Source organism: Cavia porcellus, unplaced genomic scaffold (assembly GCF_034190915.1).
Source record: "Cavia porcellus strain 051 isolate PalLab524CR breed Dunkin Hartley unplaced genomic scaffold, mCavPor4.1 scaffold_17, whole genome shotgun sequence".
NCBI lineage: Eukaryota > Metazoa > Chordata > Mammalia > Rodentia > Caviidae > Cavia > Cavia porcellus.
In genome coordinates, this window is record NW_026947500.1 from 63,236,246 (window position 1) to 63,477,032 (window position 240,787).

At 45.6% G+C, this 240,787-nt stretch overlaps 1 protein-coding gene and 4 long non-coding RNA genes across 9 annotated transcripts; 3 read left to right on the forward strand and 2 right to left on the reverse strand.

The window, feature by feature from the left end:
- The first annotated feature begins 11,535 nt into the window (after positions 1–11,535).
- On the forward strand, positions 11,536–12,816 carry LOC134471230 (uncharacterized). Its single transcript, XR_010040530.1, has 3 exons — positions 11,536–11,663; positions 12,288–12,433; positions 12,679–12,816. It is a non-coding gene; the product is annotated as an uncharacterized LOC134471230 (long non-coding RNA).
- Positions 12,817–29,077: 16,261 nt separating this feature from the next.
- LOC106027352 (uncharacterized) lies at positions 29,078–35,259 on the reverse strand. 3 transcript variants are annotated; one of them, XR_010040315.1, is made up of 3 exons: positions 35,133–35,259; positions 34,344–34,748; positions 29,078–29,263 (listed from the first exon to the last, which is right to left on the reverse strand). It is a non-coding gene; the product is annotated as an uncharacterized LOC106027352 (long non-coding RNA). The 3 variants fall into 3 exon arrangements; XR_010040316.1 differs by having other exon boundaries at positions 35,151–35,169; XR_010040314.1 differs by lacking the exon at positions 35,133–35,259 and having other exon boundaries at positions 34,344–35,118.
- Positions 35,260–36,712: 1,453 nt separating this feature from the next.
- Insr (insulin receptor) lies at positions 36,713–163,699 on the forward strand. Of its 3 annotated transcripts, XR_001200937.3 has the most exons (22): positions 36,714–37,299; positions 54,551–55,102; positions 115,005–115,326; positions 122,604–122,752; positions 123,955–124,099; positions 126,024–126,238; positions 126,740–126,866; positions 127,833–128,083; positions 129,240–129,407; positions 131,146–131,347; positions 137,919–138,193; positions 139,674–139,813; positions 144,502–144,661; positions 148,267–148,369; positions 150,008–150,075; positions 151,330–151,574; positions 152,704–152,814; positions 152,902–153,061; positions 154,508–154,637; positions 154,982–155,116; positions 158,593–160,849; positions 162,096–163,699. XR_001200937.3 is itself a non-coding variant. In XM_005003065.4 (21 exons), exons 1-21 carry the CDS (start codon positions 37,197–37,199, stop codon positions 158,945–158,947), a joined length of 4,113 nt encoding a protein of 1,370 aa, XP_005003122.1. In that variant the 5' UTR covers positions 36,713–37,196; the 3' UTR covers positions 158,948–163,699. The 3 variants fall into 3 exon arrangements, 2 of the variants coding, with proteins under 2 accessions (XP_005003122.1, XP_003468418.1); XM_005003065.4 differs by having other exon boundaries at positions 36,713–37,299; positions 148,270–148,369; positions 158,593–163,699; XM_003468370.5 differs by having other exon boundaries at positions 158,593–163,699.
- LOC134471005 (uncharacterized) lies at positions 162,096–172,429 on the reverse strand. The gene is made up of 3 exons (XR_010040317.1): positions 172,331–172,429; positions 164,640–164,757; positions 162,096–163,950 (listed from the first exon to the last, which is right to left on the reverse strand). It is a non-coding gene; the product is annotated as an uncharacterized LOC134471005 (long non-coding RNA).
- An 11,729-nt stretch (positions 172,430–184,158) lies between these two features.
- On the forward strand, positions 184,159–191,511 carry LOC111756292 (uncharacterized). The gene is made up of 4 exons (XR_010040318.1): positions 184,159–184,913; positions 185,306–185,352; positions 185,902–185,999; positions 189,296–191,511. It is a non-coding gene; the product is annotated as an uncharacterized LOC111756292 (long non-coding RNA).
- Positions 191,512–240,787: the final 49,276 nt, after the last annotated feature.

A 240,787-nucleotide genomic window follows, 5' to 3' on the forward strand; every position in this document is an offset into this window, starting at 1 on the left:
CTCTGTGCCCCCAGCTTCTGACCCACCACCTCCTCCTCACTTGATGAATGCAGGTGAAGTAAGGTTTACTATCTCACACCTGTCATTCCAGCCCTATGGGAAGCCGACGCAGGAAGATCGCAAGTTCAAATCTAGCTTTCTGGGCAGTTTAGTAACTTAGCAAGCCTCTGTCTTGAAATTAAAACAAAACTGAACAGGGCCCAATGAGAAGGCCCTGGGTTCACTCCTCAGTATAGGGGAATTTAAAAAAAAAAATCATCTTAGCCATGTCTAAATGCATAGTTCAGGGACCTTAAACAGATTCACATGGCCGTGCAGCCATCCACACCACGCATCTGCAGAACGTTTTCCTCTCCCTGAACTTCACCTTGCCCCCTGCAAAACAGGAAGTCCTCAGCCCCTGGCATCCGCCCTACTTCCTGTCTCGGGGCCAAGGGCTCCCGGGAGACCCTGGGGGTGGAATCACGCTGTGTGCACCTTTTGAGCTTGGCTGCTTTTACCCAGCGTTGTCCATAAGGCACATCTGCACTGTAGCAGGCGTCAGGACTTCCTTTTTAATCACCGAATAATATTCCATTGTGGGTAGACCTCGTTTTACTGATCCATTCCTCTTTCGATAGACAGTGGGGTTGTTTCTACTTTAGTCTGTTGTGCAGCATGCTGCTAATAACATGGTGTACAAGTGTCTGAGTCCCAGTCCCCAGCTTTTGGCGAGTTTCAAACCAAAGCCTTCCTGATTTTAAAGATTTGAAGTGTGTTTTCTTTCCCTTGAAGGTGCTATCACTCGTGGGGCCACTAGAGGGGAGCACATTCCCATGGCTTCTCCCAAGCAGTTCTAACCCTGCAGAGAAAACCAGAAGTGTCCGGGAGCCACACAGGCAGTGGGTGGGGGCCTGAGCCAGGGAAGTAGGGGTTCGAGACCCACCCTTTCTCCTCCCGCTTTTGACAGAGGTGTGGTGGAGTGAAGTATTTTGTGATGGAAGGGGAAACCCAAGAATTTTCAGATGGGCTAGACATAAAATAGGAAGCATAAAGCCTCCCACATCTTAGAATTTCAAGGCTGCTTTTACAACTTGGAGGTGAAATAGGTATATATACTCAACGCAGGCAATGGTGTGGCCAACAAATACGGTGGATGTTTAAATGAAACAAATGCCCATCATACACACGCACTGTTAATGATTCCCCTCACAGTGCCGCTTTGAGTGTCTACGTGGGGTGTATCAAAAATACCGTGACCTAGCTCCCGAGTGCCACCTGGTGGACAGGCAGCCCGGGCGCTGCGTTCAAATGCACTTCAGTCACCGGGTGGCTTTTGATTCCTCCCCAGAGTCAACAGTGTTAGTTAATGTTTTGAGTCCATTCAGGACCTCAGGGCAGCCGGGAGGGCGCAGCCAAGGACCCTCAGGGGAGAGGGTTAGGGTTAGAGCTGCTGCAGGAAGGGCGGGACCGCGGGCTGAGCGCCTTTGAAGTGGGGGAGGATTTTGAAAGGGAATCTTAGGGGCTGGGGATTTAGCTCAGCTGCATAAGTCCCTGCCTTTGTAAGCAGGCAGTCGTGAGTTTGGTCCCTGGTACTGATAAAAACGAAAAAGACAAAAAAAAAAAAAAAAAAAAAAAAGGAATCATAGGGACGCGACCTTCACTGCAATAAGTATTTTGGCAATTTAAACACTGTAGAAAAGGCAAACCGTGATGGGGGCAGAGGAAAGGAAGAAAGGGGAAAAGAAAAAATACGTATTATACCCAAGGTAGGTAAGATACTTATACAGCTAGTTTGTCTCAGTTCATTGAAAGGAAAGGTTTGGGAGTAAATAAGATCCAAAATCTATAATAGATACTGAGAAAGGGAACGAAACTGCTCAAAAAGAAAGAAATTAACTGGGATGGGGAAAAGGAGGAAAGAAGGAAGGGGAAAGAAAAAATATATACGCAAGACAGCTAAGATAGTTAGACTACTAATTTCTTTTAGTCCTTTGAAGAGAACGGTTTGTGCTTATATTGTCTGATCAGTTCTGCATGCCTGTATCTTGCAATCTGAGCAACTATTCTGCATATAACAATATGCAGAATATTAATCATTGTTAATTTCCTATTATGTTATGAAATTTTCTATTGTTTTTATTGGCTTCTTGTCTTTAAAAAAGATTTGTGCTAACATTGGACAGATATGCTGTCTTGTAGTCTGAATACTGCAAACACAGTATGCAATGTATGAATTGTACCTGCTACTAACTTGCTTTGAAACTCTGTTTTATTGTTATTGTTATTTTTAACATAGTTTCTCTTTAAAATAAAATACAAATCTTGAGGCTTCCCTCATTTTTTTTAAGTTCAGGTATGGTTTTTACACTTTAAAATTCAACTTATTTTAGTGTGAACTCCTCTGAGCCTTTAGTCTCATAACCACCGCAAAAATAATTTTACACTTTAAAATTCAACTTATTTTAGTGTGAACTCCTCTGAGCCCTGGTTAATTTAGTCTCATAACCACCGCAAAAATAATTTTTTTATTTTAAAGAAATTAAGACAAAACAGGGCATAATAAAGCAGATCAGAACAGAACAATGTAAGCAACACAGAATTTCACTAGAAGACAACCCGTAATTAACAGTAACTACCATGATGTCTCTTTCTTTGAAATAGTTGAGTATGACTTCATATAGAATAGTATCAGACATAACAATACAGTCTAAAAACATTCAAGAGAATGAGAGTATCACAGGGCATTCAGAACCAAATAACAGAAAGCAAACAGTGTTTACTATATTATCTCATTTTCCATAGGAAATTTGTTTATACTTTGACACCTAATACAATCCAATAAGGTAGAACATGATAGAGCCAAAGGAAACAGAAGACCAAGAGCATAGTAGGACTTCAGAGTAAGATGATATTATACCAGCACTGGCTATTGTAATGACTTGTTTCCCTTAAATTAGCTGTTCATACCATCACAGATAATAAAATCAAACAAACAAGAACCCATTTCAACCAACCAATGTGATCGTTATAAGTTTTCAAAACAATGTAATGGGGAATCATGATGATCATAAACTCTTATGTGCTCTTACCATTTCTTACACTAGGGAGACTATATGGTATTTATACATGTGAGTTTGATTTATTTCCCTTATGAGTATGGGCTCAAGTTGCGACCATTTATTAGTAAATATCTCAATGTGATCATTCTTTATAGCTAAGTAGTACTCCATTGTAGAAAAATACTACAACGTTTTTTATCCATTCCTCAGTTGATGGACACTTAGGTTGTTTCCAAGATCTGGCTATTACAAATTGTGCAACTATAAACATGGGTGCACATCTATCAGTGTGATATGATGCTTTCAGTTCTTCTGGGAATATGCCCAGAAGTGGAATAGCTGGGTCTATTGGGACCTCCAATCCCAGCTTTTTGAGGAATCTTCAGACTGACCTCCACAATGGTTGCACGAGTGTACACTCCCACCAACAGTGCAGGAAAGTTCCTTTTTCCCCACAGCCTCTTCAGCGTTTGTTGTTGGTAGTTTTCTTGATCCTGGCCATTCTTTCCGGAGTGAGATGGGATCTCAGTGTGGTTTTAATTTGCATTTCTCTAATGACTAACGATGATGAACACTTTTTCATGTAATTATTTGCCATTTGTATTTCTTCATCTGAGAACTGTGTATTCATCTCAGATGCCCATTTTTGGATTGGGTCTTTAAATTTCAAGGATGTGATTTTTAAAAAATTATTTATATGTTTTAGACAGAAGATGTTTGTCTGAGGGACAGTTCACTAAGATTTTTTTCCCAGTTTGTGGGTTTTCTTTTCACTATGCTGGAGATTTCTTTTAACATGCAGAAACTTTTTAATAAGATGTGATCCCAGTTATTGATTCTGGGAAATAGTTCCCACGCGGTTTGATTCTTGTTCATGAATTCTCTACCTACCACAATGTCTTCAAGATGTTTGCCTACTTTGTCTTTTAACAGATTTAGTGTTTCTGTTTTAATATTCAGATCTTTGATTCATTTGGAATTTAGTTTAGTTCATGGTGATAGACATGGTCTAGTTTTAGTTTTTGGCAAATGGAGAGCCAGTTTTTCCAGCACCATTTATTAAAAGAGACTGTTGTTTTTCCAGTGAACATGTTTGGCTCCTTTATCAAAGATAAGGTGGTTGAGCGTATTGGTAGTTGTGGCTGTATCTTCTAAACGATTCCATGATCTTCAGATCTGGTTTTATTCCAGGACCATGTTGACTTTATTACAGTAGCTTTGCAGTATAATTTCAAGTCAGGGATTGTGATGCCTCCTGCCTTGCCTTTGATGCTTAGAACTGTCTTTGCTATTCTAGATGAATTCTAGATGAATTTTAGAAGTGATTTCTCTAGGTCTGTGAGGTGTGTTGATGGTATTTTCATTGGAATTGCATTGAATCTGTCTAACAGTTTTGGGAGAATGGCCATTTTCACAATATTTATTCTCCCTATCCATGAACAAGGGATGTCTTGCCATTTTCTGAGATTTTCTTCGATTTCTCTTTTCAGGGTATTGTAGTTTTCCCTGTACAGATCTTTAACTTCTTTTGTGAGATTAGTTCCTAAGTATTTCATTTTTTAAGATGCTGGTTGTGAAGGGTGTGGCTTTTCTTACTTCTCTCTCTGTAATTTTGTTGTTAGTATATAGAAATGCTATTGATTTTTGAGCATTGATTTTGTATCCAGCTACATTACTGAATTTATTTATTATATCTAGGAGTCTTTCAATGGAGTTTTGGGGGTCTTCTATGTAGAGTAACATGTCATCTGCAAATAATGATAATTTAACTTCTTTTCCTATGTTTTTTTTCTTTTTCTTTTTTATCGGTACCAGGGATCGAACTCAAGACCACACACTTGCAAGGCAGGTGCTTATGCCGCTGAGCTAAATCCCCAGCCCCTTCCTTTCCTATCTTTACCCCTTTTATTTCTCTCTTGTGTCTAATTACTCTGGCTATTATTTCCAGTACTATATTGAATAAGAGTGGTGATTAGGGACATCCTTGTCTTTTGCCTGATTTTAAGGTAAAGTCGTGAGTTTGATCCCTGGTACCGATAAAAAAAAAAAAAGGAAATTGGGTTATTCAGCAGTTTTACATCTTCTTGACCCAGCTTTGGTACTTCATATGTTTCTAGGAATGTCCTTTTTTTCTGTGTTATTGAACCCATGAGAGTAGAGGTTTTTGAAATAGGTGCTGATGATCTTCTGTATTTCCACAGGGTCTGTAGAGATTTCGCCTTTTTGTTCCTTATTGCATGAATTTGCAATAAGGAGCTTTTTCTCTCCTTTTTAAAATTAGGTTGGCTAGGGGCTTATCAATTTTATTTATTCTTGCAAAGAACCAACTCTTTGATTCATTGATTCTTTGGATTATTTTCTTGTCTCTTTTGCATTAATTTATGCTCTGATTTTTATAATTTCCTCTCTTCTCTTTCTTTGGGCTTGATTTCCTCTTCTTTTTCTAGATGTTTGAGGTGTAGCATCAGGTTGTTTATTTGCGTTCATTCTGTTTTCCTGATGTGGGAACTCAGTGCAATAAATTTTCCTCTGAGGACGGCTTTCATTGCATCCCACAGATTCTGGTAAGTTGTATTTGTATTTTCATTTGCTTGTAGGTATTGTTTAATTTCTTCTTTAATTTCCCCTGTGACCCACTGATTGCTCAAGAGTGTATTATTCAATTTCCATGTATTTGTGGGGTTTTTCCAGTTACTTTTATCATTAATTTCTAGTTTCATGGCGCTATGATCTGATAATATGCGTGGGATAATTTCAACTCTTTTGCACTTATTTAAATATGTTATGTGGGTTAGTATGTGGTCTATTTTAGAGAATGACCCATGTACTGGTAAGAAGAATGTGTATTCTGATGTTGTTAGATGAAACACTCTGTATATGTCTATCAAGTCCATTTGTTCACAGGTGTGATTCAGTTCTGTTATTTATTTGCTGATTTTCTGTCTGGTTGATCTGTCCTTTGGTGTCAGTGGTGTGTTAAGGTCTCCTGTTATAATTGTGTTACTGCTAATTTGATTTTTCATTTCTATTAATATTTGCTTTGTATAACTGGGTGCTCTGGAATTTGGTGCATATATATTTAAGATTGTGATCCCTTCTTCTTGAAGTTTCCCCCTTATCAGTATGTAATGACCTTCTTTATCTCTTCTGATCGTTCTTGGTTTGAAGTTCACATTGTCTGCAAACAGAATAGCTATCCCCCACTTTTTGGGGGTTCCTGTTGCATGTAGTATTGTTTTCCATCCTTTGACTTTTAGTCTGTGAGTTTCTTTTTGGGTTAGATGGGTTTATTGTAGATATCATATGGTTGGATGTTGTTTCTTGATCCATTCTGCCAGTGTGTTTCTTTTAATTGGTGTATTGAGACCATTTACATTAGTGGTCATAACTCTAATATGTTGGTTTATTGTTGACATGTTATCTTTTTGCTGTTGCATCTTTATCTTTCCATTCTGTTTAATTGTCTGCTTTGTTTAGTGTTTTTTCCCTATGTGTATCTAAACTGTCTTTCAGTATTCTTTGCAGGATTGGCTTGGTGATCATGAAGTTTTTCAGCTGTTCTTTGTCATGGAAGTGCCTTATTTCTCCATCAATTTTTTTTCTCCATCAATTTTGAAGGACAGTTTTGCAGGGCACGTCAACATAGGTTGGAAATAATTTTCCTTTGGGATCGGAAATATTTCACTCCATGCTCTTCTTGACTTCATTTTGTGTTGAGAAGTCTGTTGTGATTGTGATAGGTTTTTCCTGTATAGGTGACCCGTGTCTTCTCTCTGACAGCTTTTAATATTCTATTTTTATGTTGGATTTCTGGGATGGTGATTATTATATGTCTGGGTGTAGTTTTGTTTTGGTTATGGCTATTTGGAATTCTATATGATTCACTGATCCTGATGTCAGTTTCCATTCTCATGTTTGGGAAATTTTTAGCTATTACTCCTTTAATAGCGTCTTGACATCATTTGTGTTGTCTCCTTCTTTTTCGTTTATCCCTATCAATCTCATGTTGTTTTTCTTTGAGTCATCTTGCAGGTGTTGGACTGTTATTTCCTGATTTCTTGTTATTTTTAAGAGATCTTCCCTCTTCTGTTCACTGGCTGTCATTTTGTCTTAGAGATCTGAACGTCTGTCTTCACTTTCATTGAGGTGGTTTTAACAACTCTCAATGGAATTTTTTATTTTCTGTATATCTCTTTGAATCTACTTTATGTATTCTGATTGTTCATCCAGGGTGTCTATCTTATTGTTTTATTCATCTAATTTTTTAACTGTGTCTTCTTTAGATGTGCTCAACATCTCTTTCATTTCTTTTATCATTTCTTCTTTTACATGGGAGATTATTTCTAGTTTGAATTCCTTTAAAGTTTCCCAGAGTTGCTTCTTTATTTCAGTTACTATTATTTTAGGTATCTCAGGAGTATGGCATATATTTTCTTCTATGTGCATAGTTCCTAAGGTTTCTTGGGATGGGCTGGATGTTTGAGATTGCATTTTGGTCTTTCATTTTGTTATTGTCCTATATTTCTGTGTTTCAAGTGTTGTTCCAAAGTTTCCACTGGGCATGTTGGAAATTGTCTCCTATGTCCTGGGCTCCTGTGTATCTCCCTCCTGGGGCAGCTAAGCCCCCAGATTAAAAGAAGGTTACTGGGTGTGGCTCAGGTAGGTCTAAAGCCTCCTCAAGCCGCACAGCTCCCCTCTCTGGCAGTGAAGCTCCCTGAAAGGAAATAAAGCCACCAGACAAGGTCCAAACAGGCCTGATTCCCGCCAAGCCCAATCTAGTGTGGCCGCTAGCTGGGCAGGTCCCCAACCACCCAGAGCAAGGATCGTAAACTCTTCGGGGATCAGATGTTGTGCAGGCATCCACCTCCTCATTGACAAAGCTCCCCAGGCTGAAAGAAGGTCAGCTGTGTGGTCTAGACAACCCCAAACCTTCTCCACAGCGCAGCTCCCTCCTGCAGACAGCAGCAGTGGTATCAGCACTCTCCAGTCCAAGAGACGGTCACCGGCAAGGCCCAAACTCAAAGTGATCCTCCTGTCTCAGCCTCCCATGTGCTAAGATTACAGGTGTGCACCACCAAGCCTGGCTTCAATTTTTATTTTTTATCAATGCGTGCTTGTACGACATATGATTACTTTTCTTTTGGGAAGTTGGTCCATGGGTCTTATTTCCTTTCCCTCTGCTCCTCCATCACTTCCTCCAGATCTTGGTCCCTTTTCCTTTTGCAAAGATCTATTCCCCACACTTCCTACTATCCATCTTTAATTTGATCTCTTTTTTTTTGGTATTCGGAATTGAACTTGCAACCTTGAGCTTGCCAGGCAGGCACTTACACTGCTGAACTAAACCCCCAGCTGTTTTAACTTGATCTTTACTTATACTCTGGGTTTCCCATGTAAGAGAATATTTAAGCTTGTGAGTCTGATTTAGGAATCATAACACTGTGGTGTCAAGGTGCATATATGTTCCTACAAATGACTTGAGTTTATAATCTTCGTGGCAGAGTAGTATTCCACTGAGTGCAAATACATTTCTTTATCCACTCATCCACTGATGGATATGCAAGTTGCTGTCAAGATCTAGGCTGCCATAAATATGGATATACATTTTTCACTGCAATATGACATCTTTAAGTCTTTTGGGAAGACACCTAGAAGGGGAATCGCTGAGTCAAAAGGCATTCCTGGTTTTAGCTACTTGAGGAATCTCCACAGTGGTTTCTACAGTGGTTGTACTAGTTTACAATCCTACTACAAATCAGCAATGAAGAGGACACCACACCCAGCACCCCGGCCTCACCAGCACTTACTGGCTGGTTTCTTGGCATCTGTCATTCTTTCTGAGGTGAAGCAGACTCCACTGTTGTTTTAATTTGGGCCTCTCGAATGGCTGGCGTTGCTGGGCATTTCTTCATGTATTTATCTGTGAAGTGTCTGTTCATTTCACTGGTCCATGTTTTGCTTGGTTTTCACTAGGGGTTGCCTAGTCTTTTAGTTCTTTATATATTCTAGAAGCAAACAGAACTCACTGTCCCACAGTTGCAATCCCGGCACTAGGGAGGCTGAGGCAGGAGGATCACCACAAGCTCCAGGCCAGCCTGGGGTACAAAGTGAGTCGGAGGCCTGCCTGAACTGCATAGTGAGATCCTGTCTCACAGACAAAGAAGCAAAGATACAAACCAGACACCACCTTTCCACATTAATAAACAGGTCTGTATATTCCAGAAATACCATTTTGTTTTCTTTTTTTCCCAAGAGTAGAGGAAAATTGGCCTTACATTTTATTGGCCAAATATGTGGCGTGATTCCGGCACCCGCTGTGATGAATCCAGATCCCTCCGGGGCTGTGTTTTCTACTCTCTGGCCTGGGAGCAGGGCCCTTCCTTCAGACCTTCTAGGAGGATGTGCTGGGGCGGCTGTAATGGTTGATACATATACATTATGTCAATTTTAGAAGTTTAGAAGGTTAACCAAGCAACTCGGCAGGGACCCAGAGCCCTCCCTACCTAAACTTCCTGAGCCTGCATAAGAGGCCTGGTGTGAGTATGACACTGAAAGAGTTGCTGGCCCAGACCAAACACTGTAACCAGGAAAGGCTGCAGCTAAGTTAGAAACTCCTGCCCCCCCCCCTATAGACTTGACTGTAACCCTATAGCCCCTCCCTAGGAACCTGCTTTCTGGCGCTAAACCTGTTTGCCAATGAGATACCGATACATCTCTAATGGCCTTAGGGCACTGCCCTAAGCTTAGGCCATTTATATTCCCCCACGCCACGTGTCCCAGAGAGAGATTCCCAAAGAGAGATCGCCGGATTCCAGCAGCCAGCGCGCCAGTCTCCTCTCCCCGTGTTAACCACGGCCCCAGGTGCAGTGGAGAGGCTGCGCCCGGGGCCGGCGGAGGGGGACCTCTCCGGGCATTCCCGAAATAAAGTCACCGCTGCCCACTACTTTCACTGCTGTCCACTCCACTCCACTCCATCCACGGACCTCGGACCTCCACCTCTCTCCCTCTCTTCTCCTCCTCTCCCTTCTCTCAGACCTAACAGACACCACCCTAGGGCGTGTGGCGAGGTCAAACCTCTGCCTAGAAAGCTCCGCTATGTGTAAGGAGGGTGGACCAAGATGGGGTCCTGGGCCTGGAGGCCAGGGAAGTGCCACCACTGTCCTCAGGGGAACAGGATGCTGGCCCAGGCCAGCAGGGAGCGAGTAAGCGGTTTGGGGGAGCCCCTGCAGGCAGGATGCAGGGCCCTGTGCAGATCTGGGGGTGGTACTCCAGGACCCTCAAGCCACAGCCTCACTGGGCAGGGCCTGGGCCTCAGTTCCTGCCCTCTGTGGGCGCAGGGATCCTGCTCTTCCTCAGCCTGGAAAGTTCCTGCTGCTCTTTGGGCCGCCCTGGAAGGGAGTGGGGTGGCCAGGGAGTGGCCCAAGCCCTAGCAGCAGGCAGGCGGAGGAGGATAGGGGCTGATCCTCTCACTGCTCCGGAGACCCATGCCAGGGCCTCTGGGAAGCCGAGGAAGTGCAGGTGTCCAGGGGCCCGCGTCTGGGTCACTCAGGTCGCTGTCCAATCCACAGTGCCAGGCATGGCTTCTCACCCTGCTCTCTCCAGAGTGCCTGTAGTTTGGTTTTCCTGCTTCTCTCCGAAATCACTTCTTTGTTCTTTGTCTGCCTTCTGCATTTTTGAGTGGATGTTCCCTGAGAGCAAGAATTTTTGGTTCTCCTTTGTGAGGAGGTCTGTGAGTCGGGGTTAGCGGGAACAATGGAGAGAAAGGGAGGAGAGGAGGGGGAAGCGATGGGGCAGGTGGTACAGGTGGCCACCATGGGCTTCATGAGGGCCTTGGGCTTTGACCCCAGGCAGGGCAGCAGCCGTGGAGGGCTCTGCACAAAGGAGGGAGGACCTGACGTGGGTGCTCACAGTGCCCTCTGCTGGTGGAGGACAGACGCGTTGGAGCAGGGAAGGTGGGAGCCTGGAGATCAGGGCAGAGGCCACTGCAGGTCCAGGTGGGAGGTACTGGGACTGGGTGGGGAGGCAACTCGAAAAGGGTGAGCGGCTGGACTTGGGGTCCATTTTGAAGGTGGAGCTGGTGCTAAGATTTGAGAGCGCTGAGCACAGCGGCGGGCCACAGGGGCGACAGACATTGAGGCACTGAGGACGGGTGGTGAGCACACAGATGGACGGGGCCTCCTTGGAGAAGCCAGAGAAGGAGCCGGCTGTGAGGACCTCAGACTCCGGGTGCAGCACTGGAGAGCTGGCTGCTCCGGACCTGCCAAGCATGCACGGAGAGGCAGGCTGTGCCCGGAGGAGCAGAGGAGCTGTCTAAGCCTTCACCCCCTCCCTCTTTGGGAGTAGCAGCACTTAGGAGAGCGCGCAGCTGGTGAGGAGAGGCCAGGCTTTGGAAGGAGGCGGGCTTGGGAGTGCTGTGCTCCTCTGTGGATTGGTCCGTGGCTGAGTTCAGAGTTGAGTGTGCTGTGTGTCAGATCAGGGGTGTGACCTGGATGGCCCCCAGCTCCTCCCTTCTCTCTCTGCTTCCTGGCCACCATGCTGGGAGCTGCTGTCCCTGCCAGACCCTTCTACCAGAGATGTTTCTGCCTTGGAACCAGCTGCCCATGGACTGAACCTGTAAAACTCGTGAGTCCAGATAACCCTGTCCTCCTAAGCAGTGGGTGTCGGGTATTCTGTCCGGGTGTTGATACAGTGGTCCCTACACATTTGTCCTAACGGTCTGTACGGAGCTGGGGGTGGAGGTGTGGGCCATGCACCATGGGTGTGTGCACACATGCTGAGTGTGTCTCCATGCATGTTTGAGGCTGCCTGAGTGCCTGTGCTCCTGCATGCACACACGGTCTGGGTGTTTCAGGGTGGGGCTGTATTTGCAGCCTTGGATGTGGTGATCATTCACTGAAGCTGGCTTGAGTGGAAACCACCTAGCGGATTAGTAAAGCTCTGGGGTCTTCGAGGGGTGGATCGGGGTGAGAGGGACCTGCCCCGGTGTGGGTGACACAAGCCAATGGGCTGTAGTCTGCGTTGGACCAGAACGGTAGGAGGAGTCCCGCCCTCCCTCCGGAGAAGCCTGGTCTTCACCATCGTCTTTGGATGCTGGTGTCCCCTTCCTTCAGGCTCCCAGGGCAGCCTCTGTGGCTGTCTGGCACAATAGCACCATGAGGCAGCTTCCAGACCTTTGGCCTCCTCCTCCTTTCGCTGTGCTCTGCAGTGTGCAGGCAGCCGTTTTGAACCCTTTCTTCTGTCACCCAGCACGTGGCCACGGGGACGCTTCGGATTCTGACCCTGTCACCTACCTCCTAAGCCCGTCTATAGTCACACACACGTCTCGTGTTCAGTCCGCTCCCCTAGAAAACCCCGACTCCGCAGAGGCCCATGTATGACGTGCATTCACCCAGGTGGGTCTGAGTGTGTCCTTCCATGTGTGCCCAGTGGCATGCAAATGAGCACTTGGATGCATATCTGCACGTGCCCATGTGAACACGTGTATGTCTCCAGCATGCCTGTGTATGTACCCACTTGGGTGTGTCTGAGGGTATGAGCGTGGGGTGCCCATGTGCCGAGCCTGGCACCATGTCCTCTGGACCCCGGCACCCCCCAGAAGAGCTTGACCAGCCTGGCCTCCTTCTCTCTATGTTTCCAGCTTCCACTCTGAGCCTCTTTGCTTCCAGATCACCCCAAGCCCAACGCACCTTCCTTGAAGCAGATTGTAGAGCAGGAAATGGCTCCTGTCCTCCTGCAGCGTCTAGAGAGGGATCCAGCACTGGCATCAGGAGTGCCTTTTTAGCAAGGGTTCCTGGCTCCCAGGCATGCAGGAGCTGGGGCCAGAATACCCGGGGTATCAGAGGACGGACTCTACCAGAATACGCTGCAAGACATCACCAGCGCAGTCCCGACTCGGCCCGGAGGGCTGGAGCACGGTGCCTCCTTATCTGCCGTCTCACTTCCTGCAGTTGGAGCTGCCTGTGGTTAACCAAGGCCTGAAAGTTTCAGATAGGTAATTCTAGAAATAAACAACATGCCAGCCTTTACTTTAGCTTACACCTTTTGTTACTGTGTATTGTTATAACTCTTCTGTAATTATCGCCAGTTACTGTGACTCACTTAGTGTGGAGAATTCATGCACCGTGTGTATTGTTACAGTTTCGGTTGAGAACGTCCCCCCAGACCCTCCTGTTTTGGGGTGGTGAATGGATCAAGAGGGAGCTTTACTGAACTGTGAGTGTGCTGTTGGAAGGTGGACCCTAAAATAAATAAGAAAATCCTTAGAGGTGGGCAATGGGGTCGTGACCTGTTTACCTCCCTGCCTGGCCCCTGCCTCTGTCTGCTTCCTGGCCACCGTGGTGTGAGAAGCTGTCCTCCCCAGGCCCTCTGCCACGCTGTTTTTGCCCTGGAGCCGGCCAACTATGAACTGGGACGGTGATCTGAGCAGACCTCTCCTCCTTTAAGCTGCGGGTGACAGGAACTGTGTCTCAGCAGTGAGTAGGTGACAGAGACAGGTGTGGACGATGTGTGTAGGAAAAATGGTCTCCATGGGCACAGGGGGTCCGAAGCCAAAATAGATCCAATCCACTGCACAGCAGGGTCTACTGTGATGGCACACCCAGCAGGCTGTGTGACAAGGATCCCAAGTGTGGCCAAAGGGGCATGTCACCACTGTCCCACACTAGAGTTCAGAAGAGCCTAGTCTGGGTAGCTGGGAGCCAGCGGTTCTCAGTGGGTCATCATTTCCCGCCTAGGGACATTTATCCAATGGGGAAGTTTTGTTTTTTTGCTCGTCACACCTGTGGGCATCTAGAGGGTGAGGCCAAGGTTGCTGTTAGAGTTACTACAAGGCGCACATCAGCCCCATGACAGAGCTGTCCTGTAACTGACAAGCGTGCTGAGGGCGGGAACCGGGCCCTGGGGGTCAGTGCAACCCAGGAAAAATGGTTGAATTTGGGCATAAAAAAATCTCAGGTACAAAAGACTGGACAGATGCTTCCTGAAAAAGGGACAGACAGACAGCTTTGAAGATGCCGGAAACACCATGAGGAATGTGGAAATGAGAGCTTTCTCATGCTGTCTGTACACACCCAGCAGAATGGCCAGAGCTGATGTTCCCACAGTGCTAAGTGTTGGCAAAACTACGGCACAATGGGAACTCTGCTGTCGTTGGCAAGATGTTGGGTGGCTCAATCACTTTGGAAAAAGTTATATACATACATACATATATATAGTTTGTTCCTTTTTGGTTTTTTGAGACAAGGTTTCATTGTGTTGTTCTGGTTGACTTTGAACTTAGAATCCTCCTGCCTCAGCCTTCTGAGTGGCTGAGATTACAGATGTGTCCCGCCACCTGGCTTTCTGTTGTTTTCAAAGAAAGTTAAACTGGCAGTTACCCTGTGACCTAGACATTCCACCCACGGATGCTTCCCTAAGAGAAACGAAACTGTGTGACAAGTGTGCTTATGCAGCTTGATGGCCCACCTGTGACCAGCAGCAGGTAGCTGGGTTAAGAGCTTGCAGTGTGTTCATAAATAGAAGAATACTCAGCCGTGAAAGGAGCAACTTTCTCCCCTTGTCGTTCTCCTCCTCCTCTTCTTCCTTTTCCCTGTCTTGAGACAGGGTCTCCCTGAGCAGTTTGGGCTGACCTTGCACTCATGTTGTAGCCCAGGCTGGCCTTGAACTCGTAGAGATTCTCCTACCTCAGCCTCCAGAGTGCTGGGTTACAGACGTGGACACCACACTGGCCAGCAACATGGGTGAATTTCAGTGCAGACAAAATCAACACACAAAAGGCCATACAGTGTATAATCTCTGTTATATAATATTCTAGAACAGGCAGTGATCATAGTAGAGGACAGACGTCAGAATGGGGCTCCCCTGTAATTGGGAAGTGGAGGGAGAGGGGTATGAAGGTAAATTTATGGGTAAAGATTAGGATATGGTGAACGTCGCTCTGGGGTGTGGTGGGGGCATCTGTCTGGGCCTGCTTGTCGCCTACCTGTGGCCTGCATTGCACGTAACTTACATCTCCATGGAAACGCGCGGCAGGTGGTGAGACTGCTGGACTTGGGGTGGTGGCTGCAGGGGGGCTGTTCAGGAAGGCAGGGAGGGCTGAGTTGTTGCCACAGGGGACTTGCTGGTCACCTGTGTCCCAGGCTTGCTGGCAGACGCTGGCTGCACCCCTGTGTCTTTGATGGTCATTGTTCTTGCCAGGGTCACCTTCTACGTCTGTGGCAGCTGTCATTACTCTGGCGTGGTGGAAGGGATCCTTGCCTGATCCCTGGAATGTTTGTCCCCGGATGTGGCACAGGGGCCTGGGGGAGGTAATGAGGGACATGAGTAGGGAAGGCTAGGCAGGGGAGGGGGCCATGGTCCTCAGGGTGGTCCTGAGGCAAGGGGGTGGCAGAAGCCATGGTGAGACGCTGAGGCCAGGCTGCCCAAGCACAGTACGGGGTCCGTGTGCCCAGGCAGGTGTGGGGGTGTGCAGGGTGCATTCAGAGAGATGGGTGCCCACATGGCCACACAACTGGCCGAATATGGATGGACATAGCCATGCAGACACCCAGAGAGGTGAACCCAATCCATGTGCACATACTGTATCTGTACATTTGTGCGCACCACTGTGTGTCATCTACTTACACACCCACTGATCCCCCATCTATCCATCTTTCCATCCATCCATTCATCTAGCCACCTATCCATCCATCCATCCAACTATCCATCATCTATCCATCTATCTATCTATCTATCCATCCATCTATCCATCCGTTCATTCATTCCACCTATCCATCTATGCATTCATCCATCCATCAATCCATCTATCCACCTACCCATCCATCTGTCCACCCATCCATCTGTCCAACTATCCATCCATCTATCCATCTAGCCACCTATCCACTCATCCAACTACCCATCCATCCAACTGTCCATCATCCATCCATCCATCCACCCATCCATCCATCCATCCATCTAGCCACCTATCCATCCATCCAACTCTCCATCCATCCATCTATCCATCCATCCAACTATCCATTCATCCATTCATCTTTCCACCTATCATCTATGCATTCATCCATCCATCAATCTGTCTATCCACCTACCCATCCGTCTGTCTATTTATCTATCTATCAATTCATCTATCATCTGTCATCTGTATACCCATCTATCTATTGACAAATCACCTATCCTATAGTTCTATTTACTTCTGTATTTGAGTGTCTAATGATTCTGTCTGTGATTCTGTTTATCTTGTGCTTCTATTCATGCATCCGTGTGTACCTGGACATCTGTGAATGTGCATCCATCCACTCATCCATCTTTCCTCCTCTCCTTCCTTCCTTCCATCATAGGGCCCTCTTTATTCCCCCTACCTTTCCCCTCTTCCTTCTCCCCCAACCCAGTCTCTCCATCACCGAGGTTGTCACTCACACAGCATTGTGTCCTTCCAGTCAAACTGAAGCCTGCAGTCGCAGGCCAGTCCAGGGTCCCCTGCTCCTGAGCCTGCAGTCACACCTGCTCCGGGCTGGGGCCCCGTGGAAGCCCAGCTCACTGCCCAGCTGCCCCAGATGCTGTGGTGGCATTTGCAGGTGGCCAGTACTCCAATGTCTCGTCCAGAAGTGACCACCGAGTGGTTACCTTTCCCAGATGTGCCTGCTACCTAAAGGCCATGCTCCATTCCTATGGAGAGGCTCTGGTGACGGGCTCTGACTGCCTCCTGGAGTCCCAGGCCTGTGCTGAGGACGGGACCTTCCTGGGCCAAGCCCGGAGCCCCGAGTGAGCCGCTCCCATCTTCCAGGGCTCACTCACAACAGCTGTCACATCTGCAGAGCAGGGCGGGTGTGGCCCAGGCCTGGACGCTGTGCTCTGTCTTCCACAGCGGCATGTGTGGGGTGGAGTGGGGGCGAGGAGCCTTCATTTCCTGACATGCAGGAGAGAGGTGGGCAGGGGAGGAAACTTTAAACTGTTTTTAAACTTTTAAAAATATTTCTTTAACTTTTGGTTTATTGAACTGATCTCACCACACAGTCCAGTGTACATAGCCCAAGCAATCCTCGGACTCACAGTGATCCTCCTGCCTCAGCCTCCCTTTTTTGGATCTATTTTAAAAATAATTTTTATTGGTGTATATTTATTATATTCTCAATGCATAATGATTACATTTGTCATGGGGAGTAGGTACCTGTACTCAACACATCTTAATTCTTTTGCCTATTTTAAAAATGTTACATATTTTGTTTTTTTCCCCATGAACTTGTAAGTGCTCTTTATATATATGATGTACAAGTCACTTGTGAAACATTTGTGTTTTCTCTCAATCTGTGGCTTGTCTTTTACTTTGAAGAACACAAGTTTTAAAGCTGGTGAAATGCAGCCAATGATGTTTGTAGATAGGGACTTATATGAGGCTCGGTGAGGGCACTGCCATTATATAGATGTGGATACTGAGGTGCAGGGAGAGGGCAGCTCATTTTGGTTCCCCAGCTGTTATGTGAGTGGTCCAGCCCCCTGAGGTATGTTTGCTGGCTGTTCCAGTGACCTCTTGCATGTTACTGAGACTGCTGCATCTTAGGGTGATTCTGTTTTAAGGTGTCTGAGAACACCCCCCACACACATTGTTTTCCATCTTAGCTATCCTAATTTGCACTCTCCCCAAAAGTATGCAAGGCTCTCCCCTTCCCTGCATTCTCACCAGCACTTGTTGTAGTTTATCTTTCTCATGCTAGTGGTTTTAACCACAGGGAGGTGCTACCTCACCGGAATTTTGTGTCTGCATCTCCCTGGGGATGCTGAGAACTTTCTCCACATACTCACTGGCCACCTGTCATCTGCTGAAATTCTGCATCTGTTACCCTTTACAAATTCTACTCTCAGCTTACTTTGTTCTCTCTTTCTGACTTCTTGAGTTGAATATTTCAGGGATTTATTTACTTCCACAGTGACATATAAAAGGAAGAGTTCATTTTTTGATCTGTAGGAGAGAGGGGGGTCAGGGAAAGGAAACATTGAATTGGGTTTTGGTGGATGAATAGGAGCTTTCTAAGATGTAGAAGTGGTTATTTCCAGTTGAGATAACTGTCAGACAGAGCAATACCTTCCTCTTCCCAGGGAGGGTTTAGATTTCAAGATGCCCAGATACTGTCAAAATTCCATTTCAGTGCTATACTCACCCTACACCAGACTGGGCAATAGGGCACAATCTGCTGGACACCCTTCCTCTCTGCCCCTAGATCAGAAACAACCGACTCGGGGATGTTTCAGCCACCCTCAGAGGTCAACTGGGCTCTTGCAGAGCTGCCATCCTGACAGATGGAGGAGGTGCCTCTTTGCTTTGCGGGATTGGTTGCCTGTCTGAAGGCACAAAACTGCTGACCGTAAAGTTTCCAAATTTCCCCTCCCTCCACTCATAGGAGGTGCCCAGAGCCACCAGATTCACAGAGACAGAAAATGGGATGCGAGTGCCAGGTCTGGGAGGGGCGGGGTCTGTGTTCCGTGGGGCAGAGGTTCCTGCTGGGAAGGCGGGAAAGGTCTCCAGAGGGCTGGTGGTGACTGCATCACCACAGGGAAATCCTGAGCAGCCACGCTGGACTGAGGCTTCCACCGGCCACAGCAGGAAACTTGGTGATGCGGGCTTCATTGTTATGCAAAATTATAAAATTGCCAAATGAAGAAAAGTGTACACACAAACGCGCACAGGAGCGCACACACGCAGTCTGTTTGTTTGAGACAGGGTCTTGCTACATAGTTCAGGCTGGCTCTGACCTCACTGGCTGGCTTCGAATTCATAGCAATCCTCCTGCCTCAGCCTCTGGAGAACGGCAGTCACAGGAGTGTAGCACCACGCTTGGCTAGTAATACACACTGTTGACAAGGAAATCACACAGAGGGTAACGGTCATCACGGTGGCTCCAGGGACCAGGGACACTGGCTGTCCTCCCAGAATGCTTCAGATGGACACGTGTGTGTACTCACATGAATTCTCTTATGCTCTTGATCTACACCTAATTAAATTATATGCATATCCAAAATTAGATCACACTATGTATTATAAAATGCCACTTTTTATACAATACTAGATCTTGTTTGTTTTTCTCTATTGTGGAAAATAAGAATGTGGGTGTATTTCCCCCTTTTTATTAGTCTATGTTTGCAATACATACTGATACATCCAGCACTAGATATTGGTATATGCAAGACAGTTTGGTGTATGGGAGACAGAAATTTGGTATATGCGAGACGGCTTCTCACGTCCTGATTCCTTTGCCTTCCCCTTCTCTCCCTCCTCTCTCCACACAGTTTATCCTGAGGGTGTGACACTGGTGAATGAGGAAAACTTTACCGTTAAGCTGGGCGTGGTGGCGCAGCCTGTAATCCCAGCATTCCAAGGCTGAGGCAGGAGAGTTGCCTGGAGTTTGAGGCCAGCCTGGGCTACGTTGTGAATTCAAGGCCAGCCTGGAAAAAAACCCTGTCTCATAAAGCAAACAGGGGCTGGGGATTAGCTCAGTGGCGTAAGCACCTGCCTTGTAAGCAGGCGGCCGTGAGTTCGATCCTCGGTACTGATAAAAAGAAAAAAAAAAAGTTAAAAAAAAAAAAAAAAGGCAGAGAAATTTACAATTAGAGCCGAGAAACTCAGGTGACGGTTATAATTGAAACAATTTTGGCCCAGACAGGACACTGTAGCTGGTAAAGCCTCAGGCGGAACCAAGGAGCTCCATCTCCCCCACCCCTAGGAATTTACCTGTTGTGCCAAAAGAATACCAGTGGGCTACCTGTGCATCCCTAATGCCCCTTAGGTTCCACCCCAAACCTAGGCCACTTATATGCCTCCACTCCAGGTGTTCCACGGAGAGATCACCGATCCAGGGGTGGAGATGCTGCACCCCAAGGGATCGGGGGTGTCTCTCCCCGCATTCTCAAAATAAAGGTCATTTATATTTCATACTTCTTTTCAGCCGCCGCTGGTCCCCCACAGTTCTATCAATAATATATTTCTGGATCGAGAGGATTTTAATTTGTTTTTGTGTTGCTGGGCTCAAACCCAGCGTTTTGCATCACTGAGTTACAACCACAGCCCCAAAATATTCTCTCCACAAAGAAGCAAAATATTATAGCTCAGGAGCACAGCATCTGCCTGGCAAACATAAGGTCCTGAGTTCAATTTCTGAGAAGAGGGAGGAGGAAGAGGAAGAGGAGGAGGAGGAGGAGGAGAAAAAGAAGAGGAGGAAGAAGAAAAAAACAGTTTTCATTGTTTGATGGTTTGGTCATTTTTATGCCTAAATTTAGTCATCTGAACTACTTTAAAGATAACCATGTGCGATATGGTAACCAGTGTTAATCTTCTATCTTATTGCTTTGAAATCTGTATGTTTTTTAAAAATTAAAAACAGAAAGGAAGGGAAGGTCCCTGGGAACCTCGATCTTCTGATTCCTCTTAATCGTTCACAGCCCATGAGTGTGCACAGAACCGTCACACGGGCCCCGTGGACACACAGTAGCCACATGCAGCCCACCCATGTTTCCGGGCCCATTCGGAACAAAGCAAATCAAGACAGAAAGCAGAACACCAAAAGAACATTCTGGTGCTGAATGTCACAGCTCAGGGCTGGGAAAGGAGTCTCAGAGGCCCTGCTTTGTCCTGGGTCCTTTTCCTTCTGATGCCTCACGTCTGGGAGTCCAGGGCGGCTGGCTGGAGGGTGTGATTCAGAGCTGCGCTCCTGAGCCCAAGGCTTGGGGACAAAAGCGGCTCAGATTTCAGATCCATCCAAGAGCTGCAGAGCCAGGGGCGGACCTCAGGGGCGTCACTGGCTTTTGGGGAGCGGAGTGCTCTTACTGCTGGGCCTGCAAGGCCCTGGCCCTGCACCCACAGTGACGTTTGTGTCTCTGTAGCTCACCTGCGTCTGCAGCTGTCTCCGTCTGTCTCCAGATCATCTACGGCTGTGCCAGTAGCCAGGTCACCTTGGTAGGGCACCTGCAGCTTGCAGAGCCCCTATGCCACAGGCTGGCCAAGCCGTGCCCACAGCTGAGCATGCCTAGTCCTGTACCTCCACCTGTGTCATCCAAATCCACTCCTGTCTGTTCCCAGATCTTCTGCTAGCTTTGAGGGCAGGTGATTACTGCATCAGTCTGCTGATTGGCCCTGCACCCCTAATCCCAGAAGCTGAGGTCAGCATAAGGGACAGGAAGAAGCCTGTCCTGTCTCTTTCTTCCTTGCCGTGCTGCCTTGTGCCTTCCATGAGCTGTTTCTTCTCTGCAGGGCCACCCTGCCATGGAGCCAGCCGATTCCAGACTGGAACCTCCGCACACTGTGAGCCAAATAAAACTTTCTTCCTTAACTCAAGCCAGAACACGTAAGGGGCTTGCTCGAGGCATAGAGGTCTAGGATGTGATGAGGAGAAACCATCTGTGGTGTGGACGGACACCAGTGAGGAATCCGAGGCACAGAAAGGTTAAGAAATTTGTCTGAGGTCACAAAACAAGAAAGCTGCAAAAACAAGTTTTGAAAGTGAGGGGATTCTATGCTCTCTTGGGTTTGGGTGCCCAAGACCCAACCAGGTGCTGGCTCCTGATTGAACGACTAGAACTCGGAAACTGGTATTAATCAGTGATTTCCTTTCCTTTCCTTCCCTTCCCTTCCCTTCCCTTCCCTTCCCTTCCCTTCCCTTCCCTTTCCGTCTCAACATATACTGCAGGCTCGCTTCAAATTCACAGAAGTCCTCCTGCCTCAGCTTCCTCAGTGCTGGGATTCCAGGTTTGTGCCATCACCCCGGGGACAAATCCTGGACACTTAGGGCTGGGCTACGAAATGCCAGATGCAGAATTAGCATCTAACACTTAGATTCTGCTGATGGCTTTGTCTGTGGGCTGGGCTGGAGATGCTGGGGAAGAGGCCGGGCCCCTGGACCACAGTCTGCCCCTGAGCCCCTCTGCATGAGAGGTAGTGTCTTCAGCTCTGCGGGAGCCACATCAGATGCCACGGGAGCCTCTATGGACTCGGATCCCCTTTAATGAGACCTAGTAAACAGGAAGTCTCCCGCAGCACCTCTCACAGCATCTTTACACTGCAGCAGGCAGGAGAGCAATCAGCTGTTCATTGCTCGACACAGTGGTGCATATCTGTAATTCCAGCAGTCTGGAGGCTGAGGCACGAGGATCACAAGTGCAAGCCCAGCCTGAGTAACTCAGCAACTTAGGGCGACCTTGTCTCAGAATCAAGCATTTTTTAAAAGGCTGGGGAATGTAGCTCAGTACAAAGGTCCCAGGACCAGTTTAAAAAAAAAAAAAAAAAGGTTATCTGTTTACATTTGCAAATCATGACTTGTTTTTTGTAAAGCAGCGTTAGTTATGGACCTATAACTCACACACAATAAGCCACTCAAATTTAAAGTGTGATGTGATACACACTGCCTTCCGCCTACACCCGTGAAAACACCACCACCATCAAGCCAGCGGCACATCTGTCACCCCTGAGATTTCCCTCATTCACTTTGCCGTCCTTCCCCCCTTGGCAGTGAAAGATCTGCTTCCAGTCACCCTGAATCAACGTGCTTGATCTCCTAGAACCACAGAATGTGTGTTTTGGGGAGACCTGGGCTCTTTCCCCGGGTAGAGCCGCTACGAGATCACCCCTGGCTCGGCACCTGGCAATAGCTCCTTCCTTCCTTCCTTCCTTCCTTCCTTCCTTCCTTCCTTCCTTCCTTCCTTCCTTCCTTCCTTCCTTTCTTCCTTCCTGTGGCTCGGCAGCTGTGTCCCCTGCTTGGATAGGCCACAATGCCTCATAGAGGAATCAGGGTTGTGTGCAGGTTTGAACTCTGGCCCTAACTACCCTCTCCCTCCTCCTCTCTATTCCCTCCTCCTTTCCTGCTCTTCCTCCTCCTCCTTCTCCTCCCGTGGGTGCCAGGGTTCCAACCCAGGCCCTGCGCCTGCCCTGCACACGCCCCAGCCCTGAACTACACCTCCAGCCCCCACGGCCACCTGAAGATTGTTTTAATTTAAGCCAGCACTTCAGCATGGCAGCGGGGCAGCGGTGCCTTGGACAGGGAGGGACAGGGCTGAGCTACATAACCAGACCACCTGTGTCCACCCACTGCTCTGTGCCTCGGGAGCTTTGAAAGTTAAACCAGTGGCTCTCAGGAAGGGTAGGAGAGGGGTGGGTTTTGTCCCTCGGGGACGGTGGGCAGCGTCCACAGATGGAAAACATGAAGAAGACCACGGGGGATAAAAAATTGTTTTCAGTTATCAATTCTGCAAGCCAGCCCGGTGTGGTGTCTCACTGGTGTAATCCCAGCACCTGGGAGGCTGAGGCAGGAGAATCTCCAGGAGTTTGAGGCCAGCCTGGACGACATGGCCAGCTCCTGACTCAAAAAAGGTAAAAAACAAAAAAACAAAAAGGAGGGAGGGGAAATAGTAATAAGAAAGATGCTGTCCTTTCATGAGTCAGGGTATTATTTCCTTTTCCAGCTGGTGGTAGCAGTGTGACCGTAGGAGCGGAGGAAAGGTTTGCCCCCTCACCCAGGGGAGCACACACCCCAGGAGGCTTCACGGTGCCCGGAGGGTGGGGCGCTCCTGCCTGCCGTGTCTTTATGGCCTCTTATCAGACCCCGGGTTGCACTGGCTCCCAGAGCCGCACCATCTGCGGTTATCTTTATTGCTTCCTGGCAGCTCTTTTACCGCCTGTTGTCTACTCCCGAGATGTCAGCTCCACAAACAAACTCAGGGCCCTGTTGGCTTTATTTAAAGCCACATGCATCTTCAGGGTGGCCGGCAGCGTGCCCCAGCTTCTCCGAGGTGGGTCATGTCCTGGTCCCTGCTGCCCGCAGCAGAGGGGAACGGACGCCATTGCAGTGCTGACCAAGGGAGAGGTTTCTGGGGGTGACCGCAGGCTCCCCATGGTCCTCACACACAAGGACGGAACGAGAGCTGGTGGAGAAACTGCCTCTGGCTAAGTGTGGGGGCGCACAGCTGTGACTCCAGCCCTTGGGAGGCTGAGGCAGGAGGACTGCCCTGGGTTTGGGGCCAGCCTGGACTCCATTGTGAGACCCTATCTCAAAGTGAATGAATTAAGGATTGATCCATGAGGCCAAGAGATTCAGATGCCTGTGGGAGCTGGGGAAGCAGGACGAGGAGCTCCCTGGAACCTTCAGAAGGAATCATCCCGGATGGACACCTGATTGACTGAACCCATTTACTGATTAGAAACTCAGTAGGAGCCTTAAACTCCCAGCAATCCTCCTGCCTCAGCCTTCTGGCCTTCCGAGTGCTGGGATCCCAGCCAGGCGGCAACACCTCCTGGGTGTCCTCTTTGAAGTCACTACCTGTGTGATCATTCGGTGCAATAAGCCCACTACGTGCAACTTGACTGCTAATAAGCGCTCGGTAAATATTTGCTAAATGATCAATGCTCAGGGCGGCTACCAGGGCCAGACCCGGAGAGCATAAACCTTCAGTTTGGAGCAGGCGGCAGCAGGAGCGAGGTGGGCATCCTGGAGCCAGGGCAGGGCCTGGGTCCAGCCGCTGTCTGCCCGGGCCAGGCGGGAGGACAAAGGCCAAGGCCTGAGCTGGCTCCCGGCTGGAACTCACACAGCTGGGGACCCGGGGTTCCCCCAGCCCTGCTGCTGTTCCTATGCATCTCATCTCGATGATGCTGTTTGCTGAGAGGCACTGGTTTACTTCCCTCGTTATTTTTTAATGAACAGACTTTATTTTTAGAGCACTTTTAGGTTTAGAGAAAAACTGACCGGAAAGCCCCAGTCCACTCTGCCCCTCCACTGTCTCCTCGGGGTCCTGCCTGGGAACCTCGTGCGGTGCAGTGGTCGCCACCGATGAACCAGAATCAACTCCTGATGACCAGCTAAGGTCCGAGTCCACTTCAAGCTCCGGCTCAGTGTGGCACAGGGCATGGTTGTGGCAGATACATGGTGACAGGCGTCCACCTGAGCGAGCCCTGCACGCAACCCTTTCCCGCCTACAGCTCGGCTCCCTGCTCTGCCCTGGTTCATCTCACCACTCCCGACCCAGGCCACCGAGGTCCTTCCTGGGCCCTGGGTCTGTGTTCCCAGAGTGACACGGGGCGGGGTCCAGCGCTGCACCTAGAGATAAGGGTGCCAGCCTTCCCCTCCCTGCCTCCCCTCCTCTCTCTCTCTCTCTCTCTCTCTCTCTCTCTCTCTCTGTCTGCCTGCCTGTCTCTCTCTCTCTCCCTCTTCCCTCCTTTCTGTCCATGGTACTAGGGATTGAACACAGGGCCTCTGCACTGAACCACACACCCAGCCCTTAAAAATACTTTTTTTTGGATTTTGAGATAGGGTTTGGTCAAATTGCTAAATTGTCCAGGTAAGAGGCAAACTTCCAGAGTGCAGGAATCACAGGTGCTTCTTTTTAAAATTCCTCTTCCTCCTCCCCTTCTTCTTTTGGTGTCTTTTTGAGACAGGGTCTCACTATGCAACTCACTTTGTAGCCCAGGTTGGTCTCCAACTCGCAAGGATCCTCCTGCCTCAGCCTCCCACATGCTGGGATTACAGGCATGAACCACCACACCTGCTCTCCTCCTCCCCCTCCTCCTCCTTTTTTTCTCCTTGATACAATATTTTCTCTATTTTATTTTTGAAAATCCAATAAAATAGTCTCAACATCAGATTTACCATTTCAAGCATTTTTAAGTGCATAGCCCAGCAGTGTGCATGTGTTCACCTCCGGAATTTTTTTGCCTCTCAGATCTGCACCTCCGTCCCTACGGAACGCGCCGCCCAGTGCCTCCCCAACCCCGGTGCCTCCTTCCCGGTGCTGTCGCTGGGGGCCTGAGCTTGGAGTCCAGCCTTGTCCTTATGCCTCTCAATTCGGGTTATTTATTTACTTGTCTTTTTTCCTTTTTATCAGTACCGGGGATCGAACTCACGACCGTCTGCTTGCAAGGCAGGTGCTTATGCTGCTGAGCTAAATCCCCAGCCCCTATTTTTGTGGCTGGATAATCACTTGCCCCGTGGATTGATCGCATCGCACCCATCCGTCCGCCCTTCCCTGGATACGTGGCATCTCCACTTTGGACTTCAGGAGCAATGGTGCCACTAAGGTCATGGCACCAACCATGAGCCCCGGTTCCTGCACGTGGTCTGTCCTCATGCGGGTGCCCAGGCGGATGTTGGGTCACTGGGAGACTCGACGCCTCACTCTCTGACGGTTTCCTCCCTGGGCTGTCAGGTTTTGCAGGTGACCCAGGACACCTGCACCAGCTACTGTTGCTGACATTTCTTTGGTTAAACATAAAACAGAGCGTGCAGGGCACAGCAGTTTTATTTTCTTCAGGGAGGGCTCCTGGATGGCCTTGCTGGTTTCCAGCCGGGTTTGTCCTCCTTATCGACCCAAAAGCAGCCTTTACGGAGCTCCGATCAGATCCCCTTCCATGTCCTGCTGGAGCCCGTGCTTTTCCGCTGTGTGGCCGCTCGGTCCACTGCGCTCCTTTCTTGTTGGTGAAGTAGGCATCGCTCTCCACAGAGGAGGATCTTGGGGTGCTTTCCTTAGATGACTGACGCCACCGCATTCTGTTACTGTAGTTCGCAACTTGCTGTAAATTTCACGCTAGCAAATGATATTTAAAATCCATGTATGAAACACTTAAGAGATTTTCAAATTGTCAGTTATCTGTGCTCCACCTCCTCCTTCTTCTCCTACTTTTTGGTACTGACAATCAAACTCAGAACTGCTTGTCAGGCAGACACTATGCCACAGAGTTATTACCCCCAGCAACATTTTTTTTCCTTGCTGGGTGTGGTGATGAACACTTGTAATCCCAGGACTCAAGAGGCTGAGGCAGGAGGATCCTTGTGAGTTCAGGTCAGCCTAAAGTGCACAGCGAGACCCTGACTCAAAAATATAGGGAAAAAAAAAAGTAAAAACATTATTACAAATTGGGGTATTTTCCTTTGTAGATGATTCTTTCTTGCTAAGTTTACTGCTGTTGGTACATGTTCGCAGTACACAGAGAGAACCTAGTGTGGGGAGTCGGTACATGTCTCGATTCTTTTTTTTTTTTTTTTGTCTTTTTGAGACAGGGTCTCACTGTGCAGTCCAGGCTGGCCTTGGGCTCACTTCATAGCCCAGGCTGGTCTCCAACTCACAGTGATCCTCCTGCCTCAGCCTCCCTTGTGCTGGGATCCGGATTCTTTTCTGGTCCCCTTCCCCTCCCATCCTTCCCTGCTGCTTCCCGCTCCTGCTCTCCTTCCCTCTTGCAAAAGCTTTATTTCCACTTTTCCCTTGAATTCTTTCCCCCGTTCCCTCCCCTCTTCTCCTCCTGCTTCCACTATCCATCTCCTGTTTTGCTCCGCAGTCAGCCACATCAGCCTTTGCCTATTACCCCTTACTTTAGCTTTATCGCACTTCCATACCGGTAATCTTACGTCCTGGCCTCCAGACACTTCTCATGTTTCCGGCCCCCACCCTGGCTTTTTTCTTCTTAATGGAATCACGGATTGTGCTCGTACCAGGCAAGTGCTCTATTACCCAGCTGTGCCCCAGTTCTCTCCTCCGCGTGCTGGGTAAATTGTGTGTGAGATCAGTCAAAGGATGAAACCCCAGCCCGGGGACACCAAGCTTCCAGCATCTCACAGAAGACTGCGGAGGCGGCTCCCACTTCTGCAGCCCCCAGGAACAGGGTCTCCAGGACCAGGAATCATGGGCCCTCAACGTTGGAGTGTGGGCTGGAGCACGCAGAAGGGCCAGGCGGGGAGAGGGGAGCAGAGCTGACTGAGATGCAGTGTGTCTAGGTACCGGCTTCCAAGGTGAGGGTGAAAACTGTCACTGTCATAAACACATGCTAAAAAAAGAGAGAGAAACTCTCTTTGCAGCTATGGGGAAGTGACTAAGAAATAGCTCTCATTTGTTTATTTTAAAAATTAGGGCACACAGTTAAAGGAATTCAGACAGGAAAAATAAAAGGTCTGTTAGTTTCTTATGAGGCGGTTAAGAGAGATTCCACAGAGGCTGGAGATTTAGCTCAGTGGCATAAGCACCTACCTTGTAAGTATGTGGTCATGAGTTCGATACCCGGTACTGATAAAAAAAGACAAAAAAAAAAAAAAAAAAAAAAAAAAGAGATTCCATGATTCTAGAAATACCTGTGAGTGTGTACATAAGTGTGTTCCAGCACCCCTGTGCTTTTGAGACACAAGTGGTCCAATTCTATTGCAGCTAATTATCTGATTGTTAAGTAGTTATTTTTGGAAGTTCTTATCTCTTGGCATGTGTGTGTGTGTGTGTATATATATATATATATATATATATATATATATATATTTAAATTTTATTTAAAGAGAAAAAAGCAAAACAGAAAAAAGGATAGCAACAATACAGATTTCAAAAAAAAAACTACTAAGGAATCACTAGTTGATAAATTACATACTGTCATCTTAGAAACAGTTGTTCAGGTTACAAAATTAAAGCACACAAAGTTGGCATTCAGTGAGACTGCAAACAGTTCTGTTCAACGATCCAACAAAAACTCAGTAGTATGGTTATCAATCCTACATACTTCAGCGTACATGCAGTTACATCGTTTAGAGCACTTTCTTTTCTTCTCTTTTTTACAATAGCAATTACACATGTTGGTTTTCAATATTCCTAAGTTCTTATTAATTTTACACTAGAGACACAATGTGATGTTTATAAATATGATTCTTATTTATTTCACTTATGAGGATAGTCTCAAATTGCCTCCATTTCAATATGAAGGCCATTTCAATATAAAATACATCTTTTTCATCCACTCTGTGGTTGATTGGCATCCTGGTTGTTTCCAAGATTTAGCTATTACAAATTGTGCTGCTATGAACATAAGAGCACATATATCACTGTGACATGACCTTTTCAGTTTTTCTGGGAAAATATCCAGGCGGGGAATAAGTGGGTTGAATGGAACTTCCAATCCTAGTCTTCTGAGAAATCTCCATAGTGATTTCCATAGTGGCTGAACCAGTCCACACTCCCTCCAACAGTGGAGCAGTCCCCCCCCCCCCCCGCAGCCTCTTGGCATGTATATTTAACTCATGGTAGGACATCACACACTTTTCAGGTTTTTCTGTTGAAACAAAACTTTTAATTTAGCTATAGGATTTTTCGTAATTATTTTCTTTAAAGATTTGGCTTGTTTTGTTTGCTTGTGGTGCCAGCAACCATCAACAACCCTCCGTCACTGGGTTCTGACTGAGCAGTTAGAGTGTCTTGATCCACCATGTCTATGTCCAGGTTGCTTTATGGTTCTGAATGAAAGAGAAGAAAACACAGTTCTGTCAGATCATTGAGCAGAACTGTTTGCAATCTCAGTGTTTGAATGTCCACTTTGCACGCTTTAATTTTGCAACTTGAACAACTATTTCTAAGATGACAGTATGTATATCAACTAGTGATTTCTTAGTGGTTCTTTTTGGAATTCTGCATTGTTGCTACCCTTTTTTTCTGTTTTGCTTTTTTCCTCTTTAAATAAAATTATATATATATATACCAAAAAATAACTACTTAACAATCGGATAACAGTTTAACACAGTTAAGAATGAATGCCTTCCAGTTGGGTAGATCACCCAGGAATTATAGAGAATAAGAAAAAGGGAAGGGAAGGAGAAGGGGAGGAATGTGGTAGCTACTTTTCTCTCATTGCTGAGACAAAATATCCAACACCCAAATGAAGGAGGAAACTTTATTTAGCTCACAGTTTGTAGAGGTTCACTCTATCATTATCTTTTTTCCTCTTCTACTGTAAGCAGGCTACCTGGGTGCAGCACTCACATAATTGCCCAGCCCTCCTCCTGCACGGGCTGAGGCTGTTTACATACTGAGGACCCTGGCTCCCTCCTGAGTGGCTTAGGTTAAGTTTCTTAACTTCTCAAGTTGACACAGTGAATCAACCATCACTACATGCTAGGGCACAAACAGCCACTCTAGGGCAGGTCCTCTGTGCCCTAGGATGTGGAACTGCTGAGTCACTTAGTTAAACTTGTAAACTTCTCAAGTTGACACAAGGTATCAACCATTACAGGGAGAGAGAAAGAGAGAAAGAAGAAAAAGAAGCAAGCAAACTAGCTATGGTAGTTCGGGCTGTTAGCTCTCTGGGAGGCTGAGGCAGGAGGATTGTAAATTCAAATCCTGTCTGGGCAGTTCTGCAACTCTGAGTGAGACCTTGTCTCAAACTAAAAGATAGGAAGAGAGTTTAGGATATAGCTGAGTACAGAGGTTCTGGATTCAATCTCCAGTCTTCTGCCTCCCTCCAAAAGCAGAAAGAAGACAGAGGAGGAAGAGGAGAAAGAGAGGAGGAAGAGAAGAGAGAGAAAGAGGAGGTGAGGGACTTTCTATCTGCACTGGGGTAACTGTCTCTCTCAGCCATTGGGAAAGAGCCTTGTACATCTGCAAGTCTGAAAAGAAACACCTTTGAGAAATAAACATGTTTCAGGTGGGTTCCAGCTTCCTTTTTCTTGATGAGGAACCTTCTCTTTCAGTGTCTGGGAAGAGAAATACAGGAAGGAGCTGAAGACATTGCACAGATGGACCCGTGGATAAGCTGGCTGTCCCTTTGTATCTGTGCCCGATTCAGATAAAAACACTTTTTGTAGAAAGTGTTGGCCATTGAGAGGTTGTACTGATTGAATTGCATTCATGTTTAAGCCTGCTGGGACTCTCAAGTGGGGAGTGTTGGGGCCAGGCCATGGGTCCTGGGGGAGCACTGGCCTGGCATTTGCCAAGGCTCTGGGTTCCGTCCCCAGCTCCCGCCCCAAGAGCGCTCAGAAAATTCCTGTGGGTTACACACTGCAGCTTGAAAAAGCCTAGATTCAGGTCTACGTTCAAGATAGGAATGTAGACAGGGTCTTATGGTGCAAAAATCCAAAGATAATGGAATCTAATGCAATCACGTGAAATAAGAAACTCTGGTTCATGCTGTGACAACAATAAACTTCAAAACCATTATCCCATGTCAAAGTAGGTGGTCACAAGAGGATCACTTATTACAAGCTTTCATTTACAGGAAATACCCAGAAAGGGCAAAATCCATACAGATAGAAAATGAATTTGTGGGTACCGGGGGCTTGGACAGAAAAAGGTGGACTGCATGATGGGCACAGGTTTGGATTTGGAAAGATCAAAGGTATTGGAGATGGAGTGTGGGTAACTTTTTTTTCACTATGTAACCCAAGTTGAGCTTGAATTTGAACTCTTTGCAATTCTCCTGCTTCAGCCTCTCGAGTGCTGGGATTACAGGTGCGTGTGCAGGCTAGGATGACTAATTCAATATAAAATGGTAAATTCAGGGTGGAGGCAAAGGTCGGTGTTAGAGCGGTTACTTAGCAGGCATAAAATTCTGGCACTGAAAAAAGGGAGAGAAAGTTTCTTTATGAGCTGTATCTTGCCACCCTCCCCTGAAAAAATCAACAAAAATATTCAAAGGAAAAACAAACACCCAAAGATTCCAACAAAGTCAGAATGGAGATTTCTAAGAATAAAAGAAGTCAGTGGTAGATGGTGTCTGTAATCCCAGCTACTCCCAGGAGGCAGAGGCAGGAGGATCGCTCCAGCCGGGAATTTAAGGCCATTCTGAACAACTCAGTGAAATCCTGTCTGAAAAAACAAATGAACGGATGAATAAGTTAGTAAATAAACAAACAGTTGAGCTCCATGGAAATGTTTCTGCGTATTCCCGGGGAAGCATAAAATACTGGTTTTCTGTACCAGCTCCGCGCCCTCCCTTTATACATGTCACAGCTTCAGAAAGGGAAGGAGGAAGCCCACAGCCCTCGGGGAGGAGAGAGAAAGCAGTGTGTTACCACACTAACTTTCCGGGGCAAATCACAGCGGAGTGGCTGAGAAGAAAGGAGAGGAAAACAGAGAGAAGTGCACAGCATCCAAGTGCAAAGCGCTTCAGGGTCAGAGCTGGTTCTCTGCAAACGGAGGGAAGCAGAAAGCCCCATCGCTAATTGGAAAGGCTTTATTCTGGGCTTCTTGATATGGAAATACTTGAAGCTATAGTATATGAAGTTTTATTCAAATATTTCAAGGAAAAAGACAGACACTATGGTAACCACTATTAAGTCGGGTTATTTGGTGGTGAAGCACTAGGTTGCTGAAACAATTATGCTTTGACCTGTATTGTTATGTTGTTATGTCCTCTTTTATCTCAATCTCTCCCTTATTCATTAAAAAAATTATTTAGTTATTTTTTATGGTTTTTTTAATTAAGGGGAAAAATTAAAAAAATTGGCAGGATATATTATAGTAACTTTTTTTGATTTCCTATTAACTTGTTTTGAAGTCCTGTAATACTCCCACGATCTTGTTTTGACTGACTAGACTGTGTTCCGTTCTGAATGATAGTATCAAGTTTGAGGGTATAGGCAACTACTTAGAAGGCAATAAGATTCACTAAGATGCCCATTCTGGTTTGACTATTATGTCCTTTGGAAGTCCTGTAATGTTTACAAGGTTTAGGTTTTATTGGTCTTGTTCTCTACTGCTTTGTTCAACTTTATAATACCTAATGAGATAGACAATTCTTTTTAAGGAAGCAAGAGGCATTATGGTAACCATTGTTGATAACCTTGTACTCTGTTTTTACATCATGTGCTATGTCTATCCTTGGTTTTGACTGACAGCTTTGTTTTGCCATATTTGACTTTATTTTCTTCCAAAAAAAAAAAAAGTAATAAGAACTAAGGAGTAATAAAACCCAAAATGTGTAAATTTTGTGGTAAAAAAGAGAGGGAAAAAAGTGCTCTAAAGGATACAACTGCAAGTGTGTTTAGGGGTGTTAAATAGCTGACCATATTAATGTTTTTGGTTGGATCATTGAACACAACTGTTTGCAGTCTCTCTGTTTGAACGTTCACTTTGTATGCTTTGATACTGTGACTTGAGCAACTCTCTCTAAGATAATATATAATCTATTAACTGGTGATTTCTTACTGTTTTGTTTTTTTTTTTTTGTAGTTCTGTATTACTTGTACCCTTACACCGCTTTGTTTTGTTTTGTTTTTTCTCTTTTTCTTTTTAAATAAAATTTTAAAACAATTCAAAAAAAAAAAAAAAAAAAAAAAAAGAAAGAAAAGATAAGAAACAAAGCCCTATCGCTTGCCACCAGCGTCGGTGTGATACAGATGTCAGGAGAGGCAGCAAGGGTACGGCAGATTGGAATACGTCTTGCCACATTCTTCAGCTCTGACTCACCGTAGCCTGGTGGGCTGTGTTCTCTCTTTCTGTCTTCTCCCTATTTTCTTTTCCTTTCTTTTCTTTTCTTTCTTTAACCATTTGAGAATAAGATGCAGATATCTCCACCGCTTTACCTCTGCACCACTTTAGAATTTATTTCCTAAATCTAGAGATGTTTCTCTTACAGTGACTGAGTTAATATTTTTTGATACAATAAACACCAGTGGTGACTGCGCACCTGTTTTGTTGGTACACGTTCCTGACACATGCGGACTGCATTCTTCTGGGGAAAGTGCTGCATCCGTGTATATATCTCATCTCTAGCATTTACCTTTCCTTCCCTTCCTGTCTCTCCCTCTCTGCCTCCAAATGGGCTTCTCATCTCCACAAAGCCTCCCTCGCCGTTTCCTAGCCTCTCTCTTTCATTGTGCTCTTTAAATCATTTACCAAAAATGGATGTTGCCACAATACTATGTTTTAAACGACAGACCTTCGAAGAAAGGGTTATTTCATTATCCCGGTGATGTCTTTCTTACTAAAGAAAATTCAGGACCGTCCTTGAGGGAGGGTCTGGTGATCTTTACCCTGAAGCTGTTGTTTTTCTTTATCTTTTCTAAACTGACAAATATTCGGGGCATGGTGGCACATGCCTGTAATCCCAGCACTCCGGAGGCTGAGGCAGAAGGATGCCATGATTTGAGGCCAGCTGGGCTATACAGAGACCCTGTCTCAAAGAACCAAAAATACATATGTAAATGATACATTTATACCCCTCACAACAAAATTTCTATCTGGAACAGACTGCACATACAACAAGTGTCCCATGGGATCATAAAGGAGCTAGAAAACTCTGATCCTCTAGTACTTTTACGGTGGCTTTTAAATGTTTTGATAGCTTTATTTTAAGCTTTTGCATAGTATTTATTTACGTGGTATTGGGGAGCAAACCTAGAAGCTCATGCATGCTAGGCAAGCACTCTACCACTGAGCCACACCCCCAACCCTTTTTAAAAATTGTATTTGGAGACTAGGTCTTCCTTAATTGCCTAGGTTGGGCTTGAACCGGGACCTTCCTGGTCAGCTTCCAAGTAGGCTGGGAGTACAGGTGTGCACCTCGAAGCCTGGCTGCATATTCCCAAACGCACATCTTACCCCTTGGTGTCGTGGTCTGCAGTGCGCAGCTGAGTGGTGCGCTGCCTGGACGTGTAGCCGGTCTGCGTCATTGTGCCTCGGGATGTTTGTACGGTGACGGTGACTAAGCCGCAGAATCCACGCCTGACTGTATCTGGCAAGGGATGGGCAGGCCTCGATAAATACCCCGTTGCTCCTCCTGGACAGCTTTTGCCGGGTCAGTTACACCGCCAGCCCTAAGACAGCGGCTTTCGATTTCCGTTCAATCATTTCAATAGAATTTCACTTTTCAGACCTCAGGGCGCAGGCGCCTGGAATCCTCTGAACAAGGCAAACAGACGAAGCACCCGGAGACCATAATATGAGATCAGTCGGACACACAAGCTTCAGGAGTGCTCCCGTTCTCTCCCAGGAGAAACCCCAAATCTAAATAAAGAGCAAAACACCAGGAGGGGTGGGTAACAGGAAGCAAAGACATGGCTCTTTTGCAGGAAGGGAAATAGAGGAAGAGATGGGGAGAGGAGGAGGAGGGCGAGGAGAAGAGGGCTCAGAAGGACTGGAGCTGGCCTTGGACATGTACCAGCTGTTGGCGAGGAATGTCCTTATCAGGCCCTGCAAACCTGCGCTAATAAAAATAAAAAATAAAATACCCTTCAGTTCCCCTGGGCCTTTGCAAAGCTGTTTCCTCTATTTGGAGCTGGGGTGGTCCCCCTCCCTTTCAAACCTCGTCTCAGAATTAGGTCCCCAACACCTCTCTTGTGCGTCCACCCACCTCCCTTCACCATGCGCACCCCGGTGCGCCCCCCCTACCCCGCAGTGAGCTTTTACAAGGACGTGCGCTGTGACTTTCTCTCTCTGCGGATCCCTTCTTACTGCTCGGGTTTCTTCCCTTCAACAAATATTTAGTCACCAACCGAAATGTCAGGCACCAGGGACATGCGGGGGGGGGGGTAAGGTACTGAACAAGACGGACGAGATTCCTACCTTGGTGGGGCGGGAGGGCAGGACAGCCCTAAAATAATAAATAGGAATTTCGGGCAGAGATAAGCGTTCTCCAGAGACAGGGGAGGCGGGAAGAACGGGAAGGAAGAGGAAGATTTGTCAGTTGAGGCAGGAGGCTCCCAGGAGCGGCGAGGGAAGCCAGGCCGCGTGGACATCGTGGTCCCCACCCGCGGAAAGGCTCTTTTGTTGGAGCAGTGTGGGTCTTGCTCCTGACAAACTGGTATTTGTTTAAAAAAGAGGAGTGTATGGCTGGGGTCTGGGATGGTGCTGGGCGCTTTCATTAAGTTTTATTTCCCACGCACCGCCCCGGTCCTGCGTGCGAAATGGGTGAACCCAGTACAGAGGTGAGGCGGACACCAAGTACCCGATCCTCGACTACACAGGAAGTGTGTGTGTGTGTGTGTGTGTGGTCCAGAGCCGCACTCACACCCAGCGCTGGCTTTGTGAACACTCAGGCCCCTCCCCTGCAGGGCGCACGTTGGCCACCGCGGGGCCCCAGGCCTGACCGATGCTGCCTGACCCTCAGACCTCCGCGCTCTGGGTTCGCGCGTTGGAATTCGAATGCGTCCACCTGCGTTCCTTGCGAGGCCTCCCGGGCCCCCGTTTGCTTTTCAGGAACGTCTGTATAATCTGCGGGTGTCACTGCTTCAGTTTCAACCGCGGTCTGACCCCGCTCCAGGGGCCCTGGCCGCGACGCAGTGGGAGCGCACGGGGCTGTGGACACGTGGCGGTCGCCGTGGCCCGCTAGGCGGGGGCGCACGCGGGGAGGAGGCGCCTGCTTGGTCACTGCAGGACCCAAGTCGCAGGCGGGGCAAGCGGGGCGGGACTGGGGTGAATGGAGGCGAAGGCGACTGGCTAGAGCTGCAGAATTTAAGCGCGCCCCTCCCCCCTCCTTGTCACTAAGAGAAACACTGTTTACATGCACATTTAAAACAATTACAGTGAATCCAGGCTGAATCTTTTTGTCTCTGGGTAACAACTTTTGAAGACAATGATACACAGTATCCTGTGACTCTTCTGTTATTTTGTCATAACAGTTTATTTTTTCTTGAAACAACTAAAAACAAAACAAAACGAAGCATAGCAAAATAAACTTCGAGTCAGAAAAAAATTAATAAAATGGCAAAAGAAAGATAGGATCCGTGTCTCTAGGTCGAGTATCCGGAGCACTCCTAGGATCTGAGATTTGCAGACCGGTTCTGTTCGGGGCGCTGGCGCAGGGAGGGAAACCCGGGTGCCCCTTTGGGCTGGGTGAGCTCAGAGCTTGGGGCGCGGGGCCCAGCGCGGGGAGGCGGGGGCGGAGCCAATAGGACCACGCCCCTCCCGCGCTCCCCTCGCCGCGTCCACCCCTCCCCGGGGCCTCTCCCGGCGCGCGGTCCCTTCCCGGCTGGAGTCCGCGCCGCCTTTTCGCGCGGCCCGCACGGGGCCCAGCTGACGGCCGCGTTGTTTACGGGCCTGAGCAGCCCTCGCTCCCGCCGCCCAGGTGCCCGCCCGCGCGTCCGTCTGCCCGCGCGCCCCCCGGTCCCAGAGTCCGCACATCGCGGCCCGGAGCGCGAGGGCCCGAGCGCCAAGAGCCCGGGGCGCAGCGCGGAGCTTAGGGGCCTGAGGTCGCAGGCCGGGCCGGGCCGGGCTGCGGTGGCCGGGAAGGGATCTGGGCCGCCCTCGCCGAGCCGCGCCACCGCGTTTGGAGCGATCCAGGCCGCGCGCCCTCCCCGGCGGTGCCCAGGCCTCTCCCGTGCTCGCTGCGGCCCGGCGTGGGACGGAAAGAAGGACGCGCAGCCCCGGAGCCTCCCGGGCGGCCACCTCAGATGATGTTCCCCGCGGGCCGGCGCCGCGCGCTCTGATCTGCGGGGACCCCGCGCTCTGGGAGCCATGGGCGCCGGGGGCGCGCGGGAGGCGCCGGGCGCGCCGCTGCTGCTGGTGGCGGTGGCCGCGCTGCTGGTGGGCGTCACGGGCCACCTGTACCCTGGAGAGGGTGAGTTTTGGGGAGTGGGAGCGGGCGGTGGGAAGGGAACCCGCTACCCCGCCCTGGCCAAAATACAGCCCAGATCCCTCCCCAGGGGAGAGGGGCCGTGGCCGGGACGGTGGCCTGGGCCCCGCGGCCGGGCGGGAAGCCGCTGACCTTGGCCTTTGCCCGCCAGGCTCGCGGCTCTGCGCCCCGCGTGCCCGACCCAGGCCGAGGAACTTTGCCCCAGTTCGCGCCCGGCCGCCGGCGCCTCTTCGGAACGCGCCGCCGAGCCCTGACTGGGCCCCTCGGGGAGCCCAGCCCGCACCGAAGATGGATCGACACACGTCCTCTTCTGGGTCGTCCCTGAAAAGTGGGGTCGCTGGGTCGGGATGGCTTCGGACAGCCAAGCGTCTTGGCTCGTGGGGTTTGGAGCCAAAGCCCAGTCCTCTGGCTGCCAGGGTGACGGTTGTGCAGAGAGGGAGACGTAGAAATCCCCATCCCTCGGATGTAGCGCTGTGTCCCCAGCCTTCACGCCTCTGTCTCCAGATGGCCGGAGTTTGTTCCGCTTCCAGATGGACAGAGGCCGGCTCCTCCGAGCCGGTTGGCGGCGGCAGCGACTGCAGTAGCGGTCGTGCGGTTTTCCAGAGGGACCTTTAGAGTGAGACTCACCAGAGGCAGCTGAACTTGTCCTGGTCGCCTCCCATCCTCCCTGTGACAGGTGGAGGCGCACACTCATGGCACCCCTTTCACAGAGGGGTAGACTGAGGTGAGGCCTGTACAGACAGGACCGTCACTTACTTGTGCTGGAGGGGGACCTTGAATCTCTCTTAGAATGGTCCTGTCTGAGGCTGCAGACTGCAGACCACCCTCAGCTCGGTCCTTCCTGACCAGGTCTTTGACCTTGAGGACAGGCTTGCTCTCTGATCTCTTTCTGGCTCCTAGGTGTCCCATTGTGGGGACAGGCAAACCCTACCCAGCCCTCCCGTGTCCTCCTCGGCTCGGTGGCCGGCTTTGGCGTGGTGGGCCAAACACCGAGGTTGCATTCAAGGGAATATAGTGTGAGCTCTTGCACTGCACTGGGGTCTGAATCCCAGCTTGAAAGGTGCCCATTGAGTGACGGCTTTAGATTTGTCTGTGAAAGGAGATGCCTGTTGATGAGGAAGGGCTGCACAGGGAAGGAACAGAGGCTTCTACATTTGCTGACTGGGCCAGAGACTTTGGAGGCTTTGGAGTTGACCCATTGCGTTTGCAGGGCTGACTCTGCCACCTGTGCAATGGCCCCAGGTACCCGAGGCCCTCGTGTAGAGTGATACTTGGTTTGGGTCTTTGCTAAGAGATGAATGAGTCTCTAGCCCTTGTCTCTGACTGTGTGCTGTCCATGTGAGTGTGCCAGGCATGGTGGCAGAGGCCTATGATCAAAGCACACGAGAGGCCGAGGCAGGATCCCCGCAAGTTTGAGGCCAAACAAATTTCCCATTTCTTTATGCATTTACAGTTTCTACAAGGGCAGGGGATTCTGTTTATTAATTGTTTCAGAGTAGTGCCCAGCACATAGTAGTTGCTTAGTAAATATCTGCTTCTGAATGGACAGGTGATAGTGGTATCATTGTGAGCTCCCGATTCTCTGGAAAAATCTCCGTGCTTTCTTCTGTAATCTCAGTAAATCCTTGCCACACCTGCTGGAGATAGGAGCTGTCCGTTTTTGCAGGTGAGGGGAGTGGACAGTTATGGAGCTGATTGGCTGTGGCCTGCCTTTTGATCAAAGCCCCCCCATCTGGGGTAATGGTTAACAAAATCCCTGTCGAATAATCGAGAGATGATGCCTCCAGGAGGCCCCAAAAGGAGCAAGGAACTCTCCAGATCATTCATCTGTAACATTCCCCAGCCTGGTGCTTTGACTGTAGGGAGGAAATCAGTTCTCTTGTAAAGGATGCGTGGATTCTTTCTTGGAGGCGGTGTTGGGGGGCAGAGCTTGATCTCTCCTGTGGTGGCTTCTTCGCTGTGCTGTACTGGGCAATGTCTCTGTTTCTCTACTTCCCTCTGGCCTGGCACAGCCAGGCAGCCCTGAAGTCCGAGTGGGATCTACGCAGAGCCTTGGGGACGGGCATCCAGCCAGTTGGCTTGGCCTGGCCTAGGTCACTCTAACCTGTGCTTCTCTCCTTTCCTCCTCAGTCACAGAGATCATGGGGTGAACCCCTTGGGGTCCCTGGTTCACCCCACCCCGTCCTTGGCTTCCAGTTCTATTTGGTTCTAAAAAGTCCTTGGCGACTTTCAGGGGTTGGCCGATTCTTGGTTGTGGGGCATCTGGGGCCAGGGTGCTCTGAGAGGCTGGCGGGCAAACAACAGCCTCTGGCCAAACCATGCTGCCTGTTTTGTAAATAAAGTTTTATTGGCTCAGGGCCAAACTCTTCCGTTTAAACAGGGCTAGGGCTGCTTTTATGCCCTCCTGGCAGGATTAAGTAGTTACAACAAACAAACAAACAAACAGTTGCACTTTAAACTGGGCATGGTGGCTCATGCCTGCAGTCCCAGCACTCTGAGCAGCTGAGGCAGGAGGATTGCCTCAAGTTTGAACCCAACTTGGGCAGTCTATCAAGATTCTGTCTCAAAGAGGGGCCTGGGACTCTAGCTCCCTGCAGAGGCCCTGGGTTCCACCCCAGTATTGTCCCTCCCTCCGTATATATATATACTTTGGTTCTTCATGGAGTTTGCCAACTGCTAATCCCTAGCCTGAACCAAACTACTACTGCCACCACTAATAGCACAGCTCTTCCTCCTCCTCCCCTTTCTCTGTCTCTCCTTTTCCTCCTTCTCCATTCCTTCTTTCTCTTCCTCTTCCTCTTCCCTTCTGTTGCTCCCTGCCCACCTTCTTGTGGTTCAGGTTGCTTTTGAGCTCCCTAGGGTGATAACCCAGGCTGGCCTCAGACTTGTAATGCTCCTCCTGCCTCAGCCTCCTCAGTGCTGGGATGACAGGTGTGCGCCACTGGCCCTGTCTGGCCCAGGCTCTCTGAAACTTGATCTGAGACAGCCTGATAGGTTGTGTGGGTCCTGGTCTGCCCTGAGTGGGTTAAGTGAAATGAAAGGTCCAGGGAAGCCGTACTTTTGTTTTGACACCTAGCCATACTAATGAGATGGATAGTATTTGTTGGGTGGAATAAATGATTCCAAGGGCGGGAAATAAAAGTGGTGCCGCCCTGCCCCCAGCTGTGTGTGTGGTCTGTGTTGGTGTGGGAAGCCGCCTCTGGTCATCTGCTCTGTCTTTAGAAAGCAGGAGCGTAGTGGGTGCTGTGCGATCTCTTCTGGAGACGCTCTTTTGTTAATTTCTGGTAAGTGCAAACAGAGCTCATGTTTTCCACTTGGGTCGTAGTAATTGGACCATAGCAGTTGGATTGCACTTATGGGTTTTTAATTAAAAGCAATGACAAGGTTTGCAGTCTCCTTGTGATACATATGCACACACACTTATGCTCACAAACTCGTTTGTGAGCACGATTCTTTCCAGGAACATGCTTGAAATCCAAAGCGCTTGTGTATCACAGTGAATTTCCCCATGAGAAATAATGGAAACAGTTACTTCATTCAATGACCCCAAAATATTCATATATAAAACTGACTGCAATGCTACAGTAGAATATGAAATAATAAGGAAAATACAGCGTATAAAGAGAATTAAGCAGATTTACCTGCGCTTCCCTTCAAAAACCTTTGTGGCTGATGTGAGGGAGGTAGAGAGCAGAGGGTGACCGTGTGGGAAGACTTTCACTGTCCTTGATGGAGTCACTGCTCTCAGTGGGCTCCACGGAATCTTTCTCTCTTCCTGCAGCTTTAACAAGGACGCTCTCCAGGGACACTTGCTTTTGCCTGGGTTTTGAGGATTTCCTGGTAGCTCCACACTGTATTGTTGTTAAATGGATTCTACTGCAGCCTTATCAGGCGGTATTTCTTTCTGCAAAATCTTGTGTGATTTCTCACATTTTACACATCTCCTTTATCTCATTGGGAGCAGGGATTCCTCTGTGTTTTTCTCCTCCTCTGCTGGTGAGATCTCCGAAACCCCTCCTGTTGGGAGATGGTCACTTACATTCATACACAGACACACACGAGACAGACAGACAGAGAGAGAGAGAGAGAGAGAGAGAGAGAGAGAGAGACAGACAGAGGGACAAAGAGAGAAAGCTCCATGGCTCAGTTGTGATCATATGATGCTCAGCATCGTGTACTACATGTGTAACAAGACATCACACATTTATAAGTTAAAATTCATTAGAAATGTTTGTTCATCTTGGAGAATATTCATGAACAAGTTACTTGCTATCCAAGGTTTTACCATATATGTATAAACAGAAAGAAGCATGGATTTTAAAAAAACTCAAAAGTTCCTTTTGTGTTTTTTTGAGGCAGAGTCTTGCTATGTAGCCCAGGCTGGTCTTGAATTGGTGGAATTCTCCTGCCTCAGCCTCCTGAGTGCTGGGAAGATGGTGTGTGTTACCATACTTGACTGCTTTTCAGTCACTTGTCCCCAGCACCATCCTATTCCTGTCCCAGGAGGTTTAACGTGTGTCTTTTAAGCCTTTAAAGTTTTTTTTTATTTGTATATGTTTGTGATACACAGTGTTTACATTTGTCTTGGGGGAATTGGTATACCTGAAAAATCCGTATTTTTAAAATTATCACACAGTGAAGTGTATTCTTTGGTGTGCATTTTGATGGCTTGCAGGCCAGTCAGGATACAGAGCCTTACTCCCTCCTGCACCCCTTTGTCAGATTCTACCCCAGCCCCTGGCCCTGGCAACCCTGAGTCTGCTCTCTATCTTTTAAGCTTTCGGTAGATTTAAAAAAAAATCTTATAATTGGATAATGCAATTTTAAAATTCTTTTTGAGATTTGGTCTTGCTGTGCAGTTCAGGCTGGTCTTGAGCTCACTTTGTAGCCCAGGCTGGCTTCGAACTTGCAGCAGTCCTCCTGTCCAAGCCTCTTAAATGCTGGGGCTACAGGCGTGCGCCACCGTGTCTGGCAGCTTTCCACTGTTTTTTTTTTTATGGGAAAAATATGTTCAGTTCTGGAAGTTTTCAGTGTTTGAACAGTGTTTGGAATGGATCGAGTTTGGCAACCAAGGTATCTGGGTGCTCGTAACCTTGGAATCCCTGACTCGGTCCCTTGAGGATGCTCAAAAAACAGAGAGCCTAAAATTTGCCTCCAGAGGAAGCGATTTCCCTGTGACTCTCCTGGCCTCCCCTAGGGGCCAACACACCTGTCCTTTCTGCCATATGTTTGCTGTTTTGCATTTTTGTGCTTTTCTTTGCTGGAGGGTGGCGTCCGCTGTCTTGTGTCCCCCAGGCAGGAAGGCTGTGCTGTGTCACCGTTGGAAATATCTGTGTGTGTTAGAGGACGTGGGTTCAGATTGGGAGATAGTGCTCATGGCCCGGGGCTCTCGTGAGTAACAGTGTATGCGGCTCGTGGCGTCTTTTTAACCCTGTGGGTGAATCATAGCGGTGATATTTTAAAATATATACTCTAGAGCTTTTATTATGGTATCCATTTAAACCATATTTTTTGAACTTTCTTCTCTTATTTTGGTTTTTCTGAGTGCACCTTTGCAGCACGTGCTGTGTACCCCCTGGTGTGGAGTCGTGGTTCATGGACACGGCCTAGCTCAATTCCTGCTTTCATCCCCTCCTCCCCCTTTCCCTTTGAGAGAGTTCTATCTCCTTGCTTCGTATTATCAATCTTTTATTTTGCTCTTTGTTTATACTTTGGGTTTCTCATGTAAGAAACCGTGTGCTATTTAAGCCTGCATGTCTGATTCATTTCACTTAACATTATGGTCTCAAGGTGCATCTATTTCCCTACATATGATTCGTGTTTTCCTTTGTGTGGCAGCGTAGTACTCCAAACAGCACATTTGCTTGATCCATCATCTATGCATGGACAGGAAAGGCTGCTTTCCAGATTGAGCTGTTGTGAACTGTGCAGCTGCAGACACAGGTGTGTACGGATCACCGTGATATGGGGTCTGTAACTCTTTGGGAGAAGATACCTAGAAGGAGACTCTCCAGGTCCAACAGCATTTCTAGTTTTAGTCTTTTGAGGAATCTCCACACTGATTTCCATAGCGCTTGGCTTGGTTTAAAATACGATTACTATTGTAATCGAGAAACATGACCCAATTACAAAACCCACAGAAAAGAAGATCAAGCGCTGACCTGTGATCAAAAAGTTGGGGTCACAGCTCCGAGGAACCTGGCCCCTCACTTCCTCTGTGAGCGGTGGTTCGGTATTTGCTAATTCAGTGTTTTCAACGCTCGGCATAGACCAGAATTCCCACAGATGGTGAGAACGGCTGGTTCCCTATCTGTGTGGCTTCCAGTCCTGACTCTGGGTGTGTCGCTTCCCACTGAGAACCCCTGCATTGTCACCTGTGTGCAGAGCCTCAGCGCCCATCTGGAAACCTCCGAGTATCCCCAGAAGCCCTGCCGGGGCTGGGGAGGGGGGGCCAGGGCATCCTGGAGCAGCCCGGGGAGTTTAGGCTTTCCAGTAGAGCGAGGTTTGAGGTTTGCTCTCCCGTGAGGTCCAGCACACCCTTGGCTCTGGGTTGCAGAGTTCAGCAGGGAACTTTGAAGTCGAGGTTTCAGTTTCCAGTCTAGCTTTTCCCTCCAGGGAGTGGAGTCTTACCAGGCTGATGGAGAAGCCCGTGTCTTGCGTCAGGGCCAGCGGGGTGCTATGGTGAGAAGCCCGTGTCTCTCCTCTGCCTCTGTGTGGATGTAGAAAACATCGGTCATTCCCCAAAACGGCATCGGTTTGGAGTGCAGAGAAGAGGTGCTGTCAGGCAGGAGAGGTGTCCTCCGCTTCTCTGTGGTTTCTTGTCATCTTTTCTCAAACTTAGGTTTTTTCCTTCTGTAAGATCAGCGAGGCGGTATCTCAAGATGTTTACTTTCATATACTGTGTGATAAAAATACTGGGAATATTTAAATTAAAAAAAAAACGCGACAGCGAAAGACTCATGACCGTTATTCCCCGTCAGAATCCTCCTCTGCACTCCAAATCCATTTGCCTCGTGGTTCTTGATGCTTTCTGAGGCAGTTCTGGAGTTCTTTTTCGTGAGGGTCTGTAGTTGCGTTGTCCTGGCTGCCTCAGGGCCTTGGATCAATTCAAAACATTTCCCTTTCACGGTCATTTTGACTGTGGGGGAATAGCTGGAAGTCACTGATCCGTGAACACGATGACACCGAGTCGTGTTTTTAGCAGCCGGCCTTTCAGTCGGAGGGCATTCTCTGTATTTCCGCTTTATTCCGCTGTATTTCCTGAGAGTCACACCTTGGAAAGACTCTCAGGCAAGAGGACGTCCAAGCTGCTGCACAAAGCGGCGAGAACCAGAGAGCAGCTGAGTCTGAGGTCAGGGGGAGACTTGAGGGGGATTCGTGGCAGTGTATCATTTCTTTCTTCAATTTTAATTTTTTTTTTTTTTTTGGTCTTTTTCTTTTTTATCGGTACCAGGGATCGAACTCACGACTGCCTGCTTGCAAGGCAGGCGCTTATGCCACTGAGCTAAATCCCCAGCCCCTTCAATTTTAATTTTTATTAGTACGCGCTGTGCAGGGGCTAACACGTCTAAGTCCTTTTCATCCTTCCCTCATCTTCTGATGCCTTTGCTTTCTGAGACAGCCCTCCCTACGTCCTGTTCTCCTTTCTATCTTTTATTTGCTATTTAAGCTCATGAGTTTGATTTATTTCACTTACCATGGTCTCAAGATGCATCCGTTTTCCTACAAATGACCCGTTTATCCTTCGCAGCAGATTAAAAAGCTTCTGCATAGCAAAGGAAACCACCCACAGAGCGAAGAGATGATTTACAGAACGGGTAGCTTTTTTGCCTGCTATCCCTCAGACAGGGGAGTTATATATGAATATATAAAGAGCTAGAAAACTATTAGACACCCTGCCCGCCTGCCAAAGTAAAAGACCCGATCAAAGCAGCCGGCCCCTGAAGTGTCTACACAGACGCCTCCCAACGGTCCGTGTATGCGTGCACGGCCGCCGTGTGTCTTCGGCTGTGGTGAGTTTTTCAAGTTCAAACATTCCTGCTCCCCAGCTGCAGTCTGTCTTAATGGCAGCTGGGACTGAGCTTTAACCTCTGAGGTCCCAGAGGTCTGCTCGGTTTCTCTCTTCTGTCCCCCTGCATTCTTCCGTGGGGTGACTCTTTCTGTCTGTGGACGTGGGGGGACATGAAGACCCGGTTGGGCCCCTGCAGTCAGAATCAGAGCTCCTGGAAGCTGTCAGCGACCGACCGACCGTGTGGGACGTGGCCCTCCTAGTCCTGGTCACCCACCCCGCGGTCCTCACATCCTTTCCCCCTGCTCTGTTCCGGTGCCCCCATCATGGCAGAATCATCTCTGGTCACCACATCTGTTCCTGTGCCCACCCCCACCCTACCTTCTCGGTACCTCAGCTCCACATCCCGAGCACCCCACTCTCCCCAACCCAGACTCCAAACGCCCTCCAAGCTCTGCCTCCTGAAGGAGGTTTCCGATTTCTTTTAGCCTCTGTCTGCTGACATCCTGAATCTCCTGGGTCCCTGCTTGACTTCTGGAAACTGCAGGTTTTGGGGCTCCCTGTCCCTCATGCCTCTGCCTTTACACATCCGCTTCCTTCTGTCCAAACTTTCTTCTCCCCAGAGTCATCCTCTGTGGCCACCACCGCGCAGCATTCCACCTTGTGCAGGCCCCCACCCCACCCCGCCTGCTGCCCTGTGCCTCGCCCTCCTGCTGGCCTGGCCCTCTCCCTGTGGCTTTCTTCAGTGACACCGTGGGGGTCAGGGCTCCAGGGTCGTCTTTCTGGGTAGATCTGTTTATCTCTCATCCGTGGATTTTGCTAGCGTCTCCCTGACCATTAAAAAAAATGTTTTTTTAATTGATTTCGGTCCTGGGGATTGAACTTAGCCTTTGTTCACACAGAGCTGTTTCAAAACCTTTAAGATAAAAGTTTAATTTTGAGACAGATCCTCACTAATTCGCTAAGTTGTTTAGGATCGCTGACCTGGAGTTTGTAATCCTCCTGCCTCAGTTTCCCAGGGTGCTGGCATTGTAGAGGACAGATTCTATTATTTTCTCATCCACATTTCTCGGTTCCCAGCATTCCCCGATCGGTTCCTGGGGAAGCACCAGGTCCTTCTCTGGGACTCAAGGAACACCCTCACCTGTGCTCTGTACCCACTAGAATTTTCTAGAAGAGGGGAGAAACTCAAGTCAAGCTCAGAGAGGGATGTGTCCTGCTGAAGACCACATAGCAAAGATGAGGCAGAGGTGGGATTCGAACCCAAGGCAAAGAGCCAAACATAGCCAAGGTGGGTTCTGGGAATCTAAGATCAAGGTTGCTTTCTTTTGAGCTCTGTCCGGTCAAGTCAGCTCCCCGGCCCCAAGCCAAGGTCCCCCCGGCCAGCTGCACGGAGCCCTTCCCTTCCCGAGGTTCCTGGAAAGGGCAGCACACAGCCTTGCTGTTTTATCTTGTTTTCATTTGAATCCCCATTTAAATTTTTCCTTTCCAGGACTGGGGACTGAACCCTGCACTTTCACACTGAGCTACATCCCTGTCCTTTCCTCTTTCTCTTTTGAGGCTGAGTCTCCCGCTTCACTAAGTTATCCAGGCTGCACTCAGGCTTGCAGCCCTCCTGCCTCAGCCTCCCAGGGCCGTGGGATTCCAGGGCTGTGTCCCATGCTTGGCTCCCTGCTAACTACTTTGGTGTCATAGTGTGTGTAAGGGGCACACACAACCGCTCAGCCATGTCCGTCTTGTACTTTCAGACTTTTTGTTTGTTTGTTTTGGTACCAGGAATTGAACTCACGACCTTGCGCTTGCCAGGCAGGCGCTGTATTTTTTGACTCTTAAGAGTCCCAGAGCCAGAATCTGTGGGTGGGGCGCCAGTCGGTAGTGAAAACTTTCTCCTCCCTTGTACTCATTGCTCAGTTCCTTTCTGTGGAGACAGCCAGAGTTTCAGTTCTTTCTGAATCGAATTGAATTATTTTTTGATGTGTGCTTGCTTTGCCGGAGACTGGGGATTGGGTGTCTGTTTATACTGTGACAGCTTCAAGTACTCCCTGCACACTGCTCTTAACGATGCACCTTGAAAACCCTTGCACATCCCTCGGGGGGCACCCTTGTTTGTATCTAGGGTGTCTATCATCTTCATGGCCCATGGGCTGGCCAGCCAGCTCCTGTTTGTGTATGAACCACCCAGGCTGAGATGGCATCGAAACCACTTTAAAATCTATTTTTTGAGACAAAGTCTCACTATGCAGGCTGGCTTTGAACTCACTGTGCAGCCCAGGCTGGCCTCTAACTCACAGCGATCCTCCTGCCTCAGCCTCCCGAGTGCTGGGGTGATGGGATTATGGGCATTACCACCGTGCCCAGCTAAGAGAATCTTTAGGGCTCTGATTTCCCGTGTTTCTGCGCTCTCGTCTCTGAAGGTAACAGAGGTGGGAATCGCTTCCCTTGGCTCAGCCTGCGGAACTGACAGGTGGGTGCGTGGCCTCGGCCCGGTTTCCGTCCATTCCTTGCGGCTTTCTGCACCCTGCACACGCTGGGCAGGCAGGGCAGGGGTGAGAATTCAGACCTGTGGCTTCTAAAACTGGTGCAGGGAGTGAGCTGACACCTCAACCTGGGGCTTGTTGAGGCAGGACTCCTGTGCTGAGGAGGAGGAAGCCGGGCTAAGGCTGGCAGGAATGCAGAAGGGAACCGTGGGGCCCAGGGTGCGTCGCTGGGGAGCCTTTGAGGAACCCTGCGGCCCGGAGCAGGGGCCTGCTCTGCGGAGTTCTGGAATCTTCTAGGCTTCCTCCTCGGCTTCTGGTGTTCTTCCTTCTTGCAGTGTTCCCATGGGGAGAGGAAAATAAGGGAAGAGGAAACTCTCTTCAATACAGCTTTCTCACCAGCTTCTTCTCCTCCTGGAGCATTCCGATTCCTGGGAGTCCAGGGTGAGCGCTGTTCAGTGAAACCAAGGAGATATAGCTTGACTCTGACCAACAGGGCCACCAGGTCCACCTTTGCTTCTCCAGCTCTTGAAATTTTGCCCAGTGAGACCGAAATTTTAGATTTATTGCATGCTGATTCACTTAAATGTCAACAGAAACTTTCATGTCCCTTTAATTCACTTAAGTGCAAAAGAAATCTATACTTGGTCAGACATGGTGGTTCACACTTGTAATCCCAACAGTCTGGGAGGCTGAGTCAGGAGGATTCTGTGTTTGAATTCAGCCTGAGCAAATGTAGAGAATTAAGAGATTTTGTCTCAAAACAGAAAAAAATTTAAAAAGGATTGGGAATATAGGTCAATGCATAGCCCTAGGCTCAATCCCCAGTGCAGTAAAATCCAAACCAAACCAGCCAACCAACCAAACCAAAAAAAAAAAAAAAAAAAAAAAAAAAAAAGCTAATTAGAAAACTGCAATTAGAAAATTCATGAGTGTATTTGGAATAATTTGAATATATGAACCTACATTTTCCTTGTAACCTAACTCTCTCTTTATTTCTGTCTCTCTCTCCATCCACGTTGCCGATTAAACCCAGGACTGAGACTTTAGTGCTGACCTACATCTCCAGCCCTTTAAAAAGTTTTACAAGACATAGTCCTGCTAGGTTGCCACGTTCCCCAGGCTGGGTAGGAACTTGGCATCCCCCTACCTCAGCCTCCCACAGTGCGGAAATTACAGCTGTGTACCACTGTGCCTGGTTTTTAGGCATATTTTACAAACAACAAAGACAGTAAAACCACATTTGTTGATTGGCTGGGCTGAATTTAGCAATCGGGCCACAGTCCTAGTGCCACTATTTCTTCATCACAAAAAAGGTGCATGACATCTGTAATCCCAGCTACTCAGAAGGCTGAGACAGGGGGATGCAAGTTCAAGACCAACCTGGGCCAATTAAGGAGATATTGTGTCAAAAAAAAAAAAGCCGAAGAAGGGCTGGAGATGGAGCTCGGTGGAGGAGCGCTTGTCCAGTGTGTGTGAGGTCCTGGCTTCCATACTCAACCCTAAACAACCAAAAATGTGTATAAAGAAAAGGGTGAGGGGGAACAATAGCACCTTATCCAGGGTAATGTTTAGAAGCGAGAGCATGAAGGTGTGTGAGGCAAGGTGCACAGGCCAGGGACTTTCCCCGTGCGCACCGAGGAAGTGCTGGTCTGCAGGTTGCTTCACCCGGCCCCCTGCCTGAAGAGCGGCCCTGTGCCAGGAGCCTAGTACTGGGAACTGGAGGCTTTAGTTCCTGCCAGAAGCCAGCAGAATTTCCTCTCTCTGGCACTTTTTCTCACCTCCCCTGGGGATTTCTGGATCCCAGCGGTAAATTGTGCTATTGTCTCTGACTAATATGTTTGGGCTTTAATGAGTGGAGAGAGCTAGATTCACTGGGAGATTAAAGAGAGCAAACAGGAGATTTAAAGAAAACAAACAGGAGATGAAAGGAAGCCCAGGGATGCTTCATTGTCCTGCGCAATTACCAATTACTGCCGCTTAACCTCTACTTGTGGGGCAGTGGGGCTGTTGGACCTTATGTGTGACCACCTTAGCCACACAATCCTCCCACTTGGTGGATGCACTTCTGTGGTCTTGAATACATTCACACTTGTGCAGCCATCTGCCCTGTCAATTTTGGAACATTTTCGTTATTCCCCAAAGAATCTCCATCCTCTCCTTCTCCTCCAGCTCCCGGCAACCACTGATCTATGATTTTTGTCTGTGAGGATTCGCCTATTCTGGGCATTTTAGATCAATTGAACTATGCATTTCATGGCCTTTTGGGCCTGGTCCTTTCACTGAGTGTGACATTTTCCAGGCCCATCCGCGTTCTAGCAGGTACCGGAGCTCGAGTCCTTTTTGTGCTGGGGTAATCATCCTTGCTCAGTGGGGTGTGCTGGGGTGTACCACATTTGGCTTATTCATTACCGCCTGGATGGGCCTGGGGACCCGGAAGCAGAGAGAAGCGAGGGGTGGGGACAGAGGTGCACCCTTCTGTGTCACGGTCCCAGTGGCCCACCTGCTAACAGCTCGTTCAGCCTCAAACTCATCCGGGGATGACAGAGGGAGTACAGCACTCTCGTGATCCAGCTGCCTTGCAGGCACACAGGAATTGTGGGGGGCATTTTAGGTCTGGCCTTGTATTGCTGGTTTCCAGTTTGGGCTTTTCTGAAGACCTCTGACATGGACATTTGTATACACATGCTCCTTTCTTCTTGGGGGTGTGGCACGGCTGGATTTTGTGACAGCTCTTCATTGCGTATTTTGAGGAGCTCGTAGATTTTCCCCAGGTGGCTGTGCCTTTAATGTCCCCACCAGGGACTTCTAAGGGCTTGGTTTTTCTGGTCTTTGCCATCTACCTCTGCCTCTCAGGTCGCCCCGCCATAGTGTGGACCCAGCGCTATCTCTTGGTGGAAGTTATGCTCGTGTCTCCCTGGTGTCCCACGGCCAGTGCACCTTGGAGTGCACGTTTTTTGTGACTCTGGTCCAGGTAGACGGGTGTTCTTTGCAGTTCACGTGCCATGAAATACAGACTGTGAGGTTCAAGTTTGAGAAGCTTGGAGATGTGGCCTACGATGCCGATGGAATACAGGACTTCCATGTAAACGTGAATTTCTTTGAAAAAAGAGTTCTTTTTTGTGTGTGCAGTCTGACACCTGAACTCAGAGCCTTCTCAATGAGCAACAACTCTAACCCTTTTTAGGTTATTTTATTTAATTCTTTTTGAAATAAGGTCTCACTGTGTAGTTCAGACTGGCATTGAACTAACTCACTACAGCATGGCCTCAGATTCTTGGTGATTCTCCTTTCTCAGCCTCCTGAATGTTGTAGTGATAGTCATTCACCACAGTGCTCAAAAGGGTTTGAGACAGTCTCACTAAGCTGCTAAATTGTCCAAGCTGGGCTTGAAATTGCGATCCTCCTGCCTCAGCCTCTTGGAGAGTCCTTATAGGCAAGTAGCACCACAGTTGGCTGTACAAAGAGCAGCTTTTAAGGTTCAGTATATTCCAAGTAGCACATGGGATATACTTATCTTAAAAGATTCATTATTTTAGAAAAAATCTGAAATTCAAATGTAATTGCTAAATCTGGCCACCCCGCCTGTTCCCCATGGCTGTGCACACTCAAGAGGCAGAGCTGGCCTCTTGAGGGCTGGGCTCTTCTGTAGGTGTGGCTGGGGCTTCTTGGGCGGTGTCTGTGATGCAGAGTGGATGCCATAGATGTGGCGGGGACCGGTGTCCTTGTACCCTTGCATCTGCCTTCTGACCTGGGCTTGGCTTCTGTGGGGTTCTGGTGGGTTTTGACCAGGGACAGCAAATGTCAAGAGATGGTGGCCGTTTCTGAGTTGCTGGGTACAGGGCTTCCTCCCCTCCCTCCCAGGGAGCGAGTGTGTGGCTGAATCTATCCTGTGAGCACAGTGACTCTCTTCTCCTGGAGCCATTGTTTGCTTTTGCAATTTCTTCCTGATTTGTGCTGCTTTGGTGGGTGGTTTGCGGGGTGGATTTCTAAGAAGATCTTCTTGGGAACCATCTGTTTGCCTCAAAGATAACAGATGAACTCAGCAGGAGCTGTGTGCTAAGCCTTATATTCCAGAGATGGGTAGAGAGAAAGAGAGAGGGAGAGGGAGAGAGAGTATGCTATGTCTAAAGAGTTTGATTCTGACAGATGTTGACTGACATTTAAGGGGCACAGAGATGGGAAAGACCCAAACAGGCATTCACAGGAGAGGCAGTCAGGGAGGGCTGCCTGTAGGGGGAGATATTTGAACTGAGCCCTGAAGCATGATTGACAGGCAGTGTTTAGAAATAGGGACTGAGGGTAAAGGACTTGGCCAGGAGAAAGACTGACCAGCTCAGAGAGGACTGTGTCACTGTGTCTCGGGGGCATCTACCAAATAGCACCGTTGGTGTGAACAGAGCCTTGCTTGATGCCTGGTGTTGCCTGAGGCTCTGTTCTGTGTGACTTTTTCTGTTCCTGCTCACGGGGTGTGTGACAGAGGGTGCCCGGAGTCCTGGAGTTGGGCAAGAGTGGCCAGCTGGGCTGTGTAGTGTGGCTCAGGGGCAGAGCTGGCCTCTTGAGGGCCAAGATTGTGCCGTGAATGATCAGAGAGAGCCATAGCGGGTGTCAGAGCTGGGAGGCAAGCGCTGGAGGTGGAGGAGCCAGTCGGGTGTTTGTGCAGCGGGCACAGAGCGAGCTCGCACTCCCTAGGAAAGCGCTTGCCACACCCAGGTGAAAGGTAATTAAGACTGAATTTTCAGCCAGGCGGCCGGCGGGGCAGCCCGGGAAGTAGAGTCAGCCAGGAGCAACACCAGCGTGTCGTCCGTCCCGGATGTGGGTGCCTCTCTCTCCGCGGGTCATTTCCTGAAGGTCTTCCTCGTGGCCGTGGCCCCACAGGGACACTGGCTCCTTCCCTAGCTGCACCTGCCTGTTGCTCAATGCCTCTTAATCCTATTGTCCCTGCTGCGTCAGAGCCAAGCAGCGATGGATGATGTTGAGGCTTCCACGGAGCCTGCCAAGGGAATTATTTTCTTTGCCTTTCAAAAGTAGTAATGTGGGCCTGGGTGCTTTGCAAGGAAGGCTGATTCCTGGGGCCACCGCAGGGTCTGAAACTCGAGGCCAAGTCACATACCCACGAGGCCCGCCCTGTCCCTCTTCCTTGTTTTGGTTTCTAAATTTGTTTCTAAACCATTTCAGTGGACACAAAGCCCTGGCACAGATTGGTGTGGCTCGCTGTGATAATTTCATACACGTTCACAGTGTGTATGGGATCAAATCATTCCTGACATTTATTAGTTCTTTGTGGCAAGACTGTTAGAAATATCCCTCCTTGCTATTGAGGAACATTGAAGTGCGATGGAAAACTTTAGTGAATATTTAAATTTAAAAATTGGTATAATAGCCCGGTGTGGTGGTGCACGCCTGTAATCCCAGCACTGGAGAGGCTGAGGCAAGAGGATCATTGCAAGTTTGAGGCCAGCCTGGGCTACAAAGCGAGCTCAAGGTCAGCCTGAATTGCACAGTGAGACCCAGTCTCAAAAAGACACACAGACACACACACGCACATACACAAATTGTTATAATCAAAGACATATTGCCATGAATCCTTCTCAAAATCCTCTCCTTTGCTTCAAGCACCCCTGTCCACCCTTTCTGCCTCTTTCTGCAGCAGTTCTGGAAGTGGTTTTTCATGAGTGTCTTTCGGTTCCAGTGTGGTGGCTGCCTTGGTGTCCTGAATTGATTCAAAACATTTCCCTGTGAGGGTCATTTTGACCTGGGGGATGAGCCAGAATCAGCCGCAGCCACATCCAGTGAATAATGGTGGCGAGGGCACACTGGGATATTTTTAGGAGCCTGCCCTTCTCCGGGGCGGCCCTTGGGAGCAGGTGTATTTCCTGCCCCATCTTGTAAAGACACTTTCTGGAGAGGACTTGCAGAGCTGCTGCAGAAAACTCTCTAAGAACCATGGGCACAGTGTGTTTGGAGCCATGGGGAGGAGTTGGAGGGGCTGAATGGCAATGTGTGGTTCACTGTGCTGCTGAAAAAAAAATTTTGAATGCTCAGTTGAGCATTCAACTGAGTAATTTGATCATCTCTTGCACAATGCAGTGTCATTCGCTGGACACCCAGTCCAGCGAGCTAGCACAACAGCACCGGGTCCTTCTGTCTGCTTGTAACCCCGTGCCTCTGGCCGCCCTCTCTCCTCCTCCTTCCCCACCTCAGCCTCTGGTACACTCCACCCTGCTTCCTAGTTCTGGGAAATCGGCCTTTGTAGGTTCCGCATCCGTCCTTCCCTGCCATGGCACGGAAGTCACCGCGTTCGCTGCTGTGTGGCTGCGAATGTCAGGGTTCCGTCCCTTGTGGGGCTGCGTCTTCTCCCCTGGCGTGTCTGGGCCATGTCTCTTTCATCCGTTCATCTCCTGGCGGACTTTCTGGTCTGATAGCCATTATCAGAAAGTCACTAAATAAAGGCAGGTGAGAAGAGGAAGGGTGGGGGACAGAGACAGAGTCAGTGGATGGTGGCTTGGGACTGGCCTTAGTGGGAAGCACTGTGGACCTTCCTCAAAGCCCAGAAAATGCAATTACTGTAGGGTGCAGCAGGCCCGGTCCTGTATTGTGTAGCTAAGGACCAGGAACAGGAGGTCGGGAGGTCGGAGGGTCGGGAGAGGGAGGACACCGCTCCCTCCCGGGAGTGTGAAGCTGCCTTCAGGGTCCTGGCCTCCTGGGCTGTCTGCTCACCCGTGTCCCTGTCTTCTTCTCCTCCCACGCACAGTGTGTCCGGGCATGGACATCCGGAACAACCTCACCAGGCTGCACGAGCTGGAGAACTGCTCCGTCATCGAAGGCCACTTACAGATCCTCCTGATGTTTAAGACGAAGCCAGAAGACTTCCGTGACCTCAGCTTCCCCAAGCTTGTGGTGATCACCGACTACCTGTTGCTCTTTCGGGTCTACGGGCTGGAGAGCCTCAAGGACCTGTTCCCCAACCTCACCGTCATCCGGGGCTCCCGCCTCTTCTTCAACTATGCGCTGGTGGTCTTCGAGATGGTGCACCTCAAGGAGCTGGGCCTCTACAGCCTCATGAACATCACGCGCGGCTCCGTGCGTATCGAGAAGAACAACGAGCTGTGCTACCTGGCCACCATCGACTGGTCGCGCATCCTGGACTCCGTGGAGGACAACTACATAGTACTGAACAAGGACGACAACGAGGAGTGCGGGGACATCTGTCCGGGCGCCGCCAAGAGCAAGACTCATTGCCCCTCCACGGTCATCAACGGGCAGTTTGTGGAGCGATGCTGGACCCACACTCACTGTCAGAAAGGTATGCGGCGGGGGCGCAGGGCGGGGTCCCGGTTCTCCTGTGCCTTCTTGAGGCTTAGTGGTGGGGGAGTAGGGGCTGGGGATAGTCACAAGCCGAGGGGACACGTGCTGTGCAGGGCCTCAGTGGTGGACGCTTTGGGCTTTAGTGCCCTTTATCCAGGAGGCAGCGGCGTCCAAACCTTTCCTGCTCCAGGGGCCAGTTGAATGTGGGGCAGTTTCTCCACGCGGGAGGTGGGGATGTGGTCACAGGACAGTTCCATGGAGCTCACACACCTTGGTCGTTTGAGTATGCAGACTATAGGGGTCGTTTCCTACAGGGTCATCAGGGAGTGCCTGGAATACAGATGGGTCCCTTGGTCAGCCCAAGTCCACCTCCTGCCGTGTGACTGGGGTCCTGACAGACCGGGGACTGGAGACCCGGGAACTCCTGCTGCCTCAGGTTGCCTGAAGCCACCAACAGCGCCACACCCTGTGTGGTTTCTTCTCTTGCATCTGTACTGGGGGGCGTTTAATTTATAAAGCAAGCACGGGGAGAAATGGGCAGCAGTGACTGAGGGTTCACTAGAACCCAGAGAGTAATATTCTAGGACAAGACAGCCCGAAACCTCAGGCGCTGCCCCATGGGACTGTCAACCTGATAACCTTGATGGCTACTAAGTTTCCAAAAGGTGGACAAAAAGATGATTCATGGTCCAGGTGGGCCAGGGCAGGGTGGTTTGAGATCCTGCAAGCCATAGCACGCCGTGAAAACTTGTTTATTTCTGGGATTTTTCCATTCAGTATTGTCTGAAAATACTGAATGGAAAAATCCCAGAAATAAACAAGTGGACGGTGGGTAGCTGAAGTCCTAGGAAGCAAGACTTTGGAAAGGCAGAGGCCACTGCTTTGAATCCACCATTGCACTGGGCAGGGTGGCTACAGCCCAGCGTAAGCACATGGCAGGGGGCCGTGCCTCAATAAAACTTTATTAACACAGACAAACTGGGGCCCAAGGGCTCATTAGTTGCTACTCCCTAGGCCAGATAATGAATGCCCTGTGTTCGCTCTTGCTTGAGAGAGGGAAATGAGTTTTAGAGCATGCATTTATTTTCCATTGAAAAACAAGTCTATTTTTATCTGAATATTAAAAACAAAACAAAACAAAAAAACCAAAATGGCCACAATAGACATTTGGAGAAAGAGAGCTACATAGAAAGCAGAACCGGGAACCTTGAGGGTCTCAGGTTTATTAGGGATGCTTCCTTCTAGAGAGTCCTCAATGGCTCTGTTGTGTGTGAGCATCTTTAACCTTCTCTGGGGTCACGTTTGGAACCTTTCCAGTTTCCACCAAGGCACTCCGGGGTGCAGGCTTTATCTAGTGTTTATTTCTTTGGGCCTGTTTTCCAGAAATGCAATTTCTGGGTCAGAGGCTCCGGCTGGTGATTGCCACATGGTTCTCTGGAAATATTGCACCCATGGCGTGGCTGGCCGGGTCAGGCCACTCCTCCTTGTCGCCTTGGACTTGGAGGGGCTACTCCCTGGCCAGCCTGGAGTGTTGTTTGCAAACTCTTTCTTTCATAATTCATAATTTACTGGGTTCTGGGAGGAGGCCCTACTGCAGTTGAGATGGTTTCTATTTGCATTTCTCCGATTGCCTTTGGAGTTGTACCTTTTACAATAGGTTTGTTTATGTATCATTTGCATTTGACCCAGGAACCTGTCTCACCTCCCTCCCTCCATCTCTTGGCCACCTACCCCATGAGAAAGATCCATCTCCCTGCTACCCATTTTTTAAAATTTTTTTATTTTATTTTTATGTTTTGGTACCAGGGATCGAACTCACAACCTTGCCCTTGCCAGGCAGGCACTTGTGCCGCTGAGCTAAATCCCTGGGCCCTGTGATCCATCTTTTACTCTGCTCTTTGTCTGGGAAGTCTCCACTGTTTGCATTTATGGATCAGTTCTGTCCCCAGGCCTTGCTCAGTGGCTCAAAGGCGCAGGGTTTTGCTTCTGCTTTCTGTACCCGAGGTACAAAGCCTCTTTGTGCCCTTCAGAAAAATTTCCCTGCCAGGTTTTAATTATGATTGTTAAAAAGCAAACAAACAAACTTTCATCCTCAACACTTGGGGTCTAGTCCTGTGTGTGCGCGCGCGCCCGTGTGTGTGTGTGTGTGTGTGTGTGTGTGTGTGTGTGTGTGTGTGATTTGCTTGAATAATGAATTGGGGGTCTCAGTGGTATTTATGGCAGAAATCACCCCAGCATCACTGCTTCGGGGTCCCTTGCTGTCTCTCTTGGAATCCCGGATGTTACCGTTCTGAGCGTGGCTTGGGAATGCTTTCCTGTCCAGACAGGCAGTCCCACACACACAGTCATGCTTTAGCGCTTTATTGGCCCCTTCCCCACGCTGTAAATTCCCTGGGAAGAGCTAGTGGAGGTGAGAAGGGGGTGGGGGAGAGCCAGAAAGCTGCAGGTTTTAGGGTTGCATCACAAAAGATAGGGGAGGGGAGAAAGGAAGGTCTTTTCACTGACACACAAGGGGGCCCAGGAGAGGGAGGTGGGGTGAAGAGCAGAGCTTTGTAGAGCTGGGAGGCGGTGGTGATCCAGGAGGCCAGGGGGCCAGGGGGCCGTAGATGTGGGAGGCAGGGTGGCATGCGCTCACAGCGGGGTGCAATACTGTAGCGGGGACCTGCTATGTAAGGAGGTGTGCACTTATCCTCCTGGCAGGGGCCAGAGAGGTTACTTAGGTTGCCCCAGGCTACAGCTAATAAAATCAGGGCTGGGCCTTGATCCAGACATGTGCACGTGCACACACAAAACATTACTATTATTATTATTTTATGGTGGTGGTGGCAGGGTGGTCCACTCTGTTTTAGGAATGCCAGAGCTGCTTTTCTCAGGGCACTAGTGCAAAGAGCAAAGTTAACCCGGCATGGTGACATGCGCATAATAAGCCTGGTTCTTCGGGAGGCTGAGGCAGGAGGATCACTTGAGCCCAGGAAGTTCTAGGTCCTCCTGGGCAGCATAGTGAGACTGCCTCAAATGAAACAAAGTAAGACAGATTAACCCCAAAACAACACATAGTCAAACAAAAATCCCAAACAACAACAACGATGAAAGAAACAATAGTGACAGATGAATTCTTCAGTCAGCACTGATGTCTCCAAAGTTAGGTGCTTGTCTAAGATGTTCGATGTCTTGAGACAGAATTTAAGCTGTTCCTACGTGCGTTTATTTCTGCATCTATTTTAGCCAAATGCCCAGCCTAGAGCTGCCTGTGGTTTGGTCTCCTGGTCTCTGATGTGCCCAGGAGGTGTTTTTGGAAGTGTTTATGTTCTTTCTCATCTCTCTACATTTGTCCCGGGGTGGGGTGGGGGACAGTGCGGTCCCAGTGTTTCCTGGGGACCCGGGTCCTCCTGCTCCGGGGCCTGGCGTGTGGCCTCTTGTCTGTTCCCCGTGTCAGGACCCTATTGCAGTTTGAGCACCTACCCATGTGTGTTGAGTTCAGCTCAGTCCTGCCTTTGGGTTGCTGTTTTTTTTTTGCATCTTTGTTTTGAGACAGGGTCTCGTTCCATAGCCCAGGCTGGGCTTGACTTTGTGGCGACTTTGTCCTGCCTCAGCCTCCCAAGCCTCGGTCACCACGTATGGGTTTTTGCCCTTGTCCTGCTTTTTAAACTCAGTTTCTTTATTGTAAATTATACATCATGTGAAAGTCACCACTGACCCCACGTCACATGCACAGAGCACCACCACGTGGCACCTTCCTCTGCTGTCTAATTATCCCCAGCTGTAGTACTTTGTTATCTCCCCTGGCTGAAACTGGCACTATTCAGCTCCCTGCTTTGGGGTCTGGACAGTAGGAACCACTGGGTAGTGGCATCCTGCCCTGTGTGTCCTTCCTGTCCATCCCATCCTCGGGAGTTCCCCCATACTATACCACATGTCCTGATTTCTTTCTTTTTCACCGCTCAATACTATTCCATCCAGCCTTTGAATGCTTGGGTTACTTCCGTGTTGCAGCAGTGCCGGGTCTGGCTGCTGTGAAGGTGGCCGTGGCTTTTAAAATGTTTATGTTGACCTTGTGGCCGTGGCTTTAGGAGGCTTCTTTAATATCTGCTGGGATTTTAAAACAAAACAGATCAACAGGAGCCTTTAGAAAATGTTCCTTGTTAGAAGACAGAAGTAGACCAAAGAAAGGTGGGCACCTTGGCTACCGTTCCTTTCCAGTTAGCTTTCCAAAGCATGCAGGGAGGCTCCTGGTTTTCAGGATCAGGGCTTGGAAGGCACTGGCCCTGGGCCTTGGGGCTGCCAAGGTGCAGACGCCCTGAATGGGATCGAAGAGTCACACAGGGAGGGCATGGTCTTAGGAGGCAGGACAGTGCTGGGGCTGGGTCTCCTTGCGGCCCCAAAGCTCAACCTCGTTGGAACTCTTTTTCAGGTGGTTATGGAGGGGCTGAGACTCAGGAAGCACTGGCCTCCTGCTCTGTCTTGCTGTTTACAGGTTGCAAAATGGATCAAGTCTCAGTTTCCCTCTGAAAAATGGGGATCCTGAGAGACTTGTCTCGTAGTGTTTGGAGCTTAAGTGAAATTTTGTGGAGGCTCAGTCAGTGCCTGGCACGGCACGAGCTTTTTGTGGGTTCGGCCTTGTTGGGTGGCCCAGCTGCTGGGCGAATGCTGTCCCTTTTCTGACTTTGGTCTTGGGACAGACAGAGGCCATCTTCCACATACCTGCTGATGCGGTGGGCACCGCAGCCAGAGCCCCCAGGGGAGACCACCCCGATCCCTGGGTGGCGGAGGTTAGCATGGGCTGGCATCTCCACCGCTGGGCGCTTTGAGGGACCAGAAGCCACAGCCCCTGCCTGACCAGCTGCTCTGGCCAAACCCACCAGCATTCGCTTTCTGGGAGGTCTTTTCTGCTGCTCCCCGCGGGTCAAAAAGAGGGGTGAGGCCAGGGGCCTCGGGTGCCAGGGGCACTGGTCAGCAGTGCCACAGGCAGGAAAGTGTGTGTGGGGGATGGAAGTGGGGAGACCCTCCTTTCTGCATCTGAGTTTGCATCTTTGTGTTGTGAGGCGCTCTGTTTGTACAGCATCGGGTGTCACCTATTTAGGGGCATATTGTTAGATTCTAGGCAGAATGTTTGACTTCCTGTCTCATGGTGGTTTTGTGAGACAGGGTCTTGGCTATGTAGCCCAGGCAGTGATCCTCCTGCCTCAGCCTCCCAAGTGCTGGGATTACAGGCATGCACCATCATACCTGGCTTAGCTTCCTATTAAGATCACTTCCTTGTCTTCTGTTTCCTTTTTCCTTTTTCTTCCTCCTCTTCCTCCTTTCTTACTCTTCCTGTTTATTCTGCTTACTGTGTTCATTGTGAAAAGTGATGAAATGCAGGAGTGAGAGAGAGAGAGAGAGAGAGAGAGAGAATATGAACCAGAGAGAAAGCTTTTGTTATTCATCTTGAGTTAGCTGCCTCCCCGCCAGACTGAGTTCTCCTGAACAGAGGGTCTTTGGTGCTTACCTTGGAGTTCTTAGCGACTGTCATTGTACCTGGCTTTATAGTCATTTGACAAACAGTGACAACATGAACACTCGTGATTGGCTAATGTTTTGAGCACTTACTATATACTAAGCACTCAGCAAACGCTGGCTCACAGAATTCCACCTCCCCAGCCTGTGAGGGTGTGTTAGTCCAATTTTACAGAAGAAGACATGGAGGCTGGGGTAGACCTTAAGAAGCTTGCTCCAGGAGCTCTCCCTGGGCCATGTTTGGACCTCAGGCTGATCTGAATGAGACCCTGGATACGAGGTCTCAGATTATGGCCTGCAGTCAGATCCAACTCACTGGCTGCTAATTTTGTACGGTACATAAAAAAATGTTTTCAGACTTTTAAGAGACCAGGGTGGGTGTACTATTCAGATTTCTGTTGCTGGGATGGAACACTTGGGTGTAGTCTGGTCCATGGCTGGCTGCCACCAAGGCCAAAGAAAATGGTCCTGTGTCTTCATCAGATGAGAACAAAAGTGTTTGAATGGATCCCAGACATCTGGGCAGCCAGGGCAGCACTAAAGACCCTCAGGAACGGCCACTTCCAGAGCTGCTGCGGCAAGTGGCCAGAGGGATGGGACGAGTGTGTTTGAAGCGAGGGGGAGCACTTAGCGGGGATTCTCACACCTGCCTCTTGCTGTGTGTATTTTTCAATCACCTCTTGTGTTCGGTGACAAGAAAGAATTATATGGAATCCAAACTTCGGCGTCTGTGAGTGAGAGTGGTTTGGAGCACGCTGTCATGTCAGCATTTTGTGCTGTCATGAGGGTATACGACAAGGACTCTGTGGTCCCCAAAGCCTCAAACGTTTACAGTTTGGCCCTTTTATAGTAAAAAACAAAGCAAAACAAAAAAACCTTGCAGACTTCTGTTCTTGGTGTCCACCTCATAAAGACAAGCGCGGTGTTCGGGATAGAGCTGTGTCCAGCGGAAGTTGGGGGCTCCCCCCGGCTCCCAGGCTCTCCCAGCCCCACTGCCTCTTGCTGGCTGTAAGGGAGGAAAGTGAACTCTTTCTGATGCCGGCCTTCCCAGAAGGGGCTCCTGGTTGTCCGCGGGAATCCAAAGGTCTGAGGGAACGAACCATTCAGGGCTGTGCAGCAAGCTGGACGGGTCACAAGGTGGCCAGGGCTTCCTCTTCCACTTCCCTTCTAGGTGAGTCATCGGACCCTGCTGTTCTCCCTGCATTCGGAGCCTGGAAATCATGATGTTCTCTAGATAACGCCGCTGAGTATTGATAAATTAAATTCCTTCCTGGCCCTGTCACTGCAGTCCATGCGGAAAACAGGGAAATCTAACATGCGCACTCAGTGAACCAAACAAAACAGTGATGGTAAAACACACGTGACGATAAAGGGCCAGAATTCTTCATCTGTCTTCTTTATTCATTTTTGTTTTTTCAGGAATCCGCGGGGGACCTGGGGTGGAGGGGAGATGGGAGACAAGGGGAAAGAAATAAGCAGGATTAAGAAGGGGGATGTGTGTGACGCTCTCCCCAGGAGCAGGTGTTTAGTATGCACCTCAAGCATGTATTAATATAATTTTCTTAAAGTATAAAAGGAGAGAGAGAAAAAGCAAAGTCCCAAGACAGGAAATAAGAATAATAAAAAAAGAACAGAAATGCTATGTTGGAAAAATTCCACGTCATCAGAAGTTTGTGGAGGTGATGGAAACTTTTGTTTCTTTATCTTTTACGTAGTCTGTGTTTGCGGTGCGGAACGTTTACCTTTCCATGGGGAGGAGTCACACGTGTGTCGCACATCTTAATTCTTTTTATGTATCCTTTCCTGCCTCGTTCTCTCCTTCCATCTCTTGGTCTCTTTCTATTTTGCAGAAGAGATATCTTCCTGTTACCTATCTTTCGTGATTGGAATTTTTTAAACAACTGTCTGATTTTGCAGGTGACTGGATTTTGTGTAGCAGGAAGAATAAATTCTCTACAGCTTGGGCGTCCAAACGTTTGGCTTCCTTGGACCACAAGGAGTGAAGGGGGATTGTCTTGGGCCAGATACAAAATTTATGATATAGTTAAGGTATATAAGTAATAAAACTTCCTTTAGGTTTTTAAAGAATTTTCATTTTAATATTAAAAAAGAGGGCAAGAGGCGCATGAAACTTGTGGCATATTTGATCTGGTTTTTGTGAAACACTATTGTTGCCTGGCTGGAATTGGTTTCAGTTCTTAGCACGTTCTCAAGTGCTTTTCAGAAATTTTTGATCTAATTTTATTCTTTTATGATGAATCCTTGAAAATACACATAGCTACTGCCAGAAAGCAGTGGCATGAACAAGGCAGGATTGTGAAGCAGGAGATGTACTTCCTTGGGAAGCTAGGCCTTATAAATGTTTGATAAGGAGCTAGATGTCGTGGTGCGTGCCCGGGAGGCTGAGGCAGGTGGATTGCAAGTTCAAGTTCAGTCTAGGCAACTTAGTAAGACCTGTCTGAAAATTTAAAAAAAGGCTGAGGAGCTAGATTAGTGTGAAAGCCCAGTTTAGGGAGAAAAAAGAAAGAAAGAAAGACCGTTTGATATAAACGAATTGTTCTGCTGGGCATGGTGGCACACACCATGAGGCAGGAGGATCGTTGTGAGTTTGAGACCAGCCTGGGCTACAAAGAGAGCTCAAGGCCAGCCTGAACTGTGTAATGACACCCTGTCTCAAAATAAAAATAAAATAAAATAAAATAGAAATTCTCCAAGTTGGATGTCTGATCACAACTCAAAAATTAATAAATAAGCTATTTTTTAGGACCATTAATGGTGGTGCATGTGATTATAATATGATTAGCTAAACACTATATGTTATACCTTTAGACATTCTGTCTCACCGCTGATAAAAACTGTTCTAACTTAATTAAATTACCTTGTAAACACCAGCGCAGATTTGATAAATTGAGAAAACATGCGTGCCTGTTTAGTGATACGAATGTCTGCCTTCACAGCCGCACACGCTGCGTGTAGGTCAGGTGGAAGGTTATTCCTGGTGATGGCTGCATTTCACCCCAAATCACACCGCACATGTAAAGTCTGACACCCAGAATTTCTGCTGTGGTGATGGTAGTGGAGGACGGAGACGGAGTTAGCAGAGTTCGGAGCCCTTCCCTGGAGGGCTCAGGGGACAAAGGAGAGAGGAGAGCAAAGAGAGGGAGGATGTCTGGGCTAAGAGGATCAAAGAGACCAACATGTATCTGGGTGTGGTGGCACATGCCTGTGATCTCAGCACTCTGGAAGCTGAGGCAGGAGGATTGCTGCAGGTTTGAGGCCAGCCTGGGTTACACAGTGAGTTCAAGACCAGGCTGAACTACACAGCGAGACCCTGTCTCAAGAAAAGAGACCAAGCTCTGAAATATCAATTCCCCAAAACAAATGCAACCATTACCCATCACAAACATCTCAACCAAAAAATGGGAAAAAGAAAAATAGCACTGAAAATTCATAATGGTAAAAGTTTAGGCTGTTTTTTTATGGTGGTGAAACACATGTAAGAGTTATCATTTAGTGCATCGGCAGGACTGTGCAACCATCACCCCTATCTAGTTTCAGAGCATTTTCGTCTCTTCAAAATGAAACTGTGTCCATGGCTCAATCCCTAGGCCCCCAGATCCTGGTGGACGCTAATCTGCAATGATCATTTCCTGTGGGTGGAATTCTATAATATGTAGCTTTTCTTGTCTGGTTTCCTTCACTGAGTGTAGTATTATCAAGGCCATCTAGATTGTAGCAGAGATTAAGACTTTTCACGACTGAGTAATATTTCATTATATGGATAGAATACCTTCTATTTATCAGCTGATGGGCATTTGTCTTGTTTCCTCCTTTTGGCTATTGGGAGTAATGCTGCTTTTAATTATATTTATTACAAATTGTTGTTTGAGCACCCATGTCTGCTCTCTCAGGGATATATCTAATAGTGGGATTATGGGGTCATTTGATAATCCTATTTCTAACTTACTGAATCAGTTTTCTTTTTCCTTTTTGGCTTTTTAAATTTTTTAAAAAGACAATAGTTTTGAGATAGGTCTTGCCCTGTAGTTCAGGCTGATCTCACTCTGTGGCCCAGCTGGCCTCAGACTCACGGAGATCGTCCTGCTTCAGCCTTCCCAGTGCTGGGATTATAGGTGTGTGCCACCATGCTTGGCAGAAATCATTTTATTTACTTTTTAAAACTATTTTATTGTCAAACAAAACACAGATTCAGAGACCCACAAAAATGCATTCCCTAATGAGTTGTTTTTACTGTTTCATTGGTTTCCAAAGGGGGAGCGGCTGGTTCTAGTGGAATTTCCAGTTGCAGTGTTTTGAGGAGTCTTCCCCCTGACTTCCCTGGTGCTTTAATTCTAAGGCTGATGCTGTAGTGACGTTCAGCCCTGCGTGCGAAGTGGCACTTCGCCTGCAAACCCCCCATCCATCCATGGTCCCGCATCCTGGTCGTGGTCCCTTCCCCCCAGCTCATCCTTGTTCCGTTTCGTAGCAGTTGCGTCCTTCTTTCTATACAGTTTTATCACCAAAGTGACAAATATTTAATTTGCTTATTAAGAACAATTTAATAGTCTTTGGTTCTGCAGCAGTGGTGCTCAGCTGAGGCTGATTCTGCCTCGCTGGGGACAAGTGGCAGTGTCCCGACTTGTCATCACCCAGCAGGACACTTGTGCCTCCTGCGCCTGGCGGCTGGAGGGCAGGACTGCTGTCAGTCCGCTCATGCAGGGGCACAGTGGCCCAGAGGAGTGGCCAGGTCCCCGGTCTCCGCGGTGCTCAGTGTGTGAATCCCTGGAGGTCTGCAGCCCCATCCTGGATCACCTTCTGTTTTGCTTGCAGAAGTCCTAGGCTCAGGCTTGGAACGCATCCCTGGTGGTCCTGTCACGCCACAGGTCAGCATGGACGTCTGTCCTCGGACACAGAGCCAGAGTTTGTTGCTGGGCTTTATTTAACCCGCGCCATCTCTATGACAGCACTGAGTTCCAGTTCCAGAAGCAACGCAGCAGTGATCCCCTGGCTGCTGGTTAGGGGTGTATCTAGAGGCGCCCCCAAAGCCTCATGTGCTTGTGGGTGTGGGTCTGGAGAGGTGATTGGATCATGGCACTGTGAGACTGGCCTGGTCCACAGGTGTGCTGATAGCCAGCTCAGCACGGGGGTGGAGCCTGAGGCAGGAGGAGGCGGTCCCTGGGGGCGTGGCCTAGAAAGCTCCGCCTCCCTCTGCCTCCCTTGGTCTCTGGCTGGTTTCTGCTGCCCTGCAGTGGACTGCGTGTCTTCTGCCAGGCACCTGCCTTGGAGCCACTGAGTGGACTGAAACCTCTAACTGTGACCAACAATAAATCTCCACTTACCACTGCGAGAGTTGGGTGTTTTGTGCTTGTTAGAGTCTTCTGGCACAACAGAGAAGCAAGCAGTACAAAATGAACAGGTTTATTGAGATGGAGATGTGGAAAGGAGCACACGACCCATGGCAGCTGGGCTGTCTCCTTTGACCCAATACAGAGGGCAGAGAGTTCTATGACCTCTGATCGGAAGTGGCGCCTGGGGTGGACATTAATGACGTGTGGGGAATCGATTGGAATTGTCTGTGCGTGCAAACAGGAAGGGGAGTTGCAGTTAGGGCTGAAGAAGGAGGAGGAGGTGGTAAGCATTCCTGCTTTGGCCTTCCGCCATGGGATAGCACCGCCATAATTGTACAGTAATTTATACTGGGGCCAGGACCTTCAGTGCCTCAGTGAGAAAGTCACTAAGACACCGTTCTTCCTGGCTGTGGACCATGGTGTGTCCTTATGTCTCCTCTTAACGCCTTAGAATTTGGTTCTGCGGTTTGATGGTGCCCACCGACCTCCCTCTTAAGTGGAGAGCAGACAAAGCCCATCCTAGGAATCAGCACGAAACTTTGTGTTCTTGACAAGGGCAAGTTTTACTACAAAAATCCCTTTTATAAGGGAGGGAGGCATGAGGCTTATTTGGAAAGGAATTTTACAAGGCCAAGAAAGAAGTGAGATGTTTATTTTAGGATTTGTGGTTGCCCAGAAGATGTGGTGGGCAGATGAAGTCTACACAAAGGTTCAGAGGAAAATAATACATGTATTAGAGAAAGGGAAGCTGTCCCAAGCAGGGACACATTTGATGAACAAGAAGGTTGGAAGACTGTCCCCAAGATCAAATGTGATTCCGCGGAAGGTGTAATTTTTTTTTTTTGAGACAGAGTCTTGCATTGATGTCGTTCAGGCTAGCTTTGAATTTATAGTGATCCTCCTGCCTCAGCCTCTCAAATACTGGGATTATAGGTATGCAACACCACGTCTGGCTGGGAGGTGTAATTTTTTTTTTACAAAGATTTTTGATTTTACTGTTTATTGAGCAGGATTTAGCTATGAATTCCAGGCTGGCCTTGAACTCACTATGAAGCCCAGGCTGGCCTTGAATTTACAGTGATCTTCCTGCCTCAGCCTCCTGAATGCTGGGATCACAGGCACCTGCCTCCATGCCTGCTTGCCTTTTGATCGTAAAGGAATGCTTTCAGAAGATACCGCGGCATGGTTTGATGGAGCATCGTGTTTACAAGTGTCTTCTGCTGGGGAATGCGGATCACAGCGATAGATGCTGGGTGCGATGGGAAATAGGGGTCGGAGGGTATGAGGAAGCAGGGAACCCCTTGCTCATTGGCCCTGAGGTCTCGTTTGGAAAAATCAGGTTCCCTAGCGGAGATGCAGATGACAAGACTCAGAGTGAGATAGGTCAAAAACCACATTAATTATTTTCTTCTTGACCTGGAGTGCAAAGGTCGCATATGTATTTCTGGAGATTTTTCCAGTTTAATAAAGGAGCTTTCGTTGAAATTAAAGGTTCTAGCTGCAACTCAGGAGAAGTAGTTGCTAACTCAGCAAGTGTAAGGTGACATGTGTTGTCCATTTGTTTTATTTCAGAGGATCTTAATATATTTATCGAGGTCTTTCCTAGCGTTCATCCTGGCTCTGTTTCCCTCCTGTGTTTTGTCCCTTAAGTCTTCCATCTTTCTGTAATCGCTTTTGGACAGATGGGTGTGGTTCATAGAGGAAGTATAAGTCGGTTTTTTGTTGCTATAACAAAATGTCCGTGACTACATACTTTATAAAGTAAACAGGTTTCTGTCACTCATATTTTTATTTTATTTTTTAGAAGTATGAGGGATTGTCCTCAGGGCCTTTCACAAAGCTATATCCCCAGCCCTTTTTATTTTATTTTTAAAAATGTGAGATAGTGTCTTACTGTGTTGCCCAGGCTGACTTTGAACTTGCGACCCTCCTGCCTCAGCCTCCTGAGATGACAGGCATGTTCCCTCCTTCCCTTTCTTCTGCTTCCCAATCTCTTCCCTTCTTTTCTGTCCTATTTTCCTTCTTCTCCTCCTCCTCCCTCTCCCGTGCTCTTGCACTGAGGATTGGATCAGGCCCTTTGTAACTGAACTATATCCTGAGTCCTTCTTCTGTTATTTTTTTATTTCAGGTTAAGACAGGTTCTTGTTACATTGCCCAGGGTGAGCTCAACCTTGAGATCCTCCTTTCTCAGATTCCCAAGTAGCTGAGGTTATAGGCTTGTGCCACTTTAAAAAGAATTAAGACAAAAATCTAGCTAGGTAGTCCAGGCTGGGCTTGAATTTGCAATCTTCCTGCCTCAGCCTCCAGGGTAGCTGGGATTACAAACATGCATTACTTCACTTGACCTGACTAGCTTTTCTGAATTTTTCTTTTTCCTTCTAGCATGATGACATGATAAGGGAACTAGTTTCAAAGCTTTTTTTCTCAATTTTTAACTGATTTCCCCTTTTTTGATAAAAACAATAGCAACAACACAGATAACTTTTTTTATTTCCTTCAAGTTTGTCTTCCTCACCCCAATATAAGTATAAGATGGAATTTGTCTTTAACCTCTGTACCCCTGGGAGCCCCTAGAATAGGAGAAGGAGTGGCTTGGTAAAATTGAGGCCAACAAACAGACTATTGGGAGAAGAGCAATAAGGAAAAGATAATTGACTGGGCCCGAGGGTGTTGTGTCTGTGAGTGACCAAGAATGGCAAATTTGTCAGTTCCTTCCTGGCCTCACCTTTCTGGGGGACAGGGAACAAAACCTTTCAGCCTAAGCAGAACAGAATGGGTGTGGACATAGAAAGTGGGTGCATCACAATGGGAGAGGGGTCCTGAGAAGAATTTTAGCCTAGGTTTTCTCAAGGAGCTTGTATCAGCTAGCTTCTGCTGCGTAACAAAACAGCTTGAAACATAACAACTTTCCATAGCAAAGACTTCTTTCCCTTTGGATTTTATGGGTTTGTTGGGGGTTTTTCTGGTGTGGACCCACCAGCTGACCACAAGTAGAGAGGCTCAGCTTTCTCTTCCATCTGTGATCTGTTGGTAGGTTGGTCGGTGGCTGGAAAACCCAGTGTGGCCTCACTCATGCATTTGGTGCCTGGTTGATGCTGACAGCTGGAACATCTGTGTTGTTTTCTTCCTGTAGTTGCTCATCCATTAGTTGGGACCTTGGCCTTGGACCACATAATGATCTTATGGTTCCAAGACCAGCAAGAGATAAATTCCCAGTACACACGTTCTTTTCCAGCTTCTGTCTGCATTAGATGTGTTAAAGCATCACATGGCTAAGATGTGCATGATAGGGTAAGGGGACCTGGATTTGCTGGTCAGTATGAGGGCATTTGTGGTCATTTTTGCTTCCTACTCTAGAGCCCCCAGATGGGACTGCAGTGGGCTGATGGAGCAGGTTTGGTGTCCCAGTGGATATCAGGTCTGGTGTTGCACGACAGGAAGTGAAATGATTTTTTTTCTGAGTAGTAATTTAATTTCCTGACTTCCAACTTTTGAAGGATCATGATTCTTGATGTTTCTTTTTATATTAAAAAATTTAAATTGCCATACAGTAATCGTACATATTCAAAGGGTACAGTGGGACATTCTTTTATGGTAGTAACATTCAAAATCCTCTTTTTAAAAAGCTGCTTTAAACAGTAGCTGGGTGTGGTGACACACACCTGTAATCCCAGCATTTGGGAGGTTGAGGCAGCTGGTCTGTACAGTGAGAGCCTGTCTCAAAACAAACAAACAAACAAACAAAACAAAAAACCCCAAAACCACACAAAAAAATACTTGTCACCCATTAAATTCAACCTTAAACTGTGGTCTGCTTCAAAGATGATTCTGTTTCATTCTCTGTGTTACTTTTACCTCAGTGCCTATGGTCATTTAATTATTATAGATTTAAATCTTGCTTTATAATTGATAGATTGTTTTTTACTGTTACACTTTTTGAAGTATATTTTATTCTTAAATTTAAGACTTTCCAAATCTACCCTTTCCAGCATATTCAAAATCCACTTAGCTATTGATTGCACATTTTAATGAAAAATGCAATTAAAAATTTGAGAAATAAGTACTGTGATGTTTTCCTTTCCATGCAGACAATTTAATTCTTTTTTTTTTTTTTTTATCGGTACCAGGGATTGAACTCACAACTGCGCATTTGCAAGGCAGGCGCTTATGCCGCTGAGCTAAATCCCCAGCCCGGACAATTTAATTCTAATTAAATTAAAAAATATTCTGCTTTCCGTAGGCTCATATCTTTTATATTGTTCTCTTTTTGTATTTGTATGTCTTGGATATTTGTGTTATGATGATTCCTGATTCTTTATTTTATTTTTATTTTGTCTTTTTGAGACAGGGTCTTACTATGCAGGTCAGGCCAGTCTTGAGCTCACTTTGTAGCCCAGGCTACCTTGCAGTGATCCTCCTGCCTCAGCCTCCCAAGTGCTGGGATAATAGGTGTGCACCACCATGCCTGGTTGATTTAAAAGGTTTTTTTTAATATACAGTTTTATCTTTTTAAATTATAGTCCTTAAAATCGTATCCCAACGCCAAACCTTTCATTTCAGTTTTCAATCTTACTTTCTTCCCCGGGGCTCGGAGATCAGTGTTAACCATCTCACAGTGGTATCATCCTGCACCCACAGTCAGTGGACTTCCTAAGGTGCAATCAGCCTTGCTTTCCTGCAAGTAACTCCAATTGTGATGAGTTATTCTTTTAGCACAGTGCTGAGTTGGATTTGCCAGTCTTGCTTTGTGTGGTTCTTGGATTTCGCCATCTGTGTTCATGGTGAAATTACACTGTGCTTTTGGTTTAACTTTGCAATCTCTTCATTGGGTTTTGTTATCAGATCCTGGTCATATCAAGTGAACGCCATTTTCCATTTTAAACACTAGAGTTTTAGCTCAAGAACTATTTGCGGAAAGTGTTAGGATGCTGCAATCTTCAGGAAAAGAATTCTTGGATCACTTTTTAAGTTTCTTGTAAGGTAGTTAGAAATTCAGTCTTAAATCATTTTTTAAAACATTTCAGTTGTTATTTTGAATCACCTGTACTTTCTTAGCAATCATTTCAGAGTCTTTGAGATTTAATAGCCTGGTATTCTGCTTGCTTTAATTTCTTTTATGCCTATTTAAATTTGATAGTTTGCTTATTGTTTCAGCAAAGGAGATCTTGGGTTTACTTATGGATTTCACAATTCACTAGCTGTTGTAATGATCTTGATTATTTTAATTCTATTATTTTGAGCTATGATTTTTCATTTTTTCCTAGTGTGAAATCCTAAGTCCTTTTTAGAATAAGTTAGGGAATGAAAAAATGAAGAACCTAAAAATGAGGTAAGATGTATCAGTTTCTCTTGAGGAATGTAGTCATTATGTACTGCAGACATGCACTAATAAATAAAAGTTGAAAAAAAGTTAAACATTAAAAAATAAATACAGCCGAAACTTTGAAGAGCATGCATTTATTATTGAGTGTAAGTTTAGCTACTCTCATAGGGATTTGGCTATGTAATATGTAGTTTTCTGACCAGTTTATAATGATAATTTGTTGACCCTTGTTGTAGGGAAAAAGCTACCCTCATGTTTGTCGTGTCTTCCAGTAACTGTGTATACATTTTCTTATTTAATCTTTGCATTTGTCAGCTTCCAAATTGTTGAGGTGAAGTACTTTCACAATTTAAAAGAGGACGGATTTAATGTAGCTCAAGGTTTGGGGGATTCAGTCCCTGGTGGACCCTCTCTCAGGCTGAAACATCCCGGCAGAGGGAACAAAGCTACTTGGTTTGCTAGTAGTCTGAGCAGGAGTCCAGGCAGGAGAGGAAGGAACAAAAGACCAGGTATAGTACCCAGCTCACCCCTCTATGATGCACCTGGGCACACCCAGGAGGGCACTTTACTGTTCTGCTAGGTGTTGCTTAACCGTGTGAAGCTGATTTGGTGGGATTAACAGTCACTATTAATAGGATTAACCACCCTACTAACCACCCAGGAATCGGCCTGGTTTTATAGGCTGTTCCTAGTGGATGAAGTGGAGACCCAAGAGAGTAAGGTGTTCAAGGTCACACAGATGGCTGGGCAGGGAAGGCGCAGGTCTGGGGTTCAGCCTTTGCGCTGGTCCTGAATCACGAGCCTTTCTGAGTAGCTAAGCTGCCTCTCCTCAGCTGAGTGATTCTCTCATCCCTGGTTGCTGAGGTTTAGAAAAGTTAACTTTTCATTTTAATGGGTTATCTCCATCTCTCGAGGATGGGGGCTCTAAAAAACCAGTTTATTTTTAACTTGTTTTGAACTTTGGCCGAGTGCCTGTTTGTTTTGTAAATTGCTCTGAGCCTCTCAGTTCCTTGCATGTTTCTCCGGCTTCTATGACGCTTCCACGGGCACCTGGGAGAGGGGACGAATTCAGAGCCGCGGCCCAGAACCCCCAGAACCCCTGGCCACACAGGGAACAGTGTCCTCTGGTGTGAGGCGCATCCCGCCCTGGAGAAGAATGCTCCAGAAAGGATTATGTCCTTCCCCTGCCGCCTCCCCTGGGGACCGTGTCCTCACCTCCTCTCCTGTGCAGGTGGCCCTGGGACACCCTGCTGGCAGCGTGTGACCCGCAGATCCACCTGCCACGTGGGCCTCCTTGCTATTTCGGGGCCTCGAGCCTCAGTGTGAGGCTGCGGAAAGGCCGGCGTGACTTGGGGCTGACGTCAGGCCATCGGACCTTGCTTTCGGATGGGGTGGGTGACTCATCTTTTATTTTTATGGGTCTGTGTCACATTGGAAGTATTACAGTAGTAGTTTTTGTTTGAAATCTAATAAGGGCTTTAATTTGCCATCTGGAGCCTGTTCCTTGTGCTTTTTAAATTTTTTTATTGTTCTAAGAGCTGGGTTGGGGACAGGAAGTGGGCTTGGCCGTGGTGCTGCCATCTGTCCACAGGGTCCCTCTGCTTCCCTGAAGCCTTCGGTGCAGCCAGGGGCACAGAGCCAGGTCCTCACTTCCAGGACTTCAGCCTCCTCAGCTCCCTTTCCTTTTTTATTTATTTAAAGATGATGTTCGTTTATTTATGTGGATGTGTGGTCCTGCCCGGTTGTCTGGGCTGGCCTTGAATTCCAGGACTAAAAGGGCCCTTCTGACTCAGCCTCCGAGATGGCCAGGACTCCGGCATGTGCCACCCCACTCCGAATGTTTGAAAAGGCGGTGCGGGGCCTGAAGAGAGTGGGTTTTAAGTGTTCTCTCTGCGAAGAAGATGCAAAGGACACGGTGTGATGCACACATTAGTTGGGTCTGGACAGCCGTTCCACAGTGTGTGCAAATTTAGAAATGCCATGATCTATGCTGTAAGTGCACGGAATATTGTTTGTCAAGGAAAATAGGATGTCTAAGATTATAAATTTAGAAAAATGGGCTTTGGATATAGCTCAGTGCAAAGGCCCTGGGTTTAATCCCCGGTAACACACACACACACACACACACACACACACACACAAACTGCCACAGTTTTCTCCTCCTTCTCCGTTTTTCCCCTTCTATTTCTTTTTGGGTTTTTTTTCAGGCAGGATCTCACTGTGTAGTCCAGGCTGGCCTCAGACTTGTGAAGATCCTCTTGCCTCAGCCTCCCAAATGCTGCTGGAGTTTCAGGTGTGCACAACCAAGTCCCACAATTTTCTTTTCTTTAAAACACAGTGAGTCTTGTGGCGCAGTATTGATGTTCTGGGCTGCATCATCATGCGTGGTGGGGACCACCTGGTCCTGAGCATTATAGGAATTGTAACTGTCTCTGCCTCCTACATTGTGCTGGGAGTGCCCCCAACTTCGGGCATCTACAAATGTCCCTAGGTGTAGCCAGATGTTCCCTGGGGGACAGAAGTTCCCTCTTGTCTTTTTGAGATAGTTCAGGCTAGCCTTGAGCTCGCTCTGTGGTCCAGACTGGTCTTGAACTTGAAGCAATCCTCCTGCCTCAGCCTCCCGAGTGCTGGGATGACAGGTGTGCACCCCCCCCCCCAGGTTATGATGTCTTCTTAAACAGGTATATTTTTTATAGTTTAGAAAAAGAGATAAAAATATTAGATCATCCAAAATCCATTCTCCCCAGAGCCCTAACTTCTTAATTTCAAAGCAAAGTCTTTGCTAAGCATCTCCACCGAACATGTTTGTGTGCTAGGACACCTTCATGGCCATGTCAGTAAGAATCTATAGCATGCAGGTTTTCATAGAGATGGTTCCAAGGTCCCTAGACTGACCCAAACTCGAGACCCTCTTGCCTCAGTTAGCAGCCAGGATGACAGGCGAGTGCCACCATGCCCAGCTGGTACTGCTCGTTTCATTCCTGCGTGCGTGGCCATTTTGAGATTGTCTCCAATTTGTCATTACTATGAAAAAAAAAAAAAAAAACGCCGTGACAAAAACTCAGATCTTTATCTTTGTTGATGTTTGGGCTTGTTTCCAACTTCTCTTCTTCCAGCTTCATTGAGCTGTAATTGGTAAACATTGCAAGTGTACGGGTCAGAGAGTTTTGACAAATGTTTGGACAAACTGCTACTGCCCAGACAAGACAGGAAAATTCTTTCTATTATCTCTGCAGCTTCTTTTGTGCCCCTCTCCCCGGGCATCGCTCCTCTTAGACAACCGGACATCTGTTTTCTGTCATGACAGATCAGCTGTTTTTAGCTGTAGAACTTAATATATCATTGTTCTTTTGTATCCACGGCGGGCGGGACTCAGGAAATGCATGGATATCAAAATTCACCGATGCCCAAACCTTTTCTCTAAAGGGGTAAATTCTTTGCTAGAATCTCCACACCCGCCCCTGCAAGCATTCAGTCATCTCGAGTTGACTCACACCCAGTGCAGTGTGCAGGGCTTGCTGTACTGTGGTGTTTCGGGAATGAGAAGGGTCGGTAGATGTACAGTATACTTGGAACTGATTTAAGTCTTAACTAGTTCGTGCTGGCAGCAGTGGAAACATTTTTTTTTCCTGGATATTTTCTATCCACGATTGATTAAATTTGTAGATTTGAAAGCTAGAGATAGGAGGGCCAGTTGCACATAGAATCGTGAGACATTTGTTATTTTGTGTCTGGTTTCTTTTGCTGGGTACAGTTTCTTCTTGGGTCTTGTATCATGCTTCAGGGTGCTATTTGCCCACTCCAGGTCCCCCTTCATCTACTGTTTGTTCATTTTTTTTTTCCAGACAGAATTTTGGTATACAGTCCAGGCTGAACTTGAACCCACTGTGTAGCCCAGGCTGACCTCGAGTTTGCAGTGATCCTCCTGCTTCAGCCTCCCAAGTGCTAGGATGACAGGCGTGTGCACCATGCCCGGCCATCTTTTATTTCCCTGCACATTCTTCGTTGAAAATGTTTGCATGTCTTTTCTTGTCTGCCATTTATCTGTTGGAGAAGCTGAGCTGCGACTTGGGGAATGTCCTTTCTGAATGTTACCTGTTGCTCTATCCTCTGCATTTCTTGCATATTTGTAGCTGGATCCAGGTACCCATCATGCGCTTATGGAGTGATAAGGTCAGAGGCTGACACACATCTCTGTCCCAGGAATCTCAAGAAGTTCATGGTACAGTTGTACCCATTTAACAGACGGGAACACAGAGTACAGAAGTTGAAAGGGCTTGCCCAGGGTCACACAGGCAGCACTGTGGTCTTATTTCTTTCCTGCCTGTGGGCCTGCTTCTAACACTTCTAGGAACTTGAGCAAGTCAGCTGTGAAATATCCACAAGCCTCAGACATTTATTGCTCAGTATTTGGGCTGCAACTTAATCCCCAGGATGATGGAGCTGGGAGCTGAGATGTTTGGGAGGTGATTAGGGGTACAGTGGAGACTTTGTAGATGGGTTTAGTGTCCTTACAGGATGCGACCATGTGAGCACATAGCTAGAAGGCTCCACCTGTGAACCAGAAAGTGAACCCTTGTTATGGCTCATATCTAGACGTCCCCTCAAAACCTCAATGTGCTCATAGCTGGGGTTTTTGTGTGGTGATGGGGTCATGGGAGCATGATACTCAGTAGTGGATTAGTCACTGGTGAGTTGATAGCTAGCTGTGATTTTGGGAGGTGGAGTCTGGGAGGAGGTGGTGGTCGCGGGGGGCGTGGCCTGGAAGGGTTGATCTCCCTCTGCCCCCCTTGATCTGTCTCTCTTTCTTACTGCCATGCTTGAGCTGGTTCCCCTCTACTGTATGCCCTGCCTGAGAGCCAGTCACCTGTGGACTGAAATCTTTACAAACTGTGAGCCAGAACAAACCTCTCCTCTGGAGAGCTGTGAGTGTCAGGTTCTGTGTCCCAGCGATGGGAAAGTCACTAAGACGGCTCTCAGTAGATGTGCTGGCTCTTTGACCTCGGCCTTTCCAGCCAGCAGAGTGATGAGCAATCAGTTTCTGCTGTTTACAAGGCCACCTTGTTTGTGGTATTTTGTTGGAGTGGTTTACACAGGCTAAGTCAGCTAACAAGTACACTGGTTCTCCTGTTCGCCCTCTGAGGGAAGACATTTTATAGTCCCACATCCTCCTCACAGCTGAGACACACACTGATGCCCACAACTTAAGGGAAAAGTTGGTTGGGGCTCACGTTCCAGGCTAGGCTTGGCTCTGGGGCAGAAACAACATGGCGGAAGGGCCTGTCAGAAAACTGCTCTCACCTTAGTGGCCAGGGAGCAGCGTGGAGAGGAAGCAACTGGAGAACCACGGAGAGGGAAGGAAAAACCAGTTGTCCCACCGCATAATCTGATCACCGTCTGGACAGGTGGAGCTTTGGGGGCCATTTTGGAGGGAAACTGTCATCCCTTCCCCATTTTATAGGCAACGGAAATTGAGGCCCCGACAGGGGAGCCTGACCATATTACTCGATTTTTTATCACTGTCACAACATACCTGAGCCTGAGTACTTTGGACAGAGGTTTATTTAGCTTATGATTCTGGAGGTTGAAAGGCCAGACAGTCTGGTGTTGGCTCTGGAGGGGTCCCTTCTGGGCTGTGTCATGTCATGGTGGGTGACATCATGGCGGGTGGCATCATGGCGGGTGGCTTCCTGGTGGCAGCCCCTGTGGGAGTCAGAGACCGACTGGGAAGACAGGAAGTCAGAGAGCCCAGTCTGGGAGAGACCAGGTTTGCTCTGTGTGAGGAGTCTCTCTTCAGAACTAACCAGGGTCCTGCGAACACCGCATTCAGTGCTTTCCAGGGCACCACCCTGATTTCCTGCGAGGCACCACCTCTTTAAGATCTGTCTTTCACCGCACCTTGCTGGGACCAAGCTTCCAACACGTGGACCCCTCGGGGTCAATCTCAGCCTGTATCCGAACCACAGCACTAACAGCGGAGCTTCTGGACCCGCTCCGTGTGATGTTGTCCACACCTACCACGTGTAGTGGGCAGCGCTAGCCTCTGTGGGGACCTCTTCCTGCGTCCTCACCTTGCTGCCAGTTCTGCCTGGTCCTCGGCCTGCAGGGTCATCGTGAGAACCATCATGGGTGGCCTCTGTAACTGTCGTGTTGTGAGATCCTGTGCAGGTGTGAGCTGACACCGACCTGGGCTCCTGTCCTCTCCCACTTGTTTGGTTTCTTTTTACTGAACAGAGTACAAGGTGTGTGACAATATCTCGTTGAGATGGAGGTGGTAGGATGTGAGAGTGTGTGTGTGTGTGTGCACACGCGTGTGTGTCCTGGTAGCGTGTCTCACTGCTACTCCCCTCTGCCCCACTGTACCCATCAGTGTGATGTTGATATTACGTGGACGTCTGGACCCATTGCCGATGACCTAAGCCTTGCAGGCTGCGTCCTTTTACTGGAGTCCTCCGTGAAGTTCAGTGACTTGAGACATCCTTGCCCAACCCTTCCTTTGCCTCAGGTTCCTTTCTAGAAAATTCAGAGCAGCACACCTGGGAGGGCGGCAGCTGAATGCTGCGTGGGTGGGTGGCAGGCTGTATCTACCCGAGCAGAGCACGCGTCTGGAGGCCCTGGGAAGGTGACTCACTGAAGACCTCACAGGGAGAACAGGTCGATGCCAAGGGCCTGGGGCAGGTCCACACGTCCTGTGTCCCATCTAATCCCTACCACCCACAGAAGGTGGGTCACCTTCACCTCCTGGGACCTGGGGTTTGGAGAGGGGTAAAAGAAACTCAGTCTTATTTAATTTACCATTTTAAAAATTTTGGCAGATGTTGTAAATGTACCATGTCTATTTTTATTTTATTCTTAATTATTATTATTTTTTTTGTTTGCCATGCATCACGTTCACAGCCCTTGTGTGGAGTTGCTGGAGGCACACAGCGCTCCGTAATTCCTTTCTGCCTCCCTTTTCTCTCTCCTCCCTCCCTGGCCATCTCCATCTCCTCCGCATTTGAGAAAGATCTGTCTATGACATAACCTCCACTCAGTATCATACGTAGCACGCGGAGTCTGAATACGTGCATACTCGGAAGCAGGTTCTGGGGCTGCCTAGCTTGTGCCTCTGGAATCGCATGTGTGTTTTGCTGGTCTCAGTTCCCAGCATCCCAAGGCTGGTGGCTGCTGTCCCCCCTGGTCCTTAATCCTAGAGCTGCCCTCAGCACGCGTGCAGATGATGCTGTGTGTGTGTGACTAAAACTCGCTCACATGCCGATCACAGTAGGGTTTCAGCTCCTAAGAGACTCGAATGTTGCCACTGACCCTGTGGGAGGTGGAGCTCAGGTGACAGATACAGATGAAGTTTCATTCAGGTTGCCGCACCTCCTGCCCTGTGAGTCCCTGCCTTGATATCTTGAGGCTGGCTTGTTCATTTTAAGTGCTACATAATATTCCGTTGCATGAAGAAGTTACATAATGCTCTTCAGCTCTTGGAGTGAGGAACATTTACCTTGATTCAGTTTCTTTTATAAACAGTGATGTGGCAGGCATCATGACGTGAATCTTCTCTCCACGCCTGGATGTTTTTTTAGGACGGATACTGAGAAATGAAGTGGTAAGGCAGGTACATGTATACATTTTTAGGTGCAATTGCCCTTCTGTATCCTTGGCTTCCTCATCTGTGGGTCCAACCAAACTCTGAAAGTATGAAAAATATCACATCTAACCTGAATTCAGACTTGTTTTTTCTTGAGTTTGTCCCTTAGACAACACAATGTAAAACTATTTTGATACATTTACGTTATCATGGGTATCTTAAGCCATCTAGAAATCATTTACGGTGTACGGAAGGATGTATGCAAATGCCACGCCATTTTACAAGCAGCTCTACAAGTCTTCGTGAGGTGTGATTAAAAAAATACAGGGAGGGCTGCTGGCCCATGTCATCCAGCGGGAAGGCAGCCTGTAAAAACGTGACACTCTGTCCTCTTGCACTTTGGTCACGGGATCTGGCATGGTGCCGCTGCTGGCTCTGCCCTAAAGTCCAAAGAGCCATAAAAGGTAAACAATCTACATCAATTCAGGACACTGGGGCAGCCACAAGAATGCAACTAAGGACAGGGATGGAAGGGGACTTCCAGAGCTGCTTCAGAAAGGGGGCGAGAACGGCGGGAACAGTGTGTGTGAATCAAAGGGAGGCTCTGGCGGAGAATTCGTGGCAATGTCTTTTACTGTAATGATTTAAAAAATTTATACATTCACCATGTTTTTTTAAAACGACACCTCTTATATGAGAGATCTGAGCCTTCTGGAATTCGGTGTCCACAAAGGGCTCTGGTTACTTTGGGCTGGCTGTGTCATGTGTACTCACAACCTGGTCCCCCCAGTGACTGTCACGTCGTGTCACTGCTAGTGCCCGTGTTGGCAGAGCTGCAGGAAGCCTGTGGTGGTCATGACATCGGTATCCATAGTTATCTCTGTATTCTTTGCTTCTCTGAGTCCTGGAGCCTCTGTGCGTGCCTTTCCAGCCACATCTTCCTTCTTCCTCCTGCCCTGTCCCTGACAGCTGTGTCACAGCTGTGGCTGGGTCTCGCCCCTTGGGGACCCCGCATTGGCAGCTGGCTCCGCACAGAGGCTTGGGAGAGGTTGGGGTGTCGGCAGCACGGAACCGTTCCCGCTGCATTTCCTGGTCCAACTTTTCAGACCATGCCTGGTTTTGCTTTCCCCGTGGGAAGTGGTACCAGGTAGAAATCTAGTTGCATCTGTGGCTGCCCCATTTTTAAAATAAAACATCTTTGAAATTTTGGTGTTTAAATGCTTTTAGATCTTCTTTATATCTTCATGGTTAGTTTTTGGGGGAGGACATGAGGTGAAACTCAGCGTCTTTCATCATTTCCAAGTGGCAGTGGAGTTATCATTTCAAGTTGCATGCTTCCTGCACCCCCATCAGGAGGTTTTTCATCTCCTGCATGGAATCTCTGTCCCCATGAAACACCAGTCCCTCTCCCCTCAGCCCTGCACAGCCCCTGGTACCCAGCTTTGTCCTTCTGTCTCTGCAGCCTAGGGGCCTCCCAGAAATAGAATCATGCAGCACCTTTTTCTCCTCCTCCTCCTTCTCCACTTCTTCATCTTCTTTTTGAGACAGAGTCTCACTATGCAGTTCAGACTGGCTTTGAGCTCATTTTGTAGCCCAGGCTGGTCTTGACTTCCAAGGATCCTCCTGCCTCAGCCTCCCTAATGCTGGGAATATAGGTGTGCACCACCATGCCCGGCCCCGTCGGTGGTGGACAGATGGTTTTTTCAGCTGTGGTGGACAGATGGTTTTTTCAGCTTTCGGTTGCTGTGAAGATGGGTTTGTAAATATCTGTCCCCAGGGGACACACTCTGGGAATCCCCGGAAGGGGGCCCCTAGCAGGACGGGATGTGTCAGCTCCTGGCAGTCAGGGAAGGAGGAGGAAGGCCTTCGAAGGGCTTCTTTCTCTGTCTCACTGCAGTTCTCTGGGTGGGGTATGCTTTGAGTTTTCCTTTTCTGTCCCCTGGCTCTGTGAATTGTTTCTGTGTCACTGTGGAGAATGGGGCTTTGCCAGGAAAGCAACACTTTCTTTTCCTCACTTGCTTTAGGGTGTTAATTTGTGATTCTGACATCCAGCTCTGAGTCTCCTTGTGTGATTTCAGGGCTGGCCTGTGGGGCTGAGTCTCACTCGGTTGTAGACCGCTCAGAACAGACAGGTCCCAGAGGGAAGGGTCTTTTTCTTCCCGGTCCTCTTCATCTTCTTGTGCACATATCTGAAAGATTTTTCCTTTTATGTTCAATTACAATGATACAAACTTTTAACCATTTGTGCATTAGAATTGCTTGTATGGATAGGGTGTGATGTGACATTTCAGTACATGGATATGATGCATAGTGACCAGATTGGAGTTTTGTTGTTGTTGTTGTTTTGATTTTTTTTTTTTTTTTTTGAGACGAGGTCTAGCTATAGAGCCCAGGTGAGCTTTGAACTTGTGGCAGTCCTCCTGCCTCAGCCTCCCGGAGGAAGAGCGGGAGAGAGTAGGTAATTCACAAAATTGGGATTACAGGTGTGTCTGGCTCTTTTCATTTTCTTAATGTAGGTTTTTCTTTCTTTTCTTTTTGTGGCTCTGGGAATCGCATCCAGGGCTTTCGCATCCAAAGCCATACCACTCAATGCGTGTGACGTTAGGTCACGGCCAGCGTGGGACCCTTGGTAAAGTCTTTTGAAGAACAGCTGGGTTTTTCACAGGGGCTGCAGTCAATTGACTCAGCTCCAGCTCATGGGTTGGAAAATCTCCCATGGCCCTTGTCCCAGACACATAAACATTTGCAAAGTTTTATTCTCTAGAGTCCTAGAAATTCCTTGTCCTGTGAAAGAGCCTGGGGCGATGCTGTGAGGATGGATTTTTGTTTTGAACCAGAAGTCAGAGGTTAGGATGATCAGGAAGCCAGGGGGAGGGGGACAACGAGAGGGGGGTAGATGACTGGGGGGGAGGGTCTGTCCAGGGTGGAACCGGGCCTTGGGCTTAGCCTGGGGGCTGAGTTTAAGGCTCCTCACAGCTGCCCAGACAGTTGGATGCTCGCACAGGCTGAAGGTGGGTGTCGCAAACCTGCCCTCTTGAACATCCGTGAAAGCTGTATTTCCGGAAATACTTTAAAGAAGGCACCAAATCGGGCCCACGCTTAAATATCACAGGGTTCCTCTTGTATGACACAAACTCTGGATATAGATAAGGAGCTCCGAATGGGCAACGGGAGAGGTAGATGTTTTGCAGACAGACCGGGGGCTGGGAGATGAACAGAGAAGGGCAGAGGAGGAGATGCAGGGAGGAGGAAGACGGGTCGCACACATCACCGGCTCTCGAGAACTGCGGACACACTGCAAAGAGCAAAATAAAATTTTAAAAAAGAGGCAGGGCATAAAAAGGCAAGCCTCGTCTTCCTGATTTAAAGATGGGGAAGTATTGTGGAATCTCCCTCATAGGGCTGGCATTCTGAATTACCTGCTCTCTCCCTCCCCGAGGCACCATGCTGCGAGACTGAGACAAGGGAGAGCAGGGCTAGAAGCCTTCACAGGGCTGCAAGGAGGACACGGTGAGGTCGACCCAGGCCGAACAGAAGCTCCTGCAGCGGCTCCTTCTGACCCTGACATTCTCCTTCCCCACAGGTAACATGAGTACTAGGATTATTACTATTATTTTCCTTTTACTGACCATCAAGACTCTCTAACTCCGTATTCATCACCCAGTGCCGACCAGGGCACAGCGCTGCCTGTGTTTTGAATGGTTCAGTTGCATCTTCTTCAAGGACCAAGACTTGGCGCCTCGTCAGAATTTTACCACTTTTCCTTCCTTTCTTGTGTTTTCCCTTTGCATCCAGTACTGAGGCCTTGTTGCCTGGGGTTTAGTATCGTGTTTCTCTGCTGTTTACCTTGCATTTTTTTTGTCTTTTTCGTTTTTATCGGTACCGGGGATCGAACTCACGACTGCCTGCTTGCAAGGCAGGCGCTTATGCCGTTGAGCTAAATCCCCAGCCCCTTGCCTTGCATTTCTCCAACAGCCAGCAGCGTCCAGCGTTTCTCTGTGTACTCACTGACCATTCGTACTTCCTTTCTGCTGATTTCACTTGCCTGTTTTTCGATTGGGTTTTTTATTTAGGGGTTCTAAGTTTTTTGAGTTCTTGTTATAGGCCAGATGTCACTTCTCTGAGCATGGCTGGCAGAATTGTTTCCTCATTCTGTAGGCTCTCTCTTCACTGCTTCGGTGGTTTCTTTGGCTGTGAAGAAGCTTTCGAATTTGATATGGACCCATTTGGTGATCCTTGGTACTACTTCCGGTGCAGCTGGGTTCTGCTCAAAAGTCCCTGCCTCCCCCTATGTTCATCAACAGATGAATGGATAAAGAAAATGTATTTACACACAGTGCAGCGTACGCTGCCATAAAGAAAGACAAACTTACATCATTTGTTGGAACACAGGTGCACCTTGAGACCATGATGTTACGTGAAACAAATCAGACACGCGAGCTTACGTATGGCGTGGTCTCTCTTCTAAGAGTACACCGAAGAATAAAGATAGATACCAGAAGTAAGGAAACGGGTTGTTCTCAAATGTGGAGGTGATCAAGAAAGGGAAAGGGGACAAAGAAGGGGATAAGGAGAGGGAAAGGCATTATGTTCACTCTGTCCATGCGCTGACGCCACACAGGGATTGTCTGCCAACTGGGGATAACAAATAACTGAACATTTTTTTAAAAGGGCTTTTTGCTTATTTGTTTGCAGTCTGGGATGCGTGAGCTCTGTCAGTCACTGAATTGTGCAAAGTTTTGAGCAATACATTCACTTACATGCTCACCCCTGAGAGGAGCACTGAGAGGTCTCTTGTGTCTTTTCCAGTGACCTCCTGCTGTCCCGGGACAAGTTATGGTATTGTGATTATCACCATCATTGTCACCATTTTGTTAATTTTTTTTTTTGTGCGTGCGTGTGTGTGTGTGTGTGTGTGTGTGTGTGTGTGTGTGTAGAAAGAAATGGCTAAACTCCTTTAAAAGCTTTTTTTTTTTAAATTAACATATGCTTGGGATACATATCAAATGCATTCACTGTGGGGAACTAGTGTGCGGACACAATGCATCTTGAGTGTTGGATGAGGTGCCCACACCTGTCACCCTAACACTTGGGAGGCTGAAGCAGGAGGATTGAGGCTAGCCTGCGCTCCATAAAGAGACTCTGTCCCAAAAACCAAACCAAACCAAACCAAAACAAAACAAAACAAAAGGTATCTAGAGCCTTTTTGCTTTTCCTCCTCCTCCCAGACCCCTTCCCCATCTTCGCAGTCTCCCTCTGTATCTATCATCTGGAATTTATTTGGTTCTTTAAATTATTTATACGCTAGGTTTCTCATGTACGAGAAACCCTGTGCTCTCTAACCTGCTGTATCTGATTTCTCCCTCTCTGCATCCTGATCTTGAGGTGCATCTGTCACCCTTTATCTCATTTTTTATGCAAAAAGCGTGGCAGGACACCTATCCTGCCTTGTGGCTCAGGAGGGTGCTAGCTTGACCATGTGCAGGGTGTCGGCGGGGCGGGGGGAGGATGAGATTCACTGCTGACCACAACTTTGGAGCTGGACCTAGGCTGCACGACAGCAGCCCCTATACCTCACCCCTTTGAATGCGACTGGACCTCGCAAAGCATTTGTAGAAGCAAGCTCAGCATCAGAAACTCAGAAACTAACCTTTCCCCCGCTTGCCGAACGGCTGAGAACATTTCCTAGGGATTCCCTTCCTTTCCAGTTCCCTCAGAGCAAATGGGTACCTCTGAGTTTCTGGAATTCAGCTTGAGGCTCCTGGCCCTGGCTCTGGAGGCCGGGCCAGCCAAGGGAGTCGGCTTCCCGGTGCCCAGGCCAGGCTGGCGGCTTTCAGGGCTGCATCTCAGCCTGTAGACCCGGGCTTCTCTGGTGTGGGCTTGGTTGAAAACACATTCCCTAGATAGTTGGTCTTCTGCAGGGGCTGGGCTCCTGGGGTATCAGAGGTGCCTCTCTGTGTGGCCACAGCAGGGTTTAGTCTTTCCTGGGGAGGTGGTAAGCCCATGCTAGTGGAGAGGGAGTTGTCCATACCACAAGAGAGACTTTGCATGGATGAAGCATTCTGATCCCCAAGTTACAGAGGAAGGCCGGACCCTGGGGGGAGAATCAAGGTGCTCCAGCTGCTGCAGGCTGTGCTCTGAGCAGACGCCTTACACCGAGCTGGAAACCAATTTTTCCTTCCTCTCCTGGCCCCCAGCAGCTCAACCCCCAGAAGCCTGTCTTTTATGTTCCTCTTCCCCATTTTTTTTTTCAGTGCTGGGGATCAAACCCAAGATCTTCATGATGAGCCACACCCTCAGCCCTTCTTAAAAATTTTAAATTTTGTGATAAGATCTCACTGAATCATTTAGTTGCCCAGAGGGGGCTCAAACTTGCTATCTGCCTGCCTCAGCCTCCCAGAGTGCTGCGATGACAGGCCTGTGCCATCCTACCTAGGTGTTTAGGTTTTCAGTTGGGGGTCCCCCACCCCCGCAGCTGCTTGCCTGTTGAGTTCAGTACTGTGCACCTGCTGAGCACCAACTCTGTGTGAGCTCTGAGGAGGAGGCCAGGGTACAACAAGGGCAGAGTCTGTGGGGAATGGACAGGAACTGTAGGCCAGTGAACATCAGCTCCCCTCTGCTGTCTGCTGAGAGGCTGCTGTTGCAAAATACTCAGTGTCCACAAGGAGGTGGAGACATTGGGCTCTTTGGGCATCGCGGGCCCCAGAGGAGATGCTGGGGTGCACCAGACAGAACTGAACACGGAGTTACCGTGTGGTCCCGTCCTCTTCCCTCGGGATGGACACCTGAAGGAATTAAAATCGGGTGTTGAAGAGGTATCTGCACACATATGTTCAAAGCAGCTTGTTTCACGTGGCCAAGAGGAGGAAGAAAGCCAGTGTCCTCCAACAGAGGAATGAACAGGACCTGGTCCATCCCCACAAGGGACTCCCATTCATTCAGCCATAAAAAGTAAGGAAATTCCGACAGATGACACAGTGTGGGTGAACCTTGAGGACATTAAGCTCAGTAGAAAGAGCCAATCCTTAGGAGGTGTGTACTGGGTGAATCCAATGAATGACATCCCTAGAGTGGCTGGAGGGAGAGTCCTCAAACAAACAAAACAAAACAAAACAAAACAAAACCTCCCACAAAAACTAGGAATTCCACTTACCCCAGCCGTTCCCCTTCTTGGCCTCTTCTTGAAGAAGTTAAAAACTTCACATGGCAATGATCCACGTACATGCAGGTTTTGGAAGCAGCCTGCATGTCCGTTGAGATGAGTGCATGTGTAAGGTGTGGCCTGCACACTTGGTGGAAGACTTGAGTCATTGGTAGGATAATAGACACATTCAGAGATCATAGTGTCAAGTGAAAACAATCAGACCTACACACCGCACAAGCTTACAGGTCCTGGAGTTTCTCTTACGTGAGAAACCCCAAATATAAATAAAGAGTATAACGCTAGCTAGATAATAAGGAGGGAGACTGGTCCTCCTCAAAGGCGAAAGAGACCAAAAGAGGGAGGGGAGAGGAGTGAAAGGGAATTTTAAAAAAGAATGGAGCTGTGCTATTTGCTCACACTGACTCCACACGGGGAATGAACACATTCTGAACTGAAAAAAAGAAAAATAAAGTGGGAGGGTCGGTAAAGCGGCTGGGCTGGGGGTTCAGTGCTCCCCAGGGACAAAGTTAGAAAAATGACAGCCTCCTGAAAAGGGGCGATGGTGCTGGCTGTGCGGAATTGTGCATTTCAGCGTGGCAAAGGTGGAGAATTCCCTGTCTGGGATATTTTACCACAATTTAGAAAGTAAGTTTGAAAAGCAAGCAAGGAAGAAGATGAGCTGTTGGCTGTGAGAGTGAGTTGGGATTTCGTTCCAGGCTGGTGAGATGGCCTCGGCAGGCCAGACAGCCTCAGTATTCCCCACTGGGAATACTGAGTGACTCCTTCACCCTGTGTCTATGACGTTGTTTTGGTGGCTGCGATGTGGCAGGAGGTGGTGATGCTCAGTGGGGTAGGGGGAAGCACGGGAAAGTGGGTCCCTGGGGTTAAACAAGGAGGCACTTGCACGTCTGCCTGCCTTGGGGCAGAGGCTCTCAGATGGCAAGAGGAGGCATTCAGCCATTGATAGACTTGCTGTGGTTGGAGGCCTCTGTGTCATCCCAGACCCCCTTCTACTGTGGCCCTGGTGCTTAGGCTGTGTCATGGGTTGGATTACGTGCCCCCCTAAAAATATACTTTGAAGTCTAACTTCTGGGACCTCAGCATGTGGCTGTATTTGCAGATAGGGTCTTTGCACAGATAATCAAGGTAAAATGAAGAGGGGCTGTCATCCAGGGTGACTGGGGTTTTTTGGCCTGGAGACACGCCAGGATGAGATGAAGAGGACAGAGTGAAAGAAGATAGCAGTCTTCAAGCCAGAGAGAGAAAGACATAGGGCAGCTTCTTCCTCACATCCCTCTGGAGGAACCAAGCCTGCCGCCATCTTGGTCTCATACGTTTAGTCTCAGGGCTGTGTGAGATTCTATTTCTGCTGTAGCCACCTATTCTATGGACCTTAGTGACATTTGCCTTTGCAAATGGACACTGCAGTTTACATGATCAGGATCTGGAATTAAGAGTCTTAGCTCATAGAACTCCAGGATTCTGACCTAGGTTCCTGTCTGCCATCCGATGTGTGAGTTCACCATTGCTTCTTTTCTAGAAAGTTCTTTCCCGTCCCATGTGCAGGAAACACCTATCTGTGTTTTTATGGTTGCTGTTAATAGTTTTAGGTTCTTCATTCTGAATGGAGTTTATCACAGATTTTCTGAGAGGTGGGGATGTGACAGGCTCCACTGGACAGCCTGGTGGAATGGTCACCTTAGGCCCTCAGATTGCATTCCCGCCATTGTGCTTTGTATTGAGTGGAGGTCTGCCTTTAGCATCACTTATTCTGAGCCATCAACCTTTAGATATCTTTAGGTTTTTCTGTCATAAGTAATAGTGAAATGATTATAGTATATTCTGGAACAATCGTTTCTTCCTATTTTTTCCAAAGCCACTCTAGTTTTGTTTACTTTTACAAAAATTTGGAAAGGTAGCCAACTCCCAAGAGAGAAAGGCAAACAAAACAAAACAGACATAGGGGCCCTTTCAGGGTTTTTTAATGGGGAGTTAGGTCTATAAATTGCAGTTCAGAGAAGGAACATCTTGAAACTCTTCATCTGAACCATTTTACAAGTCATGGATTTCCTACTTTCTCATGTGTTATGTTCCTATTCCTAGTCCTGTCGTGGTTTTTCTGCAGCCATAATCTGTCCATTTCTTGTGTGCATTGTTCTTAGGTTGGCTGGCATGGTATTACTCCATTCTCCCTCTGTTCCTCTGTGCTGCACTGTCCTGTCTGTCCATCCCTCTCTCTCTTCTGTCCCTGCTGTCCCCCATATGTTCACCTTTATTCCCACCTATCCATCCACTCAACCATCAGTTCAACCATTCACCCATCCACCTATCCCCCCGTCTACCCACCCACCCACCAATCCATCCACACACCCGTCACCCATTCATCCATTCACCACTTGCCCGTTATCCATCGTCTACCTACCCATTCATTTACTTATCAGTTCTTCACCCACCCACTCATCCATACAGCTAACGCACATGATTTTAGTAAAAAAGCATTAAAAATGGTTATTTTTTTGAAATAATGGACAAGGTTTTAGTCTCATCACTGATACCTTATTAGATACTAGTTCCAAACCCTACGGAGTTGGTTCCTTTCCATGTTCAGGCTGGCTCATGGTAGCATTTGTGGGTAAGGGTGCTTTACTGCCCCTTGCCAATAACAATGCTGGTTGTTGCTGTTTTTGTGCCAGCAGAAAGTTGGAGAGTGATGGTGAGTGGCAGAGCTGAGCGTGCCAGCATGGTACGCGTCTGCTCTGAGTGGAAAGCTGGCATTGCTTTGCTGCTGAGCCTGATGGTATAATTGTTAATAGTCTCGATATTCCTGTTTTTAGCCTCACTTAGTAAATGGGGTGTGATCGTGAACTCCTGACCATTTCATAAAGTCAAAAGATACAGATGACATTTGTCCATCAAGAAAGACAGAGAACTCATTTTGTTGAGCTGTGAGCTGTTAAAATGGACTTTAAACCTTACCCCAGTTGAAAAGTAGAGTGGAAAGTTGACTGTCACCTGCCAAATCTTAATGTTCATTCAGGGTTGGCTTTTTATGTGGGAGTGGGAGGACTTGAAAACCTGGGCTTAGGCATCCACCGGCCACCATATCCCCATGAAGTGCATGCAGATTTCTAACCTCTCCACCCAGTAGTTCTCAGAGGAAAGGGGCCCCTGTATTGGGACTCTCAGGGACCCTTGGGCCGTGTCCTGTGTTCCCCAGGAAGGTCGGCGCTTGGGATAGTCTGGTCCGAAGTATCTGGCAGTTTCTCTGTTGGCGTTTCTGTGTTGAGATTTCCGGTGCTGAAGTGAATGTAACAGTCTCAGACTGGTGGAAACACGAAAACACTCTTCAGGGTACAGTGTTAATCATCGGTGGTGCGTGTTGATTTTCAGCAAAACAAAAACAAAACAATTTATCCTGCTGCTATGGGTTTCTTCACCTCGGCTTGCTTTCTCCATCCAGAACCCTGCCAGGCTCCATGGAGAAATTATTTTGTAACTTGTGAGGCTGCGTGCAATATCTGCTGTCCTCTTGGTGAAAGGGGAGTTTTCTCAGCTGCCAGAGTCAGTGCAGAACTCTAACATAATGCTGAAGATGCCAGTGGTTTTCAGGCAAGAATGTCAGTGAATGCCAGTGGCGCACACCTGTCATCCCAGCATTCTGGGAGGCTGAGGCAGGAGGATTGCAAGTTCAAGCCCAGCTTGAGCCACTTTGCACGTTAGTGAGATACTGTGTCAAAGTAAAAAAATACAAGAAGACAGAGGATGTAGCTCAGTGTGGAAGCACTGGGTTCAGTTCCCAGACGGATTACCCAACAGCAAACAGTGAATTAATTATCCATACCAAGCCTGTGAGAAATACAGAAAAACGTGTATATGCTGGAGCGAAACTGTTCCAGAAACTTCCATGTTGATCACCTCGGGACGGAAGTCATAGGACAGCCAAGGCTTAGCGTTGAGAGGGGAGGATTCCAGGCGGCCCTGTGGCTGGCATTCCCTGTCTCACTGGTTTCCAAGGTAAGATTTGAGCTGTTTACTAAAGGAAATTAGTGTAATAAGTCTCCTCTGGCACATATTTTCAGACTCTGAGTGGATGTTGCTCAAGATTTTCAGAATGGGGCGGAGGGTGTGCGAGTGTGTGTGTGTGTGTGTGTGTGTGTGTGTGTGTGTGTGGTAGCAGCTTAAAGGCTTTTTTGTATCAGAGTTTTTGCAATCTGGAAACTTGTTCAAGGTGGCTGTTTTTTTGTACAGAGACAGAATTGTGTGGTGTGTAGGAATATATATATATATAGCTTACCATTCAAGCCAGCTGTTTGAAGGGTAAGATATTCTCTCTCACTTTGTTGGGGGAAAGTTAGAGACGTTAACCGAGTTAGAGATGTGGTGATCCTGGGAGAAGGACTTCTGGTGCCCGGACAAGTGTGCGGCATTCCCAAAAATACCTCCAGATGTTACCAAGGGAGCCCGAGGTCCAGCACTGCCCAGCTCTGAGGACCCTGCCCTAGCACGGTGGAGTGTGTGTGGGATGGGATGTGAAGGAGTTAAGCCTGGGCCATCTCAAACGCTCTGAGCGATTGCCTGAGCCACTTTTTCTGCTGCTGGGACAGACACCCAATACCCACAGTTTAAAGGAGAGATTTATTTTGACCCGGCGTTTTTAGAGGATCTGGTGTATGGTTGGCTGGCTCCAAGGCAGGAAGCATGGTGGCAGGCTCTGGCGGAGTGCCGCTGCTCACAGCATGGGGACTGGAAGCAGAGAGAGGGGCAAGGGCCAGAGAAAGAGGGAAACCCTTCAAGGCCACGCCCCTGGCCCCGCCTCTCAGGGAAAGCCCCGCCTCTGTGAGAAAGCCCTGCCTGTGAGATGGTGCGTCTCCAAGAAGGCCCCGCCTTCCCAGAGATAGCCCCGCCTCTTCTGAGAAGGCCCCGCCTCCTCTGAAAAGCCCCGCCTGCTCTGAGAAAGCCCAACCTCCTCTGAGATGGCCCCGCCTCTCCCCAGGAGGCCCCGCCTCCGAGCTGAGGGCCAGCTCTGAGCCCCACCAGCACCTCCCAAAGCCCCAGGGATGAGCGCAGGAGGCTCCAGGTCCCCTGAGTCTGAACCCTAACAGTATTGAGTATTTTAAACTGAAACCACTGGAGAACCTGTCACTTCAAACAGGCCCATTTAGCCTTTTTCTTCCTGCCCCGAGTCCTAAGGACTCCAGGGAGAGCTGCCTTGGCATGGCCGGCGGACCCTTGTGTGTGTGTGGGCGGGGGCTGCCACGAAGGCCAATCAGCAGCACCCCAACACCAACCCTCATCGGCCCCACCTCTCTTCTAGCACCCCAGAGGTTACTCCCCTGGTGGAGGTCTGGCTGTTCTTGTTCTTTCCTGCCCTTGCACATTTTTTTTTTTTTTTTTTTTGGCTAAAAGACCTCACTTTTCCTCATTTCTTCGCACTTTATCTCTTACAAAGATCTCCCTGTGCACGGAAAATTCGCCGAATCCTTTTTGCTTTCGTCTTCTCCAATATTTTTGCTTGCTTGAGTCCGTGTTTGCCGTGCACTGCTGCTCAGGCTCCTTGAGGGGTCGGGGCCGACGCAGCGCGTCCCAGGTCCTTCTGGTCCCCTTGCCTCCATCTCTTTTTCTTTTTCCACTTGCAAAAGAGCCATTTCTGGGCTGGGGATTTAGCTCGGCGGTATAAGCGCCTGCCTTGCAAGCGCATAGTCGTGAGTTCATCCCCAGTACAGATTAAGGAAAAAAATAAAGTGAAAAAGAAAAAAAAAAAAAAAAAAAAAAAAAGGTGCCGTCTCCCTGTTTGCTGGTATCAGTCTTTGTTTTGCTCTTTCTTTTTGGAAGGGAAACCTTGTGATCTCTGAACGTGTGTCTGGTTTATTTCCCTTAACGTTATGGCCACAAGCTGCGTCCACTTTGACCTGGGAGCTTGTCCCCTGCGGCCTGGTATCCTGCACGGTGTGTAGCAGCAAAATGGAAATGAAGAGCCAGGTTGTTGGCTGTGTGTGTGGAGGGGATGGCTGGGGGCAGCGGTGCTGCTGCCTGAAACCACATCCTCCCGCCCTGGGACTGGGTCGCCTGAGGCCATCCCATTATTTAGTGGTGGGGTCCTGCTGGGCTGGGAAGTGGGGGCACAGCAGCCTGTCACAGACAGGTGTCTGGAATCTGTCCCTTACACACCTGCTCAGTGACGCTATTTCCTGGAGAAGCTTAGGACGGTTAAAATGCAGGGTGGTGGCTGGGGACAGGAGTGCCCATGAGCTGATCTAGGGAAGGTGCCTGGGAAGGGACGGCAGCATTTTCCCTACGGTGACCGTGGGTGTCTTGTAGGGGCCCGGCCCTCCCTGGCTGTGTGACCGGGCATAGCCTATTTGGCCTCTCTGTGCCTGTTTTTCTCATCTACAGAATGGTGGGAACAGTCGAGCCTAGGGGTGTGGGGAGGAATGCATGGTCAGGAACTAGAATAGAGCTCAGGGCCCATCCATCTCCCATCTTTTTCCAGCCAAATCAGGGCTTGGGGATAAGGAGCCATCTCTGGGCATCACCGGGGCATCCCTGGGGACTCTGCGGGACCCACAGTTCTTCCTTGCCTATGGTAGTGTGTGCAGGCCTTTGATAGCAGGGGCTGCACCCCGAAATGTCCTCCCAGGGATGTCCCTTTGGTCCTGGCCTGTCCTTGGGGTTTGCTCTGCCTCCGTGCCCCTCTCTCCTTTGTAGCCCCTTCCGTCTCAGCCCCAGGAGGACAGTGGCGGTCAGCAGCTGTTTGTACAGGCCTGGGGGAGGCTGGGCCCCCAGACGATGTGCTGGCGGCAATATCAGGGTATCTTGGTTGCAGTGAGCCCCTCCTTATGTCTGGGTTGGAAAGGCTGTCGATCAGAAATATGCAGAAATAAATTTGTGTTCAGCCAGGCATGGGTGTGCACACCTGTAATCCCTCAGCAGGCTGAGGCAGGAGGATTCAGATTCAAGGCCAGACTAGGCAATTTAGTGTGTCTTTGTCTCAAAATTAGCGGGAGGAAAAAAGAAATGGAGACAGGATTGGTGCAGTGACAGAACACTTGCCTAGGGTGCCTGAGGCCCCTAAGGAACTAAACCAGAATCAAAACAGAACAACTGTGTATGTACAGACCTTTTTCTTATCATGATTTCTGAAACCACGCAAAGCCATGGAAAACACTATGACAGCTGGCCATGCTGCTACATGCCTGCCTGCACTCCTCACAACTCTGTGAGAGGCCGAGGCAGGAGGATCACAAGTTTAAATCTGTCTTTAGGCAACTTGGCAAGATCCTATCTCAAAAACAAGAAAGAAAAGAAAAAGGCAGGGGCTGCGGCCTGATGGCTGGGCAGGGCTGAGGAGCCCGTTTCAGTGGACACCAGGGTCTCCCAATAGGGCAGGGCCTTGAGGTTTGAATCCACATGAGAAAGGGGGAGTGGCAGGTCCCCGAGTCTCTAGCAGACCTGCTGCTTCTCTGAGCTGTACTCTGTGCTCGGGGTAGCCGGGTCGCCCGTGGCCATGGGCACAGGTGCCTGCTTTGCGGGGACCCAGGCCCTGGGAGGTCACGGGGCTTTTTTGGTAATGACTCTATGTACCAGATATAGACAGTGACACAAGGCAATAAAAACGAGGCGCTGTGACCTGTCCTGATGTCCTCTCTGGATGCATGTGGCAATCTGGACGTGGCCCAGGGTGCCTGAGCTGACCAATGATCATGTGCCTTTGGAGCTCACGCTCTCCAGTTTGAATCCTGGCTGTACCATTTCCCTGCTGTGCAACCTTGGATGTTGATTTGGCATCTCGGTATTCTTTTCTCTAAAAACAGAGGCAGTCCAGCCTAGTGTTTACATCAGTCATCCCAGCTCTGCAGAAGGCTGAGGCAGGATCAGTTTGAGACCAGGAATTTAAAGACCAATGTGGGCAATGCATCAAGACCCTGGCTCATGAAACAAACAAAACAAAACACAAAACAAAATACAGCCAGGTGCGATGGCGCATGCCTGTAACACTAGCACTGAGGGAGGTTGAGGGAGGAGGATCTATTGCAAATTGTAGTCCGCCTCGGGCCACAGGGCTGAAGGTGTAGGTCAGTGGTAAGTGTCCCTGGGTGTGGTTCTTAGCATGTCATTAAGTGGGATCGATAATCCATTTTCTTTAGTGCTAACAAGGTTCCTGCTCTTTGATAGGTTGTAGATAGTGTGTGTTTCAGGACCTGAAAGCACAGACTGACATCTTGCGTGTGGACAGCCAGCTGGCCAGGTGTTCCGCTCTGTGAGTAAACAGGAGTAGAGAAGCCTGACCTTGGCCCAGGTTAGAGGGACTTCGCCCCTGACCATGACCTTGTGAAGGCTTTTCACTTCTCACTGCAGGGCTGACAACTGGTTCCCTCCTGTCAGGCGGTCAGCAGGAGTCTTGAGGTTTCAGTGGCCTGGGATCCTTTGGTTTATTTATTCAGCCCATGTTTAGGGAGGGGGAGGGCCCAGGGGGGAAACAAGAGCTGAGTTTGTTGGTGCCAGCCGGGAGTCCCCAGAAAAAGCATCAGAAAGCAACAGGTTGTCACCCTCCCGCTTCCCAGGGAGCCAGGAGGTCACTGCCTCTCTCTCTGGGGAAAGCCTTTCCTCTGACACCTGCTTTGCCTCTCACACGACATGAAACTTCCCTTCGTCTGTCCGATGAAGAAGCTGTCCTGGGGCCTTTCTCCAAGGCATTTCTCAGGGAATCCATTCACAGGATTCCTCACCAGCTGGATCTGGGTTTTAGGAAGTGGAAGTGTCCATGGACCACCGAGTAGCTTTTGCGTCTTCTTCATTTTCATTTTTGATCAATCCGTGTTCACAGTATGTAATGGTCACTTTCCTCGTGGGGCCGGTGCCTGTGCATCACACCTTTTCGTTCTTTTTATTTTTAATCCCCTTTCCTTCCCTTCCCTCCATTTCTTGTCCTCTTCCCTTTTGCAAAAGGTCTTTCTCCCTGTTTTCTATCATCGACCTTTTATTCTGCTCTTTGTTTATACCTTGGGTCTCTTTTGTAAGAGAAATCATGCAGTATTTAAGCATGAGTGTCTGATTTATTTCACTTAATTGTATGGTCTCAGAGAGATGCATCTGTGTTCCCATAAATGATTCAGGTTTACGCTTCCTGGCAGAGGTGTGCCCTCCTGCTTATGAACACAGGATATTTTCTTTATCCACCACCCCCTCTCTTTGCAGGGCAGCCCCTCAAACCATACTAGCAATACACATGCAAGGTTGGGGTGTGGTTCCTTGGTGGGCACTTACTCAGCACACTCAAGGCCCGGGGTTCCAGCCTCAGGGTAATGTTTGTTGTTGAATTTGTATCTGCTCAGGTGCAGTCTGAGCTTTCACTTTTGTTACTGGGAATCGAACTCAGGACCTTGCACTTGCCAGGCAGGCACTGTGCCCCTGAGCTAAATCCCCAGCCCTGAGCTTTTGGTTCTGAAACTTGGAATCCATTCCTCTTTATCCCTGTTGAGCTGTGGACCCCTGAAGGCCTCACTGTGTTCTTCAAGGACCCAGCCCAAGGCCAGCTGGACCATGTTGGACCATGTCTCTGCAGGGTGGTCTGGGGGAAGGAGTATGTCCTGTGATCCTCTCCACACTTCCGCGCTGCCCCCCGGGGGGGGGGGGCAAAAACATAGCTGCCAGAGACACACAAAGGAGCTGCAGGAAGTCCCTGGGAGACAGAAGCTAAGAATTAGGAAATGAGTTTAAACACTCTCTAGGGAGGAGATTCAACTTTAAAGACACAGGAGCCCGAATCCTGGCTGTACATTAGCTCCACCCACCATGTCCTTGATGTGTGACCTAGAGCCACGAGCCGAGCCTTCTCATTCCTCCCTTACAAAATCAAGACAACGATAGGAACTGCAGATTTGCTTAGCAGGATGCAGCTCCCTTCTTACCATGCCTGGTCAATGGGATTCGTGATTTCCCTTTGGTGATGGTGATGGTGATGGTGATGGTGATGGTGATGGTGATGGTGATGGTGATGGTGATGGTGATGAAGTCTACCTAATATGAAAGCCATTTTAGCCACGTTAAGGGACTCAGTCATTCAGTGCCAGTTGGTCTATTCCCACCAGTGGGCAGCTATCCCCAGTGCCCACCTGAAGAGCTGTCTCATCTCCCCACAGCACCTCTGTCCCCACGAAACAGGACTCCCCTGCCCCTGGCACCCACCATCTGCTTCCTGCCTCTGGGGGTCTGATGGCCCTGGGGACCCCGGGTCTGCAGTCCTGCAGTGCATGTCTTTTGATGTGTGGTTGATGTCACCAAGCATCAATCCTCAAGGTGCTCTCTACTGCAGCTGTATCTTGACTTCTTTTGCTTCTTCTGGGGCTGAACAATATTTTCCAGTTCAGATGGATGTGTGTGTGGATCTGTTTCCCCACTGATGACGCCCTTTGAGGCTTAAATCCCAGGGTCACAGGGATGACCTGCATGCAAATGTCCAGACCGTGGTAGCAGGAGAATTTTCCATCGCTTGGAAGCAGAGTAGGAATCTTCGCTGCCCCTCCTGCTGCTGCCTGTGTGTCCCCGGGGCGACCTGTCCACCCAACCTGTCCCATCTCTGCCCGGGGAGCAGGGGCAGAGATGGCAGAGGAGTTCTCCAGAAATGCCAAGCAGGGCATCTCTTCTCTTCGGCTTCGTTGGCCTGCTGTTCAGCTGTTCGCATCTGGAGTCAGCCTGGTGGATCTGACTGTTTCTAGTGCTGCTGTTCGTTGGGGGTCATTTGGCTGTGCTCTGTGTTCATTGTGTGCTGACCACCGCCTGTGACTTCTGCTCAAATTGTCCCTCTGGAGACACTCCTGGTCTTGACTGAGGACCATCCTGAGAAAGAGAACTTATTCTGTGCGCCCCTTAGTAGGAGAAGCAAAATGGATATTTAGCAGTGATTCTTTGCCTGCTTCCTGCAAGGTGGGATCTTGTGATGCAGGCCTGGTGGTCGCTGAAAGGTTCTCATTTTAAACCGAGCTGGAAGGGGACCCTGTGGCTGACCTGGGTCCCTTTTATGCTGTAAGAACGAAGGCATCAATGCCAGAGCTGGAGGAGAATGTAGAGAAACAAGTGGAAATGTCTCTGTGACTCTGCCATCTGCTAGGCACCCCGAGGTCAGAGTCCATCACGGGCAAACTTCACTGTGAAGGTGCCTGGATCATAGTGTGTGCGTGTCGGCTTGTGCATGTGCGTGCTGTGTACGTCCACCATGTGGGAGCTGAGCAAGGATTTTAGAGCTTGAGAATCAGGGCTGACTACAAGCTGCTCTGTGTCCACAGGGAAGCCCAAGGTGTGCAGCCCTGCACCCCAAAGCCCATAATAAGGGACAGCGTGACAGACAGGTGGATGAACTCTGCCACTTCTACACCATCCACTGTGATGATTCCTGTCTTTGCCCAGGGTCTCCCTCAAGGCGATGGTTCTCACCCAAGCATAGCTCCAGAGAGGGCTGGGGAAGTGTCCAGTTGTCACCCAGGCAGGGTCTGCTGGGATTTGGTGGATGCTGCAAGACACCCTGTTGAGGCCAGGGCAGTTCCCAGCCCTCGATGCGGCTCTGGGTGTCCACAGCCCTGAAGCTGAGGTGCCCATGTTTTCTGACACCCAGTGCTGCTGGAATAAGACTGGACCCATCTGGCAGCTTCATGTGAGTGAGTCTGCAGCCTGCACCACCGTGCCTGGTTCCCAGATGTGGCGTCAGCATGGAGGAAGCAGGGCTATGGCTCTTGCCCCTGTGTTGCCCTGGACAAACCAAATCTCTCTCCAAGAGACTGCTTCCTGCACTGAGGCGGTGGCGCTGTAGCTCTCTGCCCGTGGGAGAGGCGGCACCTACTTTTCTCCTTGCCCTAGCCCTGTGGCAGCTCTGCTTGTTTTGATTCATCAGAGGTCCACAGATCGGGCACTTGGCTTTTGTTGTTAGTCAATTTAATTTGTTACTTATAATAAAATCTGGAACTTACCTGGTCCCAAAGCCCCAGGTGATTAAAAATGCTCACAGAAACACAAGCCCAGGGCAAGGCCCGGCTCCTTCAGGGAAGCCCGGGAAAGGCATGAAATCCTTACCAGGGAAGGGCAGCTGAGAACTGAATCATCTCCTGAAAACCAAAGTTAGCTTGTTGCTCAGTAAGCCACTAAACTTATTCCACAGGGACAGCTGTTCTAGAACTACCTGATTGAGTCAAGAACAGTTGGACCAAGCCAGGTGTGGCGGTACACGCTTAGAATCACAACACTTAGGAGGCTGAGGCAGGAGGATTGCTGCAAAATCAAGGCCAACCTAGGTTTCAAAATGAGTTCAGAGCCAGCCTGAACTGCTTTAGCGAGGTTCTGTCTCAAGATTAAAAAAAAAAAAAAAAAGTTGGACCAAGCTCTCACAATACTTAAGGAGGGACCTGGTTATGGCTTGTACCTAGATGTCTCCTGTATCTGTGTGCTCCTAGGTGAGGCTTTTTCAGAGCTGGCTGCAACCCAGGGGTGTGCTACTGGGATTAATGATGGGTGGTACAGGAGTAGTTCACTGATTGGTTTGTTATAGTTGTGGCTGTGGATAATGAGAAGACCAGCTTGGTGTAGGTGGCACTGCCCCAAAGGCTGCAGTATGGATGGGAAAAGGGGAAAGATGGTTGCCGCCACTGTCTGCCTGCCTGCCCTGCCATGGACTGTTTCTGCTCTGTGATTTCCCTCTGCTCTGCTGCCCTGCCTTGGAGCCAACGTGCTGAAACCTCTACAGACTGTGAGCTGAAATAAATCTTTCCTCCTTTAACTCGTGGGTGCTGAATATTTTGACCCAGCAAGAAGAATGTAACTAAGACACATTTCCAAATTCAGTATCACATGAATGCCTTAGTTGTGATTTTTTGTTTTTCTGGCAGTGCTAGGGATGGGCCTCACATATACCGAGCATGTGCTCTGTCACTGAGCTACATCTTTAGGGCAAATGCTGCATTTTAAAAAAGTAAAAATGTAAATCAGTGCTCATGTGGAACTTGAACACCGAGCAAAGCCCAGACTTTACTCTGGGGAGCATAAGCAGGTGGATGAAGCAGTGTTCAAAGAGAGGGCAGCACCCTCTGTGCTTGAGCCGGCCCTTTGCAGGTTATTTTTACCCTCCCGTGGGTCCACAGCGGGTGGGACGCAGGACTTTTTTTGGAGTTGAGCTCAGTGTTTGTGTGCCTGTGAGAGCAGGGGCTTTAAATAAACGTGTGGCTTGCAAGGGCTGCTGGGGGCTGCCAGGGGCTCACACAACTGTGTGCGGCCACTCTGTCTTGAAGTAAACAGTAAAAACCTTTTAAGGCGCTTGGATCTGGGGTAGTTTTATTTCATTTTTGTGAGGCTCTCAGTCTGTCGTTCAGGCTGGTGTTGAATTCACTGTGTAGTTCAGGATGGCCCTGAACTTGTGGAGATCCTCCTGCTTCAGCTTCCGGAGGGTTATTTTGCCCTTTCCTTCCTTCTGTCCTTCTGTCCTTCCGTGGTGCTGGGGGATTGAACCCAGGCTTTTTATACTGAGCTCAGCTAGATCACATTTGTGAAGATCTAGGTTTGTGTTGAGCCCTGGGGCCCAGAGGGTATTAGAAACTTCAAGACTGCTGCATTTTACCCTGGTGGACATGGCACTCAGGAAGCACAAACTGAGGGACAGGATTATTCCGGGGAGGAACAAAGTCATGTGACAAGATGAGATGGGAAACGAGTGTTCCCTTTTCTGATGGGGTGTTGGGGAGCCCCTGCAGGCTGGTACGGCAGCAGAGACCAGAAGTGTGCTGAGAAAGCTGCTGCGGGAGAAAACTGGGGGTCAGAATAAAGTCTAGGTGCATTGGACAGTATGTGCAAAGGTCCTGAGGTGGAGAATTTCAGGACTGGTGATTTTAAGCAACACAGTTTTATCACCTAGTTACTTTGTGCACAGAATTTAAGAAAGCTGGTGGGCAGGATGACTGTGTCCATTGCTGATGCTTTTTGCCTTGCATTTGTTATAGATGCAGGCCCTGCACATTTGATTGTAACTCACTGGAATCTATATGTGTGGCTATGGAGGGGTCAGAGAGCTCAGCCAAGTTGCCTGGTTGGCAGATGGTGTGAGGATTCAGAGTGATGATCAGTGATGAGTTTGTGAGCATCTGGCATGTTACCTGGCTCAAAGGAAAGCTCTGGCAATGCCAGTTTCTGTTCTCTTAAATTGTAGATGTAAGCTGGGTGTGGTGGTGCATTCCTGTAACCTCAGCTCTCTGGGAGGCTGAGGCAGGAGGATCACAAATTTAAGCCCAGCCTGAGCAATTTAGCAAGATCTTGTTTAACAAGGAAAAAAAATGCTGGGGTTGTAGCTCAGTGCAGACCCTGGGTTCAACCCCAGTACTGAAAAACACTCTTACTTTACCTACAGAACCCCTTCCTCTGCAGCTGCAGGAACTCCGCAGAGCAGATGGCCTCCTGAGCCTCTATTTTTATGAGCAGTTCAGAGAGATCCAGACGCTTGGTCCAGACATCCCAGCATCAGAAGTGGCAGATGTCATCCACTCCTCCAACCTTAGCTTCTACCTCTAACCTACCAGGTGGGGTGTGAGGAAGGGCCTACCTACCCCGCATCCTGCAGCCTCCTTTGGCGGTGACAGCTGTCTTCTCAGGGGGTCCAGGCAGCAGCCAGTTGATCCTGCCCGCTGCCATCCTATCTGCCCTATCCGGGACCTCCTGGACCCCCAACTGCTGCCAAGAATTGTTCTGTTGAAGTCCCTCAAGGTTACCAGACTGAGTGTGTGCCTGGGATTTTTCAGAAGCAGAGTTTCTATGTGGGTGTCCGCTGTTTTGTTTTCCCAAGCTGTTTCATTTTTATTGTTTTGGTTGTTGAGGCAAGTGTGTCCCATTTTATCCTCGCCTGCTGTGGGGTGCTCTGAAGAATGTGGTGTGTGCTGGGGGTTGGGGTTGGGGGAGAGTCGATGTCCTGCAGAGAAGAAGGAAGGAAATGGGGTGGAGGATGCTGTGGATTTCAAAATCAAGAACCAAGAAGCACCTTTTGATCTTTGGACTTCAAAGGGAAGATGAAGGTGAAGTGAGAATCTGGTTTTCCTCCTCCGGTGGCCGCAGCACCTTCTGAAGTCACATGGCACGAGACTGGGGACACCTAGGTGTGTGCATGGGTGTTGCCTTTGCCCCAGACCAGTTCCAAGAAACTGAAGTTCACAGTGAATTTCTGGGGATTTTGAGGACAGGAAGGGACGCCCTAGGGATTCTTTGCTTTAAATCCCTTCCCTTGCTGAGCCAGGTTCTTTGCAATGCTCCTTCCTTAGGCAGGCCGTGGAGGCACGACTGGGCCAGGGTACCTCTTCTTTGAGGTCACAGCTTTAGCACTCCGTGTGAGAATTCCCTGCATCCCAGCTCTCTGTTGCTGGCTCCTGTGTGTGTGAATCGACCCGGTGACATCTTTGTGTGTGAGTCCTGCCCCTGTCTGGTGGAGCTTAACCTCATTCAGTGCTCACATTCATCCTTCCCGACTTCCCCAGCATTCCCCAAATCACAGGCCCTGGGGAGGGAATGTGCCCAGGAGCCCTTAGAGGATGGTTTGCTTAGGAGGCTGTTAAATCTGGATTTCTGAGAGGAGAATTAGGTATTCGTGTTTTTCCTTTCAAGGTAGACTTTTTCTTGCTCCTGAGCCTGAGCCCACTGGAGAAGTTTCGAGGTGGCCTGTAGGGCTGCATAGGTGTGACTCGGAAGGGTGATTGTTTTATGACGATAGTAAAGAAATACTGGGGTTGTAGCTCAGCTTTGCAGGGGGGTGCTTTGCCTGTTATTTTTGGCTCCCTTGACAGATCTTTTTGGCTGTTCTTCTTGGGGAAGAGGTGAGTGTGTAGGGCTCGTGGGAAGGTGGGGAGGCTGTGGATTGGGATCCAAGTGGACACACAGGAGTGTCTGACTCTGAATCCTGTGGGATCTCGGAGAGCAGGGGTGGTCCGGGTCATTCCAGCTTTGTGTGCCCGGCCTGGGACCACTGGCCACAGAACCAGGATATATTTGCATTTGCTGAACTTAATACTGTGCAGTATTACAACAGATGTCTGAGATCAATGGCCAGTCCAGGTTACCAGAAAGGCCAAGGCTGCGTCTTGTGTGTGGACAGTTTGGGAGGGACTCAGAAAAGCGAGGATATTTGCTTTCCCCAAGGATGCATTAAGTGTGAAAGGAAGCTGCTGTTGCCTGGTGCATGCTTGAAATGTGGTCCCCTGATCTAGCCATCCAGTTCCCCCTTCCCTATGGGGGCAGGAAATTGTTAGCAGGATTCCCAGGAGCAAGCAAGTGTGAGAGATAAGGTACCTGGAACTCTTGCTGCAATGGGGAGGGCACTTTTGAAAATCTTGGGCCTGGTTGAGGACTCAACGTTATGCTGGGCATGGCTCCTTGCAGCATTCCATTTCATCGGATGCTCAGAGGAGCCCAAGAAACATCTGTGCACATGGGGAGACCGAGGTACAGAGTACAGGTTCTTAGGACCAGGAAGTGCTTCTCATGACCCGGAAGTGGATACGCGGTCTGCTCCACACCCAGGTCTCCTTGTCTCCATCTTCTCTGGAATCTGTGCTGGTCACTGAATCTGTGGTTTTCAGATCTGATAAAAGCTTGAAAAGAGCTGATTGGGATCGTGTTTAATTTCTCTGAGTGCATCTTCCTTCCTCTCCCGGCTGCGGGGGGGGGGGGGGGACCGGGAAGTGTGGCTGGCTGACTGTCAGCCTGTCTGGTAGCTTGATTGTGTGGCAGAGATGTGGAGCAAGGTGGGCCGGAGGAGGCAGAAGGAAAACCAGACTCAGGAGGCAGTACTGGCTTTTCTCTCTGTGACTGTTGCATATAAGAAAGTAACACTTGGGCTCCCAGGAAATTAAACTCCTGCCAAGGAAATTAACAAGGCCATCCTCACAATTTGTAACTTAAGTATTCTTGGGCTCCCAGTGCCTGATTCTGTCTCCCCTGCTGGGAACCTTGCCTGTGGCAATCACTGCTTTGTGTCTGGAGCTGAGGCTGATGCCTGTGGCGTGGTAGGAGCTCACACCAGTAGGTCAGAGGACCTTGATGATGGCTGGAGAGCAACGCAGCCTTTTATGCTGCCTAGCAGACTTAATGAAGAATCCAAGGATGCAGTGCAATAGGTTGGTCCAGCAAGGTAGACCAGTTGTCTGTAAAGCTGGAAAAACTTTCCACGTACAAGTAAACACAGACAGGAGAGTGGGGATGTGGACGTTGGTGATACCTTTTGGGGACACAGAATTTTCCCGCAGTGTGTATTGGAGAAGCCTTTATACCGACCAGCTTTCGTCCCATCAGGTGACTCAGTCTGGGTGCCCAAATGCTTTTCATCTTTCTGAGATGATCTCCAGGGCCCAGGCTGATGGGGAAACATCTGTGAGGCTGTATCTCCCTTTCTGTGTTTTCTCTGCAGGTGCACTGGGGCCCTCAGGGTGTTAACAGAGATGGAGCCAGGCCTATGGGCTGCTTGCTCAGGTAGACAGAGAGCTGGGGTGTGGATCTCAATAGCCAGGGTCATCCATGGAACCAGAGGCAAAGGGAAAAAACACTTGCTTCCTGATAACAGCGCCCAAAATGTACACAGTGCTGCAGGGAACAAGACCGAGACCCGGCCCTGACGTGTAGATAACACGGAGCCCCTTTTCTTTTCCCATGAAAATCAGTCTTTAGGAACTAGCCCATCTGGACACCACCTGAGAAGTTGGCTCTGTTTTGTCACCTGGCATATCTTTGCAATGGGTGTATTTTCATGGTGACTTGTGATTCTTTGCTTCGCCGTCTCTCTGCAGATATTCAGTACATTCGGATGTTTCTTTTTGTCTTTAATGGTTGAGGCAATTTTCTGTCCCTGTCCCTAAATTCTGTTAGCTGGTGGCAGCCCCTTCTCCAGGCAAACTGGAATCTGGTCTTTGGCACACGTCTACTGCTACCCTGTGGAGATCACTGAAAAGCCACCGATCACGGGAGCAGAGTCCCCCAGCAACCATCCTTGCAATTCAGACCTCTCAGAGTTCCCAAATTGAAATTCTATCTCTTCCATTTCCACTTTCTTGTTCCCACACAGGCTGTGGTCCTTTCTCTCCTTCCCACCATTAGAGAACTGCCATGCTGAATTCCAAAAGTGAAGCAGAAGACTGACTTGAGGGTAAACACGAACAGAGACAGATAAGCAAAGAATTCAAGGGACAAGCCATTATCAGGGAGAACAGGGAAATATCTGCTCTGTCTGAAGGAAAGAATCACACTTCGGAGAGAATCTGTCTGAAATGCAAAAGGAGAAACTCCAGACCAGACTCTAAAACTGCCTTGATTCTGTAAACAAAACTTAACTTAGGCAGTGAGGGGTTTGGATAGTAGGTTAGTAAGATCTTGATAACAAATATAGGCTGAACTTTGCACTTTGCAAGCAACACCTATTTTAAAGTGTTTTAGGAATATTTAGCAAAATTAATCGTCTGCTAAATCTAAGAAAAAACCAACCAACCAAACAAACAAAAAACAAAAAACCACACATTCCAAAAAACTGACATTATTGCACTGGGCTCTAAATTGTGGCTGCTTGTATGCATAATTGGAAACTAATTTTTTCAAAAATTTTACTTTAAAGAGAATAAAACTAAACACAATGAAATGGAATAAAGCCAATCAAAACAAGCAATGAAAGTGATGTTGGACTTCAGAACAAGATAATAGGAAACCAACAATGGTTACCATAATGCCTCTTGTTATCTTCAAAAGGAAATTAATTTTTAAAGACGTAACCAAACAAGCATACAAGACAGACCCCCAGTACTTGATCATTTAAAATAACAACAGTGATTTGAAAGCTTTGAACTTGGATCATGGTGAATCTTAATATTGTAAGTATAGACTTTTTTTTTCTTTTTTGAGACAAAGTCTTGTTATGGTAGACAGGCTGGCCTTGAATTTCACTTTGTAGCCCAGGTTGACCTCGAACTCACAGTGATCCTCCTGTCTCAGCCTACTGAGTGCTTGGATCACAGGCTGGCACCACTATCCCTGGCTAAGTATAGACTATTTGAAGAAAAGGTGTGGATGTGGATATAGATGTAGAGCTTTTCAGTGACTGCAGAAATGACAAAAATGAGACAATGAATAATGAACCGAGGAAGGAGACAGCATATTAGCAGGAATGAACTGATGGGAAAACAAACGGAACTGATTCATTTAAGAGTTGGATCTTTTAGGGTTGGGCTGCTCTGAAGGGCTGCTCCTAGCCAAGTGAAAGTTTAATTAAAAATTCATCTTCTTTGTCGTACTAGCACTTGGTTACCACTTCAATTTTGTGTATGAACCACACACACAGAGTTTTTCTGTCACTGTACCAATTTTATTGGGTGATGAGTCAATGAAATTGTGTAAGAAAAAGGAAAGCACAAATTATATGTGTACAATTTAATTTAAATATATAAACAAACAAAAACAGATGTAACTTAAAATCTAAAACACATAAGGGTAGTTTTGCTAATATTTTGGAAATATTATGAAAGTAACTTCACTGACTTAGTAACTGACTTAAATGCTAATTTTATTTAGATTGTTTTCCATTAGGGGAAACCAGGCCTCTGACGTTTTCTCTGAGAATAGTTCTGCCTGTGTCTCATACATTCTATTTCTTATTATCCTTGATTTCTAAATAGCCTACAGGAGAGATATTGAATACACCTACCAGGCATGGTGGTGTGTGCCCGTAACTCGAGCACTCTGGGAGACTGAGGCAGGGGACTGCAAGTTAGGAAGACTCCAGCCTGTGGAATTTAGCGCAACTCTTTCAAAATTAAAAAAAGGAAGGGGGAAAAGCGAAAATAAGCAAATGAGAAACAAAATAAGACAACAACAAAACTCAACCCTTCTCCCCAAAGCTACCATTATAATTAGTGGTCTAAAATGTCTACTATATACATCAGTGAGGAAAGCTTCAAAATGTGCAAAGCGAACAGGGTTTTTGAGTGTTTCTGAGCAGGCCTGGGCGGCGTGGGCTGTGACTTGGCGCGTGCGACCTGTGATTCTTGGCCGCGGTCCTGACCTCTGTCCACCCCTAACCTGGCCTGTCCAAAGTCAGCCCGCCTCACGTGTCCGTCCTATGAGACGACGAGGCGTGGGCAGAGCCAGGGTGGACTCTGGCGTCCTCCAGCTGGTAGGTGCTGACAGCTCCGCCTCCTCCCTGGCCCCTGCCCTGGCCCCTGCCTGGGCTCTACTCACCCACTCGCTGGAGGGGCAGCCAGCGCCCATCTGAGCGTGAGATCCAGAGGGCGGCCTACCACTCGGGTGGCCCACGTCCCTGGCTTCTCCCCTGTCCTCTCTGGCTCGGGCTCCTGTTTCCTCGGCTGTACTTTGCCCTTTATCTTCTCTGACGTTTCCAGGCCCCCGAACGCTGCCCCATGATTCAGGGTGGCACGCACTGTACCCCTCCTGCCTGCCAGGGGAGACTGCAGACCAGTCCCCTCGTCCCCCTGGTTTTGGTTCTGTTTTTTCTGTTACATTCCTCCTGCACCTCCTGGGCGCATGGCTCCAAGGTGAAATAGGCAAAAATAAATGAAGTTCTTCCTTTTTTTTTGGGGGGGGGTCCTCTCTTTTTTGTGCATCTCTGCAGGGGAGCGACAGGGTTCAGGTTTACATTCCGCGCTCCGCTTGGGGTGCGCCTTGGTGGGGAGCAGCGCAGGCAGTCATGGGGCTGCCCTGGGCACAGCCTCTGCCCGGCTGGCCGAGCTCCCGCTGAGCCAGCAGTCCTGCCAAAACTGCCATTCCTAGGGTTGTTTGGATAACACTAACATCTTTAAAAAGTTCTTTAAAAAATCCTGTATATTGATGTACTACCAGCAGGTATTAATAAGATATTAAGAAACACTCTTCTATGAGAAAAAAGGATAATGTAACAAAATAATTAGAGAGTAACTTTAGTTTATACACTGTGTATCCTAATCTTTAAAAGAACGGTCAGAATGTTACACTGCAAGTCAGACACAAAAAGGTTCTCTTACAAAGAAGAAACAAACAGACAAAAGCACAACACTTTCTCTTTGATGGACTAAGAGAAAATAGCAGTGTAAATCAAACAAATTAGCATATATATTAAAATATTGTGAAACATGGAACTTGGGGGATTATTTGGACTTTTCCATAAGATATGTTTTCTCATGTAAGAAATCTTAACGGTACGGAACAACACATACTGCAGACGGAATAGTGGGTTTTAAAAGCTCCATGGGACGGAGCCCAGGCCTTGGTGCAATAGGGTAATGCTATACCACTGCGCTACATCGCCACTTTTTTATTTTGTAATTTTTAAATTTTTTAATTTTTTTATTTTGAGGCAGTCTGGCTTAGGTGCCCAGAATTGGGTGACTCAACTTGAGATTCCCCTGCCTCGGCATCTTGAGTGGGTAGGATTACAGGGGTGCCCAGCACTCGGACAGAATATACACTGTGAAGTGTATTTATGAATGACGGTGAAGGGGTTGCTCTACCATAGGGCCCATGCGCTGCCTGAGTTTACCACAATTGCAAATCCTCCTTCAATGCATGAGTTCGTTGTCTTCAAATGCACGGAGGACCCCGGCCCGAGGGCACCCCAAAATACCCAAGCTGTGCATTTCCAGCTCATGTGTATGAGCCTCGCTTCCCGGGCGCATGACGCGTGCAAACGTCCGCGTGCTCCGTGCGGCCTTCGAATTCTGGCCCAGCTGCACCGCGGGCGAGACTCGGCTGAACCCCGCAGGGCGCCCCTGCCTAGCTCGGCAGCGCTGCGCGCGCCCGGCCCGCGGAGCCTCGCGCCCGGGGCGGGGCCAGCGCTCTGCACCTCGCCCGCCCATTGGCTGAGGGCGAGGGCGGCGCCGCGGCCGCCGCTACCACCCGGCCTGGATTCTAGGGAGCGGAGCGCGTCCGGAGCTTTGCAGGGAGCAGCTCCCCGGGCTGGCAGGGGCGGGGCCTCATTGGGGCGCGCGCGCGCGCGCGCCCACACGAGCACAAGGGACACACGCGCATACAGTCACTCACTGACTGGCCAATCCCCGGCGTGCCCTAGAGGGGAGGGTCCCTGGGCCCACCCCACCGCAGCATATTTCTCCCAACAGCCGAGCAGCTGCAGTACAAAGGCGCCCGCGCGCGGGGCTTGGGTGCTCGGGAAGGAAACGGGGTGCCCCCTGCTTCCAGCGCAGGCTTCGCGCAGTCCTGTTGCTGACCCTCCCGAATGTCAAAAGTCCAGACCTTGCCTCTCACTCCAGGAAATCATTTTGTATGTGTGCGTGCGTGTGTGTGTGTGTGTGTGTGTGTGTGTGTGTGTGTGTGTATGTACGTGGCTCTGGGGATTTGAACCCCTTAGGTCAGTGTCCGAGGCCCTGCGCAGGAGAAGGAGCCTGGCTTGGAAACAAAGTGTCTTTAAGGAGTCTGTTAAAATCTCGCACAGGGAGAGCTCAGGGCCCCAGCAGTGAGTGTGCCCGCTGGCCCATGATGCAACTGTTCCGTTTAGAAATTTCTGGAAAGCAGTAATTTCTGCAATAGTAAATTTTTGAGTGTTTTTTTTTTTTTTTTGACAGTAGGCTTTGGAAAAAAATGCAACACAATGTAACTACGTGTATCGTGTTATAGAAACAGTGTAATGACTTTCATGTTTTGTTTGGCTTGTTCCAATTTCTCAAAAAAAATCTGACTTAAAAAAAAAGGTCAAAAACGGCCTGTTTCTGTGTACACCTAGCCTATGTTTTTCTCTCCGTCTACTCTAGCATTTAACATGCTTTGAACAAAGGGGCCACTCTTTGGTCGACGTTTCAAGCTTATAGAAAAACTGCAAGAGTTGTATTCGGATTCACTGATTCTTTACATTGTATCTGATTCATTTTATTTCTGAAATGTTTTCAATGCAACACATGAAATGCATTTTTCTGAGGCCGTTAAGAGAGTGTGGAAATTGTGGTGCCCTTAATCCCCCACTGGGTTTCTCCCTTACACAATCACAGTACACTACAGGAAAGCAACATGGATACAGTGTCTTCACCCAGGCTCCTGTAGGTTTCCTCAGTCTGCCCTGACAGTGTCCCTTGATGATAATGTGTATTTTTTTCCCCTGGTCTGAGTTTCAGTCTGGGCCCAAGCTCAGCATTGCGCAGCTGTGTCCCTTAACTTTTTTAGTTGGCACGATTTCTCAGTTTCCTGTGTCTCTCACAACGTTGATATTTTTGTAGAGCACAGGCCGGTTATTTTAAGGGAATGGTTGCATTAGTAAACTTCCAAAAGAAAACTTCGCAAATACCACTCCTTTCTCAGCCCTGGCACCTGCAGGCATAGGCTGGTTACCCTGCCTTGCTGTTCTGGTTGAACTCTTTCTGAGTGGGATCTCGAAGAAGAAATGTATGTTACTGCCTAGTGAGGCACACGACATGCCTTTACCTGAAGATTTACACCTCAGTTTCCTTCCACTCTGATGTTTTTTACTTTCCTTTCCCTTTCTTACCTCACCCCCCACCCCCGCAGAAAGGGAGCTGGTAGATATGTGCCCTTGCTGGGCAGAGTTTCTCCAGGTAGGAGCAGTCTTTCTGAATCTCCTCTTTCGGATGACCATCCAGTATCACAGCAGGTTTCCTGTCTTCCACAAGTGACCGTGACGATTCCTGGCATTGATACGTATTTATTGATTGGAAAAAAAATTAAAAATTTATCCAAGGGTTCACAAAAGACAAAGCTATTGTTTACATATTCAGTACTCCCGAGCTCCTGCGTTGTAATGAAACAGAAAATAACTTTAGAAGAACTTTCCAAAAGCTTCTGATTTCTGTTATGTATCTTTTCTCCCTTTTGGAGCATTAGGGATAGATGCTAGGCAAGTACTCAGTCACCATTCCTGTGCAGTTATTAATGGAATACTTGGGGTGATGTGGTATCACTGTAGTTTAAAAAAATTGGTCACATTCCTGTGTTCCTTCACAATGGTGCATGTTGCTTTTATCTTTTTCTAGTTAAGTCACTTTTTGTTCATTTATTTGGTTTTGAGACAGGTTCTCACAGTGTAGTTCATGTAGGTCTTGAACTCACTATGTAGACCAGGCTTGTCCTTGAACCCATGTCAATCCTCCTGCCTCAGCCTCCTGAGTGCTGGGATTACACATGTGTGCCAGCTTGCGTGGCTGGTTAGATCCTTTTGGAGTGTTATGTATAGCCAAATTCAGCCTTTTTGCTGTAAAGTTCTGTGATCGTTCTCGTTTATTTTTAATAGGCACACAGAAGCATACAAATTGTATGTGTCGCTCATTGATTGCATACTTTAGAATGCTTTGATACACAGGTGTCTGGTGTAATGTTTAAAATCAGGGCAAACCTATCTATCTTGGTCCTAGGGCCAGGGCTGTAGCTCAAGGTAGAATCCTTGTCTAATACATGTGCAGCCCTTCATGTGGTCTCTGCCCTGCCAAATGGACATTTTAACAAAGACCTCCCTATCCCCCCACATCATCATCTCACTGTCCCTTTTAATAGCTTTCAGAGTTGTCTGGCCTGCTGCCCCCATCTGCGATTGTCCTACAGGGCCCTCACACCCCAGCCTCTCGCTCCTGTCTGATTACCGTTTATACCTGTGATCCACCTGACCGTAGCCCTGCGTCCCTGCCGAGTCCTTGCCTTCCATTCCCCCCAGTGCTGAGATCAGGAGAGATGCAGTCATGGGACCTTGAGCACAAGCACTGTGGGTGTTAGCGTGCAGATTCCCCAAAAAACTAAAACTGGAAATTCCATACCACCCAGCTCTTCCCCTTTTAGATCTATATATGGACCCCCCACCCGTGCAGTTCCAGCGTCTCTGTTCCCATCTCTGTTCCCATTCTTGCTTGGCCTTTTCCAGGGGGCCCTGGGAATGCACTCAGACAGGGCCGAGTAAGACTGAAGCACCTCACAGCCGGCTTTGTTTGCAGGTGCTGGATGATTTCCCTTCTCATTGTCTAGGCTGGACTCGTAGGTGCTTGGAGAATTATTGTTGCTTTTTTTTTTTTTTTTAACTGCAGCTTCCTGGAGCCTTTTTATGAATGAAAAGCCTCCTTGCAGATGCTGCGGCTGCCCCTGCTCAGGAAACAGGCCCTTCCTCCCCTCTCAAGTGCCCTGCCAGCACGCCGGTCCTGGGGGAGGGGGCCCAGGCTGATGCTCTGCCTCGGGGTCTGTTTCCTCCAGATGAGTCCAGTGCTGGGGTGGGCCAGTCGGATCAGCCCTAGTGAAGGTGACACCGAGGGCCTGGGGACCGTACTGCCCACCGCGGGGTGCAGAATACCTGTGGTAAATGCGTCCTTAACTGAATGGGGACACTTTCCCTTGTTATTTCCTAAGTACTGTGCTGTAACAGCTATTGACTTAGCACGGGTGAGTGCTAGGTGTTACAGTTCCTCTAGAGGTGCTATTGACTTAGCATGGGTGAGTGCTAGGTGTTACAGTTCCTCTAGAGGTGCTTTAAAGTCTGGAGGGAGAGCCAATAGGTTCTACACAAATTTCACAAAAAGACTTGAACATTTGTCAGTTTTGGCATCTTTAGGGGTTCTTGGGATTAATCCCCTATCAATGTCAAGGGAAGATCGTGATAATAATTCTAATGCAATGGTGATGACGATGATGATGGAACCAGGAGCTGACTTTTATCAAGCGTCAAAACAAGTCTATCAAACGGGTGGTGCCTTGGCCATATCACCCCGTTTACTTCCTGCAGCAACCTTAAAAATCACATCATGAGGAATCTTCTTCTTATGCCATTTTACAGGCAAGAAGAACAAGGCTACTGTCAGTTTTTTCCAAATGAATCTTTTCCAACTCTGGTGCTACACAGTCACTGAACACCAGGGATGCTAAGCTCTACCCTCAACCTTTCTACTGTTTGGTTTTGAAGTGGGGTCTTGCCGGGTTGCCCAGGCTGGCCTGCGACTCTTGATCCCCTTGCTCAGTCCTCCTCCCAGTTGCTGGGCTCAGGGGTGTGCAGCCCCACACCCTGCTCTGTGTGCAGAAATCTTTGTGGTGTGCTTGTTAGGCAGCAGACACCATCTCTAACGCTCAGTGCATCTGGCTTCGGTCAGTTGTCCTCAATTTTTGTGACTCTGGGGACCAGTTTTTTTGGAAGGCAGTTTTTCCACAGGTTGGTGGGGTGGTGGGAAAGGGTGCTGTGGGGTGATAAATGCTATTTTCCCCTCTTCCTGCTGAATATTCAGATTAAGTAGGCATCTGGTGCATGCTCTGTGGACCTTAAAAACCTTTCACAGAAATCTGTGAGTCTCTGTCCTTCTGTCCCATCCTGCTCCTGTCAGAGCTGCTTAATTCTCTTTAGCTTGGGTGAAGAAGCAGCATACGTATCAATGCAGACACGCTCAATAATTGGGGTGTGATTTTCCAGGCTCAGAGTGGTTTGTGGAGGTCCCACAGCTGAAAGTTCTTGGATGAATTCTTGAGCCATTGTCTGAGAGTGGAGGAGCAGTGTGGGGAAGACCCCACGCCATAGGACTCTCCTCTAGATGAAAAGACCCAAGACAACTGTTCTAGAGTGATAAATGGTAGAAGGAAACTTTAAGAAGATAACATGCTAGGATGTGGTTTGAGGAGTGGCAACTTCCTTTGTGGAGCAAGCAGTGGTCTTTGTCAGGAGTCGGGTGAAATCCAAAGGGTGAGAGGAACTGTGAAGAGGCATTATATAGCGTGCTCTAGCCAGTGAGAATAGCAGGTGCAAAGGCCCTGTAGCAGGACTGAGCCTGCATATGTAGCATACAGGAGGGAGCCCATGACTGTCGTTGCCTGGGCCCAGGAGAGCACTTGGTGGTATCAGTGGGGCCTGGAGCCCTCAGGACACGTGGGCTTTTGGCTTTTCCTCTAAGCCTCCATGGTCCCCTGAAATTGAAATTAAAGTCAACTAAAATGAAACAGAAGTTTGGTTCCTCAGGAGAAACTGGAAGTTTTGGGGGCTGTTGGTGGGGATGTAAGATAGCTCAGCCACTGTGGAGAACAGCACAAAATTTAGAGAGTCATCAGGAAGTTAATGAAGCTCAGGCTGATGGTATGGCTCATTGCTAGTCACATACTTAGCATTTGTAAGACCCTGCGTTTCATCTGTGGTGCTGAAAAACTTAATGTGCAATTCAACAGTTCAGTTTCTGGGTAGGTAGATAGAAGAGCTGAAATCAGGGATTTGAAGAGACCGTTAGATGCCACATGGCAGCGCTATTCACAGTAGCCAAAAGGCAGAAGCAACCCCAGGTGTCCACGCGCAGATGAATGGTTAAACAAAAATGGGTCACCCACAGAATGGAATACAATTCAGCCATGATAAAAGGAAGCCACGCCATGGATGGGCCTTGAGGACTAATGCTCAGAGTAAGATGCCATCCAGATCAGACTCCTAGGCAGTCTCTGGAGTGCCCAGACCACAGAGACGGGAAGGAGATGGTGGGTGCCAGGGAGGGATGGGAGTTGGTCAGGGGGCCAGAGGTGCAGCTCGGGCAGATGTGGAAATTCTGGAGGTGGATGTGAAGGGTTGTTGCACAACACCAGTACTTAATACCCTTGAACTGCGTGATTCAAAATAGTCAAGACACAGCTCTTGTGTGCTGTGTGTATTTTACCACAATTTAAAAGTAAAGTTTGATTTCTCAGTTGTGCTAACCACATTTCAGCTGCTGCAGGGTGAGGGGGGGCATGGCCTCTGTGATGGACGGCACAGATGGACAATGCTTCTGACCACACAGGAAGCTCAAGAGGTTGGAGCTGCTCAGAGGTGCAGGGCTGCCTCTGTTCCTTGGGTGTTGCCCGTGGAATCTGCTTGGTGTTGGGAAACTTTGTTATGAGAATCAGAGAGCCCAGGGCTGCTTTTATCCTTGCAGGATTTGGATAGAACACAGGGCTTTTAAGCTACACCTCCCTCACCCCCACTCCCCTTTTTAAAACCTAGAAACAAAGTCTTGCTCTGTGACTAAATTGCTCAGACTGGGCTGGAGAGTGTGGTCCTCCTGCCTCAGCCTCCCCGAGGGCTGGGATTAGAAGTGTGCGTCACCATGCCTAGGACAGGAAGTGTGGAAAGGAAGCATCTTTGAGATCATGGCTGGGGGGTGGTGGTGGTCTGACCTCGTCCAGGCTGTCTACCCACTTAGGAGTTTGTCAAAAGCCTGGGAAGGAGAATGAGGTGAGGTGCACAGGACCCATAGATGCCAAGAGACTGCCAGGGAGAGGAAATCAGGAAGGGACGAGTTGTGGTGGGGACAGGGGCATGTGTACCAGTGGTGGAGGAAGCCAGAGTCCAGGCCTGCCTTGTCCAGTGGACAAACTCAGTGGCTGAGAGTGTCCCTGCAGCCAAAAGGCTCTGCCGTCACCTGTGGGACACCTCCTTCTGGGTCACCATCTTTTTTTCTCTCACAGTGCTAAGGATGGAGCCCAGTGCTTGCAAATGCTAGGGAAGCTCATCCCTTAGCTCTTTTTTTTCTTTTTAAAATAAATTTTATTTTGTGTTTTTTAAAATTTGTAGACAGTCTCCCAACCTTGCCTGGGCTGCCTTTGATCTCCTTATCTTCCTCCTTGAGCCTCCAGAGCAGCTGGAATGGCAGGTGCCCTGGCAGTGTCCTAGTATGTGCTCCTTGGAGGTTGCTTGCTACATTGTAGCTGCAGTCCATATAGATTGTATCTGCGCTGGGAAGTACCATTTCACAGTGTGCTACTGTGTAGCTGTCTGCCAACTGTCTGTTCACCAGCTTCCTTGCCCTGGGGTAGCCTGGAATCACCATGGTAACGGGCAGATGCTCTAAGTGAGGGCCTCCCTGCCCCGGCCCTTGGGTACCGGCTCTGTTTCCCCCAGCCCAGCGCCAGCCTGGGGGCTCCTGTGAGTAAACAGACGTGTGTGGCCGGTGGCAAGTGCTGGAGAAATGTGGCTGCTGTTACTGTTATTATTTTGCTTGGCTTCCAGTCCCCCATTGAGGATTGCTGCATGTGTGGACAGAAATTGGGCAAAGCCCTTGACCAGCTGTGTTGTCTTCCCCTCTCCAGTCTGCCCGACCGCCTGTAAGTCCCACGGCTGTACCGCTGAAGGTCTCTGCTGTCACAGCGAGTGCCTGGGCAACTGTACGGAGCCCGACGACCCCACCAAGTGCGTGGCCTGCCGCAACTTCTACCTGGATGGCAGGTGTGTGGCGACCTGCCCGCCACCCTACTACCACTTCCAGGACTGGCGCTGCGTGAACTTCAGCTTTTGCCAGGACCTGCACAATAAATGCAAGAACTCTCGCAGGCAGGGCTGCCACCAGTACGTCATCCACAACGACAGGTGCATCCCCGAGTGTCCCTCTGGATACACGATGAATTCCAGCAAGTGAGTCTGGGTGCAAGTGTGGGGAGGGAGGGGGTGGGTGAGGGGAAGGGGAAGGGAAGAGGAGGGGAGGGGAGAGGAGGGTTGGCATGGACGGGGAACGACGTGAACGATGGTTAAAACTAGTGATGGTGGTTTACCTGGTGCAGCTGCACCTCTGGCCGTGGTGGCCCCCACCTGTCACTCCAGCTGCTTGGGCAGCTGAGGCAGGCAGATCATGAGTTTGAGGGTGGGCTAGGCAACTTGGTTTCACCAAATAAAATAGAGAGGGCTTGGGTGTAGGCAGATACTAGAGCGTTTGCCTAGCATGTGTGAGGCCTGGGGTCCGTTCCCAGAACTGCAAATAGATAAATAAATGCTGTGCGCAAAGCCAGAGTTAATTGGCTGTGAAGGAGATTGCTGTCGCGGGCAGGATGCTCCGACTGGTGTTAGGCTTGCGTCTCTCTGATGCCACACACCCCTCTCTCCCTGTTTTGGTTCTGAGCTTTGATGCAGAGGTTGACAATCTTTTTTTCCTCAAAAGAAGCACATAGTAAATATTTGTAGTGTCTTTTCATTACATATCTAAGCTTGCTAGGCATTGCTTCAGATCTGAAAATGTAAAGATAGAAGCCCTTTATCTTCCCGGGAGTCCCTGGTATCCTTAGGGATAGACAGGCCTCATTGTTTACTGTGTTACTGTATCATTATATTGTTAAACTGTTACATTGTTGCGTTTGGTGGCATGTGCTATAATCCCAGCACTGAGGAGGCTGAGGCGGGAGTATTGCTAAGAGGTCAAGGCCAGCCAAAAATACTGAAATCCAACGTAGCTTAGGTTCCTCTCATCTCCTCCAGCTGAAGGTGGGATATATGATGGGTTCACCCAGGAGCACTGGGTCAAGGAAATGGAGAATCACTCCTGGAATATTTCTAGGCTTTTGCCATTCTTTGAGAGCCCAGCCATTAAACCATTTCCTACAATTTGGGTGAGAAGTGGCAGCATTTTCTCTCCTTGGCCGTGGATCAAATTTCGTCACATATCTAGACATTTTGTTAGCTTCCTAGATGAGGTATTTCAGCGTCTGGGGTTGTGACCAAGGTTAAAAAAACATGTTTCCTTGTTTTTTTTTAATGTGTGGAGGGTTAAAAAAAACATTCAGCACCACAAAACAACACAGAAAACAAATCAGAAACAGACGCCCATCGGGAGGCCTTGAGCGGCCTGCTTACGTAAAAAATCTTCCTCTTCAGAATTGAGAATTAGCCAAGCGAGAGTGTTCTGGTGGGGAATTTTTATTTTCTGAGGTGGAGAGAGGGTTGGAAGGAAAACAGTTTTTATTTTGGTTCTCAGGAACCTCTTTTGGGTGTTCGTGGAACCTGAAAGTACAGTGTGTTTTGTTTTACTCATTTTTGATTTAGAAAACAAATCAAAAACATCAAATGCCTGTGCTGACCAAAATTAGTTCCCCATCAATCACCTTTGTATGCTGAATGGAACCGTTTTTTTTTTTTTTTAGGGTAACGTTGGGAAAATGGCTGTCACCCTTTGGGTTGTTTCTGCCCCCCACCCGCTTAAAAAAAGAATTAGTGGCTTCTGGGGAGATGTTTATTTGAAAGGCATTGACTTTCAATAAAGGGCATTTTCCACTCCCATAAATAAGATCTAAGAAATACAGCCACTTTCTTTGATACTTGCTTTGATAACTGCGTTAAAACAAACTCCCACCTGCCTGGCAAGCAGGAGGTTGTGAGTTTGATTCCCTGTACCCAAACAAACAGCCCCCCCAATTCCTTAAGGAATACATCCATTGAGAGCTGGGTGTGGTGATGCAGGCCTGGAATCCCAGCATTTAGGGGGCTGAAACGGGAGAATCACCCCAAATTTGAGGCCAGCTTGGGATACACAGTGAGTCAGGACCAACCTCAGCTACACAGTGAGACTCAGAAGAGGGAAGAGGGAGGAAGAGAGAGAGGAGTGTGTGTGTTAGGGTTAGGGTTACATCCTTTAGTGCCAGTGTCTTGGTTACTTTTCTCTCATTGCTGGAACAAAATACCCAACTCCCAAAACGAAAGGTTTATTTAGCTCACTCTTTGTGGAGGTTTCAGTCTATAATCAAATCAGCTGGCTTCAAGGCAGGGTGGCATGGCACCAGGGCAACACATCAAGCAGCAGCCAGCAAAAGCAGCCAGAGCAAAAAGGGGAGAACAAACCTCTTTTTCTCCCTTATATTCTAAGCAGGCTCCCCACCACCACCTTGCCCAGAGCACCCAGGGCGTCCAGGGCAGGTGTAGCACTCACACCAATTCTGTGCTCTCCTCCTGCACAGGCTGAGGGTATTACAAAGTAAGAACCCGGCTCCCTGCTGAGACTCTTAGTTAAACTTCTGAACTTCTCAACTTGACACAATGTATCAACCATAACAGCTGGGAATCTTCCCTGAACAGAAGGCAAAGTGAGGGATCTCAATAATGATGCATGTGGTGGTATTTTACTTTATAAGTTTAAAAATATTAAGAAAATAATTTTACTTCTGAGGGTTGTATTTTATGGAAGGCTTTGTAGGATGGTCCCTTTAGCTAATGTGGTTTGATGCTGGTTAGAATCAGATGCTTCTCTTTTCTGTTCTATGTGCTTATCCTGGGCATAGTTCTGGTTACTTTGGGAGCAGAGTTCTGGGAACTCACACAGATGCCACCCACTGTGGTCACCTGAGGTCCTGGGTGGAATCCGTGGGTGCCCTTTCCTGACATAAGGTGGACCAGAGGTTTGAACTGTTTGTGGGCGCAGACACCAGCTGGGAAGACGGTGTCAAAAATCCTTGTATTTTTATTCTCACTCTCTCTCACTCCTTACAGTTCCCCTCAATCTCAGATCCCCCCACAACTCCACCTGCTGCCCATTACATCCGGCCCAGGTACCTGGCATGGTCTCTTTGCTTATCTTTCTGTTTCCATGCTAGACAGGCTGGCCAAAGGGGGCTTTTAAGAACCAGCAACATAATGTAAAGCCCATGCAAGTGCCCCTCGGGACACAAGGCAGATTCTACCTATCCTCCGAGCCTCTCCTGGTGGTCATTTCACTCACCCCCCAATTGCTGTGCCCACACAGGCTCATCCTCAGACTTTGCTAGGTTCATTCTCGGGCACATCCCTCCTTGTTAACTCTTTTCACAGCCTCCACCACTGGCTGATATTTTGAGTGTCACTTTACGTGTTTGTCCCTTGGCACAGTATGAACATTGGTGTATCAGTTAGCACCTACTGGGTAACAAGTTGCCCTGGTGCAGAATGGCACAAAACCGCACCCATGTATGAGCTCTGTGACTCTGTGGGTTGGCATGTGGTTCATCTGGCCAGGGCTGGTGTAGCAGTGGCTGGGCTGGTTAGGAGTAACCTCTCGTATTTCAGGTCGGCAGCCGGGGTCTGTTGCCATGAGGTTTTATTCACTCCAGATCTAAGAAGTGTGAGCCCCATATGTGAGTGCTGTTCAAGCTTCTACCTGCATCACACTTGCTAATAAATATCCTGTGTGTCTCAATGAGCCGTGTGGCCGAGCCTTGATTCAGCAGTTAGGGAAATAGCTATTATTTGTGAGAGAGGCCGGGAAGGAACTTCAGAGAATTTGTGACCGTTTGTAATCACAGAATAGATAATCTGTGCTTTTCCCTTGTGGGGACAGGCAACATGGACTAGGGACTGGGAAGGGCCAGAAAGTCAACATTTTTAGCTTTGAGAGCTGTGTGGTCCCCATGGCATAGGCTCAACTCTGACTTAGTGCAAAAGTGGGCTTAGCTGACGTACAGACCCACGGCGTCCTGAAGAGCTGTTCTTTGCAGAAGCAGGCAGTCAGTTGGGTTTGGGCCATGGGCTGTGCTTTGCTAACTAACTCTGAGCTTTGAGTATCGTCTGTCACGTAGGCCTGGACCCAGTTTGAGACCTCAAGCACTGGGTCACGATTCTCCTTCCAGCCCAGCTGTTCTGAGACCAGCTGGGTTGAGGCAGCATAATTCTGACCTCAATAATGTGGGGCTCTCTTCAGACTCCCCAAGAAGAAGACTCAGTCTGGGTGCACTCAGGATTCTGGCCAACTAACTATACATCTGAGGACTCCACGAGTGCTTTGAGTTTGGTCATTTATTAGAATGACTCAGGTCTATTATGTACTGGTCAGCTTTGCCAAATCTGAGCCAGAGTGCTGGATACCCATACCTTGAAGAAGGAGAGATTTATTTTGGTTATAGTTCCAGTGGGTTCAGGCCATGGTGGAGTGGTTCCCAGGCAGACACGGCCCAGTGGAAGGGCCTGGCTCACGTCATGGGACTGGAAGTAGGTGGAGAAGGGTGGACCGAGGACAAGAATACATTGTTTCAGGTCACTCCTGCAGTGACCACCTGCGCTGGGCTTCACTTCCTAGGAGTACAATCAGCTACGGGACTCATGCATAGATGAATCCACTGATGATTACAGTGACCCCGTGAGCTAACCACCTTCCACATACACGAGTCTTCGGGGGTCCTTTATATCTAAACTGCAGTTGCTTATAGCTGGAGTGTGGTCATAAAGGCTGCGTGAAGGACACACACAGTCCTTGCCCTCCCCTGTGGAATCCCAGCATGCTCTTGGTTCATTGCCGTGATCTCCACCTGGGGGCCACTCCTAGCTTCAATGTCTCTGGTTTTTGTTGGGGAACCTCACTCTAGGCACAGCTGATTGCATTGCTGGCCACGTGGTTGATTCCATCTCCAGCTCCTTCCTTTAGTGGTCAGGCAGCTGAGAGCTCAACCTTTTGATCACATGGTGGCTGGGGCTCCCATCCGAAAGTCACCTACGGACCTGCCACAAGTCACCTCGGCACTCCTCACAAACACATTTCTGTCACTCGGGAAACTCCAGCAAGAGCTTCTGAAGCCTTGGACCAGAAACCTGGATGCACAGATGCACAGCCCTCTCTAGGCATCTGTCGGGGACTGGGTCCAGGAACCCCATCAAATACCAGAAACTGTGAATGTTTAAGGATCTCAAATAAAATAGTGTAGTCAGCTGGGTGTGGTGGTGTACGCCTGTCTTCCTAGAACTTGGAAGGCTGAGTGAGGTAGGAGGGTCAGCACAGGTTGTTCAAGGCCAGCCAGGCTACATAGTGAGAACCATTCTCAGAAACAAACAAACAAACAAAACAGCAATAAGAAAATTTTGTACAGGTTGAATGGCCCTTTTTCAAAATGCTTGGAACCAGAGCATTTTAGATTTGGGATATTTTTTTTCTTCAGATTTTAGAATATTTGCACAAACATAATAAGTAAGATAGACTAAGGATGGGACCCAAGCCTAAACATGAAGTTCCTTTCTGTTTCATACCTATGTTCTGGAATGTGGTCTGAAGGTTATGTTTTGTAATATGTTTTTTGAAAAAAAGTTTTTTTTTTTTTAAACATGAAACAAAAACAAGCCTGGCCTGTCCAAGACAGTCACAGTGAGGAAGGATGGAATGGCATATTTCAGAGCTGAGGAAGTGTCCCGTTTTTGGAGATCTTAGATTTCAGACTTTTAAACTAGGGAAAGCAACCTATGTTTTCATATGATCTTTCCTCCTGCTGTAATTCATCCCGATTACTGCTGACATCTAATGCCGTGGAAAGGAATGTCATGCCACATCGTGGAGGGAATAATAACAGGAAAAGACTATTAGTGTCCAGTCCTGATGCAGGTTTTTTTTTTTTTTTTTCCCCGTACCGGGGATTGAATTCATGACCTCACGCCTGCCAGGCAGGTGCTTATGCTGCTGAGCTACGTCCTGGGCTCCCCCACCCCCATGCAGTTTTTCCCAGGCAGTTTTGATCTTGGATTGGTTGGGTTCATGGATGCAGAGCTCTGAATCACACAGCTATGAAAGGGCAACTGTAGCCTTTATCAGACTACAACCCCAGATCTTTCTGAAGAGTCAGATGCCCCGGGGTGTGGATGTAATAGTGGAGCGATGGTACTGTAGGCAAGAAACGATCCTCAGAGCCATGAATAAAGAAGTCTGTGAGTTGGGTGTGGTGATACCCACTTGTTATCCTATTGCCTGGTAGGCTGAGGCAGGAGGATCACCATGAGTTCAAGGCCAGCCTGGGCCACATATTGAGACCCTATGGCACAAAAGCAAAACTGACCAACCAAAAAGACAAAATCAAAATGAAACAAAAACCCTCAGAGTAACAAAGCCAAAACCAAAAAGCTTATAGCCCTGTTTAAAATTATTTTTTTTTGCATGCTAAGCACTTTTGGGTAATCCGTATCACTTATCATCAGCCCACATGTGGCATTGGCATTGTCTCTGTTGCGCCCATGAAGAGACTTTGACAATGTGATGGTTGGGAATCTTGTTTTGTGGGCCAGAATCGCAACCCAAAGTGGTGTGAGCAAGGTGGAGGGAGTTCACTGATGCCCACAGTCCAAGCATTCAGGGAACCGCCTCAGGCGCAGCTGCATCCAGGAGCTTGAGTGCCACACATGACTAGTCTTTTGTCTTCAGGTCACTGTGCCCTTTTGTCCTCAGGCAGCTTCTCCGTCACTGGTGGTCCCAGGCCAGCATGCTGGTAGTGTCCTTTCAAAGCCTCCAGGAAGGATAGTTTGTCTGTCCAGGAAGTGAGCAAAGTTCTCACTGGACTGGCTGGCTCTGTGACTCCGCAGAAGTGGACGAGGGTGGCCAGCCTGGCTCGGGTCCTGAGCCCTGCCTGGATCCAGCGGGGTGAGGCTGGCCAGGCACTGAGATGTGTGTGGGGGCATGGATTTGCCAAGCACTCTTCGGGCTGTGAGTCTGAGGGTATAAAACCACACAGGGAAGCCACGGGCTGCGTAAGTCGCCTGCTACCGAGCATGGAGGGTCACAGAGGACACGCAGCGGCAGGTGTCCTGTCCCCTCAGAGTCCCCTCGGCTCGGTTGTGCCATACTGGAATAGTAGCATCGACTGCCACGCCCCACTTCACCGGCGTGATCACCGATGTCATCACTGACATCTCTTTGGGGACTGGAATGTGGTGAAGTCTGGGGGACAGTCCCAAGCAGGGCAGGGGTTGCTGCTGGCAGCCAGGGGTCCAGAGCTGTTCAGGGCACCTGCCACTGCCGTGAGAAGTGTGGTCTTGGGAGTCAAGGCTGCCTGGAAACCTGGCCAGGAAGCCCTGCCTGGGGTGTGGGGCATGAGCGGGTGACCGGGTCCCCGTGGTGATGGCTGTCCACTGTGCTCTGCGGGGCGTAGGGACATCCTGCGTCCTGTGTGGGTCCTAACTAGTCTCTCCTCTCTCTGCTGCATCCTCAGCTTGATGTGTACCCCATGCCTGGGCCCCTGTCCCAAAGTCTGTCATCTCCTGGAAGGTCAGAAGACCATCGACTCGGTCACCTCGGCCCAGGAGCTTCGAGGCTGCACGGTGATCAACGGGAGCCTCATCATCAACATCCGGGGAGGCAGTGAGTGTTTGACTGGTTGAGGCTGGGCTGTGCAGTCCTTAGAGCTGGGGCTGGGGGAGCTGGCGCCTGTCGCCCAGCAGGAGGCAGGGGGAACCCCAAGTTCAACCTCAGCCGGGCAATACAGCAATTCTCAGAGACCTTGTTTTGAAACAATAATCCTCACCTTTCAAGTGGGGAGCTAGGGGGTTGGAGATCTGCGTTTTGTGACGAGCAGGAAGCAGGCACTCTTGCAAACCCAGACTGAACTTGCAGGAATACTGTGCTTGGGCCAAAAGGCACAGCTGGATGGCATACAACACACAGGGAACAGGCCCTGTGCTTCCTGGGATGGATTTAAAAAAAAAAATAAGGAAATCAGGCTGGGCGTGGCAGCCACATGCCTGTCATCTGAAACCCTAGAGAGGTTGAGGCAGGAGGATCGCTGTGTGTTCCAAGCCAGCCTGGGCTATGAAGTGAGACCCTGTGGTATCCAAATGCACGATGCACAAGTGTCTCCTGTGAGATGGTGTAATATTTGCACAGAACCTCTGCACACACCCTTCACACCTTCTCTTGACGACTTAGAAAACTCGATGCAATGTGCAAGCTGTGCACACAGCTGATCTGCTGTGCACCTAATTTTGGGGAATCATGAGAAGAAAAAGCCCATATGTGTTCCACATAGGTGTTGGTCCCCCCCCCCCCCCGCCAAATACTTTTGCTCTTCAGTTGGTAAAATCCATGATTTCAGGACCCATCAAGACTGTAGGGGACCAACTGCTCTCAGCTTCGTAGGCTGACTGTGGTCATTCTAACTCAGCTCTGCTCTTTTAGTATGAAAACAGTCCCAGACACAGGGCATGGACACAGGGGCAGGGCTTTGCTCCAATAAAGTCTGAAATGGGCCAATGGGCTGTCATTTGCAAACCTGTGAAATAGAAATGAAATGAAGTTGCTATTTTAAGAAGCTTCCGGTCCGGGGAAGGAAGGATTGAAACTGTGGGTGAACAAACTAAGCAGATATTGGGCGGGATATTTTTATGGATGAAGGAGGCAGCCAGTGTAAAGGTCCTGAGGCAGGAGTTAAGGAACAGAAAGGACTGTGGATTGCTTTCTGAGCATGATAGGTTTGTTATGTTGAAATCATTTGCAACCAGCCAGTGATGCCCCACCATATGAGAGGTTTCTGCAGAACCTCACAGCGTGATCTCTCCTTTCCACAGATAACCTAGCAGCAGAGCTGGAGGCGAACCTTGGCCTCATTGAAGAGATTTCAGGGTATCTAAAAATCCGCCGGTCCTATGCCCTGGTATCACTTTCTTTCTTCCGGAAGTTGCGCCTGATTCGAGGGGAAACCTTGGAAATTGGGTAGGTGTCGCCTGGTTTTGCATTTGTGACTCAAATGCCCTCCTTGGCCTAATGATTCACCCCCATTTCCTGAACTCCTTGTCCCCAGCCTGTACCTTCTCCTTGGGGTTCAGGTGACCCTGTTTCAGTACTAAATCAACAGAAATCTAGGCTAGCGGTACTTTGAAACTTAGAGACCGACTCATGGCCCAGAATTTTGAGGAAGACCACTGGGCTTTGCTATGGACTGCTTGGATTCCTTAACTCTCTGTGCTCCTCTCGGTCACAAAACGGCTGCCATCTCTCCAGTCCCGTCAGGAGAACAGACAGGAAGTGGGACGAGGGGCAGAAGGCCGTGTCAGCCAGCGCTGACGTCCGGACCCACTTGGTGGCATCGCCTGCCAGCTTGTGTTGACTTTTCTGCCCCAGGACTGCCCCTTTTGATAAAGTTCAGGCTTTTCATTTGGATGACTCCATGGCTTTCTTGATGGGCTTTCTGGAACTAGACCAGCATTATCCAAAAGAATTAGACTGTGAGTCACACGTGGCTTTTAAGTGTCACGGGAGCTACATTTTAAAAGTCTTCACAGAAACAGGTGAGATTAAATGTGCTCATGAGATGACCTGGCCCGTGATACTCTAAATGTTATTTCAACATGGAATTCATTTTAAGGAGATTATTCAGGTGATGTTTTTTTTTTTGGCTACGTCTTTGAAATTGTATTTTTTGGTTCCGGGATGACTTGGAACAGCTCCATTTCAGGCACTCAGTGGTGGTGTGGTACATTGATAAAGGGCTTCTGGGTTTGGATTTTTTTTTTTTTTTTTGTCTTTTTCCTTTTTATCGGTACCAGGGATCGAACTCACGACTGCCTGCTTTCAAGGCAGGAGCTTATGCCTAAACCCCCAGCCCCCTGAGTTTGGATTTTGACCCTTTCTGCTTCCCGTTGAACTCCCGCTGGCTGGCTGTTGCTTGTCGCGGGTCGCAGATCTAATGAGGTCAATGATGGTGTAAAAATGAGCCCTTCTTTCCTAGAAAGAATGGCGCCATCACCAAGAACTCAAGTTTTCACAAGTGTCAGTGAGGCGGAGGAGGAAAAGGATGCCTTCTCCACTGTCAGTGGGAGTGCAGACTGGTGTAGCCACTGAGGACATCAGTGTGGAGACTCCTCAAAAGACTACAACTAGAAAGTCCATTTGGCTCAGCTATTCTCTTTCTAGATATCTTCCCCACAGAGTTAAAGTCATTATGGCGATCCATGCATACCCATGTTGATAACTGCACAATCCGTAGCAGCTAAATCTTGAATGAGGGCTGTATGTCCATCCACAGATGAGTGGATAAACAAAGTGTGGTCTTTACGCACAGTGGGGAGCTACTGTGCTGTGAACAAGGGTAAACCTGAGTCCCTTGTGGGAAAGTGGATGCCCCTTGGGACCATAATGTTCAGTGAAAAAAAGACACGCACGCTAACATACCGCGTGGTTTCTCTTAGATGAGAAACCTAAGATGTACACTAAAGAAACGGAGAGAGAGCTCCTTTGCAGATGGGGAGGGGACCAAGAGATGGAGGTAGGGGGCAGAAGGCGGGTGGAGGAGTAAAGGAATCAGATGTGTACCTGGATCAAGTCTCCATGACGAATGCAATCATGATGTGCTGCAAAAGTGTCTGAGCAAAAATGAAAGAGTCCAAAATAAGCCCTTCAAGGGTTGCCTGGCCCTGTTTTTCCTGAGGAAGAGTGTGCATGGGGAACCCCCTGGGGCCAGGTCTCTCCTCTTTTGTCCTGAATGACCCTCTCTGCAAGCCCATTTCCAGCTCTGTTTGCCGCCTGCACCTCAGCCCAGGTTCACTGTGTTCATGCCCAGCAGGAGGCTGGGCCTGGGGTGGTCAGCCCGGGTGGGCGCGGCCTCTGCGGGTGACGAGGGTCCGGTGCGTTTCCGCAGGAACTACTCGTTCTACGCCTTGGACAACCAGAACCTGAGGCAGCTGTGGGACTGGAGTAAGCACAACCTCACCATCACGCAGGGGAAGCTGTTCTTCCACTACAACCCCAAGCTCTGCCTGTCCGAGATTCACAAGATGGAAGAGGTCTCGGGGACCAAGGGCCGCCAGGAGAGGAATGACATCGCACTCAAGACCAACGGGGACCAGGCGTCCTGTAAGCCGTGCAGCCGGCTCGGCCCACGCTGGGCCCCTGGGCTGTCACCGTCTCCCGGGGCGACAGCCCCTTCCCTCAGGTTTCCTGCAGCTGTCTGAGGAGGGGGCGGGTCCTGCTCAGCCAGGCCGGGTGGAGGCTGAGGGGACAGGCGCCCCGGGGGTCTCAGCTCCTGCAGGCAGCGGGTGGCACAGGGCATGACCCGGGCAGGGAGAACGAGCTGCATCCGCGCAGTTTGATCAGAGTCACCGGCACTGGTGAGTTACATCTGCCAGGCCAGGCCTGCAGGAGCACAGGGACCTGGACAGAGGCCATCCGGAAGGTCCCTTCTCAGTGATGACAGGCTGGGTGCCTCTGTTGTCTGTCCGTCTATCATGTGGGGAGCAGCGGGTCCCCTCTGCCTCTGCACAGCGCCTCCAGGAATATGGGGAAGTTGCTTGTGATGGAAGCGCGTTGTTCAATGCTGCCTGACCTTGACATTTTTGTATGTGTGTGACTTTCTAGGTGAAAATGAATTACTCAAATTCTCTTTCATCCGTACATCTTCTGACAAGATCTTGCTGAGATGGGAGCCCTACTGGCCGCCTGACTTCAGGGACCTCCTTGGATTCATGCTTTTCTACAAAGAGGCGTAAGCAGGGGAGGAAATCGTCGGAGAGGATGGGGAGGATGGGGGGAGGGTGCTCAGTCTCCCCTGGGGTTTGCCTCCATTACCCTCCTCTCCGGGGAGGAAGGCAAATATCACAAGTTCCTCTTCCCATCACCAGTCCATGGCCTACAATATCCACAGTGATCTGTTTTGCCAAAAGAAATCCAAGCACTTAGTTTTCCTTTTGGAGGTCATTTTAAATTTTATTTTAAAATCTATTTATTTAGTTCATTAATTTCAGAATTTATTTGCTGTGTCGTTTAGTCTGGCCTTGAACTCCTGGGCCCAAGTGGTCCTCCTGCCCAGCCTCTCAAGCTACTGGGATTACAGGTGTCCACACACACCACATCCAGCTTTTCAGGGAGGTGGTGGGGGTAACCCTAGTGGTAATATTAATAAAAATTTCATCTCTCTATGTGCATCAAGGGCCAGAGCTCTAGCACACACACAGTCTCTTCTGTAATCGCTCCTAGCAATAAAGCTTGAGGTGGTTGCCAGCATTCGACGTGTTCCCGTAGATCACAGAGATGTTGCCCACAGCCAGCCCTCCAAACACCCTCCCCATCCTCCCAGGATGCTGTGCTCTCTGCTGTCGCTGCTCAGTGCCTTGGGTACCGCAGTGCGCATTGCTGTCTCAGAGAAGATTAGAATTGAAACTTGGTTTCTGGCTCCTACTCAAATGCCTCGCAGTGCTGTGCCACTGTAAGGCTGAAATCCTGAGTGTGGAGCCTTTGGGAGCTGGGGACAGTCCTTACTCCTGCATCATGGAGACGTCTGGATTGCCAGCCTTCTCCATGGCTGTCTCCCTGGCATTTGTTCCTGTGGTATAAGACTTGGGTAATCAGGCAGCAGATCTACGGGATACAGCTTTCCCTGGCCCCATCTCCACGGTGCTCAGGGCAACTGTCACCTCCTTGTAACCACCTTCCCCTCTTTCTGTCCCCAAAGCCCATATCAGAACGTGACCGAGTTCGACGGGCAGGACGCGTGCGGCTCCAATAGCTGGACCGTGGTGGACATTGACCCACCCTTGAGATCCAATGACCCCAAGTCCCAGAACCACCCTGGGTGGCTGATGAGGGGTCTCAAGCCCTGGACCCAGTACGCCATCTTTGTCAAGACCTTGGTCACCTTTTCTGACGAGCGTCGGACCTACGGGGCCAAGAGTGACATCATCTATGTGCAGACGGATGCCACCAGTACGTAGCTCGTGTGTGTCTCAATTTGCTCTCGAGGCCGATAGCCTGGCTTCCATAGGTGGTGCTGAGCCGTGCTGTGCCGCCCCAGTTTGTGTGGTCACTGGCTTCTCAAGGACTCAGGGACGGTGGGTGTGGGGGTGCAGCCCTCAGTCCCGGTACTGGGGAGGCTGAGGCAGGAGGGTGCTCGCAAGTTTGAGACCAGTCTGGGCTACATAGTGAGCTCAAGGCCACCCTGAACTGCATAATGAGACCCTGTCTCGACAATCTGAAACCAGAACAAACAAGGACCAAGCTCTTATGGTGCGTAATATATAGATTAAGCTTTATTGCAGCAGAGTGCAGGGAAAAACAGGCCGCCGGGCTCACTGTGATTGTGCTGTGCTCTTCCCAGCTGTTACACAAAGTTTCCAGACATTCATGAAGGAGAAAGAGAAGTAACTCCGCACGACTCTCCTGGCTTCCGCATTTTCCCGAGTTTGCTTTTTCCCTGCTTTCCTTTTAACCTACATGTTTTGGGGGTGAGGCCCGGGTGTCCCAGTTTAGTGGCATTGCCCACAAAGCTCAGTCCTGCTGTAGCGGTAATTCCCAGGTAGGACATTTCTGCTTCCTCAGTAGACTTTTGACAACTGTCCGGAGACTTTTCGGGGAGGTGGGACCCCTGGTGTTCAGTGAATGGGGGCCTGGGATGTGGACCAGCGCCCTGCAGTGTGCGTGGTGCCCCTCCGGGGACAAAGGTCTCTCCAGCTGCTGATGTCAAACTGCCCCCCAAGGGAGACCCCTGGCCTTGTGAGTCTGTCCCGGCTGTTGGGGTCTTGCAGCCTTACCCTGCCTTCTCCCAAGACACCAGGAGTCTTTGCAGCGCCCCAGCCTCCTGCTGGAAGGCGATGCTTTGTGGACCCCACAAACGGTGCATTTAGGGGATGTGGGTCCCAACTCAGCAGCACCATGCTGATCACGGACGGTGACTGGGCTCCTGGAGCAGGGAGCCCCAGGGGAAATGATTCCGTCACTCCCTTCCTGCTGGGCAGCATCTTCAGCTCCAGAGCAGAGAGGGCACTGCCAGGCAGTGGGCGCCCACCCTGCGGTCCGAATGGACACCTGGCTTTCTGCAACTTCCCGGCTTGGGTCACTGAGTCATTTCTTTTGCTGTCCACAGACCCGTCTGTTCCACTGGACCCCCTCTCCGTGTCTAACTCCTCGTCCCAGATCATTCTGAAGTGGAAGCCGCCCTCGGACCCCAACGGCAACATCACGCACTACCTGGTCTATTGGCAGAGGCAGGCGGAAGACAGCGAGTTGTACGAGCTGGATTACTGCCTCAAAGGTGAGGGGGACACGAGATGCACCAGCCCTAGTTTGCCCTACCTGGAGGGACTTTGCTCTCCCCCTCCCCTCCCCCTCCCTCCCTTCCCTTCCCCCCCTCTTTTTTTTTTGGTTGCAGAAGGTGCATCTCCCTTTCCTGTCACCCCTCTTTCTTTTCCTCCCCCAGCTGGTTTTTGCATGGTCCAGCGGTATTTTCAGTTGAGCGCCCACCCTCAGCCCCTGACCCTGCAGGCAAAGGTCCCTGGCTGGAGCGGAGGCCGAGGGCTGCTCTGGTGTGCCCCCGGGCCGGCCGCCTTGGCGTGGCTCCTTTCCAGGGGAAGGGCTGGAGGGCAGACGCGCTGTGCTGTGTCCCTGTGAGCGTCCCTGTGAGCGCACCGCACCGCGGCCAGCCGCCGTGAACGTGATTGGTCACCTCGGGAGCTGCAGCCAGGCCGAGCTGGCCGTGCTTTTCTGTTTTTGTTTTTGTTTTTGAATGGCTGCGCCTTTTCTTCTGCCTGCAAGTGTACACTGGTGTGATTATCTTAGAGTTTATGCGATTAAAAATGAAGTCACTGAGAATCACAGGGTGCCAGTCGCAGGGGGGCTGCGGGTGTCACAGCCATGGAGGCGGCAGGGAAGCGGCTTGGGGGCCTTGCAGGAGGACGGAGGTTCCCTGAGGGGACGAGCAAGGCCTGTGGGTGGGCGGTGGGGGGAGTTTCTGACCACACGGATACAGGCAAGGACGTTAAACTGTGCAGGGAAAAGTGGTTTAAAAGGTAACTTTTAAAAGTGTTTATATTGATTGCTTTTTATTGGTACACATTTGTGGTACCTGATGACCACACTCACCATGGGGGATTGGCACACTTCAATTCCCCTCTTTCCTTACACCCCCTTTTATTTTTCCTGAATCAGGTTCACTTATTTGTTTTATAAAACCTTATAAAGTAATTATTGCTGGGCCTGGTGGCACATGCCTGTCATCCCAGCACTAGGGTAGCTGAGGCAGGAGGATCCCAGCCTGGGCTACATAGTGAGTTGAAGGCCAGCCTGAATTGCATAGTGAGACCCTGTCTCAAAAAGACCAAATAAAACAAAACACCAAAAAGGTTAATTATCACACATACAGTTTAAAAATCAGACTAATAGGTCAAAGAACGTACAAAACATATAAGACAATTATACCAAATCAAGGTACACTTTCAGATACATTGCCTGCACTGAATAACTTTTTTCTCTTTTTCCTATTATTTGTCATATATATAAACATATACATATAACATACAATAACATATAAACATATACAATGTTTTTCAAATAAGAGAAACCATGTGATATTTATGTGTGTCTGATTTACTTCATTTGATGTTAGGGTCTCAAGGTGCACCGTTCTCCCACAAATGACTCAAGCTTATCCTTCTTTTTGACTGAGTAGTACTCCACCACGTATAAACACATTTTCTTTATGTATTCTTCTGTTGGTGGACCTATAGGCAGATAATAGTTTTTGGAGCATTGCTGTGTGATTTCCATATTGGTTGTGCCAATTTACACTCCTACCATCAATGAAAGAGGGTTCCTCTCTCCCCACAGCCTCTCCAGCATTTGTTACTGGTTTCATGCCGGTATCCATTCTTTCTGGCTGAGAGGGTAAAAACTCAGCATAGCCTGGAGTGAGTGGGAATTGAGCCCCGGTGCTGCTCCTGTGCCCAGCCCCTTGCTTCTTGGGGAGACTAGAGCCCCTGCTGTGCCTTCCCCAGGGCTGAAGCTGCCCTCCAGGGCGTGGTCGCCGCCGTTGGAGTCCGATGATGCCCAGAAGCACAACCAGAGCGAGTACGAGGATGCGGCCGGCGAGTGCTGCTCCTGCCCCAAGACCGACTCTCAGATCCTGAAGGAGCTGGAGGAGTCCTCCTTCCGCAAGACCTTCGAGGATTACCTGCACAACGTGGTCTTCGTGCCCAGGTCAGCACTCCAGGTGACCCTGGGTGTGTGTCGGGGCTGTTCCTTAGGGCAGGGTGAGGGGTGGCCAGCGCTGGGCTGGGCCCTTCCCGGGCACCGAGCAAGACGTGGTCAGTGCCAGTGATCACCCAGGAGGGGAAATTTACAGAAGCAACGTTCGCCTTCTTCACCTGCCTTCCGGTCTCCTCCATCCAAGTGAGCTCAGAAACAAACCCACGAGGTAGACTGTTGGGCAGATCCTGAGTAATGAGGTCCCCACCTCAGCCTTGGCTTGTTTCTAAGTCTCTGTTTCAACCTCAGTTTTCATTGTCTGTCTCTCTCTCTCTCTATCTCACTGTCTGTCTGTCTTTAACTCTCTGTCTCTATCTGTCTTTCTGTGTCTGTCTCTGTCAATATCTCTCTATCTCTGTCAATCTCTCGGTCTCCTTGTGTCTGTCTCTCTGTCTGTCTGTCAATATCTCTCTGTCTCTCTCTGTCTTTCTGTCATTAACTCCACACAAGCTGCTTCTCAGCCTTCTAGAACCTTCCATCACATCACAGCCCAGAAGCTTCTCCTATTTATAGAGTGTGAGTTTCTCTGGGCCACCACAGCCCATGGTCAGGTACATCTGCTTCACACACCTCGCAGTGAACATTATCTACACGACACTTAGCCGAAGAGCACATGCCTGTGTCACTGCTTTTCTTTTTTAAATTTTTTGCCTGAGTTGGGTGGAAAGTGGAAGCAGACGTTTGTGGGTACAGGGAATCTGGGTCCTTTCTCCCCGTGCATATTTCTCTGCATTCCTCCTGGTGGAGGGGCTGAGTGCCAGGGCCCTTGGGAGCAGGAATAAATGATGCTCACTGCCTGGGTCCCCTGCTTTTCTATACCCTGCCTTGAGCAGGTTTTTTTCACTTCTCTGTGCCTCAGTTTCCTTATCTGTAAAATGGACATTTTAATGCTGTCCCTCAGTAGATATGGGAGATGACTTCTAAGACCCCGAGGGTACCAACATAGCCGTGTGCAGCCCTGGTGTGGTATTTGTGCAGAGTCTACATAACTTTCCCACACACCAGCTCACCTCTCGACCTGCGGTCCCCAGGATAACAGGAGTGCTGTCTGGATGGTCGGTCTGCCCACCACGTACGGAAGAATGACAAGGAAAAGTCTGTGCGCATTCAGCACAGGGGTGATAGTTTTCCTGCAGTACTCAGTCCCCACAGTTGGTTGAACCCATGGGCGTGGAACCGTGCACAGGTGAGGCCTGCTGTCCTCATTCCTGTGTCAGGGCATGGGGTGCCGTGTGGCACACAGGGATTCTCGTCCTTGGCCCTGCAGGTCACGCATGCTGCTGAGGAGCCCTTGTGTCCTGGGGTGCTCAGTGCCATCTTGTTTGTGGCCGCAGGGTTCCGGTCACTCATCCTCACCCTGCCCTGCCCTGTGTGTTCACCAGCGCTGCCACTCTGAGCAGCTGTTTCCCAGAATCACCTGCAGGTTAATGTTTCTTTCTTTAAAAATTTTTTTTTTCTTTTCTTGCATTTTTCTCTTATGACCCTGAGTCCAGAAAAACATTTAGTCCACAGCCCGGGCACCAAGTGCTTACTGCGTTACTCATTAAGGCCAGCAGGCTGCTGCATGCGGGTTGTGATGTGGGAGGTCAGGTGTGACGTCCTAGGGTCACCCAGCGGGGTGAGCTGGGGAGCCTGTCCTCCGATTTCCTTGGGTGTCTCTTAATGAGTTGACAAGAAGCCAGCCAGTGAGAAGAGGTCCAGGGCAAGGTACACATATCAGTGCATTTGATGGTACTGTCAGGAAACACCCGAAGCTGGTGCTTTATGGAGAAAAGAGGTTCATAGTCATGGAGGCTGAGAGTCCAAGGTCAGGCAGCCCCATTCACCTGTGACCCGTTGGTGATGATGGGACCACTGGTGTCACAGCAGGACGAGTGTGAGAGGCTTCAGGAAGCCCAAGGAGACCGCTTCCCTTTCTCAGGGCCCCTGCCTCTTGAGCCTCATCCCTCTGAGGGGCACATTGAGGCCAATCCTGCAGTGCAGGGACCACCATGTGCAAACCAGAGGTGGGCTATGAGCCCCCAGACTCAGGGTGATCCCCCCAGAAGAATACACTGTCCTCAAAGTGGCCGATTTTGTTTTCACAGAAAGCCCTCTGTGGGCAGCGGTGCCCAGGACCCTCGGGGGACACCTGTGTGGCTCCCTGGCTGTTTGATGCAGGGCTGGCAGGCAGAGTGGGGTGCGGCCCTGTGGGGGCCTCAGAGATCTCGGGGGGTTTCTGTGGCTTTTACATGCAGCAAAGGGGTGCCATCAGGCTGAGCTCTGATGCCTCACAGATTCACCCATGAAACTTCTTCCCCTGGGGATGGAATCTTGGGCATGAATGTGGAGGAAATTGAATGCACTCTTCCTAAAAGTGACTCAAAGGAGTGCTTTCAGGGTCCTACCTGTGTGCCTCAGTTTCCCCCCATGCATTTACTCCCTGGACATTCCCAGTTATCCCTTGGCCATGGGGCTAATGTCTAGAATACACAGAAAAACTCAAAAAACATTAAAGGCCCCCCAAATAAAGGAGCCAATCAAAACACGGGCAACTGAAATCAATAGACACTTCTCAGAAGTACAAGTGGCCAATACATATATGGAAAAAATGCTCAACGCCACTGGCAGTTAGAGAAATGCAAATGTGGATGAAATCTTGGTAGGAATAACAAGCAAGACTGGAAAGATGGGTTAGGGGCATGGAGAAGAATTTTCTTTTAGCCCCAAATTTTTATTCGTTGACTGATTTGTATGGCTTGTTCTGCCCTCTAGTGGCCATGTGGAATATAATCTATAGTCTAGAAAGGACCAGAATTTTGTGGTTTTGATCTTAAACAGAATGTCTCAGTCTCATCCTTATTGATATTCGGGGCTAGGTCGTTCTCTGGGGTACTTTAGAATACTGAGCAGCACCTCTGGCCTCCATTCCATACCAGGACTGCAAACTCCCGCCCCTCCAAGTAGCGACAGCCAAAAATACCTCCAGATATTGTCAGCTGTCCCTCCTGGGTGGGGGCATTGCCACCCTGGTTGGGGCCACTGTCAGTGTGAGCTGTTGGAGAATCACGTGCTGTGTGTGTAGGGGTGGAGGACTTTGTGGCAGGTCCCGTGCCTTGGTCCTTCTTGGGGATAATCCTCTAGACATTCAGGCGTGCCTGGGAGGTGCCTCAAGTTCTGTTCCAAACAAGTCACACAAAATTTTTGGTTTCCCAGTGCACATAAAAATTACACTGACCTTACGCTCTGTTAAGCATGCAGTAGCGTTATGTCTTCACAAAAGTGCTTTAGCTAAATAGTAGCTTAATTTAAAAATTCTTTATTGCTAAACAGTGCTAAGGATCATCTGGACTTATAGACAAACGGTACCAAAATGTGCTCAATGTGGTAAAGCCAGTAAAATGCAGCCAGTTTGGTGAGGTCATTTGATGCATGTAAGTGTCCGGATACAAATTTCTCAGGGCTATTTGTGAGTCACAAGCTCACACAAAGTGGCTATGTTTGCCAGGCTCATTTATGTCTGTACTGAAATGTTTAGAATCCTATAAAGCACATATCTCGGTCTTGACAAATACCCAAATACAGCCATTTTCTTCCCTTGATCCAAGAGTGCTTTTTTTCTTAATGTGAGCACATCACACAGAAAATCTTACTGAGTCACTTCCAAAGGGAGATCATTTTCTGACAACACGTTTTTTGACTCTAAAAGCAAAAGTTAACTTCAGAAGTTTGAAGAGAAAACCAAGTTAACCACTTCTGCATGGATTGAGTCAAAACAGAAATTGAAACTTCCGCTGAGGTCCTTTTGGAAAGTAATAAACGTGTGAGTCTCATGTATCTTAAGTCCCTGAATATTGCCAAACATAACTCTAATGCAAATGAGTAGCTATAAGTGGATTCGTGAATTAAAAAAATGAATTTATGACAGTTTAGAAATATAAAAATAGGGCTGTGAGCACAGCTCAGTGATAGAATGCATGCACAGAGCTCTGAGATTCACCCCCAGCGCTACCCTCCCAAAAGAATAATTCAATAAAACAAAATGCAAATGTATTAGGGAAAAAATCAGTATTAAGTAAGGCAATGGCAAACAGTATCAAAGAGGAAGTATGTGTAACTAAAGAAGGTGATATAAAAATAGGATCTGAAGGAAATTTTGAGTTTTGAAACTTTCAGTGGGTTAGGAAATTTTAGCGTGTCTACATTGACTCAAGATGGCACAGTAGAATTGAAGTTAATAACTTGGAAGATGTTAAGATGTGAGTCAGCTCATTTCCTCAGAAAGACCCCAGGTATAGAGATTATTATAGGTGAATTCTTTCAAAATGCACGAGCAACCATTACCTCTACCAAAGAATCCTCTGCAGAGCATGAAAATCTGTGAAAACCAGGCCAATTCCGCTTAAAAACCAAAATAACATTTCTAGCTGTGGAACAAGATAAAGATTCTACACTAAAGGAAGGTTATAGGCCACACTCATCTGTGCCTTTAGATTGGAATGTCCTGGATAAAACAGGAAAATATCAGTATGGTTTTATCCTAGAAATGCAGGGATAGTTTAAGAAGATATGATAATATAATCTATTTTTATCAAAAATTACATTATCCTGTAACATATAATGTAAAATTCTTAGACAAAGGGAGGAGACAAAAAGAGTCCTCTTACAAAAGTAGGGATAGAACATTACTTCAACAAGGTAGGTTTGTCTAAGAGCCATGCAAACATAATTCTTAAAATGATCTTCTTTAAAGCTGGAAATGACACAGGGAAGTCTAACGTCATCATTGCTATTGAGCATTTCTCCAGACGTCTGGTCAATACAGTCAGACAGGCAGCATAGTAGAACTGTAAGGCACGGGGCTTGAGTGGCAGGGCCAAGGCTCAGTGGTGGCGCTTAGCTTGCATGAAGTCCCGGATTCCATCCCCAGCACCACAAAAGCAGACAAACACGGGAAATAAAACCACTGGCGTGTGCAGACCCGTGCAGCACGAGGCTGTATAGCCTGTGGCCCATGGGTCGTGGGCTGCCTGTTTTTGTAAAGGAACTGTTATCGGAATGCAGCCACACCCACTGGCTGTGCCTTATCTCCAGCTCTGGCAGTTAGAGCAGCAACCACCAGCTGTGGGTTGGTGTGGCCTGCAAAACCCTTGACTGTACTCCAGCTGTGCACGGCAAGGTACTCGGGACCTGCCTTCCAGTGCATTCTGAGGAGCCTGACCCCAAAACCTTTAGAACGAGCGAGCCCTTGGGGAAAGTAGGCATGCTGTAGATGAATCCACAGGCAGCAGGATAAACCAGCAGTTGTGAGACTGTACGATGCAGAGAGGGTCCTTTTCACAAGACCTCAGCACAGTGTGTGACAAGGCCACATCGAGTTACCTGCAAAGGGCAGCAAACAGGGTCTTTACTGATGGTGATGTTTTGCAAATGCATGTGAAGGAGTGTGTTCTGAATCATTTAAAGGAAGTTCACCTGCAAATAGTAAACAGGGGTAAATTGTGCTACGTACTGGATAAATATCCTTAATATCCTCATACTATATATAAGATCCAGATGTCTACATGACTTTAGCTGTAACTGGCTGGGGATGAATTTTGGGGGCTTAGCAGGGGCAAAGCAATAGACATTTGTGGGAAAAACAGGACAGAGATCCCAGGACATGCCTGTAATCCCAGCACTCTGGGAGGCTGAGGCAGGAGGATCTAAGTGTGAGCCCAGCCCTGGGAACTTAGTGACTCAGAGATACCCTGTCTTAAAGTAAAAAATAAAGAGGGCCAGGGATGCAGCTCAGTGTAGAGGCCTGGGCCCCATTACCATTAAATAGAAAGGAAATATTTAATGTATGCTTCCCACCCACCCAGTGGGCCATGCAACTGGCCCGATCCTTATCTCTACATCCAATAATTGTAGAAAAAAAGATATCCACAGTCAGCAGTGGGCAGTGGAATTACGAGGGATTTTAATTTTCTTCCTTATACTTTTTTGTTTTGTTTTTTGTGTTTGTAACTGTACTGGTTGTTGGTCTTTATTTTGCAGTGTCTGTCTTAAGGAGGGGGTCGGGTGAATGGGCCGGGTTGGATAGATGGCACTTGGAATTGCCTGTACTTTTCCCAGTGATAAGATTTGTTTACCAGGAGTTGGACTCCATTCCTGTAATTCTGGAGCTCCCCACTGGCCAAAAGAGAAAACTGCTCCCCCTTCCAGTTGATGATGTCAGTCCATGGTTTGGGGTGGGGGCGAGTACTCCTTGGCGGGCTTTCCTGAAAAGCTAGAGGCTCCGAGCTTTTGGCATCTTTATTTTTAAACGCTGATTCTGGCGGCCTACTTCTCTGCACCCTAAAAATCCGCAGTGGAGTTTGTGGAGGGCGTGTTGGGGCACAGCTGCTGCCCGTGACCTCGGATCCCCAGCTCTGTCCCCTCCCCAGGCACAGCGGAGGGCGTAGTGGGCATCTCTGTGCGCGTCCCTGGCTTGGTTTTCCCTTAAGCCCCGTCGCTGTGGGCCAGCGATGACCTGACCACAAGGGTCCTCTTGTCATTCCAGGCCCTCCCGGAAACGCAGGTCCCTTGGCGAGGTGGCGAACGGGACCGCATTGGTGCCCACGGCACCCAGCTTCCCTGGCGTCTCCACCCCCAGCGTGCCCGGCAGCCAGGAGGAGCCCAGGCCCTTCGAGAAGGTGGTGAACAAGGAGTCGCTGGTCATCTCGGGCCTGCGCCACTTCACCGGCTATCGCATTGAGCTGCAGGCCTGCAACCAGGGCGCCCCGGAGGAGAGGTGCAGTGTGGCCGCCTACGTCAGCGCCCGGACCATGCCTGAAGGTGCGCAGCCTCCTGGGGCGGGCGCCCAGAGGCAGGGACCACCTGGCCGAGCACAGGCCCACATGTGGCCTTCAGGGTCTCTAGCAGTCCTCCTGCCTCAGCCTCCGGAGCCGTGGGAATGCGCCACCACATCCAGCGTGGCGGGTTTTTGCTTTTAATAAGAGTCATGCATAAATGTTATACAGAGTTTAGAGATATCATACCAGCAATGAGCAAAATCAGCAGACTCAAGATATATATCTGTAGTGTATCAGGGTGTGCAGGGGACAGAGATGAACTCTGTGTGTGTGTGTGTGTGTGTGTGTGTGTGTCTGTGTTTCTATGAGTGTGATTACTCGGGGAGAAGGAGGGAGAGCAGAGAAGAAATGGAGATGGCTGGAGAGAAAGGAGATGGAGAAAGAAGACAAGAATAAAAAGAACTGAGACAAGGAGGGAGGAAGAAAATCAGGGAGGGAGGCAGAGAGGGAGAGACACAGAGACTGAGGCAGAGAGACAGACAGACAGAGAGGGAGAGACAGAAACAGAGGCAGGGAGACAGAGACAGACAGACAGGCCGCCTTGAACTTTTTTCTCCACTCGGTGGGCTTCGTTGCATGGCCCTCAGCTTTGCCGAATCCACCACCTTAGATCTTAATCTCCTCCTGAGAGAAAGCAGCTCCATAGAAACATCAAGAATAAACTTAGGCCCAGTGACTGGGCCCCTCGGCTCAGCCAAGCCGACGCATAACGTTAGAAGTAGAGAAGAAAGATAAAAAATCCACTCCCAGTGGCCGAGAGGACTCCGATCAGCTCTCGTGCATCCTCTCCGAGTTTTACTGACTCAGAAGGACGAGTGTGCACAAATAGATTTTGCACATTTTTGTTTCAAGTTTTAGACAGTGTAGGAAAAACACATAGCCTGAAAGACATATTCACGATGGTGAATGTGGGTGTCACTCATCACCCACCGCGGCCCTGCGTGCCCACAACAGGCTGTCGGTACATATCAGGGAACTAATTACTATGGGTTCTTCAAAACTACTTTCATTGAATTTTAATTTACCTGTAACTAAATGTGTAGATTCTAGGCATATGGGAAACTCAGTAGTTGATACTGATTTCCTGATTTAAGCATGAAATGCCGAGATGGTGAACCATGTCTGCAAATCCCAAGCAAAACCCTATTTTCATGTGCGCTTTTCTCCTACGTGGTTAAAAATAAGCCTTGCATAAGCTGAAAAGAATTATAGGTGTACTATAGACCGACGGGGCTCATTCGAGGTCTACAGGAGGATGTGTGTAGGTTCTGTGCAAACACAGCATCACTGGATGACAGAGACTTGCACCTCTGTAGATCTTTTCTTCCCAAGCTTCCTGTCTGTCCATCTCCCAGAAAACAATGGGCTGTGGAAACTTACAAAGCAGCCGAGGGTCCCTCAGGTGTTGGGGGCGGATGTGGGATTTGATGCGAGAGTTATACCCCTGACTGCTGCCTTTACAGCCAAGGCGGATGACATCGTCGGCCCTGTGGCCCACGAAATCTTTGACAACAATGTTGTTCACTTGATGTGGCAAGAACCGAAGGAGCCCAACGGCCTGATCGTGCTGTACGAAGTGAGCTATCGGCGCTACGGGGAAGAGGTAAGCACCCCGACTCTCAGTCACGAGCCTTCGAAGTTGTCCTTGTGATCGCCTTCATCTGCTTTGGTCCTGGGCCCCAAACCTCCCTCCTTGAAAGCTTTCAGGGAGATGGATCACAAACACTGCCCCACAAACTCTTCTTTCCTAAATTGTTCATCTTGCTTTTCCTTCTGGATACCAGGAATGGAATGCAGGACCTTGTGCCTGCCGGGCAGGCGCTATGCCACTGAGCTGTGCCCACATTGCTCTGTGTCTGTACCCTCCAGCCTGAGTGATGGCAACCCGGGTTTCCATCTCTTTTGAGCAGACCACAGACTCAGTTCATCTTACAGATGTATTTGGTTACCTTTATGGGGAATTTGTGACCAGAATCTTGGCAAGAATTAAACTCATGAACCAAGGCACCACTGTATTTGCCACAGGGACTCGGGATTCGTTTATGCTGCTTGCATCTTAGTGCTGTTTGCAGTGAGCCCAGCAGTGCAGGCTGGTCTATGTTTGCAGTGGAGCCAGAACTCATCTCCTTGAGGGATGTACTCTGAGTCCAGACCCTGAGTGAGGCCTGGAATAGCAGCTCCTAGCAACCCTACGTATATTGTGTGTGATTTTCCCCCTACATACATACCTGTGATGAAGTTTAACATGTACTTTAAGCATAGCAAGAGGTTAAAAACTATGATTAATAATAAAATAGAACAATTATATAGTGCAAGGTATTTAAAGCCATTGCACTGTTTATTTTCGAAATCTTCCATTTAATATTTTGGGTGACTGTTGTGTATTTTATTGAATGGTAAAGAATTCGCTCTACCGCTGGGTAGAAGGTATGTGTTTTTCTTTTTTTTCTTTTTTGGCCAGCAGCATACACTCCTGCCTCCAGCTGTCAGAGTCTGTGGAGCTCCTCACTCCTGAATCATTGTGTTGCAATCATTTATCCCCGTCTGTTTCCCCTGCCTCTCAGTTGGGTGCCCTGTCCCCAGGGACCCCCTTCTCCTGGGACAGAACATCAGTCGTGTGTGTGAGTGTGTGTGTGTGTGTGTTTCTGTGTGTGCTCACATCCTGTGTACCACTGAAGGTTTGCATCTCTTCCTTCTGTTTGCATGAACTTTTTATGCAACTGACCTCTTCTTCACCTTCGAACAGGTTTCGGTTCCCGCTGTGCTTCATGTTTTTAATTTTTACTTTGTGCTCTCTAGAGAGCACACTTTGTCCTCTTCTGGAGCTTTCCACCGAGCTCCCTCACTCTCCAGCCTGCAGGCTGTCCAGGGTGCAGGACCCGTCAGAGAGCCGCTCTCTTTGATTTCTGTATTTGCTTGTTTGTTACTTCCCGCCTGGTGACTCACTCGACTTGGAAGAAACTTTGGACCCGAGCTCCCCGCCCCCACCCCGCTGAGGCTGTCAGGCTGATTTGTTTTCTTGCGATTATTGTCACAAGATAAGCACAGGAGTTTTTACATATCTTTTTCTGCCCCGCCCTCCTCCTGCCCTCCTCCCCCTAAACTTTTCCAGCCCAGTTCTCTGCACGCACTGTTAGCTTTGGAGCTGTTTTGGAAAGTTTTCTAAGTTTTGGTCTAATGTTCTCGGGTCCGCCTGACTGGCTGCCCAGCGAGCCTCCTGCCTCTCTTCCTGAGTTCCCAGTTGACCTGAGTGACACGCTTCTTGTGGGCTGTGCGCCCCACTTTATTGATCTGCCATTCTGACAGGGATCCAGGCGGATCCCAGTTCTGTTTATGGTGATGAAAAAAAGTCCAAAGGCAACACCTCGGGCAGGAAAGAGCTTTTGCTTTGTCCTTTGACGGTAAACCTTGGATCTGTGTGGTTTGGATGAGGCCGGGACACTGGGAGATGTGGAAAGGCGGAAGGGACTCAGCCCCTGAGGGTTCCCTTATTCCTGCTGGTCTCTGGCTTTGCAAGAGGCCTGGCTAAAATGTCCTGCATGGGCTGGTTCTCAAGGAGAGGTTTGCAAGCCAGGCAGGTCTGAGTTCAAGTGCTGCCCAGCTGTGGGATCTTAGAGAAATCATCAAATATACTGAGCCAAGAGTCACCTGGTGGGCGACTCTGTCCTGTGGGCTACAAATTGTTCCCTTTGGCTCCTTTCTTTCTCTCCCCCACCACCCTTCCTTCCTTCCTTCCTTCCATCCTTCCATCCTTCCATCCATCCTTTCTTCCTTCCTTCCTTCCTTCCTTCCTTCCTTCCTTCCTTCTCTCTCTCTCTCTCTCTCTCTCTCTCTCTCTCTGTCTCTCTCTCTCTCTCTCTCTCTGTCCCTCCCTCCTTCCTTCCTCTCTCCTCTTTCAGAGTACTGAGGATTGAACTGAGCTATATCCCCAGCTCCTCATTTTATTCTTTGAGACAGCATCTTACTAAGTTACCAAGGCTGGGCTTCAATTTGAGATCTTCCTCAGTCTCCCGGAGTGCGGGGATCACAGGCATGCACTACCACACCCACAGGCCTGCCTGTTTTCTGACAGCTGGTGAGATTCCGATCTCTTTTATATTTAAAAAGAAAAATAAGAAGAGCTGCCAAGATAGAGTTAGACAGGGAGAAAAAGTTCTGGGTATCTATTGCGCTGAATGATGATGATAGTTAATAATACATATTTGAAAATTGCTAAAAGCAGAGGTTTTAGGAGTTGGGTATGGTAGTACAATGTTGTAATCCCAACTTTTGGGAGGCTGAGGCAGGAGGGTCTACATGAGTTTGGGACCAGCCTGGTGAGACCCTGTTTCAAAAAACCAACCCCCTTCCAAGAGTAGCTTGTAGGTAGGGAGTAGGGAGAGAGGGGGAACTTTGATATTAAGCACTGTATTAGTTTGATAGATGGCTAAGTTCTGGTGTTCTATAGCATAGTTTAGCACAATTTACTGCGTGGTTTAATAGAGAACTAGAGAAGAGGGGCCGCAAGGTTCCTACCAGGGGGAAATGATCCATGTGGAAGGCGATGAAATGCCGGCTGCTTCAGCTTGGCTGTTACACATCGTATCCACGCAAGGGGGTTACCACCTTGGGCTCATAAATGTGCACAGCTGTTACATGTCAAACAAAAATACTTGAAAATTAAGCTAGAAAAGAATACATTCCAGGGCTGAGGATACAGGGCAGCGCCTGCCGGGCAAGTGTGGGGTCCTGAGATCGATTCCCGGTACCCCCCAAATACATTCTGAATGTCCCCCCTGCAAAGAAGTGACAAGGACGAGAGATGCCGCCCGTGTCCCTTTACCTGCGGTCATCACTGTGCAGAGCATGTGTGCGTCACAGTGTCCCGTGCTGCCTGTAGGCACGTGCTGCTGTGCTTCATCTGCTCAAAGTGAAATCTAAGCATTTAAAAACAATGTTCCATGACACTGCACAGAGTTGAGATTTTTTGTGTCCGTGGAGTATTCTTGGCACCCAGTCATGCCTGTTGTTTATGGAGGTTACAGATTGGACTTTGGCTATTTTTTAAAATGTATTTTTATTGGAATGTGTTTACTGCCAGTTACAGTCACATTGGGGAGCTGGTCCATATTCATATTGCATCTCAAACACTTCCTTTTCCTTTCCTTCCCTCCGCATCCCACGTCCCCTTCCCATTTCTACAAAGCCTGCTTTCTTGTTTCCAGTCATCTCTTTTATTTTTCTCTTCATTATTTATACTTTGGGTTTCACATATAAGAGAAACTTTGCAACATTTAAGTTTCTGTGTCTGATTTATTTCACATAACATTTTAGCCTCAAGGTACATCCATTTCTCCACAAATGACTCAAGTTTATCCTTCCTTATGGCTGAGTAGTACTCCATTGTGTATGTAGAACACATTATCTTTATCCATTCATTGACAGCATACAGGTCATTCCCAAAATTTAGCTATTGTGCTGCTACAAACATGGGTGCGCATGGATCCCTGTGACAAGATGTCTTTATTGTTTCTGGAAGCTATCTAGGCGAGGAAAGCTGGATCAAGGTGTGTCTTAGTTACTTTTTACTTGTTGCTGAGACAAAATACCTCAAGCCCAAGCTGGGAAAGGAAAGGTTTATTTCTTACAGTTTTTGGAGGTTTCAATCCACACTCAGTTGGCTCCAAGGCAGACCGGCATGGCTGGGCTGCAGTTGATGGTGGCTGCAAGCAGCCAGCAGGAACCAGCAAAGAGCAAGACACACCTTCTTCCTGCCATTGCTTCACATCCTGGCTCCACCCCTATGTGGGTGGAGCACTGACACCATCAATCCAAGCACTAGACATCACAAATGCACAATGCAAACTCATGAGGCCTGGGGGCCACAGATATAAACCTTGACAAGGTGGATTTCCTATTTTTAACTATTTGAGGTATCTCCATAGCGACCTGGCCGTCTACGAGGCAGGAGGTGTGGAAGTATTTACCACTGGGCCATGGGCAGCTATCTTGGCCAACACCCATCCCTGGCCCTGGTTTGCTCACCTATAAAATGAGGGCCACCAAAGCTGGGTACGGGTTCACTGTAAGATGGGACAGGTGACAGAGGCTTGGCTTCCGGCCTGGGGAAGTCTGTCGCTTGACTGTAGCTCGGTGACTTTGAGGTGCCCTGTGTTTCAGAGCCTGTGGGTGTCAGCCTGACCGGGTCACACTCCCTCCATGATGTCTCTGTCCCGGGTCCTGCCTGTTGCCACTGCCGCGTGGCACCAACACCTCCGGGTGTGCAGAGCTGAGCTCCTCTCTCCCCCACAGGAGATGCATCTGTGCGTGTCCCGCAAGCACTATGCCCTGGAGCGCGGCTGCAGGCTGCGAGGGCTGCAGCCCGGTAACTACAGCGTGCGCATCCGCGCCACCTCCCTGGCGGGAAACGGCTCCTGGACCGAGCCCACCTACTTCTACGTGACGAATTATTGTAAGTCTCCACAGCGGTTGCAAGGGGTTGCATCTGCGCTGGGCGCTGGGGGCCTGGTGGGACATTTGAGCCTGGACCCCGGGGAGCTGTGCGTGCTAGCCGGGCCTGGATTCCTGGGTCCCTGTGTGGCCTCGTGTGCAGTAGACAGGGTGTCTGACCTCCCGGGGATGCTGCACTTACTTTCTCCCCCGGGTCCGGGCTTGCTGTTGTCTCGGCCTCTGTGCTCTCAGACTGACCAAACCACAGTTCATGAGAGTTAGGGAAAAACCTCACACCTTTGCGGTTGTGCTGGGACTGCTCAGGAGTGTCCCCTAGGCGGTCCACGTGGGACCCTTCCCATAGCATCTCCATTGCCTTCTCCTCTTAAGTTCCCTGGGGGTGGGGTGAGTCACAATGTAAAGCAGCTGCAGGCAGGTTCTGTGTAAATGCTACGCCTTTACAGACCAGGACTGGGACATGTTTGGATCTGGTTGTCCGAGGGGTCCTAAAGCCACCAGGGCATAACTATATTTGAGGGAAATCACAGGACTCGTTTCAGGGTGGAGAGAGGTTTCAGTGATAGGATGTCAAGGGGCCGTTACGGGCACCTCTGATGGATATGTTGATGCCTGTTCCCGGTATCTCCATTTTTGTTTCATTCATTCATTCATTCATTCATTCATTCATTCACAGGACCTTTGCACTGAGCCACACCCCCAGCCCTTTATGTTAACTTTGAGATGAACTGTCGATAAATTGCTAAATTGCCCAGGCTGGGCTCTAATTTGTAATCTTTCTGCCTCAGATCTCAGAGCTCTGGGATTACAAGTGTGTACCAGCACTCCTGGGCCCACCTTTGTTAACAGAAGGACCATACCTTCTAAGGATCGGGGCAGAGCATACCTGCTCTATCTTGAGTGCAGCAAGCACCTGGAGCGGGAAGGTACCCCGTAGGGAGAGGTAGGGAGCAGGAGCTGGTTAGGGAACGCTTGCCTCCTGGAGGTGGCAGCCTCCTGGTCCAGACCTTGAAGAACGTTTGCATGGAGGCGTCAGAGGGATGTATGTTAAGCTCTTCACAGAGTAGGAACCCCGACATTCAAATGAGCAGTGACGTGAGGGAAGCTGGTAGGCCAGGAGGAGGAAGGGTCCTAAGTTGGGGTGAGGGGGAACTTCGGCTTCCTGGCTGCATTTTCCACTTCTATGCATGAAGAGAGGGCGGAAGCAGGAAGAAATTCTTGCTGGCCTGGTCTGGTTGGGGCCAGCACGGGGATGAATGCTCTGATACCAGCTGAGCACAGTGCACAAACCTAGTGCTCTCTACCGGGTGTTACCACCGAGCCCACCAGCTTGAGGGTGTGGTGACCACCAGCAAACCCGCCCTCGCTTCAGCCATTGAATTTGGGGTTCTCCAGCACGCCCTGCACTTCTGATGAACTGCTTACAAATTTGGGGTTTCTCATGACCTCTGGGAGTTGATAGTTGACTAGAATGACAAGATGCTATGATCCTAAAGGCAATTTTATGAAGGCCACTAGGTTAGCTGGGCATGGTGGTGGCCACCTGGAATCCCAGCACGCTGGGAGGCTGAGGCAGGAGAATCAGAAGTTCAAGCCCAGCCTGGGTAACTTAGTCTTGAAATAAAACATATTTTTAAAAGTAAGCTGGAGCTATAACTTTGCACAAAGGCTCAAGGTTCAAAACCTAGTACTTGGAAAAACAAAACCAACCCTCCCAAAAAACAAAACCCAGAGATGAAGACTCTGATCCTGGGAGAGTCCCCAATAATGCATTGCCACCAGGTCGACAGCACACTGAATTGGGGTCCATCCCGTGGCAGTGTGTTCTCCAACTGCATCTCCTCTGAGCTTTGGGGTACAGCACTTTTCTTGGGGTGGCCTAGGGTGGGGTGCGATTGATCCAGCTATCGTCCAGGGGACCGTACTCAATCTCCAGCTCCTCTCCTGTCTCTGGGAGTCAGGGAAGCTTGAAGTCTCCACCCCTCAGCCCCCCTCCTACACAAGGTCACCCCTTAGCACCCATGCAGGAGCGACCTAAGGGGCCCGTAAATAACAGACATCTCCCTTCTTTGAGCAATTCCAAGGGGCTGGCATCTCTCCCTGAGGATCCAGGGCCAAGTCCTTCACTGTGTGGAGAGGAGGCAAGTGTGTGGCAGAGCTCACTGGAGCTGCTCAGCAGGGTGGAGGAGGGATATAGGCATGTGGCCGACCAGACAGTCCCTGTTTCATGTGTGTCACTGGATCACCAAGCATTTACGTGCCATTTAGGGGGCTTCGGGGGCGGGGCAGGAGGAGGCAGTTTCTCTGTGCATCCAGGAGAGGAGCAGGGGGAGAGGCTTCTCAGGACACCGCCCCCTGCAGGCCAGGAGCAGCGTTAGTGAGAACTTGGGCTAGGACCTTGCTCCCCAACAAGCCTCCCTCCCTGATCTGGTAAGAGGAGCTTGTCTTACCTTTCCCTTCTTGGTGTGTGGAACAGCTGAGTAATGTCTGTGGTGAGCACTTGCAATGGTACCTGGTGTTAGTAAGTGTTCAGCGCATTGCTGTGTTGTTGTTATTACTGTTTTACTGTGGATTGGGGACTGAACCCAGAGCCTTTGCACTGAGAGCTACACCCCAGCCCTTTTTTGCTGTTTTTTTTTTTTTTTTTTTTTTTTTTTTTTTTTTTTTGAGTCTGGGTCTTGATGAGGCTGGTCTTGAATTTGTGACCCTCCTGTCCCAGCCTCTCAGAATGCACAGATGACAGGGACAGGGGGCCATGCCCGACAGCATACTGCTGTTCTGAGGAACGCAAAGGATGAGGTTCCTTCTGCAGTGTTCTAGAACTTGTTTTCTCCCTCGGCTCTGGGAAGTCTTAAGTGGACGAGCGTGGTCATAGTGATACACAACTGGACTTTGTGAATTTGAAAAAAATACTAAGACTCCAGATGATCTTTCTCCTGCTAGTTTTAAAGGGTCTCTGTGGGGGAGAGGGGATGCATTTTCCTTTATTTAACCTGGTATTTTCTTGGTAGCCAGGTGTGTTAGTCAGCTTTGCGTTACTGTATCTATACCTGAGGCAGTTCTTTTATAAAGAGGAGAGGTTTCGTGTGACTCAATATTAAAGGTTCCACCATGGGATGGTGTAGGTGTGTGTTGAGGGTGCTGAGCGCAGTGGAGGGGAGATAGAGGCCAAGCAGCTGCTCCCCTCATGGCCAGGAATCAGAAGAGAGTGAGAGAGGGAAGAGACCAGGCTCCCAGTGCGCCTTCAAGGGCCCAACTCAAAGCCTCAGAGACATCCCGCAGGCTCCTGCACTGCCCAATAACATGGCCCTGGGGACCAGGCCTTTAACTCAGGCCCTGAGGAACGTTCACTGTCTAACCTGGTGGCACAGGCCTTTCATCCCAGCACTCTGCGGGGCGGAGACAGGAGGAGCACAGGTATGAGCCCACACTGAACAACTCAGTAACTTAACAAGACTGCTTCCCAAAGTAAAAAATAAAAAGGCCTGGGGATGTAGCTCAGTGCAGAGGCCCAGAGTTCAACCCCCAAGACCGAAACAAAGGAATGAGTGTAAAATTTGACGTGGATGCATTTGGATGTGAAACGTGTATTTTCTTGTTCTATTTCAGCAGATGTCTCATCAAATATTGCAAAGATGATCATCGGCCCCCTCATCTTCGTCTTTCTCTTCAGTGTTGTGATCGGGAGTATTTATCTATTCCTGAGAAAGCGGTGAGTATGTGGCAGGCCACTCATCAATGGCTGTCCATTATGTACGCCTCAATATAGGTGGGGTAGAGCTGAGGTTATTGTAGATTTTACTGAACCTGTAACATACAAGAATTCCGACGTAGTGTGGGTGAATCAGGATGAAGCCCCATTGTAGTTGAGGAGTAACAGACCCCCTCATTTATTCCAGACACCCCTCATTTAATGACCGGGTTATGTTCCTACACCTAGGTCATTAAGTGAATCAGTTGCTAAATGAGGAATTGTGCTTAGTATCTACAAGATTCAAACAAAGTCATGGTCAAAGGATACTCCAGCTTGGTGACTCAAGCTTTTGTTTGCATAACTCTTACATGGCCCGGCTGGTGAGGGACAGTTGTTAAATGTTTAGAAAACTGGCAAGCTAGGTGTTAAATACAGGCATCATTAAAAATGAAAGGACCCATCCCCGAGGGAGGTTGGGGCAGGAGGGTAGCAAGTTACATGCAGTTCTGTGATGGAACACAGGGCAGAAAACTACAGGAATGTTCAGTGCAGTCAGTAAAAATGACAGCACTGGATTAACAAAACGTGCAGAAGAAGACACTGAAACTATAAACAAGATGTACAGAAGAGTACAAATAATTAGAAAGTGGTGAGCTGAATTCTGTTTGTTTAATTAACTTGCTCTTAGTATAATTTATTTACATACTTTTTATTTTAAAACAACAATAAAACAGAACAATAAAACAAAACAGTGGTATGACAGTAGGAAACCACAAGTTACTGTAGTGCATATTGTTACTGTTAATCTCTAAATAGTTGCAAAACCAATCCAACAATGCAAGCATTAGGCTGTTTCTTTACTTCAGTTATTATGATATCAGCCTGTGCTTCCTCAAATCAGCTGGTTGCTTATGGAGGGTGGAGTGGGGTGTTTCCTCCCTCCCAGTCCAGACACTGGCTGGCTTATGGGGGTGTGGGTAGGGCTGTAGGGGAGGTGGCCTCCTTCCTTCCTGGTTCTCCCTGGCTAGCAGGGCCGCTGCTGGCACATGGTGGTGGTAGGGGGCTGTGTAGTTTCCTTCCTGGTTTTCCCCTTAGTATAGTTTATTTAATTGTGAGCCACCCTCTATATTTTTTGGGGGGGGGGGGACGGGGAGAAGGTAGTACTGGGGATTGAGCCCAGGACTTCTCTTCTACTGAGCTACACTCCCAGCCCTTTTTGTCTTGAGACAGAATCTTGCTAAGTTGCCCAGGTAGGACTTAAACTTGCTACCCTCCTACTTCAACCTCCCTTGGGGATGGGTGGTTTCATTTTTAATGATGGTTGCATTTAACAACTAGTTCGCCTACTTCCTAAACATTTAACAGTTGTTTCTCACCAGCAGGGAAGAGCTGGCTCTGGGATGATACTGAATGTGTAGCAATCTGGTGTCACACAGACAACCATGCATTCCAGGAAGAGCCAGCCAGGGAGGGGCGGGCATTCCCAGGCTGATGGGCAGCTCTAGGATTATATGAAAGGCTCGCTCTTGGCCTTGGAGCCTCAGTCTGGACGGACCACAGAATAAATACTCCGTTCCTGATTTGCACTGTGGCCAATCCCAAGACCTACAGAGTGCCATGAGAATCTCAAGCCGTCCATCTCCATTTCTCCTGCAGACAGCCAGACGGACCGATGGGACCGCTATATGCTTCCTCAAACCCAGAGTACCTCAGTGCCAGCGACGGTGAGTACCATTCCATGACATCATCGAGGGAGGGTTGGCTGATGCCCAGGGGTGGGAAAAGCCTCCTTGTCATTTGAGCCTGTCCACCTGTCCCTACTGCAGGAACCAATAAGATAAACTGGCAGAGTCCTACTGTCTGGTGCCCATCTGGAGAGGCTGACATAGCTGCTCTGGGTTCCTAGGGCTGGATGGAGAGGTTGAGATCCTAGGAGACTAGCCTTGGGAGAGTAGAGCTGGAGAGAGGGCCAGGAGTCAGAGCCAGAAAGCCAGGTCCAGACTTGCCCTCCACAATGGGAGGTGGGAGCTGGATGCTGAAAAGGGAGCTCAGAGAAGCAAGGGGCAATGGTGGCTACTGGGCTGGGGGCCACATGCTGAGGCTGACGGCAGGCGAACACAGGCCATGCTGGTACTAGGCTCATGTGGTACAGATGCTGATGGCTGGCACATGGGATGGACACTGTCTTGTCCTTGACTGTTCCGAAGGGCAGGGAATGCCCTGTAGAGAGAAGGCACAGCTGTTTCTGAAGAGGTGATGGCGTGTATTGCATAAATTTTTGCAAAACAGAATTTGATTTCTGAGGCCAATGGGGAGCTGACCTGGGATGGCCTCACTCTCATGTCTGGGGCCTAGTGGGATGGGTTGCTCTGAGTGTTGGTCTCATGCAGGGTCACAGAGCCTCTCCCGTTCTGTGTGGCTTGCTTGGGTGCCATTCCGAGGTGTGCCCTGGAGGTTCCTCGCAGCAAGTGAGGGCCAGCTTCAGGTCACAGGCAGGCACACACGTGTCTGCTTGGGTTGGGTGTGTGGATTCCCATTAACTAAAGCAAGTATCACAAGGCCACATCCATATGTAAAGGATGGGGACATAGAGTCTACACCTTCTTGGGGAGGGTTGCCAAGTTCTGGGGCCGTCTTGTTTTCTGACTGGATACAGGCCGTCCTCCATCTTCTCTGCCCTTTATAGCTCCAATGGGAGGGGGCACCACTCAGTAGCAGGGGTCTGAAATCACATAGGGGTGAGATGCAGAGCTGGCTGGGCACATTTCAGGCCAGGATCTTGGACTGGGGACTGTGCCTTTCCTAGTCTCTGCCACCTTCTCCAGTGCCCCAGTCTCATGTGCCCCCTGTCCAGCCAAGGTCCTGGATCGCAGAATGAATGGACATTGTGGGGAACTCAGGCCAAGGCTCTGTCTGGGAGGTGGCTGGGAACCCCCAAGGGATTGGTGAGAACTGCCGTGTAGATAAGTGAGAAGTAGTGTTCCCGTGTTCTGTGTATGTGCCGGACGAGTGGGAGGTGCCTCGAGAGAAGATCACCCTCCTGCGAGAGCTGGGGCAGGGCTCCTTCGGCATGGTGTATGAGGGGAATGCCAAGGACATCATCAAGGGGGAGGCAGAGACTCGTGTGGCGGTGAAGACGGTCAATGAGGCGGCCAGTCTCCGGGAGAGGATCGAGTTCCTCAACGAGGCTTCAGTCATGAAGGGCTTCACCTGTCACCACGTGGTGAGTCTGGGATGGAGTAAGGGCTTCCTTTCATGTCCCTTCCCTCCCTGAACTTCTCCCTACCACACAGAGCTGCCAAGGACACTGGGTTCAAGTTCCTGTCCACTCCCCACCTGGTCAAACCCCTCCCAAAGAGTTTGGGGGAATTCCTTCCGGTCTCCATCCCACCCTCTCCCACCTCACCTAAAACCAAACTCTGTCACTCTTTCATCACTTTCCAGAACTTTCTTACTGCTTTCTTGAATCATCTCTTGGCTTCTAGAATCTTCTATGGGCTTCCAGAATTTTTCAACACTCTCCAAAATTTTCCATTGCTTTCCAAGAATTCTCCTTTGCTTTCTGGAATCTTCTCAACCTATTTCTTGGCTCCTTTGTAACCCTTAACTCCGTGGAGATTTGCCCCTTTCTCCCTGCCCTCCTCCTTGCCTCTCCTTGAAGCAGACACATATCTACCATTCCTTTCTGATCCCACCGTGGCCCCTTGGTTTCTCTTTGGGTCCCCTGTCCTTTCTTTCTTACCATACACATTTATGAGAACATTCTTACTATGCTCATAATGCAGCAGAGGGTGTATCCTCATGAAGCCCCAGGACAGCAGGTGGTAGAGACAGATTCCAAACCCAGGGTGCTCATTATGTGCTAGGAGATGCTATAGCAAAATACAGAAAGGGCAGGGCATGGTGGCACACACCTGTAATCTTAGCATTCAGGAAGCCGAGGTAGAAGGATCATGAGTTCAAGGCTGCCTGGACCACAGAGTGAGACCCTGTCTCACAAAAGGCAAGCAACAGTAGAAAGAAGGAGTGGTTGGGGTGTTTGTGAGGAAAGACTTATCACATGTGAAGACCTGAGCTCTGTGGTCCTGGGAGTCGGGCAGAGGAAACAGTTAATACAGGAACAGCTAAGGATGTAGGTATGGGACTCAGGACAACTCAAGGGTGGGATTTTTTGGAATGCCACTGGATGTGACAGGTCTGTCCCCGACCTGCCTGAGACCAGGGCTGACCACTCTCCATCCAACACACACTGGGCTATGCATGTGTGTGTGTTGGGAACCAGGCAGAGACCACAGTGAGCTGAAATCGCTCCACAGACTCTCATCCGAGAGGACCCTGTGCTTGTTCTGCAGGTCCGCCTCCTGGGGGTGGTGTCCAAGGGCCAGCCAACACTGGTGGTGATGGAGTTGATGGCCCATGGAGACCTGAAGAGCTACCTCCGTTCCCTGCGGCCAGAGTCTGAGGTGAGCTGCTTCGAGGTCCCTGGCCAGGCACCCGCACCCCTACTGCAGGTACCGTGTTGCTCAATGTCACCCCTTGTCTGACTTTAGAATAACCCTGGCCGCCCTCCCCCTACACTGCAAGAGATGATTCAGATGGCGGCGGAGATTGCTGATGGGATGGCATACCTGAACGCCAAGAAGTTTGTACACCGGGACCTGGCAGCTCGAAACTGCATGGTCGCCCACGATTTTACCGTCAAAATCGGAGGTTCGTCTCAGGAAACTTTCTTTCTCCTTTGCAGTGTCTGATCCCAACCAGTTTTGATAGCAAAATCTCTTTTGGTAGAGTCAAGGGGCAGGATTAGGGCTTGGGGCTCCAAGTTTCCAGCTGTAATTCAATTGCATCTGTTGGTGAGCTCACCTACCTTTTCACACTTATAGAAAACACGTGTGTTCTTGTAAGTGCCAGTCACCAGTCAGTGCTGAAGATGCAGATGGGATATAAATCACCATGATTTTCTGCCCTCATGAAGCATACAGTCTGTCTGAATCCTCAGGCACCAAATGGTCCAACTGGTTGTGGCCATTAATATTTAAAAGAATCTAAATTAAAGTAAACTTGAGTGCAGGTCCAGCCCTAGCCACAGTTTGGCATTCCATGGTCTCCTGAGACTATTGGCCGCCATATTGGATAGTGCAAATATAGGTGATGCCATGACCACAGGAAGTTGTGCCAGGCTGGGCTGTTTCAGATAAAGGGAGAAGGGGTTCACATTTATACAAACAAGATAAGGAAGGCTGGGTACACAGGGATGAAGAAAATAAAAAGTACCACGTTTGAGGGAAGGAAATGGCCCTCTTTGCATGAAGGCTTTGTGTCAGCCCTGACTGGAAGTAAGTGGAGCAACTCGAGGAGGAGTAGCAGCCAATGCAAAGGCCAGGAGGATGGAAGGATGGTGATGGGGTGTGAATAAAATGAAGGAGAGGCGACCAGAGCAGCTTGAGATGTGAGGTATAGCTGAGAGGCAGGAGCCAGACTCTTAGGGACCCCTGCCAGTCACCGGAAGTCATCTGGCTCTCATCCCGCAAAGCCAGTGGGAAGCAGGAGGGAACTTCCTGCTATTCATGACCCGGAAAGACATCCTTCTACATTAACGGTGGGAGTCAGGAAGGGAGATGGGCCTGTGTATGATCCCAAGTGATATTCTCCTACACTACCAGTGGGGGCGGGAAGGGCTGTGATCCTATCTGTAGAGATTGTCCTGGGTGGGGGCTGTCATCAAGTAGGAAGGGGTGGCTTGGTATCTGTCTTGGATGAGGGATGTGAGGAAAGAGCGTGACCAGAGGTCAGCTGGCTGGACAGTGGGGTGGACAGCAGGGCTTTCTTCAGTGAGAAACAGAAAGTCCAAAGTTCAGTTTGGGGTGTCTGTGAGGGTACAGATGGGAAGAATACATAACTCAGAATGAGATTCCAAGTGTGGGCTGGAAGTTCACTACTTTATCGCTTGGTGCCTCTTTTTGCCCCCCTTTTAAATGCTGACCTAGATTCTATCTACACTTCCCCGTGAATCCCCTCCCTGGATCTGGCTGTCACCCAGTGAACACACCCCAAGAGGCAGATGAGCCTCTCTGAGGGCTCCGCAAGGGGTAGAGCAGTCCAAAGGCAGATCTCAGGGCCAAAGCTGAAGGCTGAGCAGGTGTGAACTGTTTTTAGACTTTGGAATGACGAGAGACATCTACGAAACGGATTACTATCGGAAGGGAGGCAAAGGCCTGCTCCCCGTACGGTGGATGGCACCAGAGTCCCTGAAGGACGGGGTCTTCACTGCTTCTTCCGACATGTGGTGAGTTGTACGTGGGTTGGTGGACATACGTGCTGGGTTTCAGGGCTGGCTGATCAGCAAGAGCCAGTAAGGGAAGCCCGTCTCCTCTTGCAGGAGGAATTTTGTCTGAGGACCTTTGCAAGGTCATCCTTATGTTCTGATCGTCAGTGATCTCACAGGAATTTATGAATTGCGATTGCAATGTGAATCATCTTATTTACTGGCCAACCAGGTTCTAGTTAACCAATAAAGAGGATGTGTGTCTATTTATGTGTGTGCATGTGTGCGACAGTGTAGGGAACTGTGTATATTTGTTTGTGTATGTGTTTTACTGGTGCCTTTGTTAACTGCTCTGTCATTGGCAGGTCCTTTGGTGTGGTTCTTTGGGAAATCACCAGCCTGGCAGAACAGCCTTACCAAGGCCTGTCCAATGAGCAGGTGTTGAAATTTGTCATGGATGGAGGGTACCTGGACCAGCCCGACAACTGCCCTGAGAGAGTGTAAGTATAGAAAGGCATGTCATGTAAAAGGTGTTCCTAAGAAAGTCATTGGCCTTTGCACGTAGCTTCTGTTTGCATATTGTACGTTCACATGCATGGCTGTGCTCACAAGCTTTATGCCTTCTGTGTGTTTGTTGGAATAGGGAATCCTTACTATATTCTTGGGTTAGTGTATCACTGTTACACGCAGTTTGTGTTTATATGTTGCATTTTGCACTCCCACTTCTGCCTGCCTATGTGCAGTCTGGGCCAGCATATTATATCTTCACAATGTGCTGTTTGCATAGCGTACCTACATGCATGCATGTGTGCTCCTGATATGTATTAAGTGCATTTGTATTTTTATTTTGTATTGTATTTTATTATGGCTGCATGTGTGCTTCTATTCACATGCCATAATTTTGCTTGCACACTTAGCTTAGCATATCCTGCGTCCTATATGTGTGCATATCATATTTTTATACGTGTGCTTGCTTTTGTGTATCGTATGTCTTCTACATTCATGCATGTGTGTCCATATATTACATGTATGCTTTTCTTGCATGTCACATCTTTGCAGGGTTCTACAAGACAGAGATCTGTATTTAGATGTTATTTTTCTTTGTGCACTTAAAAGTTTGCATTATGTTTCCCTTATAAATATTTTTGTTTTAAATTTTTGTTAGAGAAACAAATGGTCAACACGTGCACATACCACTAAACATTAGGAAAATTGTTTACTTTTGTTAATAGTCCAATAAATGTAAAGAAAATAGTAAAACTTGTAAAATTAGGGGAAAAAAAGAAAGAAAGTGGGGAAAGATAATAAATGATGAAAAGGAAAAAAGAAAAAAGAGTTTTAATACACAGTGTAGAAATAGTGTTTTTAGAAGCCAGGCATGGTGGTACATGTCTATAGATTCAGCACTCCAGAAGCTGAGGCTGGAGGATTGTCTTCAGTTCAACGTGAGCCTGGGCTCCGTAGTGAGTTCACTGCCAGCCAGAACTACATAGTGAACATTGTTTTGTTCAAAAAACAAACAAAACTAACAAAAAAAGAAAGGATGGTGTTGGATTACCATTGTTATCACTTAATTGTACTATTTATGCAGAGCAATGTTATTTGAAGTTGTAAGATAGGAAAGGAAAATGAATTCAGTATTCAATAGTATGAGACTTCTAAAGAACCTTGATAATGTTAATATGACATAACAATTGAAATTTCAAAAGTGCTTATAAAAATATGTTATAACCCAGTGAAGAATCTCACATTAATATATCAAGTGGCAAAATGAGGTATCTATTCCACTTCCAAATGTGTCAGGAAGAAAAGACTGGATTACAGTTGAATGAATTGGGAGTGAGTTATATTTTCTATATACAGTACTTTGGGGGGTTGTTTTAAGCTTTCTACACTGAATGCTTATTACGTAGAAATTCCTTTGTCATTCTTTGTCAAGTTTTTGTGCTTCTGAAAATTCATGGAGGAAGGTTATTTTAATGCTTCTTCCCCCAAAGAATAAGACATCAATTTAGAAAACTTCCATGACAAAATGTATGAAGCAGAATTATTTGGATTTACTAAGCAAAATATTTCTCAGGATTGTCTCTTGAAGAACCTTGCCTAACTATGCCAATTTGAGTTGGGTGTGGTTCCAGAAACGGGAAAATTAAATAAAGTCTGGGGCAGGTATTCACATGACTTTCGCTATGGTGTAAATATTTTCAGTTTGTGCTCCATGTGACTTTCTGTTGAAGCTACTCAAACCTGGAGGCTGAAGCAGGAAGGTGACCATAGACATTACAGAAGTGGATGGGTATAAACACATCTGTGAGCCAGGTTTCCACCATGGTGACAAAATACTGAGGAAATCAATTTAAAGGAGGAAAGGTTTATTAAGGCTCACAGTTTCAAGAGGTTTCAGTCCATAGTTATCGGGTGCTGACCTAGATCCCCAATCTCCAAAATTAGTGTTCGGCGAAGGCTTAAATAAAATGAGACAAGTGGTATGATTTTAGGGCTCCAGGAGGGTCAAAACCCTTTAGCTGAGTTCGAGACTCTGAGGGCTAAGACAGAGACTTCTCTGGCCACCCGTATTTATTAGGTCCAAACAAAGAGTGGGGAAACTGAGGAAAGTGCAGGCAAGGAACAGGACCTTGGGAGTCACTTTAAAGACTTCTCCAAGTAGTACATTATGCCAGGAGAACTGTCTTATCTCCATGATGACATTTATGGTGGGAGTGAGATAGCAGGAGTTAGATGCCTGCAGATGCAGTCTCTGTCTACTTAATTGGGCTTGGAGTCAGATGTCCTCAGCTGTGGCCTTATCTTGCCCTTTGAGGTATCTCTGGCCTCACAGGCCACTACAGACCTCAGCCAGGACCAGTGATTCACAGAGGTTCACTTACTATGAATCAGCTCTCATCCCTAGGCAAGGGGCGTAGGCCTGGGACAGAGTCACAGATAAACACAGAAAGCCAATTAATAAAATTTAAATCCTGCTCAGAGCCGCTTCGTAGTGGTCTCCAACAACCGCACAATGAGAAAACTTTATTTACAAACACACTCTGAGGGCTGCATTTGGTCAGAGGCTGGTGCTCACCACTTTTTGTCCTGGAGCAATTTACAGTGTGGAAAGAAGGTAAAACTGAAAACCAGGCCATCAGCTCTTGTTCTGTGTGCTAAGTGGCAGCCAGGAGGTCCCAGGGAAGCCTGTGAGGTACACAGCCCTGGGTATTGCTGGACACTCGTGGGTCTCCTTCCGGTAGATAGTGTGTACCCACCAGGAAGTGGTTCCCTGATTATGGCACCACTGACACCTTCTGGAAGAGAAAGTAGGTGTCATTAGCAGGTCCACTGAGAGCGGAGTCCCTGGGTAAAATCCTCATGGCTGCACCTACCATGGCTTAGGCGTCCCCACTCTGAATGGTCTTAGCCTGGTGGACACAGAGAATCCTTGGAAGCAGCCCCAGGAAGGCGTGAAACCTTTGCAGATCCCCAGGTAGTGGGGTCCATGGATGAATAAAATATCGCACCACTTTGTGAAGCCAGACAAAGCCCTTCTGGCTTGCTTATTTGTTTGTTGTGGTGCAGGGACTTGAACCCCAGGGCTCTTGCTGTGAGCTAGGTCCTGAATACTTCGTTTATTTTATTTCATTTTGAGACAGGGTTTTGTTAAACTACACAGGCTGGACTTGAATTTGTGACCTTCCTTCCTCAGCTCCTAGAGTGCTGGGGTTCCAGGCATACATGCCAGTCCTGATGTCAGATTTCTTTCCAGCTGTGTCTTCCAGCTGTTGTAGTAGTGCACATTCATAGACCAAGCACTCTGGGAGCCCTGAGCAGGCAGATGCAAAATTTCAGAACCCCTAGAGTAATCATTTGTGCCTTGATTGTTTGGCCACACAGGGACACCCCTGCCCCCAGTGTCCAGCGTCTCTGGGTTGGGCTGCTTGGCAGGGCCACTGCACTCACCACCCTGTCCCCCTGTCCCTAGCACTGACCTGATGCGCATGTGCTGGCAGTTCAACCCCAAGATGCGGCCGACTTTCTTGGAGATCGTCAACCTGCTGAAGGATGACCTTCACCCCAGCTTCCCAGAAGTCTCCTTCTTCCACAGTGAGGAGAACAAGGCCCCCGAGAGCGAGGAGCTGGAGCTAGAGTTCGAGGACATGGAGAACGTGCCCCTGGACCGGTCCTCGCACTGTCAGAGGGAGGAGGCTGGGGGCCGGGAGGGAGGATCCTCATTGGGCATCAAGCGGACCTACGAAGAGCACATCCCTTACACCCACATGAACGGGGGCAAGAAGAACGGGCGGATTCTGACCCTCCCTCGCTCCAGCCCTTCCTAATGGCACCTGTCTGGGGAAAGGCTTCCCGAGATTGTCCACTTCCCTCTGGTTTGAACAGAAAACTCAGGATTCTCACAACTCTCCCCTGATGTCAAATGGAGCTCAGGTGGCCCCTGGGTGTTTGGTGTTCATCTTTTGACCTAAAGTGTACGGATGTCATTGGCAACTCACTCACTGTCGTCAGAGGCTTTAACTGTGAACCCAGAGGGGACGGGCTTTCCACAGCTGCTGCCTGTTTGGGGCATAAACAGTTTCAAACCAGGACTCTTTTTTTTTTTTTTTTTTTTTTTCTGTTTTTGTAGGAGATTGAAAAGAAAAAAAAAAACCACCTGTTTTACAGATTTTTTTTTTCTTTTGCTGGTGTCTGAGCTATAAGATAAATCTTATTTGTGGCACAAAGGTTGGCAAGAAAGAAGAAACAAAACCCTGTTCCAGAATTCCAAGCGTGACAGGGTGAGCTTTGAGAAGATATTTTTCTCATCCAGGTGGAAGGATTTTATTTTATTTTTATTTTTCTTATTCACAAAATCGGTTCCTCAAATCGACCAATAGCTGCTGCTTTCCTGTTTTTGATAAAGGGTATGCAATCCCGACGTGTGTGCACATACACACGTGTGCATCAGTGTACATGTGTGTCCAGTTTAGAGACTGCTGGTGTGTGTCTGTGTGTGCGTGTGCGTGTGCGCAAAATATTCGTGCTGGATTGATGTTTTGGGTACTGGCTCATGAAGGTTCTGCTGTTCGGTATGTTTAGACTCACAGCCTCCTCGCGCTCCTTCCGTATTTATGGGAGACTGTGTCCTCTCTGGACTCTTCTCATGGTGAGAATCTTGCCTTCGCTGTCTTCTCTTCCTTCCCTTTGGTGGTGAAATGTTTTCCAGGTGCTAATTGACAAGCACTTGGAGTGATCCTGGATCTCTGGAAGACCAAAAAATCCAGAATAAAAAACAAAAGAAGAAGAAGAAAAAGGAGGAAGAGGAGAAGGAGTGAGGGAGGAGGAAGAGGGAAAAGAAGAGGGAGAAGAAAGAAAACAAAAACTGAGGCGACGAGTGTACTGAGAATATATTTGCAGCGTGTTTAATTTTTCAGCAATCTCTGGCTCTAGCCTGATAAGTTATTGACTATTTCCCGGGTGTTGGGTGGGAGGTGGTGAGTGGGTCTCCCTGTGGGGGCAACGGGGGCGGGACACACACGTCCTCGTTGGGTTTTACAGACATCCGTTTTCTGGGAATGATGCCACATTAGCTGCTAACCCTTTTTGGACATCTTGAGGTCACGCGGAGGCTGAGAGCAACTGGGTTTCGTGGGTGGCCCGGTTCAGTTCCTAAAGTCTGCTGACAGTTTCCTGTGAGGATAAGCTGGTGATTCCCTAGAGCTGAGCCTGCCTTTGAGAACACCTGTGTTCACCCGCTGGTTCTCTGTGTGTACCTCACCTCTGAGGCACTTCTCCTCCTGGGTGTGTACCTTCTTCAGTTATTATGCAAACACAACAAAATCTGGTCCAAAGACTGACGACATGGATGGACTTCACCAATACTAAGCAATATTCGAGGAGCTACCCTGAGACTACCTGTCGGTGCCCTTCTACTCTTGGGGTCTCTGACTGTCCTCAGAACCAAACTCCCAGAGCTACACAGGGCCCAGGGACCACAGCTGGGCCAGATGTGGTGCCTGAGTGTGTTTCTCAGGCACTTGTCGTGTCACAGGCCCTAAGAGACTTCACGTCTGGAGGAGAAACCATCAAAGGCCTTCCCGTCAATGAGAACTTCCACATGGATGTGAATCCACTGTTTCTTCTTCATGTGAAAAGAACCACAGCTGCTCCAGTGAAGAATATGGTGACCCCACTGCTTGGGGTCATTGGAACGATCACCCTAGAGTTATCCCTGAGTGCATTTTCTTGTAAGTGTTCAATTGCTTCCTTCTCTTCTTAGGAGTCATGGGATAGAGACATAATGGCAACCTCCGAGCTCTCTCAATTGAGAACACAGGTAGACGCAAATCCCAATTGCATATTGCTATTATTTATATGATTTGAGAAATTGCAGTGTGTAAAGTACAGCTGGGGGAGCATCTACGGTGGGTACAAGACTCAAGAGTACAGAAATTATTTTTTGCCAAAATGAATTTGTAAATAGAAGAGGGTCTGTACGTAAATTAAAGACACACATAGATCTAGGTATTTTGTTCTTTTCAGAGAAAATTTGTAGTGGTCCTATACTACAGTAGCAGCAATTTTCACATTTTTCTAATTCAGAAAGGTTTTTCTTATATTACTGGGGGAAAGTATTTATTTTAATATATAAAATCACTCTAAAATCACTTTCGTAAAAAACAGTGCATGTAAATTTTTATCAAGGAAAAGTAAACAGGTGAGTGTGGGTAGTGATTTTTTTTTTATCAGCACAGTCTACCTCAGTGTACTGTTAGGATGTGGTTCAATACAGACATCTTTGGGATATCAGAATTCCTTTTGGATCCAATCTGTATCAGGGAAAAATAGGTATCAAAGGACTCTGGACGCCAGGGACCAGTAAGGATTTCGAAGGATGGAGTTGGGGTGGAGAAAGTTGTGGCCTTCATGTGAACATAAATCCTTTTACTCCTGGCTGCTAATATTCTCTAAATTTAATCTTCATTTGGAAATGAAATCTATCTTTGACACTGTGCTCCCCAAACATAACCCATGTTGTAGGCCTTGGTGACATATCTGACACATGGGGGTATGGTCTGTCTTGTGTTGAGAGGTCAGTGTCCCAGGCCCTGTTGAGGCCAGATAGGCTTTGACTCACAGCCAGTACCTCACCTGTCCCACTAAGTACCCCCAAAGGGAGCACAAAGGTGCCCGGTCCTCTGATGGTTTGTTTCCATTCCTTTCAGACTGGTGATATTCTGTTCTTGGGCACCTCATGTATAACACCTAGAGCAATTAGGGCAGTGCCTCTTATTTTTTTTCTCTGAGTGGAAAGGACACATCTTGGGAAACCCCACTCTAAAACTCATCAGCATGCTGACAACAAAAACTGGGACCCAAGTGAAGGTTTGGCTGATCCCAAGCTGATACTGACTGACTTTGTGCAACTTTGAAAACCCATCTGAACCCACTTGTTGTCACACTCGCCAGACCTCATTGCTGTCTTGCTTTTAGACGCTGCCCTTCAGGCTCACCCTTCTTCAGCTGCCCTGGAGAGTAGTGGTGCGCTGGTCCCACCCTGTGCAGATGGGGCTTCACTGATTACACTCGGACGTCTACTACTGCATGGAAAAGACCAAGCAGTTGAAGGACAACGCATTTCCTTTTAGCGTCAGGAATTGTTCGTTTTGGAAACAACAGAACTTTGGCTGTAGAAAGGCACAGGTTTCTTGGGAGTTTGTGTAAGGGGTTACAAAAAAAAAAAAAAAAAGCAACAAGATCAGATTAGGTTGACATTTCCTGTTGGTTTTTTAAAGAAGGCTCACTCCTATAAAACATTTTCCCTTAACGTGAGACCCATGATGTAGTAGTTTCTTCTTCTGGGAGAAGAATGCCAGACATTGCTTTTCTCCATGGATCAGTGATGTCATCCAATACTAGGAAATACTCATTTTGGGGGCAGCTGTCCTAGGTGCTGTCCGGTCATTTGAAGTTAGTACAAAGGGGAAGCATTGCTGGTTCTCTGGATACAGGCTGGGCACAACTGACTGAACAGGTGGGAACCGTTGCAAGGGTCTGCATGTAAAATGCTGTGGCTGCTGGGAATTCTGCCACCAGCCGATGGACAGATCTTCTGCTCTGTCCTGCCAGGGCACTGTGAGATGCATGTATTAGGTTGGGTGCTGTTTATTTCATCCCTTTGTGACACTGGACACTGGCCAGTTTCATCATAAGGACCCAGCCTGTGCTGGCCACCCTGGCAAATGAATGGATGTACCATAGTCCCAACAAGAGTTACTCTTCTGCTGCATGGTGGGTAGAACTTTGGGGTTCAGTGTATATGGGTACCATCTGGTGAGTCCTTGATACTTAGGCTCTTTAGCAATTACGGATTTGTTGGTATTGGGGAAAGAGGAATGCTGATTTTTATATAACGGGTGCACAAAGAATAGCACCATTTCAGAATGCTGATTTGCAGCAGAGGTGAGATTGGAAAATGGAAGAACAGACCGATAATTGTTTAGAAAACACACAAAAATATGAGGAGTTGTGACAGAAGGCAAATGTGTCTTCAGGGGTCCCTAACACATGGGGAGATGTAATGATTTTTTTTTTTTTTTAGTTTATTGTCACTTTCTGCTAATCATCAAAATCCAGAACCAGGCTCCAGCCAAATTTTATCTCAGCATGGGCCACCAAAATCCTTGATAAAAACCAGATCACGAATCTAGGGCTCTTGGTCCCTGTGGAGAAGGAAGGGATAGCTCCCAGATGAGTGTGCATAGATGCATATATTCAGGAATGGCTTGTGTGGTCTTCACACGTTGTGTCAAAGTTGCTGCTCTTTGCCCTTTTGTGTGCGTGGGTGGCCTCAGCCCTGCGTGTCAGCAGCGCGGGATCCAATGTGCCGCAGCTTTTGCAGAAAAATAATTCAGAAACACAAAGCCCACCCAAAGCTCCATTATTACTATTTTTCAATGTTTTCCTACAAGAGCCAAGTAGCACCATGTACAGACTATGCCTTTTTTAGAGGGAGGGGGATTGAAATTTTTTGTGCATGTAAAATATGGGATAATTACTTGTTTATATTAAAATTCTGAATAAATTATCTGCGAATACTCTGGCTTTTGTGTGGTGTCTGGGCTGGCCTGGGTGAGGTTGTGGTTTAGGGTGGGCTGTGTGGAGAGGGTGCCTAGGGAAGTTGGGCAGTCTGAGAGATGATTCCCATACTGTTCAGGGCGTGACTCTGGAAGTTAATGTTGGCTTCTGGCAGAGCTGATGGTCCTGGTACTCATACCTGTACCGGTGGCTTAGCTACTGCATTGGGGGTGATGGTGTAGCTCAGTGGTGTAGCACTTCCATCCCAGCACTATGGAAACACAAAATACAAAACGAAACAAAATAATCCAAGTTGGTACAGCATTATGTCCACACCGATTTGCACTTTTTTAAAAAATTTTTTACCAGTATCAGGGATCGAACTCATGACCACAGGCTTGCAAGAAGGCACTTATGCCACTGAGCTAAATTCCCAGCCCTTCCACACCAATTTGCAAGCACCTGCTTCCCTAAAGGGCCCTAGGCTTCCTCATGATACGATCAAAAAGATATTCACTCTGGGAATCTCAGGGAGCTTAGTCTATTCCAAAGAGCTGGACACTTTTTTGTGTGTGAAGTATTTTTAATGTTGTCTTGGCAGTGCAGACCTGCCTGCAAGGCTTGTGGGACATGGATTAAAAGATGATAACTAGACACCATTCCCTGAGCCAAAAACCTAGCACAGTGTTTAAGAAGGAAAACACTCCCTCTTCACTCAGCGTGTGGCTTTTCACAAGTCACGTCAATTGACATGTTGGTTTGTCTGTGCAACAAACACTGTGGCTTACGATGACAGCAAACTTACTGAGTTTATTAAATGCATTTTAAGTGATAACATGTAAACGCTGTACATATCAGAAGGGTACGATTTTTTATCGTTTTTTTCTCAGAAGGATACTTTTTAAATATTCCATCCATCCATACATTGTGTAATGTCTAAAGAAGTTTAAGCATAGTTACCTTCTCCCACAAAGTTTATAGTGAACACTTTTGTAATCTTTTCTTCCAGCTTTTTGAGTGTATAAACATTTTTGTTGTCTGTCTTGGTTACTTTTACTTTTCTCTCGAGACGAAATACCTGATGCCCAAAATGAAAAAAGGAAAGGTTTATTTATCTTACAGTTTTGGAGGTTTCTGTCCATACTCACCTGGCTCCAAGGTAGGGTGGTGTGGCTGAGGGGCAGCCGTTCTTGGTGGCCACAAACAGCAAGAACAAAAGCACAGAAGAGGGAGCAAGCCTCTCAGCCTTCCCAGCCTTACATGGTATGCCTGCTCCCACCCTGGGCGGGTGCAGCACTCACACCACCAATCCCAGTGCTAGACAACAAGCCAATCACAAATGCTAGATTCAGCTGCCTCCATGATTGCCTGAGGCTTGGGGGGGGGGTGGGATCTGAACACAAACCATAACATTGTCTATCATCATGCTATTGGCAATATGTAGCAGAACTTCTTGATCCTGTTGAACTGTAACTCAGTGTCCATTGACCAGTCTTTCCTAGTCTCCCTCCTCTCCCTTCTCAAAGTGTCTGATGACCCTCAAAATTCTATCCATTTCTATGACATCTACTTAGATTTCCCCTGTGATATCATGTGTTGTTTCTGTGTGTGGTTTATTTCACTCACCACCACGATCTCTGGTTTCATCTGTGTTGCTGCAAACAACAGAATTCCATTCTTTTTTATGGCCATATAGCATTCTCGTATGCAGGTGTACCACATTTTATTCATCCACTGGTTGATGGATACCTAGTCTCCATTTCTAAAATGTTTTCAGTTGTGCTGCCATGAACACAGGATTGCTAAGGGATTCTGTGATGCAACTTCCTCAATGTCCTCAGCCCTTTGCTAGCTGTTAATCTGAGTCTGCTGGCCTATCTCCTGGATGCACAGTTCCAATATCGTGAAGCTGACCGCGCTGCTCAAAATTGCACCTTCCAGGTGACCCACATAGAATTGTATATCCAAGACAGTTTCCAGGAGGCTTTGTTACAGTCAGAAACCCACAGGACACCAGAGTGGTGGATGCTTTACTGGACAGATTGTACTGGGTAGTGTGGAGCCACTGTGGTGATGCTTTCCTAAATCCAGTGAGTGCTAGTGTAAACCCACTGTAGTGGAGGCTGTGGTGGATGTGGTAGTTGCTGGGGTGGACTCATTGTAGTGGACACTGTAGTGAAAATGATGGATTCTGGGGTGGCCCTGCTATACTGGGTGAGTCAGCGCTGTGCTGGGCTAACACTAATGGATGTTGTGGTGTGCCACGTATGTGTCTTCACTATTACAGCTGTCATGAATGCTGTCTTCTGGAGATACACATCAGTTCTCCTTGGAGCTTGCTGAGATTTAGAGAATGTATGGTGTCCAAAGTTATGCCCTTCTCAAATTGACCACATCTGACAGCTGATCAGTGTGGATACAGAGGCCTCTGCCCAAGTGTTTGTAATGGGTTAAAAATTATTTATCCATCTATCATCTATCTATATCTATTTACCTATCAATCATTTGTTTATCTATTGATATAGATAACAATGTAGATAATGACATAGCTATAGCTATATTTCAGAATCTCAGTGTACAACCTTATTTAATAACAGTGTTATTGGAGATGTAATCAACTAAAATGAGATCACAATGCAGTGCAGGGGCACACTAATCCATCTGACCAGTGATCTTATAAAAGGGAGAACATACACAGATATACATACAAGGAAAATGCTGTGTGAAGATAAAGACTGAGCTCTGCCCATGTTTCTTCAAGTCAAGGATGTCAGGAGGGATTGCCAGCCACCACCAGAAGCTATCAGGCAGGGACAAGATCTTTCCGGATCATCCTCTCAAGAACTGGACCAGCCAGTGCCTCCTTTTTGGCTTTTAGCTTCCAGATTGTGAGGCAATGCATTTCTGTGTTTTTCAAACCTTCCTAGTCTGTGGCATTCATATTCATTTCTGGAAACCTGATTCCATGCAGGACCAGTCTGAGGAGCCACCACAGCTTTTAATGCTCCTGGGGGTCAGGGAGGCTTTGTTTACATTGTGTGATGTTTAATTTCTCCCTCAGCTCAGGTTTGTTCCTCTTTAATCCTTAGAGGGGTTGATGCTAAGGAACCTCTGATAAACCTATTGTGTATAAATATCTACCTTTGTTTACTGTTGTGTTTCAAGCACTCTCAATACTTGGTGTCTTAATGCAGCAAACAATCATAATTTCTTGATTCTGTGGACCATCAAAGTAGTTGTTTTGGTCTAGGCTGCCATGTGTGATCTCCTGGAGCCGACTGAGCTTGGATTGGCTGCTTGCATGTCTGGCAATAGCTTGGTAGGGAATCTGAGTTCTGCTTCCTGGAAGCTCAGGCTTCCTACTGTCCCAATGTGTGCTCCTCAGGAAATCTCTCCACCCGATATATAAAAATCAAGCCGCACAGGGATTGTGAGCTTTCTAATATTACACAGCCAGCGGTTTCTTGGCTCACACTGTGCTTTGTTTGGTAGCCCCCAGGCACATCTGCTATTCCAGCCTTAGGAGAGACAGGGAACTGCTGCTGTGTGGCTCCACAGCTGCCCTGAGAGAAACAAGATGCCTGCTGGTAAAGGCAGAGCAATCAGAGCTCCATGGTCCAGGGTGTGGCTGCGGTATGAACTGATTCACAGCGAGGCTTACTCGTTAGAGAAGTGGGAATTGGACAGCTGTTCACTGGGTGATTTTAGACCACTGAATGAACATCCTCAAGCTTCTGCTGTTCCATTTTCCCAAGAAGATCATCATGGATTTGTTCCAGTAGAATTATCATGAATGATGTTGGCTGGATGAGCCTCGACAGGCATTAAGCAAAGGCCTTGGCATGCTGGATAAGACATACATGTGGGTATACTTCTGGTGTTCATTAATCATTAATATAAATTTCTCAGTCAAGCAAGGGAATTCCAGGGTCCTCAGGAGCAGTCCGTTAACCTCACTTGGTGTAATGTTCAGCATCACCCCTAGGTGGGGCTCACGAGTCAGGAGCTGAAGGAATGTCATGATTGTCTTTGTGTCTTATGTTGAGGACAGTAGCTTTGGTGGTTGTCAGCTTTCAGTTAGTGTCACAAAATACTGGCGGAAAACAATCTGAAAGAGGAAAAATTTACCTTGGTTCGTGGTTTCAGAGATTTCTGTCCACGTTTGCTTGGCCAGGTAGCTTAATATAGGGCTATGGTGGAAGTGTGAAGTGACTCCAGCCTCACCTTGTGAGGGCCAGGAAGCAGAGAGAAGCAAGAAGTGATCAAGTTCCTAATAGCTCCTCGGAGGCCACGCCCACAATGACCTCACTTCCGGCTGATAGGCCCGGTCTCTAGCAGCACTGGAGCTCAGGCCTAAGTCTTTAGCCAAGAGCCGCTGGGCCCATTCCACTCCCAAACTATAAAGATGATTATTTTTTGCAGAAACCCCCATATTTTAGCCATCCTTGGGGTCATTTGAGAAAGGCTTTCTGTTGTGCAATGTTCTGCTTTGCCATGTAGGGAAGGCAACAAAGCAGCCTGGAAAGTGGAAAGCGTTCTTCTCATATGGAGTCCACACTCCCTAATCATTCTCCAGGACCCGCTGACACCACACTGTGATCCCGAGTCTGTCGGGCACCACCCGTCCATCAGGGTCACCTGTTTTGTGAGCAAAGCAAATGCACACTTTTTAATCTGACAACTGTAATATATTCACATGGTCTTGCATTTGTCTTGTAGCTGCTTCCCAATGAGTTTATCATGACGTAGGACCTTGTGTGTAGGGTGATACGAGGGATGAGAATTTCCTTTGAAATTTTGTAGTTCTCTATTTACACCCTCTGATCATCCTGAGAGAGAAAGAAATTCCTCCCCTTAAGCCAATGTGTGTCCCAGGGAAGGTCAATGTCTGAAGGTTACAAAATAAAAAGCACTTGCTGCCTCATGGGTGGCTACCCTGCCTTCAAGTGGAAAAGGAACTTTTAAGCTTGTGGGTTCAGGGTGGGGAACACTGCCACTTTCAGGGCATATTGGGGGTCACGGGGAAGGGCACTCTAGATGTTCACCTGTTACTAAGTCTTTGGGAAAACAGCTCCAACTAGTGGATTCTGATTCAGAGGCCAGAGGAAGTGTAGACTTGTCGCAAGGGGCATCTTTTTGGGTGTGAGCTTGGATGTCCCAGCCTCCTGTGTGGTCTCAGTCTGGAAGCAGAAGGTTAAGAGTCCTGACTGTGGAGTGAGATGGATCCTTCTCAGCTGGTGCAGCGCTGGGTAAATTATTTGACTCCTCTGTGCCTCCAGGTCTCGATTCCTCATCTGTACAACATCATCAGTGCTTTCATCCTGCAAAAATCAGACGCCTTGCATTTCTCCGTTTTCTTTCACTAAAATGAAGCACCTGAGGCTGAGTATTTTATAAAGAACAGAGGTTTCTTGTGGCTCACAGTGTGGGCCCAAGGTCAATGTCTGCAACCAGAGGTGGCCTTTTGCTGTTAGAGTGCTGGGAGAGCTCAGGGCTTCACACAGCAGAAACAGTGAGCACTCGTTTCTCTGTGTGTTCTAGTTTTTTGTTCTTTCCTGCGGAGGCCACCAGTATTAACTCATAAGGGAGCCAGGGTCTTCCCCTTATTTAATCTTAATTGCATCCCAGTCCTTACCAGTAAATACCATGATCAGATGGAGTCCCATCACCTGAATACCTTCCAGTGGGGATGCACTTTCAATACACAAACCTGGGGTGGGGTATGCTCAACTCATATGTAAACCCTAGCACCCCAAACTAAATCATGCATTAGAAGGAGAAAGGCAGCAGCTGGTTCTGGACAGATCTGCCAGCCTGATGAGAGGGTCACAAGAGAATAGCGCCCTCTGGGGGTGGGGGTTCTGCAGAATGCAAAGCCGCCATGTTGAATGTTGTTCCTGGGTGTGGTGACATGGGAGGTGGCCAGGACCCTTTGACATGTGCGGTGGAGAGGGCAGGAGTTAGGTCAGCAGTCACATCGCCCTCAGGAGTCCACTTAGTACTCATGGAACCCTGGATAATTCCCTTGAGCAGATTGTCACCAAGAGCAAGCCTGGTGCCTCCCCAGTGTCTTCCGTCTTCCTGCCTAAATATCTTTGTGTGTTTCTCATACTACTGGCATTTGAACCCAGGACTTTTATATTAAGATACATTCCCAGATATTTTTAATCTTTTATTTTGAGACACGACCTTGCTCAGTCACTATGTTGCCCTCAGACTTGTGATCTTCCTGCCTCAGCTTCTCAGAACGCTGGGATTGTAGACATGCACCACCAAGCTCAGCCCGCCCCCCATCCTTTCAAAGGAAAAGGCGGCACAGGATGATTTCTATTACAGGACCCCAAAGTGTTCACATGTGTTTAAATTAGGCATAGATCACTTGTCTCTCTCATGCAGAAATGGCTGGTTCAGAGACAGAAAGAGTAAGAGACAGGCAGTGTAAAAAGTGTGCAGTGTAAAGTGAACATTAACCGCTGTTCCCCCGAATTGTGTGATGCTGAGGTGACAGAGATGTTGTTTCTGGGGTTAGCTAGTTCCTAGACACAGCAAGCGCGCCACCTGCTGGTGCAGCTCTCATGTGCCAAGCAAGGGATCCAAGGCCACAGGCCAACTGTGTCTAACTCGCATGCCAGGCCGGTATTTCTCACGCCCTAAATAACCACAAAAATAGGTTTTGGACAACTGGGGACAGTTTATACAGCCTAGAGCTTGATAAATCATTCAACCTGGCCCCTCTTCAGCCTTCCTAGAGAACCTTGCTCTTTACTTTTCCTTGGTGACAGCAATAAAAGAGTGTGCCTTGCTTTCTTCTCATTTCTTCTACTTTCTGACCAGCACTGAGTCTTCTCTTGTGGTTAGCATAGCCTGGCATGCCTTGTGCTGTTGGGCGGTGTAACAAACTCTGCTTTCAAGAGGCTTTTCTTCTGTCATCTCACCATATTGGATAGAACAAAGCCTTCAGGGCAATCTCCTTGAGACCCCTTCTGTCTTTCTTCAGACTGAAGCTTTCTTTCTTTCTTTGAATAAATATATTCTACTCTTAACTTCCATTGTTCCTCAGATTCATTCTTCAATTTAGAGAATATGAGCTTGTAAACAAACATAGGAGGTGGGGAGTTTCATTCCCCCATATCATTTGGAGGTTCCACCGACATCACTGGATGGAGGTGAGAGTTTGTTTTTGCTTCATAGACTCTGGACTGGGACTCATTTAGGTAACAAATTTTTATGCCTCACATTTCGCTTTGTCTTTGCCAGTTCTTTATAACTACTTGTGACAATCGCTTGCTATTTGCCCACTGTTTTTAATTGCTTTGTCTCATACAGTTTTATTAAAATAATGTGAATCTAAGGTAAAACATGCAAAATTTATAAGTTATAATGTTTCTTTAATGGTATATTATTATTATTTTGTTCTTGCACAAGTTAAATTGGTTGCTAAAGTTACTGGTACTCCTTGCTTGACTGGATTTAGACAATGGCATAAGAAAAGATATTAGAACATCTCTGACAGGCTTTAATGTAAACTTTTGTAAAATCGTTCTCTTAAATGGAAATCTAGCTCAGCCTTAGAAAATATACATGCCTACAATAAAAAAAAAACCAGGACTCCTTCTGCTGTTAGTGGCAAGAATTCAAGACTTGGAGGACAGATTTCATTGAGACAGACTGGCTCTGATCCTCCCCTATACTCCAGATAATTATATCCTCTATATAAATGATTGGAGCAAAAATGGGTGAGGCTGCTGTTATAGTGGTCTTTTCCTGGGGCCATGCTTCTGTAAGACCCTCCAGGGTTATGGTTTGTTCCAGATATCTCCCCAAAGCCTCATGTAGTCAGAGATGGGACTTTTTAGAGGTGTCTGGATTAACCACTGGAATTGATTCGTGGTTCAATGCTAGGATGCAAGGTGTTGGAATTAAGGGTGTATTACCAGCCCTACGAGTGGGTAGACTGGATAAAATATAAGACAGAAAGAGGCTTGTCACTGGCCACTTGCTAGCTTTTCCAGTCCTTTGCCTGCCATAAACTGTTTTTCTTCTGCTATGGCATCTTGCCTAGGAGACAGCCACATATGAATTGAAACCTCTACAAACTGTGAGCTAAGTAAACCTTTCCTTCTTTAACTTTGGATGTTGCATATTTTGTCTCAGCAATGAGCAAAGTAACTAATATATCCAGTAATCAGGGAAGACCTGGATCTCTCTACCTGATTCATCAGTTTTAGGTTCTTTGAAGCTCGTCCTCATACTCTAGGACCTGGTGAATCTGGAGCACTATTCCTGATTTGGCACCTGGCCGGTTTTGAGTCTTAAATGGAACTCTGCATTTGCTGACAGCCACTAGACTGTCTCTCTCTGTCTCTCTGACCGCAGTCCCTTTGCTCTGGCTGTTGCCCTGCTCATCTCCAGTGCTGTTAGCCTGACTTGTTGTACTGGTGCAGTTCCTGCTCCTGACACCTGACTCCAGCTTCCTCCTGGGCTCATTTGCTCCTGTTTGGATCTCACTGCTCACTCTGCTTCCTCTGCCTCCCTCACGTCCCCCATTCTACCTGAGCCCTCCATCCTGGACCTCGGACCTTTCTGCCTGCCCTGCACTCCCTCTCCTTGCTTCTCCCCACTCAGTCTTGGCTTCTCCCCACAGTCCTCACCTTCTTTTCCTTTCTCCGCTGCTTGCTTGGTCTTTCAGTTATGCTCCACTGTCTGCCTCCCCTTGGCTTCCTCAGCATTTTGCAGATGAGGTTCAGCTTTTCTCCCCCGTTTCACTGTGCCTGGAGCTCTTCTCGGCTCCAGGTCTGGCTGCTGCTTGTGGTTGTGGATGGAGGCTTTGTTATTTCCACTCCCAGCCTTACAATAAGCAATTTCCTGTCTCCCCACTCCCTGGCTGGTGCATGATCTTGTTAAACTAAAAAGAAAAATTCCCAAGCTGAGCAGTGGAAAAAGGAAGCTGGGTCTTTTACTATGTATTTTTCTTTTATGGGTGAAGCTGCGATTTATCTATGCTGAGGAAAGCCATTTGCATGTTCTGTGACTGTCCTCAGAACTTGCCCATTTATCTTATCATTTTTGGCCCTTTTGAATTTGGAAGAAGCCCCTGATTATTAATAAATTAGCCTTTTGAGGTGAGCTACTCACCTTTTCTTGGGTTTCTGGTGGTTTTGTGAAGATTTTTTAAAAACCAAAAACACAAAATGTATTAATCTAATTGTGGTCTCCAGGTCACAATTTTAAAAAGATCCTTTTCCTTGGCTATTACGAATAAATTATTTACCCCTTGGTTTCTTCTAGGATTGGGTACGGTTTTAATGTTTACATGTAAATGCACGATAACTCTTTTCAAAATCAAATAGTGGTGCCAGACTTCAACACAGCTTTTCTTTTGAACTATCTGTGTTGCCTTTACTACCTTAGCAGCCAGGTCACCTGCCTCCACATTATTGTGGAACAATTTCCAGCAATCTGTGACTTGAGGATGATGTATGTGGAGGTGGAATACTTGCCTACTGGGGCCCAGATTGACCTGTCTGTCTGGGATAAGGCAGTGGTCACTACCCAAGCATCATCAGCTGTGAGGACTTGAGGAATTTGGATTCTAAGCTCATATTGGGAGAGTTGTTTGCTGATGGAAACAACTTAATTTTTTAAATTTTTTTATTTAAAAGAAGATTAAGATAAAAGAGGACATAACAAAACAGGTCAGAACAGAATAGTTTAAGCAACATAGTGTTTCACCACAACACAATCCGACATAACAGTAGCTACCAGAGTGTCTCTTTCCTTGAGATATTTGAGTATACCTTCGTATACTATAGTATCAAACATAAAAGACAGTGTAAAACCATTCAAGAGAATGAAAGTATAACAGAGTATTCAGAATCAACTAACAGAAAATGAACAATGGTTACTATATTATCTCCTTGTCTATAAAATATTTTATTTATACTATCACATATAATAAAAGCAATAAGATACGAAATGATAAAACCAATGGAGACAGAAGAACAAATGCTTGGTGGGACTTCAAAACAAGATAATATTAAATCAGCATTAGCTATTATAATGTCTTGTTTTCTTCTTCATACCAACACAGACAATAAAATAAAATAACCCAGAATAAAACCATTCTAATTAATGAATGAAAACATTATAATGCTTCAAAGCAATGTAATGGGGAATCATGATTACTATGTACTTTTATGTATTCTTACCATTTCTTATACTAGGGAAACTAATTGGTATTTATACATGTGAGTTCGATTTATTTTGCTTATGAGTATGGTCTCAAGCGGCATCAATATATTCATAAATATCTCAGTGTGATCATTCTTTATAGCTGAGTAGTACTCCATTGTATAAAAATACCACAAATTTTATCCATTCCTCAGTTGATGGACACAAGTTGTTCGTAAGATCTGGCTATTACAAATTGTGCTGCTATAAACATGGGTGAAAATATATCATTGTGCTATGAAGTCTTCAGTTCTTCTGGGAATATGCCTAGAAGTGGAATAGCTAGAACAAATGGGACCTCCAATCCCAGCTTTCTGAGAAATTTCCAGACTGACCTCCACAATGGTTGCACCAGTCTACACTCCCACCAACAGTGCAGAAGAGTTCCTTTTTCCCCACAGGCTCTCTAACATTTGTTGTTGGTAGTTTTCTTGATTCCGGCCATTCTTTCTGCAGTGACATTGAATTTCAGTGTGGTTTTAATTTGCATTTCTCTAATGAGTAATGATGATGAACATTTTTCATGTATTTATTTGCCATTTGTATTTCTTCATCTGAGAACTGTGTATGCCCATTTTTGGATTGGGTCTTTGAATTTTGTGGTTCTGATTTTTTAAATTCTTTGTATGTTTTAAGACCTTTGTTTGAGGGATAGTTCACTAAGATTGTTTCCCAGTTTGTAGGTTTTCTTTTTACTGTGATAGAGATTTCTTTTGACATGAAGAAACTTTTTAAAAAGGTATGATCCCAGTTATTGATTCTGGGAAGTATTTCCCGTGCAGTTAGATTGCTGTTCATGAACTGTCCACCTACCCCAAAGGTTTTAACCAACTTGTCTTGCAATAGATTTAGTGTTTCTGTTTTAATATTCCGATCTTTGATCCATTTAGATTTTAATTTAGTACATGGTGATAGGCATGGGTCTAGTCTTAGTTTTCGGCATATAGAGAGCCAGTTTTTCCAACACCACATATTAAAGAGACTATCATTCTGCAAGTGAACATGTTTGGCCCCTTTATCAAAGATAAGGTGGTTGAGTGTGTTGGTAGTTGTGGTTGTATCTTCTAATCTACTCATTGATCTTCAGCTCTGTTTTTATTCCAGTACCATGTTGATTTTATTACACTTGCTTTGTAGTATAACTTCAAGTCAGGGATTATGATGTCTCCTGCCTTGCCTTTACTGATTAGAATTGTCTTTGCTATTCTAGGTCTCCTTTGGTTCCAGATGAATTTTAGGAGTGATTTCTATATATCTATGAGGTATGTTGATGGTATTGTCATTGGAACTGCCTTGAATCTGTATAACAATTTTGGAAGAATGGCCGTTTTCACAATATTTATTCTTCCTATCCATCAGCAAGGGATGTCTTTCCACTTTCTGAGAACCTCTTCAATTTATTTTTTCATTGTATCATAATTTTCCCTATATAGATCTTTCACTACTTTCATGAGGATAATTTGTAAATATTTCAGTTTTTTGGTTGCTAGTGTGAAGGGTGTGGCTTCTCATATTTCTCTGTGATCTTGTTAGTGTATAGAAATGCTATTGAGTTTTGAGTATTGATTTTTTTATCCAGCTACATTGCTGAATTTATTTATTATATCTAGAAGTCTTGCCATGGAGTTTTGAGGGTCTTCTATGTAGAGTATCATGTCATTCACAAATAATGATAATTTAACTTCTTCTTTTCCTATCTTTACCCCTTTTATTTCTCTCTCTTGTCTAATTGCTCAGGCTAGTATTTTCAGTACTAAGTTAAATAGGAGCAGTGATCAAGGATATCCTTGTCTTCGCCTGATTTCAAGGTAATGGCTTTCAGTTTTGGCCATTTAGCATAATACTCACTGTTGGTTTGCCATAGATGCCCTTTATCATATTGAGGTGAAGACCATCTATTCCAGTTTTCTGTAAGGTTCTTATCATGAATGAATGTTGGACCTTACCAAAGGTTTTTCTGCATCTATATAAATGATCATGCAATTCTTACATTTGGCTTTACTGATAAGGTGGATTACATTTATTTATTTACATATGTTGAACCACCTCTGCATGCCTAGGATGAATTCCACTTGGTCATGGTGTATAATCATCTTGATGATTTGCTGCATCCTATTTTCCAATATTTTATTGAGGATTTTTGCATCTGTGTTCATTAGGGAGATTGGCCTGTAGTTCTTTTTAGTTGGGTCTTTCTTAGGTTTAGTACTAGAGTAATATTTCCTTCCAGGAAAGACTTAGGAAGGATTCCTTTCAATTTCATTGAAGAGTTTGAGTCGTGTCAGCATTAAGTCTTCTTTGAATTTCTTGTAGAATTCTGCAGTGAATCCATCTGGGCCTGGGCTCTTCTTTGCAGGTAAGGACTTAATTACATTTTCAATTTCATTAATAGAAATTGGGCTATTCAACAGTTTTACATCTTCTTGACCTAATTTTGGTACTTTATGTTTCTAGGAAACTCAATCTCTTCTGTATTATCAAACCTTTGAGAGTGGAGGTTTTTGAAATAGGTGTTGATGATCTTTTGTATTTCTAGAGTTTGTAGTGATTTCACCTTTTTCATTCTTTATTGCAAGAATTTGAGCTTTTTCTTCCCTTTTTTAGTAAGTTTGGCTAGGGGTTTTTCAATTTTATTTATTCTTTCAAAGAACCAACACTTTGATTGATTCTTTGTTTTCTTAGTCTCTATTGCATCAATTTCTGCTCTGATTTTTATAATTTCCTCCCTTCCTTTGGCTTTGGGCTTGACTTGCTCTTCTTTTACTAGATGTTAGAGGTGTAGCATCAGGTTATTTATTTGTATTCATTCTGTTTTCCTGATGTGGGAACTCAGTGCAATAAATTTTCTTCTGAGGACAGCTTTCATTGCATCCCACAGATCCTGTTAAGTTATATTTGCCTTTTCATTTGCTTGTATGTATTGTTTAACTTCTTCTTTAATTTCCCCTATGACCTACTGATCACTCAACATTAAGTTATTCAGTTTCCATGTGGTTGTGTGAATTTTGCTTTATCTTTTATCATTAATTTCTAATTTCATGGCGCTATGATCTGATAACATGCATGGGATAATTTTCATTCTATTGCATTTATTTAAATATATTCTGTGGGCTAGTATATGGTCTATTTTAGAGAATGTCCCATGTTCTGCTAGAAGAATGTGTATTCTGATGTTGTGGATGGAACATTCTGTATGTGTCTATCAAGTCCATTTGTGTTGGGAGCCGCGGCCGAGCCCGGTCGCCTTACTTGGCGGACGTGAGGCCTGTAGGAAAGAGCAAAGCCTGAGCTAGATTACCCCTCCCATCGAGTGAGCCAAGTTGGCGCCTGATTCCTGCCCCCTGATTGCCCTGGCGACGTAAGCAGCCCGCGCAATAGAATAGTCTGCCTAGCAACAACTGATGTTAGCCAATCAGCCCGCATCGCGCGCTTTGAACTGATTGGCCACTGTTACCCTATAAAAGTAAATGCCTCTCCCGCCACGAGAGAGAAGCACAGAGAGAGAGATAGAGAAAGTCCACCGGCAAGAAAGGGCTGGTGGCAGAGCGGAGGCCTCGCGGGGCCCACGCGGAGACAAATAAAGGCAAGATTGCACACCGTCAGAATCTGTCGCGTGTTCTTCCTGCAGGCCGGGAGCGACACCGACACATTTGTTCACAGGTGTGATTCAGTTCTGTTTTCTTTGCTGATTTTCTATCTGGTTCGTCTGTGTTTTTGTGTCAGTGGTGTGTTAAGGTCTCCTGTTATAATTGTGTTATTGCTAATTTGGTTTTTAATTTCTATTAATAGTTGCTTTATATATGTGGGTGCTCTGGAATTTGGTGCATATATATTTAAGATTGTTAAGTCTTCCTTTTGAAGTTTTCCCCCAACCAGTAAGTAATGACCTTCTTTATCTCTTCTGATCTTTCTTGGCTTGAAGTTCACATTGTCTGCAAGAGTAATAGCTGCCCTGATTTTTTTTGGTTTCCTGTTGCATGGAGTATTGTTTTCTATCCTTTGACTTTCAGTCTGTGAGTATCCTTTTGGGTTAGATGGGTTTCTTGTAAAGAGCATATCGTTGGAGGTTGTTTCTTGATCCATTCTGCCAGTCTGTTTCTTTTAATTGGTCCATTGGCATCATTTACATTAATGGTTATAACTGTTATATGTTGATTTAGTTTTGATATGTTATGTTTCTGCTGTTGCATCTTTATCTTTCTGTTCTGTTTAATTGTCTGCTTTGCTTAGTGGTTTTTTCCTAAGTGTATCTAAACTTGTCTTTCAATATTCTTTGCAGGATTAGCTTAGTGATCATGAAGTTCTTCAGCTGTTCTTTGTCATGGAAGTATCTTATTTCTCCATCCATTTTAAAGGAGAGTGTTTCAGGGCACATCAGTCTAGGTTGGAAATTATTTTCCTTTAGGATCTGAAATACTGCTCTCCATTCTCTTCTTGTTCTTCTTCTTCTTTTTTTTTTTTTGTCTTTTTCGTTTTTATCGGTACCAATGATCGAACTCACGACTGCCTACTTGCAAGGCAGGCGCTTATGCCGCTGAGCTAAATCCCCAGCCCCTCCATTCTCTTCTTGACTTTATTGTTTGTGCTGAGAAGTCTACTGTGATTCTGATAGGTTTTCCTTAATAAGTGATCTGTCTTTTCTGACAGTTTTTAATATTCTATACTTATGTTGGATTTCTGAGATGGTGATTATTATATGTCTGGGTGTAGTTTTATTTTTGTTATGGCTATTTGGAGTTCTATATGCTTCCCTGATCCTGATGTAATTTTCCATTTTCATGTTTGGGAAATTTTCAGCTATTAATCTCTAAATATCCTTGATATCCTTTATGTTGTCCCCTTCTTTTTCATTTATCCCTAGCAAACTTATGTTGTTTTTCTTTGCATCATGCAGCTGTTGAATTGTTATTTCCTGATTCCTTGTTATTTTAAAAAGATTTTTACTTTCCTGTTCACTTGGTGCAATCTTGTCTTTGAGGTCTGAAATTCTATCTTCACTTTTATTGAGGAGTTTTTTTTTTTACAACTTTTAATGGAATTTTTGTTTTCCTGTATATCTCTTTGCATCTGCTTCATGTATTCTTTTTGTTTCTCATATTGTTCATCCAGGGATTCTTTTTGTTTAGTTCTTGCAATTTTTTGACTTTCTCTTCTTTAGATATGTTGAGCATCTCTTTCATTTCTTTTATCATTTGTTCTTTTACCTGGGAGATTATTTCTAGTATGAATTCCTTTAAAGCTTCCCATAGTTGCTTTTTTATTTCAGTTGCTATTATTTCAGGTGTATGGTATATATTTTCTTCTATGTATATAGCTCCTAAGGCTTCTTGGGATGGGCTGGAGGTTTGAGATTGTATTTTGGTCTTCCATTTTGTCACTTTCCTGTATATCTCTGTTTCAAGTGTTATTCCAAGGCATTCCTGGGGCTGTTGGAAATCCTCTTCTATGCTCTCAGCTTCTGGGACTCTGGCTGCCCAGTTCCCTGAATCAAGAGAGGGTCACTGGAGGTGGGGCAGACAGGGCCATACCCTGCTGTGCCAGTCCAGTGTGGCAGGAAACCACAAAGTTACCTGGTTGGTGTGAGCAATGATCTTAAACTTCCTTCCAAGGGCTCAGGATGGTACGGGGACACTCATCTCAGGATGCCCAGTCCAGAGTTCAGGGCATAGGCAGGCAGGCCCAATTCCCCAGAACTGGCTGAGCATGGCAGGAAACTGGAAAGTTGGTGCAGGCTGGTCAAAGCCCTGCTGAGCTGGTTCAGTGCCTGTTTGTTGATGCTTTTATCAATCCTTATTTTATGACTGTGGAAAGACCAGTTTTCTGGGGATCTAGTGTCACTTTCCTTGGAAAGCTTTATGGTTTGCCCACTGCTGCTCTGGACATTGCCTTTCTAGGGGCTTCATCGTTGGAGTTACACGTACATAGTCTTGTGAAGACACAGGACATTTGAGTAGGGTGCAAATGATGTGGTGTTTGAAAAGCTCCTTTCTTTTTGAGTGTGTAGGGGGTTGGGTCTTCTGTTTTTTGGTTTCCATCATCTCTTATACTTAGTCACAGAGGGATCTCTTGGTTAGTGTTTCAGTTTCAGTATGAAGAGTCCCCCTAAGACTCATGTATGGAGGGCTCGATTTGCATTGCAGTGGAGTTCAGAGGTGGGGTTTAGGAAGGTCAGTGAGTCCTGAGGGATCTCAGCTCATCAATGGATTGATCTATTGAGTTCAGAGCTGAATGGGCTATGAGGAGGTGGACCCAGTTGGAGATAGTAGGTCATGGAGGAAGGAGGGGAGGAGACATGTTTAATCATATCTTGCCTTTCCCCCATGCTCTTGCTCTCTGATTGCCTTCTCTTTGAGATGAAGTATCCTGCTTTCCTGTGCCATGCTTTTCCACCATATGATTCTACCTTGAAGTTGCCTGCAGCCATGAACCAAGACATCTGAAATCAAGAGCCCAAATCAGTCTTTGCTCCTTTAAGCCATGGAAGTCAGGTATTTTGTTCCAGAAGTGCAAAGCTGACTAATACAACCCCAGAGAAGTGGGATTGTTGGCTGTGATGATGGGATGGCCAGTGATGTGATTCAGAAGCCTTCAGTTTGTGGGAGGAATTTGGAAAAGTTTAGAGATGCATGCTAGAGAAGCTCTAGAATGTGGCAAGTGGAGGTGAATGGATAATCTTGCGGGTAAGTTTAGAGGAGCAGAATGCCCGTAGAATGAGAACAGATTGTGTTCATGAGGTTCCACATGTGGATAAGGATACAAGTAGAAGTCAGACAAGAGGCCATTCATGTTACATTCTGGAAAAGAATTTGTCTACATTTTGTCCATGCACGAAAAATTTGCAGGAGACTGAAGCTCTCAGGCTGTGTCACAGTAGGGATCCGCTGACAAGCTCAGTGGCTGAGTGTGATGTCAGTGGCTGGGGTCTGGTTGGGAGTGGGTCACTGGATCTGTCACTTGGAAAGGTGTATTCTTGGCCCTGGATTCTCCTTTGTCTCTTTTCTTCCTGGCTACTGTGGGAACCCTTTCCTCTACTATTTTTTCCCCCGGCCATTTCTGTTTTGGAGGCAGCCAATCATGGACTGAAAACATGACATGAAAGAAACCCCCCTCTTTTTAGTTGTGGATGTCAGTATTGTCTCAGTGATGGCAAAGTGACTTCTACAGCACAGGAGGGTGATATGTAACAGAATCCCTGCAGGAGCAACTGAGAGGTTGATGTGTGAAGCCATGTGAATGAGGCCAAAGCTGCGATGGAGACCCCTGTGGCTAAGGATGCTAGGAATGTGGAATGTGGGCCAGGAGGTAAGGAACACAGACAGTTCAAGGGGCCGTGTGGGCTGCAACTGGCAAGGTCACAGAGGCTGGACCACATAAGGCCTTTGGGGTTTATATATTGTCACCTTGTATACAGATGCTGGTCATGGAGCTACCAGATTTAATGTTTGCCTCATCAGACTTTGGTCCTACTTCTATCCAATTCTTTTCTGCCCTACATTCAACCCTTTTGGAGTGAGAGTGTTGACACTAGGTATCAAGTTTACTGGCTATTTTGGATTTTTTTTTTGTCTTTTTCTTTTTTTAAATCAGTACCTGGGATTGAACTCACGACTGCCTGCTTACAAGGCAGGCGCTTATGCCGCTGAGCTAAATCCCCAGCCCCTTTACTGGCTGTTTTACATTGGAAGCATGTATCACACATCTGGAATCTTACAGGGGTTCACGGGTAAGAGTTGCTTTAAGTCTCAGAGGAGACTTTGGACGTGGGCTTCTGAGAAATGTTGAAAATTTTTGAGACTTTAGCAACACTTTGGCATAGACTGAATTCATTTTCCATAACAAAATGCACAGGAGGCCTTGGGGGCCAGGACAAGAATGTTACAGTTTGGATAAATGTGATCTTCAAATGGCTCATATGTTCAGGGAGGGGGCGGCATTGGGAGGTGATTAGATAATGTGGCACTGATCTCATCAATGGATCGATTCACCAGTGAGGTCATCACAGAATGGGTGACTAGAGAGGGCAGGCCCTAGGTGGAGGGAAGGGCCCTTGGGTATGCCTTTGGAATGTTTCTCTTCCTTGCCTTTACCATTTCCTAGCTGCTGTGAGGCAAACCTCTAAAACCAAGAGCCAAAATAAACTTTCTCCTTCAAATTGTGTGTGCCGTCATTTTGTTCTGCAATACAAAGCTGTGGTCCCAATTAAGTCTGCCTCCGAATCTTAGTGCCGCATAACTGGGAATAGCAGTGTCTGAGGAAGGGTAAGAAACCCTTGGCTACCTTCTGTGGTCTCCCCACATTCTGTCCACAGTGAATGAAGCCCTTTATGAAAATTATATCCCAAATATCCTACCTAGAGTATCAACTGTTTCCTGCTGGGATGCTGATATTTCAGTGCACTGAAAATATAAGGAAAACCATGATAGTGGATGTATCCCTACACAATGAGGCACACAGTCACATCTGCAATGACATCATCTCCACCCTTCCCTCATCACCACTCCCCTGTTCTACTCCAGCCAAACTGGTTTCCTCGGAGCAAGATAGCTGTTGCCATCCAATTTATTAGTATCTGTCCAAATGCCTTTTATATGAGTACCTTTCCTCTCCTGTTCTGTGTAAAATGGTAAGTTTTCAGACCCTTCACCTCTTGTAACAGAAGATCTGTTACCAATTGTTAGTTGCCTGTGTAATACTTCTGGTTACAGCTGGTCACTGCGAAGCATAGCTGGTCACTATGATGCATATTGTGAGAAGCAGTCTCCAGTTAACAACCCACTCTGCCTCTGTACTTCCTTCTTGCTTATCCCAAAAAAGCCCTAGACCACCAGATATTTTGGGAATGATTCCCATCAGTGCCTGCTGACTTAAATAAATCTGTCTTCAAATTCTGGTTGTTGTTCTGGTGTTTTTGATTGCTGTAGCCTCTGGGGCATCAGCTGGGAAGATCAAGCATGCTGAACCTGTTTGGTCACTTGTCATGGCACTCTTGGATGGAGCGAGGTCCTCCCCAGGTCTTGACAGGAAGGTGCATTTCAAGATTTTTTGAGTCCTTTCAGAGGACTGGAGGAGGATCCCTGGCTTCATGTTTGAGCAGCTCACATAGCACCCCGAGGGGAGGAGGATGCAGTCTCTGTCTGTCTGCGTATTCCAGTGAGATCCCTGGGCACATTATTCTGTAAATCCTGCTCAGCCTGAGCAGAAGGGAGTCTAATCAATTCTCCTGAGGGAAAGGGTTAGAATGTTTAACTTGTGAGTGCCTGTTGAAGGAATGTGTGAGTGAGTGAAATGGACACTAAGCAAAAATGTATGAATGAAAGTCCTCCTGAGGTGCATTTAAGAAAAGGCAGGATGGTGCTGGGCTTACTGAGCGAGGCCAGATTCCTTTGGTTTTCCAGCATCACCTCCCTGTACAATAATGCTGGGGATCCCTGGAGGAGGAGCAATGCCCACTCCTCCTGGTAGAAGTCCATGTCTGCAAGCTGAAAGGTCCCTAGGTCCTAAACCATTGAAAACCTCATGGCTCCATCCAGTACCCCTCATTATAGACAGGGAGGGGGCACAGGCTGACAGACCCAGGGAAGAAAGTACAGAGGACAGGATGTGTGGAAGGGCTTAGCACTTCAGCCTTAGGGCGCAGACTTCAGTGCTCACCTCCTGTCTACTTGTGTTGCTTCGAAGGTCCAGTGTGATGCTATGCAGGGCATCTCTCCTGGTCATATTGGAGGCTCCAGGAGTCCAACCTCCTTCAAGCAGCAGAGTTGAGCACAGTCCAGAGACAATGCAAAGACAGCAGAAACATTTAGTAAATGAATGATGATTTGGAAGAGCTCAGACTCACCTGCAACCAGCATGTCAGGAGCTCACTGATGAGTCTCCTTCCTGGTGCATGCTTTCTCATCAGAGGCTGGGTACAGGGAGGACTGAGATGGGGAGGATGAAATAAGTCACAAGAATCCAGGTTATCCCACATTGTGACAGGCTGGAGCCTTCTCCCCCCAGTCTGTACAAAGCCCAACTAGTACATAACACATGCACATACCATGCACACTCACAGCACACACGTCCTCCTCATGCAGACACTTACAGCTTCCATGAGAAACCAGGGTCCATCTCATCCCAGCCAGAATACAGGGCTTAAGGCTCTGGATGACTATGCCTAATTCACAGATGAGGAAAGTGAGGTTGTCAGGGAATCGTTTTTACCAGATTTACAGAAGTATTAAGTGTCATTCTCCCACACAGGTGACACTCAGGACAAACCCCAAACCTCCAAGTCCCAAACTGCAAAAGCTGCCCACCAGAGCAAGGATCTTGGGTTCCCAATATTCACTCTCACTATATCCAGGATCCCATCCCTGTGCCTCTGTATGGGCAGGGCTCCCAGGACTCCATGATGCCAGCCTTCAATCTGAGATCTTCTCGTCTTTAAATTTGAGACAGGGTGTGACCAAGATGCCCTGGCTGGATTTCAACTTGTGATTCTCTTGTCACCTACAAGCTGGCATTACAGATCTAGGTCACTACTGTTGGCCTCAGTTACTACTTTAAAAAGAAAAATTACTGAGTTAAGGTGAACGAAGTGCTCAGCCTTGACTGGATTTTCCGATTTCGATTTCCATCTGGCCATCTGCCAGCTCATTTGGCTGGAGACAGATATTATGCTCTCATCAGACTCTGCAACCTTGTCATGATGAGATCCGGTACTGAATGCTAAACAGTTCCTACAGTTTATTTAGGACTCCAGACTCAGGCCCCGGGACCCTTTCACGGGGACAATGCAAACAGCTGAGTGGCATGTTGCTTGCTCCCCCATGACAGGCCTTCCTCTTCCGGTTCTGCGCAGAAGCGTTTATGTCTCAGCTTGCGGTCTCGCTCTGTCTGTGGCAGTTAGGGAGAGGGGAGGTGTCGCGCGTGGGGACGGAGGCGGGTCAACGGCCGCGCAGCTGTTCTCAGGGGCCAGAAGTTTCAGTTGGCTTAGTGGATTCAAGACGGGCCCCCCACTGGGTAGACATGGAGTTGGGGGAGAGGCCCAGGGCCAGCAATCGGGTTTTGGGGTGTTGACTGAGCATGGATGAGAGGGCGGGAACTGAGATATTTGCAGGACTAGTTCTGGGGTCCGGGGGCGGGGTCAGCTGTGGTCCAGATACCAGGGTTACTGGGTTAACGTGTAGTAAATGTGGACAGCGTGATGGGCCTGGGATGGGGTTGGGTTCAGAGGCTTGGCGGTGAGACTCTCAGAGTAGGCCAGACTGCACTAGATTTATCAGATAGCGGGATGGGAACAAATCCTAAACTTTACTTCTGCCCCTGTCCTCATTCACACACCCTGTGGAGCAAGTCAGAGGCTTTCAGGGCTTTTCTATGTATGAATTTTTAATCCTTTTAATTGCTTTCAGAAATGGATCATAAGACATCTCACCAACTTTTTTCCTGGAGCCAGTAGGTAAGCATCTAATTACCTCTTACACTAAGATTCTTTGTTTTGGAGGAGCTGCCCTAGACTATACATAAATATATAGGAAAGGTTCAATTTTACAAGTCAGTAAAATAGCCTCATTCCTACTCCTGTTTCTCAGTCGGTGTGCTCAGGTATAAACTATCATTTTCCCCTGTGTCTCTCCAGGTGCAGAGAGAGATTTTGTGTGTGTGTGTGTGAGAATGTTAGAGTCATTCATTTAGTAAATCCTGCTGGACACCTCCGTAATCACTGCTTTAGGTGCTGTGGGTATTAACTGAATGAAACAAATTTCCCTGCCCTGATGTAACTTGCATTTCACTTGGGAGGCTGAGGACGGATGCACACGAACTAGAATTCCTGACATTCAAGGCACTTGTGAGCACAAGGGGGAAAGAGGAAAGGGCCTGAGAACAGTCTCAAGCCATCTTCCCCTTGGCTGCTGCTCCCCGCTTCTTTATCACACTGGGCCTCTCCTCTCCTTGTCACCTGTGTCCTTGTCACACACATCGCCAGCCATAGCCTGTCCTCCTTCAGTACACAGCATCTGCTCTGATTGTGGGCACTCAGGATGGCTGCAGGGAGGGTGTCGTGTCCTTGGATTTGGGAGCTTGGAAGCCACAGCAGCTGCACGGGTGAGTGCTTTGCTCATTTTCACTGCCCAGCTCCTGTCTGGGATCCGTGGTGTGGGAAACTTCACAAGCATGGATGCCCCGGAAATGGAGGTCCAGGAAAGGAGTTGCTGATTGCATCTGAAATGACTTTTAGATTCTGAACAGGGAAAACTGGCATCTTTTTCAGTTCTTCCCAATTTTGAATGTGTTACAGCCACTAACTGACTCAGTTCTTTCTAAAGAAAGCCTTTTGACATGTGATTCTCATGAAATGCGCTGCATTTCATTTAGGTTTATTACTAGGCAGTTTATGTATATTTACTTTTAATTTTTCTCTTCTCCTTACCCCTGCTTTTTTATGGTGGTTTTGTTTTGGGGGGTTTTGAGACAAGGCTCTTACTGTGGAGTGGAGACTATCCTGGAATTCACTATGTAGCCAGGCTCATCTGAAGCTCCTGGTCCTCCTGCTTCACCTTCCTGGGTTATGGCCATTCACCATCAAGCCTGGCTTATTTATTTCCTCTTTGAATTTTTTGATAAGATTTTTGTATGCAAGGAAGAATTGTGTGAGAATTTTACAGAAGAATCCTGGATAGAACTCCAGTCTATATGTGAATCAAGCTTGCCCAGTATTCACATTTTCCCCATTTACTTTATACTCACACTTTATACATACCTATACCATGGGCATTATGTTCACAATCTCCCTTACACATGGCTTTCATAATAAAAAGGGTCATTTTCTTGCAGTAATTACCAGAGTGTTTTGCAGTGCTATTATCTCACACAAAGCCCACATTCACAATTAATTGATTTTCACAAAGACCTCTTCTATAGCTTCGTTTTTCATGTGCCATGTTCTGGTCCAGGATCATGTCTTGGATTTAGTTGTTGAATCCCTTCAGTACTGATCTGGAAGTTTTTCAGGTTTTTTCTCTCATGTAATTACCATTTTTGAACCAGGAAGACCAGATATTTTGTAGAATGTTTTAGGATGTTGCTGAAGCTGGTACTTCTTCTGGCAAGATACAAGTTTGATATATGTGTGTATACTTCATGTATAGGCATATGTATACATAGTACCATGTGAAAATGTGCACACACATATTATAAACATGGAGAGATACTGGTATGTAGCTACATATTTAAATGTTTATGTATGTACATATGGTTGGCATAATTTGCATGCTTTAAAATTTGTATTAAAAACTATGACTTGATACTTGAATTCAAGTCCAACAAAACAAATCATTCTAAGTCCTTTGTCTTTCTCATCTCGCACCATTTTCTCTAAGAGTGATAATCATGGGTGTTAATACACTTACAACTCTTCAGTTTCATCATGAGTGAAAAATAATTTCATGGGGCCAAGTCACTTTTTAAAGTCTGTATTTTTATTGGTACAAGCTTGCAGTATACAGTGATTACGATCGTTGTGGGGAATTGGTATATGTACTTAACACATCTCAATTTCTATCCTCTTTTCTTCTAGCCCTCTTTAAAAATTTTTTCAGCATCATTTCATTTATCAAGATAAGCATGAAGTGAAATATCATAAATACGTATTAATTGTCATTAGTACAGATATCAAGTTAATTATAAATACAGATTAAGAGTCAGACTAATAAGCACAAGCACATATAAAGCCACTATACTAAATGATGGTACACACTTGGATATTGTTATTGCTGATCCCAATACTTTTTCTCTCTTTTTTCTATTTTATTTTGTATTTTATTTATGTATTGAGTTTCCTAGATAAGAGAAGGGGTATTTAAACCTGTGTGTCTGGTTTTCTTCACTTAACATTGTGGTCTGAGCTTAATGTACAGGACTGATTCCTAGAAGCTGTAAAGGATGGAAAGGGAGGGTGGATAAAGGGGGCTGGATCTGATCAGTGCATGCTGCATGCATGTGTTGAAATATCACACTGAGTCCAATTGGTAGGTGCCACTCATGTTAATAAAAACACTAAAAATATAAAACTCAGAGGCAAATAAAACATTGTTTTTAAATTTTTATTGATGCCTAATGGCATATCTTTATGGGCACCACGTGATGAACTGATGTTTGTTCACCTTGTGTAATGAACAGAACAGGTGGTCAGTGTATTGATCACCCAGTGCACCAATATTTTCTTTATGCTTAACTTTATGATAAGCTCTCTGCTAGCTGCTCTGGAGTGTAAGGTGCTCCATTCATAATAGCTCTGTTTATCCTGATGTGGCGGTAGAGCCCTAGTGCACATTTCTCCTGTCTACTTGTAACCTTGTGCTTTTTGGTCATTCCTGCCTGGTCCTGCCTTCCTCTCTTTCCTTCTCAGGTAAGATAACCACTGTTATTCTTGGGACTTCTCTATAGTTACTGTGCTTTTCCTTTTTTTGGTGAGATCCTGTGGTTTTTGTCTTTCTTTAACTTACTTTGCTTAGTTTCTTCCAGTTGAATGCACATTATTGCAAAAGGTGAGATTCCATATCATGTTTAAAAAGTCACTGAGCAAGACTTCATTATGTATTTATAAAGCACACTGTTTTCTTGTATTCCTCTGTTGAGTGAATGTGGAATTTTGATAGATTTTAAAGCTTGGCTCTCGTGATTATGACTGCTATTAGCTTGCATGCTCAGATATACTTTTTAAAATAATAATGTTATTATTTATTGAAAGATATCCAGTTGAGAAATAGGGAAATAATGATCAGGTTATATGGGACATAATTTTGATTAAGTCTAGCTATGTCATATTTCTGATTTAGACTTTGCATTCAGAGAATTCTATACAGGAAGCAGGGGCAGGGAACATATTTTTCTTTACACCCACCCTCTTGATAAAGCAAGGTAGTGGCAGAACCATTTTATTTGGAATCATTTTGTTCCATTTGAATACATAACACTTCTAATGTTAAGAAATCAAGTCTAAGACTAGGAAATTTGCAGTGTTATTTCTACTGTGCTGCACTCATTATCGATCCTGTAGTTGGACCTGGCTTTCTTCCTATCCATGTTTGGAAGTTTTGCATCACAAGAGGTTGAGCCAAGACAATGTTCTGAGCCATGGGATTGAGGTAGTGAAATAACCTGAAGTAGCACACTGTCCAGGCGTCCATTGATTTATCTGAAGGCTGTTTTTTCTCTTTTGAAGTGTCTTAAGTGTGTCATCAGATGCCTGAGACATAGCAGATGTAATCTGAGGAGTCACAGTGTGTCCAAGCCCTCGGTTAGTGACCCCTGCGTGGAGATGGCAGGGAAAAGTCAATGAGAATCGCACTCATGATGACCATGATAACAGGCTTTATGTTCCTTTTGGTCTTGTTCCTCAGGAGTGATACTTTCCTGTGACATTCCCTGGCTGTCTGCTCAACATGCCCTCTTGTTCAGAAACATCTGCACTAACTGAAACATCCCTCACAGTGAGAAAAGGATCAAACATGAGCCTGGTGCTTCCCGGACACATGGTTTCTTTGAGGACCTGTGGTGGTGAGCATTAACTGCAATGGGCATCTCAGCACAGATAACAGAGTCCCGGAGTCCTGTGACCAAGCCTATACAAGTTACAATTGCTCTGCATGGATTCCAGAAACAACACGAACTTTTACCAGTAAAGCAGTAACTATGGATTCTAACAGCAAACAGAACAGATCAGATTTGCCAGGAGAAATTTGTTACAGGCTGGCTTAGATTGGTCTTCTGTTAGTGCTTCCCAAAACAGTAAGAGGCAATAAATAGTAAGGAGTGCTAAACTATTGTTATTACCAGATACGTGCGTGTATTTTAAGTCCAAAGCTGCTGATTCATGTATGTCAAGTAATTGACAGATGGAAGTGTTTATGGTAGTGAATTGTCAGACCCCTGTGTATTGCAGTTTGCACCCTGTTGCACTCAAAGAGCAACGCTTCTCCCATAGGCCATAGTGAGCAGTTGCATAAAGGAGGGGAATGCGTGTGCTCATCTTTGGCTTCTAGGACTAATAACAGATCTGAGTACCAGATAGTTGGTAAAAAATCTTTTAAGTTGCAAAATCACATAAGCTTTGTAACGTTCTCTAAATGTATATTGCAGTGTTGGGTATTTTAAAGGTACTCAACTATCTACACCGCCTACGGGAACCTTCCAATAGATCCTTGTGACTGATTTTATGTGGAATGCAGTTAATGTTGCAGTATTGTCCACAACAATGTAGATCTAGTCAACAGTAAAAAGATTCCAGCAATAAACAGGCCTTGTGTGTAATCCAACCTCTAGCTTTTCAGTTCCCACATGCACAGAGAAATTGCGGTGACTCCAGGCTCCAGGTGGATGACCACTGCTGAAGGTCAGTCAGATCCATGGTCTCTGCACCTTTCAGATACACATGCAAGGAATGATTTGTCACACAGAAACTCTGAGTTGCAAGGAAAGGAAAGTTGATGAAGAAGGCAAAGTGAGCCGTTCATTCCCGTTTCCTCACCGTGCACACTACTGAGAAAGAGCAGGTGGGCTTTCCCCACTGAAGGCTTCTCCAGTGAAGCTGTGATTCTGCTGCTGTGATGGTGGGTACTCGGTGCTTGGATGGAGCAGTGGGGGCAGCATCATTTCTTCCTCAACATGCATCTGTCCAGTGCAATGGGAGTGGAGCCATGGACAGGCCACTGCCTTCACCTGGGGCTCACACAAAGATCTAGCAGCAAACCCTGAGGAGAACTGTGCCTGTGGGTATCAGCCTCTAGAGACCCTGCACACTGTGTTCTGCCCTGCAGCTGTCTGCCTGCTCTGCCTCTTCTTTGTGAATCAAGCTTCCTGACACCTGCACTCCAAGGCATCTCTTCCCCTGACTCTGTTTATGGATGGGACCCCAGGAGTTCCTCACTCACAAGGGACAGCCCCCTGGAAAAAAATCCAAGGCCATCCCATGTATGTCTCAGATGCTCTTGAATGTACTTATTTCATTTCCTTTGGATGTATTCCCAAATGTAGGGTTGCCGGTAAAGGATGACAATATTTTTCTGTATTTAGAGAAACTGCCCCACCATTTTCCATGTTGCCAGTTCTCATTCGTTGCCATTTCCATTCTCAAATTGTAAATTTCTTTGACATTAGGTATAACAAGTTTTAGTTGTGAAATGGAAAGCATGAAAAACAAAGGAATAAGAATATTAACTGTATTAAAAGCTTTTATGTATCAAAGGACAGTATCATCATAGTGCAAATATGTCCTACAACAAGTGGGAAGATGGGAAGGGGACCGGGAGCTGGAAGTAGCAAGGTTGGGTGGCGGGGTGAGGGATGAAAAAAGATGTGTCCCATGCCTGTGTCAACTGCCCACCGTGAGTGTAATCATTATGTACTGCAAGTGTATACAAATAAAATGAATTCCAATAATGGAAGAAAACTTGTGCAAGTCATGTTGCAGAAAGCGCTCATATCCAAAATACATAAATGACAATGAAAGGACAAACAAGACATTGACATAGGTAGAGAAATTGGGTAGTTCTAAAGGTATTTTCATGAGGCTAAATGTGCACAGGAAGCTTCAAAACACTACTAGTAATCAAATAGGTGCAGGGAGAAAACCACAATTAGGTCACAGTTCATGCACACTAGGGAGTCCTGAGTAATGAAAATGTGAAGTAAGCCTAGTACCAGAGAGGATGTGAAGAAATTGTAGCCTTCATACAGTGCTGATTGGAATGTAAACCGATGCGGTCAATGTGGGAAGAGATCAGAAGCTGAACACAGGGCAGCAGGGCAGCAGGCCATCTGAAGCTGCTGTCTGCCTGGGGGAGGTTGGTGTGGTAAAGGTTTAAGGAGAAGCTGCACCTCAAAGCCAGGTCCCTCTCACCAAGTTTTGGGCACTGTGGGCTCCAGAGTGAGTGCAGATGGAGGCATAACAGCAAACTTCCAGAAAGACAACCCTCAACTTGTTTATAAAGGTGGAAACTAAAGATGTTTTGAATTATCTGAGAAACATAAATTCTGTAACCAGGATTACGTTTTTTGACACTTTCAAAAAGTCAACTGATTAAATGGCACACATGCCCTAGTGTTGAGAAAAACCTGTAAGCACCGCTCTATGAAACATCACACACACCCACACTCTCACACACACACATTCCTCTTCCCATTGAGTGCTAATACCATTCTGGCATATGGTAGAAACTTCACCAGCCTAATATTGAGTGCAGTATTCTTTTCCTGATGCATATTCAAGAGAGATAAACAGATGCATTCTATAAATTCCTGAAAAATATTTATAATGGGTTCCTTAGAGCTCCTCAGAGGTGACAACAAATTGGTTTCCTATTCTAGGATGAGTGGAGACAGTATGGTATTCTGGGAGGAATACTGCTCAGGCATATGAAGTAATGAAAGGTGTCTACTGTCCTGTGGGTGATCTTCAAACATAACAAGTGAGTGAAATGAGAATAATAGGTCACGTGTTATTTCATTTCTTGAAGCCATCAAAGAGGTACATCCACATAAACAGAATGAGACAGATGACTACATAATCTGATGCTGGGGACTTAAATAAATGCCTACATGAATAACTATTTCGTGGGGACAGAGATTGTTACAAGGTGATGGAAATATTTTGTCATTTGATGGATGGGACGATTCCAGACATTTGTGAATGGAATCTGCAGTATGCATGTGAGTATATAATTGCCAGAGATTTGTTCCCTACGAGGTAGTTCATATTTATTCTGTTAATTACACTTCAAAGCAGAAACCATTATCTCAAGTATGGACTTGGAAAAAGGAAAAACTATAGCCAAAGCAGAGTCACAATATGTAAGGTGTTAGTAGAATACATGGTTTCATTTTAAATTTTTATTAGTGCATGCTTGTAGTGTATCATCTTTAATTCCTTGTGTGGAATTGTATAGGAACATAACACGTCTTAATTCTTTTTTCTTCCCTTTCCCACTCCCCCACGGTCTCTGGACCCCTTTCAGTGTCACAGAGATCCATCTCCTACTTCCTATTACCTAATTTTTTGTTCTTTTTATTTTTTAAAAAAATGTATTTTAAAGAGATTAAGACATAAGAGGACATAAGAAGGCTGATCAGAAGAGAACAATGTAAGCAACGCAACATTTTACCCCAAGACAACCTGTAATTAACAGTAACTACCATAATGTCTCTTTCTTTGAAACAGTTTAGTGTAACTTCATGTACAATAGAATCAAACATAACAAAGTAGTATAACACCATTCAAGAGAAGGCAAGTATTACAGGGCATTTACAACCAAATAGCAGAAAATGAACAATGGCTACTATATTATCTGATTTTCCATAGAATTTGTTTATATTATCACACACAATAAAATCCAATAAGATACAACATGATAGAACCAATGGAAAAAGAAGAACAAAAGCATGGTAGGACTTCAGAGCAAGATGATATTAAGTCAGCACTAGCTATTACAATGTCTTCTTCAAAATAGCTGTTCATACCATCACAGGTAATAAAATCAAACACATGAGGATAAAACCATTCCAACTAATGAATGCAAACATTATAACGCTTCAAAGCATATAATGGAGAATCATGATTACCATAAACTCGTATATACTCAGCATTTCTCACACTAGGGAGACTATATATAGTATTTATACATATGAGTTTGATGTATTTTGCTTATAAGTATGGTCTCAAATTGGTCCTTTTACTTATAAATATCTCAATGTGATAATTTTTATAGCTGAGCAATACTTCATTGTATAAAAACACTACAAGATTTTTAATCCGTTCCTCAATTGATGGACATTTAAGTTGTTTCCAAGATCTGGCTCTTACAAATTGTGCTGCTATAAACATGGGTGCACATAATATCACTGTGGTATGATGTTTTCAGTTCTTCAGGGAATATACCTAGAAGTGGAATAGTTGGAAAAAGTGGGACTTTCGCTGGGCAGGCCTGCAGTGGCCTCCCTGCTCCCAGTGGTGCTTGGCGGACTCTGGAGTTCTAAGCAAGCAAGTGGATGCCATCGGTTCCAGAGGCTCGGTACCTAGTGTAAGTGCCCCGCGCACTGTCCCCTGAGTCCAACTAGTTTGGGAACCCGCCTCACTCAGCACTGAAGAGGGAACTTGTGGCTTCCTGGTGCCTGGACCAGCACACTGGGTCCTGAGCGGCATGCTGCGGCTTGCCCACACCCAGCAGTGCTCTGGAGTGCTGAGCAGACAAGTGGGAGCCATTGGTACCAAGGGCTGGGCAGCCTGGTGTAATTGCTCTCAGTGGCATCCCCAGGAGTCTAGCTAGTTTGGGACCCTTGCTCAGTCCCGGATGGGTAACTCTGCGGCTTCCAGGTGTACCGGACAAGCCCAACGGGTCCTGGCTGGGCCTGCAGTGGCCTCATCGCTCCCAGCTGTGCTTGGAGGACTTTGGAGTTCTGGGTGAGCAGGTGCCATCAGTTCCAGGGGCTGGGCTTGGGCCAGCCTGCTCCACAGCCAGTGACCCTCTCTCATTCCAGAGAGCTGGGTGGCCAGAGTCCCAGGAGCTGAGGGCATAGAAGAGGATCTCCAACATACCTTGGGGAAGCCTTGGAATAACACTTGAAAAATAGTAATACAGGAAATGACAAAACCAAAGACCAAATTACCTTCTCAAACTCCCAGCCCATCCAAAGAATCCTTACGAGCGATGTACATAAAAGAAAATATATGCCATACACCTGAAATATCAGACATAATAGCAACTGAAATAACGAAACAACTTCAGAAACCTTTAAAGGAATTCAAACTAGAAATAATCTCCCAGGTAAAAGAAGAAATGGTAAAAGAAATGAAGGAGATGCTGAACATATCTAAAGAAGACAGATAAAAAATTGGAGGAAATAAACAAAAAGAATCCCTGGGTGAGCAATATAAGAAACAGAATACATAAAACAGATGCGCAGAGTTATGTAGGAAATAAAAAATTGTATTGAAAGCTGTAAAAACTGGCTCAATGAAAGTGAAGACAGTAAAACATATAAAGAATTAAAAAACTCAGACCTCCGAAATTCAAAGATCCAATCCAAAAATGGGCATCTGAGATGAATATGCAATTCTCAGATGAAGAAATGCAAATGGCAAATAAATACATGAAAAAATGCTCATCATCATTGGTCATTAGAGAAATGCAAATTAAAACCACACTGAGATACCATCTCACTCCTGAAAGAATGGCCAGGATCAAGAAAACCGACAACAAATGCTGGAGAGGCTGTGGGGAAAAAGGAACTCTCCTGCACTGCTGGTGGGAGTGTAGACTGGTACAGCCTTTGTGGAGATCTGTCTGGAGATTTCTCAAAAAGTTGGGACTGGAAATCCCATTTATTCCAGCTATTCCACTTCTAGGCATATTCCCAGAAGAACTGAAAGCATCATACCACAGTGATATATGTGCACCTATGTTTATAGCAGCACAATTTGTAATCGCCAGATCTTGGAAACAACCCAAGTGCCCATCAACTGAGGAATGGATAAAAAAGTTGTGGTATTTCTATACAATGGAGTACTATTCAGCTATAAAGAAGGATCACATTGAGATATTTATCAATAAATGGGCGCAGCTTGAGACCATACTCATTAGTGAAATAAATCAATCTCGCATGTGTGAATACCGAATAGTTTCCCTAATGTAAATAATGATTCAAATATATAAAAATATGTGGTAATCATGATTCCCCATTAGGTGGCCTTGAAGCCTTATAAAGTTTTCACTCATTAATTAGAAAGGCTTTATTCTGGGCTTCTTGATATGAAAATATTTGAAGCTAGAGTATATGAAGTTTTATCCAAATATTTCAAGGAAAAAGACACTATGGTAACTACTATTAAGTCAGGTTATATGGTGGTGAAGTACTAGGTTGTTGAAACAGTCATGCTGTGACCTCTATTGTTATATTGTTATGTCCTGTTTTATCTCAATCTCCCCCTTATTGTTTCAAAAAAATTATTTAGTCATTTCTGATGTTTGTCTTAATTAAAGAAAAAATTCAAAAAATTAGGATATATAAATAGTAACTCTTTTTGATTTCCTATTAACTTGTTTTGAAGTCCTGTAGTACTCCCACGATCTTGTTTTGACTGATTAGACTCTGTTCCATTCTATATGATAGTATCAAGTTTGAAGACATAGGCAACTACTTTGAAGACAATAAGATTCACTAATATACCCATTCTGGTTTGACTATTGTCTTCTTTGGAAGTCCTGTAATGTTTACAATGCGTAAGTTTTATTGGTCTTGTTCTCTACTGTTTTGTCCAACTTTATAATATCTAATGAGATAGACAATTCTTTTTAAGGAAACAAGGGACAACGTTGATAACCATTGTTGATAAACTTGTACTCTGTTCTACACCATGTGCTATGTCTATCCTTGGTATTGACTGACAGCTTTGTTTTGCCATATTTGACTGTATTCTTCCCCCCCCCAAAAAGTAATAAGCACTAAGGAGTAACGAAATCCAAAGTGTGTGAATTTTGTTGTAAAAAAGAGAGGGAAAAAAATAAAGAAAAAGAGCTCTAACGGATATAACAGCAAGTGTGTTTAGGGGTGTTAAATAGCTGACTGTATCAATGTTTTTGGATCATTGAACACAGCTGTTTGCAGTCTACCTGTTTGAATGTCCACCTTCTATTCTTTGATACTGTGATTTGAGGAACTATTTTCAAGATGATAATATGTAATATACTAACAGGTGATTTCTTACTGTTATGTTTTTTTTTGTTTGTTTTGTTTTTTTTTGTTTTGTTTTGTTTTGTTTTTTTGTAGTTCTGTATTACGTGTACCCTTACACCACTTTGGTTTGTTTTGTGTTTTTCTCTTTTTCCTCTTAAATTAAAAAAAAAAAAAAGGAATTACTGTCACGAAAGATGTGAAAGACCTATACAGGGAAAATTATAATAAACTAAAAATGAAGTTGAAGACAATCTCAGAATATGGAAAGACATCCCTTTCTCATGGATATGAAGAAAAAGTACTGTGAACATGGCCATTCTCCCAAAACTGTTATACAGACTCAATGCAATCCCAATAAAAGTGCCATCTACATACGTCATAAATCTCGAGAAATCAATCCTAAAATTCATCTGAAGTGAGAAGAGACCTAGAATAGCAAAGACAGTTCTAAGCAGGAAAGGCAAGGCAGGAGGCATCACAATCCCTGACTTCAAGTTATGCTACAAAGCAACCATAGTAAAATCAACATGGTACTGGAATTAAAACAGATCCAAAGATCAATGGAATGGATTAGAAGATACAACCACAACTACAAACTCACTCAACCACCTTATCTTTGATAAAAAGGGCAAACATGTTCACTGGAAGAACAACAGTCTCTTTAATGGTGTTGGGAAAACTGGCTCTCCATATGCCAAAAACTAAAACTAGACGCATGCCTATCACCATGTACTAAATTAAAATCTAAATGGATCAAAGATCTGAATATTAAACCAGCAACACTAAATCTACAGAAGTCAAATTGTGTAAAAACCTTGAAGACAGAGGAGTAAGTAGAGAATTCATGAACAGGACTCAAACCGCATGGGAAATACTTCCCAGAATCAATAACAGGGATCAACTCTTTTTTTTTTTGCCTTTTTTATTTTTATCGGTACTGGGGTTCAAACTCATGACTGCCTGCTTGTAAGGCAGGCGCTTATGCTGCTAAGCTAAATCTCCAGCCCCCAGGGATCCACTCTTATTAAAGAAGTTTGCATGTCAGAGAAAATCTCCAGCATAGTGAAAAGAAAACACACAAACTTGGAAAAAAAAACTTAGTGAACCATCCCTCAGACAAAGGACTTCTGTCTTAAACATAGAAATAATTAAAAGATCAGACCCCCAAAATTCAAAAATCCAATTCAAAAATTGACATCTGAAATGAGCACATAATTCTCAAATGAAGAAATATAAATAGCACATAAATACATGAAAAAATGTTCACCATCTTTCCTCATTAGAAAAATTCAAATTAAAACATCACTGAGATTCCATCTCACTCCTGAAAGAGTGACCAGGATCAAGAAAACCACCACCAACAAATGCTGGAGAGGCTGTGGGGAAAAGGAATTCTGCACTGTTGGTGGGAGTGTAGACTGGGGCAACCATTGTGGAGGGCAGTCTGGAGATTTCTCAAATGCTGGGATTGGAAGTCCCAATTTTTTCCAGCTATACCACTTCTGGGGCATATTCCCAGAATAACTGAAAGCATCACACCACAGTGATATATGTGCACCAATGTTTATAGCAGCCCAATTTGTAATATCCAGGTGTTGGAAACAACTTAAGTGTCCATCAACTGAGGAATGGATAAAAAGTTGTGATATTTTTGTACAATGGAGTACTACTCAGCTATAAAGAATGATCAAATTGAGATATAAATAAGTGGGTGCAGCTTGAGATCATATTCATAAGCGAAATAAATCAAACTCACATGTATAAATACCAAATGTTTTCTCTAGTGTAAGAAATGCTAAGAATACATAAAGTTATGAGGTAATCATGATTCCCTATTATGTTGCTTTGAAGCCTTATAAGGTTTTCTTTCATTAATTGGAATGGTTTTATTCTGGGGTGTTTGATTATATTGTCTGTGATGATATGATCATTTATTTTTATGAAAACAACACATTATAATAGCTGGTGCTGATTTAGTATCAGATTGTTTTGAAGCCCCATCAAGCTTTTGTTCTTCTGTCTTCATCAGAGTTATCATGCTGTATCTTATTTGATTTAGTTATATGTGATAGTATTAACAAAATATTTTATAGTCAAGGAGATAATATAGAAACCATTGTTCCTTTTCTGTTATTTGCTTCTAAATACCCTATAACTTTTACCCTCTTGAATGGCTTTACACTCTCTTTTTATGTTTGATAGTATATGAAGTTATACTCAAATATTTTAGAGAAAGAGACACTATGGTAACTATTGTTGTGTCAGGTTATCCTGTGATGAAATACTATGTTGTTTAAACTGTTCTGTTCTGAACTGTGTTGTTATGTCCTCTTTCATCTTAATCTCATCCATATATATATATATATATATATATATATATATGAATTATATATATAGTTTAAATAAAAAAGAAATGAAAATGACATATAAATCCACAATATTAAGTGATATACAGTAGTTACTATGCTTTCTCTTACTATGTGATCTACAGTAGTTACTTTTTCCACATTATCAGGAATAATATAATTGAAAATAACATTACATAGCTATTTTATTTTATTTATTTTTAAAATTTTATTTAAAAGGAAAAAGAGAAAAACACAAAACAAAACAAAGTGGTGTAAGGGTACACGTAATACAGAACTACAAAATAAAAACCAGTAAGAAATCACCAGTTAATAGATTACATATTATCATCTTAGAAATAGTTGCTCAAATCACAGTATCAAAGAATACAAAGTGGACATTCAAACAGTGAGACTGCAAACAGTTGTGTTCAATGATCCAACCAAAAACATTAATATGGTCAGCTATTTAACACCCCTAAACACATTTGCTGTTTTATCCTTTAGAGCTCTTTTTTTCCTCTCTTTTTTACAACAAAATTTACACATTTTGGGTTTTATTACTCCTTAGTTCTTATTACTTTTTTTCGGGGGAGAGAATAAAGTCAAATATGGCAAAACAAAGCTGTCAGTCAAAACCAAGGATAGACATAGCACATGATGTAAAACAGAGTACAAGGTTATCAACAATGGTTATCAACGATGTCTCTTGTTTCCTTTAAAAGGATTGTCTATCTCATTAGATATTATAAAGTTGAACAAAGCAGTAGAGAACAAGACCAATAAAACTTAGGCATTGTAAACATTACAGGACTTCCAAAGGAGACAATAGTCAAACCAGAATGGGCATGTTAGTGAATCTTATTGCCTTCAAAGTAGTTGCCTATACCCTCAAACTTGATACTATCATACAGAATGGAACAGAGTCTAATCAGTCAAAACAAGATAGTGGGAGTATTACAGGACTTCAAAACAAGTTAATAGAAAGTCAAAAAAAGTTACTATTATATATCCTAATTTTTTAAAATTTTTCCCCTTAATTAAAACAAACATAAGAAATAACTAAATAATTTTTTAAAGAATAAGGGAGAGATTGAGATAAAACAGGACATAACAATATAACAATACAGGTCAAAGCATGACTGTTTCAGCAACGTAGTGCTTCACCACCAAATAACCCAACTTAATAGTAGTTACCATAGTGTCTTTTTCCTTGAAATATTTGAATAAAACTTCATATACTATAGCTTCAAATATTTCCATATCAAGAAGCCCAGAATAAAGCCTTTCCAATTAATAAGTGAAAACTTTATAAGGCTTCAAGGCCACATAATGGGGAATCATGATTACCACATATTTTTATATATTTGAATCATTACTTACATTAGGGAAACTATTCGGTATTCACACGTGCGAGATTGATTTATTTCACTTATGAGTATGGTCTCAAGCTGTGCCCATTTATTGATAAATATCTCAATGTGATCCTTTTTTATAGCTGAATAATACTCCATTGCATAGAAATACCACAACTTTTTTATCCATTCCTCAGGTGATGGACACTTGGGTTGTTTCCAAGATCTGGTGGTTACAAATTGTGCTGCTATAAACATAGGTGCACATATATCACTGTGGTATGATGCTTTCAGTTCTTCTGGGAATATGCCTAGAAGTGGAATAGTTGGAATAAATGGGATTTCCAATCCCAAATTTTTGAGAAATATCCAGACAGACCTCCATAATGTCTGTAGCAGTCTACACTCCCATCAACAGTGCAGGAGAGTTCCTTTTTCCCCACAGCCTCTCCAGCATTTGTTGTTGTTGGTTTTCTTGATTCTGGCCATTCTTTCAGGAGTGAGATGGTATCTCAGTGTGGTTTTAATTTGCATTTCTCTAATGACCGATGATGATGAACATTTTTTCATGTATTTATTTGCCATTTGCATTTCTTCATCTGAGAAGTGTGTATTCATCTCAGATGCCCATTTTTGGATTGGATCTTTGAATTTTGGGGGTCTGAGTTTTTTAATTCTTTATATGTTTTAGACAAGAGTCCCTTGTCTGAGAGAGAGTTCACTAAAATCTTTTCCCAGTTTGTGGGTTTTCTTTTCACTATGCTGGAGATTTCTTTTGACATGCAGAAACTTTTTAATAAGAAGTGGTCCCAGTTATTGACTCGGGGAAGTATTTCCTGTGCGGTTTAAGTCGTGTTCATGAATTCTCTACTTACTCCTATGTCTTCAAGGTTTCTACCCAATTTGTCTTCCAATAGATTTAGTGTTTCCGTTTTAATATTCAGATCTTTGACCCATTTAGATTTTAATTTAGTACATGGTGATAGACATGGGTCTAGCTTTAGTGTTAGGCAAATGGAGAGCCAGTTTTTCCAGCACCATTTATTAAAGAGACTGTCGTTCTTCCAGTGAACCTGCTTGGCTCCTTTATCAAAGATAAGTTGGTTGAGTGTGTTTGTAGTTGTGGTTGTATCTTTTAATGTATTCCATTGATCTTCAGCTCTGTTTTGATTCCAATACCATGTTGATTTTACTACTGTTGCTTTGTAGTATAACTTCAAGTCAGGGATTGTGATGCCTCCTGCTTTGTCTTTGCTGCTTAGAATTGCCTTTGCTATTCTAGGTCTGTTCTGGTTCCAGATGAAATTTAGGAGTGATTTCTCTAGATCTATAAGGTATGTTGATGGTATTTCTATTGGGATTGCATTGAATCTGTACAACAGTTTTGGGAGAGTGGCCATCTTCACAATGTTTGTTCTTCTTATCCATGAGCAAGGGATGTCTTTCCATTTTCTGAGATCATCCTCAATTTCCTTTTTCAGTGTATTATAATTTTCACCGTATAAGTCTTTCACTTCTTTCGTAAGAGTAATTCCTAAATATTTCATTTTTTTTGCTTGCTAATGTGAAGAGTGCAGTTTCTCTTATTTCCCGCTCTGTGATTTTGTTGTTCGTGTATAGGAATGCAATTGATTTCTGAGTATTGATTTTGTATCCAGCCACATTACTGAATTTATTTATTGTATCTAAGAGTCTTTCAATGGAGTTTAGGGGGTCTTCTATGTAGAGTATCATGTCATCTGCAAACAATGATAATTTAACTTCTTCTTTTCCTATCTTTACCCCTTTTATTTCTCTTTCTTCCCTAATTGCTCTGGCTAGTACTTCCAGTACTATATTAAATAGGAGTGGTGATAAAGGACATCCTTGTCTTGTGCCCGATTTTAAAGTAAAGGCTTTCAATTTTGGCCATTTAGTATGATGCTGGCTGTTGGTTTGTCATAAATGGCCTTTATTATATTGAGGTAAAGACCATCTATTCCAATTTTCTGTAAAGTTCTTATCATGAATAAATGTTGGACCTTATCGAAGGCTTTTTCTGCATCTATAGAAATGATCATGTGATTCTTATTTTTGGCTTTATTGATATGGTGGATTACATTTATTGATTTGCATATGTTGAACCATCCTTGCATTCCTGGGATGAATCCCACTTGGTCATGGTGTATAATCTTCTTGATGATTTGCTGGATCCTATTTGCCAATATTTTATTGAGGATTTTTGCATCTGTGTTCATTAGGGAGATTGGTCTATAGTTCTCTTTTTTAGTTGGGTCTTTCTCAGGTTTTGGTACTGGAGTAATATTTGCTTCCAGGAATGACTTAGGAAGGATTGCTTCCCTTTCAATTTCATTGAATAGTTTGAGGAGTGTCGGCATTAGGTCTTCTTTGTATTTTTTGTAGAATTCTGCAGTGAATCCATCTGGGCCTGGGCTCTTCTTGGTGGGTAAGGACTTAATTACATTTTCAAGTTCATTAGCAGAGATTGGGTTATTCAACAGTTTTACATCCTCTTGATCTAGCTTTGGTACTTCATATGTTTCTAAGAATCTGTCTATTTCTTCTGTGTTATCAAACTTTTGAGAGTAGAGGTTTTCGAAATAGGTGTTGATGATCTTCTGTATTTCTATTGGGTCTGTAGTGATTTCACTCATTTCATTTCTTATTGCATGAATTTGAACTTTTTCTTCCCTTTTTAAAATAAGGTTGCCTAGGGGCTTATGGATTTTATTTATTCTTTCAAAGAACCAACTCTTTGATTCGTTGATTCTTTGGATTGTTTTCTTAGTCTCTATTGCATTGATTTCTGCTCTGATTTTTATAATTTCCTCTCCTTTTGGCTTTTGGCTTGACGTGCTCTTCTTTTTCTAGCTGTTTGAGGTGTAGCATCAAGCTATTTATTTGTATTCGTTCTGTTTTCCTGATGTGGGAACTCAGTGCCATAAATTTTCCTCCCAGGACGGCTTTCATTGCATCCCACAGATTCCGTTAAGTTGTATCTGCATTTTCATTTTCTTTTAGGTATTGTTTAATTTCTTCTTTAATTTCTTCTGTGACCCACTGATTACTCAAGAGTGTGTTATTCATTTTCCATGTGTTTGCAGGATTTTTGCAGTATCTTTTATCATTAATTTCTAATTTCAGAGTGCTATGATCCGATAACATGCAAGGGATGATTTCAACTCTTTTGCATTTGTTTAAATATGTTCTGTGAGCTAAGATATAGTCTATTTTAGAGAATGATCCATGTACTGCTAAGAAGAATGTGTATTCTGATGTTGTTGTGTGGACCATTCTGTATATGTCTATCAAACCCATTTGTTCACAGGTGTGATTCAGTTCTGTTATTTCTTTGCTCATTTTCTGTCTGGTTGATCTGTCCCTTGATGTCAATGGCGTATTAAGGTCTCCTGTTACAATTGTGTTACTGATAATTTGAGTTTTCATTTCTGTTAATAGTTGTTTTATATAACTGGGTGCTCTGGAGTTTGGTGCATATATATTTATAATAGTTATCTCTTCCTCTTGGAGTTTCCCCCTTACGAGTATGTAGTGACCTTCTTTGTCCTTTATGGTCATTGTTGGTTTAAAGTTCACGTTGTCTGCAACAGAATGGCTACTCCTGCCTTTTTTTGGATTCCTGCTGCATGAAGAATTGTTTTCCATCCTTTGACTTTCAGTCTGTGAGTATCCTTCTGGGTTAGATGGGTTTCCTGTATGCATATGGTTGGATTTTGTTTCTTGATCCATTCTGCTAGTCTGTTTCTTTTGATTGGTGCATTGAGACCCTTTACATTAATGGTTATTACTGCTAAATGCTGGTTTATTGTTGGCATGTTATCTCTCTGCTGTTGCATCTTTATCTTTCTGTTCTGTTTAATTATTTGCTTTGCTTAGTGGTTTTTTCCTTTGTGTATCTAAACTGTCTTTCAGTATTTTTTGCAGGGTTGGTTTTGTGTTCATGAAGTTCTTCAGCTGTTCTTTGTCATGGAATTTCACCATCAATTCTGAATGATAGTTTTGCAGGATACATCAGTCTAGGTTGGAAATCATTTTGCTTTAGGATCTGGAATACTTCACTCCATGCTCTTCTTGACTTGATTGTTTGTGCTGAGAATTCTGCTGTGATTCTGCTAGGTTTTCCTTTATAAGTGATCTGTCTTTTCTCTCTGACAGCTTTTAATAATCTATTCTTGTGTTGGATTTCTGGGATGGTGATTATTATATGTATGGGTATAGTTTTATTTTGGTTATGACTATTTGGAGTTCTATATGCTTCACTGATCCTGATGTCGGTTTCTGATCTCATGCTTGGGAAATTTTCAGCTATTACTTCTCTGACTATCCTCTTGATATCCTTTATGTTGTCTCCTTCTTTTTCATTAATCCCTATCATTCTTATGTTATTCTTCTTTGCATCGTCTTGCAGTTGTTGAATTGTTGTTTCCTGATTCCTTGTTATTTTTAAAAGGTCTTTCCTTTCCTGTTCACTAGCGGCAATCCTGTCTTCGTCTGAAAATCTATCTTCCCTTTCATTAAGGTGGTTTTTACAACTTTCAGTGAAGTTTTTTATTTCCTGTATATCTCTGTGCATCTACATTATTTATTCTGTTTGTTTCTTATATTGCTCGTCTAGGGATTCTATCTTTTTGTTTAGTTCCTCCAATTTTTTATCTGTGTTTTCTTTAGATATATTGAGAATCTCTTTCATTTCTTTTGTCATTTCTTCTCTTATCTGGGAGATTATTTCTAGTTTGAATTTCTTTAAAGCTTCCTGGATTTGCTTGTCAATTTCAGTAGCTATTGTGTCCGATATTTGAGGTGAATGGCATATATTTTCTTCTATATACATTGCTCCTAGTGTTTCTTGAGATGGGCTGGAGGTTTGAGGTTGTAATTTGGTCTTTTGTTTTGTCATTTTCCTATATTTCTGTGTTTCAAGTGTTATTTGAAAGCTTCCTCAGGATCTGTTGAAAATCCCCTTCTATGTTTGCAGCTACTGAGACTCTGGCACCACGCTACCCCAAGCCACTGGGCCTGCAGAACCAGTGGCCCTCCTCTGCCTGCTCAGAACTCCTCAGTTCCAGACAAGCTGGGCCTCAGGGACACTGTGTGCCCACCTGCCCCTTGGAAGCTCCACAGCTCTCCAATCGTAGCCGGGATTTGGAGGCAGATGTAGATGCCTCAAACCCATCTCTCCACTTCACTGCACCTGGAAGTCTCGAGGGACCCAAACAGTTTGGGCTCTGGTCAGAGTGTGCTGAGCACTCACCACAGGCTGCAGGACCTCCAGAACCCGTGATGCTCCACTGCCCGCCGAGACATCCACAGTCCTCCAGACACACAGGGAGGCCGATGCAGGCACCCCAGATCTGCCCAGCCCCTCCTCTGCACACCGATGGCTAGGCGCGGCAGTCCAAAACAGGCTGGGCTCCAGGGATAGTGTGGGCCTGCCCACCCATCGGAAGCTCAGCAGTTCTCCAAGTGCAGCCGGGTTGGGGAGGCGGATGTAGAGGCCTCAAACCCACTTCTCCACTTCACTGCACCCGGAAGCCTGGAGGGTCCGGAATAGTCTGAGATTTGGGCAGAGTGTGCTGAGCACTCACCACAGGCTGGGGTGCCTCAGGAACCTGCTATCCCTCCCTGCTTGCTGAGATATCCACGGTCCTCCAGATACATGGAGAGGCCATTGCAAGCGCCCCAGATCCACCCAGCCCCTCCTCTGCACACCGATGGCTAGGTGCAGCAGTCCAAACTACGTAGCTATTTTAATAAAAACACAACATTGCAGACATTCTAGGACTTCAAAAGCAGTTAATAATCAAACCGGAATGGGTATCTTATTACATCTTATCATCTTCAGAGAAGTTGTCTCTACTCTTAGACTTGATACTATCAAGCCTACCAAATTCAAATAAAATCAGCCAAGGCAAAACAGTGGTCTACCAAACCAGTTTCAAATAAAATCAGTCATAGTAAGACAATGTAAGTAACACAGGGCTTCAGTTTGAATTAATAGGAAATTAAGGATAGTTACTGTGGGGTGGCCTGGTATTTTTGGGATAGCTGTCTGTGCCCTCAAATCTACTATGAGTAGACAGATTGGAACAAAATAAAATCAAGCTAAACAGTGCTATAAGATTACTGTGACTTTTAAACCCCGATACACTATTAACAATGCTCTCTGCCTTCCTTTTTTAGGCCATTCCTCACCTTTCCCCTTCTCAGGATGCTTTTTATATTTTGGTTTCCACTAGCTCCTTTAGTTTTTAGATCAGGAGGTCAACCCATTATCTCTCTGTGTGTTGCTGAAACTTTTTACTCCTGAGCTGGATCTTGAGCTGTATTCCTTTAGTTACTAAAGCCACAAGGTTTTCCTTCCTTCTAGATAGATGTGTAGTTCTACACTGCACAAAAGTGTCATAACTTTCCAATCTACCTCCATCTGCTGGATGAGTTGTCCCTATTTCTCTGTGGTTCCATGTCACATAGAGCATCGTTTTCTCATCTTTGACTTTCAGGTTATTAACCCTCTTTCAGGTTGAGTATCTTTCAAATTCAGAGCATGTTGATGGATCCTGCCTTCTAATGTACTCTGCCTGTGTTTCTCTATGTTAGTCTATCAAGGCTACCTATATTAAAGATTATAGCCTACCTTCTCTGCCTCAACTCTGCTATTCTAATCTTCAGCTATTGTTTGTCCAATTTTCTCCTTCATTCCACTGTCTGCCCATTCATTGAGGCCTCTCTGCCACTGCTGTTGGAATCCTGATATTTTTCTCCTCTCTTTCTAGAATGTCCTTCAGTATTTTTTGTAGTGTTGGATTGGTGGCCATGAACTCCTACAGTTCTTCCTTGTCTGGGAAACATTTCACCATTAATTTTGAGAGAGAGTTTTTTCAGGGTACATCAATCTGAGCTGGAGGTTATTTTCTTTCAGGGTTTGGACTATTTCCCCCAGGCTCTTCTTGATTTGAGAGTTTGTGATGATAAGTCTTCTGTCATTATTTTGATGATTTTTCTTTGTAGGTGATCTGTTTCTTTTCTCTGGCCACTTTTAATATTCTCTTCTTGTGGTGGATTTCTGGGATCTTGATTATTATATGTCTGGTTGTACATCTGTTTTGGTTGTAGTTGGTTGGAGTGCTGTATGCCTCATTTATCTGGATATAATTTCTTTTTCCTGTGTTTGGGAAGATTTCCTTAATTATTTCTGTGATTAGACTTTGTAATTCATTTGTGGTTACTCCTGCTTCTTCACTCACGTTTTTTATTCTTAAGTGATAGGTCCCCTTGTTATCTTCTATCCTTCAAATTGTTTCTTCCTGGTTTCTTGTTATTGTTAAGCGATCTTTTCTTTCATGATCACCCATTATAAATCTCTCTTCAAGTTTTGAAAGGCTAACTTTAGTTTCTGTCAAGGCATTTTGCCAGCTTTCAATGGAGTTTTTAGTTTCCTGTAATCTCTTAAATCTGCTTCATGTATTCTAGATTTTGTTTATATTCTTCACCAAAGGTTTCTCTTCCTTTCTGGGTTTCTCCCTTCTTCCATCTGTGTTTTCCTGGAGGGGTTTAGCATTTCTTTAATTAATCATTTTATATCTTGACTCACTTGGATTAGAATTTCAGTTTTTAGTTCATCTATGAGGTCATGAAGGTATTTCCTTATGTCCGCTGATGTTGTGGCTAATATTGCATGATTGCTGCACTTGTTCTCTTTTGTGTTTACCTCTCCTGGACTTATTTTCCCCAGGTCAGCAGCTCGAGTTTTTTTTTTTTTTCTTATTTCTATCTCTTGTCATTTTTCTCATTTCTTTAAGACAGGTGTGTAGTGGAGATCTCTGGCCCTCTCCATATTGCTCTCCATATTGCTTTCAAAGGCATGCTGACAGGGGTTTTTCTGCCCTCTCAAATTTGCAGTTATCTGAGGTGAGTCAACTGGCAAATGCCTTCAGCAACTTAGGCTGTGGTGTGGCAGATGTCACAGGGTCGGGACAGTTTTGTCCCTGACTATTGGGTCTCAACCAGGAGTGTGCTTCATCCTAAGTAGTTCCCACCAGTCCTCTCAGGGTCAGGGGTGGCTGACTGATGCCACCATGGGCCTGGCTCTGCCCCACTCCAAGATGTCTTCCACCCAGCAACACCCAGGGTGAGAACCAATTTCCAGCACTCACCCGGAACTATTGCAGTTCTCTGCCTTGTCTCCACTCCATGCTGCACTGCATCCTCCTGCCATGGCCCCAGGACTCACCAATTCCTGTTATTGGTGGCCATGGCTTCAGTGTGACCTTGAGTCTCCTGACACCTTGGTGCTTCCATCACAGCATGGACCAGTCTCAATGAGCACATTGGGCTCCAGCCCTTCACTTGCGCTTTTGTTTCCTTTTCCTATTTTTCTTTTTCCTTCAGTTTCCTCTGGGAGTTATGAGAGTCCTTCCAACTCATCCAGCCCTCTCCTTCTTGTCAAATTCCAGCGTCCAAGCTGTTTTTCCCAGAGAGGCTCTCCACCCAGCTACCTATCAAGCCACCATCTTCTCTAATCCATCCCTATTGGTTTATTGTTGACATGTTATGTTTCTACTATTGCATCTTTGTCTTTCCATTCTGTGTAATTGTATGCCCTGATTACTTCCTAATCCTACATGTATCTAGACTGTTTATGCAGGGTTGGTTTAGTTATCATGAAGTTCTGCTGTTCTTTGTCATGGAAGTATCTTATTTTTCCATTCATTTTGAAGGACAGTTTTGCAGGGTGTATCAGTCGAGGTTGGAGGTTATTTTCTTTTAGGATCTGAAATACTTCACTCTGTTCTCTTCTTGACTTCATTGTTTGTGTTGAGAAGTCTGATAGGCTTTCCTTTATAGGTGATCTGTCTCTTCACTCTAACAGCTTTTAATATTCTATTCTTATGTTGGATTTCTGGGATTTTGATTATTATAGGACTGTGTTTTTTCATTTTGGTTATGGGTATTTGGAGTTTTATGTGCTTCACTAATCTGAATGTCAGTTTCCATTCTCCTGTTTGGGAAATTTTCAGCTGTTACTTCTGTGAATAGTCTCTTGATGTAATTTGTGTTGTCCCCTTCTTTTTTACTTATCCCTATCAATATTGTGTTGTTTTTCTTTGCATCATCTTGCAGCTGTTGAATTATTATTTCCTGATTCCTTGTTATTTTAAAAAGATCTTTCCTTTTCTGTTCACTGGCTGTCAATTTGTCTTCAAGGTCTGAAATTCTATCTTCACTTTCATTGAGGTGGGTTTGAAAACTTTGAATGGAATGTTTAATTTCCTGTATATTTTTTGAATTTGCTTCATGTATTCTGTCAGATTCTTATATTGTTCATCCAGGGATTCTATCTTTTAGTTTTGCTCCTCTAGTTTTTTAACTGTGTCGTCTTTAGAACTGTTTAGCATCTCTTTCAATTCTTCTTTTACCTAGGAGATTATTTCTTATTTGAATTCCTTTAAAGCTTCCTAGAGTTCCTTCTTTATTTCAGTTTCTATTATTTCAGGTATTTCAGGGCATGGCATACATTTTCTTCTATGTACATGGCTCCTAGGCTTTCTTGTGATGGGCTGGATGTTTGAGATTGAGTTTTTGTCTTTTATTTTGTCATTTTCCTATATTTCCAAGTTTCCTGTATTGTTCCAAGGCTTCCTCTGGTCATGTTTGAAATCATCTCCTGTGTCCTCGGCTCCTGGATCTGAATTGAGGTTGTTGAGTGTGGGCTAGTCAGGCTGTCAGGCCCTCACATGACTCCTCCAATGTTACAGGAAGCTGGGAAGACACCTAGTCACTGTTGCTGATGGTCCAAAGCTCTCCCTGGGCAAGGACCTACATGCTGGAACTCACTTCACGTGCCCTCATCTTCCCTGATTGAAGAAGATCACTGGGTGTAATCTTGCAAAACCTTGCAAGACTAGTCTAGTGTGGCTGGAAGCTGGGCAGGTTCTTGACCACTGGAAGAGATGATCTTAAACTCTCCCAGGGCTCAGGACGCTGTGCAGGAACTCACCCTCTCTGGCAGCCCACTTCCCAGGATTGAAAGAAGGGCACTGAGTGTGGCCCATGCAGGTCTAAAACCTGCAGAGCCCAATCTTGTGTGGCTAGAAACTGGGCGGGTCCTTGACTCCTGGGAGCAATCATCTTAAACAATCCTGGGGCTCAGGATTGTGCTCAGCAACCCACCCCCTCCGGAAGCCCAGTTCCCCGGATTCAGAAAGAATTAGGTTTTGTAAAGTTAAAAGTCTAAAAACTAAAGTGCATGAGTTCTCTTTTTTTGTCTTTATTTCCTTTTTATCGGTACCAGGGATTGAACTCATGATTGCCTGATTGCAAGGCAGGCGCTTATGTCACTGAGCTAAATCCCCAGCCTCCAAGCACATGAGTTTTAAGGAAAACATATTTTTCACAAATAAAAGACACTGACCTTATATATTCATTCTCCTTTTTTTTTGGTTTTGTTTTTGAGACAGTGTCTAAAAGTTCAGACTGGCCTTGAGCTCAGTTTTTTCATGCAGGCTGGTCTCAAACTTCAATGATACTTCTGTCTCAGCCTCCCAAGTGATGGAGTTATAGCCATGCACCATCATGCCTAGCTGTTTTTATTCACCTTTGAAAAGTAGTTACTCAAAATAAAGTTGTGAGGATCGGGGATTTGGGTCAATAGTGCAAGTGGTAACCTGTCAAGCAGTAGGTCATGAGTTTGATCCTGGTACCGTTCCCCCAAAATGAAATAAAATAAAATAAAAAATTTGGGCTAGAAGTCTGAAATATTCAGTTTCAAAAACTGTAAGACATAATGAATGCAAAATATTTCATTAATTTTGTAGTCATCGTATGGCAGAATAATTTATTGAGTGTATTTGTCTAAATACAATATGCAATAATGGTTTTAACTGAAAAGCATTTATGTTTACTATGCTGAACATTGGATGTGATATGCAATTAAAGTATTCTGTAATTAAACAAGGTTTCTTCATACATTATATTTCAGTGCAAACCAGTGACCTTCTCAGTAGATATTTTTATTTATGAAAATAGAAACAGTCATTATGTTGCTGGGGTTACCATTTAACTCCTTCATTGAAGAGCTCTTCCTTCCTAGGCCTCTCTGATAGGGGATATAGCAGAGGGTGTAGTGCATACTGCTTTTCAATGCATATTATTAAAAATGTTAGTGTAATTTTCTTTTATATGATTCAACCCACCCTACATTAAAATACTACCAGTTTCTGATAAACAAGGTAGTTATTTGATTCGGGAATACATAAGGAAGCAATTTTAGTGTTTTGTCATCTTCTGTGACACCCACCCAATGATACTTCTGTCTCAGCCTCCCAAGTGATGGAGTTATAGCCATGCACCATCATGCCTAGCTGTTTTTATTCACCTTTGAAAAGTAGTTACTCAAAATAAAGTTGTGAGGATCGGGGATTTGGGTCAATAGTGCAAGTGGTAACCTTACTATATCTGTATAATCAAGAATGTAGCACATTGATCTAGTGGAATAAAGGAAAAGAAAATTGAAACTATAAAAAATAAATTTAGACTTGGAAGAGCACAACAGTTTTAAATATGTTGGAATATATATATAGTCTTTCTACTTCGGGTTCAGAATTAATTGTATACATTCATTATGTGTTCTAACAAAACTCATGAATAAATGCAATCTATTTATATACTCAATCTATTTATATACATACTCAAAAGTACTTGTTTTATTTTAAAGACAGTAAAACTAAGCATAACAAAACACAACAAAGCAGGTCAGAAGAAAACAATGTAAGTGACACAATTTCAAAGCAATACAATGGGAGATTTACAGCGACTGACATATTTTCTTTTAAATAGTTGTCCATATCTTCACACACAATGAATTCACACACAACAAAATAATGTTAAATGTATCAGGTCAGAGTAATGAAGGCATTGCAAGCCTTAAAAACCAGACAATAGGAAAATCAACAGTGGCTGCCATAATATCTCTTGTTCTCTTCAAAGTAGCTGTCCTTACCTTGATGTATGTTGAAATTAAACAATACAAAACACACTAAAACCACTAGAACAAAAATAAAAGCATTACTGGATTTCACAGAATGATGATATGGAATCAGCAATGGATACCATAATGTCCCTTTTTTTTCAAAGTAGTTGTTCATTTCATTATGCGTAATATTCTTGTAAACTGTTTAAGAGAAGTTCTACACATGTATAAGCCTCTACATGTATATCTAACCTTTCTATATTACAGGGAAAAACAAAACAAAACAGATTACTAGAAAAACATGAAAATGACAAATAAATAACAATAGGAAAGAGCACAAAACAATGATGATATAGACCTTCAAAACAAGGTGGTTGGAACATAACTAGGGTTGTTATTTTACATAATGATTTTCAAGAGTTCCTCAGATGACCTGACATTAACAGGAAAAATTGTTCCAATCATCTGAATGTCGAATATTTTGTTCCAAGTACGTATAGAATTTGTAGCACAATCATCTTAGCTATTTTAAGTTTGTTTATACAATTTTAGATATTTTTTCTTTCCCCTTCCTTTTTCTTTTTCCTGATTTTCTCAGGTGTTTTTTCTTTTCCCTTCCATTTTTTTGTTCTTTTCCCAGAGTTATTTTTCCCTTGTGAGCAGATTCTTATCCTTTAACTGTATTTATGGAGGGTTTTGTGTCTCATGTATGCTTACAATTTTTTACATTCACGAGACAATACGGTATTTACATGTGCCAGTTTGATTTATTTCACTTATGAGTATGGTCTCAAGTTGCATCCATTTACTTTTAAATACTTCAATGTGATCATTCTTTATAGTTGAATAGTACTCCAATGTATAAAAATACCACAACTTTTTTATACATTCCTCAGTTGATGAGCATTTAGGTTGTGTCCAAGTTCTGGCTGTTACAAATTGTGCTGCTATAAACATGGGTGCACGTATATCACTCTGGTATGACGTTTCCAGTTCTTTTGGGAATATGCCAAGAAGTAGAATAGCAGGGTCAAATTCCAGCTTTTTGAGGAATCTCCACTGACCCCCACAGTGGTTGCACCAGTCTACACTCCCACCAACAGTGCAGGAGAATTCCTTTTTCCCCAACAGCCTCCCCAGCATTTGTTGTTGGTAGTTTTCTTGACCCTGGACAGTCTTTCTGGAGTGAGATGGAATCTCAATATGGTTTTAATTTGCATTTATCTAATGACCAGTAATGCTGAACATTTTTTCATATATTTATTTTGCATTTGTTTTTCTTCATCTGAAAACTGCATTCATCTCAGATGCCCATTTTAGATTGGGTCTTTGAATTTCAAGGGTCTGATTTTTAAAAATTCTTTATATGTTCTAGAAAGAAGTTCTTTGTCTGAGGGACAGTTGACTAAGTTTTTTTCCCAATTTGTGGGTTTTCTTTTCATTATGCAAAATATTTTTTGACATGCAAAAACTTTTTAATGAGATGTAATCCCAATTATTGATTCTGGGAAGTATTTCCTTTGAGGTTTGATTTTTGTTCATGAATTCTCTACCTCCCCTTATGTCTTCAAGATTTCTCCCTACTTTGTCTTTCAGCAGCTTTAGTGTTTCTGTTTGAATACTTAGATGTTTGATTGATGTTCATATTTCTTTTAGTACATAGTGATAGGCATGGGTCTAGTTTTGGTTTTCAACATATGGAGCAAATTCTTCACACTACATTTATTAAATAGACTATTTTTCTTCCAGTGAACATATTTGGCCCCTTTATCAAAGTTAATGCAGCTGAGTGTGTATGCAGTTGTAGTTGTATCTTCCAATCTAGTCTACCAATCTTCAGGTCTGTTTTGGATTCTAGTACCACACTGACTTTATTACAGGAGCTTTGTAGTATAACTTCAAGTCAGGGGTTGTGGTGTGTACTTCCTTGCCTTTGCTGCTCAGAATTGCCTTTGACATTCTAGGTCTTTTATGGTTCCTTATGAATTTTAGGAATGATCTCTAGAACGGTGAGGTGCATTAACGGTATTTTAATGGCAATTGCATGAAATCTGTACAAGAATTTTGGGGGAATGGGCATTTTCACAATGTTTGTTCTTCCTATTCATGAACAAGGGATGTATTTCCATTTTCAGAGAACCCCTTCATTTTCTTTTTCAGGCTATTATGATTTTCCCTGAATAGATCTTTTACTTCTTTTGTTCGATGGATACCTAAATATTTCATTTTTTGGATGCTATTTTGAAGGTGTGGCTGACCTTATTTCTTTCTCAGTGAGTTTGCTGTTTGTGTATATTGGGATGTCATTGATTTTTGAGTGTTGACTTTGTATCCACTTGATTACTGATTACTGATTGTATTTTTCATACCTAGGAGTCTTTCAATGGAGTTTTGGAATTCTTCTATGTATAGTATCATGTCATCTGCAAATAATGATAATTTTACTTTTTCCCTACCCTTACTCCTTTTATTTCTCTCTGTTATCTAATTGCTCTGGCTTGTATTTCCAGCACTATATTAACCAGGAGTAGTGATAGTGGACATCCTTGTCTTGTTCCTGATTTTAGAGTACAGACTTTCTGTTTTTGGCCATTTAATATTATTCCAGCTGTTGGTTTGTCATAAATGGCTTTTATCATATTGAGGTAAACACTATCTATTCCAATTTTAGGTAAGGTTTTTTTTTATCATGAATGAATAAGCATTGTACCTTATGAAAAGCTTTTTTGTACATCTATAGAAATGATCATGTGATTCTTATTTTTGGCTCTATTGATATAGTTGATTACATTTATTGATTTATGTATGTTAAACCATCCCTCCATTCCTGGGATGAATCCCACTTGGTCTTGGTGAATAGTCTTTTTATGACATGCTTCACTGTCTTTGCCAATATATTACTGAGAATTTCTGTTCATTAGGGAGATTTGAAGTTCCCTTTTCTGGTTTGGTCCTTCTCTAGTTTTGATATCAGAGTAGTACTAGTTTCCAGGAGTGAGTTAGGGAGAATTGCTTTCCTTTCAATTTCATTGAAGAGTTTGAGGAGTTTTGACATTTAGTCTTTGAATTTTTTGGGAATTATGCAGTGAATCCATCTGGACCTGGGCTTTTCTTTGTTGGTAAGGTTTTAATTACATTTTCAATTTCATTAATTGAGATTGAGTTATTCAACAGTTTTACACCTTCTTGATCCAGCTTTGGTAATTCACATGTTTCTAGAAATCTATTTCTTCTTTGTTATCAAGCCTATGAGAGTACCGGTATTTTTTGTTTTGTTTTTGGGAAATCTGTATTGATGATCTCCTGTATTTCCACAGGGTCTGCAGTGGTTTAACCCTTCTCAATCCTTATTGCCTGAATTTGAGTTTTGCTTTGCTTTTTAAAATAAGTTTCACTAGGTGCTTATCCATTTTATTCCTTGAAAGAACCAACTCTTTGTTTCACTGATTCTTTGTATAATTTCAATCTCAATTACATTGATTTCTGCTCTGATCTTTATAATTACCTCCCATCTCTTGGCTTTGGGCTTAACTTTCTCTTCCTTTTGTAGATATTTGAGGTGTAGCACCAGGTGTTCATTCTGTTTTTGTGATGTGTGATGTGTGAATTTTCCTCTGAGGATTAGTTTCTTTGCACTCCACAGGTTTCACTAAGCTGTATTTGTATTTTCATTTGATTGTAGCCATTGTTTAATTTCTTCTTTAATTTCCTCTGTGACCCAATGATTGCTCAGGAGTGTATTATTCAGTTTCCCAGTGTTTGTGTGTTTTGTTTTGCAGTTTTTTTTGCCATTAATTTCTAGTTTCATGGCACTATCATCCAGTAACATACATGGGATAATTTCAATTCTTTTGCATTTAACTAAGCATGTTCTGAGGGCTAGTATATGATCTATTTTAGAAAATGTCCCATTTACTGCTGAAAATGGTTTATATACTGATGTTTGGTGGAACCCTCTGTATATGTCCACCAAGCCCGTATGTACACAGGTAGGATTGGGATAACATGTATGTGGTTTAACATACAGTGTTGGAGGTGATTTCCACCCTGCAAGGAAGCTTTATTTCTGTTATTTCTTCACGGATTTTCTGTCAAGTTGATATGTCTCTCTTTGTCAATGGGCTGTTAAGTTCTCCCATTATAATTGTGTTATTACTTATTTTATTTTTCATTTCTGTTAACATTTGTTTTGTATAGCTTGGTGCTCTGGATTTAAGATTGTTATCTCTTCCTCTTGAATTTTTCCCCTAATGAGTATATAGTTACCTTCTTTATCTCTTTTGATCATTCTTGGTTTGAAGTTCACATTGTCTGTAAACATAATAGCTACCCCTGCTTTTTGGGGGTTCCTTTTGCATGGAGTACTGTTTTCAACCCCCTGACTTTCAGTCTATGATTTTCCTTTTGGGTTAGATAAGTTTCTTGTACATGATATATTGTGGAATGTTGTTTATTGAGCATTGTGCCAGTCTGTTTCTTTTAATTGGTGAATTGAGGCCATTTACATTAATTGTTATAGCTGACTTATATTGGTTCATTTTCAACATGTTATCATTCTCCTGTTGCTTCTTTACCTTTGCACTCTGTTTAATTGTTTGTGAGCTTAGTGGTTTTTTTTTCTGTTCCTATCGAGAATGTCTGTCAGTATTCTTTGCAGGGTTGGTTTAGTGTTCATAAAGTGCTTCAGCTGTTCTTTCTCATGGAATTATCCATTCATTTTGAAGGACAGTTTTGCAGTATACATCAATCTGGGTTGAAAGTTTTTTTCCTTTAGGATCTGAAATACTTCACTTCATGCTCTTCTTGACTTCATTGTTTGTGTTGAAAAGTGTGCTGTGATTCTGTTAGACTTTCCTTTAGAGGTGATCTGTCTGTTTTCTGTAACAGCTTTTAATAGTCTGTTCTTAGGTTGCATTTCTGGGATGTTGATTATTATATTTTTGTGTGTAGTTTTATTTTTGTTATGGGTATTTGGAGTTCTATATGCTTCACTGATCTGTATTTCAGTTTCCATTCTCATGTTTGGGAAATTTTCAGCTATTACTTCTGTGAATAGCTTCTTGATATCATTTGTGTTGTCCCCTTCATTTTCATCTATCCCTATCGATCTTATGTCGTTTTTCTTTGCATCATCTTGCAGCTGCTGAGTTGTTATTCTCTGATTCTTTTTTAGTTTTAAAAGATCTTTTCTTTCCTGTTTACTAGCTACCATCTTGCCTTTGAGGCTTGAATGTCTTTCCTCACTCTTAGTGAGCCATTTTTGCCTGCTTCTGACAGAATATTTGATTTTCTGTATATGTCTTTGAATCTGCTTCAGATATTTTGTTTGATTATTATATTGCTCATTCAAGGTTTCCATCTTTCTGCATTGTTAATCTAATTTTTAATGTCATCTTTAGATGTATTCAGCATTTCTTTCATTACATTTATCATTTCTTTTTTTACTTGGGAGATTATTTCTGAGCTGAGTTGTTTTATAGCTTCAAGAGTTGTTTCTTTTCTTCAGTTGCTATCATTTCAGAGTTTCAGGTCTAAGGATTACATTTCCTTCCATGTCCATGTCTCCTAGGCTCCCATGGGATGTGCTGGAGGTTTGAGATTGCACTTTGTTCTTTTGTTTTGTCATTTTCCTATATTTTTGGGCTTGGAGGAACGCACCACAACTTCCATGTTGGCTGGAAATCACTGTGCACACTTTCCACTGGCTGATGAGGTGGAATGCAGGTAGCTGTGGGCCACTTGAGGATCAGTGTGTGGGGCAACAATAACCCCAGAGAGATCTTCTGGTGCATCCTCTGGTGATGAGGGATGCTGGCCAGGGTCTTACTGGGTTTGGAGTGATGCACCAAAACTTCCTTGCAGGGTGGAAATCACCTCTAACACTGTCAACCTGGAAGGCAGGCAGCTGTAGGCTTCTCCGGGGTCCAGGAAGATAAAATTTTATGCAAATACTGCAACTTTTAAAATCTACGTAAGCATGAAATAATACAATTGAGCAATATAATATTGAAACCAGATTTTTATTACCCACATACCCTGAAAACCCCAGAGAAGTTAAAAGGTGATGTGCTGCTTAAAAAAGCACATACATTCCAAACTTTACAGATTAATGTATCAATCACAGTGCCACATAGCAAGATGATACATCTATTCTTTTCACTGTATTTAAAAAGTAGAGTCTGAACAATATATCCTTCTTGATACTTAGTTGTGTGGTGCTATGATAAACTAAGAACAAATTTGAATTGATAAATTATTTTTCAACAATTACAAACTAAAATTTGCTAATGCATACTGAAAGCAGAGAGAAAGGAGGTGAGAGAGATAAACAGAGAGAGAGAGAAAGGGAGAGAGAGGGACAGAGAGAGAGAAAGAGAGAGAGAGAGAGAGAGAGAGAGAGAGAGAGAGAGAGAGAAACAGAGACAAACATGGAGAGAGTTTAAACCTAAACATTTAGTAAGGGGTGGCACATATTCTAATACTCTGTGTGAAACTCTGTAATACAAGGATTTGTTTCTACCCATGACACTTAATACTTTGTAAGGAAAAAATCCCACAATTTTTCTTTTGTCTACAGTCATGCAATATATCAACAAATTACTAGATTAAGAATAATTATAGTTTGATTTGTTTATCTTTGTCTAAAATTTAACATGTGCGCACCCATTTATCTACAAATGTCCCAAGTTGAGTTTTCTGTTCCACAGAGTAGTGCTCCAATGCATATACAACCACGTTTTCTTTATCCATTCATCTGTTAGTGGACATATAGATTGTCTTCAATATTTAAGTTTAAATTGTGCTATTATAAACTAGGTTTAGGTATATGTTACTGTGGTATAATGTTTATAAATTTTGGGGAGATAAATGAATACACCTTTATAATACAATTTAAATGAAATAAACTGTGCATACATATTGGTTCTCCAGTGTGAGAAATCTATTGGGAAGGAGTAAGAAAATATTTAAAAGGAAAGCAAAGAAGAAAGTGGTGGTTGAAAGTGAAGGGAAGGAATAGGATAAAAAGCATAAAAAACAAAAGCAATGTTTTTAAAGTGAGAGTAGAATAAAGATTGACAGGCATGGACAGGATTGGTTAAAAAAAGAAGCAAGATATATTGTGTGCAGTTACAAATCCTTACTGATGGTTTGATCAGTATGCATGTCAAAAATATACACTAATAAAACTAATTTAAAAAGATTTTTTCACGTGTGAATGAGCATGCTTTATAAAAAATTACCAAAATCCAATCACATTTTTCTAATTCAAGTGCAGCAACATTAAAATTTTATGTTCCATGATTAAGTTGGTTTCATGTAGGTCTCAATCAGTATGGTGCTGGAATTTTAATTTAAGCAATTTAGTAACAGAAACAATTAAAATATGTTAGAATCAGAAAGGAGAAAATTATTTTTGCTGATTGTGTGATTCAATCCATAAATATTTCAAGGTAGTAACACCTCTTTAGAGCTCAAAAATATTTCAAAGTAGTATTATACAAAGCCACCATCAAAATGAGTGCCTTTTCTACATATCAATAATGAGATGAGTGAACACCACACAAAGAAAGAATTAATTGAGTAGAGCAAAGCTAGAAAGACAGAAAGAAAAGCCTGACTAAAAACCAAAAAGGGATTACAATAAAAGTTTAAAATACAAGGAAGGAAATTATGGAATAAAATAGAAAGTGTAAAAACTTTACATGTACTTAGATTAGTAAAATCAATGTTTTAAAAATGTCAATAGTCCTCCCCAATGAGGCAATGATTCCACACAAAGACGTTTCACAAGGTTAGGATAAAACCCTTTAAAATATTTGAGGAGTACAAGAACCGAAGGAGCCAAAGCAATGCTGAGTAAAAGGACCAAACTTGAAGGATTAAAACTAACTGACTTCATCATTACAGAGCCATTGTAACAAAACAGCATTTTATTGGCATATGAATAGGTATAAAACAGTGGAGCAGAGCAGAGTCCACAGAAATAAACACATGCATATTTAGGTAACTAAACATACAAGCAAACAAAGACTGTTTAACATATCAATGGGCTTGTGGAAACTGGATTTCCATAAGTAGACCCTAAAATTAAAATCATATCTGTCAACTGCGAAGAAAAATCAACTCAAAATGAATGAAAGACGTTAATGCAATGTCTGCAATTTGGTAGCTATTAGGTGACATGATAAAAGAAAGTATAATCTGATAATATGAATGGGATACTTTCAGTTATTTTACATTTACTATAGCAAGATTTATGGGATACAATGTGGTATATTTTGGAAAATGTCCCAGCTACCACTAAGAAAAATATGTATTCAATTGTATTTGAGTGTAACACTCTATAAATATCAATTAGGTCCATTTATTCAAAAGTTTTGTATACCTCTGCCTTTTATTCCTGATGTGTCTGTCTAGTTGATTTATTTATATATGTTAGTGGGGGTATTGAGGTCTCCCACTATGATGGTGTTAGTGTTTATCTTGTCTTTTATACCCATAGTTTTTGTTTTAGAAATTTGTATGTGGTTGTGTTTAGTGCACATAAATTTATAATTGTTATCCTTTTCTGTAGAGTTGTTTCCTTAACCAGTGTATAATGACATCAATTGGCTCTTTTGGTTATTTATTTTGTATACGTGTCTCAAACACTTCAGAAGGCTGTTCAGAAACGAACATAACATACCATACCAGGTTGTAAGAAAATCTCATTTCCACACCAAGGATACTGGCCCACAGAAACTTAATTTTTCACTACAGTTAATAAGTTGAAAAGGGAGATAACATTTTTACTGTCTATTCTGCTGCCAAATGTCTTTCATGAATGCTCTGAATTATTTTCTTGTGGTGCTTTAACAAGTATCACCAAATAGATGCTTAAATAAGAAAATGATATTTGATGATATTATTGGAATGCAAGGGAAATTAAGTTTCCACCAGATTCCTGTTTTGTGACTCTGTATATAATCTTGCCATGTTTGTTTTTAGCTTTAAATAAGAGGGAACCTAAAATATATAATGAACTTGAAAAAATTAGGCTATTAAAGAAGACCCTACATTTATCCTGTGTTGTTTGATTTTCTTACCTGTGATGGTATGAACAGCTATTTTGAAGAAAAGAAGACATTATAATAGCCAGTGCTGATTTAATATCATCTTGCTCTGAAGTCCTATCATACTTTAGTTCTTCTATTTACATTGGTTCTATCATGTAGTAAGTATCTTATTAGGTTTTATCGTGTGTGGTAGCATAAACAAATTTTTATGGACAATGGGATAGTGTGATAACCATTGTTCATTTCCTGTTATTTGGTTCTGAACGCTCTGTAATACTTTCATTCTCTTTAACAGTTTTATATTATTTTGTTATGTTTGATACTATTGCGTATGAAGTTATGCTCAGCTATTTCAAGGATAGGGACATGGTAGCTATTGTTATATCGCATTGTGTTGTGGTGAAATACTGTGTTGCTTAAATTGCTCATTCTTATCTGCTTTGTTATGTCCTCTTTTGTCTTAATCTCTTTAAAATAAAAAAATTAAAAAATAAGAGACCCTATAAGGAAATTGGCACGTAACATCAACAGACACTTCTCACAGGAAGATGTGCAAATTGCCAACAAATATATGAAAAAATATTCAGCATACCTTTCCACTAAAGAAATGCAAATTAAATCAATGCTAATGTTCCATCTTACAGCAGAAAACATGTTGATCATAAAGAAATAAAAAATAAGCAATGGAAAAAGTAATGGCATTATAAACTAATAAAATCATTATGGGACTCAGGGTAGAGATTCCTTAAAGAACTGAAATTATAAATTTCCTATGATCCACGTTTCCCGCTTTTTAGGTATCTTTACTGAGAGCTAAATACATCACACTATAGCCATGCATGCATGCAAATATTTATAAGAGTACAACTCATAGTAGCTATGAAAGCAGCCTGTATGTTCATCAACAGAGGGCTGGATGAAGGAAATGCGGTATCTATACATAACAGAATACTGCTTGCCTCTAAAGAAGGAGAAATCTTGGATATTTGTAGGAAAATGAATGCACCTAAAATATAATATTGAGTGAAATAAGCCAGACACATGATCCTAAATACTATGTAGTAGCTCACATTTGAGTAATACAATGTACAAACAAAGAGAATTGTAAGGAATAGATAGGAGGAGATAAAGGTTAGATCTTTTGCAAATGGAAAGGTGCCGAAAAGAACATGGGTAAGAAGAAAGGAGGGGAGGACGGGGATATAAGTAGAATAAAGTCATGCTGTGTACTGGAACTTTATAACATAACTGAATATAAAACATATATGTTACAATGGGATAGAATCAATAATGTCAATAAGAATGACAATGGGAAAAGACAGTTTAGAAAGGACAGATGAAGATGGGAGTGAAAGAGAGGAAAAGTAGACAATAAGTTGTATTATTTACACATAACCATTCCTCTTGATGAGTATAAACTGCATGCAATTTGAACATATATTAATCAAAAACAAATTGTATGAATGCATGATTTCTAGGGTTGGGATTTGAGCTCAGTGGCACTAACACCTGCCTGGCAAGCACAAAGTCATGAGTACAAAAAAAAAAAAAAAAAAGCAAATTTCCAATCTGTAGTGTGCTGTGGGATTGCTTCAGTCTTTAGCACTATCACCCTGTGGTATTTTTCTCCACATATAACAAACACCATTTGTGTTGTAAGGGGGCTTGTATTATCTTAATCTTATCACGTCTGTGAAAATCCTCCATTCAAACAAGTTTACATTCACAAGTATTAAGTTTATCATGACATTTAAGGAGACACAAGTGAATTTACAGCAACAATCTGGCCCCAAATTAGAGAAGATTATTACAACATGGTAGGCCATCAATAGACCTTGCACTTATTTTAATATATTTGCTATTTTCAAAATCTATTCAGAGATTTTGATTTTCATCTTGTATTGTGGGAGTATATCAAGTAATTCTAGCTGTCACAGTGACTGACATTCACCATTAACAAAATAACAACATTTATCTACTGCTTTTCAATGGCAGCTCTCTGATACAAGGTAGATATCTATTACACATATGCAAAAATAAATAAAAGAATCCACAAAGGTCACTTCTGTATTTTTATTCTCACATTTTTCCATTGCCGCTGAGCTAAATCCCCAGCCCCATTTTTGTTAGTGTATCAAGGCCATCTATATTAGAGATTGTAGCCAAACTTCTCTGCCTCATCTCTGCAATTCTATTTTTTGCTATTGTTTGTCCACTTTTCTCCTTCATTCCACTGTTTGCCCCATTCATTGAGGCCTCCCTGCCACTGCTGTGGGAATCCTGGTATTTTTTTTTTCTATCTCTCTCTAGAATGTCCTTCAGTATTTTTTGTATGGTTGGATTGGTGGTCACGAACTCCCACAGTTCCTCCTTGTCATGGAAATGTCTTGTTTCTCCATTAATTTTGAGAGAGAATTGTCCATAGTACATCAATCTGGGTTGGAGGTTATTTTCTTTCAGGGCTTGGAATACTTCACTCCAAGCTCTTCTCGATTTGATAGTTTGTGTTGAGAAGTTGGTCATTATTTTGATGGATTTTCCTTTATGTGTTATCTGTTCCATTTCTTTGACAGTTTTTAATATTCTGTTCTTGTGGTGGATTTCTGGGATTCTGATTATTATATGTCTGGGTGTAGATCTGCTTTGGTTGAAGTTTGCTGGAGTTTTGTATGCCTCATTTATCTAGATATCATTTCTTTTTCCTATGCTTGGGAAGTTTTCCATAATTATTTCTGTGAATAGACTTTGTAATTCATTTGTGCTTACTCCTGCTGTGTCACTCACATTTTTTATTCTTAAGTTATAGATCCTCTTGTCTTCTTCTAGCCTTGTATTATTTCCTGGTTCTTTGCTATTTTTAAGAGGTCTTTTCTTTCATGATCACACATTGCAAATCTATCTTCAATGTCTGAAAGATAACTTTAGTTTATGTCAAGGTATTTTGCCAGCTTTCAATGGAGTTTTTGTTTTCCTGGAAATCTCTTTTCATCTGTTTCCTGTATTCTAGATTTTGTTTCTATTCTTCACCACTACTTCACTTGTTTATTTTCTTTACTTGTTTATATTCTCTTCTTTTTCTGGGTTCCTCCATTCTTCCATCTGTGTCTTCTTGAGAGGGGCTTAGCCTTTCTTTTATTAATCTTTTTACATCTTGCCTCACTTGGATTAGAATTTCAGTTTTAAGTTCATATATGCGGTCACAAAGGTATTCATGTCTGCTGATGTTGTGGCCAATATTGCATGATTACTGTACTGAGTCTCTTCTGTATTTACCTCTCCTCGACTTATTTTCCCAGGGTCAGTGGCTGGAGGCTTTTTGTTATTTCTTTCTGTCATGTTTCTAGTTTCTTTCAGACAGGTATATGGTGAAGGCCCACTCTGTATTGCTTATGGCATTTCTGAAGAGGCTGGGGGTTTGTTGACTTCTCCAGTTTGCTGTTATCTGAGATGCACACAGGGACAATGTGGACTGGCCCCTGTTCTCTGAGCCAGCCAACCGGAGAGTGCCTTGAGCAGATTAGTCTGAGCTGTGTGGACAGGTTAGTCCCTGACTATTGGTTCCTGACCAGGGGTGTGACTCAGCCCAAGTAGGTCCCACCAGTCCTCTTTGGGCAGGGTGGCTGACTGATGCCACTGTGGTTCCGGGTTCAGGTCTATGCTGCCCAACTCAAATATGTCCTCCAGTCAGCCACACCCACTGTGGGACCCAATTTCTGACACTCACCACAAATTAATGAAGATCTTCACGTTGGCTCTACTCTACACTGCACCATGTCCTCTTGCCAAAGGCTTTGGACTCTCCAACTCCCAATATTGGCAGCTGTGGCTTAGTGCCACCGTGAATCTTCCAACTCCACGACATGCCCAGAATAGCGAGGGTGGTGCCAGTCAACGAATCTGGCTCCAGCCTTTCATCCATGTTTTTTCTTCATTTCTTTCTTTTTCTTTTTCCTCAGTTTCTTCCTGGGTCATGAGAAGCCCTCCCTTTCAGCTGGTCTTCTCCATGTGATTAAAGTCTAGTGCCTGAGTCATTTTCTCACAGAGGCTCTATACCCTGCTACCTATCAAGCCTGCATGTTCATAACTATCCTCTGCATGTTGCTCAGCCTACCTGGGCCATGCCCAACTGACCTTCTTTCAATCTGGGAAACTGGGCTGCAGGAGGTGAGTCCAGCACACCATCTTGAGCCTAGGGAGAATTTAAGATCATCGCTCCCAGTGGTCAAGAACCTGTCAAGCTTCCAGCCACAGTAGACTAGGCTTCGGAGGTTTTGAGGCCAAACTAGCCCCTGTACAGTGACCTTTTCCAATCAGGGGGTTGAGGGCACGTGAAGTGAGTTCCAGGGCATTGTTACTTGCCTCGGCAGAGCTTTGGACCATCAGTCAAAGTGGTTAGGAGCCTGCCAAGCTTCCTGGAAGACTGGAGGTGGCACTGAAGTCTACTGGGCCTGACTGGATGACACTCAGCAACCTCCATTGAGTTCCAGGAGCTGAGGGCATAGAAGATGATTTCCAGCATGCCCAGGGTAAGCTTTGGAACATCACTTGAAGCATGGAAATAAAGGAAAATAACAAAGTGAAAGACCAAAAGGCAATGTCATATTCCCAGCCCATCCCAAGAAAGCTTAGGAGCCATGTACATAGAAGAAAATATATGTGATATGCCTGAAACACCTGAAATAATAGCAACTGAAATAAAGAAGCAACTCTGGGAAGATTGAAAGGAATTCAAATGAGAACTAATTCCCCAGGTAAAAGAAGAAATGATAAAAATAAAGAAAGAGATGCTGAGCACATTTAAAGAAGACACAGTTAAAAAACAAGAGGAGCAAAACAAAAAGAGAGAACCTAAAAGGATACTCACAGGCTGAAAGTCAAGGGATGGAAAACAATACTTCATGCAACAGGAACCCCCCAAAAAGCAGGACACAATTTGCACACAATGTGAACTTCAAACCACGAATGATGAGAAGAGATAAAGAAGTTCACTACAAAGTGGTTAGGGAAAAACTTCAAGAGGAAGAGATAACCATCTTAAATATATATATATATATATATATATATATGTATATATATATATATATATATATATATATGCACCAAATTCCAGAGCACACAGTTATACAAAGCAATTATTCATAGAAATGAAAAATCAAATTAGCAATAACACAATTATAACAGGAGACTTTAACACACCATTGACACCAAGGCACAGATCAACCAGACAGAAAATCAGCAAAGAAATAACAGAACTGAATCACACCTGTGAACAAATGAACTTGATAGACATATACAGAGTGTTTCATCCAAGCACTTCAGAATATAATTCTTCTCAGCATGACTTGGGACACTGTCTAACATAGACAATAGACTAGCCTACAGAACATATTTAAATAAATTCAAAACAATTGAAATTATCCATGCATGGTATCAGATCATAGCGCCATGTAACTAGAAAGCTGATAACATGAATGGGATAATTTCAATTCTTTTGCATTCATTTAAATATGTTCTGTGAGCTAACATATGGTCTATTTTAGATAATGACCCATGTACTGCTGAGAAGAATGTGTATTCTGATGTTGCTGAATGGAACACTCTGTATATGTCTACAAGTCCATTTGTTCACAGGTGTGATTCAGTTCTGTTATTTCTGTGCTGATTTTCTGTCTGGTTGATCTGTCCCTTGGTGTCAACGGTGTGTTAAAGTCTCCTGTTATAATTGTGTTATTGCTAATTTGATTTTTCATCTCCATTAATACTTGCTTTGTAGAGCTGTGTGCTCTGGAATTTGGTGCATATATATGTAAGATAGTTATCTCTTCCTTTTTAAGTTTTCCCCTAATCAGTATGTAATGACCTTCTTTATCTCTTAGGATCATTCTTGGTTTTAAGTTCACATTATCTGCAAACAAAATAGCTTTCCCTAGTTTTCTTGTTGTTGTTGTTGTTGTTGTTTTTTTTTTTTTTTTTTTGGTTCTTGTTGCATGAAGTATTGTTTTCCATCCTTTGACTTTCAGTCTGAGAGTTTACTTTTGGGTTAGAATGACTTCTTGCAGACAGCATATGAATTGATCCATTCTTCCAGTCTGTTTCATTTAATTGGTGAATTGAGACCATTTACATGAATGGTTAGAACTGTTATATGTTGGCTTATTGTTGACATGTTATCTTTCTGCTGTTGCATCTTTATCTTTCCATTCTGTTTAGCTATCTATCTTGCTTTGTGGTTTATTTCCTATGTGTATCCAGACTGTCTTTCAGTATTCTTTGCAGGGTTGGCTTAGTGTTCATGAAGGTCTTCAGCTCTTCTTTTTCATGGAAGTGTCTTACTTCTCCATCCATTTTAAAGGATAGTTTTTCAGGATACATCAGTGTAGGGTTACAATCATTTTCCCTTAGGATGTGTTGTACTTCCCTCCATGCTTTTCTTGACTTCATTGTTTGTGTTGAGAAGTCTGCTGTGATTCTGATAGGCTTTCCTTTATAGCTTATCTGTCTTTTCTCTCTGACAGCAGTTAGTATTCTGTACTTATGTTGGGTTTCTGGGATGGTGATTATTATATGCCTGGATGTAGTTTTATTTTGTTTATGGCTATTTGGAGTTCTCTATGCATCAATATTTTGATGTCCTGATGTCAGTTTCCATTCTCATGTTTGGGAAAATTTCAGGTATTATTTCTCTATATATCCTCTTGACATCCTTTATGTTTTCCCCTTCTTTTTCATTTATCCCTATCAATCTTACATTATTTCTCTTTGCATCATCTTGCAGTTGATGAATTGTTTTTTCCTGATTCCTTGTTTTTTTTAAAAAAAACTTTCCTTTCCTGTTCACCAGCTGCAATCTTGTCTCCAAAGTCTGAAATTCTATCTTCACTATGGTTGAGTCAGTTTTGACAACTTTTGATGCAATTTTTGATATCCTGTACATCTCTTTGAATCTGCTTTATGTATTCTGTTTTTTTCTTATATTGTTCATCCCAGGATTCTATCTTTTGGTTTTGTTCTTCTAATTTTTTAAAAGTGTCTTCTTTAGATGTGTTCAGCATCACTTTCATTTTTTCTTTTACCTGGGAGATTTATTCTAGTTTGAATTCCCTTAAAGCTTCCTGGAGTTGCTTTTTATTTCAGTTGCTATTATTACAGCTATCTCAGGTGTATGACATATATTTCCTTCTATGTACATGGCTCCTAGACCTTCTTGGGAAGGGCCGGAAGTTTGAGATTGCATTTTGCTCTTTCATTTTGTCATTTTCCTATATTTCTGTGTTTCATGTGTTTTTCTAAGGCTTCCCCTGGATGTGTTTGAAATCATCTCCCATGCTCTCACCTCCGAGGAGTGAATGGAATTTACTGAGCACGGTCCAGTCAGGCCCTCAGACCCTCCCATGACTCCTTCAGTGTTCCAGGTATTTGGGCACACACCTTACATTGTGGATGAAGGGCTAAAGCTCTCCCTGGGGAAAGGCCAATGCCCTGGAACTCACTTCACCTGCTCTGAACTCCTGTAATTGAAGAAGGTCATTGGGGGTAACTTACTCAGGTTAAAAAACCTCCCACGGCTTGTCTAGTGTGGCTGGAACCTGGGCAGGTCCTTGAGATCTGGGAGCGATGATCCTAATAAGTCTCCTGGGGCTCAGGATGGTGTTCGCACTCAGGTCAGACAACAGCTGAGTTTCCCAGTTCTGGAGAAGGTCACTGGGTGTTTCTTGGGCAGGCCTGAAACCTGCAGAGCATGAACAGCCTAGTGTGGCTGGGCTCTGAGCAGGTCCTTGAGCTCTCGAGTGAGGTTCTTAATAAAGTCTCCCGAGCCTTGGCATGGCACGTGGAGTCACCCCAGTCACCAGCTGAGTTTCCGGTTCTGGAGAAGGTCTCTGGGTATGTCTTGGGTAGGCCCGAAACCTGCTGAGCATGCACAGCCTAGTGTGGCTGGGCTCTGGGCAGGTCCTTGAGCTCCAGAAGTGATTATCTTAACAGAGACTTCCAGGCTCGTGATGGGGAGTGGACTCACCCCAGTTGCCAGCTGAGTTTTCAAGAAACAATATTTCTGCTTTATTGGACTTTTGAGTATGCATATGTAATAAATACTCTTCCACAAATGAACAGATTGAAAGTGTTTATATGGATAGGTGGACAGAAAAAAGGATGGGTGGGAGGAAGACAGTACCAAAGGCAAAAATTGAAGGATGAGCAGTGTTCATGGGTACACCAATGGGACTAACCAACGAAGGAAAATTAGGAAGTAAACACAAAAACACAATAGAGAGTTGGATAGTTTTATTCTTTTGTTGTTCTCTTTAGATGTTTCCAATATATTCCATCAAAACTTCAATCCATTTACATTACTAAATACAATAATTTGTCATTGCCCAATATGAAACAAACTTAGAGAAAGCAACTTCTCCCCTTGTGGTCCCCTCAACTCTGCACAGCCCCAACTCCTGGCATGACTGATTCATTCTATGAAATATATTCTTAATCACCTGTGCTTTTAAGTTCTCCTCCCATGTCTCCATTTCCTGTATTTCCATTCTAGGGATTCTCTACCCACCCTCTTCCATCCTTTCCAAATTCCTCCCACAAACAAGTTCTAAGTGCACTCAACCCATATGATCAGGTACAGTGACAGCAATGGTCCTAGTTTTCTGGTTCTAAAATCTCTATTGGTCACATCTTGATTGCTAGGGCAAAATATTGAACACCTGCAATTTGAAGGAAGAGAGCTTTATTCTGCCCCATGGATTCAGCAGGTTCTAGGACAGAAAGGTAGCATGGAAGGACCTGACAGAAGAAAGCTGTTCAAACATGGTAGTCAGGAAGCAAAGTGACAAAGGAGAATGCAGGGACAAGAACACAGATTTATGGGTTAAGTTCTCAGAAATCCACTTCCATCTAGGTCACACCTGCTACCTGCACTAAACTTATCTGATGTTGAATCTACTGATAAACACATGACTCTATGATATAATTACCTTCCAAACAGAATATTTTTGGGGATGCCTATCAGAGGTTGCAGGAAAAATGGAGTGGAAAGAAAGGAAAATTTTTTGAGCACCTACTTGTTACCAGAATCACAGCAGGCTTCTGTGATGTATTCCTCAGAAATCTCAAACATAGACATCACTCTCCACAATTTTACAGATTCGAAATGAAATATTTGAAGAGAGACATTATTCACCAAGATCAATCTCCTAGAAACCAACCAGAACTAGAAGTAAAGTTCCAAGCTGGGAAGCTCCTTCCCTAGGTCCACCTAGACACTCATTCAGGCCATGATTGCGTCTGATGTCCCAAGACCGATAAGGTATAATTTTGACCCAAGGCCCAGGCTCTTGTCAAACTCTTTCTGCCAAAAGGTCGCATTTAAGTGTTATCAGTTGCAGCTTATCAATTGACTTATATTAATCCTCTTATGTAGGATGGCTCCATGGGGCTGCAAAGTGAGTATGGTAGTAGACACAAAGTAGAAAAGAATCCTGCTTATATTATCATATATAATAAAATCCAACAAGATACAACCTGTTTAGACCAATGGAGACAGAAAAACAAAAGCTTGATGAGACTTCAAAACAAGATGATACTAAATCAGTATTACCTATTAAGATGTCATTTTCTCCAAAATAGCTGTTCCTATCATTCAATCTTCTCTGCCTCGGTTTTGTTCTTTACTGTTTTGTTCAATTTTATTATAACTGATGATATAGACAATTCTATTAGAGATAGCGGGAGGCATTATGGTAACCATTGTTGATCACCTTGTATTATGCTTTTACATTATCTATTGTGTCCACCCTTTTCATTTGATTGACTCTGTTCTGTTATGTCACATTTGGTTCTACTCCCTTCCAAAAAAGTAATAAGAACTGTGGGAGCAACAAAACCCAAAATGGGTAATTGTCATTGTACAAAAGAGAGGAAAAGAAAGTGCTCTAAACGATATAACTGCATGTATATATAAGTGTATAAGATAGATAATGATATCACTGAGTTTTGTTGGATCATTGAACAGAACTGTTTGTAGTCTCACTGTTGGAATGTCCACTTTACAAGCTTTAATTTTGTGACTTGAACAATTATTTCTAAGATGACAATAAGTAATCCATTAACTAGTGATTTCCTACTGTTTATTTTTTTCTGTAAATCTGTATAACTTGTACCCTTTCTCTGCTTTTTTTCCCTCCTTAAATAAAATTATAAAAAAAAGAAAAGAATCCTGAACCTTCACATGGTATTCTGTGAGAAGACATATTACACTGTACTCATCCATGCCTACTTCATGCAGATCCGATTGGAATGAGAAACTGAGGATCAAAGAAATGAGATGACTCTTCAGGCCGAGCCAGCATAGGTCACAGGTGTCCCATTCACTGCAGCTGACTACCATATATAACGATCTAACCACTGCTCTAAGCAAGAGACTCTCAGCCACATGGAGCAGGCTCTAAAATGAGCTGACACAAATCTCTTACATAATATATACAAGGAAGGTAATGAGACATCTATGATTGCTGCAGAAATGGCATAGGATGGAACCAAAAAATCTGAGTTCATAAAAGGCAGCCAAGTCTTCTAAAATGTTCATACCACCTTGGTCTGTGCTAGGCACTCTAGGGATTAGTCCACTTCTGTGCAGCAAAAGCACCATGACGTGTGAACCATCATTATCAAGATTTTACAGATGTGAACACTGAGTCCAAGGCATATAATGTGGCTGGTAAGTCTTCAAACACAGAGAGCATGATCCCAGACTGACCAGTTCCCTGCATCAAAGTCATGGTGCCCATTCCAGTCCTTGTGAATCCCTCTCCATACTCCCTCCCAGACGTTCAACACAGGGCAGCCCTGGAGACACTGGTCTCTGTTGCCACTGCTTGGGACCTCAGGAAGAGGTAACCTACTCTGGGATTGGAATCTCCCTGGAGCAACATCTTCCTCTCTCCTCCTCAGCAAAGGAAGAACCTACATGAAATCCTGCGCTCCCCACATCTTCCAGACTGGTCATCATGTGCCTTGTCCCTTTCCAAAACAGTCACTTCTCAAACAACTTCCACATTTCAGGCACATTTCTGGGGGCTAGGAAACCAGGCTGAGAGATTGAGATGTGGTGCTGCTTTTGGGAAGAGCAAGACAGGAAGAACAACTCTCTTAGTAACAGATTAGAACTAGGAAGTACACAGCAGAGGACAGAAATGGAAGCAGGGTCATCTTGGGTGGTGACTTTTGAGCAGCAACCAATTGTGAGGCAGCCTGTGGGGAGAGTGCTCCAGGCCAAGGGCAGCATCAATAGTGGTTCTTATTGGTGTGGCCTACAGGGGAAGCAGGCGAGACATAGTCCAGGGAAAAAGGCGAGGCTATGAGGATGGCAGTGATGCATTCTTCTGCTTCTGCACCCTTCCCTGGTAGATGGCCTTCCTGTCACCAGAGTCAGAGAACAGACTCTCAGAATAATGGCTACAAACCTTAAGGATACTACTAGAATGAACGTTTCAGCAGGTTTCCCAAAGACTGCAGTGACACAGGATACAGATCAGTATAATGAAGCTACTAGTACCAAAACTCTTGTGGAATGAAATGAATCATTTATATAGCAAATACATTTTCCTGCATAGCATATGTTAAATGTATAAAGATTTGTAATTTTTTTTAATTTTCCTATTAGACTCAGCTAGAAAATTTCAGATACCTTGCTACTGAAAACAATATGTAGGTAGGGATTTTCATCATTTAGACACAAAAGCATTCATCTCCATTCATATATCATTTCCTCCTGGGGATAGGTTTCTTTATCTAGAGGAATATTATTACCCAGGTTGATTTTTACCTCTTCAACAATGAAACAATTTTATTCCTGTATTTATTTCAAAGCGTAGTTTTGCAGGTACATCAATATAAGTTGGAAGTTGTTTTCTTTCATGACTTGAAATACTTCACACCAGACTTGCAGGAGAACATGGCAGATAGATAACAGCAGCTATGCAGGCTCTCTGAGATACCCAGCATAGAATCCAGGAATGGTGTGCTGTGAGGAGTCCTAAGCAAGGGGAGATATACCCTTCCGACCCAGGAATGAACTAAGCTGAGAGAAACTAACTGGAAATGCAACGTTCTATAACTGGAACAGATAAAATCTCAGCATGGAAGCTGGAATCCATGCCTCTGGAAGCCACTGTTTGAATTTCCTGCTGCTGCTGCTGCTGCTGCATCTGAATTCGTACAAGGACAGAGACGTGCAAAAGGCTTGAGAGCGGGAATTGGTCAACAGAGTTGAGATTGGGACTGGCGGCGGGGAGTCCTGCATCGACCTGCGGTGAGTGAGAGGAACTGGGACTCTTCCATAGACTAGGAGACTCTTAAAAGAGGACATTCTGGGACCAGGCACAGAAGCTGGAATAGGACGTTGCAGTGACTTCAGTCGCATACTCCTCTCTTAAGCAGGATTGGTGGGGAATGCTTGGCCTGGGTGATGCCAGAGACTAAGACCCAGTAGGCTAGCCCAAAGCAGGTCACAGCACCTGGCAGTGTACCCCAGCATTGAAGCCTTCAGTAGGTTGACCTGGAGGGGTGAGCCCAGCAGAGACTGCCCAGGTCTGTGTTTCCCTCATGCACTGTAGTTGGCGGGAACACCCAGCTGGCACAATTCAAACAAACTGTAACCAGCAAAGGAAAAAATGGGGCCTCCTATATACACTTGTATGGAAGGAACAAAATGTATCAGAAGAAGGAGCAACAAAAAAGGGTCCTCAGTTCCAAATCCTGAGAACACTGATCCATGAAAAGTAAATACAAAGGAGAATGAGTTCAGAAAACATGCAATATCAGACATAGCACCAATAGACATAAAGCAATATATCCGGAGCCTCATAGACAATTTCAAATGTGAAATATTTAACGAAATAAAGCAAGAAATAAGTAGAATTTTTAGAGAAATGCTAAGCACTGCCCAAGAAAAAACAGAGGGTGGAATGGGAGAACAGAAAAAAGGGGAGAATTGTTTGGTGAAGAAGATAGAGGAAACATAGAGTACGTGAAGCAGGTTCAAAGAGATTACCAGATAAAACTCTATCAAAGAGATAAAAACTCTATCAAAAGGTGGCATAACAGCTTGAAAGAAACTAAGGATAAATTATCTGAACTGGAGGACAGATTTGTAAGGTGGGAGCATGAAATGAAAAACTTCTTAAAAAATAACAAGAAAACAAACAGCAATAATACAAAGGTTAGAAGGTGATAAGAGGATCTATAACTTAAGAGTTAAGAATGTAAAAGAAGAAGTAGGGACACAAACAAATGAACTGCAAAAGCTATTCACAGAAATAATCCAGGAGAATTTCCATAATTTAGTAAAAGCTAAAGAAACAGGACCCCAACCACCTACAACCCAAACAGAGCTACACCCAGGCATATAATAATCAAAATTTCAGAAATCCAATTTTCATGGTTTATGTATATGTCCCCCAGGCCTCATGAGTTTGCATTGTTCATTTGTGATGGTTCATTGTATAGTGCTTGGATTGAGGGTGTCAGTGCTCCATCAACATAGGGGTGGAGCTAGGATGTGATGTAATGGCAGGAAGAAGGTATGTCTTTCTCTTTGCTGGTCTGAGCTTGCTGTTTGCAGCCGCCATGAACGGCGGTCCAGCAATGCCCGCCTGTCTTAGAGCCAACTGTGTGTGGACTGAAACCTCCAAAAACTGTAAGAAGTAAACCTTTCCTTTCCCAACTTTGGCATCAGGTATTTTGTCTCAGTGACGAGCATAAAGTAACTAAGACACCAATATAAGAACTGAATATTAAAAGCCTTCAGAGACAAGAAACAGATCACTTACAAGGGAACACCCATCAGAATTACAGCAGACTTCTCGGCACAAACAATCAAATCACGAAGATCGTGGGGAGAAATAATTCAAGTTTGAAAGATAACCTCCCGCCAAGATTGATATATCCAGCACAACTGTCCCTAGAAATTAATGGCAAAACAAGGTGCTTCCAGGATAAAGAGGAACTAGGGGAATTTGCAACCACCAATTCAACTCTACAGAGAATACTGCAGGATATTCTACAAAAGAAAAACACCAAGATTCCAAAATGGCAGAGAGGCCACAATGAATGGAGCAGAAAGCGAAATGAAGAAGACAAATTGACAGCTAACGACAGAAAAAGAGCTCAACAGAAATGAGGCAGAGAAGGTTGGATAGTAGGGACAACTATTTTGGAGAAAACAAGACATCATAATAGCTAGTGCTGATTTAGTATCATCTTGTTTTGAAGTCCCATCAAGCTTTTATTCTTCTGTCTCCATCGGTCTTAACAGGTTTTATCTTATTGGATTTTATTATATGTGATAATATAAACAAAATCTTTTATAGACAAGGAGATTATACAGAAACCATTGTTCATTTTCTGATAGTTGGTTCTAAATACCCTGTAATACTGTCATTCTCTTGAATGGTTTTACATTGTCTTGATATGTTTGGTGCTACAGTATACAAAGTTATACTCAAAGATTTCAAGGAAAGAGACACTACAGTAACTACTTTTATGTCAGGATATCTTGTGGTGAAACACTATTTTGCTTAAATGGTTATGTTTTGACTGCGCTGTTTTGTTGTTATGCCCTCTTTTATCTCAATTTCCTTTTTAAATTATTTACTTTTTTATTTTTATCTTTTTAATTAAGGGAAAATCAAATAAAAATAGCAGGATATATTATAGTAACCCACTTTGATTTCCTATTAACTTGATTTGAAACCCTGTATTGTTTTCACCATTTTGTTTTGACTGATTTTCCCCTATTCTGCTTTGCTTGATAGTACCAAGTTCAAAAATATAGGCAACAACTGTGAAAACAATAAGATTCATTATGACACCCATTCTGGTTGACTAATTATCTTCTTTTGAAGTCCTGTAATGTCTCCAATGTTTTGGTTTTATTCTTTACTGTTTTGTTCAATTTTATTATAACTGATGGTATAGGCAATTCATTTTAACATAGCAAGAGGCAGTATGGTAACCATTGTAGATCACCTAGTATTTTGTTTTTACATTGTATATTATGTCCATCCTTTTGATTTTACTGACTCTGTTCTGTTATGTCACATTTGGTTTTACTCTCTTTAAAAAAAAAGTAATAAGAACTGTGGGAGTTATAAAACCCAAAATGTGTAATTGTCATTGTACAAAAGACAGGAAAAGAAAGTGCTCTAAAGGACATAACTGCATGTATATTTAAGTGTATAAGATAGGTAATCATATTACTGAGTTTTATTGGATCATTGAGAGGAAGTGTTTGCAGTCTCACTGTTTGAAAGTCCACTTTATATGCTTTAATTTTGTAACTTGAACAACTATTTCTAAGGTGACAATATGTAATCTATTAGCTAGTGATAGACAGAGATAAACTTTTTTTTTGGTCTTTTTCCTTTTTATCGGTACTGGGAATCGAACTCACAACTGCCTGCTTACAATGCAGGCACTTATGCTGCTGAGCTAAATCCCCAGCCCCCAACTTGTACCCCTTTTCTGTTTTTTTTCTTTTTCTCCTTAAAGAAAATTTAAAAAAGAAATACTTTACACCAAGCTCTTCCTGACATGCAGGTTTGTGTTGAGAAGTCAACTGATTTTTTTTGTCCTTCACTTGTATGTGATCTGTTTCATTTATTGAACAGCTTTTCATATTGCTTTTTGTTCTGATTTTATGGAATCTTGGGTATTATATATCTGGGTAGAGATTTATGAGGTCACGGTTGTTTGGATTTCTATATGCATCACTTATATGTATGTCAGGTTCTGTTCCCATACCTGGAAACTTATTGCCTTCACAAATAATGTTTTAATGACATTTGCATTGAATCCTGATTTTTCATTGTCAGTTAAAGTTATATTGCTTTACTTTTAATCATCTTGTGGCTGTTTTTTTTTATTTTCTGTCCCATTGTTATTCTTAAGGGATCTTTCTATTCATGATCCTTAGCTACAGTGGTACCCTCAGGGCCTGAAAGTCTATCTTCAGTTTCTTTCAATCTGTTTTGCCAGCTTCCAGTGGAATTATTAATTTCCTGGAAATCTCATTGAATCTGTTTCATGCATTTTATTTCTTTCCTATGTTGTTCTTTCAAGGTTTCCATCGCTTTTTTATTCTCCTACATTTATTAATTTATGTCTTCTATAGCTATCATGAGCAACTTCTTCAGTTTCCTTCTGTTTTATCCTGAGAGATTCTCATCTGATTTCCTCTATAGCCTCATGGATTTGTTTCTTTAATTCAGTTATTATCATTTCAGAAATTTTAATGTCTTCCAATATATGCTATGTTTATCTCTTCTGTACTCTGACTATACCTTCCAGCTCTAGACAAAACTGTAATAAAATTCATTTGGAAAGAGAAGATACTTAGAATAGCAAAGGTAATCCTGTGCAACAAGGGCGAAGCAGGAGACATAACAATCCCTGACTCAAAAAACTTACACTACCATGGTACCATGATAAAATCAGCATGGTACTGGCAAAGAAACAGACTTGAGGGTTAGTGAAACAGATTAGAAGATTCCTACATAATGGCAAACATGCTCTGTCACCTTATCTTCGAAAAAGGGATCAAATAGTCTCACTGTAGAAAAGATATCATCTTTAATAAATGGTACTGGAAAAACCCTCTTTCCACAAGCCAAAAACTAAAAAAGAGTCATGTCTAGTACCATGCACTAAAGCCTAAATGGATCAAATATCTAAGTATTAAAACTTCTGTTTTAGTCTACTGGAAGAGAAAGTTGGTAGAAACCTTGAAGAGACATTGGTAGGCAGAACAATCATGAACAGAACACAAACTGCATGAGAATACTTTAAAGAAACACAACTGAGATCTCCCCTTATTAAAATATTTGTGCATCAAAGAAATCACCAACAAAGTGAAAAGATAACCCACAGATTTCTAAAAGTGTGTAGCCAACTCTCCCACAGACCAAGGATTTCTCGACCCCCCCCCCCAAATTCAGAGACCGATTCCAAAAATGGACATCTGAGAACACACACTTTTCTGATGAAGAAATACAAATCACAAATAAGTGTATGAAAAAACATTCAACATCATTGGTCTTTTGGAAAATTGCAAATTAATACAACCTTGAGAGTCTATCTCACCCCAAGAACAATGTCCATCATAAAGAAATCAATCAGTAACATTGATTGGCAGGACTGTGGTGGAAAAAGAACTCTACTGATTGTGGGAGTATGCAGCCAGTGTGGAAATCAGTGTAGAGATTCTTCAAAACAAAGAAACAAACAAACTAGGTTTGGAGGTGCCAGCCAATGAACCCAGCTACTCCACTTCTGGCTATTTTGCCACAAGAATTAAAAATATCATACCATAGAGATACATGAGCGCCCAGGTTTATAGCATCATAATATATAATACCTAAATCTTGGAAGCAATACAAATGTCCATCCGACAAAGAACAGATATAAAAAAGATGTGGTATTTTTCTACAATGGAGTGTTATCAGCTATAAAAAAGGAAAAACTTAAGGCTTTTATAGTTAAAAGGATGCAACCCGAGACCATACTCATAAGTGAAATAAATCAGATTTGCTTATCTAAATATTGCATTGTCTCCCTAATACAATAAACTGAAGGTGTTAATATGATCAAAATGTCCAATAGACATTGGGAAAGGTGAACAAACAACTGGAATGAAGGAAAGAAGAAAAGAAGTAAAGTGCAAGGTAAAATATATATACACCCATATACATACATGATAGCTAAGATAATGATACTACTAATTTCTGTTAGTTCATTGAAAAGAATGGTTTGTATATCTTATAATCTGAGCAACTACTTTGAAGATAACTATACATAATTCAGTAACTGATGTCAGTCTCCTACTTTCTTGTTTTGAAATCCTGTATCATTGTTTCTATTATTTTTCTCTTTAAAAAAATGAAAACAACACTTACATTTTTGGCAGACAGACATGGGATGAATTCTGTAGATTACCTATGGAAGGCCTTCAGTATGACACCTTGATAAAAGTGTAAGAGGCAGTACCTGCCACGGGGAAAAGACCATTGTTCCTCCATTTGCCACTGATTCTATTTCAGCTTGCTGGAGAAGCATCTCATAGAGGGTGTAGGCCACTGCATATACAGCATCGTATATATGGTAACTACCATCAGTCATCCTTCTATCAACAAATTCCCAGACAACCATGCCAGAGACATATGGGGGAGGGACAGTTCTTCAATGTACAGTTGAAATGTAGGAATGAACAATCAAAACACTACATCTGATATGTAAGTTGTCTGTTGAGTGTTTGGAGGGGTTAACCACCTGAATCAAAACGTTTCTTTCTTTTCCAATCAGGTTCAATTGGTACATTTTATATGTACATAATGCTCACATTAATCATAGAGAATTTGTGCCTGTAGCTGATTTTGTTTCTTTTTTCCCCTTTCCCCCACCCTCCTTTCAATCCTCACCCCTTTGATATGCAAAACTGTTTTTTCCAGTTTTTCCCAGTTTTCTTTTTACTTTTGCATTCTCTCCACTTTGTTTACCATCCTATTTGATTATTTTATTCCTATTTCACAATAACTATTATATATTTATATATACATATGTACATATACACAGACACACACACACACACACACACACACACATATATATATATATATATATATATATATAGAGAGAGAGAGAGAGAGAGAGAGAAATTATAGAAGCCATTTTCAGCTTTACTCCTTTGCTTCAACGTGAGGGAAAGTGTGAAATTTGCTGCACACATGCATGTTCTCATAAAAGCCTAAATAATGGTGGAAGTCAAGTTTGTATGTGTCCAAATGCATAAAGACAGTATATTAAAATATAGAATAAATCACCTGAAAGAATGAAGCAGTGTGGAGGTAGGTTGAATTATGAAACCCAAAAAGGCATTGTATTTTTGCAGTGATCTTAGCCACTAATCTAGATTTCCAGGTTCTGTGCAATTATTAGCACCCAAGCAAAGGAGAGCATGTGTGCCTATGAGCCTCAGCACATGACAGGTACACAGAAAACAGAGTTACACAAGGGAAGTTCTGGGGGTGCAACTCTTGATCATATGCACATCCGATTATAGCTGATAATCTCCCACTTTGGAAGGCAGAATGCCCAGTGTTTGTTTGCCTGACCTTGAGGGTTTTCAGACTATTTCAACAGAACAATGGCATTAAATGTTCTAGTGCAATCCATTAGCAACCCCTCTAATACTGTCTATGCTAATGGCTTGTTGACTAAGACCTAGTAGTAAATCCATCCAGGAGGAGGTGGCCCCTGGGATGTTGCTGTCAGTGGAACTGGATTAAATCATGGTGGCTCCAGGTAAAGGAAATGACTCAGGTTTACACTCTAGCCTGTGTTTTTTCTCCTGTGTACAAGTCCTCAG

Bases quoted from the DNA above. Each gene is read 5' to 3' on its own strand.
- Insr (XM_003468370.5), top strand. From the start codon at position 37,197: ATGGGCGCCGGGGGCGCGCGGGAGGCGCCGGGCGCGCCGCTGCTGCTG. The intron at 129,408-131,145 runs GTGAGGGGGACA...TGCCTTCCCCAG, and splicing joins GCTGGATTACTGCCTCAAAG to GGCTGAAGCTGCCCTCCAGG. The intron at 155,117-158,592 runs GTAAGTATAGAA...CCCTGTCCCTAG, and splicing joins GACAACTGCCCTGAGAGAGT to CACTGACCTGATGCGCATGT.